The following is a 288358-nucleotide window of genomic DNA, read 5'->3' on the forward strand; positions in this document are numbered from 1 at the left end:
AGTGTGTAGACACTAAGATGACTCTACTGTTCATCACTTTGATGCCGAGGACCACATAGAATGCACACCAAATCCTGGGCCTTAACAGAGAATTTTTCCTGTCATCCACAAGGGTGACATGCTACAGAACTGGACATTCAGGGACCAAAAGAAACAAGAGAAGTTACAATGCCCATGGTCTGAGATTTTAGGTAGACTAGAACACTCACTAATACATATTCTCACTTCCTGTTGGAACAATCTCATCCTCTCCAACTTCTGCCAGAATCTGCATAGCATCACTAAAACACAGAGTCCTGGACTATGTTAACTACCTTTTTGTTTGGCTAACTGGGTGTGGCTCTAAGTTCCCATCTCTATCCCAAGGTGACATCACTCATTTAGCTAGGCTCCCTTCGCTGGAAGGAGCAGCTCCCACTTCCACTACAGGCTCAAGAAGGCTAAGGGAGAAGATTGGGTAGATGAGATTTTACACCTTATAATTTACACCCATCCCTTGGAAAACACAAATAAATTTCATACCGTTCCATAATTTAAAATGTAGAACTAGAACACCGTTGATATGGTTCATTTCCTTTTTGCTATTTTTTATCATCGCATAAATGCATAGAATGCTTTACACAATCAAAATATCCAGCAGGAAATAAAGACAAAAACTAAAAATCCCACATTCCCCCAAAGTATAACTACAACAGTATGGGTCTCACCAATTTCAACATAAGATGATTAAAGAAATCAGAAGAATATATGTTAGGACAAATATTAGACAAATATTAAGATATTATGGCCATGCACTACTGACAAACATAGGGAAGCAGTAACTGGTAGCTAATCAGGTCAGCCAGGTGACACTTTGCAGTGATTTAAAACTCAGAGTAATATTGGTAGTAGCAGGGTATACTAAAATGCCTAAATAAATATTTCTTAAAGACTTAAACCCTAAATCAAATCAAACAAGGGTAAAAACTAACCTGCTTAAAAACTATAAAGAACGAAGTGATTTCAAAATGTAAATCATGCAAATGTACCTGAAATCGAACAAAACCGTAAATCAGGGGAAGTTCTTGCAAAAAACAAAAAACAAAAAAACAAAACAAAACAAAACAAACAAAACTGACTGAATGTGAAATGTGAGCAGTTCATTGGTTATATACTCCTTGGGACACATGAGAATGAAATCAAGTAAAAGATAAACATATATGAAGAATGGTCTTGTTCATTCATCTTGATACAATTAATCATGGGAACATTCCTTTAAATGCTTTTACTCACATTTAAGGAAGAGAAAACTTACAAAGATATGAATAAAGACATAAGATTACAGTATTTGAAAGGCACAGGCCAAGGCATGGCAAATTATTTTAGTTCGATTAAAGCTCAAACCTTAATTTTGAGTTGAAAGACTGGAAACATCATACTTCAAACAATCTATTTTTTAAAATCCAGATAAATAAGGATGTATGCATTGATGTGTATCATTCACAAATGTATCTGCTGGGATCCAGCATTGTAAGAAAGCAAAATTCACCAGGACAAGTGGAAACAAAAATAAGTCGTATAAGCATGCTAAGAAGAAACCTACAAGGACAATCCACTTCAAGCCAGTGCTGTTTGCAGAGAGGACATGTCACATGATGGACCAGGGTATCAGCATGTTGACCTGCCTAGATGCTTCCAGCTGAGAATAGCTGAGGACATGGGCCCATCACATAGCCCACTCACTTCCTTTTTCTATGACTAATTAAAATGGAGCAGTTATAAACCCTCAGAAAGGCCACTTTTGAGAATCATGTCCATATTTTCTGTTTCTTCTGACGTGTTCAAAAACCCAATGAAGCCATAATTTATAAGTTGCATTTTGCATTACTTTAGCCTCTTATTCCCCTGCCCTAGGGCCAGTATTTGATGATGTTGTTGGCATATACTTTCAAAAAATCATATCCATTATTCCAGAAACAGAACAATACGTTTGATCCCCCAAATCAAAATAAATCCATCAGGAACTATCACAAATCAGTAGAATCAGGGAAAATGTCTGGAAATTGAACATTCTGCCTACTCAGAGCCAATTATTACTAAACTTATACTCAAAAAATAAAAGTCATCTCTAAAATATCACCTTTATGAGAAAAACCATCAAAATTTTTGCTAATGAAAATAAATCTCCTTTAAGAATAGATTTGGGGGAAAAGAAGAAACTAAAATGTTACAAAGACACACCAAGGTGTATTTTTTTTCCTGAAACAAAGTTCTATTGCACTCTTGATTCAGTCACTCATCTCTGATGTGGTTTCTTACTAAGTTTATATCATGGCAACCTCAATTGTGACATAGTTCTCTGTTCATTGTGGCTTCTGCTGGGACGATGTTCCCTGAAACCAAATAACCAACAAATGTGTTTCTCTCTCTGGATCACAGGGGTCACAGGATATGAAGCAAAGACTGTATCAAATTAAGAGACCATCCAAAGAACAACCTTAAAATGTAAGACTTGCCATTGGGTTCCCTCTGTCCAGATGTTTCCAGATCATGCAGAATAACCCATCCATTTGAAAATGTCTTTAATACAATTTTATATACTCCCCCTTCCCTCATAACAATCTGGCTCACCCAATTAAGTGAGGGCTTGGACTGACTACAAGGCTGTGCAGTGTAACCAAAATCTGTGACTCTATGTCTATGTTCTGAGCCAACAGACTAGACACTTTCTTGGCAGATGTTTTTAATCAAACACTACATATACCAACATGGAAAGTAAGTGCTTTTGAAAGTATGGTTCTTTCTTCCTTTTTTTTTAAGTGTTTGCTTCCCCCCATTACTTATTTGTCTACATGTGTTTCTTGACATACACAATGTGTGTCCAGTTACATATATAGGTGTGTGGATCTACCTAGTGACATTTCTTTCTCTTTAGCAAGTTCTTTCCCTGCGATTGTTAACTACAATAGGAAGTAAAGATTCAAAAAGAAAAGATGACAACTCTCAGAAGTCCATGAAGGAACATAATTCAAAGTATAAATTTTGAAAAAAAGAGTGCTGATATATAGTAACCAATTTTACTGCAACAGATATGAGGCATGTTGTGAAACATCTGATTGTACATTTTTTTGGTAAACCCAAACTCTATGAACAAAATGCATACAGTAAAGAGAATGTCGAAGAGTATTTTAAGAAATATTGCAGCTTCTGTGACATAGTGAGTAAGCTCTTTGCGATGGGACCAGCCTTCCTGTTTCTGCCTTTCTCTCACTTCCTGTCTCTCATTCCTTCAAGCTCAGAAGTAACAATAGGCTTGGCTGTGACGGCATCATCATACTAAATCCCTGATGCATGAATGGGCAAATGACAGGTTTATAATCCTTAGCCAACGAGGTCTAGGCTAACTTTTTTATACACTATTTCAAAACCTCTTGAGCAAAAGAAGCAGACTGGAAGTAAATATGGCCAAGACTGCTCTGTTTGGTTATGTTCCCCTCACTGCCAGGGCAGGAAGCTCATAACAAGAGACTGAGTGAACCAAGGAAAAAGGATTGTGGCCAAGGGAAGTAAATATTCACAGAGGACTTTCTGGCTGTATGGTCTGCTTTGAATTTCAAAGAAACATGTGATCTTTAATGGCACTTATATGGGCAATTAATACTCTTTTCATTTGAATGCGACTCTGAAGTTCTAGAATGCTCCAGTGAAAAATAGAAAGGGATCCTTCTCAAAATCCACATTTTACAGCCATAAGACCTCATCCAGTAAAACAAACTCCCCATCCAACTTTGTTTTTTATGCAAAGGGCTTAGTGAATCTGCCAAGACTACCACACCGACGATTCTTCAATACTCCCTTGTGTCTTGAGACCTGGCATGCAGAATTCTGAGATTTATGATACCGATGTGCAGGTCTTCTTGGGAGGACTGAGCAGCGACTTTGAGTGTTAAATTTGCTCTTCTAAGCCCTTTGGAATAAATGTTAAGAATACATTTTATTCTACCCAACTTTAATTCAGGAAGTTTGGAACAAGATTATGGCCAGAGCACAGACCGTGAGCCTGGACACCTCTCAGGGTCCTTATCTGCTCAGAGTTCATGCCTGGTACAAGGAAGTCACACACCATACATACACATTGACAAGAGCAATAGGCAGGAGTTACCAGTTAGAACCAATGACAACCAAGTAACATGGGTGCTCAGCCCAAGCACTGTGTCTTAAGAGTACCATTTCTAACCACCAAGTGCGCAAGATCCAATGGAAAAGTACCCCCTTCTGGAGAGTTGGTGTCCGATTCCATTAAGGCCTCAGCATTGTTTGTCTGTGAGGAAAGGTCAGTATGCTAATCCGATGGGTTACCCCTTCCGTTGATAGCAGGTGCACGGCCCTGCTGCTCCTAGCAGGTACCAGCTGTGACGAGTCACAAAGGAGAAGGGCTGTGGGCCGCCCACAGGCCTCTGTTGTTGGTAGTACCATCTCCCAAGAAGTCCATGTCCCCGAGATCTAGTGTAGGTTCCTCCCACAAATTAAAAATGATAAAAAGTCAGACCACAAGTACCCGCAGGAGGGCCCTGCCAGGGTGCCCTCAGTCTTCCATCTTTTCCAACGGCTTCTCATAGTCTGTAGGTGTACATGAGATCCATAGCGCACTCTCCTCTCCACGCATCACCTTCTCCCACTGGCTGAGGTTGTTCCTAGGACAAAAGTTGTGTTGTCCTTGGGGCTCAGCCCCTCCTCACCTGCACATATCATGTCCCCCCAGCTCAGAAACCAGCCAAGAGCAAGGCACATGCTTTTCACCAGCCAGAAAACAGACCACCAGTGCCTGAGCAGAAAGGAGTCTGCCACCAGATTGGGGATCCTGGGAAGAGGCCATGTTCTAAATTGGCCCCCAACTACTGGCTCTGAACTTGTGTCCCATAGAAATAATCGCCTGGAGTCAGACCCAATACAAACTTTAGGTACCTTGTTCTTTGCAGAAAAGCTAGGTCTGGGCTCCGTAGACTCTGGTTTCATGTCTGTCACCTCCTCCCTGGTCTTTCTTACTATTCATTTATATCTATTGAGAATTCAATTACTTGCTCTTCTCTGGCCCTGGGATGATGCTACTGTGCCACTGCCTGCTCTAGCTAACTAGGTCTTCAGCATTTCCCTCCCTGCCACCACCTTCTTTTATATAATAGCCAAATGCATACAGGAATCTTATCATAAATAACTCAACACTCACTCTTGTGAGCATGGATGATGCTTTTGTGGCCTTTTTCCATGGCAAAAGCAATTTATTTGTATGTTTGGAAATTTATGTTTTGTTTGTTTACTTGTTTGTTTTGGACCCACATGCAGTTATGCTTAGAACTTATCCTGACTCTGTGTTCAGTTGGGACTCATTGGATCATTTGGGTTTAAAGATGAATATAGTTGGCCATGTGCAGGGCAATCAACCTACACACTGTGTGATATATCTCTTTGGATCCTGTATTGTTTTCTGTTTGTTTTAATATGTAAAATTTAAAAAAAAAAAAAAAAGGTCTCTTGGGTCTGGGAAAATGCTTCCTGATCATATAGTCAAAAACAAACAGAAAAAACTAAAAAGCACTGCAAAGTGATGTGATTTTAAGTATTTCTTTCACCCTTCAGGAAAGTGATGAAAGGCTGTGGGATGTGTGTGAGGATATGTGTGTGTGCATATGTGTGTATGTAAGTGTGTGTGAGTGTATGTGAGTGTCATGAGTGTGTGTGTAATCTATAGCTGAAACTGCTACCATGCAGCTTCAGTTCCTTCTGAGAAGATAAGACTGAAAGAGCAGAGCACTCCTTTCTCAAGATCTCATTCCTAGCACCATGTCCCCTCTCTGACAGAGCCCTAACCTCCCCACTACTGCCCTGGACTCAAAAAATCAGCAGCAAGGGGCCAGTGGGGGAAATTTGTTTCAGAGACTAACAAACTTGACACCTCCTTTTGGTGTCCGGATGCCTATTGGCACCACCCAGGCTGGGTCAGATGCTCAAAGTGTTGTTTGGGAGGCATTTAATGAAAATCAATCATGTTCCTACCGGGAGAGCACTCAGCCTGCTCAAGGCCAACTGCACTATGAGCTGCAGAGAAGACACATCAGCACTGATGTGTGGAGTCCCCGAGTTCCCTCCCGACCCAGGAGGAGGCTGGACAAAGCAGTGAGCACTTCCTTACCTGCAGGCCTGGAGGAGAGGCTCAGTGGGTGGGAAGATCTGGGTGAGGGTGGTGTAACAGGGGATGGCTACGGCATTGTAGAAGCTTAGCTGCATTGGCATAAACCAGAGAGGAGACAAAAGGGCATGTTAGGAAATAGCCAGCATGCATTTCTCAAGTGAAGCTTTTTTTCAGCTATGTGCAATCACATGCTGTTATTTTGCTACATATTTGGATTCACTATTTATTTATTTGAATAAAGTGACCTTTAAACAATGCATTCAAATAGGGGCCAAAGTGATAGCACGGTAGGTTGGGCATTTTTCTTGCATGCAGCAGACTTGGATTTGATCCCATATGGTTCCCTAAGTCTACTAGGAGTGATTTCTGAACACAGTGCCAGGAGTATCCCCTGAGCACCACTGCATATGGCACAAAACAAAACAAAAACATTAAAATAAAATAAAAATAGCATCCCCCAAACAGAATTTGAGGAAGCGATCTTACAGAAACCAGGCATCCACACTTCAAATTGAGCACTGTGGCTCCTACATGGACTCTCCATATTGAGTAGATTTCATGGAGCAGATGTCATGTCTTAGGAGTGATAGAGTTCATAAGCTATTAGTTGATCACAGAAATATGCTACTTAGACTTTTCTCTCATTTTTAAATGGATATAGTATTGGGGGGGGAATTCGAGTAATTTGGGGGAAATTCGAGTAATTTAGGGAAAAATTGGGGGGAAAATTTAATAATTTGGGGGAAAATTGTGGGGGGAGTGCAGCAATGCACTTTCATTAAATCCCCTAGCTCAGGCTTTGCTCTCAGGCAATATTGTCAACTCTCTCCCTAGTGCTCTGCAGAGTCCAGAAAAATAAAGACACTGATAGAATTTTGATAAAAATTGTGCAAAATAGAAAAACAAATTCAGGAGCCAGAGCGGTGGCGCAGGCAGTAGGGCATTTGCCTTGCACACGCTAACCTATGACGGACCGTGGTTCGATCTCCCAGTGTCCCAAGTCAAGGGTGATTTCTGAGCACATAGGCAGGAGTGTCACCAGGTGTGGCCCCAAAACCAAAAAAAAAAGTGAAAATTAAAAAAAAAATTCAATGTGAAGTAACAGAACCCAAAATGAACTAAAGCAAATACTCGTAGGCATAAGTTCATAGAACTAATTGAAATTGGCCCTTTTAATAGAATGGAGAAGTAGAGAAGTAGATATAATTTAGACAGAATGTTGTGGTTACATGAAAGGGGAAATCTCATAAATCTCACAAACAACTACTCCATAGATGTGCATGAGAATGTATGACAGCCACCAGCATTTGGTCCACACATTCAGATGCATACTGGCTAACAGGACTGAAGGGAAATAAGGAGTTTCAGGCTGTTCACTTTTTGGGGGGGGGAGGGGGGCACACCCAGTGATGCCCAGGGGTTACTCCTGGCTATATGCTCAGAAATCGCTTCTGTCTTGGGGGACCATATAGGATGCTGGAGATCGAACAGAAGTCTGTCCTGGGTCAGCCACATACAAGGCAAATGCCTTATTGCTGTGCTATCGCTCTACTTCCTCCAGGGTTGTCCACTTTTGCCCATTCTCCTGAGTAACAGAAACAGATTAAGTGGGAAATTTGAGACTATGTCAAATGCAGCATCAAGCTATTTCTGGTTATTCCTTTCTAGACTAAACTCTGTAGTATAATAATTTGCCCTTGACGTACTCAGGATTACTTTAGGAGGCTGCCCATCTAAGAAAAGTGCAGCATAGAACATTTTTCACAACCCAATTGCAAATCAGAAACTGTGCAGGAGGATCTAGAAAAAATAATCAGTGCTAACTAACGTGTGGAGAGACAAAGTTCAAGGATCACTAAAAGATTAGGCAGTGCTTATTGAGTAACATGCATGTAGTGAAAATCTAGAAGGTCCATCTCCAGAAAATATATTTGCCTATTCAGTGACAAAATTTAGATTTTCTTGTTAAAATATTACAATTGAAATGTATGTGCTCCCTTTTAAAGTTGGAAGGGACCCCTCACTGCTCCCTGCAAATATATCTGCTGGAAGAAGTGAGGAAAAGCAGAGCTGGTTGAGGAATCATTATTTTTGGAGGCGGGGGGGAGGTCACACCCAGCAATGCTCAGATCTTACTCCAGAATCTGCATTCAGGAACTGCTCCCTATAGAGATCTGAGGACCATGGAGGGTGCTGGGATTGAACCTGAGTAAGCCACGTATCAGGCAAATGCTGTCCCTGCTGTGCCATTTTCCCAGCCACACCAGTCAAGTGTATTTTAACCCAGGTTTCACCATCTCGATCTGGCTCTCTAAAATGCTTTCTAAATTAGGAAAATATATAAACTACAGGGTTCTAATCTCTGTCCACTGAACACTCCATCATTCCAGAGCATGATACAATCTATACTCCAGGCATCAGGCTGGAGTGCAGCTTTGGGAACAAACCTGAGTGTTCCTACTGTGGGTCTCACACTCAGAAGAACACAATCTCTCCTTGATGGGGATTGTCTCAGGCAGTTTTCAGAGACCCTGGAACTGCTTCTGGTGAGATTCAGTCTGGATGGTTCAGTACCAAGACCCAAGGGTTCAATGCTAGGGATCATAGGAACCACATCTGGCAGTGTTTGGGGGGTCAGACTAGGAATTGACTGAGGGCCCTAGCCCAATAATTCGTTCAAGAATCTATTTTTCATCACTACACATGAGAAACCTCTGTATGCCTGGTTTTGTGCACTGTCCTTTGCAAGTATGATGACTGTGGGACAGGATTCTCTGTTCTTCGCAGTCCCTCAAGATACACAATAGTGTATCATAGTCAATTCTGGGAATGAAAAAATCATTGCCTCAGACTCAAACCAACATGGCAGATGTTAGTAACTTGTATATCTTTGATATTAGCCCCTTATCAATGGGTATTGAATGAATAGTTTCTCCCATTCTGTGGGTGGCTTTTGTAGTCTAGGCACTATTTCCTTTGAGTTGCAGAAGTTTCTCAGCTTAATATAGTCTCATCTTTTTATCACTGCTTCCACTTGTTTGGAGAGTGCTGTTTTATCCTTGTATTAATGCCAGAGACAATAGAGGAGAGGGCTGGAAGGACTGGCTCATGATGTGTAGCTCATCACAGAAAGTGGTGAGTGTAGTTGGAGAAATAACTATACTAACAACTATGGTGGCAATGTCAATGAGTGAGAGAAGTAGAATGCCTGTCTTGAATACAGACAAGGAGGAGAGATAATGAGGACACTGGTGATGGGAATGTTGCACTGATGAAGGGAGTTGTTCTTTTTATGACTGAAATCCAACTACAATCATGTTTATAGTCAAGGTGCTTAAAATAAGATAATATGGAAAAAGAAAAACAAAACATGGCAGATGTTCTTTTACTAGTAGATAGGTTATGACTTAGACTATGGACTTGACAACATAATCACATCTGGTCCTGTGGAGAATTAGGAGATGACCTAGATTATAGACTTTACAACCCAATCATACTTGGATTTGGGGATAGATGAGTTTATGACTTAGGTTATGGACTTTTCAGCATAATTCATACCTGGCCTTGTGGAACTTCATCCCGTTTGTCTCTGTCCATCATTGGAATTGGCTGCAACCCCAACTTCTTCATCTCATCACCCTGAGATAGAAAGACAATGTTGGGGGAAGTAGTAAAGCCCTTACTTACACAACAGTCACAATTAAGAAGAAAAACTTCTCTTTATAATTAATTAAATGATCCAGAGAAAGAGCCGAGAACTGCGAATGAAAGTTATCCCCTTTGCTCCACGAGAGGGATAAAAGTAGCAACACTTGCTACCTCACACCTTCCATATATTCCCTGTGGGACTGAATTGGTCATCCGGTTTACTAATAATGTATTATTTTTGTGGCAAGATGGCAAATCTTCACAAATTTGTAACTCCCAACATATCTAGCCCATGATGTTGTGAGCTCCTTTTCAGATTTTTCCAGTGCTGATCTTAAAATACCAAGATGACTGGGAGTGTTTTGTGAATAAATAAAACATTGACTATTGGAAATGCCATTCAGATCATTGGGATCAGAAAATTCATAAACACATTCAAGTCCCACATCATCAAGGACAGTCATACTCTGCATGTGAGATTCACCTTGGATTTTAGTTGGAAAAATGAACAACTAAGAAACTTATTAAATCATTCATATATTCCATTTCTCCTCAAATTCCTTTCATGTCTTGATATTGCCCCTGTACCTAGGAAAGTCAAGGACATACCTCAGCCCAGAACTCTGCATATATGTCATTGGCTGTCAGCTTTGTCACTGGCCACAGCTTCGTAACAGAACACAGGTCACAGGCTGTCATCATCAAACCAATGACTCTGTCTCTGAAAAACATAGAAACATAAGAGAAGTTAGCACAGCTTCCTCACATAGACACCCAGGCTAAGGAAGACCTCTAGGCTGGGCTGTAGTGTGGGCATTTCTTCATGTAGAGAGAGTAGAGAACAGAAACAAATCAGAGGCAGGACACTGGGCAGAACAAAAGTGTTAGTAGTCCTTGATGAGATGAGTTTCATCCTGGAAGTTCACAGGAGAAGAGTACTGCTGCCCCCAGTACTACTGAGGCCACACTGAAGGCAGGTGAAACTCAACAGAACTTTTAAAACTATGGAAAACTAGAGCAGGAAGATGCCAGAAGAAAGAATCCACCCTCATCCTTTCATGTCACACAGGAAAAATAAAAACAAACACACAATGATCTGTAATGAATTTTTCAAGAGGACCCATCAGTCATATCCTTACCCAACCTAACTGCCAACATGGGCATCTTTGCCCCTAAGATACCTTCACTGCCTATATTCTGTGCCTCACTATGCACCTGAAGATTATTCAGCAGCCTCTTGATTCAGCTCCCTCTTAATGCCAATCATGCTCTGTTGGTGCTGTCCTACACTGGTCCAGAGTCTGTCTCTACCAGCTGATCTACTGATCTGTCTCAGAAATAGTTCCCTAGAAGGTTGGCTGGCTCACTGAGATTCAAAGAACTGCTTGGTCAAAATGCACCCTTTCCTGTGATTCTCTGATTTCTTGTGCAAAACTGAAAGCTGAGACCCCACATATTATAGAATGGCACCTGAACAGGGACATGAAAACATCAAAACAATTCATGTCTGAGGGTTAGAAAGTCAACGCTTGCAACCTAGCTTACCATCTAAGCACATGAAGGAGCTTCTTCAAATGGATCTTTGATGACCTATGATGATTCTGATTAACATCTGCAGGAGATCATCATCATCATCTACCAATGGTAGAGGCTTTTGGATTGGTCCTCATATTGCCTTCTAATTAAATTTCTCTCATATGATTAAAAAAATAAAAGAAAGAGAAAAAAAAAGAAATGGCTCCTGCTTGTTTCCTGCTTGTCCAAGAGAACCTGAGTCCAAGGACCATCACCAGCAAGGTTTGTGCACTGTCTCCTGCCAGCTTGTTCCCTAAGCCAAACACCTTCTTAGAGCAGAGTGGAGAAAGGAAGAGATTGAGGAGAGTAATGTGTCCCCCACCCTCCCCAAGACCCACCGCCCCTGACTGTCCACCAAAGTTAATAAAGTTCATGCTTCAGAATCCCAGGTCCCCCTTGGTGATCATGGTCAGGCTGATGGAGAAAACAGCACACAGAGTTGCCCACAGGCCTTCCATCAGATGGATCATAACCTTGACAATAAACAACCAAACACCACACTGGGGAGTTTCTATGAAACTGAGTCAACCCTGTTGAAGTCTCAGAGCTGGTTCTACTACTCTTCAAGAAGGTTCACAGGTGCCCATGAGGTCAGCTTCCCAGCTTCCCTAAGACTGCACATTACCTGCAAAACATCAAGAAGCAGAGCTCCATGGCAGGGAAGCAGAGGTAAAGGGGACTAGAAGAGAAACAGAACGAACCATATGGGATGCCAGGGATTGATCCTAGGTCAGCTCCATGGAAGGCATGCACCCTCCCCACTGGGATATTTCTCAAGCCCCAATAAATCAGAATCTTAAACTACAACAGCAAAGACGACACGAAACAATCTTATTTCTGAAAACCCCTTTTCAAATGTGTCAGACAATGTCCCTCTTCTAACCCTAACTGATGACAATTGCTAGCAACATGTATTGTGTAACTAGTTTTAGAATTTCACATAAAAGCTTTCCATGACATAACATAATATCTATATGACTTTATATATGATGTCTTGCTCAACATAATGTCTGTATGACTCTCTGTGTTATATGAGTCAGAATAGACAGTCTTTTGTTGCTACACAATCTAAATGGCAGAATACTGTGGAGAGTCATTCATCAGCTGTTGTCTGTTAGATCTTTCTGGGGCATCTTTCTGATGAACAATGCTGCTGTGACCTTTTTATTACATCTCAATGAACACAAACTTTACTTCTCTCATTAGCCCAAGCATAATACTGGAGTAGGAAATATTGAAATTTATAAGAAGCTTCCTACATATCTGCACATTTCATAATTCCATATATTAGTATTTAAATCATTCCATAATCTCACACTTTCTAGAGAATAACCAATGCTCTAATGCTGTGGTTTCAGTTTCCTGAAGAATGCAGAAGCTGAAAAAGTTTCATGTTGTTGAGGTTTTATAAAATCTGTTGATTTGTAGATGAACACAAAAATATATGGAAAATTATGGTTGAGGGGCCATTAATATTGCTCAGTGGTAGGGCACATATCTTGCATGAATACGACTTTGAATTTGATAAAAGCAAACAAAACCTTAAACTTCTCTCTCCGTCTGGTGAAAGTTGGGAGGGAAGAGAGTAGAGGGGGAGAGAAAGTGAAGATGAAGAAACAAGGAAAAACAATAGAACAGGCTATAATGAAACTCTATTCTTAATAATGCTGAATGCCAAAGATCTAAATATGCCAGTTAAAAGAACAATCTAAGATGATAAAATAACAAGACACACTTTATGATGTCATAAGATCACTTTAATTTAAAAAAATGTTATTATTTTGAGTGACACCTCCAAACCAATTTTTTCAGGCTTCATACTCAGAGATCATACCTAGTAGAATTCAGGGACTATATGGAATGCTAGGGACAGAAGCGAGGTCAGTTACATTCAAAGCAAGTACCTGACCTGCTATTTTATGTCTACAACTCTCTATTCAATTTCTATATTTATAAATAAAATATTGTAAGTATAAGTGAGCCTAAAACTGATATTAGCCAAGAAGAAATAAATGAATTCACTATTTTGATTGAGACTTTAACAGTGGATGTGAAATAAAAAGATGTTTGAATTCAGTATCTCAGTTATTGATATGTTGTAGACTATACTTTATTCTTCTGAATACAACTTTTTCAAGTTTACATATAACAATCATCAAGATTGACCATATTCCAGGCCATAAAAAACAGCTTAAGATTAAAAAGAATATAAAGCACTTGACAGATATTTCAGATGGCAAAGCCATTATGTAAGGGGTCAACAACAGAAAAGCAGCTTGGAAACTCCCGTAAACATTTAGAGATTAAAACACTTGGACACACTTATAAATAGCACATATTCTGAAAGAAAAATCAAGAAAAAATTGAAAAACTGAAAATGAATTTAAAATGAAGGTACACTAGAACGTGAGAAACAGCAAAAGCAATAATTAGAGAAAAGCTTATAGCACTAAAATGACATCCTTTTTAGAAAAAAATCATAATTCAGAACTTAAATTTACTTAGAAAAATAATAAAAAGAATAGGAAATTAAATTCAAATTTCAAATGATTTTTTACAGAAGTAAATGAATTAAATTAAAACCAGAATAATTTTCTACTTTGCAAAGTGAGATTAGTGAGATCAACCAAACCAAAAGCTGGTTTCTAGAAAGATCAATAAAATTGATAAGCCAGTGCTAGTCAGGTAAAAGGATAATTTAAGTTACTAATATCAGAAAAAAAGGGGGTATCACGAAGGAGGGTGTTCTTTTTATTATTGAAACCCAACTACAATCATGTTTGTAATCATTGTTCTTAAATAAAAATATTATGAAAACATTTGGTTAATTTTTGTATAGTTTTTATATTTTTCTTCCCTTTCCCTTTTTTCTTAAATTGATATTTATAGACTCCAGAAGGACTCTTCCCATTTCTTGTCTGATTTTCACCCCTTTTTTTCTCTTTCTTTTCCTCCAAACAGAGCCACATAACTTGAACCATCTTGTTCTGCCTCACAAATTGAGGGGGAAATAATGGAGGGTACCAAGACCAAACAGGTGTATGAACATTGAGAAGAAATAAAAAATGATCATACTTAAACACCAAATCCAAAGCTAACAACAACAGAATCGAAACCCAATCTACAACAAACTAGACACAAAGGGACCCACTTATATTAGCAGCCTGGGGGTCAAAGGAGGGGGATATGGGATGCATGCTGGGAACAGGGGTGAAGGAAGGACAACACTGGTGGTGGGAATGCCCCTGATTCAATGTCACCATGTGCCTAAAATATTACTGTAAAAGATTTGTAATTTATCTTGGTCACAATAAAAATTATTTAATTAAAATATATTATTAAAACAAAATAAATCAAATATTTGAAAAGAAGAAAAATGTATAAGAGAATAAACAACCCTAAATTGCAAATTTTACTGATGAAAGGGGCCAATTCCTTAAGGATACACTCTCAAAATGTACAAGAAAAGTAAATATCTGAAATAGGTCTATCTCTGTTTATTAGGGAAGTTAAATTAATCATTAATAACCATTTAAAACTGAAAGCAGCAAGTTCACATTGAGTTCGAGAAAATTTCAAGGATAAATTATGTCAATTCTTTATCATCTCTTTCAAAGAACTGAAGCAGAGAAAATATTATTTTGTGATATCCCTGAAGCAAAAAATAGACATTGCCAGAGGGAGAAGGATAAACAGTAATCCCACTCATTGGTGGGATATAAGGAAAATAAAAGACAGAGTGAGAATAATATCCAGAGACAACAGGGATGAGGATAGGAGGAGCAATCCATGGTAGGAAGCTTGCCACAAAAAGCAGAGAGTGCAGTTAGAATAGAGAAGCGTCTAATATGAAAGAGACATTCATGGTACTCCTTCATTAGAAATAGTGAAAACCACAATGTCAAAAAAGAACAAAGAAAAAGGGGCTGGAGCAGTGGCACAAGCAGTAAGATATTTGTCTTGCAGGTGCTAGACTAGGACAGACCGCGGTTCAATCCCCCCGTGCCCTTTATGGTCCCCCAAGCCAGGAGTGATTTCTGAGCACATAGCCAGGAGTAACTCCTGAACATCACCAGGTGTGGCCAAAAACCAAAAGACAAAAAATGAAAAGGAAAAGAAAAAACAGAAAGGGTGTGAGAGAGAGAAAGAGCGAGAAGTAAAATGCCTACCCCTAGAGGCATGAACAATTTTATCTGTGGAAAAAAACCACTTTTTTGGTATTATGAACAAGTTTGTAATTATGGTGTTTAAATAAAAAATATATTAAAAAGTTTTTAAATTAAATATTTTAAAAATTATATCTCATGATAAAAGATGAAAAAGGTCTTACTACTGGGGCTAGAGAGATGGTGAAAAAGGTAAAGGACTTCCTTTGTATGCAGTGAGCCCCAGTTTAATTCCCCATACCATATATAGGTTCCTGAACACATCACGTGGTATCATTCTTGGGCACTTAAGAGTCAGTAAGCCACAAGCACAACCAAGTGTGGACGCCAAACACACACACACATACACACACACACACACACACACACACACACATACACACACAAACATCTTAGAATTATAATCTTAGATTATGGCATACCAAAGACTATATAAAAATTACATGCCTACAAAGAGAGTCAGACTTTGCAGGTCAGTAGGTCAACTACTATTGACAACAGCTACTACTACTATTAGCAACTATTTTATTTTTAATAAAATACTGTCAATCATACTTGAGTTTGTTCCTGTGTTTCTTTGTATTTGTAGGAGAGTTGATCTACGAACTAAGTTTCCTAAGAAGTGGAGTGAGCCTGGAGACACTGGAAGAACACTGACACAGATGGTGGGTAGGGTCTTGGAACACTATATCAGGAAACAATATTAACTGCATTGTAAATACAGGTACGAAAAAAGTGGGAGAAAAACAAGTAAAAGAAAGCTCAGAGTGATAAACATAATATGCAAAATAACATAAGGTCCTGAATGGAACTGACAACAGATTGTAGAGAATGTGAGAAATATCAGTGAAATTCAAAGATGGATCATGCCAAATTACCCACTTAAATTACTACCCCACACATGAGAGAGATAAAAAAAAAGAGAGAGAGAACTGAAAAAGCAGTATAGAGCTATAACAGCCTGTAAGCTATCATATGTAGAGTTAAAAGTGACAAATGGTACTGAAAAATTAGAAAAAAAAAAGATTAAATCTTTTCTAAATGTCACTAAAATTGACAATCCAAAGATCCATAAAACACACAGTACCTTGATCAGGATAAAAAATAAGGAAATTCTGGGGCTGGAGCAAGAACACAGCTGTAGGGCATTTGTCTTGCACAGACAGACCTGGTTCGATACCCAGCATCCCATATGGTCCCCCTAGCCAAGAGCGATTTCTGAGCGCATAGCCAGGCATAACTCCTAAGAGCTATTGGGTGGGCCCCAAAAACAAAACAAACAAACAAAAGAAAATTCACACTTAGGTACAATGTATAAAAATAAGACATTAAAAACCCTTCATAACTAACAAAAGCAAAAAGAGATGCTATGTACTGAAGAATAGTGATTGCTGATTTTCATCGTTAAAATGATGGATAATGGCCGGACAGATAGCATGGAGGTAAGGCGTTTGCCTTTCATGCAGGAGGTCATCGGTTCGAATCCCGGCGCCCCATATGGTCCCCCGTACCTGCCAGGAGCAATTTCTGAGCCTGGAGCCAGAAATAACCCCTGAGCACTGCCGGGTGTGACCCAAAAACCACAAAAAAAAAAAAATGATGGATGCTGTAAGAGACACATTTTTATTTAAGCACTATAGTTACAAACATGTTTGTAATTGGGTTGTAGCCATAAAATGCACATCCCCCTTCACCAAAACATTTTTAAAAATTCTGCCAAATCTGCAGTGCCGTGGTACTTGTGGGAGATGCAGCTTTGCAAGCCAGAGGTCACATCAGCAGTGCTCAGATGAAGGGACAGAATCCAAAGTGGGGACCCAGAGCAGTGGAGCCTACTCCATGACTGTGTTTGAGATGGCTATGGCTTTGGTAACCAAAAGCCACATTGGGAGCACTCAGGTGAAATGACAGAATTCAAGAAAAAAAGTCAGTGGAGCACAGTGTCTCCACAGTCTAATACTCTTCCTAGTCAAGGAATGCCAGCACAAGATATAAAAAGCACCACTCTCCAGCTTCGACAATGGGGAAACAACACAGGTCACCACCATGCTTAGAGAACAAGGAGAGTAGCCTTGATGACACAAAAAGTACCAAGTACCTACTTAGCCTCTCATTTAAGGATTTTAGAGAAGAAATATGGAAGATGTTCATAGAACTCAAAGAAAACAGAACGAACTGAATGTCCACAAGTAAGAGTCAAGGGATTATAAGAGTGGAAGTAAGAAACTTCAAACTGAAATTACAGGCTGAAAAACTTGGTAGGTGAAATGAAAACCTCACTGGAAAGCCTATCCAACAGAGTAACACTGGCTGATTACAGAATCAGTTAGCTGGAAAATGAGATGCATAACAATTCTATACAACAGAAGAGGCTGGAAAAGAGCCTCAAACAACAACAACAACAACAACAAATCAGACTATGGGAAAAGTCCTCAAAGAATGTGAATAGACAAAGATAGGAGTTAACAGAAGCAACATAAGAATCCTGGGCATCTCAGAGACACAGGAAGAAAATCCCATGAAGTACAATCAAGGACATCATTGTAGAGAAACCCTCAGAGGTACAGAGTACATGCAACCAAATCATACATGCCCAAAGAGTACCAGCAAAAAGACCCAAATAAAAGCACCCCGTGTGAAATATCCTAGTCACATGATGAATTCCATAGATAGAGTTAGAATATTAAAATCAACAAGATAAAAAAGGGAAATTATATTCAATGGAGCATCCCTAAAATTGACTGCAAATTTGTCACAAGAAACCCTCTAGGCCAAAAGGCAGTGATATAGTGACAAAACTCAACAAAATTAATGCACTACTCAAAAGTACGTCACCCAGACAGACTATATTCAGGCTTAAAGAAAAAATACACAGCTTCATGGAAAAACAGCAAAGTATTTTTTGTTCCCCAATTCACAATACAGACCAGGCAAAGGGCCTGTGTTGAGGTGTATATGGGGTGCAATTACTGTACCTCCTCTTTCTATACAGTCAGTGTAAAGAACACAGCCTGTGGTAAGAATTGGGAGGCAGCAAAGTATTTAAAACAACTGTTGACAAAATTGTAGAAAGACATAAATAACAACACAATAATAGTGAGAAATCTCAACACAGCCCTGTAACCCCTTGATAGGTCAACCAGGCTGAAACCTAACAAGAATATATTTGCATTGAAAAGAGCAATGGAAGAAATTATTCTAGTAGATATCTATGTCTGTCTGTCTGTCTATGTATGTATGTATGTATATATGTATGTATGTATGTATGTATGTATCTATCTATCTATCTACCTACCTACCTATCTGTAGGGTTCTCCATCCCCAAAAACTAGATACATATTCTTCTCCAATACACATGGGTCATTCTCCAAAATAGAACAAATACTAGCCCATAAAAATAACTACATAAAATAGAAACTGTATGTACTACCTACCTTCAGATCATAATGCATTTAAATTTGAATTGAATAACAAGCAGACAGGGAGAAAATATTTTAACAACTGAAAATTAAACAGCTCACTACTGAACATCCAGTGGTCAGAGATAAAATAATAGAGGAAATCAAAATATTCCTGGAAACAAAGGAGAATGAAGAAACAATTCGTCAGAATTTGTGGAACACAGCTAAAGATGTACTAAGAGGAAAATTTATATCTTTTCAATCATTCATCAGGAAGGAAGAAGGGGTCTACATAAATAATTTAATGTTACCACTTATAAAATTAGAAAGTGATCAATAAAATGAATCAAAAATAGGAGACAAGGAAATATAAACTTTAGAGCAGAAATCAATAGGGTGGAAATTCAAAATATAATCGAAAAGATCAATGAAAGCAAGAGTTGGTTCTTTGAAAAAATAAGCAAGATATATAAACAAACTCAAAATGAAAGGCAGAAAGAGAACATTAATAAACTGAATTAGAGAGGTCAGAGCAATAGTGCAGTGGTACAGCATTTGCCTTGCATGCGACTGACCCAGGACTGACTTGGGTTTGATCCCCAATACCCCATATGGTCCCCCAAGCCAGGAGCGATTTCTGAGCACATATCCAGGAGTAACCCATGAGTATCACCGGGTGTGGCCCAAACAACAACAACAACAACAAAACTAAATTAGAAATAAAAGGGGAAAATTACTAGATATTACAGAAATTCAAAGGGTAATTAGAGACTACTTTGAGAAACTATGCCACAATAAGAAACCTGGAAGAAAAGAATAAATTCTTGAACTCTTATAACTCCCCAAGGATAAATTAAGATGATCTAACATATCTGAATAGGTCCATCAATATTGAGGAAATTAAAACGGTAATCAAAGTCTTCCCAAAAACTAAAGTTCAGGACCAGATGGATTCACTAATCAATTCTTTCAACCTTCCAAGAGGACCTACTGCCTATACTTTTCAAGCATTTCCAGAATATTGAAGAAACAAAAACACTCCTAGGTTTTATAATGCTAACATTACCATGATACAAAAGCAGCATAAATGCCACCAAAAATAGAACTGAAGAACAATATCCCTGATGAACACAGATGCAATGATCCTCAACAAAATCCTATCAAATAGAACCCAATACTTCATCAAGTCATAAACCATGACCTAGTAAGATTCATTGTAGAGATCCAAAGATGGTTCCATATATGCAAGTCAATCAATGTAATACAGCACATCAACAAAAGAAAAAATAAAAACCACTCCATCAAATCAAGTAATGCAGTGAATGCATTTGATAAGGTTTAACATTCATTCATGATAAAAACTCCCAATATTATGGAAATGGAAGGAACATTTTTCAATATAGTGAAAGACCATGGTGAATATTATACTCAATGCAGCAAAACTGAAAGCATTTCCCCTAATTTCTGACACAAGGCAAGTCTTCCCCCCATCATTACTATTCAACATAGTACTAGAAGTACTTGCCATAACAATTAAGCAAGAATAAGATATCAAGGTCATCCAGATAGGAATGTAAGAAGTCAAGTTCTCACTGTTTGCAGTTGACATATACTATATTTAGAAAACCCTGAAGACTAATAAAAAGTTTCTAAAAATAGGTAAGTATAGCAAAGTGGCAGACTACAAAATTAACACACAAAAATCAATGGCCTTCTTATAGAAAAATAATAATAGATAAGAAATGGACATTAAATAAACAATCTCATTTACTTTGGCACCACAAAAATTCAAATACCTCAGAGTCAACTTAACTAAACAAGTGAAGGGTCTATACAAAAAACTATAAAAGACTGCTTCAATGAATAAAAGAGGACACCAGGAAATGGAGACATTTACACTATTTCTGGATTGGGAGAATTAACATCATTAAAATGCATTGCAGAAATTTAATGCAATTCCTCTAAGGCTACCCATGACATTCTTCAAAGAAGTATACCAAACACTCCTCAAATTCATATAAAACAATAAATACTCATAAATAGCTAAAGCAACACTTAAGGGTAAAATATGGGAAGCATCACTTTCCTAAACTTTAAATTGTACTACAAAGCAATAGTTATTAAAACATTATGATATTGGAATAAAGACAGACCTACAGATTAGTGGAATAGACTTGAGTATTCAGAGAATCATTTTCAGACAATCAATTAATCTTTGGTAAAGGGGAAATAAATACAAAACAATAAATAAATTAATTAATTAATTAATGCAAAATGCAAGGAAATGCCTCTTCAACAAGTGGTGTTTGGGACAACTGGTCAGCCACATGCAGAAATAGTGAACTCAGACCTCTAACACTGTGCACAAGGGTCAAATCACAATGAATTAAATACCTTGATATTATACATAAAACTGTAAGATATATAGAAGAAAACTTAGGCAAAATAGTCCATGAATTGAGACTCAAGGCATCTTCAAAGAGGAAACATCACTGTCCAAACAAGTGGACACAAAGATAAACAAATGAAACTACATTAAATTGAGAATCATCTGCAATTCAAAGGAAATAGCAACTAGAATAAAAAGATCACCCACAGAATTAGAGAAACTATTCACTAAATACCCATAAAATAAGGAGCTAACAACTAAGATATACAAGATACTACAGAAATTAACAACAACAATAACAACAACAAATATTTAACCCTATCCAAAAATGGTGAGAGAAAATTAAGAGGAATATCCTCAAAGAAGAAATGCAGATGACCAAGAGGCACTTAAAATATTCTCCACATCACTGATAATCAGGAGCTGAAAATCAAAACAACAATAACATATCATTTCTCACCACAGAAACTAGCACACATCACACAAAACAAGAACAACTATTGCTGGCATGGATGTGGAAGAAAGGAACTCTCATTCATGCTAGTGGGAATGCCATCTAGTCTAGCCTTTCTGGAACAATATGGAGAATCCTCAAAAAACTGGAAATTAAACTCCCACATGATTCAGCAATACCACTTCAAGGAAATATACCTTAGGACCAAAAAGTACAATATAATAATGCCCTCTACACTCCTATGTTCATTGTAGTACTATTTACAATGGACAGAATCTGAAAATAACTCAGATGCCCTACAATAAATGAGTGTCTTAAGAAACTATTGTATATCTACACAATGGAATACTAAATAGCTGTTAGGAAAAATAGAATAATAAAATTACATCGATAGACATGTAGACTATTATGCTGAGTGAAATAATTCCGAGGGGGAAAGGTATATGCAGAGGGGGAGAGATATACACAGAGTAGTCTTACTCATCTGTAGGATTTAAGAAAAATGAAAGAGTGCAGTAATAATACCCAGAGATAATAGAGATGAGGGTTGGAAGGACCAGCTCATGATTGAAGTTTACCACAAGCAGTAGTAAATGCAGTTAAAAAAATAACTACACTAACAACTAACATGACAAGGATAGAAAGAGAAATATAATGCTTGTCTTGAAGACAGGCAAGGGACAGGGGATGGAGGGAAATAGAGGACATTAGTGGCAGTAAAGTTGCACTGGTGAAGTGGTATGTGCTTTCTATGACTGAAACCCAAATATAAACATGGTTGTAGCTATGGAGCCTAAATAAGTTATTTTTAAAAAAAATTCTGAAAGTCACTGGTGAAGGCTTTAGTGTTAAAACATTGTGTGCTTGAAAACCAATCATAAGTAATTTAGTAATTTATTCCACAGACTAAATAAAACAGGAAAAAAATTTAAAATCTGAAAGAATATTTGTTAATTGAGAATTTAGCTATCCTGTCTTTGAAAAGAGAAGTCGAAATATTTTCAGGAAAAAAACTGTTAACACATTTTTAGAAATCTTAAATGAAGCTCTTTCCACTAACACTAAATAATATTAGATGGAAATATGAACCTTCCCACAATAATGTAAAGCAATGGAAATGGTACATGGGTAAAACATAAGTCTAGTTGTATTTAAAAAATTTTAATAGTCAACTAACTTAGCTACTTATATGAAACCTATAACATATGTAGAATAGCTAATATATGATATGTATTATATAATATATATCATATTATAGCATGTAATATTTAATTATATGATGATAGTATTTCACAACAAAAGTAACATGTATAGCGATACAAAATAAGGACCAAATACAAAAGCAATATCTTGAAATGGAAAGGAATAACTATAAGAACTGAGAGAATAAAGAGCAAAAGAAACAGTCAATGATTTCAACAAAAAATAAAGTGGGCCAAATAAGTTGAGCTAATGAGCAAGAAGGCAAAGCAGTGTAGGCAGAAGAGGTGGAGAGCTCGAGGAAGCAGTAGTTGCTTGTCTCAACCATTGCTGGTGACAAGACACCCTTTATACTTCAAGATATGGATAGAGGAGCTGGAGTGGTGGCGCAAGCTGTAAGGCATCTGCCTTGTTCTCCCTAGCCTAGAACAGACCTTGGTTAGATCCCCCAGCAACCCATATGGTCCCCCAAGCTAGGAGTGATTTCTAAAGTCATAGCCAGGAGTAAACCCCTGAGCGTCACCGTGTGTGGCCCAAAAACAAACAAATAAAAAAGACATGGATATAATGATGGTAAAAGAGAGGAAGAGATATGACAAGATGACTGTGAGTATAAGAAGGTGATGTGGCTCATAGACACAAAAGGCTATTAAGCATTAAGTATTACATTAATAAATGGATGTATGGACTATACAGCATTCTCACTAGCAGTGAATGAGTTTCTTTCTCTCCACATTCCCGCCAGCACTGCTTATTCTCATTCTTTGTGATGTGCCCCAATCTCTGCTGTGTAAGATGTTACCTCATAGTTGTTTTGATTTGCATCTCCCTGATGATTAGTGATGTGGAGCATTTTTTCATGTGCCTTTTGGCCATTTGTATTTCTTCTTTGTCAAAGTGTTTGTTCATTTCTTCTCCCCATTTTTGATGGGATTAGGTGTTTTATTTCTTGTAAAGTTCTGTCAGTGCCTTGTATATTTTGGAGATTAGCCCCTTATCTGATGGGTATTGGGTGACTAGTTTCTCCCACTCAGTGGATGGCTCTTGTATCCTGGGCACTATTTCCTTTGAGGTACAGAAGCTTCTCAACTTAATATATACCCATCTGGTTATCTCTGCTTCCACTTGTTTGGAGAAAGCGGTTTTCCTCCTTAAAGGTGTCATTAGTCTCAATGTCATGGAGTGTTTACATATATGTTGTTCTATATACCTTATGGTTTCAGGTCTGATATCAAGGTCTTTAATCCATTTGTATTTTACCTTCATATTTGATGTTAGCTGGGGTCTGAGTTCGCTTTTGTCTAACCAATTGTGCCAACACCACTTGCTGAAGAGGCTTTCCTTGCTCCATCTAGTCTAACCTTTATGAAAATCAATATGGAGATTCCTCCAAAAATCTTTATGGAAAGCTATATAGAGATTCCTCCAAAAACTGGAAATTGAGCTCCCATACTATCCAGCTATACCATTCCTAGGGATATAGCCTAGGAACACAAAAATACACTACAGAAATCCCTTCCTCACACCAATATTCATTGCAGCACTATTGACAATATCCAGACTCTGGAAACAACCAAGATGCCCTTCAACAGATGAAGGGGTAAAGAAACTGTGGAACATATACACAATGGAATATTATGCAGCTGTCAGGAGAGATTAAGTCATAAAATTTTCTTATACATGAATGTGCATGGAATCTATTATGCTGAGTGAAATAAGCCAGAGGGAGAGAGATAGATGCAGAATAGTCCCGTTCATCTATGGATTTTAAGAAAAATAAAGGACATTTTTTCAATAATTCTCAGAGACAAAGAGAGGAGGACTGGAAGGTCCAGATCACAACATGAAACTCACCACAAAGAGTGGTGAATGCATTTAGCAAAATAACTATACTGAGAACTATCATAACATTGTGAATGAATGAGGGAAGTATAAAGCCTGTCTAGAGTACAAGTGTGGGTGGGGTGGAGAGGAGGGAGATTTGGTATATTGGTGATGGAAATGTTGCCCTGGTGAAGGGGGGTGTTCTTTACATGACTGAAACCCAACTACAATCATATTTGTAATCAAGGTGTTTAAATAAAGGTATTAATAAAAAATAAAATAAATGAATGTATGATCAGGAGGAAAGGGAAGTATTGCAACAAGTAAAGGAAAGTTTACATTAATAAAAAATTATTATCATGAATAAAGGTAAATATTACCATAAGTAAAAGTAAGTATTTCCATGAGTAAAAGAATTTATTATATGAGTAAAAGAAAGTTTCATTTTCTCACAGTGATAAAAGCATCAAGCAAGAAGATAAAATAAACATAAATCCTTATGTATCAGATAATAAAAATTCTAAACCACAAGAAAATGTGGCAAATATGTGACATTTCATATTTTTATTGGTACTGAAATATGTATTTCACATTAAAATGAAAAATTCAATTGTAAGTGTAAAAACTATTAATACAAATAAGTTTATAAAGAAAGTTACTGGATCTATATAAATGTATGACAAAATGCTATTTAGGAGTAAAGGGTTTTACTCTACATTTTGGGATAGTAAGATAATGCAATATTCGATTTGCATGAAACAAATGAATGTAAAATAACTGCAACTAAAATTCCACAGAGGTTATTATCATTAGAAACTAATCTGGTGGCTGGAGAGATAACACAGTAGTAGGGTAGGACATTTGCCTTACATGTAGCCAATCCAGGATGGACCTGGATTCGATTCCTTGCATCCTATATGGTCCCCCTAGCCAGGATTGATTTCTGAGCACATAACCAGGAGTAACTCCTGAGCACCACTGGGTGTGGCCCAAAAATAAAAACAGAAACAAAAACAAAAAAGAAACTAACCTGGTAACAGGTTGTTCTTTGCTTTAAAGAAATCTAGATTAAGGAAATAGTTACATTATAATTTGCACTCAAGTGACACAAAAAGAGGCAAAGACATCGTGCTAAAATGTTATAAAATTCTTGATTGAGGGTTTGAATATATATGAATACATTAGACTATTCTATAAGCTTAAATATGTTTCTTAGGATACACTTTGCTAAAAATATCCATAAAATGTTTAGAATGTCTCTGAAAGAAGGAAGTGATCTTTCTAGGTAAGTGCGATAAATCCCAACCTTGTTAGAGTAATCAGAAAGCACAAACACACAAAGTTAACAAGCTCACAAAGCTAGCACAAAGCATACAAAGTTAAAGTGTTTCAAGGAGTCCTAAGGATTATTCATTGTTATAGGAAAATAGTAGATTTAATTCAGTCAGAAAAAATAGCTCATAGATTGCTATGATGTAATCCCACAAAGTGTGTATGTTCCTTCAAAAAAACTACGTGAAAACAGAACTCTGAAAATTAAATTTATAAAAATAAACACTAAAATGTAAACTTGTAAGCTTCTAAGAATTGCCAGGCCAGGTCCTTGGCACACAAGTCCTGAACACCACCACCTCAGTACTGATACTTTGACCAGCTGGCACTGACATGCTGGTCCAGTGTTTGAGCATCAATAAGAGTGGACATTGATCCCCTGAGCATCAATGGGCAACCCCCATTCTCACAAAAAACAAATGGAAAAAAGAGGCCGGAGCAATAACTCAGTGATAGGGTGTTTGCCTTGCACGTGTCTAACCCAGGACAGACCTCAGTTTGATCCCTGGCATCCCATATGGTCCCCTAAGCCAGGAGCGATTTCTGAGCACATAGCCAGGAGTAACCTCTGAGCATCACCAGTTGTGCCCCCTCAAAAAAAAAAAAAAAAAAAAGAATGAATGAAAAGGACAATAAAGAATTTGAAAAAAACAAACAAGAGCCAGAGCAACAGCAAAGCAGGTAGTAGGATGTTTGCCTTGAACATGGACAACCCAGATTCAACCCTCAGCATCCAATATGGGCCCCCAAGTCTGCCAGGAGTGATTCCTGAGTACAGAGTTATAATTCCTAGCTAAAACCCTAAACAAAGGTGTTCCACCACATTCCTTTTCCCAGTAACCTCTTCCTTTGATATGCAAAAATCTACTGGATTATTACTTTTTCTTACTTGACCTTTCCCCTTCTGGTATTGGGAGTTGGTTTAAATAAAGAGACCAATTCTTGCTTTTTGCGGGCAGTGGGGCAGCACATGGCAGAAATAGGCCATGAAGTAAAAAGCAGAATGACTCTGATCCTAACTGCCTGGTGTATTATTTCTCTGCCACTACCCGATTCATCAGACCCGTCTACCTAAGGGTTAGAAACATGGTGCCTCACCACTCATGAATATTTTTATTTTACAGGGTGATTTTTCTGTAAATTTACAGGTCAGCCTGGACCCTCAGCACAGCAATCTTCCAATCTTCCAAGCACTGCCAGCGATGGCCCCTTGGAGCAGAGGTTTTCTCCCAAAACAACATGCTAGTTCCAGGACATTTATGACCTAAATTATGTGTTCAAATGAGTCCCAGTCAAAAAGGATCTTATTTGAATCAATAAAATGTTTGCTAGTCACACCCTTTCCTATCAGGAAAAATAAATTGCCGTGGACAAATACGGCAACAAGAACCACTAATGGGCTTTTATGGCAGAGACACATGGTATGGGACCAGCAAATCCCTCACAGGTCAGAAAAAATGGGCATGTGTGAGGGTGAAGCATAGAAGGCACTCAGGGACACTCAGGGTCTGCATTGGCCACTCACACCCACACACACCTGTGAAAGGGTCTCTACCACTCTGCCATGTTTCAACTTATAAAATCTTTCCTCTGTTTCCCCAAGTTGCAGGAGTTTCAAGGCCATGAGATCAGACTCTGCCAGTGTGAAGTTACTCAGAATCAACAGCTATCTGCTCAAAGGCAGAGGCATCAGTGTACACCACACATACAGCAGAGAGAACCAATCTTCCTCACACAGCTACAAACATAAACAAACATAAAGAACTATCATGATAATGAAAGTTAGAAATGACCACTCTGGACAAGAACTGTGTACAGAAAGGAGGGAAAGTGATATGCATGATGCCTCTTCTAAAAGAAAAAAAAAAAGAAGAGAGATACAGAGAAGAAAAAATGTCCGCCACAAGAAAGGGGGAAGGGATGCAAGGACATTGGTGGAGGGAACTATACACTAGTGAATATAATGGATGTTGTATGACTGAATCTCAATCATAAACAATTTTGGAACTGTACTTCATAATTATTAAATTAAAATTTTCTTTTAAAAAAATCACACACACACACACACACACACACACAAACCCCACACATGGGAATCTAATGTTGCATATTTGGCGTACCTACCTTAACTCTAAGAACTTGGAAGGAGAGATTCTTTCTTCTTCCAAGGAGGAAGATTAGTATTGAACAGATCACAGAGGAGAGATGCAAAGTGCCTTAGCACAAGGACTAGACACAATTTCAGCCTGGCTAGTCCAGAATCATAATATATACATATGTATATATTAGAGGGAAACTAGGTCAGCTGGAATGCTGAGCCTGGTGTTCCAAAGGTTGGACTCTCTATCTCTCTCTCTGTTTCTGTCTCCCTCTCCTTCTCTCTTCACTTCTCTCTCCTCTCTCTCTCTCTCTCCATGAATGTTGCTGACCCAGGTCTGGATACTCCACCAGAGAGCCTGATCTTCTCCACAGAGGACTCAGCACACTAAATGCTTGTAGAAATCTCATACTTTTTTCCACAAAATACACTCTGTCCATCTTGTGGTTTCCATTGGGCCTGACTGTGCAGACTAACCACATTCAACATTCTATTTTGAGTGTAAGACCAATGGCTATAACCTGGACTGTGATAAATCCCAATATCAGTCTCCAGGTCAAAGAGTTCCTTTCAGAAACACCCGGAACCAGGGCAGAAGAGATAGCACAATGACAAGGTGTTTGCCTTGCATTTAGCCAACCCTGGTTTAATCCCTGATACCCATGTAGACCTCAAAACTCATCCAGGAGTGATCCCTGAGTCCAGAACCATACGTAAGCTCTGAGCACAGCCAGATGTGGCTCCAAAATGTAAAAAAAATTAATAAAGTAACAAATTCCAATTCTTATTCTGATCATCCTTGCAATACATTATCAGCAGTTTAGTTAAAAAAATCACAATTCCTTGAAAAAATATTTTCATAGCAAACATAAGATGTACATAATTTTCTCTTTGAAATGTCCTTCTTTAACTAAACTTTCATTCCAGGCAACCCTCCATAGATCCTCTGCTGATGATTCTTACCTATGTGACTGATTGTTAAGATTGAGCGATCCTGTCAGGTACATCTCCTCGAGTTGCTTCCTGTTCCCGAAGTACAGAGCAAGGTCTGTGGCGATGATGGCTTTGCGGATAATCTCAAGAACTTGCTCATACTCACTGGAACTCAGGCTTGAGAAGATGTTGTGGCCTTCCAGCTATGGGACAGAACACAGACATCACATCACAGAGGGAAAGGAAGGAAAGGACATACCCAAACTTGGCACTATCGATTCTTCTAATGACTAGGCACCAACACAGTTGGCCAAAGGATGTAATACCCTAGGAACAGATTTGGGGAAAGCAAAGTAATAGTTCAAAATGATTTATGAAGCCAGTGTTTCTCTCTCTCTCTCTCTCTCTCTCTCTCTCTCTCTCTCTCTCTCTCTCTCTCTCTCTCTCTGTTTCATCCATCCATAAAGTCAACAGTTAAGCAGTTAAAATTACAGAGCCAAGGCCAGAGAGAACACAACGGTAAGGCATTTGCCTTGCAAGCTGCCGACCTAGGACGGATGCTGGTTTGAATCCCAGCATCCCATATGGTCCCTGAGTCTGCCAGGAGCAATTTCTGAGTAGATAGCCAGAATTAACCCTGAATGTCACTGGGTGTGACCCAAAAACAAAAACAAAACAAAACAAAACAAAAACTAGAGCCATCATTCACTGCTATAAAACTAGTGATTTAAATGTAATTGACCTCATTTAAAGAATATTTCTAGTGAGTAATTGGAAGATTGGGAAAATGCAGAATTTTTTTTTTTTTTTTTTGGTTTTTGGGTCACACCTGGCAGTGCTCAGGGGTTACTCCTGGCTCCATGCTCAGAAATCGCACCTGGCAGGCTCAGGGGACCATATGGGATGCCGGGATTGAAACCAATGACCTTCTGCATGAAAGGCAAATGCCTTACCTCCATGCTATCTCTCTGGCCCCTAAATGCAGAACTTTTTAGTGACAAACTTTCCCTCTTAGACTGAAATCTTTTTTTACTGTTTAGGTGATACTAAACATAAATGGGCTTAATTAACTATACTATTATCTACTTCAATGAGTCTATGGAATAGTCACCTCAATTTTTAAAGCCTATAATTAAATTTTCGCAATCTCAAAATGAAGGTGCATTAGGCATATGAAGAAATCAAATGTAATAAAGTGCACAGTCGCTAAAATGGGAATGAATTCTGGGCCTGCTTTCAGTGTGAAATGCCCTGAAAGACGAGACACAGTAGATTACCACTCATGTCAACTATATCATGCTTTTTCTTTAAATAAATTAATTTAAAAAATCTTAAAAGAATATGAACAAAAATACATGTTCATATCATAAAAGGAAAAAAAAGACAAATATTCAAAATATTTGGATCACCTCAGCCTAGTATACCTCTTCTGCATGGGAGTTTCTTAAAAACCTTCTCACGTTCATTTTTCTGAGAACTGTTAAGTTGTTGCTTACTAACTGGGATCAAACTGGGTTCACACATTGCCTTCAGTTTGTGAAATTTTTCTCCAATCCCTTGTGAAATTTTTTAAAGTAATTTTACTACTAATCAATAATGTCCTAGGCAAAGTTGATTTTTCATTGTTTTTCTCTTGCCATAGGTAGATTTATTGGCTGATGAAACATTAAAAACTTGAAAACATTAAGTAACAAAACAAAGTACCTTATTCTGGCATCCCTTCTCATTGCATGGAGAATATGAGGCTTCTTGTGAACCATGCTTTTAACCTTCAAAGATTCCCTCTACCATTCATACTTAACAGATCTATATATACAATGAGGACTTGAGGGGAACCTGGCTATGCTTGGGCAACCATTGAGCGCCAGGACTGATCTAGGGTCAGCTACATGCAAAGCCATGTGCTCTAATCCCCACATTCTCTTGTCCCAAAATCCTGGGACTTGGAGACAAAAATTCTAGGTTTCACTCTCATTGTGTCACTTACTATATATGGCCCAAAAGACTGACTCACTGTTCCTGGAAGGCTTGACTTACTTTGTAAAAGTAAAGTAATAGCCTATCTCAATGGCCACTGTAACAAGTCAGTGTAATAATAACTGAAAAGCTCTAAAGATTCTGGTTTCCAAAAAAATTCCTAGTTAACAATGAACTGAATATATGTGGACAGGACCAACAGCTAGCCTTCACTAACTAAATTCATGGAAAGGGGAGAAACAAACAGTCGTGAATGAACTGAAGGACAAATAGATTGAGAGCCCATCTACTGGGAGGACTGGAACAAGTCAGCTTGTCTCTGAGTATTGAGCTCAATAGAGAAAGCTGTGTTGTTGTTACCACTGACGAAATTACACCTCGTTCTAGAGATGGCAGATGACTTGGAAAATGCTTTAATTGCTACTGAAATGTTACTGCTATAAAAAGTAATGAAAAATGTCAGGAGACCCAAGATGTTGGATATAGAAAATAACTTCTAACAATTTGACAGATTTTTAAAGCTCATGTGGGATCAATAGCCATGGCGAACAACCATTGCTAACAGATTCACTCTGTAACAGTTGGACTTTGAATCACTGAAAACAGGAGAGTCACAGAGGGTGAAAGAAAGAGTCCCACATAGTGGCTGTCTCAACAACATCTACATATGGGGACCCTTTCCCAAGAGCTCTGCCTTCCAAAGAAACATCTCCTTAATTTTTCTTAATTTCTCCTTAATGTTTTTTAATTAAAAAACATCTACTTAATTTCCAGGCTGAATTCCCAAACCCTCTGTCCCAGGGGACACAGTTATTTGCCTTCCTGCAAAAAAAATGAAGAAGAAGAAGAAGAAGAAGAAGAAGAAGAAGAAGAAGAAGAAGAAGAAGAAGAAGAAGAAGAAGAAGAAGAAGAAGAAGAAAAAGAAGAAGAAGAAGAAGATGAAGAAGATGAAGATTAAGAAGAAGAAGAAGATGAAGAAGATGAAGATTAAGAAGAAGAAAAAAGAGATGAAGAAGATGAAGATGAGGAAGAAGATGAAGATGAAGAAGAAAAGAAGAAGATGAAGAAGATGAAGATTAAGAAGAAGAAAAAAGAGATGAAGAAGATGAAGAAGATGAAGATGAGGAAGAAGATGAAGAAGAAGAAGAAAAGAAGAAGAAGAAGAAGATGGAGGAGGAGGAGGAGGAGGAGGAAAAAGCTAGCTTCTGGTTTCTAAATACTGCACACTGAGCTTTAGAAGTCACTAAATTCTGTCAGACTTGCCTCTTCTCCCTTCAAAAAAATCCTCATTAGTGGCCACAGAGCCTAGGGGTACAGAAGTGAAGAAAGAAATGTGTTGTCCTCAAATAAGATGGCATCTCGGGGCTCAGTCACACGAGATACCATACCCAGTACGTGACCAGTCAGACCACCGAAGCAGCAACTGTGACTTACAGACTTATACTACAGGCCCTACTCATCGAACACATTCAAGTAAACTAGCATTCCCTTGCTATTTTCTCCTCTCTTCTCACTACTTTCTTTTCTTTTCTATTCCTTTCTTTTCCTTTTTTCTTTCCTCTTCTCCCTTTCTTTCTAATGTATTTTCTCTTTTCTTCTTTCCTACCCCTTCCATATACTTTCCCCTTTCCCCCCATTGGAAATCCAACTATCCCTTCACCCCTCAATCCCATCCAGACCTCCCACTGTATTAAAACTCTTCACCCTCAGTTCTTAATCCATTGGGCATCAAGACTGACCTCCTACCTCAAAGAACCAGTACCCAGAACCCAAGCGAAGGGACACCCAGTCAAATCCACACCTCGCCCCCTGCAAGAAAAGGCAACCAACTCCCCTGCGGACTCATGCTGTGCGGCCCTCCCTACCAACTCCCCCTAACGTGGACTGTTACTTGAAACCGGACTTAGCTCTAAAAGTATCCCCAATGCAAGAACTCTTCCAAGACCTCCCTGCCGCAAACTTTTACCAATCTCAAGAAGGTCAGGGGTAGTGATGGAAAGGTGCCTGGGAACCCACACACCACAAGAAAATCCCAAAAGACAATGGGGAAACCTATACCTCCAACATAAGTATAAGACCTGTATTACACCACCTCTTTACCTGCTTTTACCCAAAAGTAAGGTAGTCTCTTGCATCACTTTGTTCCTTTAATTACTTTGTTAATTCATTTTTAATATATATATATATATATACATATACATATGTGAGCACATATATTTTTATTCCTATTTTTATCTTTTTTGGGTGTGTGACCTGTTTCTGTTTTCTTCTCTGTCCACCTCCAAATGCACTGACAATATAATGTAGCACCATTTCTCCCTGCAAAGGCACACTAAAAAAAGGGGAAATCTTACATATAAAAAAGAGCTCTTATCTACTAGGGGTAAGAACTCATACTTGTTTACAATACAGGGATATCTCCCACCTTGAAAATATGTCACGTGGACTCAACTTAGACCTCAGGTGATTAGACACCATCCATCCAGCCTTGAACCCTGGATCCCAGACATAGAATCAACACAGTTCTTCACCAACAGCTACAGGAAACAAATCCCATCTGGGACATCCTTAATATTGCTGGGCCACCAACAAGTGCCAGCTCTAATATGATATCCTGACGAGGAAAATGGGAGCAACTTGACCTAAGAGTAGGTTATCCTACCTCACCAGCTAACAATAAGACAAAATCAGAAGACTTGTCACCCTTTGGTCAGTCCAAAAGCCAAGATTGCGATTTACAGATGACTGGCTGCTAGAATCATGACCGGACTGTATATATCTTGGAACCAATAAAAAAGCCCTAGTCTAGGGTTTGAACTACGACCTGCACAACAACCATCATCCTCAGTTCCAAAGGTCTGGAAGAGACTATTGCAACGGAATGGGGCTTCTGGAAACACAATGAAAGACGCTATCCTAGGTTTCATCCTAGGATCAGTGCAAAGACCAAGACCACCAACCACAGAAGATGGATTAAAATGACACTGAGGGAACAGAACTTCTAGAACCACAAAGAAAGACTTCATCATAAGTCCCACTCCTGGACTCCTGGACTCCTGGACTGAGATCTCTAGATACAGAGGTCTGATTTTATCACCCAGGATGGAGCAGAAGTCTTCCAAACACCACAAAAGCACCACCGGGAGAGTAAATGAACCTGAGCGGAGTCTATAGTTAATCCCATGACAATATACTCCAAGGATGGAGAAACCCCATATCTCTTAGGCCAAGTGAATTCCTTTAAGAATGACCCCAATATTTACTGTGCCAGTGCAGGAGGGAAAAAAAAGACAAAAAGCACAAAACATTTTGTATTTTTTATATATTATTTTTTATCTTTATTTTTCATTATTATTTTTTATTTTTATTTACCTAACTACTTTTTGTTGATTTCTTTGTTTTGGTGTGGTTATTGAAGTTGTTGTCCCCATTTATATTTATTTTTTTTTCTTCTTTTCTTTCTTTATGTGCTCTGCCATGTTTTTTGTCTCAAAACCATGGCTTTTTTTGTGCTGCTTATCGTTATTGTTGGAGTGCTCACTGGATATTTGACACTTATTTTTGTACTGTTGGGGTGTTTCACCTTCTTTTTCTCCTTTGTCTCTCAAACCAAATGATGAGAGCCTCTAGAAGGATTATGCTCATTTTCGGCGTATTAGACTTTTACCCCAGTTTATTACTTTTCTCTTCTTCAAACAAAACCACATAACTTGAACTATCTATTCCTGCCTCCCAGTTAGAGGGGGAAATAAGGGAGGCACCAAGACCAAGACTACTAAGTAATAAGCTAGGTACAGAGGGGACCACATATTCTAGCATCCCCGGGGGTGAGGGAGGAGGATATGAGAGGTAGGACGAAAACGGTGGTGTAGGGAGGACAAATCGGTGATGGGAATCCCCCTGATTTTATGTAAATATGTACCTAAAATATTATTGTCAACAATATGTAAGCCACTATGATCAAAATAAAAATTATATTTAAAAATAGGCTGGAAGCTGAAATTTCAAATAAAACAGAAGGCTCTGTGTTTTAAGAGAATAAGGAAAAAAAGAAATGTGTTGTCCTCATGAGACATACACACAAACATGCCCCAGCACACAATGAAACATTGAGTGTGTATCCATGTGAGAGATTCAGTAAACCCTAGAAGGAGTCCCTGAAAGGATCCTGTGAATGGGGCACCTGAGCTTGACTGAAAAGTGAGAAGTTGGATGAGGAAGGAGTGTGTTGGGAAGACTGAGAAGGATGAGAAGAATCCAGTGCTGGCACAGAGTGCCTGACTACACAGCAGGGACCACTTGTGATCCCCCAAATCAGAATCTTACATTCAGCTCAGAGAGGCTGATGGTGAGAGGAAGGAGCTAAGCTCTTTGTAAAGTCAGACACATCATGTCTTCTGGAAGAGTCTGGGAAGGCTCAGAGTATGGAAAGGTCTACATGGGATGCATGAAAAAGATCCATCACTGGGAATATTTTAAAGGTAACTGAGTAAGAAAATGCAAGAGGAAAGCAAAAGATACAAGTACCCCCAAAACACTTCCTTCTGCTGCCCTAACTCTTGGGGTTTAATTGACTGGTTCAGGACCTTGTCCAACTCTGGAATCTCCTGCATTGGGTGAGAGATGCTTGGGCTGGGACACTTGGGCTCGAGTCTCATGCCATGGGCCCATCCCATAAGTCCCATGGGTACAGGACATGGTGGCCCACACAGTTCCTGCAGGCCTGGCACTTCTTCCTCGAGAGACTAACCTGCAGGATTGACACAGTCTGTGAAAAGTGGTGCTGCTCCATGGTGGATGTGGAGTAGAGGGCAGCCAGCGGGTGGTCGAATTTCTGCAGGTAGGTGTTGCTGAAGCCTCGATGATCCAGGTCATGGCACAGGCAGGCAATGAGCAGGCCTTTTCTCTGTGGGATTAGAGCATCGTGTTTCTGGAGCATATGTATTCCCCAGAACACATGTGTTCCCCAGAGCACTCATGCGACCCAGATCAAAAGTGTTCCCAGAACCTACATGCTCCCAGAGCACATGTGTTCCCCAGAACACACATGTTCCCTGAACATATGTTCAATATAAGAGCATATGTGTTCCCAGGTATATATGTTTCCTAAAGAATTTGTGTCTCCAGAAGCATATGTGTTCCCCAGAGTAAAGATGTTCATTCCCCAAAGCACACATTTCCTGGAGCACAGTTGTTCCACAGAGCACTGGATCACAGCTTTCTGGCCCCATCACTTAGCTCTGTTTGACAGTAAACATCATTTTTATAAAACAAATTTCAAAATAACCAGGTTATCTGGGGGTTATTTATCATGAAAAGTATAAATGTGTATATTTAAATATATATGCATATATATAAAATTCTAGAAATAGAGATTAACTGGGATAATATGTAGCAAAAAATTTATTGTTCACTTTTGGATATAAATTTGAATACCATTTTAAAATAAAACTCGTGATTTTTAAAGTCACAAGCAAAATTAGGCAAAGAAAGATAATGGGGTTGCTCTCTTAAATAAAACTGAATAGAGAAAGTACTGGAAGTCTGAAACATTCAGGGTTATAGGAATGGAATGGCTCCCAATTAGTAATATGGAAAGGAAGGAAATTATCTGGTATTTGTGAATAAGCTGGTCATCAGCTAGATGAAGCCCCTGTTGACTTGTTTTCAGTTGGAAACCATTTTGGTGGGATGGAGCAGCCAAAACTATCAGACACAGGATGGTTGGGGAGACAGGAAGGCAGGGCTGGGGTAGGCAAGTTTGATGTAGAGAAGACCTGGAAGGATCCCCTGGGGGCCACCCTACTGCACTGTCCTGAGTCCGAGGTGCTTCAGCATCTGTGATGCTGGTTCCCAGGAACCTGAGCAAGAGCTGGGCTGGGCAGGTTAGATCTCTTCCTTGGTCTCCCCCGGGACCCACCTCAAGGTCAGAGAAGAGATCGTGACTGCTCTGCAGAATGGTGTACATGCAGTGTGCCACTGTGACCGCATGCTTCCAGTTGTGGTAGGGGACCCGTCTGTAGTTCTTCTTCACCGACATGATGAAGCGGCACAGCTTCTCCAGGTCAAAGCTGCCGGGAGACACACCTCAGCAGAGATGCAAGGTGTAGGGCCCACATCTCAGCAGAGTCAACAAGGATGAAGGGTCCATTAATAGCATGGGCGCAGGGTCTACATCTCTGTTCGCCTCTCCAATGAGCTCAGGATGACACTCCCAGCATCTGAGCCAGCTTTCTGTCAGTTCCATCACCTGCCAGCACCTGTGACTGTCTGTCTACACCCACCACAGCTTATCTATACTGCCACTGTCTATCTGTCTACATCTGTAGTTCCCAAAGGATGGCCACAGTGTCCTACTCAAAGGCACAGAAGTTGCCGTGCCCCCTGAAGAGCACATCCTACTCCCCAGTCGCAAGATGTACACAGGAGGGTGCTTTGAGAACCTCATTCACTTCAGAGCAAACCCACAAGGCTTCCCTGTTAGGTTGGAAATAGACAGGCAGGGAACACAGCCAAATTCTGAAATCTCAGCTCAGACCACAAGCCTGTAGTGTTTAGAATAGTGTTATTGAAGCCTTGCAACGATTTCAAGGCTGTTTCAAGGCTGGCTTGAAACAAATGTGCCCCCAATGAAGCAACTGGGATCTCCCTTTGGGAGCATATAGATTAGAGTTCAAGGCCAAACATACAAGTTCCCAGGCTTAAATCACAGTCTCTGTGTGTGGGTTCAGGGTCAAAGACCCAGCACTATATAGCCCCTGAGTGCCCACAAGAGGAGGCCGCTCTACAGCACTGGGCATAGTGAATTACCCCATACTCAAAACAAGGGTTCAGAAAAAACAATGCAAATATGCCCCTGAATATGGCCTCATTAAAAACTTTCAATGACCTTAAACTATTTAAGACAGACCACTTTAGTCACCCAACTGAAAATTCTGTAAGAATTTAATCTAACTTCGGGTGCATCATCAGAATTAAGTTTATTACAGGGTAGATGGAGGTACAAAGAGAGAGTAGAGAAAATCAAATTGTAGGGAAACTCTGAGCCTCGAATAAGCCATTTAATGAATCCAAACGAAAAGAGTCAGAAAGTGTATTGACTGCATGAGAAACATACTAAAGAAAAAAATAGGAATTTATTTATAAAACAATAAAAATTTTAAGAGAGGTCAGTGTTAAAGAGGAATGATTCTCAGCAAAAAAAAGCACCCTAACTTAATAAGTAATGAATAGTGAACTGTTATCTATTATTTCTAGAATTTCTTAGATCTACCCTGACATAAAATGCAACTCAAAACTTGAAATTAGGCCCATGTACTTAATCCAAAAAAAACATTATAAAAGAGTGAGATATTATGTTGACAAGTAAATTGCCTTTCTCATGTCACACAGTCAGAAGGTACCTTCACTTTCACTCTGCTATAGTCCCCAACACCTCCATTCTGCCTCCAGTCACCATATCACCCCACTCTCTCCTATAGTCCCTTGTACCTCCATCTTTCCCCAGTTACCCCTACTTCCTCCTTCTGCCTCCTCACATGCATAGGTTCCCTACCTGGGAGCCGCCCAGCCATACTCTCAGTGGCTCTAAAGCAGTCTTGAAAAGTCATGCATTGTGGAGGACACATAGCTCCCTTTTTCTTGGTTTGGTTTTTTATGGGGGAGCACACCAGATTCTGCTCTAGCTCTGCACTTGGAGATCACCCCTGGGGCAGAGCATTATATGTGGTGTCAAAGATGGAACCCTGGTTGTCTATGTGTAAGGCAATTATCTGAACCTATGTATCATCTCTTCTGCACCGATCCCTTTAGTCCCATTCAGAAAACATAACGAGTGTGGTTCTGTTTGAAGAGGATCATAACCAAGAGAGTACGAGGCAAAAGTGAAAGGGCATGAGGTGGCAGGGCAACATAACTGAGGGCTGGAAGCAGGATCCAGGAAATCATACCAGGACTTTCCACAAGACTGGTGAATCATGTAGACGAAGATGCCAGGCCACATGTTTTCAAAGGGACCAATGTCGAAGTGAAACCTGAAATGCATAGAACCAGAGTCACTACAAGAATGCCAGGAAACAGAGCTAATCACACAGAAAAGTACTGAGAGGGTATAGTGGGGCACACAATATCACTGGGAGTTCACATGGGGCTCCTTCTCTGCCCGATGACTCCCTCGTGTCCAGGGCTCTTGTCCAGCAAGAGTCTGCACAATCCCTCCAGGAAGTTACTAAGTGTTTCAGCTGCTACTGAGTTTTCCATCCAACCTTCTGTGAAAGATGATTTTTGTGAGATTGTCAAAGCAAGAAGAAAGGCTGAGAAATAGATGATGAATAACTCATGGCTTAGATGGGTCAACTTCATCAGGAATGTTTTTTACCATTTAATATTGTATTGGTTGTACTCTAGCAGATTACCTAATTACAATTTACACATAACAGAGCTATGGACCACAGACATGAACAAATAAAGGGCTATTAGATATTGGCAAGCTAGATGCCTTTTAGTCTTGCAATGTATTTTGTTTGTCTATTTGTTTTGGCTATACCCAGTAGCTCTCAGGCATTACTCCTGGCTTTGTGCTCAGGAATCACTCTTGGTGGTGCTCAGGGGACCAGCTGGGATGAGGAAGGTTGAAGCCAGGTTGGTTGCATGCAAGTCAAACACCCTACCTGCTATGCTATTGCTCTGGCCCCAGAGCAAACTGGTTTTATTTGGGGGGAGGGGCACCCTCAGTGACACTCAGGGATTACTCCTAGCTCTGTGTCAGAAATTACTCCTGGCAGGCTCAGGAGCCCATATTGGATGCCAGAGATCAAACCTGTGTCAGCCACATGCGAGGCAAATGCCTTAACCACTGTGCTATCACTCTGGTCCATTTAAAAAAATATTATATATATATACATATATATATTCTATCTTCGATTTAAATCTAGAATATTTAATAATATAAATACTCGAAGGTATTCTCTAGTCCTCATTTACTGAGTCACAACCTGATAACCAGACTAACCAGAAGACACATTTTTCTGTGCTATCAGTCTTTGCCAAGTAAATGTGGGACTCTTCCACACCAGACAGTTCTCTGAGGCTCCTCTGAGGTGGGGGTGGGGGTAAAGGCACTGGATTCTGGTATTCAAGGAACTAGCATAGGTCCCATGGGTCAAGGACACAGTCAAGAGGCTGCTTCCTGTTCAAGTCACCACACTCTAGTCCCGGAGACCAGTGGCTCTGACCTCTGAGCTACAGTCTGTCAGTTTTTCTAAGCCCAGTCACAGGTCCATTAATGGGCTAGAGGAGTTTCTAGAACTCAGAGAAATTCTTTACTCACTCTGATCACCTCTGATAAGTGGCTTCCTCAGGAACAGTCAAAGGGGAAGAACTGCAAAGGGAGTAGGGCCTTAGGAGGGCTCAACTTTCCTTCCCTCAAGATTGCACCAGGGTCTTGCAAGCATTTCCCCAGAAGCTCTGGGCAGGAGCTTCCATTACACAAGTTTGATGGACAAAGTCTCTGGCCACAGTGTGACCTCACTCACTAGTATACACCCTCCTGGTTGGAACTAATCACATGGTTGGTTCTTCTGGCCACTAGCTCCTCCTTTCAGGGATCATTCATTATAAAGCAGTGATAAATGGAAGACACTGACCAGAAATTACAAAGGAAGTCCCTGGATACTCAGATCTCTCAGAAAATGACAAGGGTTTAAGGAACCCAGTGCCAGAGCTTGTGGATAACAGACTATATTCATCTCCCTTATTATATCACAATCTGTTCTAAATACACATGGCAAAATGTCAACTGAGGCATGTTAAACCTTTCAAGAGTTCAGCTGAGCAAAAAATGATGCAAATAAGGAAATAAGGCAGTGCCAAACTGGAAGTAGTTAGCAGGTGTGAGTGTGTGTGTGTGTGTGTGTGTGTGTGTGTGTGTGTTTATAAAAGGAAGATGTAGGCAGAGTAAAGGTAAGTGAGATCTTTACAGATTTGACATCATTGCTGATTGTAGGTAAGATGTCTCCAGAGTCCTATTTTATAACCCCGAAATGCTTGGGTTGCTTGATCATGATCTTTGGGCCTTTCTGTCAAATAACTCCCTGTTCAATTCAACATTTTTTCTGTTCTTAGCTATGAAATAAACACCAGCCCTGCACCACTCTTTTCTAGTTTTCCCTGTACCCATGCTCACATCTACACTGGACACATTTCACTGCAGGTACCTCCATCAATTAATGATCATGTTAGCTTGGCATCAGGAAGCTAAATGAGGAGGCTCAATGGATTAGTACTGAATTCTTCACTTTATCCACTTCTAATTTCTCTGGAAATGAAGCTTTCAAGAGCTGGTGTTAAATGCACTCTGAACCATAAGACATGTACATAGGACACATGAGGATAGCTTGCATTTCATGGGGGGTGGAATTAGGTTGGCTCTATGGTAGAGAGGGTTGGCCTTACTGCCTATTAGTCTACAAGCTGCTCCCAAGGGCAGAGGGCAGGGCATGGACTGTGCATGGAATGAGGCACTTGCTTCTCTTTGAACCATAGGAAAAGGCAATGCTGGGAAGCCCAGCAGGCAGCTGGTACTTACAGCTCAATCTCCTTGCAGAGCTGGTCCGGGAGGGTGAAGCGCATGAGGCCCTGCCACTCCTCAGCTGTGCAGATGCTGTGGTAGGACAGTTTCTCCATGGTGACCCGGTAGATACACTCCGAATGTCGGATTTGGTGATACATCTGCGAACCAGCACAGGCATGTTAAAAAGATGTTGGCTTGTTTCCGCATTTATTTACTTAGCTTTGGGGTTATGTCCAGTGGTGTTCTGGTGTCATTACCTCTCAATAGTCAGAGGTCATTCATTCCCAAGCTGTGCTTTGGAGGGGCCAACCTGAGTAGTGATGGAGATCAAATCCATGTCTCCAAAGTGCAAAGCATATGCTCTGCCTTTTGGGCCATCTCACAGGCCCCTAAGAGAATGTTTAGAGTAAGTGTGTCATTAAATTTTCAGTTTTAGTATAATATGAGTCAGAACTACAATCAAACCTATTACTATCCATTAACTCAGATTATATTTATATAGATACTGAAGAACCCCACTCAAAATATAGCTGTGTTTTAAAAATAGATCTCGGGATCAGAGTGATAGCACAGTGAGTAGGGCATCTGTCTTGCAAGCAGTCAACCAGGTACAATCCCCAGCACCTCAGAGTCTTCTAGGAATGGTTCCTGAGCATAGAGCCAGGATTAAATAAGCACCGCTAGGTGTGGCTCAAAAGCAAACAACAACAAATAAGACAAAAACAAACAAACAAAAGACCCACTTTTAAAGTATTAGATTCTGCAGCAAAAGTCATTTTCCCCACACAGGTCTAGATGGGGTATTTTATCTGTTGCTACTTTATTTTTGGACTCAGTCACCAGAGCTATGTGACAGAAACAACTATTGTCTACAAACATGCTGCCAAGTCACTGGACTTTTGTTAGGGCAACTTGAAAGATGAAGACAAAGATGAGATGAATCGAGAACTACACAGTGGAAATACAAAGCTGTAAGAGATGATGCAATCATGCACTTAGATCTTATGTTAAATGAAGCCAGCCAGAAGAAGCATAAATACAGGAAAAACACTTTTCTGTGGTATTTAGATTAACTGATAAGAAAATGGTTTAAGGGAGAGGGTTGCCTAGATCACTCTTGGCCCTATAATATAGGGAATAGAAGGGGAGAAAATCATGTGGAGTGGAGTGGGAAGAAGAGACAAATGAGGGTGGAGGGTCAAAGGGATTTGGGTACATGGGCGGTATTAAGGAAGGACAGCAATAAACATCCAAACCACAGGGTCAACAACACTGAAATAATGAGACCCAAACTTTAACGACCAAACTTGTAAAATTTCCTATTAGGATGCAGGCTGGGTGTGGGGAGTTATGGAAGGGACCCTGGAGACACTGATTAAGGGAGGTTGACTTTAGTGATGGGAACAGTGCTGAAACACTGTATGTCTGAAACTTGACTAGAAATAACTTTGAAAATCATGGTGCTTTAATAAAGTAAAAAACTTTTCTAGGACCTAGGATCTATATTTCATTCCTCCAACTATAAAATGTGCAATTTCATTTTGGTGGTCTTAAGTACACTGATTATATGTTTGATTGAGAAGTCATACACAAGAGTTTTGTAGTTGCACCCCAATAAAAGTTAGTAGAAGTATATGTATATTGCACATGTGTCACTAGAACAGAGGCACAGTGTCTTCTCAATTTTCCTTGTGTATTATATTATAATATTATGTTATCTAAACTAAAATTAAATTTCAAAATGCTATTAAAAGTATATTTTTAAAATATTTTATTCTCTTCCTTAAAGTGATTTTCTGTTCTTATATATTATAAATGCAACATAAGAAATGAAAACATCTAAATGTAATATATTTTTGATCAGCCATAGAGCCTTTTCTCTTATGTCTGTGAGATGACAGCATCACAAAGTGGTTTATTTTATTTCAATCCTTTTCTTTCCAGATGTTATTTTTCAGAAAAACATGACAAAAAAATATGAATGCAGATGAACAAAAGTAGTATTTATTCACTATACTTTTGGGTTTTTTTGTTTTGTTTTGGGCCACACCAGGTGACACGCAGTGATTAATCCTGGCTCTGCACTCAGAAATTGATCCTGGCTAGAGGGACCATATGGGACCCTATGGAACTCTGGGGGACCATCTTAGGTCAGCCATGACAACATCTTTGTCTCACTTATGGAACTGCGGCACCAAAATGCAAAATAATCATTTTTCCTACCTGTCCCCAAGGTGTTATAGCTGTGCTTACACTAAAAGTACATCCCTCATCAAGTTTTCCACTTTTAACAGCTAGGTAGAAGGAAAGACAAATACTATCTACACAGCAGGAAGGCTTTTTTTTTTTTTTTCTGCAAACTGAAATGTGCAAATACGATAAGAGTATTTGTTTATTCTCCAAATGCTTCACATAATGAGAAGTCAATGGGAAAAAGGAAAAACAGTGATTTCTTTTTACTAACAATAGAAATAGTCTAATTTAGGAGAAAGCGGGAATTGGAAACCCAGGAAAAAATTGGATCCAGAGCTGCAGGCACCAAAGCACTTTATCACACTGCAAATTCAAAAGAAATTGTCCTATGAGAAGGAGGCTCTGTTTCCTGACCTTCTCTTTTGGAGAAAAAATTGGTCTTTGCTTAGCTCCTTGCTCTTTTTCTAGTCAACAAATGAGACAATTTACAATTTCTAGAGAGAATAATTAAGCCAGTGGAAATATCAATCTAGTGGCTATAAATGTAACAATAAACTGGGAGCTAGTGAAAATGGCAGTGATGATCATTCATAACACAAAGGACTTCTGAATAAATTAGGAAAAATTAAAGGAACTAAGGTTGAGTATCATCTGGGAAGTAAACACTAGGATAAAACCTTCATTCACTTGTTCTCTTTTGGTCTCAAGAATGATCCTGGTTGCAGAAATTATTTCCATTCAAGACTTTTCTGCACAAGGCAGCCAAGAAGGTGCCAGGAAACATAATCTCTCCAGGGGCCAAACCCAAAAAAGCTCTCCCCACCCAATTCAGTGGGTGCTGATCCCTGTCGTGTGTTTGGGTACAAGAGAGCCATTATAAAGGACTGCTGCCTTGCTCTCTGCCCGCTTTTCTGCATGAGGCAGCCAAGAAGATGCCAACAAACAATCTCAAATTGTTAAGCTCTCCTCACATCTTCTAACCGATGAACACCATCCACCATAGCATGTAGTAAAAACCACACTACAAGTATGGCAATGGGGAAACAACATAGGACAACACCATTCATAGAGAATGGATATGACCTGAAAAGTACCAACCAATTAGTTAGCCCCTCAGCAAAAGAGTTTAGAGTAGATATATGGGGGATGCTCAGAAAACTCAAAGAAAGCATATATTGAGCTGAACAGACCCCAACGATAGAACTTAGAAATCTCCAACTGAAATAACAGGTCTGAAAAACACAGTAGATGAAATGAAAACCTCAATGAAAAACCTCTCCAATGGAGTAACAGCAGCTGATGACGGAGTCAGTGAGCCAGAGAATGAGATCCAGAACAACTCCACACAGCAGAAGAGATTGGAAAAGAACCTTAAAGCAAATGATCAATGAATAAACTACTCAAAAATGAACAGATGAAAATAGAAGTCTTTTAAAAACTCAACAGAAACAACATAGGAATCATTGGAGTCCCAGATATCCAGGAAGAGAATAATAATGTGTTGGAGGAAGAACGAGAAGAGGAAGAGGAGGAAGAGAAAGAAGTGGAAGGAGAAGAGTAATAAGAGAAAAGGGAAGAAGAAGAAATGGAGGAAGAAAGTGAAGAGCAAGAAGAGGAAGAAGAGGAAGAAAAGAGGAGAAAGAGGAAGTAGAAAAAAGATGACAAGAAAAGAGTAAGAAGAAGAAGAAGGAGAAGGAGAAGAAGAGGAGGAGGAGGAGAAAGAAGAAAAGGAGGAGAAAGAGGAAGAAGATGGAGAAGAGAAAGAAGAAAATAAAGAGGAAGAAAAGAAGAGAATAAAATATAAGATGAGAAAAGAAGTGCAGGAGAAGGAGGAGGTTAGGGATGTGGTTCATTTTGTAGAGCAGAAGACTTATAGATGTCAATGGCTAGACTTGATCCCAGATGACCTCTTCATGCTCTAATATTCTCACAACTTGTATGAATTCATGTATATCTGTATGTATAAAAACATTTGATATATTTATGCATGCTCACATCTAATAAAGAAACTGTAAAAAAGTAAATAAATATTACTTTTAAAACTTAAAAACATTATTTATATTTAAGTAAGTAAACAGAGGCTTAAGTAGCAATCTCATTTGGGTTCTAAAAAAGGTGGAAAACAGGGCTGGAGAAAGAGTATAGGGTTAATTAGGCACTTGCCTTGCACATGGCCAACTCTTATTCTATCACTAGAATCACAAATGGTCCCCCGAACACCATCAGGAGTGATTCCTGAGCAGAGTATGGAATATCTTGAACACCACCAGGTGTGTCCACCACCACCACTGCCACAATAAAAAGTTATCAAGTAACTTAAACATTCAAATGCATGTATATAAGATGTCAAGTTTTACATGTGGATTACACTGCATTTTTTCACTTTGCAATTTTTTTTAGTTTTATGCCAGGTACCATGATTTACAATATGGAGCATGGCAGGGCTTTGTGTAGAGTGACACGAGTCAGAAGGAGAGGGACAGATATAGGACATCACCCTCCTGTACAGCACAGAAAGTGTACTCAGCATACTTTATGTTTAATGGTAGTTAAGAAGTGATTTGGGAAGGAATAAAGCCTAACCAAATAGTATTTGAAGGAAAAGGTACCACTCTAGGATGCATGATTTTGGAACAGAGACAACAGAAATGTCCCCACTCAGAAATGTGCTCCGCATCTGCAACTGGCAGGCACCAGATTCAATTCCTACTCTGGGAATGAATTAACAATTGTATCACGCATGAGTGCTGTGTGCTCAAGCTCTCCCAATGTAATTAAGATTTGATTTCTACATACTTGCAGGACTCATATTCTTATATTCCATGTTACACAAAATTGGCTAAGAATTCAAATGAAAGATATTATGGGGAGGGGATTGTAGAAGTCCACAGACCATGAGGCACTTGCTTTGCAAGCAGCCAATCCTGATTTGCTCTCACACATCAATTGTACCTGAGCAATGCAAGAGTGGGTACCTGAGCACAAAGGTCAGAGTAAGAGTTGTGTGGCTACCCTCATGTGGCTCCCAAATAAAAAATAAAAAAGATGCTATGGGGGGTGATGTGTGTGTAGTAAATGAAGTTGAGAAAAAGCTTTGTTATTAAATAAACCAAACAATATTTATTTCAAATATGCCTAAATATGGGGATGCATAAAACTCAAATGTTATCCTTGCCAGTCAGTGCGTCATCTACAAAACCAAATTTAGTGACTTTCTTAGCTGTCAAAAATTCAATCTATAAAAATTATTTTATGAATTGAATCTTGAGCCCATCATTGATATCCTTATATATGAAGTTTTTTGTCTGAACATCCTTCCCATTTCAGGCAAATGGCATCAACCTTCAAAGGGTGACCTGCTCAGTTTTGGAAATGTGGGTTCCCCTTGCATCTCTGTCACCAGAGGGATGGCCCTGTACTTGAGCATATGACCCACATCTAACACTTCACCATTTACCTGCACCTTCTCATGGCTGATAAAATTCTCAGACATGCACCGAGGACCAGGGTGGCCTGTGCATGTGTGTAACATGCCCTGTGCTTTGGACATGCACAGGGCAGTTCCATTGAGTCTCTCTGGCATCTGCTGAAAGCTTGCCACAATTGATTAATTCAGGAAGCAATAAAAGTCAAACCATCTTCCTGTAGACTTCTGGGCTTTCATTTTAGAGTCACCTGCCCACAGTTCTTCACTGTAAAATGTATTCTGAACTCAAAGATCCAGAAACACCTGCTGCAAAGAACTCTTTTTCCCACACATAGTACTGTCTTCTAAGCTCTTAGCATCATAACAAATTGTTACACTTAAAATCATACGATGTATGAGAAAATTGGCTTTTAATATTAAAAAAAACTCACACAATTATCTTTTCAAATGATGATCTTGCCTCTGAATTAGTGGTGGGCTCAGAAACAGGGTGGAAATGCAGCTAAGTGGAGACTCAGCACTGAATCCCATGTAAGGAAGAAAGGGAGTTATTGAATAGAATGAGTGAGAAACTCACCACAAAGAAGAGTTGATATGGATTTAAATGGTAAACATGTCCTGGACCTATCACACAAGATGATTGACAACAAATGAGAAAAGTGACATCTTTCTTTCTCTCTCTTCTTTCTTTTTTTTCACCTTCCTCAGTAAAAACAATTTTTCTTTTATGTAGGAAAGAGATTTTTACTGAGGACAGCTTCAGTAATAATGTGCTCAAGCACACAAGAGCTTTGGATAAATGGCAGCTGTAGTTTCTTGCATTGGGGAAACTTTATAATGTTCATGAGGACAAGAAACTCACTAAGCAATGGTGAAGATCAAGTCCAAGTGGGCAGAGCCAGAAATGACCAAACTGCTTTCAAGAGCCTTTCATTTCAAAATGATGGTGCAAGCAACCTTGGGTGACCAGAGAAAAGGCCAATGGGAATTGGCCAGAAGGCACTTGTGATAACCGGCCTGCTGGTTTTTACCTCCACCAAGTACGTTGCTGGTCAAAGCAAGGCCAGGAGACCTGGACCTCAGCTCATGCCTGTTATTTTCCTTTTATTTGATTCTGACTGAGCTTAGGGGATTTGTGAGTCTGAGCAATTGGACAGAAGGACCTGAGGACACTTCTCACATCACAGGTGCATGAACTTAGCACCTATCAAAACATGGCAGATCTGAACTCAATGTTCATTGCTTCACTTTCACATTAATTCTTACCTGGAAAGTGACTTTTTGCCCACCTTCAGCAACAAAAAATGACTGATCCTGAATGATTCCAATACAACCATGAGATAACTGAAAATATTATTGCTATAAAGCCTCAGAGTGATTGCTAAATCTTTTAGGAAGTATCAAAACAGAATGAAAATACATTTTCTTTTCTTTCTTTTTTCTTTTCTTTCTTTCTTTCTTTCTTTCTTTCTTTCTTTCTTTCTTTCATTCCTTCCTTCCTTCCTTCTTTTTCCTTTCTTTTCCCTTTCCCTTACTTTTCCCTTTCCCTTACTTTTTCCTTTCCTTTCCTTTCCTTTCCTTTCCTTTCCTTTCCTTTCCTTTTTCCTTTCCTTTTTCCTTTCCTTTCCTTTTTCCTTTCCTTTTTCCCTTCCCTTCCCTTTCCTTCCCTTCCCTTCCCTTTCCTTTTCCTTTTCCTTTTTTTAGTTTTTGTTTTTTTTGGGTCACACCCAACAGTGCTCAGGGGTTACTCCTGGCTTTACATGCAGAAATCACTCTTAGCAGGCTTGAGGGACCATATGGGATGCCATATGGGATTCGAACCACCATCCTTCTGCATCTAAGGCAAATACGGTACCTCTGTGCTAAGTCTCCGGCCTCCAGGGAATATACATTTTCTTAGCTAATTATCATTAAAATCATTCTTGATGTTTGACCTAATATATACAGTCTTTGACATCTTAAATTAGGGATAGTTAATGATGATAAATTGCTGTAACCAAATTTCTTATTCTCTCTTGGGAGACAGTAATGAGAGTGATTTCTATGGCTGCCTTAAAAATACAAAGACAGGTAAGAGTAAGAATTGATGTAAATAGGGGCTGAAAGGATAGCACAGTGCACTGTAGGGCATTTGCCTTGCAAGCAGTTGACCCAGGACAAACACAGGTTTGATTCCTAGCATCCCGTATGGTCCCCCAGGAGCGATTTCTGAGTGCAGAGCCAGGAGTAAGCTATGGCTCCCTAGAAAAAAATAATGAAAGAATTGATATGAACAGGACCAGAGATAGTATAATATACATGTGTGTATATATACATACATATAATATAGAGATAGTAAAAAGAGTAAGGTGCTTATATATGTATACATATACATATATATGTTTATATAGAGATAGTAAAAAGAGTAAGGTGCTTGCCCTGCACACATAGCCAATTGGGTTCAATCTGAAGAACAATTCAGTGCTTCATACTGGTCCCTAAAAAATGATCCCTGTGCAGCCAAGTGTGGCCTCAAAACAAAAACAAACAAACAAGAAAAGAATGCTGATTTCTTATTGTCCAAACAAGTTGCCAGAAACATGAAGGCATCTTTCTTGAAGTGGCAATTGAGTTTTATCCCTGCACCACAGAGCACTGGGCAGAAGTAATCATGAGACCAGAGCCTGGGTAAACTTGAGCACCACCAGAAAATGGCCTCCACCCCTAAAATAGATGAAAAAAATTGTACAGTTTCCTACAACATAGGTCATTTCCTTCTCTGTATCTGTTTTCTAAAGGCAACTTTTTTTAAATTTGCTTTATTTAAACACTATCAATGTTTACTTATATATGAAAGCTATGGTTATTAGAGGAAAAGTTCGAAGCAAAGAAACCCCTCACAGCTGCATAAGTGTGCTTCACAAGAGCTCTGGAACTGAGTACATCCACCCCAAAAGACACCAGAGGTGGCAAAAAGGGGGTCAGTGCTGGCCCCTCACAACTGACCATTCTTACGTCTCTTCTATGTCACATCTCTCAGCTTTCAATACTTGCAGGCTTGTTTCATGAGGCTTAGCTCTACTTCTAGTGAGCACCTTCTCTCTTTTAACTGATGGGAACTACTATTGATGCTGATTTGATCTACTTTGACAAAGAGGATAATTTTAAAAAGTCCTTAACTACTAGTTTTTCTCTTCTTTGTTTGCCTTACCCCCCCCCACCCACACACAAACATGGTACCAAGACCAGACATTCATATGTTCATTTGGTGGAAATAAAAAATGATTAGACTTGAATACCAAATCCAAAGTCAATGACAACAGAATTGACACCCAATCTACAACAAGCTGTACAAGTGGGGAACTTTTCCACTAGCATTATGGGGGTAAAGGAGGGAGATCTGGGATGCATGCTGGAAACAGGGATGGAGGGAGGACAACACTGCTGGTGGGAATGCCCCATATTCATTGTCACTATGTGCCTTAAATATTACTGTGAAAGATTTGTAATTCACTTTTACCACAATAAAAACTAAAAAAATTAAATTAAATTAAATGAAAAGAAGTCCCTAACTGCAAATTTCCTGTATCACCAAAGAATTACTAGAGTTTATAGTCTATAAAATTCTCAGTTAATGTCAAATACCAGTGTCAGCTTGTTCTTTGAGCCCATGTTCAGCCTTGAATACAGAACTCGATTAGCCTCTGTCCACTTTTGTCCACTCCAGAGGAACCTGTGTTTGCTCTAGAACATGCATCTCCCTTCTTTCTTTCCTCTTACATCTTTCTAAGCAAGTGTCCTTCAACAAATGCTACCTTTCTGAAAATAAAATACTAGCATAAAAGAAAATAAAACTAGTTGGTGGAATCTATGGAGCTTTTCTTTATTCTTGGGTATACAGGCAGGACTGTGAGTTGTAGGTTCCCTTTTTCACCTAAGTCTGAATTTTTGGCCAGAGTCATGACTACCAATCACTGCCATCTTTCCCAAATCTAAAATGTTAGGTACATGGAGAGTGAAATTCTGAGAAATTTCCCTTCTTTGCTGCAGTAGAACATGATGAAACACAATCCTGGGCTTAGACATTAACCTGTACCACAACTTTGCTATCAAATCATACCTTGAAATAAGTGTAAAATAGTAACATACTTTCCCTTCCAAGGGGTTCAAAAAAAAAAAAGCATTTCCCCTCAGTCAGATTCACTGTTTCTGGTTCATGAAGGAAATATTTATTGGATGGGGTTTGGGCCATATCAGCAGTGCTCAGCACCCTGTAGCACTAGCTCTGTCTGCAGAGTGACCATAATCAGTGAATAAGGGACTATTAACTGAGGTTGGCCACATGCATGGCCTGCACCTTCTTCCCTGGCACCCTGTGAAATGGAGCTAAATGGGGAAAGGCCAACTTCCACTCAGCACCACAGACCATGTCCTCACTTGTCATGAGATGGGAGTAGAGTAGGCATGCAGTACTCACATTGGCACAGTGTAAGGCAAGAGCACAGAAGACAGCAAACATCTTGAAGTTGTTCTCGTCGGTTTTGGAGAAAGCGCTGCCACTGATCTTGTTCACCATTTGGACCACACCGATGACGCTGCCCCGGCTCACGATGGGCATGCACAGGATATTGCGGGTGGTGTACCCCGTGTACAGGTCCACTTCCCTGAGGACACAGAGGGAAGGCCATCAGAGCCATTGACCATGGCAGGCCCCATCATAAGCCTGCATCCATCCACTTACAAAGAACCAGCCCAAGCTATGAATGTTTGAGACTTTGGTGGCTGTGTGAAATGCTGGAGCATGAGGTTGAGCCCCATTACCACCTCACCCCACCCCTAAGCCAACTGGGTTTGATTTTCAGAAGAGTCTCTGGGAAAGTGGCCATTTAGTGATGAACTCTAAGGCCCTCAGTAACTAGAGGCAAAATGCAATCAGAGGGGAAACTCAAGAATATCTGGTGAAGAACAAAACATCCTCCAAACTGGGTACATATAGCCAGATAGTCCACAGAGAACCCAGACTTTGGTATACTCAGTAGGTCCCGTCTGCCTGGCTTTCCAACACTAATGGCCCATCTTTCCTTCATACACAGACACCACATGAGAACCCCCAAAGATTTCAGAGCAGCATCAAGGCCTTAAAGGCATATATTTACTGCTCAGTTCAAAGTGGATAGTTGACCAAGTCCTGATTGATAGGAAAGACTTTCTGTGCCATAGAGTCACCCTCCAGCTAAAGATCACATGAAGGTCATGAAAAGGTCATAAAGATCAGGTGAAGGTGTCCTTTGTAGGCTTGGTTCCTGCACTGAGCTTCCTGCAGGCCAAGTATGTTCCTACAGTGATTCAGCTGAACGGGATTTGGCCATTATGAGTGATGTTATTTGGGAGACCTGCTCCCCCAATCTTCAAAGATAAGCCAAGATTTTTGACCAGGTCTCCAATCTTTGTAGATGAACTGCGCCATCTTTCTCCAAGGGCTGCATTGCAAGCACATGAAATGTGCAAGCTTCATTGTCCATGAAATCAAGACACAGCTTCCTCTTGGTTGTTCCAAGGACATTTCCACCAGGGAAGCATGAGATTTGTCCTGTCCATACTGACACGGCTACTAGTGCTGAGCTTTTAAATTATAGTTATTCAAGTGAGTGGGTAGAAGAATTTTCTTGTCAATAAGATCAGATTCCCCTCACATCAATCATTTCTCCATCTGATTGAATATGACTCATGCCTCTTTTGTTGTGGAGTGTCTTCAAGACTATGTGTCCCTTTAGTTAAATAAGTTAATTACATATTTTGGATGTGACTATTTTATGGGACGGATGTTTTGTAAATGTCTCTTCAACTTCTGTTGCTTGTCTTTTCATTTTAAGAGCTAACCCATAATTTTTAACATCAAGGTTCCATGTAAGAAATAAACATATTTCGTGTTTAAACTAAAATCATTGGCTTTCCTAAAAACAATTTTTTCAGCACTCTCTTGAATTCATTGAAAACCCTTTGGATGAAGCTAGTTGTGCAACCTGTTGTGTTATAAAAATCTGGCTTTTTTTTAAATAAAACACCTAAATGGAATATTATGCAGTTGTCAGAAGAGATGAAGTCATGAAATTTTCCTATACATGGATGTAGATGGAATCTATTATGCTGAGTGAGAGAAAGACGCAGAATGGTCTCACTCATCTATGGGTTTTAAGAAAAATGAAAGACATTCTTGCAATAATAACTTTCAGACACAAAAGAGAAAAGAGCTGGAAGTTATAGCTCACCTCATGAAGCTCACCACAAACAGGGATGAGTTTAGTTAGAGAAATAACTACGTTTTGAACTATCCTAATAATGAGAATGTACGAGGGAAATAGAAAGCCTGAGGCGGGGGTTGGGTGGGGAGGAGGGAGATTTGGGAAATTGGTGATGGGAATATTGCACTGGTGATGGGTGGTGTTCTTTACATGACTGAAACCCAAACACAATCATGTATGTAATAAAGTTGTTTAAATTAAAAAAAATCACTTCCTCCACTATATTTAAAAAAATAAATAAATAAATAAAACACCTAAAGCAAATCTGTGAAAACTGCTGTAAAGACAGTAACAAAACTGATCTTGAAATTTAAATTTCTAGGCATTTATTAAATACAGGTTATTGGACTGTCATGATAGTGTAAGTTAGACTTCTTGCCTTTCACATGGCTGATGCAGATTCAATCCTTGGCACCCATATGGTTCCCCAAGCACTGGCAGGAGTGATTCCTGAGTGCAGACAGGTAATCCCCAAGCATTGTTATAAAAAAATAAATAAAATAAAATTATGTAATTTATTTCTAATTCTGCAATGACATTCAAAATAAGAACAAATTTTGGATAAATCATACTAAGAGCCAAATTAATTGTATTTGATAAAAGTTGAAGCTGTCTGAATTCCTACTTCATGTTATTAGATAAGTAGTTAGACTTTTTTTGCTAGAGATTGATATAATAAGAAAATAAAGAAAAAGAAAAGAAAAAAGGGAAGGAGGGCTGGTGTGGCAAGGTTTTATGTTGTGTGTGTGTGTGTGTGTGTGTTTTGTTTTTGAGCCACACCCAGTGATGCTCAGGGTTTACTCCTGGCTATGCACTTAGAAATTGCTCCTGGCTGGGGGGACCAAATGGAACACCAGAGATTAAACCTAGGTCCATCCTGGGTCAGCCATGTACTATTGCTTTGGCCCCAGCTAGATTTTGTGTATGTGTGTGTGTGTGGGGGGGGGGGGTATTTGGGCCACACTCAGTGACGCTCAGGGGCTACTTCTGGCTATGTGCTCAAAAATCGCTCCTGGCTTGGGGGACCATATGGGATGCTGAGGGATCGAACTCGGTCCGTCCTAGGTTAGTAGCTGCAAGGCAGATGCCTTACCGCTCTGTGCCACTACTTCACACACACACCCTGCTAGACTTTTTATGCATAAATCCTCTAATATAAAAATACCTAAATGTCAAGATATGCATTATTGTGCCCACTTTAAAGATGAAGAAACCAGAATTCAAAAGTAAATGCATACTTTTATCCCTCTGTGTCATGGTCCTTCTGGCTCTGAGAACTCAGCTTTCTGAGCATTTTTGCTCCTCCCGCTAAAGCAGGGGTCTCAAACTCGTGGCCTGCGGGCCGTTTGCGACCCTCAGTACAACATTTTGTGGCCCATGGCTGGCCTTCAAATATTGCAGTATTCGCGATTATTCGCTTACTGAATAATCGCAATAAAAATCGCATTAGTAAGAAAAAAAATTGCATTAAACATTTGCATACCCCAAGAATGCAAATGTTTAATGCGATTTTTTGCAATTTTTTCTTACTAATGCGATTTTTATTGCGAATATTCAGTAAGCGAAATCCTTTATGTGGCCCTGCCTCACCCCAACTTTCCCTCCTGCGGCCCCCAGGTAAATTGAGTTTGAGACCCCTGCACTAAAGAGTTTGGCATCTACCACTTTACACCTGTCTGAACACTAAGTTCGTCAAATGGTATTCACTGGGTGTTAACAAACCCCTAGGGAAAGTGACTCGGGGGCTAAAGTTGGGGGTGGGGATTTCAGAAGAGCTGTGATAATGAATATGTGTGTGTGTAAACGTGAACATGTGTGTGAGTGTAAGCATGTGAATGTCTATATGTTTGAGTGTGTGTATGAGTTTGTGGGTGTGTGTTTAAGTGTGTGTATGTGAGTGTATGTAAGTATGAGTGAATGTGAGTGTGTGAATTTGAGTGTAAAAGTGTGTGTATCAGTGATGAGAGACTGCATGGGTGTCCCGCTCCTGACCTGTTGAAGCGTGGGTCTGCATAAGCATCAGGAATGTTCAGGACCTCCCCAGTTCTGGCCACTTGCCCAGCGATGCCCTTCTCGATGGAGAACCTATGCACACAAAGAGAGGACCACGCTGGTTAAAACTTGGGGTTTCCCAAATGTCAGGAACCCCATCACTTCGCCATAATAAATTTTAGGGGGAAAGCATCATGCTGTTTTAAATACTCGTATTAAATTTACATGTAAGCAACCCAAATCATCTTATTACTACAAAATACTTAAAAAGGTAAGGCAGTAAACACTGAATCATAATCATTTGAGAAACTTGTTTCAAGAAATATATCACAATATATGTGGTTACACAAGATGATGCTGAAATTGATATAGTGACTGGCATATCACTGCACTAATCAATTATGATCTTTTATATTTCTAGATGCTTTATAAATTACAAGATACACTGTTAGATTACACCTTGTTTTACCCCCCCCAAAAAAAAAGATAATGCCTATTTTCTTGGTATATATTTGTTCACAATGTGGTTTCATCCAAAAAGATCATCCCTGGTTCCTTTGCATCTGTTTACACTTGATTTTACCCCCAAAACAGAGATTCTCTTACATGTAAACCTTGGTGGGATTGAGCTATCTCTTTTTACTTCCCCACCTGGGTTGGTCTCTGTACTCAATAAAAACAACAGTTCTGGCAGACAGCTAACTATTGATATGAGATAGAAGATTGCTAGACTACACGTGTTTCACCTTCAGCCTGCTTTGGATTATTTTGTGCAGCGACTCTGCTTCAGACCCATGTATCCAGGGTTGGAAATAGGGTGTGTGGATGATTTTACAATACACCAACTTAAATTTGTTTTGTTGTTTGTTTTAATTATACCCAGCGATGCTCAAGGGTTATTTCTGGTTCTGTACTCAGGAATCACTCCTGGTGGTGCTTGGGAAACCATAGGGAATGTCAGGGATGGAACCCAGGTGATGCAAAGCAAGTGCCTGTCCTACTTACTATCACTCCAATTCTCAACAAATATTTAAAAAAATATATTTACCACAATGGCAAACCAAAATCCAGTGGGTTCAGTAATTTGCCAACATTCATAAAATATTGGTGACACAATACAATACAGGAATGCAATATAAACAAGAACATTCAACCACATTATCTCCAATCTTGTAAGTTATGCCCCCAGATACTTTACAGGTATTCGATGTCACAGCATATGCAAGATGCAACTATATAAAACAAAACAATTTATAGCTTGTAGTGTTTTCATTACTGTAATTTAATTTAATTATCTGATTAGGCACCTAATTTAGTATCTTTATATCAGCATTTTATTTTTAACACACACGGCCTCGTTTATGACTTTTAAACACACACGACATTCATCATCAGTGTCTTCAGTTAACACTGCAGTTGAGAAGGTTGCACCTTCCAGGACCCACGTATTAGAAATGACTTCCAAGGGACTAGAAAATGCCCAGTGTCTTTAGGAACATTTACCTTCAGTAGGGAGTTGGCCACTTGGTGATAATGGGGAGTGGTAGGTTAGAGAAGGGGATACACTGTGACAGTGGGGAAAGGGAAAGTGTCTGCTATAGAAGCAACCTAAAGAGGCAGGAAGGAAACTGGGAAAATTAATGAAGGGCAGTGGTCATTGGTGAAGGGATGTGTTGGAACAATATACACTTGAAACTCATCATAAATATCTTCTAACTTTATAAAAAAATAATGACTTTTATGATAACACATTTTTTTGGCAGGATGAGCAATCCTTGCTGTTGAAATCAAGTTCCATTCTTTACCCCAAAGGAAGCTGACACATGAGAAAATTAACTTGTTGGCATCACAGGAAATTCCTAGGACACCTGACTGGCTCCCTCCTGGTTTTCTCTGGTCAGCTCAGAAATCAGTAACAGGATAGTCCAGGGGCAGCAAGTGAGAATAGGAAGGCTGCTACACAACCTGCCAACATGGGCAAGGCAAAGCCAGCCATGACTCTCAGCCTGTGCCCTCTGTGACCCTCACATTCATCACGAGGCCACAGCAAGACTCCCTGACACAAGACCAGTGTGAGCATGTAGGAAACAGAACACCGGGACAAAAGCAACTCTGTAAGTCAGCGTGGGGCACCTGTGAGTCAGCACCTGTATTCTTGAAAGGAGTATGTGACAGTGCTCCTGGAGGGAGCCTGTGATTGTATTCCCCCAAACCACGTAGGCTCAGAGCTGTGCTGGGATAGTGGCTTCTAATGGCCAAGCAGAGATTGACTGTGGCTTCAAGATGATGCCCCCAACATTTGGCCAGCAGGAGGGGCTGGCATGGGTGCCGTTGCAGGAGCACCACAGACACCAGGTGGGAGCACCTATACCTACCTGGGTGCACTAGCCAGTTTTTCCAACATGCTTTCCAAAATGGCGGCCTCCAAAAGACAGCACTCCCAGGGCTGCCGCTAATGCTTCCGAGGAGGCCGGTGTCGCTGGCTCTGCAATGCCATTCCCAGAAGTCCTACCTTCAGGAGGCGGGTCCTGGTGGGAATGATATCACAGATGACGAGAGCTGTCAGCGCACCTGGGCAAGCCCAGAGCAGCGGGGATGGAGCAATCACAGCACACCACTGTTTCCTCCTGGCTGTACCTGATCTCTTTGGTCTTCTTGAAGATGGGCTTCCCTTCCTTCTCCTCCCCAATGTCGAACAGGTCCGAGTATAGCTCCTTGTTCTTGTGGTCCACCTGGAAAAGTGCGCAGCGGTCTGCATTCACCAAGTTTTTTGCATATATCTGAAAGTTAACAATGAAAGTAGAGTAAGACCAGGAGAAATGCAAAGAACTCAAAAGGTTGTTGTCATCAGAAATTAAAAACAAAAACAAAAAACACTATTCCGACATTCTGTCCTCTCCTTAGGTGGGCAATTGGGCAATGGCTTTGAGTGAGACCAACATTGATGTCTGGATAAAAAATTATAAGTGCCAAACAAGGGAGTGACTGTGGTACATCAACACAATGGAATATTCACAGGTGTTAGGAAAAGATACAGTCGTAAAATTCGCTTAGCTGTGAATGGCTGTGGAGAGTATTAGGCTGAGTGAAATGTGTTAGAGGGAGATGGAAAGATATAGAATGAATGCAGTCGTTTGTGATATATAAGAAAAAAAGATAGTATAGTAATAATATCCAGAGATAATAGAGATGAGGGCCAGGAGGACCAGCCCATGGCTTGTCATAAGTAGTGGAGCAGTGCAGTTAGAGTACAGAATGGTCCACTATGACAATGATAATTTGAACTGGTCACTCTGGGCAAGAAATGGGCATTAGACAGAGATAAAGTGATATACATGGTACCCCTTCATTAACAATAATGCAACCATAGTACATAAATGAGAAGAAAGGGGGAGAAAAGGAGGAGTCAAATGGCTGCCCCAGAGGCAGGTGGGGAGTAAGGAGGACGAAACTGGGGACACTGATGGCAGGAAATGTGCACTGGTGAAGGGTGGTGCACATTATATGATAGACCCTCAATCACTTTGTAACTATGGTGTTTAAATAAAAAGGAAAAATATTATATGTGCCAGCACTGAGGAGGTAGTATGGGGGCATCACCAAAACAGAATATACCTCATACCCATGTTTATGCAAGTAGACCCATCTCTCCCCCAATACCAGCTGAAAAGCAGCTCCTGCCCAAACTCCATCCAAGTCCCTCTGCCACCAGGCCTCATGTCCAAACTCACTGAGCCTCCACTGGGGCCAGCTTCTGTCATCATCACTACAACTCACATGTCTTTGGCCTGCTAATCATTGCTCATAGCATATTGTAAAACAACCACAGTGGAATCTCTCGGAAATATCCCAAGTTCAGTTGGCATTGGAATTTCTCTGCTGCTCATCTGACACCAACTCACAACAATATTTGTGTCTGATGTGCCAGACAACTCTTTAATGCTTTTTTTGAATTCCTTGGCTTAGTTTTCATAACAGCAACACTAGGTAGGGGAAATTTCACTCTGGTTTACATCATAAAAAAAAATTAAGGTTCAGAGGAATGACTTGAACTTGTTTCCCCTCAAAGGGTCAGTAAATGGTGGGTTCAACAGGTGGAGAAAGTACAGTTAGGACAGAGGAGGGACCACTATGACAATAATAGATGGAAATAATCACTCTAGAAAAGAACTGGTGCTGAAAGGAGGGAAAGTGATATGAATGATATCCCTTCAGTAGCAATATTGCAAACCACTTCCTTTTAGTATCTAAAAGGAAAAGAGAAAGAGAAAGTGAGACAAAAATGTCTGCCATAGAAGTAAGCTGTGGGGGAGGACAGAAGGGAAACTGGACATAGCGATGACAGGAAGTATGCATTGGTAAAGAGATTATTGATGGAACATTGTATGATGGAAACTCAACCATTAATAACCTTTGTAACCTTTGTCTAGTGATTCAATTTTACTAATTCAATTATAGTGATTCAATTATAGTAATACATATTGTATGTGTATCTTCAATCTATGCACATATACACACAACAGGACATACATACAACATACATACATACAAGCAGGACATGACCCCAACCACATGCCCTTCATTAAACCATGGAAAATGTCCACCAGAACAAAGTCCTGGACAGGGAACCATGTACAAAAACTCCTCCACTTCCTGTGCCTGGTGCCTTCCAGAGGAGAGGTTTGGCCAAGAGCACTATGGAGCAGAATGACTCAAGCTCACAAAAAAAATCAGTGGAAATCCTAGAATGTAAAAGAAACACAGCCTCTTCCCAAAGTACAGCTCTCACTGAAGAATGAAAAAACTTGGAGGATTTTTTTGAAATGTTACTCAAAGGATCTCCAACATTAAAGCTAGTGGTAAATGAATCCAGATGCTACCTGCAGGCCACTCAATAAGTTTCATTCACAGCTTCTTTCTCTTTCAAGCAGCTCCTAGGTCTGATGAGTTATTAGGACAAGCATATAAGGGGGACACAAAACAGGCTTTAAAACAAAAGACAACCTACCATTATGTGTTCAAGTAGAGCATCTATTGCGACTATATTATCAAAATATGTTCTAGGAAACAAAAAAGAAAACAAAGCTTGTCATTTCCAGATTACTAATGTAATTATAACAAAAAATATGTTAAACTTTGAATGCATTCCCAGTTCTATGTATATTTAAATCAAAACACAAAAGTTTTTGCACTTGGATATCTGCTAATATTTGTCCCTTGCATTAATTAGTAACAACAAAATATATAATTATTTTTATTATTTTTTTAGGTTTTTGGATTATACCTGTTGGTGCTCAGGATAATTTCTGGTTATCTGCTCAGAGATCACTCCTGACAGTGCTCAAGGAACCAAACATGGTGCTGAGAATCGAACCCTGTGCCCTGTCTCGAATACAGGCAAGTGTCCTGTCCGATATACTGTCTCTTTAGTCCCAATAATATTATTTAATAATTTATTTTATTGAAAATCCATGATTTATAATATTACTGATGGTTTTTCATGCACATGATTCCAAACCCACACACATTACCAGTATACCCACCCCCTCTCCCCGCAGAACCCATTCAATTGTGCAGGTCAGTTCCCCAGTTTTGTTGTTTGTGGATTTTTGTTGCTATCTTGCTGTGTTTCTCTAAGTCCTTCACATGAGAGGGGTCATTCTGTACCTCTCCATTTCCTTCTGACTGACCTTATTCAGAATGATCTCTAATATATGATGTGAAAGAGATAGATGTCCCCAAAATCTTCAGTATATGGATTCTAATTCCAGAATACACATTAAAAGTATTTTATTGGCAAGCATAAATATAAATAATTTGTAGCATTCAATGCAAATTATAAAGGAGTAAACTGGTAGTCACCATATTACTTCAATTAATAACCTTGAAAAGTAAAATAAATATTTAAATATGCTAACTTGAATTAAAATACTTAAATCATAATCAGAAAAAATATTTTAGTCAAACTGTAATTTAGCTGTATTGAGAAAATAATTTGACTCACTGGTGAAAAAATACCAGTGTGTAAGTAAAGACAAGGCACTAATCACCATGCATGCAAAATGTATATTCATCATTATATATATTTATTTTACATCAGTATTTTATATATTCATCATAAATATCATTATATATAGTCATCATTATAGTTTTCATGATATATTCATTGCTAAATATATATTATCTTCATTACTTTATGCATTTATTAATATATTTTCATCATTATATTCATTATTTTATACTCATTTTATATTCATTATTATATATATTATTTTGAATGGAAATGAAATGCTTTGGAGGCTTACGATATATCTATATTAAAATATAAATCTGTCTTCCTTGTCTCCTCCATTCCCTGATCTTCCAAATGTAAATAATTAAAGGTGAAATAACATCAGAATCTCTGAACAAAAGATGCTACAAAGACTCTGTGAAAGGTGCTCCCTGAACATTCTACTGTCAAGTAACTGTTTTCAGTTAGCTAATTTAGCTAATATTCTAAAATTAGCAAAGTGTTCAGATAGACTAGGGGTAGATTGTTTTATTTAAATGATTTCACTAAAACTTAGGGCCAGGAGAGATAGCACAGCGGTGTTTGCCTTGCAAGCAGCCTATCAAGGATCAAAGGTGGTTGGTTCAAATCCCGGTGCCCATATGGTTCCCTTGCCTGCCAGGAGTTATTTCTGAGCAGACAGCCAGAAGTAACCCCTGAACACTGCCAGGTGTGGCCCCCCCCAAAAAAAAACCAAAAAAAAAATAAAGAAAAAAGAAAAGAACTCCAAAATCTTTGGGCCCAGAGAGATAGCACAGCAGCGTTTGCCATGCAAGCAGCCAATCCAGAAACAAAGGTGGTTGGTTCGAATCCTGGTGTCCCATATGGTCCTCTGTGCCTGTCAGGAGCTATTTCTGAGCAGACAGCCAGGAGTAACCTCTGAGCATCGCCGGGTGTGGCCCAAAAACAAACAAACAAAAAAAATTCACTAAAATTCAGGATTCATTTATTTGCCATGGGAACTGAGGACTTTAATGCATAGGAGATGGTAATGTTGGGGCCAGAGATAGGCCAGCAGAGAGTCCACTTGCCTTGCATGCATCTAATCATGTTTGATCCCTAGCACCCATACAGTAGTTCCCCAATCCCACCAAGAATGGTTCCTGAGCACAGAGCTGGAGAGTAAACCCTGAGCACCACGGAATGTAGTTGAAAAACAAAAGATAGTAAACAAAAACAACAAAAAGATAGTAAATAGCCTGGCTGTGGGCAAGAGATGCCAAGTGTCCTCTGAGAGGATTCCTTGGGCTTGGAGAGCCCAGTTCAGGGCCCGAGTGCATCACCCAGATGGCTGTATCACTTCCTTCTCTCGAGGATGGAGACTATGGCAACATCACTGCATGGATACAGTTCAATTCTGTCTCAAGATAGACTTCTGGCAAGGGATTGAGCAAGTTCTTTTAGGGTTCCTGGACTTCTCTTAAACTTCACTTCTTCAGTCTATTTCTCCATGGACTATGGATGTCTTCATGAGTAAATAAACAATGCCCACATGACATGTTAGATAGAGAAGGCTGAGCTGCTTAGGCTTGGCCTGGAGAAAGGGGTTCAGTATTGTAGCAAACTTGTTATCTGGACAGCCCTAAAGTTACCACATTCAGGGGCAAATTTTGGACCTCGATGATTTAAATAGATGGAACAGAGATAAAGATGACCTTCTAGCCAGTAACATCAATATGAACCTGGAAGTGACTAAAAAATATCACATCTTGGGACCAGAGAGACAGCACAATGGGGAGGGCATTTTGCTTGCATGTGTTTGGCCTAGGTTCAATCCCCAGCATCTCTGTCTTCCAAGCCTGCCAGGAGTAATTCTTGAGCACTGAGCCAAGATTAACTTTTGAGCACCATCGAGTCTGACCCCAAAATAAAACACAGAAAATTACTTGCTCCTCTCATTATGACTATCCACTTTCTAAAGTCTGAATTTAGAAGCATACATCACATTTCAAACGAGCACCATTGAAATTATGTGCCTTCCATACCTCTCTTGTGAAGAAATGTGAGTGAGACAGGAACTCTCGCACTCAATTTGCCCAGGGATCCCATGCAATGAAGCTTGATACTCTATTGTGGCCAGAAAGGTCCATTATCGTGGGAATCCAACCCAACACTTCTGTGAAAAAAAATGATCAATATCCACAACCACATCCCCAGAAATAAGCACTTACTTTGATACGTCGAGTAGGAAGTCATTCAGTTCAGTTTGTTTGGCCAGCCCTCGGCACACCTGCAGATGAAAGAATAGTTATTGATTCTAGGAGTTTCTATTTAGGCACAAATTAAAAACTTGAGATTCTTATTGACCTCTTGTGGTTTACACTGAGCAGAAAGAAGAATTATTTATGCCATAAAGGAATCCTGATATTGGTAGCAATTCAGATGCATCAAATGTGTGAATGGTCTAAGTCCTTTATCCCATTTCAGCACTGTAAACCACTACAGAGCTGAGATTTGCTTGAATAACGGAACTGTAAAGAATCTCAGAATTTGCTCTTAGTCTCAGGGACCATGGAATGAAGCCAGCAGTCTCACTCCAGGATCGCTAGTGAGACAAGGTCCTTGGACACAGCCACTTCTGCTTGAGACCAGCTTAGCCAAAAAAGTCCATGCTCTTTTGGCTCTTTTGGGCTAACTCCTCTCTCTCTCATATATATATATATATATATATATATATATATATATATATATATATATATATATATATATATATAATGTATAATGTATAAAATTTTCCATCATACAGTTTCATATCAAACCAAGTCTGCTAAAAATAGGACTTGGGAGAAAACAACACCAATGACAACAACAAAAAATAAACCTATAAAATAGAAGAATATATTCCTTTATTGATGCTCTGCTCTTCAACTGTCCAGTTCTCTCTCAGAAAAATTAAAGCAGCTCATAATGTCTCAGTTTAACTACATTTTTCAAAGGAACCATGTATGCTAAAGTTAAGTATTTTTATAAACTAGTGAGTTTAAGGGGATTCTTTTAATTTAGAAAATGATATTGTAAGAATGTCATCACAGCTAGAAAGAGATGGCTTCAGGGCCTCCCATTTAATACCATTGATTAAATGAATGACTTAGAAATTAAATGTAAAGATATCAAAGCAATTTCAAAATATTTACTAAGAGAAATATCAGCAAGTTTTCGTGAAGATTTTTTTAGTAATAGAAGACAGAGCATGAAGCTACTCAGGAAGCAGCATCTCTTGCCCCCCAGCTGTCTCCATGTGGTCCTACTTTCCTCAAACCTTGTCCCTAGCCTCAGAGACGCACCTGTACCTGATGTATTGCTACCGAAGCCCAGGCCAGATTTGCTGTTGCCACCTGAAAGGAAAAAGGGGATGAGTCTGTCAGTACTTGCGTGTCACACCCAGGCCCCTGAGGGTCATCAGGCACCAAGCTTTGGTCATTACCATGTACCGGCTGTGTAAGAAAGTTTTTGTCGACAAGGCCTATTTCTTTATAACCAAGTCTGATGTTCTCGTTTCCCTTTTGATTTTGGGTAAAAAAAGAAAATTTACTCTTTGTAAGTGAGGAATAATTCAACAATTTTAATATTTATTTTTCTCAGCTTGACCAAGATTATTATATTACTTCCAAGGTCCCCAATGGCCACTTTTAAACAATAAACTATTTCCCAAAGGTGGCTAAGCAGTTCTCAAATAATAAGCTATCTGTTTCTTTTATTATTTCCTCATTAGCAAACATCACTGGGTTTCTCTGGGGCCCCAGGATCCAAGCTAAGGAGAGAAATGTCAGGAGTAGCACAGTGTACTAAAGGTAGAGCACCTGGGAAACTAAAGCAATGGAGAAGAGAAGGTGGGAGTGTCAGATAACAGAGGACCTGGAGGAAAATTGAGGCCACAGAGAAACAAAGTGGGGAGAACAGCATGCTCTGCAGTGCTCAAGGAAGATCAGGTGTCTGATGCTCAGGGATGACTCAGGTGTCTGTGGTGCTCAGGAAGAACTCGGGTCTCTCTGGTACCCAGAAGAGCTCCCGAGTCTCCCCTATTATTCAGGATTGGGGTGAGGTACATTTGAGGTGCTGCTGAAGGAAGTGATGGTGGCAATTGTGAGCACAGGTTAACAAACAAAGACAGCAGGTACCATGTTCTTGAGAAGCTGTGCTGGGCCCAGCTCAGTCCCAGAGTGGCCCACTTTCCCAGAGGTGGGCATGGGGGTGGTACAAAGTCCTAGCCCTCCAGACTGAGGAACAAGGGCATTGGTCAGGCCCAGGACAGAGCTCTGGTCTGCACACCCCTTCATTAGGGACCCTGAGCCAGAGCAGAATCCAGGAAGTGGCCTTTTTAGGGGCACAGAAGGTGAAATTCTCTCCAGCCCAGCTGAGTCAGAAACACTGATGCTTTCCTAGCTGGTGCTGTGAATACTGCTGAATGCCTACTGAGTGCCCACTGAATGCCTACTGAGTACTCACTGAATGTCCACTGAATGCCCATGGAAAGCCCAGAGTGTTGACTGAATCCTCACTGAATGCCTGTATGCCCAAGTGAATGCTTGTTGATGAGAAAGTATGTCCAGTACGTTCCCCCTCGAGTCCGCTGAAAAACAGCAGGCATGTGGAACTCAGAAGCCTGCCCTGGAGCCCAGGAATGGCCAGGGTGGCCAGCTCACCTCCTGCTGGCTGAGGCAGAAGGCCCCCTTGCCCCAGTGCCGGTACAGCTCCAGAATCCCGATCAGGTCCCCGATGGCCGTCATGATGGGCAAGCAGAGGACTGACTGGATGTGAGTCCCTGATTCCAGTCCTGTGCCTCTCGGGAACCGCTCATCCTGAACCACAGATGGGAGGGAACACATCAGGCCTGAGACTTACTCTCTGATCCATGCTAGCTGCCCTGCCCTAGGGAAGTCCAAACAAACTGGCTCTCTTCAGATCTTCCTGGAGAAAAATGCTCAGCTACAAGCATGCATTTTACACCCAACCCTCGGTCAATGGCTTCAGTTCCAGAATGAAGCAACTATGTCCTACATCGAAAATCAAGTAGGAGGACTCATGTTTCTTTCTCCAGCACCACAACGAAGGTAGGAGGGCTCACGCTTCTTTCTCCAGCAACTTCTAAGACTCAGACCTGGCCCACCTGGGAGCTACTCATCTCTAAGCACAAGCAAATCAGTGCTCCAGAGGTCAACAACATAGATATAGAAAAGATATAGAAAATTTGGGGAATGAAAAGAGTGCTCAGAGCTAGGACAGAGGATATGCCTGACCCTTCAGTACTGTAGTGAGGGACCTTCAGCACCAAAAGGGAGTGACCCAGGAGCACTACCACATGTAATCCTCAAGTCAAAAACAGATAGGTAAGTGAGGGCCAGAGACATAGCACAGTGGAGAGGTATGTGCCTTGCCCACAATAGATCTGGGTTCAATCCCTGGCATTCCATAGGGTCCCCTGAGCACCCTCCAGGAGTGATTTCTGAGTGCAGAGCCAGGAATAACCCGAGTGCCACTGGGTATGGCCCCAAAACAAACAAAACAGGTAAATTATCAAAAGATAGACATACAGATAACTAAGAAAAAACTTTCTATTTTTGGCAAGACTAGCACAAAGTGAATGTTAATAATAATTAAAAAATAATAATTCTAATTAAGCCATACTCTAGTATTCCAGCCATCCAACAAGTTGGAGCTACTTCTCAAGAAACTGAATGAGTTCCAGGACTTGAAGAACTAAGTTTTGCAAAGTTACCCAAAGGAGTAGGAGAAAACTAAGTGAATTGCTATTTTCACTCTCTGTAAGACATGATTTACAATTTATTTCCACTGAGAATAATATTTGCCATTGTCTTATGGTAGATGGCCTTGATTATATTAAGAAAAGTTCCTTCCACTCCCATCTTGATGAGAGTTTTTATCAAGAATGGGTGTTGGACCTTATTAAATGGTTTCTCTGCATCTATTGATATGATCATGTGTGTTTTTCTTTCTCTTGATATAGTGTATTATGCTGAATGATTTAAGTATGTTAAACCATCCTTGCATTCCTGGAATGAAACCTAACCTACTTGGTCGTGGTGTATGACCTTCTTGATGAGGCGTTAGATCCTAAGTGCCAGAAATTTGTTGAGGATCTTTGCATCTGTGTTCAGGGATATTGGTCTGTAGTTTTCTTTCTTTCTTTTTGTTTTTACAGCATCTCTGTCTAGTTTTGATATCAGGGTGATGTTAGATTCATAGAAACTATCTGGGAGTGTTCCTGTTTCTTCAATTTCATGAACCAGACACAATAGAGATGAGGGCATGAAGGACCAGCTCACAATATGAAGCTCACTACAGAGTGGTGAGTGCAGTTAGAGAAATAACTATACTAACAACTATCATGACAATGTTAATAAGTGAGAGAATTAGAATGCCTGTCTCAAATACAGGCAGGGGGTGGGGGAGGAGGGAAATGGGGCATTAGTGGTGAGAATGTTGCACTGTGCATGGGGGTGTTTTTTATGACTGAAACCCAACTACAAACATGTTTGTAATCATGGTGCTTAAAGATATTAAAAATAAAAATTTTTTTTCTGGAAAAAAGACATGATTTCCATAAAAAAATAAGTACAGAAATGAGTACAAACCTCTATTTGTCTCTTAGATGTCTTTTACAATACTTGCATAGGTAATCAATTAATTTCAAATAAAAACTTACACAGCATCTACAATACTATTTACTTTTTAAACTTTAAATGCATCTGGCACGTTTTAGGGGCATACCCTTACATGTTACAATATAAAACAGTCACACCTCTTCATATTAATGATTCTCTTTCATTCTTGTGGTGCTCAACAAGTTAAATATATTGAACACTTAGATTTACCTTCTTTTTTTCTTTTTAAGAACTAATCCCCTGATTTGCTCAAGATTTTATAGATACTTAGTCATAAATTCAAGCTTAAAATAAAATCTGCTGGGGCCGGAGTAATAGAACAACAGGGAGGGTTATTTGCCTTGCATGCAGTAGACTTGGGTTCAATCCCCAGAATTCCATATCATCCCCCGAGCCTGCCAGGAGTAACTTCCAGATGAAACATTAGGAGTAACCCCTGAGAGCCTCCATGTGTAGCACCGGGCCAAAAAGCAAACAAAGAAAAAAAATGAAGCCCCAAAATTGAGGACTCAAATGGGCACTTTTATTTTATAACCCATCTGTTTGTTTCTGCACCTATCTCTTCCAGGTCAGAGGTGAGAGTAAATCACCCCACTGCTTGAGTCTGGTTGCCATATCCCCTCCAACATGGGCCTTTCTTGCTCAAGTGGAGGTAGCTTTGCGTCCTGCCAGATGAGTAAATCCAAGATGACCTCAACCATATGATCCCATTCCTTTGGTGGACCCCTGCTATCAACATAAAAACATGCATAGCTGCCCTCACTGTGCAGGAGTTGGGAGTGCTAGGCAGCAAGAGAGTTGAAGTCATCAGCTCTTAGAGAGACCCATTGGTCATAGATGCTTATGTGGCCCACAGCTACCACCCAGAGTGTTGGGGGCAGCAGGTGGTCACTTTGCCACACCTCTAAATTTAGAATCGCTGGTCATGCAGCACTAGCTAACTCATTCACATACAGGCTGAGATGTTACCCACCCAGGTATATTCATGCACACCAGAGACAGAATCTTTCATATGTATGTACCTATCATATGTATGAACCTTAAATGTTACTGTTTATAAGAACATAAATATACATTTTTTTGTATAATTCTACTGACATGCACCAAAATAAGAACTATTCTAATGGATCACTTAGTGGGCATTGAAAACCTGACTTCCTGGCTACAAAGATTAATTCTCATGCAAATGCATTTCTTAAATCTCCATCTGTCTTCAATGCTTTCACCAAATGCTTCAGTGGCCACACAAAAATGACCCATCATCTTCCTTATTCTAGTCCCTCATGTAGCAGTCATAGAGGTACAAGTCCTCTCACCCCGATAATGTCCTCCACCAGCAATGTTTTCCTGGACTTGGCTACATAAGCAGAGATGGTGGTTCCCTGGGTGATGGGCCCGACAGGAATGAGGCGTGGTTTCCCTTCTTTCACTCCTGGTGGGATGAACACGCAGAGGCTCTGGTGGGGAAAAAGAACATGTAAGAACATGCCTGACCAGCTCTCCTGTGCGCTGCCCTCCCCCACCGATGTCCAGTCCCTAGAGCCTGAGAGCCACAACACTGGGAGAGGCAGAATAAAAGAAAGAAAAGGTACATCTGAGATCTGACCTAGAAACCTGAGAGAGAGAAGAAAGAAAGAAAGAAAGAAAGAAAGAAAGAAAGAAAGAAAGAAAGAAAGAAAGAAAGAAAGAAAGAAAGAAAGAAAGAAAGAAAGAAAGAAAGAAAGAAAGAAAGAAAGAAAGACAGAAAGACAGACAGACAGACAGAAGGAAGGAAGGAAGGAAGGAAGGAAGGAAGGAAGGAAGGAAGGAAGGAAGGAAGGAAGGAAGGAAGGAAGGAAGGAAGGAAGAGAAAGAAAGAAAGAAAGAAAGAAAGAAAGAAAGAAAGAAAGAAAGAAAGAAAGAAAGAAAGAAAGAAAGAAAGAAAGAAAGAAAGAAAGAAAGAAAGAAAGAAAGAAAGAAAGAAAGAAAAAGAAAGAAAGAAGAAAGAAGAAAGAAAAAAAGAAAGAAAGAAAGAAAGAAAGAAGAAAGAAAGAAGGAAGAAAGAAAGAAAGAAAGAAAGAAAGAAAGAAAGAAAGAAAGAAAGAAAGAAAGAAAGAAGAAAGAGAGAAAGAGAGAAAGACAGAGAGAAAGAAAGAAAGAAAGAAAGAAAGAAAGAAAGAAAGAAAGAAAGAAAGAAAGAAAGAAAGAAAGAAAGAAAGAAAGAAAGAAAGAAAGAAAGAAAGAAAGAAAGAAAGAAAGAGAGGAAGGAAGGAAGGAAGGAAGAAAGAAAGAAAGAAAGAAAGAAAGAAGAAAGGAAGGAAGGAAGGGAGAGAGAGAGAAAGAAAGAAAAAGAAAGAAAGAAAGAAAGAAAGAAAGAAAGAAAGAAAGAAAGAAAGAAAGAAAGAAAGAAAGAAAGAAAGAAAGAAAGAAAGAAAGAAAGAAAGAGAGAGAGAAAGAAAGAAAGAGAGAGAGAGAGAAAGAAAGAAAGAAAGAAAGAAAGAAAGAAAGAAAGAAAGAAAGAAAGAAAGAAAGAAAGAAAGAAAGAAAGAAAGAAAGAAAGAGAGGGAAGGAAGGAAGAAAGAAAGGAGAAAAGAGAGGAAGGAAGAAAGAAAGAAAGAAAGAAAGAAAGAAAGAAAGAAAGAAAGAAAGAAAGAAAGAAAGAAAGAAAGAAAGAAAGAAAGAAAGAAAGAAAGAAAGAAGAAAGGAAGGAAGGGAGAGAGAGAGAAAGAAAGAAAGAAAGAAAGAAAGAAAGAAAGAAAGAAAGAAAGAAAGAAAGAAAGAAAGAAAGAAAGAAAGAAAGAAAGAAAGAAAGAGAGAGAGAGAGAAAGAAAGAAAGAAAGAAAGAGAGAGAGAGAGAAAGAAAGAAAGAAAGATAAAAAAGGCATTTTCTTTGCACATCGTGAACCCAGATTTAATTCCAAACACCACATGTCCTTAGCACCACTGGTTGTTGCAAAATATTTTTTTAATAATAGAAAAAGGAAAATCAAGGCAGGGCAGAAAGATTATCCTTGTAAGGGGCTTCCTGGTTCAATCTCAGCCACACATATGGTCCCCAGCACAGTGCCTGAGCACCAGAGAGTGTGTCATCCCCTAACTACTACCCCCTTACACGCACCTGCCATAAAAAATCATTTTAAAGGAAGAGAATATATCAAGTCAGACATGAGGTAGAAGAAAACTTCACCAGGCCCAGTGCCCATAGCACAGGCTTCAACCATAGGCCCAGAGCTCCCAGACCACTCATATTTGTACCTTTCCAGGCCTTTCTACCCCAATACTTCCTTCTTGGAATCACCTCATTTCTCCAACCAGCTTACTTAAAAGAGGAAATTAAGGCTCAAATACTCTTGGGGAAAACTTGCTCTCTTTATTGCACTAAAATATCTCTGTACATACCTGAGTATCTCTTTCCATGTCAAAAAACTCGGGGTGGAGGCATAAGCATATCCAGAAACAAGTTTAAAAATAAGTATTTTCTTTAAATATTTCACCTTAGTTCACCTTAGGAACATTTCACCTTAGTTCTTGTTAAAGAGCCTAGAAATTAGTACTGTTGCTATTTACAATAGCCAGACTCTGGAAATAACCAAGATATCCTTCAGCAGATGAATGACTAAAGACACTGTGATACATATACACAAATTGAATATTATGTAGCCACCAGTAGAGATGAAGTCATGAAATTTTCCTATACATGGATGTACATGGAATCTATTATGCTGAGTGAAATAAGTCAGAGGGAGATAGACACAGAATTGTCTCACTCATATAAGGGTATTAAGAAAAATTCTGTAGTGCCAATACAGTTTTATTTTTCATGCAGTCTCTATTGTTGGCATCAGGTTTCTGTATTAAAGATCCTGGAATCTCCTATAAGTAATATATTCTATTAAGTACAGTGTCTATAAATAGATATTTGTCTTTTGCTTTGTTTTATTTTTGTGGTCACACCCAGTGACACTCAGGGGTTAGTTCTGACTATGTGCCCAGAAATTAATCCTGGCTTGGGGGACCATATGGGACACCTGGGGATCAAACTTTGGTTTGCCCTAGGTTAGCTTGTGAAGGCAAACATCCTACTGGTTGCACCAATGCTCCGGCCCCTCCCCTATTATTATCAAACAGAATATGGCACAATTACTACAATTATGAAGTCAGCATCAATACATCGAAATTAAATATGATCCAGTTTATCTTAAGAAAAACACAAATAGGGCCCGGAGAGATAGCACAGCGGCGTTTGCCTTGCAAGCAGCAGATCAGGACCAAAGGTGGTTGGTTCGAATCTCGGTGTCCCATATGGTCCCCCATGCCTGCCAGGAGCTATTTCTGAGCAGACAGCCAGGAGTAACCCCTGAGCATCGCCGGGTGTGGCCCCCCCCAGAAAAAAAAAAACACAAAAAAAACCACACACACAAAAAAAAACCAACACACAAATAGCCAATAGTAACAGAGGTTACAAGTTGTTCTATGGAAATGAGGTCATCAGTAGGGTAGGTAGGATGGTAAAGGGCCCTGAGACCCAAGCCTGAATCATTATTGTTCCCTATATTGTAAACTCATGGTGCACAGATACCTATTTTCTGGCGTATAAGACGACTTTTGAAACAAAAAAGTCAACCAAAAATCGGGGGTCGTCTTATACGCCGAGTATACCCCAAAAAATGTTTCAATTTGCCACTAAACGAAAGTTGAATATTGCCACAAAACTAATTTTCCAACTCGATCCTGCACCAATCACTGCCAGGCTGCTCGGACCGCCTCTCTAACTCAGCCAATCCAACCAGGCTTTTGATGCATGCAAATTAGACAATGTTCTGGACCTGAATGACACTGTCAAAAGCCTGCTCAGATTGGCCAGAGTCAGAGAGGAAGTCTATGGCAGTAGAACCTTTGAACCTTTGCTTGTTGTGATTGGCTCACTGTGGGACATACAGTTGCAGCACAGGAACGTTCTGTCTGATACAGCGAATAGAGGTCTAAACCTATGTTTTAACTGCAAAAATTAGGGGGTCGTCTTATACGCCGGCGAAAACGGTAATAAAGGAAAGGCAAAAAAAAATCAAAGTTAGCAGCTCAGAATGCCTGAATACAAGTTGTGCCAATGTAAAGAAACAAGAAATATCTCACCTTAGTTCACCTTAAAGAGCTTAGAAATCAATGCCTGTCACTCAAGATACGTGACTCTCTCAGACTCTGTTCAGAACTGCCATGGTGGGAGGGGAGGGGAGCCATACCGATTATCATCATTGCTGTGTACTAGTCGGCAGTGACTCTTTCTCATGACTCAAAGATGAGCAGGGCACGAGTCAAGACCAGGGACAAGAGATTATTGCCAAAGAATATATGGCATGTTCATCTGAAAGACATTCTAAGTGACGGTGATTTTCTCAAACTACGATAATGTTCTTGTGAGAGGAATGCTTTTTCTGCCAAAGATAGAATAATGGAACTGGCTGTAAATTGAACTCAAAGATGACCAGAAAACCCCAAAAGAAGAACTTCCCAAGACAGCAACATAAAGTACTATCCTGGGTGAGAGTCTAACTGAAGCTCTGGATTTTTCTAAATAGTTTCTTACTTTGATAAAACCAATATTTTTTAAATACCTTTGGCTACCTGCTCCTTAAGGCTGGAACTAATAATACCTTTGAGCTTTATTTAGTTTGATAACTCTGTCATTATAAAATGACTTACATATCCCTATATTATTAGATCAGTTAATCTTACTTCCCCTGATTATGGTTTCCAGGAGACCAATGACATATATAAACAATATAGCTCCCAGGGTTAATGAAAGTTGTTCCATATATTAGGTATGCTGAGAGTAAGAAATTTGCCTTCCTAAAAATAAATAATTTAGACATCTCTGAATTAGACTAGCTGATAAAGTGTAAAATAATTACAGAAAAAAAAAAAACCTTAAGAGTAGGAACTGTAAATTTGCTTCATGATAATTGACTCTTGGTTTTTGTTCTTATTTGTGAATGCCCCTGATTCAATGTCGCTCTATACCTAAAATTTTACTGTGAATGATTTGTAATCAACTTTGGTCAAAATAAAATTTATTAGAAAAATAAAAAATATATCCAATGAGACAAGTGGAAAAAAATGAACAAATTCTCCTGGGAAGGTTGAAAGTAAGCATGAAGATAAGATATGAGCCCAGAACACCAGTTTATGATGTAGTTTCTAGAAGGGGGTGTTTGTTTTTGGACTTCGTGCAGTGCACATCACTCCCTCCAGTACATCCACTCTAGCTTCCAGACTGTTCTGTTGTGAGTTTGCATTGTGATCTGTATCTGTTTGATACTAGGGATCTTTCTAGCTGAATAGACTGATGTCAGCTATTATCAACCAATGAGCCTCCAAGTGGCGGCTGAAGTCGATCCAGATTCAGGGATGAGACCAGCTTATTAAATCACACTTACTCCATAGAAATAGTCAGCTGTGGTCTGAAGTTCCTTCCTATGGGCTGAGTAGCCCCTTCTTCACACACCAAATCCTCCAAGAATTTCTGGGTCTCTTGTGGAACCCTAAGCTCTGAAATTTATGCTGTTACATGACTGTAAATTGACAGTACATCTTGTGACCTGGCAAGGCATGCCTTGCTTGAGTTCTTTACATTAAAAAGTCAGTATATTTTATGAATCACAGTTTACACCTTTCTTTGGCAAAGAGCCCACATAAGTGCACTGACAAAGCATCATTGTAAATATATCCTCAAGAAACTAACAAAGGAAATAAGGATTTTATTATTCAAAAATGAATCATACAATTTGGCCTTCAGAATCAAACTGGGATGCTGAGTCTAATAAGATAAACATCAGAATCACGAATTTTATAGAGGGATAAGTATAGGCATTATTCGAACCACAAAAGGTTATTCTAGAACACATACATGCATATATTTCCATTTGCAATTAATGTATAATTAATTTAATTCATAAAATTTTAATTTATAAAAAATTATTTTAATTTATAAAATATAGCATTGGACTGAGTCTGAAAAATCAATGCAGGTTTGATAAACTATTGTATAAATATATAAAAGCTTCAATTAGCAGAAATATTTATTAGAAGCTAGCAATCAAAATTCTAACCAAAAGCAGGGGAGGTTTTAAGTCTCACAGTTCTGCCATGTCTGCCTTTCTGGGGTGCTAACTCTCAGCATTTTCAAGCTCAGGGCTGGCTGGACACATAACCTCTGGTCCTCATGGTCACAGGAGGGCAGGCAGTCCACTGGGTGGAGTGGATTAAATGGTTTTTCAACAAAGCTAATATCCTGATTAAAATGGCAAGTTTTCATACTTCATAGTTTGATGAGTTAAGTCAGGTAGATCTGAAACCCACAGTCATGATAAGCAGTGAGTCTCGATGAAGAAATTAAAAAGCATTCAATTAAAAGAAAGCTAAGAAATAGACTTAATGGAAAATAAATAATAGAATAGATGCCTGTGCTTTCAAAGGTGACTTTGATGAATAAGAACAGGTAATTTAGAGGCACGAAAACAGACAAATTAGCACTATTCTTCATCCCATAAATGCTCACAACTGTCATTCATTCCCTATATCACTCAAGGATCCCTGAATTCACTTCCAGTTACATTTCAGAAATACTTTTTAAGTAAAAAATATTATTTAGATTTGGGGCTGGAGTAGTAGTCCTGCAGGTAGAACTTGTACTGCATGCCAACTCAGGTTCAATCATGGATATTGAATCCATAGGAGCAATCCCTGAGCACAAAGCCAGGAGTCAACCCTGAGTACATATGAAGTGGCTCTAAAGCAAAACCCAAAATCATTTAGGTTTACCTAGCTAACAGGTTTTTTTTTTGAAACTTTTTTCTTTATTTAATCATCTTGATTACATATATGATTGTGATTAGGTTTCAGTCATGTAAAGAACACCCCCTAAACCAGTGCAACATTCCCACCACCAATGTCCCAAATCTCCCTCCATCCCACCCCATCCCCACCTGTACTGTAGACAGGCTTTCCAGTTCCCTCATTCATTCACATGATTATGGTAATTCTCTGTGTAGTTATTTCTATAACTGCACTCACCACTCTTTGTGGTGAGCTTCATGAAGTGAGCTGGAAGTTCCAGCCTTCCTCTCATTGTCTCTGAGGATTGTTGCAAAAATGACTTTTATTTTTCTTAAAACCCATAGAAGAGTGAGACTATTCTGCATCTCTCTTTCCCTCTGACTTATTTCACTCAGCATGATAGATTCCATGTACATCCATGTATAGGAAAATTTCATGACTTCATCTCTCCTGACGGCTGCATAATATTCCATTGTGTATATGTACCACAGTTTCTTTAGCCATTCGTCTGTTGAAGGGCATCTTGGTTGTTTCCAGAGCCTGGCTATTGTGAATAGTGCTGCAATAAATATAGGTGTGAGGAAGGGGTTTTTGTATTGTGTTCTTGTGTTCTTAGGGTATATCCCTAGGAGTGGAATAGCTGGGTCGAATGGGAGTTCAATTTCCAGATTTTAGAGGAATCTCCATATCGCTTTCCATAAAGGTTAAACTAGATGGCATTCCCACCAACATTAGATAAGAGTTCCTTTCTCTCCACATTCCTGCCAGCACTGATTGTTCTTATTCTTTGTGATGTGCGCCAATCTCTGTGGTGTGAGGAGGTATCTCATCGTTGTTTTCATTTGCATCTCCCTGATGATTAGTGACAAGGAACATTTTTTCATGTGCCTTTTGACCATTTGTACTTCTTTTTTTTTTCTAAAGTAAATAAGAGGGAAGATGCACTTCGGAAAAATAAAACACCAAAGATAAGAACTGAAGAACTATTTTTTGATATTGGTCGGTAGTTCTCTTTTTGTGGCACCTCTGCCTGCTTTTGGTTTCAGGGTGATGTTAGCATCATAAAACTATTGGGAAGTGTTTCTGTTTCTTCCATTTTCTGGGAGAGCCTGAAAACAATTGGTAGTAGGTCCTCTTGAAAGGTTTTAAAGAATTCATTAGTAAATCCATCTGGGCCTGATCCTTTGTTTTTTCGGAAGACTTTAACATCATTTTGTAATTTCCTCAATAGTCATGGGTTTGTTCTGATATGATATATCATCTTGATTCCATCTTGGGAGGTTATAAGAGTCCTAGAATTTATCTATTTCTTTCAGGTACTCTTGTTTTGTGGCATAGTTTTTCAAAGTCATCTCTGATTATCCTATAAATTTCTGTAGTATTAAATCTGTATAATGCTTTAAGGAGTATTGCCATTTTAATGATGTTAATCCTGCCAATCCATGAGCAGGGTATGTGTTTCCATTTCCGTGTGTCCTCTCTTATTTCTTGGAGCAGGGCTTTATAATAATCTTTGTATAGGTCCTTCACTTCTTTGGTCAAGTTGACTCCAAGATATTTGAGTTTGTGTGGCACTATTGTGAATGGGATTGCCTTCTTGACTTCCTTCTCTTCCCTATCATTATTGGTGTATAAGAAGGCCATTGATTTCTGTGTGTTAATTTTGTAGCCTGCCACCCTGCTATATGAATCTATTGTTTCTAGTAGCTTTTTGGTAGAGTCTTTAGAGTTTTTTTTTTTTTTTTTTTTTTTTTTGGTTTTTGGGCCACACCCGTTTGACGCTCAGGGGTTACTCCTGGCTATGTGCTCAGAAATCGCCCCTGGCTTGGGGGGACCATATGGGACACCGGGGGATCGAACCGCGGTCCTTCCTTGGCTAGCGCTTGCAAGGCAGACACCTTACCTCCAGCGCCACCTACCCGGCCCCCTCTTTAGAGTTTTCTAAGTAGAGTATCATGTCATCTGCAAACAATGAGAGCTTGACTTCTTCCTTTCTTATCTGAATTCCCTTGATATCTTTTTCTTGCCTGATCACTATAGCAAGCTTTTCCAGTACTATGTTGAAGAGGAGTGGTGAGAGCAGACAGCCTTGTCTTGTACCAGCATTTAGAGTAAAGGTTTTTAGTTTTTCTCCATTGAGGATAATATTTGCCATTGGCTTGTGGTAGATGGCTTCAACTAGATTGAGAAAGGTTCCTTCTACTCCCATCTTGCTGAGAGTTTTGATCAAGAATGGGTGTTGGACCTTATCAAATGCTTTCTCTGCATCTATTGATATGATCATGTGGTTTTTATTTTTCTTCTTGATGATACTGTGTATAATGTTGATAGATTTATGGATGTTAAACCATCCTTGCATTCCTGGGATGAAACCTACTTGGTCGTAGTGTATGATCTTCTTGATGATCATTGGATTCTATTTGCCAGGATTTTGTTGAAGATCTTTTCATCAGCATTCATCAGGGATATTGGTCTGTAATTTTCTTTTTTGGCAGCATATCTGTCTGGTTTTGGTATCAAGGTGATGTTGGCTTCATAAAAGCTGTTCGGGAGTGTTCCCGTTTCTTCAATTTTATGGAAGAACCTGGCTAGAATTGGTAGTAGCTCCTCTTGAAAGATTTGAAAAAAATCTTTAGGAAATCCATCTGGGCCTGGACTTTTCTTTTTGGGCAGATGTTTGAATACAGTTTCAATTTCCTCAGTAGTGATAGGGGTGTTTAGATATGCTACATCCTCCTTACTTAACTGTGGATGTTATAAGTGTCCAAGAATTTTTCCATTTCTTCTAGGTTCTCATGTTTAGTAGCATAGAGTTTCTCAAGTAGTCTCTGATTACCTTTGGATCTCTGCAATATTTGTCGTGATCTCCCCTTTTCATTTCTAATATGGGTTATCAGATTTCTCTCTCTCTTTCTTTGTGAGTTTTGCCAATGGTCTATCAATCTTTATATATTTTTTTAAAGAAACAACTTTTGCTTTCGTTGATCTTTCAAATTGATTTTTCGGATTAAGTTTTGCTTTCAGCTTTGTTATTTCCTTCTGTCTCCCTAATTTTGGTTCCTTTGTTGGACATTTTCTAATTTTTTGAGCTGCGTCATTAAGTTATTCAGGTATTCCCCTTCTTCCTTCCTGATGTGTGCTTGTAGAGCTATAAATTTTCCTCTCAGGACCGCTTTTGCTGTGTCCCATATATTCTGGCAGTTTGTGTCTTCATTATCATTTGTTTCCAGAAAAGTTTTGATTTCCTTTTTGATTTCATCTCGGACCCACTGGTTGTTCAGTAGCAGGGTGTTTAATTTCCAATTGTTAAAGTTTTCCTTCTGTGTACCTTTGTATTTCACATCTAATTTCGGAGCCTTGTGGTCAGCAAAGGTAGCCTGCAAGATTTCTATCCTCTTGATTTTATGGAGGTATGTTTTATGTGTCAGCATGTAGTCTATCCTGGAGAATGACCCATGTACATTGGAGAAGAATGTGTATCCAGGTTTTTTGGGATGGAGTGTCCTATATATATCTACTAGTCCTCTTTCTTCCATTAGTCTTTTCAGGGCTAGTATGTTTTTGTTGCATTTTAGTCTGGTTGACGTATCAAGTGTTGATAGGGCCCTGTTGAGGTCTCCCACAATTATTGTGTTATTATTGATTTCTTCTTTCAGATTTGTCAGTAATTGTATTAGAAATTTGCTGGTCTCTCATTGGGTGCATATATGTTTAATAGTCTGATTTCTTCCTGTTGCACATATCCCTTGATTAATACATAGTGTCCATATCTTTGTCCCTTACCACTTTTCTGAGTATAAAGTTGGTGTCATCTGATATTAATATGGCCACCCCAGCTTTTTTGAGGGTGTTGTTTGCTTGGATGATTTTCCTCCAGCCTTTGATTTTGAGTCTATGTTTGTTCTGACTGTTCAGGGGTGTTTCTTGTAGGCAGCAGAAGGTTGGATTCATCTTTTTGACCCATTTTGCCACTCTGTGTCTTTTAATTGGTGAATTTAGTCCACTGATATTGAAGGAGATGATTGTCATAGGATTTAATGTCATCTTTGTAGATAAGTTTGCTGTGTTTGTTGGTTTCTCTTGTCTTAGAGTAGACCTGTCAGTTTTTCCTTTAAGGCTGGTTTATCATCTGTGAAGTTTCTGAGCTGTTGTTTATCCATGAAGCTATGTATTCTTCTTTCAAATCTGAACGTGAGTTGGGCTCGGTGCAGTATTCTCGGTGAGGCATTCATTTCATTCAGTTTTGTCACAAAATTCCACCACTGTCTTCTGGCCTTGAGAGTTTCTTGTGACATGCCTGCTGTAAGTCTTAGGGATGCTCCTTTGAATGTGATTTCCCTTTTCGATCTTGCTGCTTTCAATATTTTGTCTATCTGTGGGATTTGTTATTGTAACAAGGATGAGTCTTCGGGTGTTTTTCTTTGGGTCTCTTTTAGCTGGTACTCTTCGGGCATGCAGAATTTGATTGCATGTAGTCTTTAACTCTGGGAGTATCTCTTTGATTATGTCTTTGACAGTTGATTCCTACCTGGGTCTCTGGGATTCCAATGATTCTTATGTTGTTTCTGTTGAGTTTATCAAAGACTTCTATTTTCATCTGTTCACATTCCTTGAGTACTTTTTCCATTGCCTGTTCGTTTTTCTTTAGGTTCTTTTTCAATTTCTTCTGTTGTGTTGAGTTTTTCTGCATCACATCTTCTAGTACTCTGATTCTCTCCTCAGCTGCTGATACCCTGCTGGCGAGGCCATCCATTGAGGTTTTCAGTTGAGCTACCATGTTTTTCAGATTTGTTCTTTCAGTTTGGAGTTTTCTGATTTCTGTCTTTGTGTTCTGTTCAGATTGATCTATGCTTTCTTTGAGTTCTTTAAACATCTTCCATATTGCTATTTTAAGTTCCTTATCCAAGAAGTTAATCAGGTGGTTGGAATTTATTAGGTCATCCAAGCTTTCCTCTTCATTCTCTGTGCATGGTGTTTGCCTGCGAGGTTTCCCCCTTGTCATGCTTGTAGTGTGGTTTTTCCTGCGTGTTGTGGTGGGATTCATTGGTTAGAAAGAGTGCGTGGGGCCGGGCGGTGGCGCAAGAGGTAAGGTGCCTGCCTTACCTGCGCTAGCCTTGGACAGGACCGCGGTTCGATCCCCCGGCGTCCCATATGGTCCCCCAAGCCAGGAGCGACTTCTGAGCACATAGCCAGGAGTAACCCCTGAGCGTCACAGGGTGTGGCCCAAAAACCAAAAAAAAAAAAAAAGAAAGAAAGAAAGAGTGCGTGGCCTCTAGTTGACAGTTTTTTGGGGGTGCGCTCCCTAGGCCACTGGGGAGACCTTTAGGGATTCAGAAACACGGGCAGACAGGCACAGGAGAAGTTTCCCTTGAAGTCCTCAGAGTGAACAATGGCACAGCAGGGCAGAACCTCCTCAGGCCAGAGAGCTCAGCTTATTGGACGGCGACCCCCACAGCCAGAATTTACTCACTGGGCAGCTTCAAAATGCAGTTTTTTGGGGGTGCGCTCCCTAGGCCTCTGAGGAGACCTTCAGGGATTCAGAAACACAGGCAGACAGGCTCAGGAGACGTTTCCCTTCGCTAATAGTTTTTCTTAAATGTTTTAAATTATATGTGTTTAAGTATATGTTTTAGTAGTTTGAGAGTATTTCTTAAATATATAAACACATTTGAGTATCAGAGACATGGTAATTTATATTAAAAAAAGAACTTAACATTCAACAGAATGGTTCCTTATGAATTTCTCCATGGTGTTTTTAACGTTCATTATTTTATTTTCCCACTTTAGAGTTGAGCTTATAAGCAACCCCTTTATAGAATCAACAAGGTGGAGACATTAGGCTGGCAGACACTGAAGTGATTTTCCTCCGAGGACAGTAGGTGGCGCTCGGGGGTAATTTAATTCAGAACTCTGCAGAGAGGCAAGATAAATTTCCTTGGGGGTACTGACTAGGGTTTTTTTTAAAGGGTCTGTTGAGTGAAAAACAACCATAACATACATAACGTTGCATAGATGGAGGATTAGGACTTTGGAAGCTGAAGAATCTTGTCAAAGTTAAAGTAGCGAATGAAAATTCATATAAGCCAGCGTCAGAATAAAGCAAATTTTTGAAAAATGACCCAAATTTGGGAAGTTCCTACTTTCCTGTCTTCCCTTATGGAGGGAAATGAATGGTGGAGAAAGTTATTTTAGCTCTGTTCATTGGACTTCACTGCATGCCTGAATATGGGCTCAAAACCATGTCTTGAATTCTTTTCCTGGGTTTTTAAAAAAGTATTGTTTTCATTGTCACCAGTCATCTATCCAGTAATTTTTCTATCAGGTGTTAATTTAACTAAGTGATTTCAATATTCCTTCAAATGGTTTTATGTAGGTTTTAACATTTATGTGTATATCCTCACAATTTGTTATTTTCATTCATTCACTATCTTTTAAAATCCTTGAATGTCCACAATTGTGCTCTCTCTTAATTTTTATTAAATTACAATTAATATTGCCTTTAAGGGCAGTGAACGGGAGTACAGCATGTAAGATTATTGCATTGCCCATGGCTGAGCCTCATCTAATTCCTGACACTCCATAATGTCCTCTGACTCTACCCAAAGTGATCCCTGAACACATAACCAGGAGTAACCCCTGAGCACTTCTGGATGTGGCTCTAAAAATAAAAACAAGATCCTGCCTTTTCTGTACAGTCCTTAGATTTCCATGTTTACAATGATTTTCTTTTCTTTTTGCTCTTTGCACAGATTAAGATCCATAAGATAAATGTGAAATCCCATGATGGGAGATTTGTATTTATTATAGTGTCTCTAGTATCTTGAACATAATTGTGATGTCGAGTCCCATAAAATATACTGAGTTAGTAGTTTGTTCTTTATTATTTATTAGTGCTTCATTAATGTCTATAACACTGACAAGTTCAAAGATAGAAATCGTCATTGTTCCTCAGGGGGAATTGACCTATGGGAGCTCAGGGAACCTGTACTGTGTGACCTTAAAGGCCCCTGTATTGTGTGACCTTCGGGACCCTGGATGTGTATAAACTGAATTCAGAGGTCCTTTATCTGTGTGTTACCTGACCTAATGGGCCTTGGACTATGTAAATTCAGTGATCTGTGTGCCTCAGGAAATTGGACGTATGTGAACTCTGGGAACTAGAACTTTGTGACCACAGGGACCCTGGACCTATGTAAACTCATAGACACTGGATCTGTTTGACCTTAGTTCCAGGGCCTGTGTGTTCTCAGGGACCCTGGACCTGTGACCGCATAGACGCTGGATGTGTGCAAACTCAGAGACACTGGATCTGTGTGACCTCAGTTTCCAGGATTTGTGTGACCTTAAGGATTCTGGACCTGTGCATTTCAGGAACACAGGACCTTTGTGATCTCAGAGACCTGGAATAGTGTGTACTCAGCAACCCTACTCTTGTCTTACCTCAAGTCCTGTGTCAAATCAGAACCATAACCTGTGTGACCTAAGGATCTCTGGATCTGTGTGACTTTTGGGATCCTATCTTTTCACGGTTCCATCATTTTATCATCTAGATGGGTTCAGAGGCAGTCCTAAGGGTGCTCAGTGCTTAAACCTGCTTAACCTGCCAAGGGGCCATGCTTCAAGGAACTCAGGACCCTGTGTGGGGCCTGGGAGTGAACCTGGTTCAGCAAGACAAGTGCTTTCACTATGTCCACCACTGGCTCCATCCACATGTGCTGTGTCCCCAAACTCCCCCCTTTCCTGGCTTCCCTACCTGCACCCTGTGGTATCTTAAGAGAGTTCCAGCAGCTGGATTTATCTATCTTCTGCATCTACAAGCCCTGGGTTCTACTCTCAGGGCTCACACTGCTTTACCCTTGGGTTCCCCAGCCTCTACTTGGGAGTTTCTCCCTCAGACCCTCTCCTGAGGCCACCATACCCCTACCCTCAGGCACCCCTTATCTCCATTCAAGAACTCTGTTTCTTGGATCTCAGACACTCCTCCCTACTTCCGGGATCCCCATCCCTCCTACCCTCGGACACCCGCTCTCTCTACCCACGGCCCCCTTTTCTCTGCCCTCACACCTCCTTTATGTCTGTCTCCCAGGCTCCCACCACTCTGTCCGAAGTTTCACCACTTTTCTGGGATCTCCTCCACCAAACTTAGCTCAGTCCCCTTGGTTGACAGTCACACTTTGATTCAGAAGACCGTAAGGATATTGTTCTTGATGCAAATATAATGGGGATCCCACTGAGCTGGCCAGGTAGTTCCAGGACCTGGATCCAAAGTGTGCACTATCCCGGAGGAGAAACCTGCTCAAAAAGGCTTCCATTTCACTGCCTGGAGGCTGGGCTGAGACTGATTCGGGGGTGAGAAACCAGAGTTCTAGAAACCAGAGTTCTACTGGGGTCCCCTTTGTGACGCAGATCTTAGAATTCTGGGCTGGGGTTCCCGCGTGCCTGGCACCCTGGAACTTAATAGCACCCCCTCCCTAGAGCACAAGATCCTATATGCTGGTTTCCTGAGTGCCCAGCGCTAGGGTCCTGCATCAACCAGAAGTGAGCCATGAATTCAGGTGTGTGCCCTAGTTGACCACGCCCTCTTGGTACCATGTTAGATCTGGGCTAAAGGATGTGGGGTGGTTCGTCCTAATGGAGGGAAGCCCCAGCTACACACATGCATATTTTTTCCAGCCCTAAAATATTAGAGTTATTTTTAGCATTTAAGTTTGATTTTAGTTAATGTTTTAATTGAATCACCATGACATGCACAGTTCGTGTCAGTCATGCAGTGTCCAATATTCATCCCTGCTCCTCTGCACATTTCCTGACTTCAGTATTCCCAAGTGACCCCTTCACCTCCCAGATTTCTCCTTTTACTTCTCTCTCTCTCTCTCTCTCTCTCTCTCTCTCTCTCTCTCTCTCTCTCTCTCTCTCTCTCTATTTTATGGCAATGTGATTCATGCAAATGAATAGGCACCATGCTTATCACTTTATCTCCTTCCAGCACCCAGTTCTTTTTCAGAAGGATCATTTCCAACTCTCATTGTCACAGTACTCCCTTCTCTCTCCTCATTCGACTTCAGGTGTGTGTGTGTGTGTGTGTGTGTGTGTGTGTGTGTGTGTGAGAGAGAGACAAGTTTCCTGTGTGTGTGTGTGTGTGCGTGTGTGTGTGTGTGTGTGTGTGTGTGTGTGTGTGTGTGTGTGTGTGTGTGTGTGAGACAAGTTTCCTACCATTGAGACTGGTCCTCCTGTCTGTTACCAATATATCATTTTCCCCATAATATCCTACAAATGAGTGAGACTGTTCTATGTCAAACCCTGTCTCTCCGACTCATTTTGCTCAGCAAAATACTCTCCAGATCCACCCATGTATAAGCAAGTTTCATGGTTTCATTTTTTTTTTCACAAGTGCATAGTGTTCTATTGTATAGATGGGCCACAGTCTCTTTAGCTACTCATCTGTTCCCAGGCATTTGGAAATTGCTTTTAGATAGAGGCTATTGTGTATAGTTCTAGAATGAGCCTAGGAGTACAGAAGACTTTTCTGTCATGTTTCTGGGCTCCTAGTTTATATTCCTAGACGTGGTATTGCTGGGTCATATGGAAACTCAATTTCTAGTTCTTTGAGGTATATCCCTATTGTTTTCTCCAAAGTCTGAACCAGTTAATGCTCCCCACCCCCAGCAGTGAAGGACAGGCTATTTCTCCCAACACCTGAACCAACACTGGCTGTTATTCATTTTTATTTGTGCCAGACTCTGTGATATGAAGTGATATCTCATTGTTGTTTTGATTTGTGTCTACCTGATGCTTAATGATGAGGAGTACTTTATAAAACAAAAAAGAAATAATCTTTGTAAGTCATAAGGTCATATAATGTTTATAGCTTTAGCAATATTGTAATTCAGTTTCATAAACATTTTCTAAATTGTCCATTGATTGTATCTGATATTTTCCCCTGTCTACTGAGTTACTTGGAAATTGTATCTACCCCCCAATTGCAGTTTTCTTTGTGTTTGTCCATTAGGATCATCTGAATTCCTAAATGAGAGTTCAATGACTCAAGTATTCTCTAAAAGAAAGGAAACCCCAAGTTTTTACCAATCAAAATGATATACTAAGTTAAATCTTTATGGTCCCCCAAGCCAGAAGCAACTTCTGATCACATAGCCAGGAGTAACCCCTGAGCGTTACCGGGTGTGGCCCAAAAACCAAAAAAAAAAAAAAAAAATCTTTTTAGGCATGTGACTAAGCAGATGGAGGAATGGGTGGATAATAAATGGATGGGTGGATGCATGATAAATAAATGAGTGGATAGACAGATAGATGAATAGATTACCAGAAAAATGGATGAATATAATGGACAGATAGAGGATAGATGAATGTATGATGGAAAGTTGAATGATGGAAAGATGGATAGATAAATATAGGTGTATGGGTGGATGACAGGTAGATAAATGCATATAGATTAATGGATGTTGGATGATAGAAAAATGAGTAGAGGGGTGATGGATGATAGATTTATAAATGAATAATGAGTGGATTGATAAAGAGATGACAGGTATTTTGAAAGTTAAGACATTTTATCTGTTAATAACTAAAATATCTTGCCATTTTTGTAAGTTTTGTTTTATAAATTTAAGTGAACCAAATATTTCTTAAAAACTCCTTATTCCTTTAAGTCTTTTGGAGATAAAGCTCTATCTCCTAAATTCAGCTTCTTTTCTGAGTGTGGCTTTAACTTCCATTCCTCCGAATCTCCTTGGGAGAGTTTGCTTTGCAGAAAATTCTGTCTTAAGCATTGGCTGCTGTGAAGGCTCTTCCAGGTTGAAATTATTCCCCCAATATCTCAAAAGATAATTCCATTTTTATTCCCTCAAATACTCCTGAATCACCTTCTATTATTTACGTATAATTAATAGGAAAATTGTGTATTATGGGTGTTGGGTTTTTTTTACCTGATGAAGTTGTTGTTGTTGTTGTTGTTGCTGCTGTTGTCATTTTAAATAGCTGAGTCTATTCTACTTGTCTTACTGTGACATATTTTCAGAAATCCGAATCCTATCTTATGTTAGAGCTTTATTACCATTCCCTTTGTTTGCTGTCTTCTCCTAGACTACTTATGTTGTTTGTTTTCTATGGTGCTGGGGCTGAAATGAACCAAGCATCAACACATGTCAGGCATGACTTGAGGGCTGAGCCTCCTACTTCCCATGTAATTCCTCAGTCCTTCCTTCCTCTCTGATCACACCAACAGGAGGTTTTGATATTATGAGGGTAACTTTTAATACAGTCAAATATTATTAGAGTTATTTTTCAATGCATAAGTCATATAAATCACCTCTTCTGCTCATCCATGACAAAAGCAGTTTCATAAGAATTTTATAATTCTCCATGTCTATACCAACATTAGTGAAATTGGTTAAATTGTTATCTGTTTTCTGTTTATTGCATTGGTATAAATATGTCACTAATTCATAAACATTTTTAAATGTTATTATAAAAGCCTACTAGCCATGTTGCAAAACCCAGGAAATGAAAAATATTACTGATGAATATCTAATATATGCTACCCTTTATGAACAAAGGAATAGGTATAGAAATATACATGCATTTTTGTTCATCTATGCAAGAAAATGCTTTATTTTATTTAATGTAGTTAGCTTACATTTTAGAAATATGTCAATATCTGTTGCAAGTAGCATGGCAGACAGAAAATTTGATATGCCAGAAAAAAACATTTTAAAATTATTTACTGGCTGAGTAGAATATATTTTACAAACCCATTAGAATGTATTGCTGGGATGACAAATTATAAAGAATGTTCAGAGAAGCTAGAATGATAGTGGTTAGAGCATTTGTCTTGCACATGGACCACTTGGGTTGAATAACTGCACCTGGTATGGTCCCTGGAACTCAATAGGAGTGATCTCTGAATGCAGAGCCAGGAGTAAGTCCTGAGCACACCTGGTGTGGCCTAAAAACAAAACAATCAAAAAAAAAAAAACACAGACCCAAAGGGTCCAGAGGGACAGGTCAGCAGATAGGATATGCTTTGCACATCCTTGGATTAGATCCTCTGCATCCCACATGATCCCCCAAGTCTGCCAAGAGTAACCCCTCAGAATTGCTTAGTGTAGCCCAAAAGCCAAGAAAAAAAAAAGCAAAATAAATAAATAGAAAGGAAGAACACAGGGAAATGCAAATGGAAGTAAACTAAGGCATTCTTCGAGCAAGCACATGCCAACAGACTTATTTCCCTAAAAAAAAAAAAAAAAAAAAAAAAAAACTGGGCCTGAGCATAAGGATACCTTCTGGGAAGCTGCAGGCCAAGGAGAGATTAAAGGGGAAAAGGGACAACTCTGCAGGACCCAGGAGCCCCATATGAAAGAGCAGGACCAGCAAACAGCTGAGCCTCTTCTTGAGAGAAGAATAAACATATTCAAATTCCACCAGGAGAGACAGGAAACAAAATTACCTGGAATTGACTTACAGGAAGAATTAAAATTTCCTCCAAGAAATCAGAATTTCCTTTCAAGGGAACATGAAGCTTGAATCCATACCACTTTGTGGTCTGGGAAGAGTCTTAATTAGATCACTGGACTTCAATTAGCGCTGGGCTGAGAGTGCTTTAGGCAAGTTCAAAAACAAGTGGGAGTCCTCTCTACCTCAGGAACTCCTTCAGCACCCACCTCCAGTGGATGCCTTTAGAAAGACCCCACCCAGAGAGTGACAGACAGCACACAACTTAGGCCACTCTCACCAGTACACAAGTCAAGAAGTCTTCACCTATGGGCAGACCAAGCTCATGACTGAACTCAGAAAGAACTGAAAATGACAAAAGATACGGATCACAGAGTGCAAGATATATGAGATAAGCAAAAAAATATGGCCAGAGATAGAAAAGCCTTAAGGATGAACTGAGAGACAAAGTTGAAAAGAAAAAAAAGCAGTTGCATAATAATATAAAGGCAGATCATATTTCTTCAACTGAATGTTCTAGCCAACAAAGGTGTCATTCAAGCAAAAGTGGATAGGGTGGAAGAAAAATAATTTCAGACACCTAAAGAAATGAAGAATAAAGCAAGCATCTAGTATGTCGACAAATAGAAGACATTTTAGTGAGCACAGAAATGAATTGACCTTAGTTTAGTATGTGGAGTCAGCTAGGAGATGGTGACATTAGGTGTCACCCCCTAATGAAGTTACAAAGTGTGAGAGAGGTGAAAGAATTAAAATTGATATGAACAGAATTAATTCTGCTATTAGAGGTACAAAAGCTTTTCAACATCATAGTCAAGGGAGTTCCTTTACTCTTAGTCAATTATAAGCACACTTAGTATTTATCGAATTATAAAGGAGTCTTCTAGGCATAAAGAAAAAAATCAAGCCAAGGGATTGAAACAAAATACAGTCATTCTTGAAATCAACCCCACCCTAGAATGCTGAAAGTTTTTGGACCACAATCTTTCTCTCTCTCCTGCGGAGCCTTAGGTCCAATTTTTAAGAGAAAAACCTAATTCCAGCTGAGTACAGAAAGACCAGTGACCATGGAAAATTTATATCACTTCTCATGAGTAGGTCAAGGATCTCAGAGAGGCTGTCTGATGGTATCGATGGGCATACTCTGCTAGACTAAGCTAACACACACTGAAGTAAACTGGAAGAATAAGTGTCTTATTTGTAATAATTTTCTAATGGGAATTTTTAATCTTTATAAAAAAAGTAAATCCCAGAATTGGCATAATATATAGTGGTTGTTTTAGATTAAGTTTTAAGTTTAAATTTTAGTTTTATGTTTTAAGTTTAGTTTTAGTTTTGTTTAAATCATTTAAACCTACTACCATTGTGTGAATAGAATTAAAAGTATTTGGAACTGCTAATAAATATGAATAACTTAATTTCATAAACACCTGGATCTGTAAATCAAAAGGAGAGAAAGTCAACTTAACAAAAGTGAGCAAGGAAAGATCCTTCTCCTGAAGGATTGTTCATGCTGTAATGGAAGCATGCCAGAGCAAAGAGGCTGTGGGGATGAAGAGATGAGGCCAAGGGAGGAAGTCAGCTGATACAGAAAGAATGTGAGCAACTCTTTGCCCCAGATCGCCCCTGCCCCAAATCTTGATGTTCAGCTGATCCAGAATGACTATGAGAGACTCTGCCCCAGACTTTAATATTTAGTGATCCAGGAGGGCTGAGAGTGACTCTCTACCCCATACCCTAATACTCAGTGATCCAGGATGACTGTGACTACACTCATTTCTATTTCACAATCTTCTTGAGAGTCATCCGGGTCAGTCAACACTGTCTTCTATTGTCACTCTATGTAGTGGGAAGCAGGCACCCATTTCTACTCACCAATACAATGGCATGTTGTCAAGGGCATACCTGACTCCCAGAATATCTAATATATGAACCAGTACCCGGGTAGAGGTGGCCGGGAAAATTAATGTACAAGAGAGTTTATTCTACTTCATCTACAAACACAAACACTAGGGGCCTCTGTCTCATTCTATAATACTGTTGATGCATATAACAAAACCAAATACCAAAGCAGAGTGCCCACCTGTCTCCAGCTGCCCTGCCAGGCCTGAGCCCCAGTGACACATCAACAGGATCAGACCTGTGCACACAGGCTCCCCCAGAAGTCGTCGCATGTCCAGCATCAGAGCCACACATACTGACACCTAGGCACCTACACTTCCCATCTGGTGCTCCACAGACCTGGAAAGTCATCTTGAGAACTCAGAATATTGCAAGCAAATCCCATGATGCGCCTTTATCCACTGTAGACTGTGTATAGAAAGGTACTGTGTGCAATGCTGGGTTCCCCATTTGTAGACTTGAACACAGAGAGGTTCAGAGAATGGCAGCCGGAACCAAGGGAAAACCAGAGACAGGAAGCTGCATGACTACTGCATGCTGTAGTGCTGGGGAAGTTCTTGTTGGGAACCACCTAAAAGCATTATAAACTAATTTAAAAATACTTCCTCACGATAACACCTGTTGTATGACAAACGTCATTTTATAGCATTTTAAAAAATACTTCATCTTGATAATGCCTGTTGTATGTGGCATACTTTACATTTTTATTATTATAAAATAGCTTTTTGGGGGGGCCACACCAGTGATGCTCAGGGGTTTCTCCTGGCTATGTGCTCAGAAATCACTCCTGGCTTGGGGACCATATGGGACACAAGAGGATCAAACTGCGGTCTGTCCTAGGCTAGTGCCAGCAAGGCAGAGATGCCCTACCGCTCCGCACCACCGCTTCGGCCCCTAAATAGCTTTTTTTTTTTTTTTGATGGAGGAGCTTGAAATGTTATCTACAACAGTGAAAATTAAATTGAGATACTTACATTATTGCACTCTCCAAGGAAATACAGGGCAAATCCATCTGCTTTTGTGGCTGCAAGCAGCATGTAAGAGAAAAAAAAGAAATCTCAGTGGCAGATTCAGAACATCTGAATTCTCTAAGGTAAAACCAAAGCATGAATGGATTTTCTGGGGTCACTAATGGTCATGGGATAAATGGAAAAAAACAGTCGGTGGTTCTACACAAGTACATGTTAATATCATTTCTTTATTTTTTCTTTTACCTATTGCACTTTTTAAGATGTGACCTCTTCAAAGACCTACTACCATGTCTATGTAGGGCATGATCACAGATGATCAAGCTTTCAATCTCAGAATTTCTGCAAAATTGCTTTGAAATAGGAGAATTATCTCCTTTTTTAATGTTAAAAATATAGGAAGTGATAGTCAAAATAATTGACAGGCAAAAATTATGACCAACCAAGAGAGATGTTGTGGATATTACTACCATACTATATTTTTTCTTATATACCACAAAGGAATGAGATATTTTAGGATTATCCCTCCATCACTAACTCATTTTACTCAGCATAATACTCTTCATTTATATATAAATATATTTCATGATTTCATTTTCCTAACAGCTGCATAGTATTTCATTGTGTATATATGCCATGATATTTAAAGATAATAGAGACAAGACCTAGGAAGAGCACTTCATGGTAGGAAGATTGCCATAAAAAGTGGAAAGTACAGTTAGGGCAGAGAAGGGCCCACTATGTCAATGATAGTTTGAACTGATCTTCTGAACAAGAACATGGTGCTGAAAGGGGATAAAGTGATATCATGGTACCCCTTCAATAACAACAGTGCAAACCTCAGAGTCAGAAAGGGAGAGAGAGAGAGAGAGAGAGAGTGAGAGAGAGACAGAAAGAAAGAAAGAAAGAAAGAAAGAAAGAAAGAAAGAAAGAAAGAAAGAAAGAAAAGAAAGAAAGAAAGAAAGAAAGAAAGGAAAAAGAAAGAAAGAAAAAGAAAGAAAGAAAGAAAGAGAAAGAAAGAAAAAAGAAAGAAAGAAAGAAGAAAGAAAGAAAGAAAGAAAGAAAGAAAGAAAGAAAGAAAGAAAAGAAAGAAAGAAGAAAGAAAGAAAAAGAAAGAAAGAAAGAAAAAGAAAGAAAGAAAGAAAGAAAGAAAGAAAGAAAGAAAGAAACGAAAGAAATAAAGAAAGAAAGAAAGAAAGAAAGAAGAAAGAGAGAAAGAAAGAAAGAAAGATAGAAAGAAAGAAAGAAAAGAAAAAGAAAGAAAGAAAGAAAGAAGAAAGAAAGAAAGAAAGAGAAAGAAAGAAAGAAAAGAAAGAAAGAAAGAAAGAAGAAAGAAAGAAAGAAGAAGAAAGAAAGAAAGAAAGAAAGAAAGAAAGAAAGAAAGAAAGAAAGAAAGAAAGAAAGAAAGAAAGAAAGAGAGAGAAGTAAAACGCCTGGGGGATGGAGGCTGGGAGGGAAACTGGGGACATTAGTGGTGGGAAATATGCACTGGTGAAAGGTGGTGCAAATTCTCTAACTGAAACTCAAGTCATGAACAACTTTATAAACACGGTGCTTAAGTCATTATATTTCTTTTTAAATAAAAGAGAAGTTCTAGATAGAGGCTCCGGCCTTTTTTTTTTTTTTTTTTTTACAGAACCAAAGAACATGAAACATCTTGTTCTACCTCACAATTTCTTGTCTATTCTACAAACTGAGAAAAGAAAAAAAAAAGTGGGGGTGGGGGATCAGGTGGCTATGCAGTCCTCAGGAGCATTGAAGTGGAAATAAAAATTGGTCAGCTCTAAATACCCAAACTAAGTCAATGGCAATAGAATTAAGAGACTCAAACTATAACAAGCTATATACAAAATGGACCTGTTACACTAGAAGTCCAGGGAGCCATGGATGGAGATATGGGATACATGCTGGAAACTATGCTGGAGGGAGGTCAACAATGGTGGTGGGAAGGGCCATAATTCAGTGTCACTAGGTGCCTGAAATACAACTGTGAAAATTGTAATTCACATTAGTCTCGATAAAAAAAATTAAATAAATAAATAATAAATAAAATAAAGAGAAATCATACAGTTCTCTGGCCAGGGAGCTAAGTGGTGTGTATGCAGGAACTAGGCCAACAGTCTCAGTGGTTATGGTTAGTCCTGGGTCTTCCCAGTAGACTCTACACTCTCACTCACTTTCTCCTTAGACAGTGGGAGATAGGGCCAGTGTACTGGCATCTTCTGAAATCAAGCTAAGGTTTCTTTCTCTTAAAATTACCTTCAATAAAGCTGTGATTGAAGTTACTTAAACTATATTTGCCCCCAAATAGATTCATAGTTTATTCCATGCAAATGCCACCAGTGATTTTTAAAAATGAGGAGAGACTGGGTTGGACGGACTTATGGTGATAGTTTCATGATGAACTATTTTTGTTTGCAAACTGGATGTCCCAACCGAAGCCAGTGAATGCTTGGCCTTTGTCTTAGGAAGCCAATGATCTTTATAGCTTCCCAAGAGGAAATGGTGGTGGGAATGGCCATAATTCAGTGTCACTAGGTGCATGCCTGAAATACAACTGAGTCTCTGGTAGAGAACAACCCGGTGCTCATTATTTTATTTTATCTATATTTTCTTAATTTTTGAAATTTTATTTTTATTTTTATTAATTACTTTATTTAAACCACTGTGGATATAAGGTAGTTCATAATAAAGTTAGTTTTGGGTTGTTTTTTTTTTTTTTACAGATAGAAAGTTGTTTCTCTGAGTTGATAAGGGTCAGGAGATCCAGTCATAGGAAGCTTGCCACAAAAAGTAGTTAGTACAGGTAGAGTAGAGAAGGGTCTACTATGACAATGATAGTTGGAACTGATCACTCTGGACAAGAACTCTGTGGGGAGAAAGTGGCATGCAAGGCACCACTCCATTAAAAATAGTGCAAACCAATGACAGAAAGGAATGAAAGGGAGAGATAAATAGAAACAAATTGCCTGCATTAGAGACAGGTGGAGGGAGAGGGAGAGGAAAACAGGAGACAGGAGGGGTGCACTGGTGAAGGATAGTGTACATTCTGAATGAAACCCAACAATGAACATTTTGTAATCATGATTCTTAAATTTAAAGAAAGGTTGTTTATGATTGAGTCTCAATTATATAATGTGCAATCCCCTTCACCAGTAAATGTTTCCCCAGTTTTCTTCATGCCCTACTCCTGCTTTCTTATGAAGCAGGAATCTCTCTCTCTCTCTCTCTCTCTCTCTCTCTCTCTCTCTCTCTCTCTCTCTCTTTCACACTCACACACACACACACACACATTTCCTTTCTTCCCCTCCCTTTTGGACATTAACATTTGCAGTACTGCTAATGAAGGGATCATGAGTATCACTTTACCTCCTTTCAATATCCAATTTTTGTCCATTGTGATCATTTACAACTCTTTCTGTCATAGTGGTCCCTTCTCTGCCCTAACTGAACTCTCCCACTATTTATGGAAAGTTTCATACCACGGATGAGTCCTCCTGGCCCTCATCTCTATTTTTCCTAACAGCTTTCTAGTATTCCATTATATACAACAGTTTCTTTAGCCATTCATGTGCTCTTGGGTTGTTTCCGGATTCTGGCTATTGTGAATAGTGCTGTGATGAACATAGGGATGCAGAGGGCCTTTTCTGCACGGTGATTTGAGGCTCCTGGGATATATCCCAAGAGTTGTTTTGCTGGGTCCTATGGAAGCTCTGCTCACCTATCTTAATGATGCTGCTCAGTTCGTAGAGAAGGAGCTGGTTGTCCCCGCCTGTGTCCAGTCGCTGCTCAATGTAACTGTTCAGTTCATACACAACACCCTGCATGTTTGTATCTTGGTACTTGGAACAGAAAGAAAACCAGAATTAAACGTCATACAATCAAAAACTCCCATGACATTAAACCATATCATTAACATGCATATAATTCTGCAAACTCAAATTTATATTCATACTAAATGTGTATATAGACTTTAGTTATCTATTATACTTTCATGGAGTACAACTTAAATATTACAATCAACTGCAAAGAAAATTAAAGTATACCTTTGAAATTAAAGGTCGGTAAAGTCTGTATATACATTTACATTAAAATATCCAATGTGAAAATGGCAAAATTGGTGCTGAGATTTCTTTCTTTAAATTTTTTTAATAAAATATCACCATAAGATACAGAATTTAAAAGTTGTTAATAGTTGACCTGCAATCATACATCATCCAACATCAGTGCTTATTTCCTGCCACCCCTTTCCCCACTTTATTACACACCTAATTCCACCAGCCTGCCTCTATGTTAGACTTTGTTCTAGCTCTCTTTCTCTAAATATATATTATATAATATATAATATGTTACATATATCAGTTACTGACAGGGTATCATATATATCACTTTCCCTCTTTTTACCACCCAGCTCTTGTTTGAAGTGTTCGTTTCCAACTATTATTGTCAAAATGGATCCTTCTCTGTCCTAATAGCATGCCCCCATCATTTCTATTATCTCTGGGCATCATTCTTCTCATACATTTTATAGCCTACAGATAAGTGCAATTATTTATATCTGTCCTCTTTCTCTGATTCATTTCAATCATCATGATACCTCCATGTCTATCCATGTATCAGTAAATTTCATGAGTTCATTTTATCTAATTGCTGCATAGTATTTTACTGTGTAGATGGACTATAGTGTCTTTATTCACTCATTTGTTCTCAGCAACTTGGGCTGCTTCCAGATTCTAGCTACTATGAATATTGCCCAGGAAATGAGAGGAACTCAATACTAATCTAATAAGGGAAGGGGCTTAATATTTAAGATATATAAAAGACTTATAGAGTTTAACAAGAAATAAATCCAATTCCATAAAAAAATGGGAAGAAGAGATGAATAGAGACTTCCTAAAACAAGAAATATAATGATTAAAGTCACATAAAAATGCTTCACATTATTAATCATCAGAGAGGTGCAAATCAAAACAATAATGAGATATCATCTCACATCACAGAGACTGGCAAACAGAACAAAAACAACCAGAGCTGGGGTAGATGCAGAAAGAAAGGGTCTCTCATTCACTGCTGGGGGAATGTTGAATAACCCATCCTTTTTACAGCTTCTTATATATTGTATCTGGTATATGATTAGTGAACTTTGCTAACAGAAGAGTAGCTTGTAAGGGCATGCAAGTTTCTTAGATGCTTTGCACCCAAAGAGCAATGAAGTAGGCTCTGGCCAGAGACAGCTCAAACACACGCCTTGCTCTATCAGGCATCCTCAGAGATGGGGGATTTTACTATTCTGCATGCATGCCCATATTCACAGTAGCCTGTGAATAGCTAACCCTATCCTGGTTAGCTCTGCCTAACACTATATCAGAAGGATACAGCTGCATCATGGGATCAGCAGAGTAACAGAAACATGGGCATCAAGCTCTTCCAGGGCTCAGGGCTTATTGCTGGATCCCATTTGATCCTGTTCTGAACCACCTGGCAGACAGAATTCCTGTAGAACAATTGTTCTTGAGATTATCCTTGGGGCAAAACCACAATTGAGATGGGAAAAGATAGTACAAAGAGGGGTACCATCTTCCCATGATCAGTGATTACTATTGGCCTTGACTCAAGACATCCCTAATCCCTTAGAGAGCTCTGATTAAAGGAGAGATAATACTTACCAACACCATGTTGAGCCCAAGTTATCCTAAGCCCCAATGTTTATGCTTATCTTTTATTTCATGTTTCACTTGCTGCAGCTATGTTTCTGCTATGTCCCACCACCCTGCATGTATCACAGTTCTTCTTGTCCTATATAAGCATTATTGAAATAAAGTAAAGGGTCTCTGGTCATTAGCCTGGGACCCATTCTATCCTGGTCATCAGCTGGGGTAACAACCTCAGTCCCTGAATGCACTGAGGGGAAAGAAGTTGATCCCTGCCACACAACAGGGTTAGCGCACTTAATCAACTGGGGTTCCAGGGATTGAACCTAGATCAGTGGTATGGAATGCAAACATCTTACCTACTGTCCTATCTCTCCAGCCAGTCTTTCTAATTTATTGGACACACCATGATTTTCAAGACTTTATCTAGAAGGTTTCATGCATATGGCACCCCATACTGCATCCACAGTATGTCAGCTCTCCTCCATCATGTTCCCGATGACCCCTCTTATCATCCTGCCCCTCTCTTCAACCTTGGGAAGACCAGCTCTGTGAATTAGCTATCAGGCATCATTTAATCATACAAAAGCTCAAGTCTCATTTTTTGAAAAGTATTCATATTGTTTGCAAGAGAAATAACTGTGGACATTCCCACCAAACAGGAAGAAGGACTTTATGCCCTTGCATGTCTCTTCATATCCCTTATATCTACATAAGCACCTGCTCTTCTTTGTGATGTGGCAGTCTCCCTAAAATGAGGTGACATCTTGCTCTTAGGCACTTCTGGGATAAGTGAAGAACATTTTTCACATACTGTCTGCCTTGTCTTTCCTTCCTTCCTTCCTTCCCTCCTTCCTTCCTTCCTTCCTTTCCTTCCTTCCTTCCTCTTTCCTTCCTTCCTTCCTTTCTTCCTTCCTTCCTTCCTCCTTCCTTTCTTGCTTTCTTTTTCCTTCCTTTCTCCTTCCTTTCTTCATGCTTTCTTTTTCCTTCCTTCCTTTCTCCTTCCTTCCTTTCTTGTCCTTCCTTCCTTCCCTCCTTCCTACCTTTCTTCCTTCCTTACTTATCTCCTTCCTACTTTTCTTCCTTTCCTTTCTTTTTTGTCATCTATTCCCCTTTCCAGAAGTTTTAATTTTCCTTTTTTTCTCTTTTGCATGTCTCTGTGAAGCCCATGTCTCTTCATCTTCTCTCCCAATTTTTCAATGGGGTCAGTTCTTGTTAATAAATTTTATTATAAACACTTTATCCTGGATAGCAACCATCTGTCTGATGAGTGGTGAGCAAATATTTAACCCTAAGATGTGGGGCATCTTTTTCTTCTGGTCATCATTTCTTTTTTCATTTGATGTTGTTCATTTGTTTACCGTTACTCCCACTTGCTTGCTCAACGGCATTGAATCACTGGAGATCGCATGTCCTAAATGGCCCTGCCTACATTTCACTCAACATAATTTATGCATTCGTACTGGATGCCAAGGTCTTTAATCCATTCTGAATTGTTTTCTGTGTGGATATGAGATAAAATCTGAGTACATTTTTTTTCCATGTGACATAAGTTTTCTCAGAACTATTTATTGAAGAGGTTTTCCTTGGTCCGCTTCATACTATCCTTTTAAACTTTTCTTGTTTTTAAAACACATATCAGGCACTGTGGTGTACAATACTCTGAATGATAAGGTTTCATGTTTACAACATTCCAGCAACACACCCAGCACCAGTGTCCCAACTAGTTCCCTGGTCGAAACCTTCCATTCATTATCCTTGAGGATCTGTCTCTGGGTTTCAGTTCTAGTCCATTGGTCTGAGAATCTGTCTTTAGTCCAGTCCCATACTGGGTAATTATTATACTGTCCTGATTATTATAGCCTTATAGTAACTCTGAAAACTGGAGAAAAGAAAGGTCTCCAAGTTTCTTTTTATCCTAAGAATGGTTTGGTTTCACAGTGGGTATTTTTATTATTATGCCATATAAATTTTAACAGCATTTTGTCTATTTCTCTAAAAATGTTACTGATATTTTCTAGGTATTTCACTGAAACAGTATAGTCCTCTGGGTAGAATTGTCATTTTGACACAACTAATCTTTTCTATGAATAGATGTGTTTCCATAACCCTGTGTCTTCTATTTCTTTTAACAGTGACATCATTTTCTTTGTAAAAGTTGTGTTGCTTTTGTTAAGTTGATTCCCAGCTTTTAATAATATTTGCTTGTTTGGCTTTTTTAAGGCCTATTTGTGAATAGAACTGAATCTTTTATTTTTCTCTTAAAAAAAAAAAGAACTTCAAATCAACTTTGCTGACAAAGGCTTCTAAATTAGGTCCATTTTCAAAACAACAGGCACAGTAAACTTTCACATGCTGTCCTGGCTCCAAACACTACCAGGATTTCACACTATGCTAAGAAGAAGGAAATTATCACAGGCAGCTTGCATGCTTCACAAACTGACTATCTTCCAGGGAGCTCTCTCCAGCACGCTGCTCCACTAACCACACAAGATCCCTTCACACACAAGGGTCTAATCCTATTTTTTAGGATTATTTTACTCAATAGTATTCAGGACCTTCTGGCTCTGTGCTAAGGAATCATTCATCATGAATTTTGAGGACAATATAGGGTACTGAGGATAGAACCCGAGTTAGCTGCATACAAGGCAAGCATCCCTCTCATTCTTCTGTCTATTACAAACTAAATGTACCTTAACAACTATTCTTAAGCCATCTTTCTAGTAATTTGCATGGAATAAATGAAAGAATGTGAACCAATAAATTAAACAAGAAATAGAACAATCTGTGAATCAGTCCACAAACATGTCTGGACTCTTGACATTCTCCCATACCTAAGGGCTATTCTAGATACAAGGAATGCTAAAGAAAGAACCAAATTTCAGTCTGATCCCACCGTCCTCCACGTGCAATCTCTCCTCTTTCTGCAGTTCACATCCAGGCCTCAGGCCCTCTGCTTCTTCACTCATTTCCCAGACACTCATTCACTCCCTGAACCCAGAACTCTGCTCACTGTTCATTTTACCCTGGACTGCATGGCCAAGGACACACTGCATACATTTATATCTCCTTATCACTAGAAAGGGGTAACAGAAAAGAGTTTTAAAGAAATGGAAGAATTTCCTAAGTATAAAGGACAAAAGTTATAAATGAACAAACCCTTGGGACTACAAAAAAAGAACAGTAATTAAAGTGCTTTCAGTGCACATAGCTGACTCCAGGTTGAGCTCCAGGATCACATGGTCTCCAAAATACCACCAGGAGGGATCCCTGAGAACAAAGTCAAGAGTAGTCCCTGAATTGTCCTAAAAAACCACAGGTAAATAGAAATGGATGTAACCCTTGAGCACCATAACAGAGCCCACAGGCAAGTCTCAGTTCCAGGAGTCCTTCAAACACCTCCTGCTGCTCAAGGATCAGGTGCCATGGCCTAGGCAGCAGAGACCAGGCACCTATTCTTTCTACATTTGGGGAGGGGGGGGCACAATCAAGAGCAAGGGAGGAAGGCTGGGGTTCAATCCACAGTTTTACCCTGACTCCTGATCTGTAGCAAACTCAGCCAGGTGAGTCCAGTCTCTGAACCAAGTTGTGGGCCTTTGTATGACTATCATGTTCTGATATTGTGGGCCAACAGGTGGTGTATCTTCACAGGTATGTTTGGTCTGCAGATACTTCCCAGGTCTTATTCTTCTCCAGATACCACATAGTCAAAATTTGCTAAAAATCACTAACCCTCAGAGGCTGATGCCTGCGAAGCACCACAGCAGTATATGAGTCATGAAACTAATGTTTCATTACCATCTGTAAACAATATGTTACTTGTGCTATTTCAAGTCTTAAAAACCCCAAAGAAAATATCCTGCTCTGATTTATTCATTTCCCCCTCACAGTCATCAGAGCCACCAGCTCTATCTTTGTTTCCCCAAAAGTTCGGCAGCCCTTAGGTGAGTCTCAGACTCACTTAAAACAAGCAAAGTCAGGAGTAGACAAGTCAACTATATACTCAGCCTCTTAATTGTCCATGCAGAAGAGCATTTCTAGGGGGTTTTTCCTAGCCAGGTCTGAGAAGAACTCTTCCTGTCCCTCTCAGTATGAGGGAGCCCTTCCTTTAAGTTGGTTTCAACAAGGCATATTTTCGGATACTCAGTAAAGGAGAGCTGCTAAAACTGATGTGCTCATGCTTCCCTAGATAAATCAATCCTAGTAGGAAGCTCTTTCCAGGCCCCTGGACTTCGGACTCGGAGCAGCAATTCTCCATCTTTTTAGGATGGGACATGGGAACCCCATACCTAAGGAGATATTCTAAGGGGCTTACAACTTATCAAAAGGTCTCTTTCCCCAAAACAAGGACTTATTATTTCCCATTTATATGACAAAGTAGTTGAAATATATCTTTTAAATGCCTATCAACACTAACTTTTACTAATCTAAGAATTTTTGTTTCTTTTAAATGATAAACTCTAATATTTAATATAAAATAGGTTAATATAACCTTTTTTCTTGATTACCAATAATAAAGGCATAAAATTATATTAATTATTCTATATACATATAATATTGATTTAATTATTAGCAGTATAATTGCATAGTGGAACATGCAAACAATGATATACTGAAAACCTATATATAAATTTTAATTAACATAATTATTATTTAGACTATTATTCTTGGGGGGGTTGGGTCATACCCAGTAGTGCTCAGGGGTTACTCCTGGCTCTATGCCCAGAAATTGCTCCTGGCAGGCTCAGGGGAGCAGATGGGATGCCGGGATTCAAACCATTGTTTTCTGCATGCAAGGCAAAAGCCTTGCCTCCATGCTATCTCTCCAGTCCTATTTAGACTATTATTCTTATGACCATTTTGTCAATATGGAATTGGTAAGATAATGTTCTATAGGTATCAATAACAGGCTCCCTGCAATAACTGTGGCCTTGGTGTGGGGAACTACAGTCAATGCAGACCCATAACCTCAAGAAGTAAGCTTCATAACTTAGGAACACAGATTTACCAGTGGTAAGAGCAATGAAAGCTTCAGACCATGAGAAATCATACTCCATTTGTCCTTTTCATAATCAAGGAAGCAATGGCTGCATCCCTCTTATAGGACCTACAACAACATTATTTTTGAAATCATCTAGGTGTAGTGTACATTTATTAGTGACATGCCCTCTCTACCTGAGAAATTCCCATTTTTGCTTGGAGTAAAGATTAAGTCATCCTTGTCACATGAAGGCCTCCATTGCCTTCTTGATACTGTAGGCTCTTAACACAGTGTGTGTGTTTGTGTTTGTGTGTGTGTGTGTGTGTGTGTATATATATATATATATATAATTCTACATATAGCTCTCTATATATGACATATCTATAGTCCTGGTTCACTTTAGAATTTATAATCACATATGAAGTCTCCATATGTATGTGACTAGGTACATTCATTCTCTGCTAAACTACCTGATGCTATTTTGATGACTCAACCAGCCTGAGCAGAATTCAGAGGGTTGTGGATTTTCCTGTGAACACCAGCTACTCTTGAGCACCATGTTGAAAGGAAATGCAGGAGAAATAAATAGGGTGAATGTCATGTGCATGCCTCTAAGAGGCTCTCCTGAAAACAACAGGGAAAAGACACAACTCCCCTCATCTGAATAAATTCTCTAATCCACAGCTTTTACTAATGGAAAATTAGAGGAATAAAATTGTTAGTAATAAAAGTGACTTGGTAAAGATTTTTATTGGGAGAACCTTACAAAATCTCCTACTGGTATTAATACTTTGGATTCTATGGGAAATCATCCCTCTAAAAAAAAACAAGGTCAGAGAAATTCCCTGGGAAAAACAAATTTGGACAGATTTACAATAGCTGCAAACAAATAGCAGGCAGGAAATTTACTGCCAGGGCATCATAAGAGATTATGATGTCAATATCAGAGTTATACCTTAAAAGTGCTTGCTGACTGTTTATCACCCTATGGCAAAATCCATCTCAATATTCCAGCCTTTGTTCATAAATATGTATTAACTCATAAAAAATGGTCCACCTGGCAGGAATGAATAAGCCAACAACCCCTTGCTCAGTGCTGTTCAGACACCCCTGTTGCTTGGACAGTCACTGTGTCTATCTCATTCAAATGTGAGCAATTCTACCAGATGGGGCTGAGTAGACAGACACAATAGCTACTATCCATGGAATTCTTTATATGAGAATCCAAGAAAAGGATAACTTGAGAAACTCTGAGACATTCACAATCCAAGATGAGTTAGAATCCTAAGATAGTGTGGCAGTCCACTTCTCAAACCTTAGAGTCAACTTAGACACTAACCCTTCATTGACAAACAGACAATATCTGTTTCTTACTAGAACAACCATTAAAACTATGAATTACGGACTTGATTTTTTTGGAAAAATGTAATGGGCTTGACACTAATAGTGTGAATCATGTTGATTTAAAGTGTTAATGATGAGCTCTATGTCACTGATCTACACCACTGGTCAGGCCACCATCTTTCTCAAGAAATTTAAGAATATCCTGGATTCCCCTTGTGAGTTTTCAAAAGTGTCCAAAAGCATGGAGATTCCAGTTTGAAAGCTAGGAGGAAAGCCACTCTCTCACCCACAGGAAAACAATATTTGAAGAAATGTGAGGGTAAAAAATGATAAAGAAATATGTATCATTGGTTCAGAAGGACAGCTGAGAGCTGGTCTAGACAATAAAAAAATATCCCTGGGATTGGGGCCTGAGAGATAGCATGGAGGTAAGGCATTTACCTTGCATACAGATTGATCATGGTTGGAATCCCATGGTCCCCTGAGCCTGCCAGGAGCAATTTCTGAGCGTAGAGCCAGGAGTAACCCCTGAGAGCTGCCAGATGTGACCCGAAAAACAAGCAAAAAATATCCCTGGAATATGGAATTGCTAAAGTGAATTTATTAATTAAACATAGACTATTGGAGATGGAGTGGTGGCGCAGCAGTAGGGCATTTGCCTTGCATGGGGCTAACCTAGGATGGACCTCGACTCAATACCCCAGTATCCCATAAGGTCCCCCAAGCCAGTAGCAATTTCTGAGAGCATAGCCAGGAGTAACCACTGAGTATCACCAGGTGTGGCCCAAAAACAAAATAAATAAATATAGACTACTGGCTAGAAAGAAGTATTTAGGACCAATTCTGAATGAATCTTAAGTATGTACAAGACTAAGTCTGATCACTCCATTCAGATGCAAAAGCTCATGATCTGCATAAGGTACAATGGCATATCTTGAAAAAATATCACAACCCAGTAGAAGACACCTGAAGAAACCTGAAACATATTTCACTGGATAAATACTAAGAGTACATCAAAAACAGTTCTCAGGATGCCGGGGATGGGACTTAGTGACAGAGCAAAGGCTTGTGTTTGAGTCACAGGACAACACACTCTAATCAGCACCACAGGTTTTGACCCTGGAAGTATATCAGGCAATACCAAAAACACTATGTCAGGGGTTGTCCCCACACAATAATTAACAACATAAACTTTTCTCATTACTATTTATATTCCCCCTACTGACTTTATTTTGGCATCATTTGAAACATACAGAAATCCACAACGAAATTGTATTGACAATTTTACTTGCACTCTATATAATTTGCTATATTATTCACTGATTTTGATAGATGATCTAATTTTATTTTCTACCTTGACATAAAAGTTATATCATATTTTAAAAACTCTAATGTTTTAGAAGTTGGTTTGCATTAACCCATAAACATTTTTGCCAAGTTAAATTTAGTCACCATGCTCTGAATAATGAAGGGGGGTGCACTTTTTATGACTGAAATCCAACTATAAATATGTTTCTAACTGTGATGCTTAAAGATATTTTAAAAATTAAAAAAACTAGTTCTTTTTCGTTGTGAATTTTATTTAAAGTCTAAGAGATGTAGCTCCATGAATGGCTGCTACCACTGCTTTGAAGTGTGTGTGATCAACATGTAACTCTATTTCCATTTATATATACACCTATAAAGATTTAAAACTAGGAGTTTATGCTTTACCTTCAATGCCAACCCAACAGTATGTATACACTAATATTCTCCATGTCCACATTTTTTATTCCCTCAGTCAACAATGAGCTTCCCACAAAACTCCACTTGAAGTGCTGGACATTGCTAACAGTCGGCATAGCTAGCAGGCATGCTGTGAGACTTCCTCGGGGAGAAAAATGACTGCCCATCAGTCTGTATTTTAAAATTGGAACCATTAATTGTTTTGTTATACTAATTCTTCCCTCTATTCTTAAAAACGTTTTTGGAGATACTATCAATTTGATTAAAAAAATGGGAATTTTCATCCTTTTGGGGAGACTTGCATTGGGTAGATTTTAACCCCATTTGCACAAGGCTTTTACAAGACCACTTAATAAATTAAGTGATAAAATACAAGTTTAAGTATAAATATTATCCATTTTATACAACATAAGTTCGTTGGTTTCTTTTTGGGGGGGGTCACAACTATTGGTGCTCAGCTACTACTCCTGGCCCTGAACTCAGATATCACTCCTGACAGGCTCAGGCGATCATATGGGATCCTGCAGATTAAACCCAGATCGACCATGTGCAAGGAAAACACCCTATCCACTGTGCTATCTCTTTGGCCCACCATAAATTCTTTAAAAGTCATCACTCAAGACAGATGCAATTCCAACAATAAAGTAAACAGACTAACATGTGAAAATGTGCTTATTCATTTGAAATAAAAATATTTTAGCAGTGTTACTAATACATGACATGCCACTTAAGCACAAGAACACAGAGAGTCAATAACTTATTTGTCTTACAATAAAACTTACATTAAAACAGTAATTTGATAAACCAACTTATTGTTCTATATAAAAATTCTGTAAAATATTCATGATCCAATAACCTAAGACCACAGCAATTTTATTTGGAAATATTGTCCAAAATAATATAGTTATAGATATAGCAAAAGATATTCAGTGAATAAAAACTTAGAATCTAAAATGAAACAATAGAACAAGGAAGTACAAAGTTATCACAAAGGAAGTTAATGGCATCTTTTTTGTTTTGTTTTGTTTTGGGTTTTTGGGTCACACTTGGTAGCGCTCAGGGGTTACTCCTGGCTCTATGCTCAAAAATCGCTCCTGGCAGGCTCAGGGGACCATATGGGATGCCGGGATTTGAACCACCGACCTTCTGCATGCAAGGCAAAACCTTACTTACCTCCATGCTCTCTTTTCAGCCCCTAATGGTATCTTTTTATTCATTAATGATATTGGGTAGATTGGAAGTATCAAATGTTTAAGGCACAATGGAAAGGGAGGAAAGTAAAAGGCATGATAGAATCTGAACAGCAACTTTACCATATAAATATGTGTGCAGGAAGAGACATTGGGAAGAAAACCTGCCAGAAGTATTACTGACTAAATTAATTTTACCATACTTTCAGATACAACAATCTGATCACTCACAAATGAAGAGTATAGAAGTTTTCCAAGAGCTTACTAGCAACTCTAGACAAAGTGTGTGCGAAGTTGCCAGAGCAATAGCATAGTTGGTGGGAAAGACCTTTGCACACGATTAACCCAGGTTTAATTCCCGGCATTCCATATGGTACCCTGAGCCCACCTTGAGTGAGTACTGAGTGCAGAGCCAGGAGTAACCCTGAAGTACCAAAGAGTGTGGCCCAAAAAACAACAACAAAAGATGAAAAAAGATCAATAAATAAATTTCATGGGAAGAGCATAAAAAACACAGTCATTGGAACAGCCTTGGCATGAAAAAAAAATTGTGTGTGATTCTCAACAGCAAGAACAGAAAATGATAGGTCCTGATGAGATATTAAAATGCAGACAAATAGCAACAACCACAGCCACAACAACCATTTGGGACCACAGCAGCCTCCTCCTCACAGCAGAGTCAGCCTTAAATTTTGAATGATGGGCTCAATGTCTAGGATAATGACAAAGAACCACTGAGCACTCAAGCCTATAAAACAGAGCTTTCATGACAAAGCTCACGTGTATGAGCTCCACTAGCAACACTCACTGTAGACAGGTGGAGATTACAGAGTAGGCAGAGCAGAGACTGTTGCAGTCACATTACAGGAACAAGACACCCCTGCATCCTCATCCCTCATCATTGGCTCAGCAACTTAATGACGTGCTACAGGCACCGCCCCCATAATTTCCAAGTTATTTGTTGTCATAACTGATGAGACCCATGACATGCTCTTTCCCTCACAGATGCATTCCAGAAACTCTGAGCTCCACAATGCACTGAGAGCTCCTTCAACAGAGTCACGGTACATGTGACACAGAAGGTGCTGCTCAAGCTTCATTTCCAGTGACATTCTGTAGGTGGTTGTGCTGATCCCATTGTCTTTTATAGAGCTTGCATCAAGAAAAACGCCTCTGAATTACAGACACGCACAAAGCATCTCTCCTGGATCTTGCTTAATAGCATAAAACAGAAACCCACTAAGACATTACAATTCAGGGCCCAAACTCTATCCCAAACGTTGATCCAAAAGAAGAAAGGATAAATGCTATATGAATAAAAACAAAGGGTCTTTTTTTTTACTTGAAGAGCATCTCCATATCATTCAAATACCAAAGTTTGTCAAATCAAAGTATGAAGAACGCTAAAACTGAAATAAACGTTTCTCCTTCTCTGTAAAAGTATACAAAAATTGAGCATGACACTCACACTTTGAATTTGGAGTCCACATATTTATAAAGTATAAACAAACAATTTGATTCCACATTGAGGCCAAACGGGGCTCTGACTTTACTCTTAGTACTCAGCAGTGTCTATAAGTCTTACAACCTCCATTTCTGACTTTTAGAAAGGGCTATCACTTCAGCTTCCAAAGGCAAGGGTCTAGAAAAAAATGGTGAAATAGACCAATAGACCTATGTTTTGAGATGATAATATAGAAAACTGAAATAAAAGAGGAAAGAAGAAGGGGATGTCAGTGGAAAATTAGAAAGTGAGAGAGGGAAAATAGAATAGAGATAGATGAAGAGGGAAAACAGAAAACCAACAAAAAGACAAAATGTCAAAAAGACCACAATCAGAATATGTGTGTGTTTTCAGGCTACTCTATGTTGGGCTTCTAGGTTATCTTGGAAATTTAAAGCTCTGCATAAATTTTCCACACGGGAACCCTGATCCCAGCTTACCCACCCCCCACCTATCCATCTGACCCAATACCTACTACATATACTTCCTATAACATAGCTGATATAAATATAATGGAAGCTGATATAAATATAATGGTATATGGACTCCAAGTTCAAGAATATGAAGTCGATAACTCATATTTTTTAAATAAATGCAGTAGCAGATGTTTTATAAATCTGACAAAGCATATCAATTTAATAAATAAAACCTTTATCTCAAATCTGGTGCTCACTGCCCTTTGGCTATGCTTCACTTTTCTAAACTATCAGGGCAAAGATAAAAACAAAGAGGAAATTAGGTAATTATAGAGGCTGTCATCTCACATATCTTATACGTTTTAGGACCAACTTTCTGGGCAGAATACCAGTGAGACACTCTGAAAAGAGTCACCCAGAATTGATTGACATCCCTTTGCCAAAAAAGAAGCACTGTTGTACAAATAAAATGTGTTCTTTGAAAAATAATGATACAGCATCTCCAATTTTTGATAGCAGGCACTAGATGTGAATTTCCCCAATGAGAGTAGAGTACAGGATCATGTGCTTAGACTGAACACATGAAACTAAAGCTCAAGAAGCTAAGTAAATCACTCAACCAACACACGCAGTCACCAGCTGGCTAGGCTGGAGAGAAAGTTGATGAGTAAACCTGGATTCTAGTAGAGTCATTTGCATTGTCAACTTAGAGAAAGTTCACAAAAGAACTTTTCTTCTGGGGTATCATCTACCCCTATTCCCTCTATCCCTTCAACCTGAACTAGCATTTTTAGCCCTCTGTCCATCAGTCTCCAACCCTTTCACATTCTCAACCCTCTCTTATTCTCATTCTCAGAAACAAGAGAAACCCACCTACACAGAAACCAAATGTCTTCAAAGGAGAAATAAACCTGAAAAGAAGTTATCAAATGACTTCTCTGTATATTAAGCATCATCAAAATAAAAAAGCAGAAAATCTATCAAAACGCACACAGTGTGGATATAGTTTAATATAGCTAAAATAAGACCATTTTCATGTTGAGGGAAGAAGAATATAAGCAAATTAATAAATTCTAGAAAAGTATTTGCTTTTTAACCACAAACATGTTTAAGAGTAATAATAAGAAAACAGCAATGACATCACAAATCAGACTTGAAGTAAAGAGCTAGATAACTATAAAATACAGAAGTAATTTTAATTAAGGAGTTGATGTGAATGGAATCAGAAAAGGAGGTAGAAACCAAGAACTCTGAAAGGCTCCTTAGAAGACAATAAGGACATAAGAAGATAGATCAAAGCCAAGACTATCTATCTGTCACACAAAACAAATGTGACAGAATCGATCCATGCACCAAAGCAACACACAGAAAAAATAATATCCTGAACACAAAGGCTTTTAAAATGAGAAAATTCATACAGCCCAGCTAAATTAGCAAATGTTAAAGGATTTACACATAGCCCAGTAAAGATAATGAATTCCAAGAGTTAATGAGTTTTATAAATATGCAGAAATGAGAAAAGGCGACATGGCTAAGAAAATAATCAGAAGATAATGTGGCATATGGGCAGCTTTTTGCAGGGTGCAGGCAGTTGCCATAAATTCGAAACACGTCTGAATACTATCACATTCATCTTGATATTGGGGTTCCTGCTCTTATCAGTAGTCTCTTGAACGTAGAGCTAGGATCATACTAACAACACCACAATAGCAATGTAATCTGAATCAAAGAATAAAAATCAATCAGACAGACAGTCAACAACTGATAAGCTGGTTTGACATCATTTGCTGCTGGAGTTGAATTTCTATTCATTATATTTTAGTATATGACATTTAATAGATGACATTTGTGTGTAAGAAACTGAGGGGCAAAAGGCAGGTGTGATACTCAAATTCAGCACCCCAGTGGCAAGGTTCTTTCCTCTGTGCAGAAGCCCTAGCTCTGGTGATCTTGTGCCAGAAATACAGGCACCCTCAGGGATCCCCTCCATCTCCTCCTCATAACTAGACAAGCACCATATGGGTCCTCTCTATCATCTCAGAAATACACAGCAATCTCAGGGGTCCCCTCCATCTTCTCAGAAATATACAAGTTCCTTAGGGTCCCCTCTATTACCTCATCAGAAATACAAAGTGTCCTTGGAGTTCCCTTCCATGATGCCCTCAGAAATACACCCTCAGAGGTCCCTCCATCAGAAATGTACCCCAGGTGTCCCCTCCATCCATTCACATGAACCAAGTCTGTTTTTATGCTTAAATGCACACACATACACACACACACACACACACACACACACACACACACACACACACACACACCATGCCTGGAAGCATTTCTCACTGCTACTTCAGTGCCTTAAAGTCCTTTCAGTCAGAGTTCATGACTTCCTGCACTGCTCAGTGCAACCCTGACTTAGCTAAGCTCACAGAAGCAGGATTTAGTCACTCTGATGACCGACTCTAGTGTCTGATTCTCATCTCTTGGTCTGTAGTGAGGTAGTGGTGCTGGAACATACTTCATGACACTTTGTCAGGATCGATACTGGAAATGCCCAAGCCTGAAATAAGATGCTCTTACCCAGACATCTAATTTTGTACAGACAGGTGGATTTCCTATGTGCAGCATCATCTTTTTTTTTTTTCAGATGAGCATCTGAAAAGGGGACATAGGATCAAGAAAAAAATGAACCAAGTCTGTGACTTCCAAGAGAAAAATAGGCTACGCTGGATGCCAGAGAACACTGACACTGTTCAGAGGGCCAGGAAGCAAGGACGCAAAATGAATTCATAGACATAGGGCCTGCGGTACAACATTAAGAACTGAACCTGTTAACCAAGGAGTTATGAATCTTTCCTCTGCCCCACGGGCATTCTCTTTCCCATCTCCTAGTTAATTTTTCCATTTTCCCCATCACTGAGCAGACCTCCACCCTGGCAGACTCAAACTTGTCTAAGCAATATCGCTGAGTTCTCTAGTGAAATCCTGTCAAAATACGAGAGGCTTCTCCACACCCACAGAGCTATCACTTCCTCCCTCAGCCTAGCCTGAACATACTTGATTCTAAGTGGACTCCAGAAAGATTTCTGAAAACCCCAAATTCGCATTTCAAAGCCAAATGATAGGGTTTCCCAGCCTCACCCCAAACCACACCTCCTGTGTCTTCCCTCTTAACAGGAAATGGAGCTTTGTTCTACCTCATGTTCACTGAGCCCTTCTGTTTCTGAATCATATGCATGACTGAGCCTTGGCTCTTCCTCTCTCACTCCCTACTCTTGCACAGTTACAACAGCCTTAGCTAGCACAATCAGGACTCAGCATGTAACTAGTTTTCCCCTTATACACTCGCTATTCAGCAGCTCTAACCATGGCTGAACACTATGCATTCACTATAACATTAAGTATGTCAAAAGTGATAACATCATCTTCACACTTTACTGAAACAAGAGGAAGGTTTGTACTTGGAATATACACAGAGAAGATCGAAGGTCCAACAAGATGCCAGCCAGCTACTGGTTTTCTACAGAGAATCCCTCCCCCCAAAAAGTCTGCAGGACCCCAGACATGACTACTCTGGTCTGGCCTCACTCCTGGGTCTCTCCTCACACCTACTCCACTCTAGCAGTGCCTCAGGAATTTCTTCACTTCCTTCAAGGTCTACCCCCAACTCACTATCATTCTGTCCCTTACTCAACTTTTGTAATATCGATCATATTGCTACTTGCATATATATACTAACACATTGCCTCTTGCCTAGTGAAAAGAACCAGAAGCAGAAAGAAAAACTGAAAGAGACAAAAAGAGAAAAAGTTGTAGTAGCAAAAAGGAAAAGTGAAAAGAAGAAAGAGGCAAAAATATAAAGGAGAGCAAAAAAAGAAAGTAAGAAATAAGTGAAAGTAAGAAATAAGAAGGAGGACGAGGCGGATGTGGGTAGTTTGATAACTTCCAATTGTTTGATAGCCATCATATAAGAATGTGTGTCCACTCCACATCCTGACTTCAATGTAGGTTATGCAGATTCCAGGATCTTTAATACAGAAACATGATACCAACAACAGAGACTGTGTGAAAAATAAAAGTGTGTTGGCACTACAGACAATGTCTTGGATTGGACAATCTAGCTTACCTGGAGTTGGTCTTATGCCAGGAAACTTCAGGGGTAGGGTCTCTATGTATTTAGGCCAAGGTTATTCCTTTCCATGCCCCTCATATTTTGGTGGGCCTATGCAAACAACAATTGCCACTCTAACACCATTTTTACTTTGACTCTAATCCTTAAAAAAAATAACCACTTAAAATTTGAGGTTAACTTAAGCTAATATGCATGTACATGGAAATGTAAAAAAATACTATGACTATAATGTTTAAGGAGTTATGTAAGTTTTATGGCTTTAGATTGCCTTGTGTGCTGTTAAGAAATACTATAATGTGTTACAATCTGGGGACTTGAGGGACAAAGTAATTGTACATGGATTCTGTTTTATTTATCTTAATGTTCTTTGGCTGAAAGTTCAAAGTTAAGATATCAGCAAGGGGACTTCTTCTGAGAATTAAGTTATGGGTGATTGTCCTTCCACTGTAACTTTACCTTGTCCTCTTTTTTTGTATCTTTGTTCTCATAATTAAAATTAAAAAATAAAAAAAAAAGAATGTGTGTCCAACAGAAACGGAGAACTATTTGTATAATTATTCTTCCCCAGAGAAAAATCAGGTTTTTATTGGAAAGAGCAAAGTCAATTGATGTCACAAGAAAAAAAATCAGTTTGGGTATCAAAGGAGTGTTTTCACCAAACAGGTAAAAGGAATCACAAACCAGAAACCAAGAAGAGTCCTAACTGGATTGGTGCTCTTGGCAGAAATCATGTAGGAATGTGTGTGTGTGTATGTGTGTGTGTGTGTGTGTGTGTGTGTGTGTGTGTGTGTGTGTGTGTGTAGGTGGGTGGGTGGAGAGAGACAGAGACAGACAGAGAAAGAGAAAGAGAAAGAGAAAGAGGGAGCACCTTGCTTGATCTTTGGGCTTCCCTTTCTCACAGCTCTCAATACTAATAGATTCCTACTCAGGAATGTCCAGGTTACTGTGAGGCCAAGCCTCATCCCCTCCTAACTAAATCTACTCTAGGATAAAGCCAACCAAAATTATTGAGAAATAAATCGCAGTTTTCTCTCTCACTGTCCTTTCTTTCTGCATGTGTACACTGTCTTGGAGATTCGAGAACAGTCCTGCCAAAATAAACATAGCAGCATCCTGGACCACCTGAGTTCCCTTGTAAGAATCCTTTCTGTCCCAAAACATTACATTTTATCCTTCTCTGCTATTGCCGATCAGCAAGAGTTCCAGGCTGTTCCTTACACCCTGGAAGCAGTCATTGATGGGGGGTGTCTTGCTGAGAACTCTGTTGGTGGTGTAGGCTACCACTCCAGAACACTCGAGATTTAGGGGAAACACAATGGCACCTTTTACCCAAAAGACTCCTTTCCTCCGAGTTTTGAAATGAATGAACACATGTGTGCATGAGCCATAAATTGAACTTCCATCCATCTATGGCTGGGAATAAAGTGGTCTCCCCCTATATGGCATCAGATACAATTCAGACTGATTCCTTTTTCATATTTATTTCACCATGAATACCTTTCTGTCTCTGCAGGATGCCATTACTATACTTTTCAAGGCAATTCCTTGTCATTTCATACACAGTATTGAACACAGTATGCTACTTAGTACTGATTTCCTCCAAGTTTTCATATTATCCAAATCTCTGAACATTGACACAGTTTATTCCCCTAGGACACACAAGCAATTTCATCTTCTATTCTAGAAGGCGGGAAGAATGGCAAGCCTCTGGCACATGGGTCACCCACCTTTGTTCTCACAAGGCAGGACTTGACTAAGGGAACATAGTCAAGACGACCCCAAAGTGTTGGACCCTAAAAATTGGTTTCTATGTCATGGTTCAAGCAGCCATCACCATGTGGGGCACCACATCAGTGAGGTACAACTTGGGAGTTTGCAAGAGCAGCCAGAAACCCCATCTGAACAGAAAAGCAAACCCTCTTTCCATTTCTAAATGCCAGGACCTAATGGAAACTCCATTAGCAAATGCAAACCAAGCCAATAGCGTCTGTGGGTCGTGTTCAGTCTGGAGCGTGCCAACCTGCCAAGCCCAGGCATGCATCTCAGATCAGTGAGTCGCCTCTGGAGGACCCTTTGTGTCATCCATGTCCTGACCCATGATCAGGTTACCACACCGAGAAAATTGACCCCAGGTTTAGTTTTCTACAAAGTGGAGCATAAATGATATTCCCAGCACTTACCCTGCTGACTTCCTTAGGGACCGATTCATCTAGGGAATGAAGGAAGGAGAAAAACACAATTAGAAACCTGAGCAGTCAGTTTTGAAACAATCCTGAAATGCAGAACCACATTATCACCCTCCATCCACCACTGTGCACTCTTGTAACATCTTCTCTGAAACAGCTTTTGAACATTTGGCCTTAAAAGCCTGTCCATATTAGAAGACTCAGTTCAGAGTTCGAGGCACATGAATTCTGGAGGAGAAAGAAATAAAGCATAGAACAATTTTCTCATCTTTTGCCTGGTCCCTATGTTGAGACTGTCATGGGAATGTTAGTTCCACAATCAGCTGCAACTATTTGCTCTTCAACCATGCTGGTCCTTCTCCTGCTTCTCTGGCAGTGGCCACACAGCCACGCACAACCTTGGATGCAAAGACTATAAAGGAATTCCCTGTGCCAGTCAGCAGACTTGCCAAAGTTCTTAGGTAAAGAGAATTCCATCGTGTCTTGTTCTCTGTTCTTTGAGTCTACTAGGCAGAGACTCAATAAATATTTGTATGAATATTTTAAGAGAAGCGAGAGAAATGTACTTAGGGCTCCAGGGAAACCAGACTTAGGTGATTGGGAAGGAAATCTTGTTTCAGATTCTAGTTGGATGAACAGAGGAGAACCAATGTATGAGAATTTACTTTTATCTAAGTAAACCTCTTAAAACCTTTGGTCAAGTGTCCTGTTCCCAACTAATCACTCTTAATTTAATGCAGCTTTGAACTTCTAAACCCCTTCCAAAATAAAACTACCAAAATATCTTATGTCTGTTTGGAAGGAGTAGCTTTGTGTATATGTAATACTTAAAAATCAGTGTAGTGATGAAAGGGAGAGGAAAGGCATGGGTTTCTGTAGCTTGTGTCCCCTGCACACAGAGAGACTTAGAGTATCCCTTTATAAAAAAGAATATCCTCTGTGTCTGTCTTACAGCAGTGAAGCCTGGGGTTTCCCTTCTCTCACCAGTCTGAATCAGCCTACTCAGGATTGGGATAAGAGTGAGTGACCAACTGGGAGGAGGGCCAGCTCTCGAAAAGCACCAGGACTCCAGAGAATTGGGATTCTCCAAGGTCACAGCCATGTAGACTGAACATAAACTCATTGATTACTTATTAGTAATAAGCTGATAAATAAACCTCAGGGAGAAATACCAAAAGAGCCAGGCAGATATGTTGTGCTCTTAAAAATATGACCCAAGTCCCAGAATTGACAACAGAATTTAATTGTCCACCATTTTTGGCCCATTGGCTCTTTTTTATACCCACCATAATACTCCTGCTTCTTCAGCATGGCTGGGATTAGTTCAGAAATAAATACTGATAGATCATTCTGGATCTAGTCTACCATAACACAGTGGCAGCCTATGACAATTAATCACTGAACATTCCTTATCCCTTTGTCTTCAGGCTGAAATCAGGCACCATATTTAAAATAGTCTGTTTAGGGGCTGGAGCAATAGCATGGCTTGCCTTGCATGCGGCCAAACAGGATTCAATCCTTGGCATCCCATATGGCCCCAAAGCCAACCAGGAGTGATATCTAAGTTCAGAGCCAGGAGTAACCCCTAAGCACCACCGTATATGACCCAAAAACAAAACAAAAAATTGCCTTTGAGGTATTATTTACAGGAAAATTTGCCTTCTATTCACAATCAACTAGAATATGTTGACAAAGCACAGAAAACATAGGTGTGCAGACCTTGGCCATCATCAGATATTTTGGGCCTCTAGCCCCAGATGTAGTTGGCTCTTCAGAGTGTACAGTGTACAGTGGCTATTCAGAGTGAGTCCTCAGAGAACAGTGTGAAATGAAGGGCATTTCTTTGATCGACTAAAGGGCACCTGATAGGGAACAAGGAAAGAGCAGTTGATCCATCATTCTTGGCAACATGTCACTAGGTCTCTATTCAATGAGCCGCATGAACCAAGACTTCACCCCACTCCTGGGTGTTTTCACTCAAGGTACCTCCTCTCCCAGCACAGCTTCAATGTTGGCTGGGGACTCACATATCCCCCATACTTCCCTTTCTCTCCATTGTCAACCATCTCAGAACTGCCCCTTCACAGTTTCAGAGAGCCTTGCAACCTGACTCACATTACTACTTTCCTTCAGAGCTTCCTTGAGTCCATTCTCCAGGGCTCATACCTGCACAGACAAGTAAAGGACCAGAGAGAAGAAAAAATGAGGTAAACTCATGAGAAAAGGTCAGGTTGCCCATAAAGCAGACATCAGGTATCTAAAGGCTGTTTGGAGCAAGAGTTCAAGAAGGGACTAGCTATATTTGAGAGAGTTCAAAGGAAAGCAGGTGAGAGACCCAGCCACATCCGTCACAAATCAATATCTAGTTCATAGCAATCTTACAGGTTCAGCAGAAATTTCAACCATGTCCAGAGGTCAGTCTGACAGCCACGGCTGCTCCCCACTACTCCTCAATACTTCTTGTTTCCTTTTAGCCCAATAACCCAAAGGAAGAAAGTAGAATTAGGAAGAAGACATTCAGGACTACAGAGCTTGCATAACCACTTTGGGAAATGGTATGTTCTGAAATTCTAGACTGTTATTAATCTAGACTAAGTATGCAAATATCAAGCATTCAAGATATAGCACATTAATGCAAAAGTATATAAAGATCTGAAAGTAGTTTCTGGGAGGACATTAATTGAAATTAATTAAAAAGAGAATAAAGAAAAGAAAATAAATTTTCTTAAAATCAGCAAGCAATGCAATTCATGAACTGAATGAGTTCAGATAAGAAAAATGAAAGTGCATATGATTTCTCATATCCATGTGAATTTTCTTGTTCTTCTGAAAAGGAGACAATATGCTTCCATTGTCCCTCAGAATCCTTTAAGTAAAATTAATTGAAAAAGGAAATGAAATGTTTTATGCTTAGAAAAGACAACCCACATTGAAAATTCAGCTGCTGCTGAAATCTGAAAAATAGACAGAACAGGTTCTTGAGTCTTCCCACGTAGAAACAAAAAATGTACATCCCCAAAAGAAATATATTATTGGGATATTCAGTGGTTCATTTGAGAAGATGACCAGTAAACAGAGATAAGCCCATCTGTTTACATGAAAATGCACTGGACAGGACGATGAAGTTACATTTCCATGAACACTATACACATGAGCAAAACATGGCTAGAGTATTAGGCATCTAAGTTCTTAGAGTAAATTTGATGTCATTTAGATGATATGAATGACTGAATATCACCCTCTCCAATAAGAATCTGAGGCCGGGGCCGGAGAGATAGCATGGAGGTAAGGCGTTCGCCTTTCATGCAGGAGGTCATCGGTTCGAATCCCGGTGCCCCACATGGTCCCCTGTGCCTGCCAGGAGCAATTTCTGAGCCTGGAGCCAGGAATAACCCCTGAGTACTGCCGGATGTGACCCAAAAAACAAAAAAAAACAAAAACAAAAAAAAGAATCTGAGGCCATGAAGCTCGGGTCCCTAAACAAACTCGCTACCATCTGAGAGTTCAGCCAACCTTCCACAGGCTTCAGTTCACAACTCTCTGTGCTTATATGGGTCTGGAGGATAGAAACCAAGCTGCAGAATCTTCAGGGTTTGTATTTCTCTCTCCTCTCTCTTATTCTCTCACTCACTAGCTCACTCTCACTTTCTCCTCTTTTATTTTCCTTGCTGATCTTTCCCAATACAATCTTCTGAATTAATCCACCATAACAATAAATTAGAAAGAGCTCTAAAGGTTGAATTGGTGCCAGGCTCCCATGCTCACAGGGCCTAGCCTTGGGTCCTTAATTAACCCCATTGCCCTGCACCCAATAATGTGTATTTCTATGGGGAAACAGAATAGCAGCTTGATTGAGTGGGAGGAAAGTTGGGAAATGAGATGCTCAGTTTAGGGGGCACAAAAGCAGACCAGCCTGGTTGAAGGTCACCAGCTCCAGTCTCCCCTGGCCATCCTGAAACTTACTAGCAGCAATGTCAGGGCCAACGTATGAGAGGACTCTGAGGACCAAGAGCCCCACATGCTCTCTAGAACCTGCTAGAACCACCCATTCCTCGAAGGCCCTCATAGCCACTACTAAATTTATCTCTGTTTAAACTAGATCAAACCGACTCCTGTTTTCCAGAATCCAACCTAGCTGGCTCTGGTTATCAGTGAAAATTCTTAGTGAAAAGCTTGTCTCATCAAAAAGCAAACAATGGACTAAGACACTGTTTAATCTCTCAGAAATGGATGGAGACACATTCTGGAATAAGACAGTCATAGTCTACAGAATCAGGGATTTTTCTGGAGTTTCTTTAAGGCCCATCCTGGGCAAACGAGGCACAAATAATAAAATATTTACTTGGGAGAACTGGTGTTTTTTGTTGTATGTATTATCTTACAAACTCAAAAGCCTCTTGAATAAAATGACTAAGGAGCTTTGAAAATATATGATCACAAACTGTTCTTTTGAAGATGAATCACTAAGTGTATAATACAAGCTCACATTTTTAGATATATAACAAGAGACACCCAAATGCACAATAAAACAAATTATATATATATATATATATATATATTTGTGATAACATTCTTTTGTTTTTAAAAGATGAGCAAAGAACCAAAAGGATTTTTTTAAGATTCATTTTGAAGAGCTCAAGTAAGTATACTGTTAGGCTACTGTAAGCTTTTTCTTAGTTCAGTATAAAAATGAGCTAAATTCACAGCAAATACTTCCTTTCTTTGAGTCTCCTCCCATAGACTAACATTGAGTAAATTCTAAGGTATCGATTGTCCTTTTTTATAGTCGCAAGTAGTTTAAAAAATTGTAATTAAACATTAATTTCTAAGATTCCTGAAGAATTTTTATACAGATCTTTAAGATATCAGGTATATATCTGCTTTATTTTTATGAAGTCTCTTTTTCCCTTTTTCATTTATGCCACAATTAAAACTAAAACTGTTTCCTAATTATTTTGTGAATAATCTACAATGTAAGATATATTCAAGTAAAAAAAGTCTGTAGAGTTAAATCTATATAATAATGTTATCTAGATACTAGGGTGGGGCATACTTGACTAGATAATATTTTAAGTTCTACTTTTAGATTTTCACAGATTCTAGCTGAGCATTATTGAATTAATCATCTACCCCTATGATGTTAAAATTTTACCATTTTATTTCTTTAATTTTTATTTCCTGAGGTAACATGGTAAACAACATAGTTCATTGTCATTATTTGGGTAAATTTGTGAAGTAATTCCATCTCCGGCAAGAAAACATAACACTGTGCCATTATGTCCATTATGTCCCTTCTAGTTCTTCCCATCATTCCCGTTCCTACTTCTACTTTCAGAATCCAAGAGCTCTTTCTGACTTCACAATGATCATTGTCTTATTATTTTTCCTATAGTCTCTCCTGGCTCTGTGTTCAAGGTCCCTGTCTCAGGGAACCACTCATTTGTGGTGCCAGGAATAGAACCATATCTGGTCTCACACAAGACTAGTTTCTTGCCACTGTCCTAACTCTCTGGTCCTGATCTGATGCTTTGTATGTCACATACAAGGAAGACCCTCCAGTGTTCGGCCTCTCTGTCTCTTACATCACCTAATGAGAAACCCTGTAGTTCCCTCCAAAAATGCAATAAAGGGCGAGATTTTATCTTTCCTTTGAGCTGAAAATTATACTACTGTGTATATACACCATGAGTTTTCTTCACTTACCAATGACTGAGCATTTGGTCTGTTTCCATATCTTTCCATATCTTTGTTCTTTCCAGACCTACCATAAAAGGCATTCCAGTGAATATATCTTTCCTAATTACAGGGTTTGTGTTTTTGTAATAGAGATCAAGAGATGTAGGCCAGAGAGAGGAATAGCTGCATCAATATACCTCCTGAGGTATAAAATGTCCTTGCTCAAGACAAAGCTGTCATTCTGAAGAAATAGCTGTGAGAGTCCCCATTGGGTCTCTAAATCTAAATCCAGGGATATCTGTGTAGAAATGGCCCTGGCTGACTCTCTATGCTCTCCTGTCCTGGTTGTCTCCCCTCATTTCTCGATGTAGACACAACAAGCATTTCCCTAAGAGTTATGAAAGAATATTCATTAGACTCCTCTTATATACACATATCTTCTGTCAAAGTGGTCCCACCTTACTAAGGCAGTAAACTGAGCACTTATCCTGGGAGTATCTTACAATATGAACCTCTTCCCACACCTCTCACCATTCCAGTTTTTCTCTTCTGCAGACTAGCATGTTACCAAAGACAAAATAAATCTTTTTCTCTAACAGGCAAAATTTTATCTTCACTGCCTATAATTCCATAGAATAAGTAGAAAAATTACAGATAACTATTTGACAAGTAGAAAATCAGTAAAAATGTAAGAAAATGACTAGGTCTTTATCACTAGTTACTTACTCACATGGTCTATTAGTATGAACCAGGTAAATAAAATTATTCATGATAATCTTAATATAATTTAATGCCTTCACCATATGCTCAGCTAAGACTATCTTCCATCAATGGCATTATAGGTTCAGTTAGTATTTTCCTACCACTACCATAATATCAAAGCCCCAAAATTACATAAAACAATCATTGGCATAAACAAATTTCAAGTCACTAAAAATGCACTAAATTTAAACACTCTCAGGATCCAGAAAAATAGCACAGTGGTAGGGTGTTTGCCTTGCATGTAGCCAATCCAGGATAGACCTTGGTTTGATTCCTGGCATTTCATATGGTCCCTGCCAGGAGAAACTTCTGAGCACAGAGTCAGGAATTACCCCTGTGCACGGTTGGGTGTGGCCCCCAAAACAAAAAAAAAATAAAATAAATTTAAACACTCTGGGGCCAGGGTGTTAGTGCAGTGGGTAGGGCCTTGCACGCGACCAACCTAAGTTCAATCCCTGGTATCTCATATGGTCCTTAGAGTCTGCCATGTGTAATTCCTGAGCACATTGCCAGGAGTAACCCCTGATGGCTGAGAGCTGCTGGGTGTGGCCCAAAAACAAACAAAATAAATTAAACATTCTTCTGCCAAAGTCAAATACTTCATGCACTTGTGACATTCACTTCTAGTTTGTTAGAAAATATTTTCATAACACATTGACAAAATAGCAAATATAAAAAACAAATCATATCAAAGTTAAAATATATAAACACACTACTCGCACTCGTGTTCCAGCAACTCTAATATAAAAATAAGGTTTGAAACTGAAACAGCACCTTCTATTGCAAAACAATAATCATCACAGTCATGGAAGAAAATATATTGTTCACAAATGATAGAAGGGTTGACAAATAGTAAGAAAAAATGAAAAAGATTTCTGAAAGGCAGTGTGAGTTGAATACTGAGAGAATAAGATATAAAGTCCTGAGGTTTATAGATAAGTATCTCAAGGAAACCTAAGGTGGTGTGTTAGGTCTGGGGTTTATAAGAAAAGGATTTGAGAGCCCTCCTGATGGGTCTTCTATATTTCCCTGCCAGCCTCTTCCCAAGAGTAGAAGCATACTTGAACCCCTGAAACCTGCTCTCCTCAATCTTTAAAACCTTAAGCAAGTAAGGAGAAAGTCTATAGATCAGTGGGATCTATACCATCCTTTCAACAAAAGAAAAGCACCTCACATTTCAAAACGTATGTGAAATGTTAATATGGACATTTCCTTTTCCTTTGAGTGATAAGGGCTGTGGAAAACTAGGGTCATTGGTGGTGGGAAATATGTGCTAGTAAAGGGTATTGGGCATTGTATGACTGAAATTCAATCATGAACAACTTTGAAACTGTGAGAAAAATGTATTATGAACTACTTTGTAAGCCACAGTGTTTAAATAAAGTATTTTTTAAATAAACCTTCTCCACTCACAAAATGCAAAGTGGAGGCATTGCCAGAAACATCGTTGGGTCATTATATTTTCTATGTCTCTTGCTTTCTCTGTCTCTCTCTGTCTATCTCTCTCTCTCAAATCTCAAATATAGAGTCTTGATTGTTTTCCCTCACCAGAAGCCATCATCTAAGAAGATGTTGGCTGTCATGGACTCTAATCCAGAAAGCAAGACCAACATTCCTTGGGATCCCAGGGTAGGACCCCCATCCCCGCTGCCTCCCAATGTGTCCCACTTTCCCTACCCCAAATTCCTGTGTGTGCTCCATTGAAATTTTCCCCCAAAGGGTCAGGCCATGCTATAGCACAACAGGGAGGACATTTGTCTTGTGTACAGCTGACCTGAGTTTGATCCTCAGCATCCCATATGGTCCCACAAACATCTCCACGTATAATTCCTGAACACAGAGCCAGGGGCAACCCCTGAGCATCACTGGGTGTGGCCTTCAACAATTAAAAATGAGAAGAAAATACAGGATCAAAAAGAAAATCTGCCCCAAATTTTCGACATATTTGGTAGAGCCTTGGTAGCTCAGTAGTGACTTTCACAGGGCTCCTAGCTAGGGTGGGGAGATGTGGAAAAATGGGTGCTCCCCACCCTGTGCTGCATTCAATGTCCAGTTCCTCTTTGCCTAGTTCCAATGAACCGCAGCCCTTCCCATGGGCCAGCTGCCCAGCGATGAGCTATTGCTCTGCAGGACGGTTGGGATCTGGATATTCAAAGATGAGGTCACAGATGAAATCCAAGCTCTCTTTAATATGCCCAGCACAGTGGAGGCTAAGCCCCAGCTGAGCACATTTCAGCTCCAACCCTCCATCTCTTAACTATGTCTTCACCATCTGAATAGACCATAACTCTTATCTCTGTATCGGTTGACTCCACCATCTGATTAAATGGCACTTTTTTTTCTTTTGGGGTTACATCCTGTGATGCTCAGGGGTTACTCCTGGCTATGTGCTCAGAAATCGCTCCTGGCTCGGGGGACCATATGCGACGTTGGAGATCGAACCAAGTTCATCCTGGACTGGCCATGTGCAAGGCAAATGCCCTACAGTTGTGCTATCACTATGGCCCCATAATGGCACCTCTTAACTGTCAGTTGATTTCACCATCTGAATAGACCACACCTCATAAATCAGTATCAGCTAACTTCACCATCTGAATAGACGGCACCTCTTAACTCTGTGTCAGTGATTTTACAATGTGATTACACAGCTTCTTTACCTTGTGCCAGCTGCCAGCCATGTCAGCTGTCTCTCAGCTCAGGACTACTTTGAGGAACATTGCTCTGAACATTTGCTTGCCTCGTTTGTGGGGTACATCGTCTTATCTTGTGTCAGTTATAAGGAGTGGATCTGATAAGAGAGAAGCGAGGTGACTGACCCTCTTCATCCCTTGGTCACCACCTGCCCAGTGGCCTGAGACTGCTTCCAGAATGCTCTTTGACAGCCTAGGTGGAGGCTGTTGATCATTTCAATTTTAGAAATATGAGAATCTGGACTGAGGAAGGCATTTGCTTTGCATGAGGCTGACCCATGTTTAATCTCCAACATACGATATGGTCCTCCAAATACTGCCAAGAGTAATTCCTGAGTTCAGAGCCAGGAGTACGTACTGAGCACCACAGGGTGTGTCCCCAAAACAAAACAATTTTATAAATATGTCTTTAGGTGCCATGTGAAATAACAAATAATCATAATCTTATACATATTCACCAATTTTCTATTTTCTTTAAAATTTTAGAACTAAAAATTTAACTCTTACACTGGCCTATATATGATACATAGTGAACTAATTTACTTTATACTGTGAAAGAAAGGGTTTTTTTGCAGGATATTTTTGGGGGGCCCATGTGGGTATCCAAGTGACACATAAGTACTATTATTTCTTTAACTAAAAACAACGGACCATGTAGGAACTTAACACTTGAAAATGTAACATTGACTTATCCACTCATCTTTATGGTAGTAACATGGGATCTGGAACATTGTATGAGATCATTTGGGGGAGTACTGCCATATTTACAATACTATACCTTTCAATCCATGAGCATAAAAAGTTTCATTCATTTTTCCCAGCATAATTATAGATATCAACACACAAAATTTTTACTAACTTTATTGTTATGCTATTATGAAGAAAATATTTATACTTCTTCCATTCATTTCTATTTCTAGTACACAGAAACAGAATTGATTTATATAGATTAATCCTATTGTATATTAGTTCTTGTTTCCTCGGATTTTTTAAACTTTTTTTTTTTTGGTTTTTGGGCTACACCCGGCGGTGCTCAGGGGTTACTCCTGGCTGTCTGCTCAGAAATAGCTCCTGGCAGGCACGGGGGACCATATGGGACACCAGGATCCGAACCAACCACCCTTGGTTCTGGATCGGCTGCTTGCAAGGCAAACACCGCTGTGCTATCTCTCCGGGCCCAATTTTTTAAACTTTTATTTAGGGTTCTTGTAGAGTTTCTTTAAGTATTTAGAATTTATCTGCATAAGATATCAGTGTAAACAATCATAGTTTTCATTCTTCCATTCAAATCTTGACACTTTTTGTCCCTTAGTGTTTATATTAATAAGTTTGCATCTCCTTATTTTTCAAAAATGGTTACCATAAATTAATGATAAATTGTTTTTATTCCTTAATACCTTAAATAACTGATTCACCAATACCATATTAATATGGTATAAACATCAATTGTTCCTGGTTGCCTCATTTTATCTATTATTTTCATTTTAATCACATTCAAAAGGGGGGTGTGAACCTACAGTTTCCTATGATGTCATAGTTTAGCTTTAGTATCAAAGGTGATAGAGAACATACACAATATATTGGAAAGTTTTTTCTCTGACTTTCTGAAAGTCTTTGAAAAATTAGCATTCAATTTTATATACTTACAGAAACCACTAATTCAGTCATATTGGAGCACATATTCATTATGGAAAGAACTTGAATTCTTATAGATTTGTCCACATTGTCTATTTGTTGTTGGACTTGTTTTTGTGATTTGATATTTCCAGAAATCTTTTTTTTTTCAAATAGTCTAATATTTGCTGTTTATGGAAGCTACCATCAGCACAGGCACACGTCCAGACTTTCCACTACACAGAGCACTTGGATGGAGCTGAGTCATCAACACTAGTGAAAAAAAGATGGATCCTCAATCTCCACTCACACCTTAGGAACAGTCTTGACCGAAATCCCACCTGTACAATTGGACTTCCAGCTGGTCCTCCCTCTCTTTCTAGTGCTTAAATACCACTAGATGGTGGAAGCTCATCTTAACAATTTAATGAGCCCTTCAACCATAGAACTTCTAGTGAGAATCTATCAATTAGGCAGAAGTTTCTGGGTAATGGAGGGAATATAAAGAGTAAGAACACTCAAGTCTTTATTGAGATCAAGTCTACTAGGGAATGTCACACTGGTAAAAGGAGGGTGTTCTTTACATGACTGAAACACAACTATAATTACGATTGTAATCAAAGTGTTTAAATAAAGATATTAATAAAAAAAAGTCCTAAATACCTCCCAAATTGTATGCCTTAAATTAATAATCCAGAGCACTAAAATGATTTTGTTCCCCATTACTGTTCACTTAATTCTTGTTTACTATGGAAGAAGCCTATACTTAGTTGTTGATCCTTGCATTCAAAGACTTCAGTCTTACTATTAGTGGCACTTCTCAATGAGCAGTTCTAAAACCAGAGAGAGCCTACTGATAGAAATCATTTCTCTATTAAGATGTAGTTAGTAAGAAAATCCACGAAACTACGCCTGCCCAGTGGAGCCCGATTGTGAAAAATTGTGAGTGCTGCCTGTGTGTGTCTGTTTACTATCCTGTTGCGAGAACCTCTTGGGATTGGGCCGAAAAGAGGCTCCAGCAGAGCACTTTGGCTCCGCTTTGCTACGCGGCCGTGCACTCTTTCTAAGAAAAGAACACCATCGCAACAAGAAGAAAAAATCACACTAAGAACTGTGCTGGATCACTGAAGCCCGGTATTTCTCTCCGGACTGTCTTCTGTGCTGTGTGCTCGGGCCTAAGGTTTGATCCTGTGTGAGGCTTCATCCACAGAGTACTCCCCTCCCTTAAAGGCAAGTCGACCCATCCAGAAAAGGTGGAGCCAGAGGAGTGTGCTGCCTGCATCATATAGCCAATGAATATCACCACAACACGTAGAAAAATCCACAATACAAGTGTGAAAATGGGGAAACAACGCAGGCCAGCATCAGACATAGAGCATGAAGATGACAATTCTGATGACCAGATAATGACCAACCAACTAATCAACCTCTCAGATAAGGACTTTAGACTAGCAATATGGAAGATGCTCATTGAACTCAAAAAAACCATAGATCGAGTTGAACAGAACACTAATAAGAACCAAGAAAATATGAAGACAGAAATCACAAAACTCCAAACTAAAATAACATGTCAACTAACAGGACTGAAAAAATCAGTAAACGAAGTGAATGACAAAATGGATAAGCTCTGGGACAGGGTATCAGAAGCTGAGAATAGACTTGGTGCTGTGGAAGATGAGATAAATAACAATTCTATACAGCAGGAGAGATTGGAAAAAAACTTAAAGCAAATGGACAATAGAAAAATTACTCAAAGAATGGGAACAGATGAAAATAGAAGTCTATGATAAGATCAACAGAAACAACTTAAGAATCATTGGAGTCCCAGAGACACAGGAAGAAAATTTCCAGGAAGAATCAACAGTCAAGAACATCATTAAAGAGAAACTTCCAGAGCTAAAGAATATATGTGATCAAATCCTGCATGCTCAAAGAGTACCAACCAAAAGAGACCCCAGAAAAACTACCCCAAGACACATCCTAGACACAATGTGGAATCCCACAAATAGAGACATAATTCTGAAAACAGCAAGATCAAAAGGGGAAATTACATGCAAGCGAGCATCCTTGAGATCTACAGTAGACCTGTCACCAGAAACATTCAAGGCCAGAAAGCAGTGGTGGGATATTGTGACAAGACTGAATGAAATGAATGCTTCACCTACAATACTGTACCCAGCAAAACTCACTTTCAGGTTTGACAGAAGAATACATGGTTTCACAGACAAAACACAGCTAAGAAACTTTACAGACTCAAAACCAGTCTTAAGAGAAAAACTGAAAGACCTAATTTAAGACAAGACTAACCAAAAGACACTCCAAATTTCGATATAAAGATGGCATTAAATCCCAGGACAATTCTTTCTCTCAATGTCAATGGACAAAATGCACAAGTTAAGAGACACAGAGTGGCTAAATGGATCAAAAAACTCAATCCAACCTTCTGCTGCCTACAAGAAATGCATCTGAATAGTCAGAACAAACATAGACTCAAAATAAAAAGCTGGAGAAAATTATCCAAGCAAACAACACCCATAAAAAAGCTGGAGTGGTCATACTAATATCAGATAATGCAAACTTTATATTCAGGAAAGTAGTAAGGGACAAAGATGGATATTTTATATTAATCAAGGGGTATGTAGAGCAGGAAGAAATAATTCTCCTAAACATATATGCACCAAATGAGGGGCCAGCAAAATATTTAATACAACTGTTGACAAATCTAAAAAATAATATCAATAACAACACAATAATTGTGGGGGACCTCAACAAGGCTTTGTCAACACTGGATAATTCAACCAGACTGAAACCCAACAAGAATATACTAGATCTGAGGAGAGAAATGAAAGAAAGAGGCCTAGTGGATATATATAGGACACTCCATCCCCAGAAACCTGGATACACATTCTTCTCCAATGTACATGGGACATTCTCCAGGATAGACTACATGCTGGCACATAAAACATACCTCCATAATATCAAGCGGATAGAAATTTTGCAGACTACCTTCGCTGACCACAAGGCTCTGAAATTATTTGTGAATTCCAAAGGGACACAGAAGAAAAAATTTAACACCTGGAAGTTAAACAGCCTCATACTCAATAACCAGTGGGTCCGAGATGAAATCAAGGAGGAAATCAAAAGGTTCCTGGAAACAAATGACAATAAAGACACAAACTGTCAGAACTTAGAGGACACAGCAAAAGCGATACTGGGAGGGAAATTTATAGCTTTGCAAGCACACATCAGGAAAGAAGAAGGAGCTTACCTGAGTAGCTTAATGACACAGCTAATAGAACTAGAAAGTGCTCAACAAAAGGACCCAAAAATAGGGAGACAGAAGAAAATAAAAAAGCTGAGAGCAGATATCAACGAAGTGGAAACCCAAGAAACAATCCGAAAGATCAACGAAAGCAGAAGTTGGTTCTTTGAAAAAATAAACAAGAGTGATAGACCACTGGCAAAACTAACAAAGAAAGAGGGAGAAACTTGACAACTCATATTAGGAATGAAAAAGGAGAGATCACTACTGATATGGCAGAGATTCAAAGGGTAATCAGAAACTACTTTGAGAAACTTTATGCCACTAAAAATGAAAACCTGGAAGAAATGGATAAATTCTTGGACTCATAATCTTCCACAGTTGAAGGAAGAGGATGTAGCATATCTAAACACCCCCATCACCATTGATGAAATTAAAACGGTAATCAAATGTCTGCCCAAAAGCAAAAGCACAGGCCCAGATGGATTCACTAATGAATTCTTTCAAACTTTCCAAGAGAAACTACTACCAATCCTGGCAAGACTCTTTCATGAAATTGAACAAGAGAAACACTTCCAAATAGCTTTTATGAAGCCAACATCACCTTGATACCTAAACCAGACAGAGAGATGGTACGAAAAAAGAAAATTACAGACCAATATTGCTGATGAATGCAGATGCAAAGATCCTCAACAAAATCCTGGCAAATAGGATTCAATGCCTCATTAAGAAGATCATCCACTACGATCAAGTAGGTTTCATCCCAGGAATGCAAGGATGGTTTAACATCCATAAATCTATCAACATAATACACAACATCAACAACAAGAAAAATAAAAACCACATGATCATATCAATAGATGCAGAGAAAGCATTTGATAAGGTTCAACATCCACTCTTGATCAAAACTCTCAGCAAGATGGGAATGGAAGGAACCTTTTTCAATATAGTTAAGGCCATCTACCACAAGCCAGTGGCAAATATTATCCTCAATGGAGATAAACTGAAACCTTCCCTCTAAATTCTGGCACGAAATAAGGCTGTCCTCTCTCACCACTCCTATTCAACATAGCACTGGAAGTACTCACTATAGTGATTAGGCAAGAAAAAGATATCAAGGGAATCCAGATAGAAAAGGAAGAAGTTAAGCTCTCACTGTTTGCAGATGACATGAAACTCTACTTAGAAAACTCTAAAGACTCTACCAAAAAGCTTCTAGAAACAATAGACTCATATAGCAAGGTGGCAGGCTACAAAATTAACACACAAAATTCAATGGCCTTTCTATACACCAATAGTAATAAGGATGAAATGGACATTAAGAAAACAACCCCATTCACAATAGTGCCACACAAACTCAAATATCTTGGAATCAACTTGACTAAAAATGTGAAGGACCTATACAAAGAAAACTATAAACTCTGCTCCAAGAAATGAGAGGACACGCGGAAATGGAAACATATACCTGCTCATGGATTGGCAGGATTAACATAATCAAAATCGCAATACTCCCCAAGGCATTATACAGATTTAATGTGATCCCTCTAAAGATACCTATGACATTCTTCAAAGAAGTGGATCAGGCACTTTTCAAATTCATCTGGAACAATAAACACCCTCGAATAGCTAAAGCAATCATTGGGAAAAAGAATATGGGAGGAATTACTTTCCCCAACTTTAAACTGTACTACAAAGCAATAGTTATCAAAACAGCATGGTATTGGAATAATGACAGGCCCTCAGATCAGTGGAATAGGCTTGCATACTCAGAAAATGTTCCCCAGACATACAATCACCTAATTTTTGATAAAGGAGCAGGAAATCCTAAATGGAGCAAAGAAAGCCTCTTCAACAAGTAGTGTTGGCACAACTGGATAGCGACTTGCAAAAAATTGAACTTAGACCCCCAGCTAACATCATGTATGAAGGTAAAATCCAAATAGATTAAAGACCTCGATATCAGACCCAAAACCATAAGATATATAGAACAACACATAGGCAAAACACTCCAGGACATTGAGACTACAGGCATCTTCAAGGAGGAAACTGCACTCTCCAAGCAAGTGAAAGCAGAGATTAACAGATGGGAATATATTAATCTGAGAAGCTTCTGCACCTCAAAGGAAATAGTGTCCAGGATACAAGAGCCACCCACTGAGTGGGAGAAACTATTCACCCAATACCCATCAGATAAGGGGCTAATCTCCAAAATATACAAGGCACTGACAGAACTTTACAAGAACAAAACATCTAATCCCATCAAAAAATGGGGAGAAGAAATGAACAGACATTTTGACAAAGAAGAAATACAAATGGCCAAAAGACACATGAAAAAATGCTCCACATCACTAATCATCAGGGAGATGCAAATCAAAACAACGATGAGATACCACCTCACACCCCAGAGAATGGCACACATCGCAAAGAATGAGAATAAACAGTGTTGGCGGGGATGTGGAGAGAAAGGAACCCTTATCCACTGCTGGTGGGAATGCCGTCTAGTTCAACGTTTATGGAAAGCAATATGGAGATTCCTCCAAAAACTGGAAATCGAGCTTCCATACGATCCAGCTATACCACTCCTAGAAATATACCCTAGGAACACAAAAATACAATACAAAAATCCCTTCCTTACACCTATATTCATTGCAGCACTATTTACCATAGCAAGACTCTGGAAACAACCAAGATGCCCTTTAACAAAAGAATGGCTAAAGAAACTGTGGTACATATACACAATGGAATATTATGCAGCTGTCAGGAGAGATGAAGTCATGAAATTTTCCTATACATGGACGTACATGGAATCTATTATGCTGAGTGAAATAAGTCAGAGAGAGAGAGAGAAAATTGCAGAATGGTCTCACTCATCTATGGGTTTTAAGAAAAATGAAAGACATTCTTGCAATAATAATTTTCAGACAGAAAAGAGAAAAGAGCTGGAAGTTCCAGCTCACCTCAGGAAGCTCACCACAAAGAGTGATGAGTTTAGTTAGAGAAATAACTACATTTTGAACTGTCCTAATAATGAGAATGTATGAGGGAAATGGAGAGCCTATTTAGGCGAGGGTCTAGTGGGGAGGAGGGAGACTTGGGATATTGGTGATGGGAATGTCGCACTGGTGAAGGGGGGTGTTCTTTACATGACTGAAACCCAAACACAATCATGTATGTAATCAAGGTGTTTAAATAAAAATATATATATAAAAAAGAGGACTTCCTTCTGAAGGGGTTTCAATCATGCCATTGGAACCCAAAAAGAATCTGAGGGGAGGCTGGAGAGGAGGCCCTGTTTGAGCTTGGTAGAGAGTATTAGGACTGGAGCTTTCTTTTTCCTTCCTGACATAGGCCTTGCTGTCCCTAGGGAATAAAGATTTAGAAATGGCAATGGGACCTGAAAGAATGTTTAGAAGACCCAAAAAAAAATCCCTGTTTGAAGTTTATGGAAGGTATTAAGGCATGAGGTTCCCTCTTCCCCCTGACACCAACCTGACTGGCCTCAAAGGGCAGATCAACAGTGATGGCATTGGAACTCAGAAGGCCACTGATGGGAGGCTGGAGAGGAGGTCCCATTTGATCTTGGTAGAGGGGAAATCTTGGTAGAGGGGAACAGTTTCTTTCTAAAATAGCCTGAAAGCTATTTTACCTATAAAATACCTGAAAGCTATGTGACCTATAATGTTCCAGATTTCAAAATCTCTTTTTGATTCTGATCATATTCTGAATTTTAAACTGAAATATCCTACTTGATTCTGCCTTTAAATGTATAATACACAACTCAAAAGTAATAAATCTAGACCTGAACTTATGCTAGTTCTTCCTTTTTTCAAAACTTACCCCATTTCCAACATCAAGATTAAGAGATGTTTTCAAGTCAAAATACATTGGGTGAATATTCAACATATCTATTGCTGCAAAGTAACTAAATCCCATTAAATTATAAATTACATGCATTCCTAAAGTCAAGCATGAAAAGGAAAAATCTTCAATATCAGGATAAACTATGCTTATATTTTAAATATCACCTTGATTTCATTTTTGAAAAAACTTTCCTGTTCAAAAAGCCTGGTGTTCCTTCATTAAAGCTAACTCAACCTCCATTAAATGAAATCAATGACAATGTTCCAGGGTTAGATCTTACTTTGTAATGCCACCTTACTGCATCAGTCAAGAGGATATTACCAAATTAATTCAGCACCTGACTTTGATTGTAATCAAATGGGTAAAACACAGAAAAGCATGTATTCTCTCTACATAAATTAACTTTCATTAGCAAATATATGTTTCTAAAATTAGATTGCATTAGAACATCTACCATAATTAGAATGTGAAAATTTCACATGCATAGTTTTGTTTGCTTTGAAAAGAAAATAAGGAAAGGTTTAATCTATCTTTAAATGACAATAAGTTACAAAAGATTACTTTTCTACATTTCACCTGACACTTTGGTGTCACCAAAAACTTTCCTCATGTATCAATCTCCTGACATACAATGTGGTTATAACTGGTTCTCTTTAATATGAACTAAACATGAGTTAAAAATATGAAAAAAATATCCCACTTACAATGTGAATACATAAACTTGTAACCAACATGAGCTATACCTAGCTACATACAACCTGAGATAGTTTGACCAATACTATTAAAAATTCACTGTGATGCGTAATTAGGAAAATCCTTATACTTTTGGGTCTAGAACCCTACTCAAAGTATGTGCTATTACTTAGAAGTAATAATATAAAAACATAATTACAACAATAAAAACTAAAATTCATAGATTATCAAGAAATCAGTTTAGAATTAACAACCAGGGACTAAAGAAATAATACAATAGGTAAGGTGTTTGCTTTGCAAGCAAACTACCCAACATCTCAATTCTGAAACATTTATGATTCCTGAGTACTGCCAGGAGGGATTCCTCAGTATAGAACCAAAAGTAATCCCTGAGCACCACTGGGTGTGGCCCCCAAACAAACCAACTATTTCTTTCCAATTAACCACACTTATCTAAAGCATAACGCACAAGAAATGAAACAAGAAAAGTCAAGATGTGGTTAAAAACAATAAAATCTCCTACCTTCACTTATATAGAACTGTTTTCATTAGAAAGTTGGCCAATGTGTGTGTGCATGTATGTGTGTGTGTGTGTGTGTGTGCGTGTGTGTGTAGAACAATGGTAGAGAACATGCCTGCTAGAGAAAATGGGAGACCAGAGGAGAAATTAATAACATTGTTGGAGGGAGTGGGCACAGTGAAAGGGTTAGTGTTAGGCCTGAAACTTAATAATGAATAACTCTGTAACAGTAATTTGTGGTGATTAAAATTCTATTAAATATAAAAAAGGAAGTAGTGCAGATAAGCAGTGGAAATATCTCATTATATTTTGTGACTACATATAACCCAGACCCATGCCCTGTTTCTAATCTAACCCTGCTACTCAAAGCAGAAGACAAGACTCTTGGATAGATTCAGATTGATGGCTTACTTTTGAATAATTTTCCTTCAATATCTGCATGCATAAAAATAGAGGTACACTTTACATTTTAATTGATGTAGATCAAATAATAATCAACTTAAAACACGCTAAAGCATACTTGGTAGCAGTATTAACTGTATTTCTCATGGCAATCAAATAGCAGTTAGCATACTAATACTACTTCAAATGTAAATAATGCCAAGACAAATTATAAGTTACTTTCATATTTCCAAGAGAAATTTTCATTAATGGATGGACAAAAGAGATTGGCTGAGAATTTTGGGGGTCCAAATAGTCCATGCTTCTCCACAATGGCGTTTGAAACTAAAACTATTTGGGAAAAATCATAGCAATTGAAAAAATAATAATAATAAATGACCCTTTCCACTGGATATCACATATAATATTCATCTCTTAAAATTTCACCAATAAAAATCCACAGTGGAATAAAATTGCGGCTACCTTTTGGCAATGTGTTCCCAAATACTAAAATAATGACTGAGTTTTTGGAGGGAAATTAATATAAAGACTCTAACAATTACAATTTTTTATTTTTTTATTTTTTTTAATTGCAAATTTTAATTTATATGTAGAACTATCTCTTTAACTATAATGCTAAATGACACAACTGTTGTGCTAAGAATCACAACTTTTTTCAATAATGGTCTTACCATAAATCAGAATAAATTTCATGTTAGATATTATGAACAATTGAACAGCGTTCAGCAATGGTTAGGATCAAATAATACATTGGACAATGATCTAAATCTCAAGTAGTATGCTGCATGACAGAGTCACTGGGTTCCTCAACATGGGAAGATTTTCTAGAAAAATGTTACAGGGCCTATGATTCCTGAAATTTTAAAAGACAAAGCTACAGTGATAGAGAATAAGGTTTTCTTGCAGAAGAGAGAGAAAAGATGACATGAGACACGAGGGCATTTTTTTGAGGTGATGTACATGTTCTGAGGATGGTCAAGCTTATATGTGTTACATATGTTAAAATGCAGAGAAATGCACAACGGGAAAATGAAAATCAAATGTTTCTTGTTTAAATTTAATGTAGCATTTTATTTTAACTAGTATGTAATGTTTTAATTTTTTTTTGTTTGTTTTTCGGGCCGCACCCATTTGATGCTCAGGGGTTACTCCTGGCTAAGCACTCAGAAATTACCCCAGGCTTGGGGGGACCATATGGGACGCCGGGGGATCGAACCACGGTCCTTCCTTGGCTAGAGCTTGCAAGGCAGACACCTTACCTCTAGCGCCACCTCGCCGGCCCCAGTATGTATGAGGTACGCATTACGAAGTTGTTCATGATTAAGTTTCAATCATATAATGTCCAACAGCATTCACTAGTGCACAATCCATGCCACCAATGGCCCCAGTTACACTCCTGCCCTACATCCAGATTACTTCTTGGAAGACATTTTTCATCTCTCTCTTTTTCTTTCTATCATCTATCTATCTATCTATCTATCTATCTATCTACCTATCTAATTTATCTAATTTCTTCCTTTATTTCCTTTTAGCATTGTGGTTTGCACTATTTGTTACTGAAGAAGTACTATGACTATCACTTTATCTCCTTTCAGCACCCAGTTCTTGTCCAGAGTGATCATTTCCAACTATCATTGTCACAGTGGTTCCTTCTCTGTCCTAACTGCATCCCCTCATTCTCTGTGAAAATGTTGGACTGGTTTCCCTGGTACTTGCTCCTTTGGCCTCTGGATATTAATACCATACTATTGAAAATCAAATGTTTCTAAAATAAAGGCATTACCATATATCACCCATTGTTTTATTGGTTATATCCATATACTTGGATTAACCAGGTACTTGGATTAGCCTTGTAAAATAACTTTATTCCTGTTTGAGATATGAGGAAGCAAACTCAGACAAGTAGAGGTGAAGGAATTAAATGAGGATATTTCAATGAAATATGAAGTAGTAGACCTGTCTAAATCCCATGTTACTAAAATACATTTAAAAACCATAGGGTTATTCAACTCAGTAAATACTGAGAACAGAGTACAGGACACAAATCACATTTACAAAAAAAGGTACATGAGATGAAAGACAAATTTTACCCACTGGAATTCACTAGATTTTAAAAATGAGAAGAGAGATGAGTATAATTTGGTGCTAAATTTCTAATTATAAATGACCAAATTCAATAGAGCCTAAGAAATAATAATGAGTAGATCATGGCAGGGAAGAGGTATAGGTTGGACACACGATGATGATGTCCATTTTCTTCCCATAGAAAATATGGACTTTTCTTCTCTGAAAGTCACACTTGGGGATTTCTTTTCTTTGTGGCAAACACTGATGTGACAGGAAGAAGACAACACATTTGTTATGATGTAACTTCAAGGGACCAGAGGCATAATAGAGGGTGCATGGCACCTGCCCTAAACACAGCTGGCATGTGTTCCATGCCCAGCACCCCAGATGGTTCCCAGAGCCTTTCAGGACTTATTCCTGAGCACAGAGCCAAGAGCAAGGGGTGAGCACAGCTTTAGGATTCACTAGTGAGCACAAGTACGTGTGGCCCAAAAATAAACAAAAAGAACGCATAGTTTCTGTTACAACCTAACTCTTGTACACAACCACTCAGTTTCCTTATTTGGGAAACAGGGTCAGTAATAAGAAAATCATTTTCTTGAATGTGTGGGGTTTGGATTACCCAAATATACAAAATGCACATAGAATACAGCGATCAATATTGAGCACTCCAGTAGAGATTGCTCTTATTATTTAAAAAAATAATCTTTTTATTAATTCAGTAAAACTTTTGCTAGTTTTGTTTGGTTTTGTTTTATTTTGGAGGGGCGATTTGCAAATGGCTAAGTTAGATCATATTTTCCCATAAGAAAATATCTGAATTCTGCTCTTTCCTGTGAAATTCTCTTTACTTTCAAGCTTAAAAAGAGAAAACAAAAATATGTTCCTTCTTCATACGATAAGTATTTAGGGCTTCAAAGGTTGAGCTCTGCACTAAGGTATCTGCAAGTGGGTCACAGCCAAAGAGGGCACAGCAATGAACCTCTGAACAAAGTGGGGGAGAGAAAGCACGGGCAGATAGGACACTCCAGTACCCCAGCAAGATCCTGAGTCTGTGCATCTTCTACCCTCAACAGGAACACTCAAGCACATCCTCAGGTGTAGCCCCTTCCTCGATGCAACCTTTATCCTCCTCCATCTCTCTTCTCTCCAGGCTTAGGCTGCATCCAGGTGGCAGGTTACCCACACAACAGCCCTGCCTCGTGGCTGCCCCCCAGGCAAGCAGAGACCTTCTGGCACCTAGGTCCATTCATCACACTGGCTCCCTAAGAGCATGGGATACCTGGCTCACGGGGCAGCAGAAGCAGAGGTAGTGGAAATTTCCAGCTCTTGGTTCTCATTGGACACAGTAGGCAGTGCTGGCATTGCAGCTGTAGTGCAATGATGAGAGACAGGAAAGCAAAACACACCCCTAAAGTTCTCATCACTAGAGTAAAAAGGGTACCCACAGATTTTTTATCTTATTTAAATAATTTAAATAGCAATGAACTAGCTGGAAACCCCCTTTATTCAGTAAGCTCCATTGTAACTCAATTTATGGCCAGTGCTAGTGAAGAGCAATCACAGCCTACATCTTCGGTCAGCCTGAGCAAAATGAATTAATGCATTCAACTCACAGAGTAACCCTGGAACAAAAACTGAGATGTATGCTTTGGGACCCTCTTCAGCCAACAGCATCACAATGATCTAAATGACAATGTGATGTCTGAGACTGGGGGATGGTGGAGACAATCTTAGGGAATAGGTGAAAAGAAAAATGTTCACTGCTCCTTAGAACAGGAAAGTTTTCAACAAAGCATTGGTTTGAGAATTAGAAAAACTGAAAGGGGAAAACACTGTACACAAGGAAACTGCAGGTGCTTCTTTTGTTGGTTGTCTTTGTGTGTTTTTTTCATTTCAAAAGCAACTTATCCAAGGAAAATGATAACAACTGTAGAAAATCTAAAGAGCCCAAACAACCACAACAATGTCTATTGTGCTTCTTTCTACAGTGATTCAGGGTGATGACTATCTTGCAAAAAAGAGGGTAATATGTTCCTCTGCAAATGATCGTTATTGATGCTGTTAGTCGATGAAGAAAAAGCCAAGCCTGAATGTGAGCAGAAAAATAAGTTTTACAACCTCTTACATTTTTTTAAAATACAAATATTTCCATGATGTTGGAACTACATAACGTGACTCTGATGCACAGTACTATCAACTTGCCAGTACTTAAAAAGTGAACCAGAAACATAAAAAGCTTTAAAAAGAATGTTGTTGAAATTTATATGGAACAATAAAAATCCCCTGACTTGCCCAAGTAATTCTAGGAAAAAGAGAAACTGGGAGGCTTTTCTTTCAATGTTAGACTCTGAAGTTATAATAATCAGGACAATGTGGGACTGGAATAAAGACAAACTCTCTGACCAAAGAATTTATTTGAGAACTATAGATGACTCCCCAGGCCTATGGACAGCTGATCTTTGACAAAGGAACTAAAAAATATGAAGTAGAGCAAGGAAAGACTTCAAAAAATGGCATCTGAGACACTGGTCAACCACTTGTAAAAGAAAATTGAACTCAGTTTCCTACCTCAAACAATGCATGAAAATCAGTTTAAAATGAATTATAGACATCAATTATCAGGACTGAATTCATAAATTTTGTTGAGGGAAACATAGGTAGAACTCTTTGCATGACACTAAGTTTAGAATCCATAATTCAATGTCATTGACCAAGCCAAGTGAAAGCAAAGAGAAATAAATGGGACTACATCAAATTAAGAAGAAGAAAGATGACCAGAATAAAGAGACCTTAGAGACAGTAAGAAATTGTTTCCCAGACTGGCGTGATATTACAGTAGGTAACGTCCTTGCCTTGCATGCTGCTGCTCTGGGTTTAATCCTTGGCCTCTCATCTGACTCCCCCCACACCACCAGGAGAGATTCCTGAGCACTGACAGGTGTGACGCAAAAACTAAAGACAAACAAACAAATAAAAACTATTTCCCACCAATGCCAAATGCATCTGATAAAGGATGAATATTCAAGGTATATAAATCAGTCGTGAAACCACCATGACAACAAAACCAAAATATAAGGAGAAAAGATGGTCTGACACTACTTCCTCAAAAAAGGCATCTGATAAACGTTCTTTGTCACTTATCATCAGGGTAACCCTTTCCATATTTCATGGGCACGTGTAAGGGAAAACAAAGAGTCTCAGCCCTAATATCATCTTAGTTCTTCAGTGATGTAAAAGTAGAGTCACTGTTATGACTTCTAATATAAAAAATGTTATTTTTGATAATATTTAAAGGCACAGGAAGAAATGCTATCTGGTACCTTCTGATCTTACAATAAAGTTTTTTTAATTTTTTTTATTTTTAACTATGAGAACAAAGATGCAAAGAAAGAGGACAAGGTAAAGTTACAGTGGAAGGACATAACATAATTCTCAGAAGAAGTCCCCTTGCTGATATCTTAACTTTGAACTTTCAGCCAAAGAACATTAAGATAAATAAAACAGAGTCCATGTACAATTACTTTGTCCCTCAAGTCCCCAGATTGTAAGACATTATAATATTTCTTAACAGCACACAAGGCAATCTAAAGCCATAAAACTTATGTAACTCCTTAAACATTACAGGCATAGTATTTTTAACATTTCCATGTACATGCATATTAGCTTAAGTTAACCTCAAATTTTAAGTGGTTATTTTTTTTAAGGATTAGAGTCAAAGGAGCACAGTAAAAATGGTGTTAGAGTGGCAATTGTTGTTTGCATAGGCCCACCAAAATATGAGGGGCATGGAAAGAAATAACTTTGGCCTAAATACAAAGAGACCCTACCCCTGAAGTTTCCTGGCATAAGACCAACTTACAATAAAGTTTAAAGTATGTGGAACTTTACATATACAATAACTGCTTTAAAAACCAATCTAGTTCACAGTAAAAAACATTAAATGTATTTGAATTCATTTCATAGTCATTGATATTTGTGGTGCTCTAACTTATTTATTTATTTATTTATTTATTTATTTATTTATTTATTTATTGTGGCATTTGGGTCTCACCCAGTGGCACTGAGGGGTTACTCCTAGCTTTGAGCTCAGAAATTGCTCCTTGCAGGCACTGGGGACCATACTGGATGCCAGGATTCGAACCACCATCTATCCTGATTCAGCTGTGTTCAACGCAAAGGCTGTACTGCTTTGTTATCTCTCCAGCCCAGTAAACTCTTTCTTTAAAGTCATCAAAATCCCCTTCCATCTGATTATATTCTTCTGGCCTTCAGGGACAAATCTCTCCATAACTACTCTCAACTTTCAGCAGCCAGTACTCAACACGTCAAGTAGTTTAAAACTACCTTTTTAATGACTTAAACATTAGTAGGACTACTAGTGGAGTTATATTTGATAACTCTTTGAAAATCAATTAGCATCAGCTTTATCCTTCTAGTTACCAGATGGTGAATAATTCAGAGTAATTCAAGTCAAGAAACTCAATACATTTTCAGACAACCATTTAAAAATAAAAGTTAAAATGCTAGGAAACTTCTACTTGAAAATTTAATCTCAATATTTAGTGGCCAGAGTAACCATACAGCAAGTAAAGCACTTGCTTTGCCTCTGCCGAACCTAGGTGCAAACCTTGGTATCCCATAGCCCCCAAGCCCTACTAAGAGGGATCCCTTAGCACAGAGTCAGGTGTAAGCCCTGAGCACCACTAGATATGGCACAAATATAAAACATAAATAAATGAGCCAAAATATTTTTTTAAATTAAGGAAATTCTCATAATAAAGTTCTAAATATTTTTTTTAATTTTTAGTTGGTTTTCTGTTATTTTTTTTCAGCAGTTATTATTGCACTGTTAACAAATAATGAACTGTATGTACATTAGTGACAACCATGGGATCAGCCAGACGACAGTCCCCAAAAGTATCCTTATAGGGACATTCTTCAGAGAGGAGACACAACACACACAATGCAGACACCACAGAACAGAAAACAATAAATTAGAAGCATCTTTCCTGCCTTTAAAAAGAAAGGAATGGGAACAAGGCCTGCCTTGACCACTTCTCAGCATCTCTCTTGGCTGGGTGTGCCCGCTTCTTCTGGCAATGACTGGCCAACACTGAGGACCTGAGCAGGCATTGTTCTCTCTGGGAAGAGGTGACTTCACCAGTGCAACCTTCCCACCACCAATGCCCCCCTTTTTCTTCCTCCCCAACCCCTGCCTATAATCGAGATAAGCATTCTATTTTTCTCATTCACTCACTCACTCACTCACTCACTCACTCACTCACTCACTCACTCACTCACTCACTCACTCACTACCATTGTCCTGATAGTTGTTATTGTAGTAGTTATTTCTCTAATCGCATTCACCACTCTTTGAGGTAAGCTTCACATTGTGAGCCAGTCCTTCCAACCCTCATCTCTATTGTCTCTGGGCATTATTACAATAATGTCTTTTATTTTTCTTAAAACCCATAGATGAGTGAGACTATTCTGTGTCTACCTCTCTCCCTCTGACTTATTTCACTTAGCATAATAGTTTCCATGTCTTTCTATGTATAGAAAAATTTCATGACTTCATTTTTCCTGACAGCTGCATAGTGTGTATATATATATATATATATATATATATATATATATATATATATATATATATATATATATATATATATATATATATATATATTCCATTTTGTATATGTACCATTTTCTTTAGCCACTCATCTGTTATTGGGCAACTGGGTTGTTTCCAGATTCTGGCTATTGTAAATAGAGCTGCAATGAATTTAGGTGTGCATAAGTCATTTTTGTATTGTATTTTTCTGTTTGTAGAGTGTATCCTTAGGAGAGGTTATCTGGATATGTGGTAACTCAAATTCCAGTTTTTCAGGAATGTCCATATTTTTTTCCATAAAAGCTGGACTAGACAGCATTCCCAACACCACTAAAATAAATCATTTTACCATAATTTTTCTTATCTGGGATATCAGTAATGTCCTATTTACAAAAATCGTCTGACACTGCATGCTCAGCTGATAAATGCATGCCCATTAATTTAATGCTAATTTACTACATAATCTATATTCAAACAGAAAACATCTGGCATATACACATCAGGGCAAATGCCACTAGATCTTCATTGTGGGTACAGGCACAGTTTGTTAAGGGGGCTTCACTTAAATCCCACCAATTCTAGGTATGAAGTAGCTATGTTTTTACTTTTATGGGAATTAAATCAAATTTACAGAATCGTGGGAAGTGGAAACATTTGAATAAATACATTTTATTAGTAAAAAGGAAGAACGCATATATTTGTTAAAAAATAAAGCAGCTGCCAGCACCATAAATTTCATTAATAGCTGATAGTTATTGATGTACTGATCTGATATATATATATATATATATATATATATATATATATATATATATATATATTGTGTGTTTCTGAGCAGTTTAAACACAGGAAGACAAAATAATATAACCTAGTGTCAAGAAAAGATGGCAATTTTACTTATAATTTCTAATTAATTTGGGTTCACTTATTCTCTTAAATATCAAATTATTTTCTCTTGGATATTGAGTATCAAAGTTACATATGAGGAATTTAAAAAAGGAGTTTAACATTATTATAAATTTTATTGTAAGATCAGAAGATACCAGATGTTGACTTCCACTGTTCTCCTTGCAGCAAGTGCTTTTACAAATTACCAAAAATATTGATTTTTACATTGGAAGCCTTAAACTGTGACTTTACTTTCACATCACTGAGGTACTGAGATAGTATAGTATTAGGGGTATGACTTCTTGTTCTAATTAATGAGACTTTACCCTAAACTGTTATGGCATATCAGACTTCACTTTTAACCATTATGGCTTCCATTTTTACATATCAAAAACCCACATGGGCCGGAAGAGCCTCTACATAGGCTCTTCTCCCCAATCTATTCTCCACCCATGGGGTGGTCCTATCTTCCTAATAAATACTTTAGTCCCTGGTTGGCTTTTGCCTCTTGTTCTACATTGTGGGAAGGTCCCTTGACCTGTGTTTCATCTCTCTCCAGCCTAGTTTGTATTATTTCCTGCAGTGGCACTGCTCCAGACCCACTTCCCCTTTCCCCTTAGGATTGTGGCATGTGGAATTATATATAATTCTGCCTTAGAACATGCCAATGAAATATAGAAAAAGGTCACTAGATTATCAGCATACTCAACACTTACTTGTTTTAGATTTATACTTAGATAAACGTACATCTGTTAATCTAATAATCTGAGTCCTGATAATTAACAGTAGTAGGACCTATTGATTTTAGTTTGTACAAAAGTATCATAAAATGTGGATCTCTGGCTTCACTGGCACACTACCACACACACAAAATCCCTCCCCATGCCTTGCTCTGATCTTAAAGAACTTCCATGATTTTTTTTATTTAAAGAAAACACATCACAAAGTTGACACATTGATCATAGTATATTTGTTTCAGGAATAACAAAGGCAAAGTTATTAAAAGAGTAGAAAGAAAAACTAAAAAGATGAAAGAGAAAGGAAAGAAGAAAAAGTTCAGTACCAAGTATATTTTTGAAAATTATTGAATCACCGATGAATTCATTAAAGCCCTAGCTGAAGGTTTAGTAAGATCCTCTAATTTTTTTAAGGATAAGAGTGAAAGAAATACAGTACAAAATGGTGTTAGAGTGGCAATCGTTTTTGTTTGTATAGGCCTAGCAAAATATGGGGGAAATGGAAAGGAAAAGCTTTGGCCTAAATACAAGGAGATCTTACCCCTGAACTTTTCTGGCATAAGACCAGCTCTGGGCTCCAGGCATACCAACCCCTGATTTTTTTTACATCTTTTGGAATTTAGCAGAATGACCACATGGTTTGTAATAATGAACCACAGAAAAAAAATAATCACAAAAATACAATGTTTGGTAAAAGAGGTAAGAACCTTGATATCTGTTTTCTCTACTATGTTTTCTTTACTATATCATTTTTAAAGTGCATGGCTCAAATGCATAGAATAGATTAGGTTGTGAAATAAATAAATGTTGTATGTCCTATTTCCAAAGAACATGTGAAAAGCAACTGTTTAGAATTTCTGATCAGAGGTCAACTCTAAAAAGGTCATTTACTTCACAGCTACAAATGAAACATTCTGTGTTAAGAAAGAAAAGGGGATAGAAGCAATAAGATTAAATAGGAATGGTAAATGTCTAAATGTCTTCTCTGAAGGCCAGTGGTGGTTTCCTATCCACCTCCTAGACCTTCTTGGATTCACAATTATTCATTCTGACCTCACTCTGTCCGTAGTATGCTTTGGGCTAGGAGACTCAAGTCTAGACTCAATCTGACAGTATACCCCCACACATACTTTGAGCCCTTAAAATATTTGTTGCTTTGCAGTGTGTATTTGCATTATTGTTGGTCCACACACACATTCATACATTGGCCAGGTACCTTTTCTTCTTGCACAAATCCTGTGTCTAACACCTGTTGCAGTAACTATTGTGCATAATGTTTAGAGTTTAGAGTTTGCCAGAGAGGATGGAACTCATGGAAGGTTTTCAAGGATGGAACTCTTGATAGAGAAAGACACTCTTTCGTGGGTTATATCCTCTCTGGTGGACTCTGAACTCAAGAAACTATGCACAATAGCTGCTGGAACAGGACTTGAACACAGGGTCGGCAGATATAAGGAGAGAAGTTACCTGGCCAATGTGTGAATATGTGTGTGTGTGTGTGTGTGTGTGTGTGTGTGTGTGTGTGTCTTAGTGAGTGTGTATAAAATTTCTTCCTTCAAGAAGTATGGGGAAGATAAAAGAAGCTTATAAATGACTAACAACAATGCAAATGCTCACAGCAGAGAAATAAGTATCTTAAGAAGTCAATCAAGGGGCCGGGCGGTGGCGCTAAAAGGTAAGGTGCCTGCCTTACCTGCGCTAGCCTAGGACGGACCGCGGTTCGATCCCCCGGCGTCCCATATGGTCCCCCAAGCCAGGAGCGACTTCTGAGCGCATAGCCAGGAGTAACCCCTGAGCGTCACCGGGTGTGGCCCAAAAACCAAAAAAAAAAGAAGTCAATCAAGGTATGTGTATGGCTCAGCAATAAGGTGTTTGCCTTGCACGTGGATGACCAGGGATGGACCCCGGATCAAACCTGGCATCCCATATGGTCCCCCAAGTCTGCTAGGAGCTTTTTTTGAGTGCAGAGCCAAGAGTAACCTGAGCGATGCCAGTTGTGACCTTCCACCCCCCAAAAAGGTATGTGTGTGTGGCTATGTGTGTTAGGCAGAAGATTCAAGCTCCCTTGCCATCATGTGAACGAACATCAACATCTACCAATAAACACAACTCCACCTAATCTTCATTGTTATCAATGAACAGATAGAATATCCTGTAAATCAAAACTTCCTCACATTGAATTACTGTGTTATAAATGCTACCAAATTTCAAATAAATTATGGTCCATGTACTCTCTATTTTATTTTTTTTCTTAGATTTCTGGGTCACACTCAGGATTTCCGCCTGGCTCTGTACTTAGGAATTACTCCTGTAAGTGTTCAAGAACTATATGAGATGCCAGGGATTGAATCCAGTTTAGCAGCATGCAAGGAAAGCCTCCTTCTCTCTGTACTATTGCTCCAACCTGCATTCTGTATTTTTTTTTTTGTGGTTTTTGGGTCACACCTGGCAGTGCTCAGGGGTTACTCCTGGCTTCATGCTCAGAAATTGCTCCTGGCAGGCACGGGGGACCATATGGGAACGCCGGGATTTGAACCGATGACCTTCTGCATGAAAGGCAAACGCCCTACCTCCATGCTATCTCTCCGGCCCCTGCATTCTGTATTTTAAGCATTTTTCTATATATACATAGAGTAAATGCTTGATAATGCCAAATGAAGACAAGCTTTTCTGACAGTATAAAAACATTCTCAGAAACTACAGGAAGTGGGGCCAGAGAGAGAGTACAAGGTTATGGAATCTTTGGCGGGTACATATTTGTTTGAATCTAGAACTGCCTGGGATCCCTTCAGCACCGCTACTACAACCCCAAAACAAAAACATCAGTAGAGTGAGAGTGGGTCTGTCACCAACTAATACAATTTTGTAATTTAAATACTCTTTTATTCAATTTTAAGATAGTTTGTGTCTTTATTGTCATTTGTTTCCAGGAACCTTTTGATTTCCTCCTTGATTTCATCTCGGACCCACTGGTTATTCAGTATGAGGCTGTTTAACTTCCAGGTGTTAAAGTTTTTCTTCTGTGTTCCTTTGGAATTCAAATAATTTCAGAGCCTTGTGGTCAGCGAAGGTAGTCTGCAAAATGTCTATTCGCTTGATATTATGGAGGTATGTTTTATGTGCCAGCATGTAGTCTATCCTGGAGAATGTCCCATGTACATTGGAGAAGAATGTGTATCCAGGTTACTGGGGATGGAGTGTACATATATCAAATTGTGATGTGTATATGCCAGATGTTTTCTGTTTGAATACAGGTTATTTAGTAAATTAGCATCAAATTAATAGGCATGTATGTATATCAAATTGCAATTAATGCTGCAACTAACACCCCCAGGTCATTCCAGAGACCTATACCAGGGAGCAGTATTCCACACTTTGGGAAATAACTGGTGTAGATCATTCCATTTGAAGTGGGTGTACCAATGACTTAATATGGGTTTACCAATTTAAGATGGGTTTACCATTTACGTGGGTTTACCAATGATTTAAGGGAGGAAGGAAAGGACAGAGGGATGGAAGGAAGGAAGGAAGGAAGGAAGGAAGGAAGGAAGGAAGGAAGGAAGGAAGGAAGGAAGGAAGGAAGGAAGGAAGGAAGGAAGGAAGGAAGGAAGGAAGGAAGGAAGGAAGGAAGGAAGGAAGGAAGGAAGGAGGAATCGAGGGAGGGAGGAAGGAAGGGAGGAAGGAAGGAAGGATGGAAGGAAGGAAGAAAGGAAGGAAGAAGGAAGGAAGGAAGGAAGGAAGGAAGGAAGGAAGGAAGGAAGGAAGGAAGGAAGGAAGGAAGGAAGGAAGGAAGGAAGGAAGGAGGGAAGACTTGGGGAGACCAAAGCATGCAAGGAAAATAATAGAAAATAATGAGGTAATTAGGAGGAAAGAAATGTTTAAACTGATCATGGCCTTCATTTAAATAAAGTTATTTCATTTTCCATTTCCAGACACTATTCTATGCTTCCTTCACACCAATTACCAAGTGTAACAATAAATGCTATTTCATTCACTGGCCAATGCTGAGCAGACTTTCTGAATGGTCAGTAGTGATGGACAGTCTTATGAGAAGCTGCCTTGGAAGAAAATGCAGGAGGCAAAGCTCTCCTGGGTATGCTCACAACTTCCCTCATCCCAGAGGAGATGCCACAATGTAGGTTCTTCCCCAGGCCCTCCTAAAAGATATTCAGCACCCAGCCAGCATTTTCTCTATCCTGTTTCTATTCATAGTTTCACTAACATCCCAGTCCTGTGGTAAAGACCAGGAAAATCATCCCTTGATAAGGACGTGCTGTTTGCTCTTGTAGGCTGAGAGCTATTTGGATAACAGACACACTGCTGTTCTTAACCAGGAGTTTTCTTTTGATTCTGTGTATTGGACAATTTAATGGATTATTAGACTAATAAATAAAACAGATTTGGAAGCTCTTGAATGCCCATTCAAATGTTTGCAAAATGTTCAAAATGAATGAACACTAATATATAAAACACTTTCATTTCTAAGACCCATGCTCAATTTCACAATAACCTGTATCCTTGAATTCCAGAATGAGTATCATTATACAGTAAACTAAAATTAGCATCTTTATACAATGCACTGTAAGCACAACTCAATTATTTATTTAATATGTTTCCAAGAACACCCAGATAGAATGAAAATGTTAATAGATTCTTGCATTTTTCCTTTACACATACCTCAAAATCAGTCCATGCTCAATGTGAGATCTTACCTTCTAGCTTGTTGTTTTTCCTCTTCAGCCATTTTTCTACAGTCTCGACACTGACACTCTCAGAGACAAATTCATCTAAGACTTGGGGGTTCAGAGAAAGATATGCCTTCACTTTTTCATCTGTTAAACCTGCAAAAGAGCATCAGAAAAAAGAAGTGTTGGCTTAGTGGCATCATCATATAGAGAGATATCTGAGAGAGAGAGATAAAAGGGCTGTTAAGATTGATTTATGCTAAATCAATCCAGATATGACTGAATTAATAGAATAGATATACAAACAAGTACTATATATAGAATATCAATCATCTTTCATTACATAGCAATAAATCCATGCAGGCACCACATCAAGGAACCTTGAGAACAGGTCAGTAAGGAATACTGGCCAAGAACAATGGACTCGTCTATAAGAAATCCTTAGAATACATGAACAGAATAGACAGCAGAGGTTGAGGTTGCCAGGAATTCGCAAAGGAAAGATGAGTAGAGTGCCTGGCAAGGGTCAGAACGATCTTTGGAGGTGGAGGCTCAGGGAACTGTTCCACACAATGGCGAGTGTAATAAGGGTCAAGGAAGTGTACACTGGACATAGTTGGCATGGCAAAGTTGGTGTGATATGTAATTTTTCACCATGAGTCATCATGTCAGTGACTTAAAACCACAGACCATATACCATGTTCCATAGCTATTTCCTAATGGTCCAGTTCTATCCCATGGCAGATGTGGTCCCAGGCTCATGTAGCTAAGATGGCCAAGTACTTGTCATTTTTGGCAAAAAACTTATTGTAGATTTAATAGTCACAGCAAGAGGAACTAGCAAAAGTAGGGAATAGGAGAATATAATGTTTGTATGTTGTACATCTATGAAAGTTTTGCAGAATCACCACAGTTTTCCACAGACAGGTTACTGCAGTTATCTACAAGATTGCCAGACTTCTACAGGTTGCTGCAATAAGTTCCAAGTCTACCAACTGCTTGGCTGCAAGGGCCCAAAGCTGCCAAAGCTGCAGGGCTGCACACTACAGAGGCCCAAGGCTCCCAGTGCCCAGTGCTTCAAGACTCAAAGGGGCCTGTGGGGGTCCTGCTGCCAGGTGAAGCCAAGCACTCACCAAGGATGTCAACTTGTAGTGAACGGGACTGGGGGGAAGTGTATAAGAAACCAAGTATCCTTTCTCTTCCTCCTTAAGTCTGAGGCCTATTTAATTAAATTTAATTAAATACATCAATATTTAATTATTTAACAATATTTACTATTCTTTTTTTTATATTTTATTTAAACACCTTGATTACATACATGATTGTGTTTAGGTTTCAGTCATGTAAAGAACACCACCCATCACCAGTGCAACATTCACATCACCAATGTCCCAAATCTCCCTCACTCCGAGCCAGCACGATGGTGCTAGAGGTAAGGTGCCTGCCTTGCCTGCGCTAGCCTAGGACGTACCGCGGTTCGATCCCCCGGCGTCCCATAAGGTCCCCCTAGCCAGGAGCGACTTCTGAGCGCATAGCCAGGAGTAACCCCTGAACATCACCGGGTGTAGCCCAAAAAATCAAAAAAAAAAAAGAAGAAAGAAAGAAAGAAAGAAAGAAAGAAAGAAAGAAAGAAAGAAAGAAAGAAAGAAAGAAAGAAAGAAAGAAAGAAAGAAAGAAAGAAAGAAAGAAAGAAAGAAAGAAAGAAAGAAAGAAAGAAAGAAAGAAAGAAAGAAAGAAAGAAAGAAAGAAAGAAAGAAAGAAAGAAAGAAAGAAAGAAAGAAAGAAAGAAAACCTACAGTGTAAATCCCCCTTAATAATAGGGTAAGGTGCCTATTTTGTACATAGCTGACCCCTTTTCCATCTCACCCCAATCTATCCCTGAGCACAGAGCAAGGGGTAATTGCCATTTTTCTTTTTCTGTTTCTGACACACCCCCTAGGAATCAGAGCACAAATAAAGTCATCCATAACAGATCAAGACTTCTTTGTTATCCCAACTCACCCCTACTGTATTACAACAGCCATTTGCAAAATTACATATTACATAAAAGCCTTATATCCAGCATACCCAAAAATAGTCTACGTAACTGTAGCAAGAAAACAAACCAATAAAAATAAATAAGTGGGGGCCTGAGTGGTGGTGCAAGCAGTAAGGCATCTGCCTTGCCCGCAATAGCCTAGGGCAGACTGCGGTTCAATCCCCCTGTGTCCCATTTGGTCCCCCAAGCCAAGAGTGATTTATGAGTGCATAGCCAGGAGTAACTGAGAGTCAACAGGTGTGCTCCAAAACTAAAAATAAATAAATAAATAAATAAATAAATAAATAAATAAATAAATAAATAAATAAATAAATAAGTGGAAGATCTGAACACTACACAAAAGAATGCAGACTTGGGGCCAGAGAGATAGCATGTAGGTAAGGTGTTTGACTTGCATGCAGAAGGCCAGTGGTTTGAATCCCGACATCCCATATGGTCCCCTGAGCCTGCCAGGAGTGATTTCTGAGTGTAAAGCCAGGAGTAACCCCTGAGCACTACCGGGTGTGACTCAAAAACAAAACAAAACAAAACAAAAAAATGTAGACTTGGCAATAAATGTTAGAAAATATGGTCATTTGTTATTTATGAAATGAAGTTTTATAAAGATCATTTCAATATCATATTCAATATTGAATGAAAATAAGTTTCTGCAGCATACCTATTAGAATATTCATAACCCCTAAATATGATAGAAACAGGTGTTGAAAAGAATTAAAACTCATTCATTTCTGGTAAGAATCCTAAACAGCAGTAGCTCTGGGAGACTTGTCATTTAAAAAAAAAAACTAAACATAGTCTTATGACGTGAGTAAGCAGTCACACTACTAAGCATTTACAAAACTTAACTGAAGACTTAGAGGCCAGAGTGATAGCATAGCGGTAGGGCATTTTCCTTGCATACTGATGATCCAGGATGGACCTTGATTCGATCCTCAGTGTCCCATATGGTCCCCCAAGCCAGGAGCAATTTCTGTGTGCATAGCCAGTAGTAACCCCTGAGCATCACTGGGTGTGGCCGAAAAAGAAAAAAAAATCTAATCTGAAGATTTATGTTCACACAGAAATCTACAGTTGACCTCTTCAAATGACTTTGTTCAGAATCACTCAAAGTTTACTAGAAGTACCCGGATGTCCTGAAAAATATGTGCAAGCAAATATAGATAAGCAATGTCAGAGCCATGAAATTATTATCTTGTAATAAAAAGGAGCTTAAAAGACAATGAAAGGCATGGATTATGTGTCAAAAAAAAAAAAAAACCTAAAAAGGTTGATTTCCAATTCTCTACTCCTAAACACATATAAATCCCTCAAAGCTACATTTCTTAAAGATGGAGTTAAGTCATAAATCGTGTCTAAGTAAATGTCTAAATTAAATAAAGTAACTGGTTTTAAGTATGTAAGAGAAAATGAGAGATAAACAGACCATTCTGTTTGTAAACTTTATTTAAGGCTCAAAATAACAGTGTTATAGTCCAAATATCTCTATGTATAACTTTATCCCCAAATTACTATCTGTACGGTATCCCTTCCTCCAACACCCTTACTTAAACTTCCTTTGGAGATGTTAATCCCAAGTGGATGGTCAGGCCCTCCCACACCTGGAATGGGCTAATGATTTTGAATTAAAGAATAAGAGAGGCTACTTGGGGTAAGGGAAAGAGCAGCAAGAGCAGACAGCAAGAAGGAAAAGAAAGCTTAGTGAAATGCCATGTGAGGAAAAGCATATGGCGGACAGGGCCTTGGAATAAAAGCAAGCTGACTCTGATGAAACCTTGACTGCTTGTGAATTACTTCTCTGCCACTACTATTCTTTATCTCACCTGTCCGCATGAGGGGTTCTTTTTTTTATTTAGTTCTTGGGCCACACCTGTTTTCTAACCCCTCACCAAACATGTGGACTTTATGCTTTATATTTTATATTTAATCAATATCTATTCACAATTTACATAGGTAATGTTTCCTTTAAAACCACAGAGAGAGGAATTTCACCTTCTTAATTCTAAGTGCTGCCCAGCCCTGCCTGCCCAGAGAAGGTTGGACTCCCTACCCAGAGAACCTCCATCAGGACAAAGGCCAGGAAAGGAGGGTCAAAGACCTTAACCATTCCTCCTGGCAATCATTCTAGCAATAGGACTCTCACTCAGGTAGAAAGTCCTCCTTCCACCGGGAGGAGGATATATAGGGTTGGGAAAAATCCTATAAAAGCCAACTTTGAACCAAAGATGTACAACCTTTTATTGCCTGTCATTTCATGTCATTCATATCTCCCCTTTTGAGAAATGGACTTTGATACTGTCATCATAGTACCCCTACCAAATGTCTTAATCATGTGAAGAAAATTTGCCTTTGTTCACAGGCTACTATCATAAGTTTATACCACTGTACTTCAATATAATTTCAAATGCCAGATTTTGCGATTAGGGGTGGGAGGCAGCTCAGCAGGCAGACAGGGACACATGCTTTGCATTAAGGAAGTCCAGATTTATCTCTGAACTACATGGTTCTGAGCAACAACAACATGTGCTCTGAGCTGGGCATAACCCCTGCAATTCCTTTTGTGTGGCCTACAAACCATAAATTCCAAATTCCATGAAAATGATGTTTCTTTTAGTATTTAAAATATTGTCATTTTACCATCAAATTCATCCCCACTATTTTCTAATTTGATCTGTTGCTATTCCCATTTTCATTACTTTACTGAACACCTTTAAGTCAGTACAGGAAGTGTCTAAAATAAAATACTAAAATCACCCACACTAATAGAAAATGGGTGTATGTGCACAATGAAATCATTGTTCTAGTGTGCTGTATGATACTTACTTTTCTCTCATCTATGCAACACAGTGCTAGCATAAAAAATTTAAAGTTAGTTATGTAATAATATTAAATATACTTTTGGGTGGTTTTCTGGGGGCCACACCCATTTGATGCTCAGGGGTTACTCCTGGCTATGCATTCAGAAATCACTTTGGGCTTGGGGGGACCATATGGGACACCTGGGGATTGAACCGCAATCTGTCCTAGGTTAGCACTTGCAAGACAGATGCCTTACCTCTAGCACCACCGCTCTGGACCTAAATATACTTTTATAAATGTGAAAATTTACAAAAAGGCACCTCAGAAATACAAGAGATCGTAATAGGACATTACAAAAAAAAAAAACAACTATGTACTAAGATGTTGAACCTAGAAGAAATGGATGGATTTTTAATATAATAAACTTTTATGACTGAATCAGGATTTAAAAACTTCAACAGTGCAATAGCAAGTAAGGAAATTGAAGCTCTAATTTAAAATCTTTGAAAGAACAAAACTTCAGATGCAGACTGATTTATTAAAAAGTTCTAAGAAATTTTGTAACAAAAACTTATTGTCTACCCTTCAAACTCTTTTTTTCTTTTTTAGGGGAGAGCGCCAACGCAGTCCCCCATTACTACAAATTATGCAGTCGAGTTTCCTACATTTGGGGAAATCGCAGGGGTCGGCACATCCGGAGTGCAATGGATGAGCTTCACACACTGGGAAAACCACCTTTATGATCATGGTATCTTCCCTGCCAGGTAAGTATCAAACTCTTCTAAGATTTCAAATAAATATATATATCCTCCTTAGAGATCCTATGAATCCAACACTACCCTCATACCAAAAGTCAACAGAGATATTACTTAAAAATAAATTCATAGAACAATATTGATGCAATGATCCTTAACAAAATCTTAGTTAACCAAATCCAATAATATATTAAAATGTTTGTGATTGAGTGAAAATATATTCAATTGATTAAGACACAATATTAACAAAGGAAATAACCATATCCATTGATGCAGGAGGATATTTTTTTTGTTTGTTTGTTTTTGGGTCACACCCGGCAGTGCTCAGGGATTTTTCCTGACTCCATACTCAGAAATTGCTCCTGGCATGCACGGGGGACCATATGGGACACCGGGATTCGAACCGATGACCTTCTGCATGAAAGGTAAATGCCTTACCTCCATGCTATCTCTCTGGCCCCGATGCAGGAGGATATTTTAACAAGAATAAACATCTACTTATAAAACCCTTCAACAAAATAAAGATAGAGAAAATATAACTCAAAAATTACTTTCTTGAGTTATTAGAACAAATAAACCCACAGTCAACATTATATTCAATAGCGAAAAGATGAAATCTTGCCTGGAAGATTAAGCACAAGAGATTATGGTGATCATACACCTCCATCATCACTATTCAATACAGACTTAGAACTTCTTGCTACAGCAAGAAAAATATATTAAAGGAATACAAATTGGAAAGCAAGAGGGTAACACTATTTGTAGATGACAAGGTAATTTAAAGAAAAGACCCTAAAGATTCCACTTGAAAAAGCTCTGTGAAACAATAAGTAGTAAAACAGCAGGCAAAAAAAAAAAAATCAACATTCAACATATATGAAAGTTTGTTGCATTTCAACACATAAATAATCTAGAAGAGAAAGAAATAAGATACTACTCAATCTAAAATAAGTGCCCCAAGACATTAAAATCCAAGGGATCATAATAGAAGAGGACATCAGAAAATAGAAAATTATTTCATATTTCTGAATTAAATGGTTAACACTATCACACGTAAATTCCCACCAAAGCATTAGATTCAATGCAATTTGCAAAATTTCAATAACATGCCTAAAGGGCATAGGACAAATTTTCCTACAATTTGATTGGAATTATAAAACTCCCTAAATGGCTCAAAGAATATTCGAAAAAAATAGAAGTTGGGAGGTATTGTACTTCTTAGTTTTAAATGATACCATTATTATAATAACCAAAATTTTGTAGCATAGAAATAAAGATTCTCAGACCAATGGAATAGACTTGAGGGCCATAGATAAACTCTCAGATTTACAGACAGTAAAACATTTCTGACGATAGAAATGTGTGCATGATGTGGGACAGGAAAAGCATCTTCAACAATTGGGCTGGAGAAAATGGAGAGCTACACAAACTAGTATCCAGATCCATACCATAAACAGAAGTCATCTAATGTGAACTAAATACCTTAAGATTAGATTTGAATCCATAAAACAACACAAAAAGCATACTGGCCTAATTCTCTAGCATATGGATCTCAGGGACATTTCCAAAGATCTGCTTCAAATGGCAAAGATAATAACATTAAGCAAATGGTACTATGTACAATTGAACAGGGTCTTACATAGCAGAAGAGCAAAGACAGTTACAAAATGAGAGAAAATGGTTGTACACAATACATCAAGGGATGAATAGCCAAAATATACGAAGCACAAAGTGTCTCACACAAATAAAAAAAATGCCATAAAAAATTAGGGGGAGAAGATATAAAGACACTTTTACAAAAAGGACATACAGATGGCAAATGGGCACATGACGAAGTGCTTGTGATTCTCTACTAGGAAAATGCAAATCAAAATATCTCACATCTGTGAGGAAGGCATCAGAAGGTTTCAGAAAGACAGGAAACTACTAAGGGATGTGGTAGAAAGGGAATCTTCATCAAAGGTTGGTGGAATGTTCTCTGGGTCAAACTCCATGGAAAAAAGTTTTGAATTGGAAATGACGTGAGTCCATTGGTCAAGGTAAATCTAGGACACTTTGATGGCAAAAAAGGTGAGATACTTGAAAATCATAGGTATCAATATTATAATAAACATGTGACCCACAATTGAATCATTTTTCTTTAATGAGTTTGACAACAGGGTGGGGCAGTGGAAGGGCCTTGAAACACTGAGTAATGCTGGCACTGGTGGTGGGTGAGGAGTTGGGTTACTATACAATTAAAAATCTTTATTAAAAATATTGCAAATTATGGTGCTGAAGTTTTTTTTAATTGTGAGAAAAAGATGCACAGAAAGAGGACAAGGTAAAGTTACAGTGGAAGGACAATCACTCATAAACAGAATTATCAGAAGAAGTTCCCCTGCTGATATCTTTTTTTTTTTTTTTTTTGGTTTTTGGGCCACACCAGGTGACGCTCAGGGGTTACTCCTGGCTATGTGCTCAGAAGTTGCTCCTGACTTGGGGGACCATATGGGATCCCAGGGGATTGAACCACGGTTGGTCCAAGGCTAGCGCAGGCAAGGCAGGCACCATACCTCTAGTGCCACCGCCCGGCCCCACCCCTGCTGATATCTTAACTTTGAACTTTCAGCCAAAGAACTTTAAGATAAATAAAACAGACTCATGTATAATTACTTTATCCCTCAAGTCCCCAGATCGTAATACATTATAATATTTCTTAGCAGCACACAAAGCAAGCTAAAGCCATAAAACTTATGTAACTCCTTAAACATTGAAGGCATAGTACTTTTTTACATTTCCATGCACATGCATATTATTTTAAGTTAACCTCAAAAGTTTAAGTGGGTTTTTTTTAATAAGGATTAGAGTCAAAGGAGCACAGTAAAAATGGTGTTAGAGTGGCAATTATTGTTTGCATAGGCCCACCAAAATATGAGGGACATGGAAAGGAAAAACCTTGGCCTAAATATAAGACCTTACCCCTGAAGTTTCCTGGCATAAGACCAACTCTAGGCTCCAGGCAAGCTAGTTTGTCCAATCCAAGACATTGTCTGTAGTGCCAACACACTTTTATTTTTCACACAGTTTCTGTTGTTGGTATCATGTTTCTGTATTAAAGATCCTGGAATCTGCATATTCTACATTGAAGTCAGGATGTGGAGCATCCTCTAGTTTCACCTAGGCAATGCAGAGAGCCCTGTCCTGTAAGCAGGTTATTGTTGTTAAGTCTTCTCAGTGTTAAGGGAAGTCTCTTTTGAGCAGGTCGAAGTCAGAGCATTAGTAGGGTCTTCCGTGGTAGAGGATTGCTTCCAGTTGATGTTATAAACAAACTTGGATGTTTCATGGATGGCTTCCCTGGTTCAGGCATGAATGGAGAATGCCCATTCTTCTGAGGCCTGTGCCAGGTCATTATGTCAATGTTCAGGGTGTAAGGTCCCGTTGCACTACAAGATTTATGTGTTCCAATCTCTACTAGGTAAGATCTTATTTGTATGTATAGTATTTTCCCATTTTAATGTGCCTATGCAAACAAGGAACAATGCCACGTGGCGTTATCAGTGCATATGGGGCCATAAGAACAAGTCCAACAATCCCCATGACATGGTACAATCATAAGCATTAATCTGGAGGACTCTTTTACCAAAATTCCTTATTGAACAGCTCACAAAGAGAAGAAAAGGTAAAACATGGTTAAAATCTTCACTATAAAAGAGAATATTTAGTAAGACATATAGCTGTCAGAGAAAAAACACATAAAATATTCAAAAGACATATGTGTCCATTTTATGTCTTTTGAAATAGTTGGGTTTATTAGAGCCAATGCTCGGCTTTGGTCTGTGATTGGGATTGTGCAGTACTGAAGTTAAAAAGAGTAATGTGGATTACAGTTGGTTGAGGGGGAGAGTTAAGGAGTAAAAATGAGCTTTCTAGGGTGTGCAAAAGGGCAGAAAGCAAAATGGACATTCTGCATACGCAGAACATAACTTAAGGATAGGGAATACTCTTAATATGTATTGTGCGCACGCCCGCGCGGTTGACCCCGTGCGGTTTTGAACATGTACACGGGTAAGAAATTGAAAAATGACAACCTTAGTGCAACCGAGCAAATCTCAGCACACCCAAGTTAGGACCCACCATTTCGGTAGACAGCCGGAGGCCAGGGTCTGCCCGCCCTCCACCCGGTGCCCTTCCCACCCTAGTGCTGGGGGAATGGCGGGGAAAGTTTGGTATCCCATCCAGGAGGGACCACCCGACACCCACCTTGTCTGGCCACCTGGGCTAGCACCCAGAGAGGGCCTGGAGGCCGGGGGCAAAAGAGGGGATGGCTGGAGGCCTATCAAGGCTCCCAGCACACCCATGTTAGGGAGAAGGTCTTTGACATGGGGTGTCTCCCAAACCCCATGCTGGCTAGCGCTGAAGTTTTTTAAATCATTATTCTTTTCTTTATTTCATTATTTCAGTGTCATGAAGTAAAGCTAATGGATAGGAACTAGTTTAGAGTAAATAATAAGAAAAGGGCAGAAGCAAGAGCACAGTGGGTAGGGCATTTGCCTTCTAAATGGGCTGATCAAGTTCGATCCTGGGCATCCTATATGGTCCAAGAACACTGTCAAGAGTAGTTTCTGAGTGCAGAATCAGAAAATCACCCTTGAGCCCCATCAGGCACACTTCTCCCCAACTAAAAAATAAAAGATTAAGAGAAGGGGAGTCATAAGATTGAATAATTAGGGAGCCTAATTGGGGAGAGCAGGATAAATTTTACTGATTTCACAAGACTACTGGAAATGAGGGATCAGAATCTAAACAAAAGCAAAACTAAAAGTCAAGAGTTGGTCAAGTAAAGATTTGCTCTAATTCTGAACTTGAAGACATGTAATAAAGACGCAACAAGACAGATGTTTGAATTTGTAGTAGTCTGCAGTAGCTTAATTAACATCACCCTGAAAAAAAAAAAAGAATCATTTCATTTTTGTAGGTAATAAGTCCTATTAAAAAGAGTGTATCCTATCTGTGAAGCGAATTTCAGACATCACCTCAACAAGTCATCCAGATCGGTGAGAAGCCTGTGAAGAACTATCATCATCACAAATTCAATGATCACATATAATGAGAAATATTGCAATATTACAAAATTTTACAAATTTTTTTAAATTTTTATTTTGATTATAGTGGCTTACATATCTTTCACAGTAGTATTTTAGGTACATATTAACATTGAATCAGGGGAATACCCACCACCAAATTTGTCGTCCCCCCTTCTCCATTCCCTTTCTGCAACCCATATACCCCACCATCACCCCCCAGGCTGCTAGAGTAGGTGGTCCCCTCTTTGTCTAGCTTACTATCAGTGATCATACATCTGTTTGATCCTGGTGCCCTCCCTTGTTTCTCCCTCTATTTGAGAGGCTAAACTAGATAAATCGAGTTATGTGGTTTTGTTTGAGGGAAAGAAAAGCAATAGAATGGGGTAAAGAATAAGAAAAAACATTAAAAACATTAAAATATGCTGAAAATGAGCAGAGTCCTTCTAGTGGCTATCAGCCTTAGTTTGAGAGAGGACATGAAAAAGGTAATTGAAATACCATAACAATACAAAAATAAATTTTAAATTAAATATCCAGTGAGCCCTATAGCAATAAAGAGAAGCACCACACAATAGTCTCGGTTCTGAAATCAAATCATGCTGGAGTGCAAAAAGAAAGAGAAAGATAAGATAAAATAATATAAAATAAAAAGGAGACATCAACTTCAATATCTACACCAAAATAAGGACTTCAAAAAACAATCAATCAATCAATAAATATATATGTTGAAAATGATTATTTTGTGTTTTTTTTTCCTCCACCCCCCCCCCCTGCATAGGCACAGTAACTATTGGGGATATTATAGAGGGAATTCCCTTGGCCTAGGAGATACAGGGTTTCTCCCTCCCTGAAGTGGACTGTCATGGGATTAACTATAGACTCCTTGCATGATCATTTACTCTCCCCTCAGTGCTTTTGTGGTGTATGGAAGACTTCTGCTTCGTCATGGATGGTAAAATCAGACCTCTGTATCTAGAGATCTTGGTGATGTGCATCTCGAAGAATGGAGTCTTTCTTTGTGGTTCTAGCAGTTCTGCTTCTTTAGTGTCATTTTAATACCACCAAATACCTAAATGTTCCACTTTATAATTCTCATTTTCTTTTTTTTACAAGTTGCTCACATGACCTGAGTTCAGATAAGGTCCCACATATTGTAGGTGGAACAGTTTAGGATTTCAAATAGGGTTTCTTTGACTCTATAGGCTCCTGTATTTCCCACTGGTTGAGTACTGAGGGCCAGAATATCTGTTCTGTTGTCCCCACAGTTAGGATTTTCTACTTCATCCCTCAACACATTCAACTGCAATTCCTGAAAACGGAAATCAGATCTTGAGATGTGAACAGATTGAGGTTCATTTTGGGGGTGGGGAGGCAATTTTTATAGAGCGTTTATTTGTCAGAAAGTTCATGCCATCTGGCTGTCTGATGGCTACAGCATCAGGGATCCTTGACTCATTGGGGCTAGAAAATGGCTTCCTGTTCTCTCCTGAATCTTCACTGAGGAGCTAAACTAACTCAGGACAGATTTGAATGATCCCATCTTATCTATGACTACATTAATTCAGAGAGATCAAATGGACTATGTAGTATGTTTGCTCCCCTTTATTGACCAATTAATTTCAAATTAATGAGTTGGCAATGATCACTTTTCTGGGGGTGGCAGCAAAAAAAAATTATTAGCATTATTGTGAAATCCCAGAATGGCACAAATCTCCATTTCTCTCATTGGAATTATGGTCTTTACAGCCACTCATACTGTCAGTCTGGGTGTACGGGAGGGATCTCTTCCCAGATTCCCGACTCTGTCCTTATAGCCTCCTGTCAGCTAAGAGAGAAACAGGGGCACTGCACAGACCCAAAGTGAAGCAAATCTCCACAGTGAAATCTTCATTTCTTTTCAGATTTCAATTCCAGGAAGGATGAAATTAGATTAGATAAGTGTTCACATTTTATAGCACAATACATGCAATAATATGTGAGTGCTAAAAGAAGATAATTTGTTTTCAATCTTTACAGCATCTCATAACCAGTGAGTCTATTTATCTCTATATAACCTATACATATGTGTGTATATATACATACATATTCACTTCAAATTTGGAATATATCTTTGTGAAAAATTATTCTTGAAGCCACAGAGATATAACAGAGGAGAGGGTGCTTGCCTTGCATGCCATCTACCCGGGGTCAATCCCTGGCATCTCATATGTTGCCCCTGAGCCTTCCGAGAGTAATTCCTGAATGTAGAGCCAGGATTAAGCCCTGAGCATTGCCAGGCATGGCCCAAAAGCAAAAACAAAAATTATTCTTCCAGTAAAAGTTCTCTGTCTGTTGCAGCACTTACTATTTCCTAACTCATAACATTGTTCTCTTTGTAAGAAATTATCCCAGGAAAGCACTTCCAACCAGAGACATGTGGAACACTGCTTGTGATATGAATAAGAAGTACTAAAGTGTTTACTGTTAGAATTGGAAAGCACAAAATTTTTTCAAGTAGTCATTTTGCCAATCTTCATTTGTGGAGAAAACCACTGTGGGGTGTGTGTGTGTGTGTGTGTGTGTGTGTGTGTGTGTGTGTGTGTGTGTGTGTGTGTGTCTGTGTGTGTCTGTGTGTGCCTGTGTGTCTTTGTGTGTCTGTGTGTGTGTTCTGTTTAAAATCCAGTCAACAACTCCCAAGTAGAGCCCAGGCCCATTATCCTGACTCAGGTAATTCTAATCTCTCTCATAGCACCTTCAGGCTGAACCCAAACCCTTGAATCTGGCCCTTGAACACAACCATCTTGAGCCAGATTCCTCCCTACCAAGCCAAATGAATTTACTCTGGCTCAGCATCAATTCTTCACTCTAGCCCCACATCAATTCCTTATTCTGGGCCTATCTTGGATAAGGGGGAGGAACGCTTCATTATTTCTCTGTAGTGGATCTCAGTTAGATTAGAAAAAATCTTTTATTAAAAAGACTTCCAGGTAAGCATGGCTCATACTCTTTCCCCTAATTAATCAGAGTAATTACCTCAGTTCTACCATTTCCTGTGCGTTTATCCCAAGTATGAAATATTAATTGTTTTCAGTTCCTTGTAAATGCACTCCAATTGTCACATATATCTTAATGAAAATGTCAACCTGCATGCTCCAACAATTAAATTTTCAGGGTGTGAGTTGTGAGGAGGCGGAAATGCATGTTGAGAGAGGAGCCAGAACAAGTGACTCACGTGTTGTCTTGAAGGACAGAGGATCCTCGGTGGACTTTATTATTGCTCACTGTAAGGCCTGCTATCTATGAAAAGCCAAAGTGATCCCCTTGATTTATTCATTCTTGGGGAGGGATTATTATTGTTTCTGTTTCATTATTTCCATGTGTAAATTCAGGGGTGAAATCAGAATTAATGTTTACTGAGCCAGACTGCCATCAGCTTTGAGTAGAAATTTGGGGGAAAGCATCTACATCAGACAGCCTCTGAGAACAGGCTCACCACGGAGGGGAATTAGGGACTTATCTAGAGCCTTGACTACTCTGAAATGTCTTCTCTTCCTTTTCCAAGAACCAAAAATATTGGTATCCATATAGGTTTACTTTTAAAAGTCTCAACAGTTTTAAAAGACAGTTTCACAATATATAGGAGAAGTAATTTGTCTCAATGTACAGTAGATAAATTAATCAGCATAGTGCCTTAGAAACAAAACCTCTCAAGTGAAGATAAATCAGAATAGTGTGCTATACTCTGCAGTGTGGAGATATTACAACGTTCAGTGGCAATGTCACTGCCAAGTTGTGTATATGTGTGTTTACATGATCTGCTTCTGACAGTCCTTCCAGGGTGCATATGATGCTGTTGTGTACAACTTTTCTTCTTTCAAAAGCAAATGAAGACTCGCAGGATAATAAGTTTAAATTAGTTACATTTGCTTTCAGAATCTACAATTTTAACTTTATATACCATTTCCCATCTGGATACACCTTTCCCCATTTAGACTCCAATCACTCCATCTCCTTCCCTAATAAAAGACTAAAGAGCCAATAGCATTTGATAACAATGCCCTGATGGCATTGGTAGACAAGGCACTTGCTATAAAAGCAATTTGCATTGGCTCACAGATACTAAACTTTCCAGTGGCCTTGTTTTCTGACTGAAGATCCAAGTCATTGTGGACACAGCCCCCTCAAGTGGGGTTAATACAAAAGCTGTACAAGGCATTGGTAGATCTTTTAAAACAAAAACCAACTCTGTCAAAAAAAAATGGAAAGAAGAGATGAACAGAAACTTCTTCAAAGAAGAAATACAAATGGCCAAAAGGCACATGAAAAAGTACACTGCATCACTAATCATGAGGGAAATGCAATTCAAAATGAGATATCTCACATCACAAAGACTGGCACATATCAAAAAGAACAAGAACATCCAATGCTGGTATGGATGTGGGTATATGTGGCTCATTCACTGCTGATGGGAACGCAGACTAGTTTGGTCTTTCTGGAAAACGATATAGATGTTCCCCAAATATGTAGAAATAGAACTTCCATTTGACCCAGAAAATCCACTTCTTGGAATAAACCCCAACGACCGAAAAACAGAATGAAGAAATGACATTTGCACCCCTATGTTCCTTGAAACACTATCCATAATAGCCAAAACCTAAAAACAGCCTAAGTGTTCAATAAATGAATAAAAACTATGGTACATCTACACAATTAAATACTACTTGGCCATAAGAAAAGATAAAGTCACACAATTTGGTCCTACATGAAGAGACCTGGAGAGTCTAAAGCTGAGTGAAATTAGTCAGAGGGAGAGGGACTGAAACAGAATGATCATATAATGATCATATGTGGGATATAAAGAAATATAATAGTGGAATAACAAATGCCCAAAGACAGTGAAAACAAAGAACATGAGAATAGAGAACATGCTTTTAAATTATCTCTTAAAATGGGGATACAGAGAAAGTAATCCATATCTCTATGGAAGAAGAAACTGGAAGATTGTTCTTTGGGGAAATTAAAAGAAAATATAACTTATAAGAAAGTCCTCAGTCTTCCCTCAGAATCTTTTATAAAAATCTAAGAAGCTAAGGCTCTTGTCTTATACCCCAGATCTGTTCCCAGCACATGTGATCACCTATGCACTGCCAGGAGTGACCTATCCACCCTGAAGCACCCTTAAGAATGGTACAAGACCCTCTCCCCAATTTTTGAATTAAAATAAAAACTTTAAAAAAGCAACATACAAAGAAAGGAATTCATGTCATTTTTTAAAGAGCCTCTTTATCCTGTATATTCAAATGTTAACTTCTCTGTTGCTCAACAAATCTTTATCCAAATAACACAATTTTGAATCTATCTGCAAACACAGACATACTATCCCTCTATTCAGTGGGATGCATATGTATGTTGATATCTTCTTTGTTTGCAAGAAGAGAGGAGAGCAAGCAGTCCATGATACTGTAATGTCTGAAACTCCAGTAAAAATTGAGAGCAAAAGTTGATAGGCCTCTTCAGAGACATCAAGGACAAAACATCTATGACTTAAAATGCTCAAAGAGCTTTTAATACTTAGAAATAACAGGGTCTGAATTCTTCTAAAGCAGTATGCTGGCAATTGATAATAAAATTAAATTAACATTACCAATATGAGTGCATAAATGATAAATCAAATTAATATAAATCCTAGATTCGAACCCAGAAAATTGTTCTCTCAACCAAAAACGATTTTAAAAAATATTAAAAATTTGTATTTGTTTTGTGACCTGGCAATGCTCATGTTATATTCCTGACTGCTTAGGCATCATGCCTAGAGGGGCTTGGAGGCATACATATGGTGTGCCTGGGATGGAATTTGGATTGGTTGCATGCAAGGCCAGCATCCTACCTGCTATGCTGTTTTTCCAAACCAAATTAAACTTTGTTTTGCAAACTCTGTATGAAGTGATTTTCATTGCTTCATGGGTGAAATAGCAATAGAAACATAAGTGACTTAAATATCTGAATGCAATTTAATAATAATAATAATAATAATAATAATAATAATAATAATAATAATATAAGATGCTGCCTAAAATTAACCCTATTTTCAACAAGGGTAACTGCTTTGTAAATAAAATAAAATCACACTGGTCTGATGTCTCTCTCACAGAGGCAGTAAGATCAAAGACATTCCCAAAGCTGCCCTCAGTGACAGAACTCAAGAACTATTACAGCTCAACCCTCACTTATTTCCTGGAGGCCCTACAGCTGTTAGTGAATATTGAAAAATGTTTGTAATGAACATTTAAAAGTTAGTGAATGGGCCCGGAGAGATAGCATGGAGGTAAGGCATTTTGCCTTTCATGCAGAAGGTCAATGATTCAAATCCTGACATCCCATATGGTCCCCCAAGCCTGCCGGGAGTAACCCCTGAGCGCCGCTGGGTGTGACCCAAAAACCAAAAAATAAGTAAATAAATAAATAAATAAATAAAATTAGTGAATATTTAGAAATGACTATGTGAACAATATTTTGAAATATAAAAGTCAAGTATACAGAGTGTACATGCAGGGGGGTAGGGGGAGGAAGCAAACTGCCTGCAAAAAAATAACAAATTTGACCTCATCATAGGAACAGTCCCCATTCTCTATTTCACATTGAGGAAGACACTAATATTACCTGTTCATTAAAATAAATATTTGTGAGAGGGACACACAAGCCACGTTCAAACGTGGTTACTTCTGGCTCTGTGCTCAGAAATTACTTCTGTCAAGCTTGGGGAACCAGGTAGGATGCCCAACTGAACCCAGATCCCCTAAGATACTTTTGAAACTACAAATTATATAAAAAATAACTACTAGCAAGAACAACTCATTTCTCCTTTTTTATCCTTTTGGATTTGGGGAATAATGCTTAGGGGTGTCTCGTGGCTCTACACTTACCACGCAAATGCCCTCCCTGCTGGATTAGCTCTCCAGTCCCTAGAACCTCATTCTCATACAATGTCCCTGATCTGGCAAAGAGCAAAGTCAGTGGTTCTTAGGTACAGGCAAGTTTGGTCACCAGAAAGCTCTTGGGTAAGGTTTAGGATATTCTGGGCTGTCGCAATGGTTGAGGGGAATGGTGAGTGATGGTCTCAAGGGCAAATGTCTGAAATAAGGCTCACATGACTCTTAAGCAAAAGCTACCCCAAGTTCAGTTTTGGGTGGGAGTGGTTTTACAGCTGGGCCACAAACCATGAGTTTGTTCTCATTCCAACACTTTTTTTTTTTTACAAGGAAAGAAATATTTATTGATGACTATTTCTCCTAAAAACACAGTTGAAAGTTGGGGGAGGTATGTTCCCTCCCATTTTTGTCCTCTATTCTCAGTAATAGTATCCCCCCCCCATTCTAGGACTTCTGTGATTCAAAATAAAGTTCATGATTTTGGTTCTATTTCTGTGAATAGAGCTGTAGGATGCCATGTATATTGTTTCAGACAAAGCTGCCATTAAAAACAGTGTATTTTCATCTTCTATTTCTTTGAACAATATCTTAGCTTTCCATGTACTAGTCTTTTGCCTAGATTACATGTAATCCAGGATATTTCTTTTTCAATATAATCATAAATGTAATGAGTTTCTTAATTTCTCTTTCTTGCTCATTATTTGCATATATAAATGCAATGGATTCCTATATATTAATTTGGTAGCCAGCTACATTACTATTACATTTACTATTTCCAGTAGCTTTTTATTTGAATATTTGGGATTTCCCATGTATAATGCCATATATTTTCTATGTAAGTCTCACATCTTTTGCCACTTAAATTCTTTCATTTCTCCTTTTTGCGGGTCTAATTAATCTTGCCAAGACTATCAATAGAATATTGAATAATAAAAATGATGAAAGTGAACAGCTTTGTCTTATTCTTGCTCTCAGAGGGGAAGCTTTCAGTTTTTGCCTTTGAGTCTGATTGCTGTAAGTTTCCTTTACCATAGAGAGAGTCATTCTTGCTATATTCATTTTGTCAGGGTGTTTATCATAAAAGGATGTTGAGTCTTGTCGAAAGCTTTTAGTGTCAACTGAGACAATCATATGATTTTTATCTTTTTTCTTTTAATGTGTCAAGATTATGGATTCACATAATCCCGAAACATCCCCACATCACAGGAATAGAGCACACTTCATCTTGGTGTATGATCCTCTTAGTACATTGTCAAATTCCATTTGCTATGATTCTATTGAGGAGTTTTTCAATTCTGTATAACTGAAATGAGGTTTTACACTTTTATTTGTGTGTGCATGTTATTTCCTTGTCTGGTTTCAAATTCAGGGTAATTTAATGAAATGTATTTGGAAGTCTGTCCTCCTTGATCATTTTACCGAGGGAGTCCAAGAAGAATGATTTTGAATCTTTCTTTAAAAAATTATCAGAAATATCTAAAAATGCCAAGCAGTCCACAAATGTGTAATTTTCCCTTCTTTCATATTTTGGACAATTCTGCACCCTTTGATCTGAAAAAAAAAAGCTTGAAATAATTTTGACATTCATAAATTTATTGAGACTTGTTTTGTTTCCCAATAAATTGCCTAACCTTGATGACATTCCAAGAACACTTGAAAGGAATTTGCATTCTGGTGCCAAAAGGTGAAATGCTCCAAAAATATTAAATTCACCCTATAATTCTTGCTTTGAATTTATCCTTGTATTTTAGGCCTTTGTTTCCTTGAGAATTTTCTGCCTGCTGATTTCTCCACTGCTATAGTGGAAGTGTTCAATCCCTACTATTATTGTGTGAGGTTTTGTTTGCTTGATTTTTGGTTCTGGGTCATACCTGGTTGTGCTCAGGGATTACTCCTGGCTCTGTGCTCATAAATTACTCCTAGTAGGTTCAGGGAACCATAAGGAATGCCAGGGATAGAACCGGGGTTGGCTACATGTAAGGAAAGCTCCTTATTTGCAGTATTATTATTGTTTCATTCCCTATACTATTGCTGTATAACTGTCGACCCTACCCTTATAGATAGGTAGATAGGTAGAGATGATAGATAGGTAGATAGATGATAGATAGATAGATAGATAGATTAGATAGATTAGATAAAGAGATAGATAGATAGATAGATAGATAGATAGATAGATAGATAGATAGATAGATAGATAGATAGATAGATAGATAGATAGATAGATAGATAGATAGATAGATAGATAGATAGATAGATTAGATAGGTAAGTAGGTAGATTTGCTTTATATGTTTTGAGCTTCTCTTTTGGGTCTCTATATAATACCCTTATCATTATATAATGAGCCCTTTTGTCTAGTATACTTGCTGGCTGACAGTTTACTGGTTTTTCATAAGTATAGCTGTCTCCACCTTTCTAAGTTTCTCATTGGCTTGTAGCAAATTTCCAACTCTTTCTGTTTATGTGGTCTAGATCATTTAAGTCAACCTCTCAATGGGAGCGCACAGCGGGGCTTTTTTATTTAACCCAACTGGCCACTCTCTGCCTTTAATTAATTGAATTCAGCCCATTTACATTAAGGATTATTACTAATATATGAAGGCTATCGCTGGCATTATGAGTTTAGTGTTCCAGTTCTGTTGAGCTATTTATTTTCTTATTCAATTTTTGTGGACTTTCTTTTTTCTAGGAGAAATCCTGACATTTTTGAAGAGGAGATGTAGTGTTGGCAAATATTTTTAGCTTCTGCTGCTTTGTAAAAGTTTCTATTTCATGTCTAAAAAGGTACCTTGCAGTATATAATATTCTTGGATGGCAGCTTTTCTCTTTCATTGTTTTTGAATAATTATTCCATTCTCTCCTTAACTATAGAGTTTCTGCTGGAAGTACTGAAATCCTGATGATTCCATAAAATGTTACCTTTATTTTCTTATATTTTAAATCAATTCTTTTTTTGCCAAGAATTCTAGATTGCTTTACTACTATAGGTGTTAGTGTGTCTTTCTTTGCTTTAAAATAATCAAACATTCTCTTGACTTCACAGATGTAGATATTCAGTATTTTCCTTAGGTCAGGGAAGTTTTCTGCCATTCATAATTTGAGTGTGTCCATTTTATTGTCTCATCCTCTATTTTTTGAACTTGTTTTTATGATAACTATAATTATCTCCTCTGAAGTTGATAGCCATTATTCTTATGTTGCTTTTAAGTCAACTTTATCATTTTTAATATGTTTATGTAAAATTGTCACATGAAATACTTAAATATACTTTGATCAAGTGTTTCTCAAAGTTTAAAATAAAAAATAACAGTTTTGGAGCCAGAGAGATAACACAGAGGTAAGTGTTTGCCTTGCAAGCAGCCAATCCAGGATAAATGGTAGTTTGAATCCCAGCATCCCATATGGTCCCCTGTGCCTACCAGGAGAGATTACTGAGCACAGAGCCAGGAGTAATCCTTGAGTGCTACCAGGTGTGACCCAAAAACCAAAAACTAACAAAAAAAAAAAAAACAGTTTTTGTAAAAACCATTGTTTACAAACCCATTAGTATAGGGTTTTGTGCATAAAACATCCCAACATTGGGACCGGAGAGATAGCACGGAGGTGCTGCCTTTTATGCAGAAGGACGGTGGTTCAAATCCCGGCATCCCATATGGTCCTCCATGCCTGCCAGATGCAATTTCTTAGCATAGAGCCAGGAGGAACCCCTGAGCGCTGCTGTGCGTGACCCAAAACAAACAAACAAAAAAAATCCCAACACCATACACCCCCCCCCCCAGTGTCTACTACTCTCTCCACTGTCTCTGAGTTCATACTGCCTCGCCAATGGCCAGACAGGTCCTCGGTTTCTATTGCTTTGGGGCATTAGTTACTTCCTCACCCTGTATCTTAACATCCCACATGTGAGAGACCATTCTGTCTAGCCCTCTCCTTCTCACTTCACTCAGGATACTTTCCTGAAAGAACTGCACTACAGTATCCTTCCCACGTGTAGAAATTTTAGAAAAACCCACACTATGGGGGAAAAAAAGACAGGAAAAGAAAAATTTAAGAACATGAGAAGGAGACAGATTTTTTAGGCTAGTTAAACTCATGAAGGTGTCCTGAAAGAAACCCTCTCAAAGAAATTCTATATGATGTTCTAGCAATTTAAAAAAAATCAGTTATTGTAGTTGAATTCCATTGCTATAAAATCCTACCCTTAGTACAATATGATCTTTGGGAAAAGGGTGGGAACAGGTGTGTGAGTTGAGATTAGTTCCATTGAGGCTGACTGGGCTTGTTTATGCACTCCAGCACTAAGCTCTTTCTCTTTCTCTCTTTTTCCTTTTCTTCTTCTTCCTCTTTCTCTATTTCTCTCTCTTCTCTGTCTTTCTGGCTCTCCATCACTTTTAAGTTCTCAAAACCTGGTGTTTCTCTACATATAAGAAGGACTTCAAGGGGCCAAAGCAGTGACACAGTGGTAGGGTGTTTATCTTGCATGAGATTGACCTAGGACAGATCATGGTTTGATCCCTCTGGCATCCCATATAGTCCCCCAAGCCAGAAGCAATTTAGTAATTCCTAAGTGTCACAGGGTGTGGCCCAAAATCCAAACAAACAAACAAAAAAAAAACCCAGACACATGTAGAAACCATACTAACATAATAACTTCAGTACGTATTATAGAACAATGCAGCAGAGTGGCGGGGACATAAATGAGTGCCTGTCTTGCATGCCTGAGACCTGAGTTTGATCCCTACCACTGCAAAGGAGGAAAACATAAAAGAAGAGTTTTGAGACCCTCGGTATGCCACAACAAAATAGGAGGAAGCTTATTCGTGAAATCCATGTACACATGTCAAGCACAGTGGCCAAGTGGTAAAGTGTCAGTTTCATCAAATCTGTGTGTATTGAATGATGAGATCCAGATTCACTTCCTATGGCAATGTAGATATAAAGAAATAATATGTAGGACCAGAGTGATGGCAGAGTGGGGAAGTTACTTACCTAGCATGTGGCTGACCTGGTTTTAATTTCCGGCATGCCATATGGCCACCCACGCCCACCAGAAGTGATTCTTGAGTGTAAAGTCACGAGTAACCCCTGAGCACTGTTACCCTCCCCCCCCAACTTCCTGCCTATCTCACCTGGAAAGGGAGACCCTCTCATAGTTAGAAGGGGTCTGTGGTTAGTAATTTAAGGAGTTTCTTGGGGGGTAGTAAAATACAGAGGCTCTTGGAGATCAGAAGGAACAGGAAGAAGATGCAGCAGGGAGAGAGAGTGAGAGAGATGAGAGACAGCATGGATGCAGAGGCAGTTTAGAAGTAACACATGGTGTCTTATAATAAAGCTACATGTCTCCTGAAATCTGACTGCTGTGGATTATTTCTTCACCATCTCCCTGAAACCTACAGATCTGCTAGGCTGAAAGGGGCTACAGGGCCCCACCCATCTGTCCATGAACATCAAACACTTGATAATTAATATTTAATACAACAAGCACCACTGGGTGTGACCCAACAAAACAAAAACATATATAAGCAAGTGTGAGGTATATATATGTATATACATATATATGTATGTATATATATATACCATATATATTTATCAACAATGTGTTTCTAATGTCTATTGTCTAATGCCTAATGTTATATTAGGAAGTACAGGTTTAGAGTCATCTAGTTCAGCATGGACAAGAATAAGTAAGGTCAGATTATGGTTTGCATCTTCAGAATACAAACATCTGCTGTGACCACTGGCCAGTTTCTTTCTCACTGTTAAAACCTCCCTCACAGCCTGGAGCACACTCCCCAAGGAGACAGTGAACATTCACTGTGGACATCAGACAAAAAGAAAGTGTCTGGACACCAGAGAGAAACTGAGAAAGTCCGATATGTACCCTGTCCACCCCAAGTCCAATCAGAAGGTGCTGCTCGGTCAAGGAGAAGCCACCTATACCACAGAGGAAGCACAAGTTATTGGGTCCCTAAGTAACAAAAGTGACAAGGCTACTGAGCCAAGTTTCCGGAACAGAGAGCAGGAGAGGCAGAAATGGTGCAGCCAAGTGCGCACTGGCCAGCAGGGCTCTGAGCACTACGTCAACTCCCTGCACACTAGACTTGTCGCTGCAGACATGGGCTGGCCCATTATAGCACACAGGCAGCCAGAACTGCTTTATCTACTGCCAGTTTCTGGCCAGGAAAATGAGGCAAAACATGGTGAAATCCCAGAGTCAGGAGGTGGGTTTGTCTCACACCAGAGTTTGATTTTTAATCACAAGGCCACACTTTATGTGTCCATGCAAGATGTGAGTCGCAGAGCCAGGACACTGTGGTTTCTATGGAAAAATTCTCAGGGACTCTCAGTCCATTATCGGAATGAAAGGTTCAGTGCCCACAGAATTGGCATAGAAGAGGGTGAAATATTGAGTCAGGGCTTATACCAAAGTACCAGAAATATATTCACGGGTAAATCCCAATGATCCAGCTGATGGTTAAATTATATCCTTTCTTTTCACTCGCTGCATTCAACAAACATGTCCACGAAGTTCTGTGGAGGCTTAAAGAGCATGAGACTATTTCTTTAGTAGATTGTTCATTCATAGTTAGGGGCTCATACACACTGTCAAACGGCTAACCCTGTCTCTACCCCTGCCCCTGGCTCTTATTCCCTCATCCCCTCTGCTCCAAAGTAGACCTAGCTCAATCCTGCCTAAGTGTCTGAAATGTGGGTGGTGTGCCTGCTCATCACCCGTGGTCCCCAAATACACCCAGCTTTCAACTCTATGTAAGAGAAGAACCTCTCAATGCCACCCTAAAAGTATTCCTTAAGCAAATAGGAAGCACTCTCCTAGTGCACCCAAAGGCACTGACATGCCCAGGGCCACTCTAGCCCCCAAGCAGTGGTGGCACCACCCACCCCAGGGAACAAGATCCAGATTGAATTAGGCACCTCCTTCTCCACCTTTTCTCAGCTTGAATGTGCCCCCTCCCAGTCCTCTGCACTGAGCCATAGAGACCAATAGAGACCACCAGTCCATGGCCCTTCTCAAAAGCCTACCTAAGATCTCACCAATGTGGCCACATTCTGAACAGGCCCAACTTGCATCTCTAGCCCCCCACAAGGATATTTGAACAAATGAACTTTCCCATTTGCTGCCAAAGCACTTGATAGCAGATTTTTATTTTGTGTCCTCTTAACTCAGAACCAAAAGCGGAAGTGAGGCTGAAGAAACCGAGCCAATCTTTAAAGGGCAAATTGGCTTTGTTTCACGGTCCAGAAAGAAATGGGTTTGTCATTCTCAAGATGAGCTGGTGACATGAAATTAATGTACTGGGAACCTGGTTACATAGCACAGTGCGGAGGGCATTTGTCTTTCACAAAGCTGACCTAGGCTCCATATCCCACATCCCTATGCCTGGCCAAGAGTGATTCCTGAGCAGAGTCTGGAGTTAGCCCTCAGCTCCACCAGCTGGGGGCCCAAGGCCCAAAAATCAAATAAAAATGGTTTGTTGGGACAAGGTTCCTTAAGCCAAAAGATAAATAGGAGGAATTCCCAGAGCACTGACATATCTTTAGGTGTTTTATCTCAGAGAGAGAAATTAGTCAAGTGATCAAGAAGTAGTGCAGGGCATTGAAGGCATCATTCTCTCTGGTACCACATGGGCTTCTAGAGCACTGGCATGTCTAGTAGCCTTGGTGCTAGTAGACTAGATGCCACAGGACCTGAGAAGCATCCAGTAACCAACTGCTATTATGTCAAAAGGATATGACTGAAGGGGAGAGGAGGGAAAAGGAAGAGAAAGAGAGGAAAGGGGAGTAAAAAAGAACAAAAGGAGGGGAGGAAAGAGGAGAGAAGGAAGATGAAAGGGAGGGAAGGGAAATAGTGGGGAGGAGATAGGAGTAAAGGAGAACTGAAGGGAAGGGGAAGGGTAGGAGAAAGGAAAGGAAGAACTAGTGAAGCCCCAAGTGCAGCGAGAAGGAAGGTTTGACCTTTCCTCTGCCACCTAAAATTCAGGATAATTTGATCAGCAACTCTCCTACATGGAGAACATGGAGGCAGCGGAGAGACATCTGCTTACAGAAACTCAGGAGCCCATTCTCTGCAGCTCTTTCTCCTCCTTTCCCTAGTGAACCATGCTCAGCACTTTCAAGTCCAATGCGTTCCTCTGTGTACCTTTGACCACTCCACCTGACATGAATGATGCTATTCACAAATGCCAAGGTCATTAATTATAGAAAACACAAAAAGGAATCTTTAGTTCTCTGTGAATATACCAAAGATAACAGAGTTCATAGATGAGGTATATATATATATATATATGCTACTATTGGTACCTCCAGAAATATATTTCAGTTTGAGAAGGGGAGAAATAAAAGATTATTCTCTAAGATATACTTTTCTTACCCCTGCAAAGTTCACTCATTGCAGCAGCAGTCAATATTCCTGCATTTACATACAAGCTGTGACCATAGTGGTGATGATCTGTCACTATAAACAGACAACCAGCCCCTCACACCCTCTTTCTCACACACATGGACCAAAGCTCTCTCTCTCTCTCTTTCTCTTTCTCTTTCTCTTTCTCTTTCTCTCTCTGCTGTGTGTGTCTCTTTCTGTCTCTCTCCCCTGTCTCTGTCTGTCTGTGTCTCTGTCTCTCTGTTTTTCTCTCTCTCTCTCCTGGAAATCCAGAGAATTCCACAGTAGGGGACAGTCTTCACAGTTTTGTCAAAGAAACCAAACAAAAGCTAAAGGCATGTAAGCCACGAAGTACTTGTCTGATATTATCTCCCACCAATCACCAACCCTGAGTCCCACTACTTAGAATAATCCTTCTGCCCAGTCTCCAGTGGACTTTCAAACACCAATTCCGGGGAGGGCTAAGCCTGGCCCTTAAAGGGAAGCTATGCAGGAGGCTCCCGTGGGTTTCTCACCACACAGAAACCTAACAGAGAGTGGAGGAGGCAGCCCTGCTTAAAGCACATGGCCAGGGAGAGGGTAGCCAAGTAGAAACATCCCCCTCCGACTCTCCACACTAACAAACAAATGTTTTGACTCGATGCATCATCCTCATAAAAGAGATTACTCAGAAGCAAATTTCTCTGAAAACATACCTCAAACCAAGCCAGACTTAAGCTGGCAACAGCCCCAGAACTGGCTTCCTAGGAAGGTCCCACACCCACGAGCTGTGCCTACTGCAGTGGGTCTCCTTCTCAGCAAGCAGCAAACCACGGGAGCCATGGCCCAACACAATGATCTGTCCACCCACTTCCATGGCTCCTCTGGAAGCCGGACATCAAAGCAAACCCTGCTGGTCCGAAGAGCAAGGTCATGTCCAGGTCGCGCTCCCTTCCAAGCACTCCCAGCTACTAAAGGGGAGCTTTCCTGAACCCAATAGACATAATTCTCAGCTAGACACTTTATTCCCCAGTGGCAGTGCAGAACTCCATGGAAAAGAAAAATCAACACTTCTTTCCCAAATCACCCAAATAAAGGAACTTGGTGCAAGGAAAATTAGAAGTGGACATGCAACATGGTCCTAAATATGTCAAAAGTGATGACATTATCTTCACACTTTATTGAAACAAGAGGAGGGTTTGTACTCTCTCTCTCTCTCTCTCTCTCTCTCTCTATATATATATATATATATATATATATATATTAAACTAAAGTGAAAGTAATCTATTAAGAAAAATATACATATATATAGAGAAAATAGAAACTGTCAAACTCTGACATTAATGATATTTCAGGGAAATCATTAAAATATGAAATAAGGGGGCTGAAGTGGTGGCGCAAGACATAAGATGTCTGTCTGCCTTGCGCATGCTAGCCTGGGACGAACCACGATTTGATACCCTGGCATCTTATCTGGTCCCCAAGCCAGGAGCAATTTCTGAGTGCATAGCCAGGAGTAACCCCTGAGTATCACCGGGTGTGGCTGAACAAAACAATATATATATTCATATATATATACATACATGAAATAAGAACAATTAAGATTACAATCATTTTATTAAATCAAACTTATTTTCATATTTTAAAAATCAAATATATATATAAATAAACTCTGAGGACTGGAGTGATAGCACAGCAGGTAGGGTGTTTATTTGCCTTGCATGCGGCTGACCTATGTTCATTGCCAGCATCCCATAAGGAACCCTGTGTTCACCAGGAGTAATCATTTCTGAGCACAGAGCCAGGAGTAACCCCTGAGCACTGCCAAGTGTGCCTTCCCAAAAAAAAGCAAACAAAAATTAGAACTCTGCTGGTTTATCAGCATGATTTCTCAGCATCATAGATAAAACTTATTTAGAAGAATCGCTGAAGGTCCAGAGAGGTTGTACAGCAGGGAGGACACTGGCCTTATACATAATCAACCTGGGTTCAATCCCCAATCCCCAGAATCCAATATGGTACCTTGAGCACCACCAGGAGTTATTTATGAGCACAAAGTCTTAGCATAAATCCAGGAGTAAGTTCTGAGCACCAGCAGGTTTGGCCCCAAAACCAAAAGAGAGAGAGAGAGAGAGAGAGAGAGAGAGAGAGAGAGAGAGAGAGAGAGAGAGAGAGAGAGAGAGAGAGAGAGAGAGAGAGAGAAGGAAAGCATCAAGGTTAAAAGAAACTTTGCAAATCCCTGAAGCCCTCACTGGGAACAGAGATGCCAGAATGGATCTCACTGAGTAGGTAGTTTTGCCAGTAGAAAAAGCCTAGATGTGCCTCATCTCACAGCAACACCATTCCTCTTAGAAAAGTCCCAAAGCTGTTTCCCACCAGTCTATTTCCTCCTGCCCTTTAACAGACTTTGAGGGTCTCTCAGAGGGCATGCAGAAATCCGCTGCCACTCCCTCTTTCACATGCAAGGAACATGCTAGTGCATTGACCCAGATGTCTTCATTCACCGACTTGGGAAGAAATGGTTCTGGGCTCAGGGATCTCATAAGCTCAGGGCCCTGGTTGTCTATCCTCGGTGCACCCCACAGTACACAGACCCTCCCGGAAGTAGTTCTGCCATTAGCATCCTCCCCTCCACCCCACCATTTACACGACAGCAGATGTGGCAATGGCCAGCGCCCAACACCATGTCCTTTAAGCTTAAAAAAAATTTAAAGCGCCATGTACTATTCACGTGGTAACTCCTGATACTCACTCTACATGGGGCATAATCACCAACACCATGAAAGATGGTTCCTGTTGCTTCCTTTGCAGTGGGGCAAATGCTCTTGCACAGTAGTGTTCAGGCACCATGGCCAAGTACTGCCAGGGGAACCACAGCCGAGTATTCAAGCATAGTGCTGCACAGGGCACACGGCCAAGTACTCATGCAAGTGCTATCCCAGCACTGCAGGGCTGGCTGTGGTTTTAGTCCTGACTTAGGCCCTTAAGGTACAGGCCTGAGATATCTTCTTCCTCAGCCCTCCTTCATCCTGATGCAGAGAGAGAGAGAGCCCAGGTCCTATAGGAACATGTGTGCCAGGCAAATAACATGTTTCAACACTGTCAACTTACTTAAAAACTCACTTAGAAGTTGGTTGCTAACTTTACTATTTGAAATGACTACACCACAGAGTTTAAAGCAAAGAACAAAATCTCAATGTGGCCATGTATTCTTGGAGTGACTCCTTAGCCAGGAGGGACCTCTTCCTGCAGCCACTTCAAAATGGGCTAGACCATACTGGAGAATGGAAACATAGAGGTCAGAAGAGTGGCTGATTGGGGGGCTTATTCTGCATTGCTTGACTGCTTAAGGAGGCAAGTTTCCAGGGACATGCTTAGTGATTTTATTTATGAAAAAAGGGGGCTAGCCAACTAGGTCTTGGAACCTCTGAATGAATAGTATATTATCTCCTGTGATAGTTGTGAAACCTTGAGGTAGGTTTTTGGACGAAGGAAGCTCCCAGGTATTATTTAAAACAAAATTATTTAACATTTTCTATTTGCAACTTCTCGCCAGTAAAAGAAAATTCTTTATTTTTTCTTTTGCAGTGCTTGGTATTAAACTCAGGTGTCAAACATCCAAGCCAGTGGCTCTAACAATGAGCTTATTCTAAGCCCTCGCCAGAAAAATTAGTACACAACTCCGGGCTGTGCACAGAACATGTACATAAAATAGGTAAATGATCAGACATTTACTGATAAGAAATCACAAAAATTATTTTTAAAACAATTTAAAGATTTCTTGTGATCCCCAACGTTAGTCACATGAGCAAACCTGGAATCATATTTCCTACTTTAAAATGCTGGTATTAAAGGATCCACCCTCTTATCGCACAGACAGGGCCCAGCATACAATCGGCCTCCCCAATCACAGAGAGATCTGCCCATCTATCTGTCTGCAGGACTACATGAGCAAAATCCTTTCGAAGAGTCAGGTCTTTAGGCCCATCTCAGCAGTTTTTTCAGAGTAAACTAGAACTCTTTACAGCAATGCCAGTGGTCTCTGGAAAAAGTTACCAAAATGTGGGGTGGCTGCAGGGGGCATAAAATGTCAGAAGTTGCTGGAAGGCTCTGGCTCCCCTGCTCTGTGAAAAATTGGAGATCTATTCCTAGTCCAGAGCTGCCCACATCTCTACCTGTCTCAGCATCACCCACATCTCCCCACAGGATGCACCTTCTTTTAAAAAAAATCTTTATTTAAACACTGTAATTACAAACATGATAGGATTCCTGTCTCCTCAGATGATCATCGCTACATTCAAGGTCCATCTGAGGAACCCAGGAGAACTCATCTCTGCTGAGCAATATGTTCTCCACATCTGGACAAACTCGTTTTCCAAACAAAGCAGCTTTCACAGGACAAATGCTAGTTCGAGACCATGCAACCTTTTGCACTTACCCTCAGCCCAGAGTCACTCTGAGTTAGTAAACTCTGATCTCCAGATCAGAGTTCCTGGGATTTGTTCAGGGGAGGGCAAAACCAAAGCTGAGATGTTTACGGGAAATACAAGAATTCACGATCAAGCCGACTCAGCCCCCAAATGTGACTCAAACATTCAGTAACTGTAAGACTTAGAATCAGTCATCTACCTGGGTTACAGTTTTATCTTGTATTTGCTAAAATTTGTAACTAACACTTTTTCTGATGAAGTTTGTGATCATCAAATTTTGCACCTAGCATTAAGCAGAATCCTCACCTCTTTATCCCTCGGTTCAGAATTACACTTCAGTCAAAATTGAACTATGTTGAGAAAGTCTGGCACACATTTGTTATCTATAGTTTAAGCAAATTCAGGATGGAAAACATACCAATTTACTAAGAAGATGAGGTGTGTGCTCAAAAGCCAGAAATCAAAACCTTAAATGCAAATCAAAACTGTAGAAACCTTCCAAAGATTTTTTAACCCTTTTCAAATTTTTCTTTGCATAGATTAAAAAATAAAAAAGAGTATCCAAAGAATACTTTATGTGGGACCAGAGGGATAGTACGGGGGGGGGGGGGGAGGTGTCACTTGCTTTGCACGTGGCCAACTTGGGTCCACTTCTTGGCATCCCAGAGCACCTCCAGGAGTAATTCCTAAGCACAGAGCCAGGAATAACCCAAGCACTGCCAGGCATGAGACCTCTTTCCAAATTTTTTTAAATAAGCAAAAGAGAAGAATAATGCATATGAAAGGGGGGAGGCAAATTATAGTATCAAACTTATCAAAATCTGTTTCCACTCATGCTACTAAGATCGGTGACCGTTGCTGAATTCACAAAGCTCCACAGAGCTGCCGAAGACCTCACCACTTCTGGGTAATCTTTATACACAGGTGTTGCTCCTCTTTGGAAAAAGTACTCACAGAAAGTAGGGCAAAGAGAAGCAGCATGAACAGCCTGTTCTTCAGGGCAGAAATAACATGAGGAATTAGTAACCACTTGCCAGCAGAAAAGACTGTCAGGCAATGGTAGATATGAGATGCTGCAGTCTTATGTCCATCTTGCAAATACATACACACTCCTACCTGAAAACCTGACACTTGCTTCTAAAACTGGATCCAAAAGTGATTCAAACAATGCATAAATATCAACCATGTCAAAAATCATGACAAAGGATTAATCTCATTGTTATGATAGTTCGCAATGTAATTATTTCTCTAATTAACAATGAGAATGTATGAGGAAAATAGAAAGCCTGTCTAGAGTACAGGCGGGGGTAGGGTGGGGAGGAATGATATTTGGGACATTGGTGATGGGAATGTTGCACTGGTGATGGGGAGTGTCCTCTTATATGACTGAAACCCAACCACAATCATGTTTGTAACCAAGGTGTTTAAATAAAATATTATTTAAAAAATAAAAAAATTTGATCTGGTATTAATCTAAAGGTATGCATATCATTGCCTAAAGTCTTCCTAGTATATAAATTTGGTTGCATCCTAATATAGGAGAAGTAATAATGAAAAATAGAACTGTTCCTGAGCCAGAGAGATAGCACAGCAGTAGGGATTTTGCCTTGCACACAACTGACCTGGAACAAACCATGGTTGGATCCCACACCATCCCACATGGTCCCCTGAGCCAGGACCGATTTCTAAGTGCATAGCCAGCAATAACCCGAGTGTCACCGGGTGTGGCCCAAAATCCCCCCCAAAAAAAGACTTCTCCCTAGTATGTACTGAAATGCAAACAGTAATTAATTTTAGTATATTCTTAAAAATCGCATATCTTAAATTACAATTCTCATTTTTTACCGTGTCAAGACCAAAAAAAAACTGCATATTTTAAGATGCTTTTGAAGTTAAAATTAATCTTTCACATATTGTTTAATTTCAAAATAGGGATAATTGACTTTTCTTTTACACAGATAATAAAGTGTCCCCTCAAGGTCTGTCAACAGAGCTCCAGCATTCAGAACTTTAGAGCATCAACATTCCAAACATTGACTTCATTCTCTCTCCATCTGAAGGCAGAGCCTACATCTTCTTCTTGTTCTCAGCCCCAGAGCCTGAATTCCTGTCCATTCTGCATCTTTAATATCCATCAGAGCACCTGAGTCATGGAGCACTGGACCAGGGCCCTGACAGGAAAGAGGAATACTTACACTGTGCATTCAACAACCAATCAACACACAACCCAGTTTGGTATGTGTCACAATAAATGCAAAACTAACAGAAGTCTACCATCTGAATAAAAAGCATTAGACAAAATGACTATCTCTGTGAGGCATATCTGAACCTTCTTTTGCTTATTAAGCATTCGACTTAGCATCCCACTACATGGTAAGAACACAGCACAAAAATTAAAAACAACATGGCGCCATCTTGTCTGCAAACAGTTCTTTATAATACCATATAAGAGTGCATCAATGGGCAAGGTGGCACCATTGACTTCAGCTGGAATGTGCATAGATGCTGCCTCTGAGTTTCCACAAAACTGATTATGTGCCATGAAGGGCCATGAAAGATCCTGAGCCTATATGCCAGGTAATGCATGAATTTTAGTGAGTCAGTGAATTTGCAACTGCAGAATCCACAGATGACAAGATTTTTGCAGAGTAGGCCCCTTGATGAGTATTTTGGAATTGAATAAATACACGGAAAACATTTTCAGAATGAGAGTCCTGCTACAAATAATTCAAGTAATTTTATTTGTTTGCTCACATCTCCAACATGCCCAGATTCCATAGACTTGGCCAGGATAGAAAGCTCTAGATCTCAGAAATTAAAGTAACCAGGAGCCTACAGAAACTAAGTCTTCTAACCCTAGCCAATAGATTACTTTCTTGGTTCATTCTACTGGTCCTTTGTTGATGATGATGAAAATAACCGAAAAAGCACATGCAAGGAATTCTGTTGGGAGAACTAAGGATCAAGTTCTACAATCCACAGGATAAGAAATGATACACCAGGCAGTATGAAGTATCAAGACTTCAGTATGACAAACATTCCTGTGCTTATGAGTCTGAAACACTGTGATGAATAATATTATCTCCAAGGATAGTAAGGACAAAACGCTAACGAATATACGTTCTTTTTAAAGTAGATTCTTTTTGCTTGCTTGTTTTGTTTTTGGATTTTGGGCCACACTTGGTGGTGCTCAAGGGTTACTCCTGGCTCTACACTCAGAAGTTGCTCCTGGTAGGCTCGGAGAACCAAATGGGATGCCAGGGATCAAACCCAGGTCGGTCTCAGGTTGGCTGCAGACTCAGGTAGGACTAGCTAGCTCTCTAAAGCATTTTTTGTTTGAAATATATTTGGAAAATATAACTATCAAGCAACAAATAATAGGGATATAAAATGGGAGTGAAGGAAGGTCAGATAGGAGCTGCAGAGAAACAAAGGCAAAATGTCGCTGTGAAGGCAGGCAATAATTTTGCACATCAATATCAGAAACTTGAAGCAAAATCAATAAAAATATTACTTTTAAAGTAATAAAAACAAATAGATTTTAAAATATTGTGAATTCCTCTGCAAGCATCACACTTTACGTTTCAGGCAAACTGTCTTGACTTTGACAAAGAGTTGATTCCTAAAAGTTCAGAACTCGAGCCATCTGCTGTGTGTATCTTCTCAGGCTCCATAGCTGTACTTCAATGGAGAGTTTTGTACAAATACAATGTTTTCCACCATTTGTTACAAAAACAGCTTTGCCCTCTCAGACCATGTACACAGATACCCTCTTGCTACTCTGCCACAACCTCTTTGTCCGGACACTACAGGGAGTCCTTGGGGTCCCCAGGGAAGTGGGTGCAGGTTTTGGTGAAGAAAGGAGACACACAATTATGATCCAGCATAACAACTGAGAGTGTCTCCAAAACCTCCACCTACTTTCCTGGGGACCCTGAGAACTCCCAGAAGAGTTTGGAAAAAGAGGCCATGACAGTACCCTGAGTCAAACACCATGCCTAAGCCCAACCCCATAACAGCTGCTAATTTTTTCTTAACAATTAACCAAATTTTCCCTGATGATTGAGAAATGCCATGAGTAGGAACGGGCTGGAGCAATACTCCAGCATATGACCAACCCAGGTTAGATTCCCAGCATCTTAAACACTGCCTGGAGTAATTCCTGAGTGCAGAACCACTATTAACCCCTGAGCACCACCAGGCGTGCCCCCTCCAAAGAAGAAAGAAATGTCATGACTAGAATAAAGGCATCAAAGCCCAACACAACTAGTGTAAGCTTGCTGCTCAGAGTGGTAAGGCAAAAAATTGTGCTCATTCATGTTGATGCCAACAAAGGATTCACACACAAACATCCCATGCCTATTGTCTTAAGCTTTCACAACTGACACCTCAGAGCTCTAAAACATGAAATGCCATTAGTTAATAACAGAATCCAGAATCGCTCTTCAAGCTACACTACTGAATCAGAGGGCAAGTTACTAGATACTCTTTCTGTGTGTCAGTTTCCTCATCTAGAAAATGAAACAATCATAGCACCAATACACCATGAAATAATTTTAAATTTAGATTTAGAATTTAGATATTCAAAATGGAACCCAGCACATGTTAGTAGTTGCAAACACATCCTTTCATTTATCCAATAGTCAACCAGAAAACAACACTATGTTGTCAACGTGACCTCCACAGCAGAATAGCCTAGTTTCCAAATAAAGCTTGAGGAATTTGGTAAGAGTCCCAAACACCTATTTTCAGCCTCCTTCCATGACAGAAATAGAAGCCATGGAACTTCCCCTCCTCTCTCTTTTTCAACATATTTCCCCATTCTTCCTGGTTCTAACTGGCTGTATGTGCGTATTGCTGCAATGGGCCATTTCCATCGCTAATGAGCACCCATTTTGGAGTGTTCGTTTACATGATGAGGCACCCTCTGAATTCTGCTCATCTCTCTGACTGACCTCACATTAGCCATGCACTGAGCTGCGTGGCTTGGCTGTTCACTCAGAGAGAGGCATCAAGCATCAAGCAGGGAGGCACCACACTCACTGAGCAGCAATCTTTCTCCTCCAGAACTTCAGGATGACCCACACATCAGGGATCACAGTTTTCCAGATGACAAATATCCCAAGCTTCAGCACTTGGGCTCTGGAGCATGTTCTGCTTGGGTTTCTCTTCACCCCACATGGAGTATGTCTAGCATATGCAGCACTACATTCATGCAGTCAGGAACAGTTCAGTCTTGCAAATGCAGTATTTCCCCTTATTTCAGCACCAATACTAATAATTATGTTCAGACAGGAAGTCTGTCAGAGATTAAATGATGTTGGATTGGTCCCAGGCCATCTTCAGTTATTTTTGCCTCCTCCTGAGTTATTTCTTTTTTGTGGGGGAATTTGGAATTTGGGGGGAGAATATCCAGTGCTGTTCAGGAATTACTCCTGGAAGTGCTTAGAGTGCTTTGGGGTGCTGGGGATTGAACCCAGATCAGCCATGTGCAAGGCAAATGACCTCCCTCCTGTGCTATTGCTCTGGCCCACTCCTCCTGGGTGTTTTAAGTGGAGAAGAAAATCACAGACTTTGGTGACAGTGTCAAAATACATAAAACTTTTTCATATGAGACCTACTGATCTACTTCCTTTATCAAATTTTCCACTCATATTTTCACCAAAAAAAAAAATTGAAGTGTGTCCTTGCTAACAAATCATAGAATAACATGCATGACGCATTAAACATGTTTATATATTGCTACTAAACTTTTATTTCTGGCAGACATTTCAGAAATAATACTAAATGGTTTCAACAGATAGGAATCTGGCCTGGAGTCAAGAAAAGCAATAATATTTTTTTCAAATACTTCAATAGAGCTGCTTTTTCAGACAAAGAGTTTTTTTTCCCCGCTCTGGCACAAAATGTGGGCAAGACTCCAAGGCACTAGTTATCAGGCGTTTGACATCAGGGGAGGACTGTGTGCGTCAGCCGGCCCAGCGGGGACCCCTAGCTAATGGCAAGGAACCATGTGCTCCTTATCTTATCAGTTTCATGTCTGGCACAGCATCCAGTGCTGTGCAGACCTGAAAGGAAGGAAGGTGTGTAGCTGGGAGGGTATAGGTACAAGCTGGGAGCTAAGTGGGGCTCAGCCACTTATTAACAAAGCCAACAGTTCTGTTGAGCATAATGCATTAACTATAATGAAGACTCAAATCCACTTTAATGGAGAGGAAACTGTTTGAAAAAGGCCCTGAGCTCAGATGTCTATGGTTTCTATGAAGCAAAGGTCTGTCACAATCAGAGCCCAGTGATTTCCTTCCACCCAGAGAGGTCAAAGGAAAAGCCACATTTTGTATCAGTGTAATACGCTACTTCATGGCTAGAATGATAGTATAGCACAGAGCCAGAGGAAGGCCTAAGAACCACTCACTATGCCCCCACCCAAAAAAAATATACTCCATTTTCACAGGCTACATTGTTATCCTAGCTAGGCAGCTAATGAAGCGATGACTTAGGAAGTAACCTCTAACCCAATGCTGTTTTCCTTCAAGAATAAATATAACAGGGCCAGAAAGATAGCATGGAGGTAGGGTGTTTACCTTGCATGTGGAAGGGCGGTGGTTCAAATCCCGGCATTCCATATGGTCCCCCAAGCCTGCCAGGATGGATTTCTGAGTGTAGAGCCAGGAGTAACCCCTGAGCGCTGCCCCCCCCCCCAAAAAAAAGGAATAGATATAACAACTCCCTTATACCCAGTTACTCATCTATCAGAGCCAGAGGGCATGTATGTCAGGAATAAATAGAAATTTGTCCTATTCCTACTGCAACAAAATTTTATTTTAAGCACATACTCAACTATGAGCTGAAATTTGCTTTCTGATTCTATACAAAAACCTCAACCCTTCAATCCAAACATATCACATGATGGGGCTTTGGGAAGTACTTGGGCCATAGGACTGAGGTTCTCCTGGTAAGATCTATATCCCTATTAAGAGAGAAATCAGGTCTCTCCACATATGCAGACCAACAATGGGTCGCCTAATGCAGGAAAAGGGTCTTGAACCAGGATCCACTGGACCAGGCCTCGATGTGTGTCTTCCCAGTCTCTAGAAGTCTGAAAAAATAAGGGTGCGTAAGCCCCACACCCTTTGTTCTGGCCACTCAGGCAGATGAAAGCATCTTTTTCTTCCCTTATGCCTCATTCTTTCATTCCAGTTGAGTATGATCTTGCCCCTAATTATATAATTTGTTCCCTGCTCACCTGTTTTCTCTACCATTTGAATGATCTTTGCCTCCTTATTACGTTTTAAAAAACCTTTGCCAACTATTGGAACAATACCTTAGCTACTATCACAGAATCCCTTGCTTACCCCCCAGTGATGGAAATCAAATATCCAATTCCCTGCGCCAATTTTCCCTAGAGACTCTTTATCCTGATTCCAAGGCAGCTGAACCAAGACTGTCCAATTCTCCTTAAACACCAGATATACTTGGTCTTCCTGACATGACTTGAACTCCGCAATTTTTCCACTTTAACATTTTTCTGAATCTTGGGGCTGGAAAGAGAGCACAGTGGTGGGGCATTTGCCTTGCATGTAGCCAACCCAGGAGGGACCGGGTTCGATTCCCAGCATCCCATATGGTCCCCCAACCTGTCGGGGGAGTTTTTTGAGTGCAGAGCCAGGAGTAACCACAGAGTACTGCTGGGTCCAAGAACCAATCAATCAATTATGTAAAAGTTTAAAAATATTCTGAATTTTCACCTATTTCCCATATTTTCCTTTACTTAAGCTAATGACCTCTTAGTTCCTGATCCCTTCTTCTGCTTTGCTCTCTCAAATGCTTCCCCTCCTAAATTTCATGTCTTCAAATTATTTTTTCCTCTTGAAACAGATTTCCAATGCTAAGACTCTCACCCTAAACAACAACACAAATTTCCTAATTAAACCCAGTAAAGTCCCCGCACAATCTACTTTCTCTTTCTATCCCCATCAGAGAATAACAGTTCAGCTCTTAATGTCTTGATTTCTGACTCATGCCTTAAGCATCACAGTATGAAATCAGCCCTCAGCAATTCACCGACGTGAGCTTTAGAAAGATAGGGAAAATTTTCCTGAAATCAAATATCATTTCAGCCTTCCTTTTCAGTCTCAGCAATATCAAATATGGCTGGTAAATCCCTGCCTCTCCTACATAACATTGCAAAGGTTACTTTGCCAATAATCTATTTGTCTAATTAAAATGTATTATTAAACAGTCTTGTTACAGTATGAAAAGTAAAATAGAATAGTCAACCTCAAATTTAGAAATTTCCCCCCCAAAAAAGTGATAGAACGAATCCACCCAATATAAAGAATAATAAGATTTTAAACACAACAAAACCTAGTGAGGGATGCTGTGAGGTCCTGATCAAGTCTCACTAGCTAAAATTTTTCATGTGTCAATTAAACAGATTTTACTCAATTGATAGCTCCCATAAACTCTCCCATGAAAAGCTACAATGCACGAGTTTGCTCCCTGACTGAAAGGTCCTGCTACGTTTCTTTTAGTAACTCACAGACTCTACTAACCTGTTAAATGCTTGGATTTCCTCCTCCCTTCTATCCTCACTCTAGATTGTTTTCTTTCAAAGTCTTCTCTACCCCATGTCTTCAACTGTAGCATCTTTTAAGATGACTTTTTTTTTTGATGGGGGGCACATCCGGTGGTGCTTAGGGTTTACTCCTAACTCTGTGTTCAGAAATCACTCCTGACATATTTAGGGTTCCATATGGGACGCTAGTGATTGAACCCAGATCAGCCACATGCAATGTAAATGCCCTATCCGCTGTGCTATTGCTCAAGTGAAGTTGACTTCTATATCTATAACTTTAGCTTCTAAACAGAAAGAAAATCAAGTAACTATCAGATCATTGATTCCCTTCTCTTTCTCTCTATTCCTCCCTTCTTTTTTAATTTTCCTCCTCCCAGTCATCCGAGCTCAATATCTCACACCATCCTCCAATCCACTATCCTTCAATCCTCAAGTCAGTAAGTAAACAAATAAGAATAATTACTTGGTATTGTCAATGGCCCAGTATGTCTGCCTCCATCTAGACCTTCCTCTTCCCATCATCTTTGTTCAGGACAGAATACTTTACCATTCATTTTTCTTTCTTTAAGGAAAATCACCATCTTTAACTCAGATTAAATCCTGATTAGATTAATTTATCAATTATTCGATAATCTAGTGGCTGGATGGTCATAACACCCTTTCTCTGAAAGGATAGCAATTACAAAAAAAAAGACATTCTCCTTCCAATGTGATACCAGATTTACATGTAGGGTACTATGCCAAGATAGACCTGACTCTGAACAAGGTCAGAATGGGGAGAGGAAGAAGGACATTCCTAGGAATATGAGTAAAGTGCTACATTAATCATCTCCATGCTTGTTAATGACATAATGTTTTTCTTGCTTAAAAAAAGCTGAAGTTGGGTGCATGTGACTTGCAGCCCACCCTCAATTCTCTGATCTCATTTCACATCTCTGAATTTATCCCTCCCCATGACATCCCTATGTTCATTCCTCCCCTTCTCATGGAGAAGGAACAAATATCTGCACCCAATGGCCTATGATACAAAGTGAGGCCCTGAGGCTGGACAGACCAACCTTCCCTGAGTTACTAACATTCCACCATACTTCACACACACCTAACTTAGGACACCATGAGAAGGTGCTCTTCACACATCTCCCTGCAGCTTTCAGACCCAGGACTCCACAGACCAAGGTGCCAGTGGCACCTGACACAGAGCTTGACACCTCAATGCACTTGACCTCAGTCTACCATCCTTCTTAGGTGCCCTATACTAAGCCCAAACCCAGGGTGTTCTGAAAGCACCAGAGTGTTGAAAGCCATGAGACCCTGCTGCCACATCTCTACAATATCCACATCAAAGTCCACAGAGGGCCACCATGGACGAAGTACCACAGGATTGAGGCAGAAGTTCTAGAGGCACTTGCAGTCATTGCAGGCTGGCAGGAATTCCCGCTTCCGATGGGGTACTTCCAGGAGCACACAAGGGCTTCTGGGTGTGGTCTTTCCTCTGAGGGGACCTAGATAGAGCTCCTGAGCCCCCACAGTCCACCCTCAAAGGGTTTGCCACCTCCCAACCCAAACACCAATACCTACCCAGAAGGCTTAGGTCTGGAGCTGATAAAGAGGCATTTCTGGGTTCCAATCAGTCAGACCACACTAAGAGAAGCCCTGAGCAGCAGGGGGCCCTGGCCAGGGCTACTTACAACAAGCTTCTTCCTGGGACTGGGCCCCTCTCCTCCCAGCCCCACCTCACAGTGCTGCCCCTCTGAAGGGTCTGTCATCCCTGCCCAACCAGCCCAGACCATAAGATGGGGGAATATGCTTTGTGAACTTCAAAAGCTACCTGACATGATCTGATTTGCTTTTTCTTCTTTTTAGGTATATGATATTTCAACACTAGATTCTTAGAGCCTTTTAGTTTCTAATCACCTTTTAAAGGCATCTCATTTATTTCTAGAGAAAAAAAGAAGGGGCAAAGAAATGGGAAGAGAGGAGAGGTGGGAAACAAAAAGGTGCTGAGAACTTAGGAGAGGGAAAAGGAAAAGGGAAGAGTGATGGGAGGGGAGGGGAATAGAGGAGAGGAGCTGAGGAAACTCTGAAAGGGAGTGGGGAGAAGAGGGAGGAGACAGAAGGGAGGGGAGGGGAAGAACCAACATTCTGAAGAGCCTCCTAGACTCAGTTTACCACCAACCTGTCTGCTCTCCCCTCTTCCCAACTCTCTGAATCCCAGCTTTTTCAAGGAAAGCCCTGTCAGTAGAGCTGTCTCTACCAACTCTCCTCCAGCAGCCACCACACTGTCTCCTACCTTTGTTCTTACATGATAATTTAATCACTCCGCAATTGACTACTATTCACGGTTGCCTGGAAATCAACCCAGAAGCCAACCAAGAGTGCCCTGGGATGTGCAGGGTAATAATGTTGCCAGTCTAAAAATCCTCATCAGAATGCCAGAAACAAGATAAACAGCCTTCTTACAGGTGTGTGCGTGATGACAGAGCAAAGCAAGCAGCAGGCAAAAACAACAGGGCTGGAAAAGACTCACTGACCCCCACAATTGAATTTGTCATTCAGCAGGTACCAGACAGGACCCATGTTGACCCTTGCAGGGATCTTGGAAGGGTCAGTGCTTTAGGAGATTAGACTTATCAATGGCTCTTAAAGCACACACAAGGCAGATTAAGGAGGATATTGCTTGGCAAACTAGGGCTTTGGACTTGATTTGTAGGTGGCAGGAGACATACTTAAGACCTTTGAACTTATCAGATCTGCAGGAGACAGAAATGCCTGTTAGAAAGCACCTCCAGTCAGCAATGCAGCTGGAAAAAGGAAAATAGTGCACAGGGCCTCACTAAAATAGCAGAACAAGAGGCATAGGTCACTGGTTAGACACTTGAGTGGGAGAAGGTCAAGAAGAATCCAGAGTTCCTAGCTCAACCATCTAGGTCTCAACTTTCAAAATCTAGCAGAAATCAGAGCCCACTTTCCTTTCCAACAGTCTATGCTCCTTCAAGCCTTCATCTTTTATCTGAGAACATTAGCCTCTAATGAGCAATGGCATCCAACCATACTCTGGTCTTAGCAATGCAGATGCAGACTGCTGCCTTCCACATCAAGTCCTCTTGCATCTCCTAAACTCACATACATCACAAGTTGCCCAAATCCTCAAGAGATTCACAAGGCCCTACATTATTTGTCCCACATGTCGGTCCCAAGTTTCTGAAAGGATGGAACTGGGTCATAAGTCTTATGAGAGGATTAGAGATCTAGAAAACAGAGGCTAGGGGTCCTCATAGAAGAGATGTCCATGTACAAATCAGGACCAGGGTTCTCTGCAAGAACATGAACAGCCAAAACCTCCAGAATTATGACCCACAAAAGTCCCTCAGTGCCTACTATGTGCTAAAGCAGCCCAAACTGCCTGAAGCAGATAAGAATATGCACATTGCTTAAAGCCTAAAGGATTAGAATTTCTTTCTAGAAGAAAAACTCTCATAATGTGCTCCAGAGGCATTTAGGAACCATGAATTTTGCTTTAATTAGTCCACCCAGAATAATCTACTTAAGCTAGGATTTAACTAATTCTATTTGGTCCAAAGGATTGAATTAGTCCTAAGGTGATTTCTTATCTAAAACACATAAAAGGTATCAGTCAGTTGTTCTCAAATAGGTAGGGACTAAAAGTCTGATGTCATAGATTGTGTTCTGGAAATTTTATTAACTTGCCACACAGCCTTGGAAAATCACTAGAGATAATTTTGGGGATATTATTATTATTCTCTCTGTCTAACAAGACATTGATTTGTTCATTCAGTAACTGTTTCTGAGCACCAAAAAGTAGGCAATAATCCTTGCCTCTTCTCCAAGCTACGAAATAAAGAAGGAATAAAAATTGCCTGGTCCGCCTACTTCCCAGGTCTGCTATAAAAGTTGACTAACTGGGGAATTCTTCCAAAAGGCAAAGTCCCATCCAAAGTAAGGTGGTAGTATTTTAAGCCAGATTCTTTTTCAAAAGCACAGATTTTTTTTTTGATGGTTATTTGAATTGTCATCACTGGGCTTAGAATATGTTGAAGAAAACAATGCAATAAGGAGTACAATAGAAGTATTCTAGTTAATTTCAAGTGGGTTTGAAAAAATAGGGGTGAAAGCTCCTATCTTGCATGCAGCCAACTCCACTTCTATCCAGGCATCAAATATGCTGCCTAGAGCAGTTTCGAGAGTGGTCCCTGAAAACAGAACTAATCCCTGAGTTCTAAAAACTATGGACCCAAAGCAAATAATTAGTTCATGTAAAAAGTTTTAAAAATCATAAGTAAAAAAATTAAGCCTGTATGGTGAGAGCTAATTAAGTATGAAAAGCCTATTTCAAATAGATTTAACTTTAGAATTCACGATTCCATTAATTTCTTAATTTAAAGGGCCAGAAACTTAACTGTCTCTAGGTTCACAGAATCTAAGTTTAAGGGAAACTCAGCGCAGTAAGATTAGGGCCCTGAAGAACAGCATTTCCAGGGTGGTAGGATATTGTTTTTTCCAACACATCAGAATAAAGTGATGTTGTTTGAGGAGGTGATTAAAGGACCTATGCAGTTTTGTAATGCTATTTAGCTTAAGATATTTATGATTATATGTGGAGAATACCAAGACCAGACAGTCATATGAACAATAAGTAGAAATAAAAAAATGATCAGACTTAAACATCCAATGCAAAGCCAACGACAACAGAATTGACACCCAATCTACAACATGCTAGACACAGAGGGGATCACTTATACTAGCAACCCGGAGGAGTAAAGGAGGGGGATATGGAATGCACGTTAGGAACAGGAGTGGAGGGAGGACATCATTGGTGGTGGGAATGCCCCTGATTCAATGTCACTATGTACCTAAAAAATTACTGTAAAAAATTTGTAATTCACTTTGGTCAAAATAAAAATTAAGAAGATATTTATGAATATTTGGTTTTTAGGAAAAATCTAATAAGTTTTAATAAAATTAATTTATGACTAAAAACGTAACATTAAAGAATAAAACTTAAACAAGTTGTTGAGAACAGGGAATTTTTAAATTTTGACTCAATAGAAAACAAAATTCACCATTAACCAAACAATTAGGTGAACTGATGAGTCACTGGAATGCACCATTTTTTTTTCTCTTGAGGGATTTATTTATTTACTTTGCTTTGCTTTGGGGCCACACCCAGTGGTACTCAGGGCTTATTCCTAAGTCTGCACTCAGGAATCACTCCCAGTGATGGTCAAGGGCACCATATAGGGATGTTAGGGGTCAAATCAGGCTGAATTGAAAAATGGCCAGCACCCAGCCCTGGGTTAGCTCTCTGGCCTCTTCAAGGAGATTATTAGGAAAGTACTCAAGAGGAATCCAGGGGAATGTTCATTCACTTCTCAAACTTCGTGTATTTTGCTGTCCTTTCCAAACTGGCATTCAAACATGAACACAAAATTGAAAACATACATTTAGAAGTATCATCTCTAAAAGTCCCCTCATCCAAAAGCCCACACAGCACCAAGTAGACTTTCCGATACACGTTGGCTCTCACATGGTAAACACTGAACTTCTGTAAATACAAAACAAACTGTGGCCACGGTTAAGATGCTTGCCCTACCCAGCCATCCCCCCATTTCCTCCCCAGCACCTCACAGGGTCCCCTGAGCATGACCAAGAGTGAGCCCTGAGTACTGCCAAATAGAGCCCCAAAGACAACCAAAAATTAAAAAATCACACATGAAAATACCCATCATCAAGTGTTCCATAGCAACTTGATGTAAGCAAAACTTTTCTGTGCCAACTTAAAAAGTATCTCAGGGATAGAGCAATAGCACAGCAGGTAGGGCATGTGCCTTGCATGCAGATAATCCCAGGTTGGATCCCCGGCGTCCCGTAAGGTCTCCTATGCCTTCCAGGAGCCACGAGTAGCCCGATAGCTGCTGAGTGTGGCTCACTCCCCCAAAAGTATCCCATGACAAATGGGCTATTATTTCCCCCATTTTATAGGAAAAATAAATAAAGAGGTAAGGGTATAAGAGAAAGAGGTTACTGAGCTTGCTAAGCTTCCATGACAGAGAAATATGAAGCAGATTGCTAACCGGAATAGCAGCAGATTCCTCCTTTCTGATGCCCAGCCTGAGAGATAGTACAGTGGGTAGGTGATTGTCTGGCATGCAGCCAACCCAGGTTTGATCCCCAGCTTCCCATATGGACCCCCAAGTACCACCAGGAATAATTCCTGAGTGCAGAACAAAGATTAAGCTCTGATCATCACTAGTCAAACTGGCAAATAGATCCTGACAGACAACAACAAATACACACTGCTGCCTCAATCCATACTGCTTCACAACAGGTACAGGGCAGATGGCCAGATGTGCTAGAAGGAAAATAAAACAACTTCTCAAAAGAAAACCAGGTCACTAAGACCTGAAAGCTGTTCCTTTTATGGACAAGTTTGAAATTTGGACAGGAAGAGCAGAGCGTGGGCCAGCCAGGGCCTACATGCTATCTGGACTCATCATTCCTTCTGATCAAGAAACATGTCCCCAGAAAGTAGTAAGGAAAGGAAAGAAAGGACACAAATTTCTAGAACATTCTTATGAGTTAAAATCAATTAGAAAAAAGGGAAAAATAGAAAAGAGAGGGAAAAAAGGCGATTAGAACAAGTCAAAAGCAAGCTCCCACCCCAAAATTCTGTGCTCTGATGTCTATGAGAGTTAATGATAGTAAAATGAGATGATAGTTAGAAACCCTCAGCAACACTACAAGAAAAGCCAAATTGGGTGTGGGAAGAGAATAGGGGTTCCTATACTTTCTGATCTCTGGTGGGTAAGACATTATTTGTTTCCAACTTGGAGTACTTATTCCTAACTTATATGAGATTTTTTCTCATTTAATTCCTTGTTTTGTTTTGCTGATACCAGCAACACTGAGAATGAATTAAATGAAGAACTAGTCTGTCAAAAATGAGAGGAGTCCTAGCAGTTAGCAAATTCCAGGAGTCCTCATTTTGACTAGGGAAGAATGGTGAATTGGAAGGGAAAAGACAGTCTAGCTAGGGTGGGAGGGGAATTTCCTCTTTCCACTGAGCTAAAGCTGGCTGAGTTATGAAGAGTCATCATGCAAACTCCTTCACAACTTACCAGTTTTACCAAAGCACTAAGGAATAAAAAAATTAAAAATGCCCAGTATGTCTCAAGTACCAGTTAACAAGATTTAATCAATCTTCAAATATATGAACTGACTGAAATGAAACTTTTTATTTGGGCTTCTTCCAAAAACTTTTCTGGCCTCAGCTTGTTAGACAAGTTGAATACAACCTCGGGGACACTTGTTTAAAATCTGTTATCATGTATTTCAAGCATTTTGGAGACTGCACCAAACACAACTACCAAGCTTTTCTCTTCATTTACTCCTGATTCTTAACAGTCAAGTAGAAATGGTGCAAAAGTACTGTAAAACAAAATTCAAAGCCACATTTCCAAAGGCTTCCAGGACACAGGAGCAACTACTTTTGAGCTTTTCAAATTCAGGTTATGAGATTCAGAAGGTATGTGAGGTTAAGCACCTAAAAAGGTCTCTGAACTCCAAAAACTATGAGAAAACAGAACTGAGAAGAAGTCATAATACAGGGGTGTGTGTGGAGCTCAGAGATCCAAGAGCAAACAAAGTTACACAGCTGCAGGCTAATGCCACCTTGAAATTTGGGTCCTCTTATCTCCCCTATAAAATTTGGTGACCCCACTCAATTTGATACTAATCTTTATATTGTTATTGGATTTTTCTAAAGGCTATTTTCTACTCTTATGTGGGAAATTCACAGCCAATAGTGCTCATGTGTTACGCCTGGCTCTGTAAACTTGGGGAGCATACTTGTCTGTGCTCAGGAATCTTATGCTTTGTCAGGGATATAGCTGAGAGTCAGCTGTGTACAAGGCAAGCACCTTACCCTATCATATCTCTCTGGTCCCTTTGGGCTCTAAAAATATGTCACTGTGTTGATTGCATTCTTTGTTTTTTTTTTGTTTTGTTTTGTTTTTTACCAGCTATGATAAAGGCCTCTTCTAATTGATCAATATTTAGTTTAGGGTAGAAAGCAAAAAAGCATGGCCTTTTCTGGGTACAAAATATCCCACAATAGATACACATATACAGATCATATTTTAGAGAACAAAGTTATGCTAAACTATGTCTTGCTCTGGGGAATAAACAATCTTTTTTGAAATAGAATGCTCACTGGATATTTTATTTTACAGTTCTTTATGTACTGTTGTGGTGTTTCACCTTCTTTTTCCCCTTCCTCTCTCAAACCAAGAATGAAAGCCTCTAGAAGGACTCCGCCCATTTCCGGAGTATCTGATTCTTTTTTTTTTTTCTCCAGGTTATTACTTTTCTCTTCTTCAAACGAAACCTCATAACTTGAACTATCTAGTCCTGCCTCCCAATTGTGGGGGGGGGGGAATAAGGGAGGTACCAAGACCAAATAGGTGTAAGACCACTAAGTAGTAAGCTAGGCACAAAGGGGACCACTTATTCTAGCAGCTCCGGGGGTAAGGGAAGAGGATATGGGAAGAAGGAAGGGAACAGAGGTGGAGGGATGACAATTCGATGATGGGAATTCCCCTGATTTTATGTTAATATGTACCTAAAATATTATTGTCAATGATATGTAAGCCACTATAATTAAAATAAAAATTATATTTAAAAAAAGAATGGAAACCATATTCTCAGTTGGCAAAATTAAAAGGACAGCAAATCTAGGCCCTTATCTCATTTTCAAAGTAATCTATGATGAGTTCTGGAGACTGAGAGGTCTTAGAAAGAGAAACCTGCTGTGCAGGATCACACAACTCTGAGCTGAACCTTAGCTTCCAGCTCAAATCTCAATCATAGCACACAACTTTTTTATGGCCAATTTGCCCCATTATGACAGAACTTTTGTACATGAAGTAAGGTACATCAATGTCTACTATAATCTTAAAATGTGCTAAATACTCAGCAAGTATTCAAAACCAACATTTAAAAAATGCAACCATTTGTCTTTGTTATTCAAAAGATTCTAAGCAATAAATGCGGCTAAATTATGCTGGTCCTTTCAAGTCAGCCATAGCCACAAAACTAATATATGTAGCACAAATTAATCAACTGCTCACTGGTATACTTGGCTCCAGATTGCTTAACCCCAAAATATAAACATTTAACAATTGAATCATCTGCAGACATACATAGTGTGTGTCATGCAAATAAAGAGGTCTATCAATATAGATTTTAATTCTGATAAAATACAGAACAGAAGAAAAGCAGATACTAAAAGAAAAAGCATTCCAGATCAATGGGGGCTCTCTGTTTGGCAGTGTTCCTTTTAGTACCCAACAAATAATTGTTCGTAGAAGAGACAGAATGACACTTCCCAATTTTCAATTATTCTCTTGAGGACTCTATCACCTCACACTAAAACATATTGGTTACAAAGGAATCAAATGATTTATTCCCTTAATAATGCATTGTAGTTGTTTAAGCAAAGACTCAAACCTTAAGAAACCAACACTACCATCCCTTTGTTAAGTTTTAAAAATTTATAGTTTTAAGGTGGGGTGGGGAGGAGGGAGATTTGGGACATTGGTGGTGGGAATATTGCACTGGTGAAGGGGGGTGTTTTTTACATGACTGAAACCCAACCACAATCATGTTTGTAATCAAGGTGTTTAAATAAAGATATTAAAATATAATAAAATAATTTTTCTATTCTTTAACTGCTTTGAGTGTTCATGGGTGTTCACTTAATTATGGTCACTTACAATGATGACTTTTATTCTTCAGACAGGTGAAAAATGCCAAGCACTGGAATAAAAGAATAATATAGTGGGGAAGGATCTGGATGACTTGGTCTTAATCTTCAGCATCCTGTTTGGTATCAGGAGTGATCTCTAGAGAGTCTTGAATAAGCCTGCCAGGTGTGCCTTGCCCAGAAAAAAAAAGTTTTTTAAGAAAGTCTAACAACTGAAAGTTTGTTGCTGGATGAATGGACAGAGAACAAGATGCATGAATGAAGAGGGAAAAGGAGCAAAAGGGGGAAATGGGGTGACTGAGAAAGAAAAAAGCAAATAGGTGAGAGAAACGGTGAAATCAAAGCCTATGTCATTGGCTGGGATTCCTTCTCTTACAGGCAATGTGGGAAGAAGCTAAGTTCAATAACAGAGAAAGTGAAAGAATAACCACTCAAGTACATAAAAAAAAAAGTCTCCCTTATATTTAGAATTCTGTTGGCTTTTCATTTGAAATACCAGGGGCCAGAAAACTAGGTCAACAGGCTGGAGCACATACTCTGCATGCAAGAGTCTTGAAGTTCATACCTGACCTCACATGGTACTCTCACACCGCCCTGCATGCCCTCAGTCAGGAGTATGCTTGAGGATCCCTGAATTTGGCTCAAAAACCAAAACGCACCGACAGTTTTCGAAGCTTACTCCTGGCTCTGTGCTCCAAGTGACGATTCTAAGTAGAGCTCAGAGAACTCTATCGGGTACTGGGGATCAAACTTAGGTCATCCACATTCAAGGCAAGCTCCTTACCTGCTGTATTATTTCTCTGACACCCAAAAAGTTTTCATAAATAACACAAAAATTCATTTTCAGAAACTCTTGGATCTTGGGCTTGTTTAGTGATTCATAGAAAAGTAATCATAATAAAACAGCAAACCTAATGAGCAAGCATGAAGGAAACACTATATCTAGAGTTTTACATGCATTCATCCCTGGGACTTTTCTCATTTCTATAAGTAAGAGTGACTTTTCTTCCCATTTGACAGATAAGGGAACCGAGGCAGAAAGATAAGGGAACTGAAGCTAAAACACGCCCGGTGCCTCCTGGGGAACCTGCTCAGCACAAGTACTTAAACACTGATAGAATCAACCCAAGCATGGTATATAAAGGCTTTATGTGCTTTTCATTTTCACCCCAGTGCTTTGAGTGCCTGGTATGCATGTGTCAATTACAGAGCTGCAGTCTGCTTTCTCTTCCTCTTATATCTTCATTTTTACAGTGACCAGGTAGAAAAAAATTAGAAATTGAAGAGTGTGATAATCAAAATAAATAAACATGACTGAGTGCTTTGCCCAAGTTTGGGTGCATTCCGAAGATTTGTGGCCCAGGCCACATCCAGAAGTGCTAGAATCAGGAAACATGGAGTATACTGGATGGAACAAAGAACCTTGAACATACACAGTTCTGGTCCATGCAGCGCTGTCTTTCCACTGTCTTTCAGCCCTTGATTCTCTCTTATTGCTACATGTCAGCCATCTGGATTCCAGGAGTAGTAAAACAAGAAAAGAGGCATTTTTATTGGGAAGAGAGGGAACAGCATAGGGTAAAGTGAAAAAAGTTGATGTGAAAATACAGTGCTTGAGTCACTGCGAATTAGGGAGATTGAACGAAAGGAGGAACCACTTCATATCCTTCCTTTCTAAACATTTTTACTGACCAAGGAACTTTTCTTTAACAGTTCCCCCAAAAGCTAGACAATAAATATATCAAGTAGATGCCCTAACAAGAGGATCACCTTGGCCTGTTATTGGCTAAGGCAGAAACAGGAAGGAAGGAAGGAAGGAAGGAAGGAAGGAAGGAAGGAAGGAAGGAAGGAAGGAAGGAAGGAAGGAAGGAAGGAAGGAAGGAAGGAAGGAAGGAAGGAAGGAAGGAAGGAAGGAAGGAAGGAAGGAAGGAAGGAAGGAAGGAAGGAAGGAAGGAAGAAAATTCAATTCTGGCCCTTGAAATAAAATGGTTGTGATGGTAGTTGGCATCAATTCAGAAACTCTTTGTTGTTTTGGCTCACGTTGCTCTGAACCACATTACAATACTAAATCTACATATCAATCCACTGTCTCTCATTCTACACGCTGGTTTTCTCATGACTAGAGTTACAGCTGCATGCACGAGACAGCCAGAGATTTGAACCCACATAAACATTACTCATGGTCCTTCCTTCTTTGCAATGTCAAGTTCACCTCACACTTGGGACACAAACAAGGAAGGGTGTAAACAGGTCTTCAAAATGAAGTTGCTGTTGAGTATATATTGACCTGTATCAGCTAAAAATAGAGTGTATCTAATAAAGCTTTCCATGGATTTTATGTTGACTGACCACTAAACTGATCAATTATTTTTTTTATTTAAAGAACTACATCATATGCCATATCCAGAAGATATAATCAATTTTTCAAATACAAAGTGCCATACTATACTAACATTTAGAAAACTTTTTTTTTCCTGCTCTTGTTTTTTTTTATCTTTATTTAAACACCGTGATTACAAACATGATTATAGTTGTATGATTACAGTCATGTAAAGAACACTCCCCTTCACCAGTGCAACATTCCCACCACCAATTTCCCAGATCTCCCTCCTCCCCACCCCCCTACACCTGTACTCAAGACAGGCTTTCTACTTCCCTCATTCATTCACATTGTTATGATAGTTTTCAGTGTAGTCAACTCTCCAACTGCACTCATCACTCTATGTGATGAGCTTCATGTCCTGAGCTGCACCTACCAGCCCTCATCTCTCTTGTCTCTGAGATACTGTTAAAAATGTCTTTCATTTTTCTTAAAGCCCATAGATGAGTGAAACCATTCTGCGTCTTTCTCTCTCCCTCTGACTTACTTCACTCAGCATAATAGATTCCATGTACATCCATGTATAGGAAAATTTCATGACTTCATCTCTCCTGATGGCTGCATAGTATTCCATTGTGTATATGTACCACAGTTTCTTCAGCCACTCATCTGTTGAAGGGCATCTTGGTTGTTTCCAGAGTCTGGCTATTGTAAATAGCGACATTTAGAAAACTTCCTCAAGGCATAATCAGTCTTAACTCAAGTCCTTATATAGATTTTAAGTTTTTTAATGTCATTTTGAACATTTGGAAATCAAAACGATCTAAATACATGCCTGTTGCTAGCTGAGTAAATAAGGATTATATGATGCATAAATAACATGAAACAATGCTCATTTGTAGAGAAAAGATGAAAGAAGGAAGGAAGGGAGGGAGGAGGGAGGAAGGGAGGAGTGTGGGAGGCAGGGAAGGAGGAGGGAGGGAGGAGGGTGGGAGGGAGGGAAGGAGGAGGGAGGGAGGAGGGTGGGAGGGAGGGAAGAGAAAGAGAAAGAAAAGAAAGAAAGAAGGAAGGAAGGGAGGGAGGGAGGGAGGGAGGAAGGGAGGAAGGAAGGAAGGAAGGAAGGAAGGAAGGAAGGAAGGAAGGAAGGAAGGAAGGAAGGAAGGAAGGAAGGAAGGAAGGAAGGAAGGAAGGAAAGGAAGGAAGGAAGAAGAAGGAAGAAAGAAAGAAAGAAAGAAAGAAAGAAAGAAAGAAAGAAAGAAAGAAAGAAAGAAAGAAAGAAAGAAAGAAAGAAAGAAAGAAAGAAAGAAAGAAAGAAAGAAAGAAAGAAAGAAAGAAAGAAAGAAAGAAAGAAAGAAAGAAAGAAAGAAAGAAAGAAAGAGAAAAAGGGGAGAAAAGAAGAAAGGAAAGGAGGGAGGGAGAGGGGAGGGAAGGAGGGAGGGAGGGAGAAATCCTATCATTTAGAACAACAGGATGGGCCAAGCGGATTCCAGGCTAAGTAAGTAAATGAAGTCAGACTGAGAAAGACAAACAACTTCATTCTTATGTGGGAGATAAAAAGCAAAACAGATGAACAAAGAAAAACAAACCCCAAAACTTTGAAGAACTGAAAAACAAACCCAGCTCCCAGGAAACAAGAGGAAGACTAAATGAAGCTGAGTGTACAGTGAGGAGGCTTCTGGGACATATTTGTCTTTCTGGTCCTATAGACAGATATTTAGAGAGAGAGAGAGAAGCTCACCAAAGATTCTATTTAGAAAGTTCTAAATCAGTGTTACTTCGATTAAAAAAAAAAAAAACACCTTTAGTATAGTTACTATGACTTAGTAGTGTCCTATTAGAAACAAAAACAAAAAGCATGAGACACTACTAAACTGAAGAAAAATCTTTTTTTCACTAACTCATATATTAATGTGCATGAGCCAAATCTATAATTAAGGCATTCATCATGCTCAATTCCTTGTTAGAAAACATTTGTGTAAAGAGATTAATTCTAAACAAATTTAAACTGGTAACTCCTGAACTTGAAGCCTGTAAAGATACCAGCATAGTGTGTGATGTTGCCACTCGGAGTGAGTCAAAGGTGCAGAGTCTCAAGTTAAAATGCCCAAGAATTCAAAACTCACCTCAGAATTTTGCTCTTCAAAGTTAATAAAAGAAATTCTACTGAGCCAGCTAAATCACCAATGTGATGGTACAGTCCTTGTATCATAGACAAGATTTGTATGATATCATATCAGCTAATCCTGGTGTTCTGTGGTGATTGTCATAATACTCTTTAAAAGTACCTTTACAGGTGATGAAAAATCCAAGAGCATAGGATGTGAACTAAAAATGACATGATAAACTCCTGATTTACATTTTTTAGTTCCAGGGCCGGAGAGATAGCATGGAAGTAAGGCGATTGCCTTCCATGCAGAAGGACAGTGGTTCGAATCCTGGCATCCCATATGGTCGGTCCCCCACGCCTGCCGGGAGTGATTTCTAAGCATAGAACCAGGAGTAACGCCTGAGCGCTGCCGGGTTTGACCCAAAAATAAAATAAAAACAAAAACAAAAAAATACATTTATTAGTTCCTAACTTGAGCTACTAAACTTTCCTAGAGGAATTCCCCAAGTTGCACGCATGAGCAAACTCAAAGCTGGTGTGAGCTACTCCACACTGCATGTGTTCACATTGCACAGGATAAAAGCTTCCCACTGCCAGACCAAACACAACAAAAAGGAGAGTTGGGAGAGAGGGAGAAAAGACAAGAGAGAGATCTTCTTTTAAAAATGATTTAATGTGGGGCCGGAGAGATAGCATGGAGGTAAGGCGTTTGCCTCTCATGCAGAAGGTCATCGGTTTGAATCCCGGCGTCCCATATGGTCCCCCGTGCTTGCTAGGAGCAACTTCTGAGCATGGAGCCAAAAGTAACCCCTGAGCAACTGCCGGGTGAGACCCAAAAACCAAAAAAAAAAAAAAAAAAAATGATTTAATGTTTCAATGCAGAAGGAATGCTAAGAGCTTTCTAAAACTCAGCACGCTGTAAGACTAAAGTAGGGGTTCCTGCACAGCTTATTAGGGAGCACTGAAACCTCAGAATATCTGCTCAGAGGCAGAGTAGAAAGCAACCCAGCAATGAGCAGTCAGTAGCTGGAAAAAACAGCCCTGAGTCAGTGGAGCTGTTAGAGGGATTTTCTGGGGTGAGCCAGGGCTGGATGATGTGGAAGGACCAGAGCATGCTAGCAATGGGCATTATGCAGTGACATCACAAGTATTTTAAAAAAAATAATAACAGTGGTGGAGAGTCTTGGACACAATAGTGGTGGATGTCATAAAATGGCATTGCAAGTATTTTAAAAAGATAGTGGAGGGGCCAGAGAGATAGTACAATGGTAAGACGTTTGCCTTGCATGCAGCTAATTCAGGACGGATGTTGGTTCAAATCTCAGCATTCCATATAGTCCACCCCCCTGCCTGCCAGGAGCGATTTCTGAGTGCAAAGCCAGGAGTAACCCCTGAACTCCATCGAGTGTGATCCAAAATTCAAATAAATAAAATAAAATAATATAAAAAGACAGTGGGTGGGGGCCTAGCAATAACACAGCTAATACAGTGGGAAAGCCATCTGCTTTGTATGTAGCCAATCTCGGTTCGATCCTCGGCATCCCATAATGGTCCAACAAGCCTGCCAGGAGTGACTTTTTAAGCAGAGACAGGAGTAACCACTGAGTGCTACCAGGTGTGACCCCAAAATATAAATAAATAAATGAATAAATAAATAAATAAGACAGTGGTGGGAGTCTTCAGCACACTGGAATTAGGCATCATAAGGCAGCACCATGGTATTAATAAAATAAATAAAAATAAATAAAATAAAAATAAAATAGGGGCCGGAAAGATAGCATGGACATAAGGCATTTGCCTTGCATGCAGAAGGTTGGTGGTTCAAATTCCGGCATCCCATAAGGTCTCCCGAACCTGTCAGGAGCGATTTCTGGGCGTAGAGCCAGGAGTAACCCCTAAGCGCTGCCAAGTGTGACCCAAAAATAAATAAATAAATAAATAAATAAATAAATAAATAAATAAATAAATAAATAAATAAATAAATAAATAAATATAAAATAAAAAACCGTGGTGGTGGGTTTGGGGCAAAGGTATAGTAACATTTATACCAAACCCATAAATGTTGACCTAGCACAATCTAAACTATGATCTTTTTTTCAGTTTTTAGGAATTATCCCCAAGGCACTTACATAAACAAAGCAAGGGAACAAGAAAGGGCCAAAGGCTACACCAGGGAGAAGTGATCCCCACAACCGAGTTTAGGGGCGAGAGGTTGATTGAAAGGAAGGGGCAGTGAGAAGGGGAAGGGCCCACTGGGGCAGCATGTAGTGTTAGAATTATGTGATTGAGAAAACATCTTTAAATCATGCTATTGCGGGCCAGGCGGTGGCGCTAGAGGTAAGGTGCCTGCCTTGCCTGCGCTAGCCTAGGATGGACCGCGGTTCGATCCCCCGGCTTCCCATACGGTCCTCCAAGCCAGGAGCGACTTCTGAGCGCATAGCCAGGAGTAACCCCTGAGCGTCACCGGGTGTGGCCCAAAAACCAAAAAAAAAAAAAAAAAAAAAAAAAAATCATGCTATTGACAATCACAGAACTGCAATTAGATTTTTTTTTTTTTTTGGTATTTGGGCCACACCTGGCAGTGCTCAGGGGTTACTCCTGTCTCTGTGCTCAGAAATCTCTCCTGGCAGGCACAAGGAACCATATGGGATGCCAGGATTCCAGCCATCGTCTGTCCTAGGTCGACTGCTTGCAAGGCAAATGCCCTATTGCTGTGCTATCTTTCCATCCCAATTAGAATATTTTTAATTACAAGTAAAAGATTGTGGAAAATTAAAAAAAAAAAAAAAAGAAATATCATTGTGGATATTTGAAGCTATTTTCTTTGACTACAGGGTATACACTCAGGTCAGTTTTCCCTGTTGGATCAGCCATGATGATCTCTCAGTTATTCAAAAGAACCACATGCAGAAAAACAAAATCACCAGGCCTTGGACCTTTGCACCAGATTCTGGAGAACTGCAGCAAGATTTTTGCAGTCTACAAAAGAAGCTCATTATGCTAATCACAAAACAGGGTCTGGGCATTTGTGTATGATAGTAAAAGTGCCTCAAATACGCTCAAATGGAGAAGCCATACTAAAAAAGCATAGAACAGAGGGAAAGCTCTTAAAATAAGACTTGGAAAATCTTGCTACAGACAAATCAAATGCAATATAGAGACACCTTCTTCATGTCATATTTCAGTTCATTCATTCCAGAGAGCTTAATCGCTATGAACAAAACTTGAGCGTCATCCAACTGAATCAGAAACAGAAAAATGTGGGGTCAGTGCTATAGTACAGTGAGTAGGGCATTGGTTTCTCATATGGCCAAATTCAGGTTTGATTGCCATCAGCTCCACCAGGACTGATCTCTGAGCAAAGAGCCAGGAATAAGCCCTAACTAGGCATTGCCAGATGCACCATAAAAGTGTTGGACACAGAGGGACTGTGAATGGAGTCGGATTTACTAATCATTTAGTCTGTGTCTTTCTCACTATTGAAATTCCATTGATTAAAAACTGAAATGCAGCCTGTGTGGCTGGAGAAAGGGAAGGAAAGGGAAGGGAAGGGAAGGGAAGGGAAGGGAAGGGAAGGGAAGGGAAGGGAAGGGAAGGGAAGGGAAGAGGAGGGGAAAGGAGGGGAGGGGAGGAAGGGGAAGGGAGGGGAGAAAAGGGAAGGGAAGGGAAGGGAAGGGGAGGGGAGGGGAGGAGAGAAAGAAAAAAAGAAAGAAAGAAAGAAAGAAAGAAAGGAAGGAAGGAAGGAAGGAAGGAAGGAAGGAAGGAAGGAAGGAAGGAAGGAAGGAAGGAAGGAAGGAAGGAAGGAAGGAAGGAAGGAAGGAAGGAAGGAAGGAAGGAAGGAAGGAAGGAAGGAAAGAAAGAAAGAAAGAAAGAAAGAAAGAAAGAAAGAAAGAAAGAAAGAAAGAAAGAAAGAAAGAAAGAAAGAAAGAAAGAAAGAAAGAAAGAAAGAAAGAAAGAAAGAAAGAAAGAAAGAAAGAAAGAAAGAAAGAAAGAAAGAAAGAAAGAAAAGAAAGAGGAAAAGAAAAGAAGAGGGGAGGGAAGGGAAGGAAGGAAAGGAAAGGAAAAGGAAGGGAAAGAAAGGTAAAAGGAAAGGAAAGAAGGGAAGGGAAGAGAAGAAAAGGACAGTGAGGTTTGCTGTGAGACTCACATCTGAGACTTCCCTGTGCCTGCTCAACCTGAAGGTCACACAACCTGCTAGTCAGGGAGACCAGAGGCAGCAAAACAGGCACACCCACAGCACCTCAGTGTGAAGACTCCAGCCGGCCTCTCCAGCTTTGTTGGGGACACAGTCTCAGACTTTCAACTCACTTACTCACCAAAAAAAAAAAAAAAGACCAAGATACATAACAGCAGTTACTTGGTGGCATCTGTGAAAAGCAGCATTCACTGGAAAAGCCAGAAAGTGGATTTTCCTACTCCGCCCCCCCCCCCAGTCTCAGCCTGACAGACAATACCACTTCTCTGACAACTATCTCCTGTCAGACTCGCCTGCAAACGCCCCTGCAGCTCACCATCAACTCTTTTAAAACAGCAGAAATCAAAGGAGAAAGTGTTTCTTAGCAACAACTACACTCAAACTTTCCCATCTTAAAATGCTGGTTCAGAAATTGTTCTCTTCATTTCTCACCAAGGCTCAAGTTGTCAAATCCATGGGCTTGAAAGTCAAGGTTAAAGTTCAGCTCTGGGAAACAGCAATACTGATAAACCCGGCCGCCTTGCAATGGATGGACACAGGGAATAATGAAAAGGATGCATTAGAAATTATTAATAAATTGATTCCTACCTGACTCTTATGATGACTTTTCAATAATTATTTCGGGGGGGGGGGCGTATCTTATACTTTCAACCCTTATCTAGGTAGATTCACACAAGTCAATGCTCAAAGGAAAAATTAGCCCAATTACCCCTCTCCTTTCCCAAGTAACTTTGGAAAACTTGCAAGCATTCTCAGAGAGGAGACTCACTTTGCTTTTGGCTAAGTGGCCAAGAGGACACACTAAGTCTAGCTCAGTGTCGCTGCTCCCTCTTCTCCGGACACACATGCTCTGCTGTCCTGTTCCCTCCTTGTAGACACCACTCCAATCCTTCCTACAGAGAAATCCAGCCAGGCTGCAAAAGATTTGGATCTGATCATGCTCACGTTCCTATTCTTCTCTTCAACCTTAGAAGAACAGAGCTGCCAGGTGGTGGGACAGTCCCATAATGCTGTCTAAGGAAGCCACGAAGGAAACTGAGACCAGAACGGCCATCCCCTGATGTAGTGTTAAATAATTAAAGATGGTGGTGGAAGGTGAAGGATGGAGGCCTTTGTTCTTAGGCCCTGGCCACGTGGCTTCATCCCCCATTAACCGGCAGGTCTGGGGTTCAGGAAAGCGACGGGTATTGAACTCACTCACAGGCAGGCATTAGGAAGCATCAACTTTATTCATGCCCTATTCACCACATGTGTGTGGCCTATCTCATAACCTTTCAAGCATTTAGCCATTCTTAGCTACCCTGCATCTTAATTCCTTTCAGCCATCTTTCCTTTCACCTCCATGCTAGCCAACGACCAAAAGGGCAAAAACCCAAAAAGGCCCCGAATCCCCTGGGTCAAAGGGTTATCTACCTTTTCCAAGACCCCTCCCAGGAATGGGCGGGGTCTTGCAGGTAAGGTCAAGTTACCTAGGGAGAAAGGGTGGGGGATGAGGCTTCACCCTGACAGCCCAGTTGGAAGCTCAGGATAAAGGCCTTGCAGAGAGTAAAGCATGCAAAGGACATGGCACCAACAGTAAGCGCTTATATGCAGACAAAGAAAGGTGCCTTCCTGGCAGCCCAGGGCAGGATGTGTGAGAGGGCAGACTCAGTGCCCTCAGCTCATTCCAGACTCCTGTGTCTCTCCTCCTCCAAGGCTCCTCTCTCCACTGCATCTCAGGCCACATCTGCATCTCTCCACTGCAGCACAGCTGGTAGTGAACTCCTGAGGCAGCACTTACAAAACCCTGTTACAAAATTTAAAAATAAATAAATTTCCTTCATGCCCAAAGATGAAACATATTTGAGAAGGAAGTTGCTGAGATGCCAACCACCAGGCAGATGATCCCTTCAAAATTTAGTTGTTCTTGTCAAGAACTTGTGTCCTGCAAGTCAGCTCAACCGAAACCATTCAAGTAGGTCCCATAGTAAAAGTGCTGAAAAGAAGTTTGGTTTTGATTCCAGAGAGATACACAGAAGGAAAAGGATTGAGAACTACACCGGGTGTAAGCAATGACCATTCGTCACTGTTGGGCTAGTGACGCCAAAGAGATACCAAAATGTCTACAGCACTGTAGTTGGCAATATGGTTGCTATAGGAGCTTCACGCCTACCATTTTATCTTCTTTCATCACCCAGTTTTGTCCAGACTGACATTTCCAACTCTGCCCTAACTGCACCCCCACACATACACACTATTTGTGGGAAGTTTCCTATCATTGACCTGTCCTCCTGGCCCTCATCTCTATTGTCTTTGGGGATTATCGCCAGACTATCTCACCCCAACCCTATCTTCCTGCATGACCTTACCTGATGGTAAGACCTGCCCATTTCTGGGAGGGATCTTTGGAAGGTAAGAAAAGGATTGCCTGAAGGGTGTAAAGGGGTATTGAGAGATTCAGTGAGAGAGAAGCAGGAGTGCTGGCAGGATGGAGAGTTATGAGAGACAAGTTTAAGTGCAGGGCTGACTGTGGAGCCAGAGTAAAAGGTTGAAGCATAGGAGAAAGTTGCAGGAGAAAGTTGCAGGCGCGTGGCCTGGGCCGGCAGAGAAAGGCCCCTCCATCCATCTCACCATTTTCCACCTCCATCCAGGACTCAATAATTAATATGGTTTTCAACAACTCTCTTTTTTTATGTCCCACAAATGAGTGTGGTAGTTCTATGTATATCTAAGAAAAAAGGGAGAGAAGAGGTTAAATGTTTGTCCAGAGGCAGGCAATGGGGAGGATGAGAAGAAAACCGGGGACATTGGTGGTGGGAAATGTGTACTGGTGAAAGGCACTGTACATAGTGTTACTGAAGCTCAATCAGGAATAACTGAAACTGTATCTCACAAGGATTCAATTAAAGAATTTATTTTATTTTAAAATATAAATTTAAAAAAATTTACAGCAAGTTTTATCTCACAAGTGCTTCTAAGGTTCATTGGGCCAGCTGGGATTTGCTGTGCAATCCACAATTGGTCACCCAGAACTCTGTGGGCCTTGGTGCAACTCTTTCTCCACTGTCCCCTGACCTCCATGGCCACTTTCATTTTTTTTTTCCAGTTTGAACTCAAGAACAGTTGATTTATTTGGAGCATTATAATACAGTATAGCATTTGCAGCTCTGACCTACAAACCTTGCAGCAGGCAGGGGAGGGTGTGATTCACTAAGAGAGAACTCAGAGAGATGAGTCGGTGTTTCCAGCTGTACTGTCACCCATAGACTCCTCTAGAGATGTGGTCAGGCTTGGTTTTCCCTGGGGTAGTTTCATGCCGCCTTTGCAGCTGGGAAATCTGGACTTTCTAGTTACGTTGCCCAAGTCACATTTCCTGTTTCTCTTCACAGCTGCACAAAGCACTTGACCTCTACTCTGTAGACAGGGACAGGGCACCTGGCACTATCTGAATTGGCACTGCCTTACCCAGAGCTCGGAACTGGCCTCCTCCTCCCAGGAGTCTGTGTGAAGCTGCCTCTGCCCAGGCAACAGAAACATAGACAGACAAAGCCCCCACTCCCCACTCCCTTGGCCGCAAAAACGTTTCCTCTTGGCAACCTTTATAATGGCAGAGAGCTCTGGGGGACCCTGTGCAGTTACTTCATGCTAGCACTCTTGTTTGATGCAGATAAATGCCCTCAAGGACAGACACACACACAGGCTTTCTCTGGGCCAGATGAGGAGTTGAATTCATGGACAACTTTTAGGGTCACTTTCTTCTGAGTCCAACCATGTAAGACAGTTTCTCCTCACAAATAAAAGTAGGAGGTAAAAGCTGATTTTCAAACCACAAAGCACACACAATTGTAGGCCATCAGCAGCTTCACAAAATGCAAAACTTTTCATACATGAGCTGGAGCAGTGGTGCAAGCGGTAGGGCATTTGCCTTGCACTGACTTGCACTGACCTAAGACAGACCAAGGTTTGATCCTCCAGCGTCCCATGTGGTTCCCCAAGCCAGGAGTAATTTCTGAGCGCATAGCCAGGAGTAACCCCTGAGCGTCACTGGGTGTGGCCCAAAAAGCAAAAAGCAAACAAACAACAACAACAAAACTTTTCATACCAAGATCTGATGGCAGAGACCTTGAGAGAGCATGTGCCTGACCTGGGTTTGAGTCTGAGAACCACAGGATCCCTCTTACCACCTCTAATCCCCTACCCTGAGCATCTCAAGACTTAAATTACATCACAAACCCAGGTCTCATCACAGTTCCAAATCACATCACATCACATCCCCAGGGCACATCACAGACCAAGTTTACTCACATTAAACCCTGGACCCAGCTGACCAAAAAATACCTATGGGCCCCAGGTCTCCTGAACACTGCTTGAGCATCAGTAAAAACTCACAAAACCTCCCAAATAAACCCCAAAAGACAAACACATTGCTTGGGTCATTTTTACGTGTGCACATTCATTTGTACGTGAGTGAATAAACTGGCATCTCTCATGGCCTCTATGTCATAATTTGATGTTCCATGAGATGGTGCACTCTACACACAACGTTCCATGTTAAGGCATGTTTGATGGGGGTGGGGGACTATGAGCTTCTGAACCAGCAAGACACAGCACACCCTGTCCCCATGCATTCAGCCCAGACATACTGTCCCCAAGGAAGCAACCTCGACTTGGAGTGGGTCAGCACTGGGGACAGCAGGAAGTGAAGCAGAGCTGGGCAAGAACCTGTCATAAAAATATAAAATTATTTACTTCCCTCACATGCAACATAAAAAGGGGTGCAAGCAGGGCATAGAAAGGGGTGCCTGGGTCACCCCATGCAAGTTTTCTGGGGACAGAGAAGTTCCCAAGATGGAGACTTCCCTCCAAAACCAGGAAATCCCAGAACAAGGGGATAGACATGCCCAGAGCAATGAATGATTCAGCAGAGAGAAAAGTCAGGGAGTCACAAGTTCTTAAGGCATGTCCATATGCAGGGCAAGACATCAGGCTGGCTATAAAAGAGTCCCACAGATGACAGGGCAGCTGGGTGCAGGCACAGAAAGAAGGAAGGAGGTGACATGGTGTTTGGCTTCTCTCTGGGTTCAATTTGCCCACAAAACTACTCACTGCAAATGCTCAACCAGTGTCACACCAGCTTCTCAGAGAAAGAGCGTGGACCAAAGCAGAGCTAACAGATAGACAGCAGGGAGGATGAGGATACAGTTCTCAGAGCTGAAGTCACTGCCTTCTCCCTCTGTGCCCTCTACTCCCTCATCATTCCTTTCCAGGGATCCCAGCAGCTCATGACAAGTCAGACCCCCACTAGGCACTCTCCCATCCTAGATAGATGCCCAGTTCTGGGACCCAACAGCTGAGCCTAGGGGGAAACACATGTGCAGCCCCTAAACTAGCAGCCACAGCAACACCTGTTGCTTCTCTTCCATGCAGCAAGAAGCACCCCAGGGCATCTCCCAGTAGGATAACGCAGGCACTGGACCAGGGGGCTGTTCCCCCAGATAGAACCCCTAGAGAGTGTGAGAACCTCGCAGTGGTGCTCACAGCGCCATTTGTGTGCATCCACAATGTCCGTTTCACAAACAGCCCTGACTCTGGGACACAAATATTTGATATTACCTATGAGCTGTATCCAACCTGATTAGAATTACATTTGAGAGATTTTCACAGTTCCTTTTTTTTTTTTTTTTTTTTTTTTTTGATATTTGGGACACACCCGGCTAGTGCTCAGGGGTTACTCCTGGCACTGTACTCAAAAGTCACTCCTGAAAGGCACATATTGGATGCCGGGACTCAAACCACTGTCTGTCTGAATCAGCTGCATGCAAGGCAAATGCCCTACTGCTGTGCTATCTCTCCAACCCTTCACAGTTCCTTTTAATCCAATCAGCAGCCACATATTCCAGGGTTACAGATACTCAGGGCCTCAGAACTACTCCTGCCATTATTCATCCACCATGTAGGTGTGCAGGCTCAGGGCTTAGTCTCCACGGGGAGCCAAGGGAAACAAACACTCCAACAGTGCTGGGGGACCTGGGGTCTGATGGTATGCAGTGTCTTTGAGCACAGCACATCCCACACTCCAGCCCTTGGAACTGTCTCCCGGTCCTCACCCATCATGTGTACATCCATGGAAGGTTTCTGATATTCAGAGAACTTACAAAATGAATCCAATGACCTGCGAAGGGCTTTCTTCCCAAGATGAGGTGAAAGAAGTGAGTATCCCAAAGTATGACACATGGATGATGACGTCAGTTTGACCATGTGGAAGTCACAGAGCCCTGCACCCTGCCAGGATCTCTCCGGGTTATCCATGAGGAGAAGGGAGGGGAAGGTGGGCAGGGCCCCAGGCAGTCACCTCGAATGCAGCCCCCCTCAATTATGATCTCTCTGGCCTTTCTCCTTGCCATGGTTCACTTTGTCCACATGGCCCTGTTAGACTCAGGCCTGGTTTATGGTGGTTACCACGAATGCTGGGAGGCAGCAACACCCCTTGACACGTGTATTCGGACACTCCCCAAAGTTCTAAGTTCCCACCTGTTGTCTGCCTGAGCACCTCTTACATGAACTCCCCACCCCACAAAGGGCAGGTTTGTTAGTCCTACAATCCAGTGAGCCAAATCCTTAAAATTTTACTCCCTCTCCTTGTATCTCTCAACTCTTTAAACTATAAGAAAACCTTGGAGGGGCCGGAGAGATACCATGGAGGTAAGGCGTTTGCCTTTCATACAGAAGGTCATTGGTTCAAATCCTGGCATCCCATATGGTCCCCCGTGCTTGCCAGGAATGACTTCTGAGTGTGGAGCCAGGAGTAATCCCTGAGCGCTGCCGGGTGTGACCCAAAAACCAAAAACCAAAAAAAAAAAAAAAAATAAAAAAAAAAAAACCTTGGAGAAGCTTGGGGGATAAGGGAGCAGTGGTGAAATCAAGCCCAGGGCTCCATAATGTAAGGGAAGGTCTCTACCACTGAACACCCCAAAATTTCATTCTCATTCATTCAGATACCAAGAAACTCTCATAGCTAAGACCCTTTAAACAATGACACAGGAGCCTCCTTGGAGATAGAAAGCAAAGAGAAGGGAGGGAGGGAGGAAAGAGAAGAGGCTGAAAGTTTGAGGCATGCTCAAAAGGCTGAAAAGCAATGAGCGAGTCATCTCTATGCTGCCCAGGCTGAGTCTGCTTTATGTTTGCTCATCAGAGGCCCTATGTGGAGCTAAAATACCATCTTGCCCAAGAGACAGCTATGCTGGCCCACTCCAGGCCTACTCTGAACCTCAAACCCAGTCATCAAGGCTTATTCTGCGTGCTCCCTCCCCACAGCACTGCACAGCTCTCCCCACTCAAGATATGGCCCCACCACTAGTGGGGAACAGAGCACATAAGCCCATAGTATGGGAAGATGAAGTGACTGAGCACTGAGAACACATGGGAGCACTCTGAGGAGTTGAAGTCGGGTGCTGAGAAGTTCATAATTCACCGTCCATCATCCATAATTCTCTATTCACTGTTAGGTTACACCTTATTTTACCCAAAACAAAGATCATCCTTGGTGTCTTTGCATTGGTCTGTTTACAACTTAGTTTCAAAGATTGTCTTATATGTAAACCCTGGTCAAGCAGGCTCAGGATAGCCAGAGCTATCTGCCCTTACTATGTACTTACTGCCCCACCTGAAGGTGGTCTCTGTACTCAATCAAAACAGTTCTGGCAGGCAGCTTGGGGGAGATATGGTAGAAGACTGCCAGACTAGATGTGTTTCACCCTCAGCCTGGTTTGGATTATTTCATATGTGACACTGAGTCAGACACATTCAGCTAGGGATGAAGATCTGGCATGTATGATGATTTTACAATTCACGGTCCACTATGCACCATCCACCATCTATCCATCATCCAACATCCATCAACCACCACCCACCATCCATCCATCCATCCACCATCAATCCACCATCTATCCACCAGCACCCACCATCCATCCAAATCAACCATCAACCCACCATCTATTCACCATCCACATTTGACTATCCACCATCCACTATCCATCTATCCAACCACATTCCACTATCCACCACTCACATTCCACCACCCACCATTGAGTGCTCATCAGGAGCAGGGGTCGCCAGACTGAAAAGCAGGACTTAGAAAACTGTGGGCTGGTTAAGGAATAATGTTAACAGCATGGAACTAAGGTTACAGAGAAAACAGTTCCCCTAACCTGGCGCATTTAAGCATTCCAAGACTGTCTTGCCAAGTCAGAAAACAGTTTCTAAGTGTGAGAAGGCAAAGCTTTCCGCTTTCTGAACCAGAGAATAAATGAGCTTCACAGACTGCTCAAGTAAAGCATGGAGAAATATTAAGCACTACTTTCAATTAGCCTCATTCAAGTGGTGTGTGTGTTTCTTTCTTCTAAATTAAAGCATGCTAAAGACTTTTAATCAGCTGAGGAAGAGACAAGTTCTTTCAATTAAAAACTAGTGAGAACAAACTAAAATCAAGAGTCTATCACTTATCCTGGATCATTTTCACTCTGGCTTCAAGTGACTCCCATGATCAATATCAGGGGGAATTTTCCCTCTACCATTAAGGCAGTGGTTCTCAAATAGTGAGGCTCCATAAAGGGAGCACGTTTGACCTCGGCAAACACTGTCATAACAAGCTAAACCCCATGTTTATGTCTCTGTATGTCTCTGGAGCTGAGAGTTGCTGTGTCCTGCTTCAAACCCCACTTTGAAAAGCTATGCATTGCAAAACGTGCTCACTGTAGCCATTAATCCAGACATCACATCTGATTAAAAAATCAGCTCAGAATATTTTATATATTTTTGTTTGGCAGGTTAAAGTTTTCTTTAATGAAGATATTATTTACAACTGCACGGGGGGTTGTAAAAATGTTTTCTTCTTCCTAGGGGTGCATGTCAGAAAAGAATTGAGAAGCACTGCGTTAGGGAGATGATGATGAAACATCAGTTGCACTTGGGTGAGTTCCTGGAAAGCTACATCTCTTTCAGTGGAAAATCAGGGATTCCTGGAGCAGAAGCTCTAAAAACACAGCAGGACTCAAAGGTCACATGGAGGTGGACAGCAGAGGTCAGCAAGGCTATGCATCTTTGATACAGGGACTTAGGGAACCTGGGAAGTATCAAAGTGGCATGAGGAGGCTCAACAAGTGCGTCTCTCCATGCCTGACATCATAGTAGGTGATTGATTGTCAAAGTGAATGAGATACAGAAATCTGGATTCCATGGGTTTTTTTAACTTGGATCACCTGACACCTGTTTTCAATGTAATTCATGTGCAGTTGGCCCATTTAGAGTGTACAATAGCTTGGGGCCAGAGCGATAGCTCAGTGGTAGGGCGTTTGCCTTGCACATGTCTGACCCAGGATGGCAATGGTTCGATCTGATGACATCCCATATGGTCCCCCAGCTAGGAGTGATTTCTGAGTGCATAGCCATCAGTAACCCCTGAGCATCACTGGGTATGGCCCCAAAACCAAAATAAATAAATAAAATAAAGTGTACAATAGCTTGTGGCTCTATACCATTATTTTCTCAGCAAAAGAACACAGTAAAAGTACACTAAGTATACAATAACCACAGTCAGCTTCTTGTACAATCATCTCCTCTACCTATAGTCAGACTGTTACACAACCATCTCTGCTCCCTCAATCTGCAGCCAGACTCTTGTGGAACCATCCTCAATACCTAAACCTATAGTTCTCTCTCTCTCTTTCTCTCTCTCTCTCTCTCCAACAATAACTCTATAAGCAAAGACTTGCCCCTGCCTTCTCTTCTCTTCCAGCCTCCTCTCCTGAAGCATCTTCAATAAATTTGCCTAGACCCACAACAAGATCTGCAAGTCCATCCATGAGGTGGCACATGTTTGGACTCCCTCTTGACCCAGTGTCACTGGATGGACCACAAACACCCTTTTCTGTGGACATCTGGAATGTTCTTTTAGAGCTCTTGTGAGCTCTTATGCTGGCACTACAAACATCAGTGCCTGGGAACCAGGCAGCCCCGAGATTCCCTCATGTCATCCTCAGAGACACATTACCCGGCAGCCATCCTCTTTGGGTACCCAATTACATGGATAGCATTAGGCCTAGGAACACATCTACTTGTGAGACCCTCTGCTTGCTCATGGATAGGGAAGTGAGAAGGTCATGTGAAAGAGATGGGACAAAGGCTACAGTTTTCATTCACCACACCATACGACCCTGTTTAGCTTTCCTGCAAGCTAGCCCAATCCAATGAACTTTATTTCAATAAAAATTAATGTGTCAGGGCCAAAGTGATAGAACAGCAGGAAGAGTATTATGTGGCTGATCCAGGTTTGATCCTTGGCATCCCATATGGTCCCCAGACCACCACCAAGAGTGATTCCTGAGTGAAGAGCCAGGAGTAATCCCTGGATGCCAGTATGTGTGGGGCCCCCAGTAAAACAAAAAAGAAAGAAAGAGAGGAAAGAAAAAAGAAAGAAAGAAAGAAAGAAAGAAAGAAAGAAAGAAAGAAAGAAAGAAAGAAAGAAAGAAAGAAAGAAAGAAAGAAGGAAGGAAGGAAGGAAGGAAGGAAGGAAGGAAGGAAGGAAGGAAGGAAGGAAGGAAGGAAGGAAGGAAGGAAGGAAGGAAGAAGAAAGAAAAAAGAAAAAAAAGAAAGAAAGAAAGAAGAAAGAAAGAAAGAAAGAAAGAAAGAAAGAAAGAAAGAAAGAAAGAAAGAAAGAAAGAAAGAAAGAAAGAAGGAAGGAAGGAAGGAAGGAAGGAAGGAAGGAAGGAAGGAAGGAAGGAAGGAAGGAAGAAGAAAGAAAAAAGAAAGAAAGAAAGAAAGAAGAAAGAGAAAGAAAGAAAGAAAGAAAGAAAGAAAGAAAGAAAGAAAGAAAGAAAGAAAGAAAGAAAGGAAGGAAGGAAGGAAGGAAGGAAGGAAGGAAGGAAGGAAGGAAGGAAGGAAGGAAGGAAGGAAGGAAGGAAGGAAGGAAGGAAGGAAGGAAGGAAGAAAGAAAGAAAGAAAGAAAGAAAGAAAGAAAGAAAGAAAGAAAGAAAGAAAGAAAGAAAGAAAGAAAGAAAGAAAGAAAGAGAGAGAGAGAGAAAGAGAAAGAAAGAGAAAGGAAGGAAGGAAGGAAGGAAGGAAGGAAGGAAGGAAGGAAGGAAGGAAGGAAGGGAGGGAGGAAGGAAGGAAGGAAGGGAGGGAGGGAGGGAGGGAGGGAGGGAGGAAGAAGAAAGAAGAAAGAAAGAAGAAAGGTAGGAAGGAAAGAAAGAAAGAAAGAAAGAAAGAAAGAAAGAAAGAAAGAAAGAAAGAAAGAAAGAAAGAAAGAAAGAAAGAAAGAAAGAAAGAAAGAAAGAAAGAAAGAAAGAAAGAAAGAAAAGAAGAAAGAAAGAAAGAAAGAGAAAAGGAAGAAAGAAAGAAGAAAGAGAAAGAAAGAAGAAAGAAAGAAAGAAAGAAAGAAAGAAAGAAAGAAAGAAAGAAAGAAAGAAAGAAAGAAAGAAAGAAAGAAAGAAAGAAAGAAAGAAAGAAAGAAAGAAAGAAAGAAAGAAAGAAAGAAAGAAAGAATCTAAAGGAAATGGAATACTGTATTGCCCCCATGTCCATGAGAGCCACTATTTTCTTTCGATAAGATGAAGCAAAGTTTCAATTCCACTCATCTGCACAGCATTTAGCTCGAGGTGGTGCATCAATAGGAACTACCTGGGAGGGAAAGTATGAGGGTCAATCCCAGCTGTGGCAGCACCTCCCATTTCTCCCAGCACAGTGGGCCATGGGGAAGGCCACAGGACAACATCGCAGGCCACTGTTACCTCCATAGAACACTGACCCTGCAGGGCACCGACTCCAGCAGAAAGTCACACTAGAAACAGGCATCTTGCTGTCACAGAAGATGTTTTAAGCAGCTCCTGTTCCCCATCCTGATTCAAACTTAGGCCCGACTCCTCCTCCCAACAACCAGCATCCTCAATAGGAAGGTGCCCAGTGCCAAGTATGTCCCCCAGCATTCTGTACCCCCTGATGGAAGCAGCCACGGGACTGCAGAGCTGATGCAGCAAAGAGCGGGACATGGTAGAAGGCCTCCTCAACGCCCTTTTTTTCCCCCCACAAAACAATTATATAGGTGAGCCACTTGTATTTGGAATTATTCTAACATAGAGAATTCCTAACCCATTTACTTCTACTTTCCTCTTTTCAGCACAGTGTATATCAGGGACTCAAAACCAAGTGTAAATTAACTCAGAATGCAAAAGAGTTTTTGTTCCCAAGCCAGGAGCGATGTCTGAGTATATAGGCAGGAGTTAACCCCTGAGCATCATCGGGTATGGCCCAAAAAGAAAAAAAAAAGTTCCTTTGCTGAATGCAAGGGACTTTAGAAGAAGGGAAGGAGGAGAAAGAAAACGAAGGGAAGCCTGGCCTGATCATTTTGTTTTGCTTTGGTTTTTTGGGGGGGTGCACCCAGGTTACTCTTGGGTTACTACTCATGCTCAGGGCTTACTCCTGTCTCTACTCAGGAATCTCAGGGAATCCAACCTGGGTCTGCTGCAGGCAAGACAAATCCTCTCTTTGCTATGCAATCCCCTGGCCCATAGCTTAGTCTTTTTTGTTTGTTTGTTTTTTGCTTCTTTTTGGGTCACACCTGGTCACGACCAGGGGTTACTCCTGGTTATATGCTCAGAAATCACTCCTGGCTTGGAGTACTGTATGGGACTCTGGGGGGATCAAACGGTGGTCTGTCCTAGATTAGCATTTGCAAGGCAAATGCCCTACCACTTGCACCACCTCTCCAGTCGCAGCTTAGTCATTTTGATGTCCAGGAAATCTTTATATCAGGCCTCTGCCAGGAGGAAATTCAGCTCAGTTCTGATGTCTATGCACAGGCTCCTCCCTGTATCGAGCATCATCTTTGCTGGGTTTGGATTCAGCACACTCCCACAGCAGGCTCTGTCTCATCAAGTCCACTGAGGAACACAGAGAAAGGTTCCACTCCACCAGCTAGTCTGATGGCAGCCAGAACCGTCGAAAGCAAAAAGGTGAAGCCACACCCACACCCCCACTGTCCCTGAGGTACATCTTGACTCCTACCTGTGATTGAAAATAGAACCTTCCAGAAAAAAAAGACACATTTGCTCCAGCACCTGCCAGGCTGAGCTGGAGCCGACTCCTGAATACATACCTCCAGCATTGCATAACCACAGAATTCTCAGGTTCTGCACCCTCAAGATTCTCTGACAATGCCCTGACTATTCACCCCCCTAGACTGAACTTCACTGAAAGTGCCTGGCACTTTCAAGGCATTATTTCCCCCATGAACAAACGTGGGAGAAATGGGAAGGGGACCACAAAATCCAGAAATCCCCACTATTTCACAGATCAGAGAAAACATCCCTAAATAAGGCAGCAGAGCCACAAAGAAGGATTCTACCACTTGGCACTGAGCCCTGCAAGTTCAGTTCTGATGGTGGCGTTCACCAGCCTCCCACACGGAGTCTTCCTCACATTGACACGGTCATCATTCCGGTCCCCACTGCCTCCACTCAGCCTCATCCACCCCACTGGGTAGTACCTGAAGTTGTGATCTGCCAGGGTTTCTGAATGTGCCACAGCCAGAAATAAAGTCCAAACTGGAATTCTTGGGGCTAAACTGTAAGCACAGTAGGAAGGGCATTTGCATTGTATGCAGCATCACACAGGGTTCCTCAAGCCTAGTAATTCTTGGGCACAGAGCCAGCAGTAAACCCTGAACACCACTGGGTGTGGCCCCAAAATCAAAAGAAAATTTTTTTTTTGTTTTTGGGCCACACCCGGTGATGCTCAGGGATTACTCCTGGCTATGCACTCAGAAATCGCTCTTGGCTTAGGGGACCACATGGGACACTGGGGGATCAAACCACGGTCTGTTTTAGTCTGGTGCATGCAAGGCAGATGCCTTATGGCTTGTGCCACCGCTCCGGCCCCAAAAGAAAAAGTTTTAGCTCTTTCTACCAGACCCAGTCCACGTTGCCTTTCAGCAGAAAGGGCTTGTGAGGAGTCACAGAAAACACTTCAAAGGGAGCTGCAGGTGTGTGGGCAATATACCTGCCAACAACACACTTAAACGCTATTTGCCAAGATAAGAAAGCACCAAAAAGCATAAGCAAGGTGTCAAGTGAATGAAACTTCAAGAAATGCAGAGCAGGCAATTTCCAGAGTGGAAATGTTCTATGACTGCCCAGAAACTTTAAAATTCTGAGAATATTGGCTTGTATCTACCAGTCTTTCTCTCTCTCTCTCTCTCTCTCTCTCTCTCTCTCTCTCTCTCTCTCTCTCTCTCTCTCTCTCTCTCTCTCTCTCCTCATTTTACACTCATTTAAATGCCCACTGTTGAGGGCTGTTTGCCCAGTGGACAGTATGATCTTAAACAAAATAGCTTCCTGCCTATTACTTTATCAATTCATTGGATCACCCATTTGAAACAAGGTAAATCCCAAACTGGGCTAGAAAATACTGCATTCCTGGAGTTCCGAGAAAGTGCAAATCTCAGGGGCACAGGATAACTTTGCAGCCCAGAAGTTGCTGCCACTGCTCTCAGTATCACTCCTCACTCCTTCCACAGAAAGGTGTTGATTCGGGAAGCAATGGTGCATCGAGCTTCCCCCCACATGCAGTAGCCTTTGAGCTCTGCTGAGCCCCAAAAGGCAGCTAGGGAGGCTGGAGACAGCACCACGGGCCAGGTGCTGTCATTCGGGGCTGTGTGATGCTGCCTATGCCTCTGTCTACATTGGGAAACCAGATGGGGCTGGCAGGCAGGACTGTCTGCATAAGTGCAGATACTCGAGCCCTGCCTAAGGAGATAGCTGACTCCCTGGAAATGTGGGCACGTTCACACACAATGATAGCTCCCTCCTCCGCCTCCTCTTCCTCCTCCAGCCACTCTGCCAAGAACCGCTCCCTGTGGAGTCAGCAGTGGCGTCACCAGCGGCCCAGTACCGTCATTCGAGCCACCTTGCACATTCAGGCTCCACAAGGCGCACAGAGCGGGGACCAGAAGGGGGAGCATGAGCTGAAGGAAGTGGGGGTAAAGGCGGACCAGGCACTACTGCCCAGCACCCAGGACACACAAAAGCCAAAGGAAAGTCCTGACCCATGGGAAAAGGCATCTCTGCAGACCGTTAAGAGCTGCCTGGCCAATGTCACATGCCCCTGCAGGAGGGACGCCGGAGCTCATCCACACACAGGACTCAGGTCTACCAACGTGCCTTTTAACAAGCAGTGTCCATTTCTGGAAGATTCCTGGGACAATGACTTCAAAGTCTCTGCCTTCATTCCCACTGGCCACATCTTGGAGCAGGTGTCTGGAGCCTAACGATATTGCTGAATGAGGAGAGCAAGGTTCCCCCCATATGTCTGACTTCCTCCATTCTGAGGGCCGAGTCCTGCAGGCTGGGATCTGAGCTGTCAGGAGTGACCAGGCAGAGAAGGGACACAGAGCAGTCTCAGAGAGTAGGACAGTGTCCACTCACCCCCCCCTTCCTGGCTCAGCCTCCTTCTCATCCCCTCTCCTCTATCCCTCCCTCAGGATAAACAAACATCAACTACACCCAGCCTGTCCCCTGGACCTCCAGAAAGTGTTCACAGGACATGGGTATGATCTCAGTGAGGCACACAGCTCCTCAGACACTCTCCTTCCCACACTCTGGGGGCCTCCACATGGCCTCCAGCTGGACCTCTGACTACAGGGATAGTAAAGTGTATAAGAATGGGGTCCATGCCTTCCCCTGCAGCCCTGGTGCCCACCCAGGGAACAGTGAGAAAAGGGCAGTGGACAGTGGATCAGCAATGATTGTACAGCACCTTATCCTTTTACCACCGTGTGTGTGTGTGTGTGTGTGTGTGTGTGTGTGTGCGCGTGCGTGCACGCGTGCAAATCAACCTGTCCAGCAGACGCCACAGAGCAGAGTCCTCTCTGCAAAGCCAAGTGTCACATCCACACACTCTGGCCCCTGACATCTGCTCGGAGACAAGACAAGGTGTCCCTGGAAAAGTGTACCCCACTTTAGCTGGGGACCTCCCCTGCCGCATCTTTCTGAGCAGAACCACACACAGGACTCTGTGCTATGACCCCGACATGTCACAGCTCAGTGGAGACCCCTGTAGGAAAAAGAGTGAGGGGAGATCTTCCTGTTTCTGCAAATGGAGAAGGTACCAGGGCAGACAGGCAGGCAGGCACAGGGCAGGCTGTGTGCTAACCTGTGTTCAGGTTTATACCAGCAGCAAGGGCCCAGAAGCTGTGTTCTTGGAGAGATCTGGTGCCCCTGGTCCCTCCTGAAAGTGGGAGCTGGTATCCATTTGTGGAATATGAAAAGACAGTCTGAAAATAATCCCCATAGACAATAGAGACAAGGACCAGGAACTGGTCTATGGTAGGATGCTTGTCACAAAGAGTGGGGAGAGCAGTTAGGACAGAGAAGGAACAATTAGAACAATGAGAATGGACAAGAACTGGGTGCTGAAAGAAGATAAAGCAATATACGTGATACTCCTTCAGTAATTATACTGCAAATCACCATGTCTAAAAAGAAAAAAAAAAGAAAGGAGAGAAAATATCTTCCATAGAGGGAGGGCAGAGGGGAGATGCTAGAGGGGAGAGGGAAGGATGGAAACTGGGGACACTGATAGTGGGAAATGTGCCTTGGTGAAGTATGTTGGACATTGTATGACTGAAATGCAATCAGGAACAATTTTATAACTGTGTATCTCAGTGATTGAATTAAAAAAATTTTTATATATGCATATATATATATATGTAAAAGAAAGTGGATACACCAATATGATGAGAAAGTTCACAGAGCAAAAGGCAAACCCCTCACTTCAAAGAACAAAAACAAGGGGGTCAGAATGCTGGAAGGGGGCAATAGGCGTAGGTGGCATCTCACAGAGCTGATGTTTAAGGGCCTATCCCTAGAACCTTGTGAGTTCTGAACCTATGACAAAATGGCGGCTGCAATCTTAGAAAATATTCCTGTCTTGCAAGGGACTACAGAGCCAGAAGATTTCTTCCAGCCCCGAGACACTGAACCTGGGGCCCCATAGGAGTGACGAGGTCATGCACTGACCCAGGAAGAGGGTCTGCCCTTACCCTCCCTCTGCCTATGCCAGGGACCCACTGGGCCATTCACAGACTGTTCCACACCATGACTGTCCAACACACATTGTAACACATGACCCAGTTACATATGACAGGTCAATACCTATGTCCAGACCCTGCACATGACCAGCACCACACACAGCAGGGGCCTCACTAAGGGCCCCTGATTTATCTCTAGAAGTTCACCAGAATCAGCAACTAAGATTTAAAGAAATAAAGGGAAAATGCATGACGGCTGCCATGTCTGCCCATCCGCCAGTGCCAGAGACTCGTCTGACTCATAATAGAGGCAAACCAAGCTCTGAAAACTCACTGATAGACTGGCCTCTAGGCTAATGGCCCCGGGTATGGCCTCTCTGGAGGGGCAGGGCATATCCTCTACCCAGCTAAAGCCCCAAAAGCTGCACACCCACCCCACAAATGCCACTACACTCATGGACCAGTTTCACCACTTTTCCACTCATCTCAGCAGAAACTACCAACTGATAAAATTGTCTGTTTGGGGACTGAGATCTCTGGGGACTCTGGGATTTCCTATCCCCTGAAATACCTCTGTACATCCTTCCAGAAGTGCCAGTATCCTTGCCTACAATCCACTATCATCTACAATCCAATCCACTACAATCCAATCTACAATCCACTGCGGCTTCCCCATGAGCTCATGGGCCCAGCTCCATAGATCCTTGAAGCTCTGAACCAAGGAGTCAGAAGGGTCTATGCGAGTCCTCCATCATTTCAATATTGACATCCCGGCAGGAACCAAATTAGGCATGAAATTATCATAGAAGCCACCTAAGCTCAACAAACTAAACCAATAACAGAATAAATGAAGGTTCAGCTAGCAACAAACAGCTCAGTAAACCTTCAGATAATAGCATCACAACTCCATGGTGTGCTGTGGCAATTTTCACACATTTTCTTTGAATGAAGTTTTTTTTTATAATTCTATTGCCATTTAGTTGTAACACACAATATTATGTAAGTCATTCCTACCTGCCAAGGCTCACACTTGGGGGTAGGTGGAAAACTAGGGGACAAGAGTTGGAGGGAAGGCTACTCTGGGGGTGGTATTGATGTTGAACATAAAATGCCAGGAACAACTGTATTATGAATACAGTTAAAGAAATTTATTTTGAGAGAGAGAGAGATGAATGAGGTGGCCCTGCTTGTAGGTTGGGCATGCAACTCTAGTAGTGACCTTGTCAGCTCTGCTAGTGACCTGCCCCCCAAACTCCCAGTCACAGCATCACATGAAGTGTTATATGTGAGCACCATAGGGCAGCCCCTGAACATGACACAAGACACAGAAAATGGTCCTCCAAGAGCAAGTTGTCATGCCCCTCCTGCTGCCCCATCCTAGCCGTCCCGAGCTCTTGCCCCCCAAGCACCCGAATATCTCTTAGGTTCTGCTTACTGGCCGGATGTGACTCACTCAAGGACATGGAAACCCACATGGAGGAATCTCAGGTGGAAACCCCAAAATTCTCTGACCTAGGAAGGTGCCAAAGTACTCTCTCTGGAGTAGAATAATGGAATATGAATACTACCCACCTCACCACATACCACACCATAACACACCACAAACACACACGCATGCACACACACAAACATGCACACAAAGTAGACTGAGGTCTAAAGGCAGCTGTAGGCCAAGCAGGGAAAATCCACATCTGACCATGAACTTGACCCTGGAGACAAAGAGGGCTCTTCCTACCCAACGGGATCACTCTGAGGACCCCAAGGAGCAGACTAGTCTCACCTAAAAACCAGAGGCACTGCCCAGATGACAGGTCACCATCTCACAGCCCACAGAACCTGGGTGGCAATGACACAGCCCAACTGTCACAGGAAATGTCTGCCTAACATGGTGATTTACAGTACTAGTTTCCCTACTTCTTTTTTTTTTTTTTGGAGGGGTGGGTTGGGTCACATCCGGCAGAGCTCAGAGGTTACTCCTGGCTCTATGCTCAGAAATTGCTCCTGGCAGGCTCAGGGGACCATATTGGATGCCGGGATTTGAACCACCGTCCTTCTGAAAATGCCTTACCTCCATGCTATCTCTCCGGCCCCAGTTTCCCTACTTATTTTAAAGGTATTAAACACCTTTTTCATTCTCCCTTGAAGCCCTCATATGCGTTATCAATAGTAGAACTTAGTAATTAGACCAATGAGTTCTATTAACCTTTCGATTCAGGGCAAAAAAGGATTCTTTCTTCCAGTTGAACAGTCACTGTTCCAGTATACCCTCATGCTCTGCACATATTATCAACAAGCATGATCCTTGGAAGCTGGGGAGCTGGTTGGAGAAATCTGTCCATGTGTACACACAGAACAGATAACCCACATCACCAACATCACAGGATGAGAGGAACCAAGATATGTTTCTATTTTCCATGTTGTTTCCCCTCTTTGCTGAGGATCCCAGGAGACATGCTTATGGCCTGTGCAAAACCCTGGGCTCAAGCCCTATCCTTTCATGGTCCCCATGCACTGAGGATGATCCTGGCAGCCTCTGAGAGACCCTGGTAGAGCCCACACAGTCCTGACCACTGGGCCTTGCTGAGCACTCCCCAGAAGATCTGATAAAACCCCTTTTATCCTCCCCAAAGACATTTCATATTGGCCCTGGAAGGATTCCAGGAGAGAAACCCAAAGCCTGGTCATGCTTCCAAGAAGCATGTTGGACGTGGGAAATCCCATGATCATTTATTTGGGTCTAAATCAAGCTCAGGAATAGCTCTGGAGCTGCAGAGATGTGGGGTGTCAGACAGTAGCAGTCCAGGCTGACATATGTGGGTGCCCTGGCCTCAGCCCACTTCTCTCTGCCTGGCACAGCTACATCTCACCTGTAGTACTGTTTCCTGTGGGATCCCACAAGAGACTCAAGGCCAGGAGAGCCCCTCATCCACTGCAAGAAAAGTAGAGGTGCAGAGAGAGCCCTGAACCCAACAGGACCCTAAAAGGGTGATAGGGTCGGAGCGGTGGTATGGAACAGTGGTAAGATGTCTGCCTTGCTGGCGCTAGCCTAAAACAGACCATGGTTCAATTCCCCTCTGTCCCATATGGTCCCCCAAGCCAAGAGTGATTTCTGAGTGCATAGCCAGGAGTAGCTCCTGAGTGTCACTGGGTGTGGCCCAACAAACCAAAAGAAAAAAGTGTGAAGCCAGCAGATGCTTCTCTGTCTCACTGGGAGGACTGTTCTGTAGGTTATATTTCTGGAGTGCAGAATCCTTAGACGAGTCCATGTAGGGGGTAATGGGTACTCTACATGCTGAGACCATGCATCTAGGGGCTCACATCACCCTATAATTCTCACATCACTGCTGAAATCACCATTCAAAAATCTTCTGTTCCTGCTCAGCTCTTGAGGATGTTGGCACCAAGCTCAAAAGTCCAGGGGGCGTAGAGATAGATGGAGGTAGTATATTTGCCTTGTAGGTAAAAGTATGGTGGTTTGAATCCCAGCATCCCATATGATCCCCGAGCCTGCCAGGAATAATTTTTGAGCATAGAGCCAGGAATCACCTCTAAGTGCTGCCGGGTGATACACAAAAACAAAACAAACAAACAAACAAACAAAACTAGAGTCCATAAAACAGGGGTCAGGCGTGAAGGAAGAGAATGAGTATTGTGGGGTTATGAAAGAAGGGAACACTGTGCTCAGGGTCAGGGGGTAACTCAGAAAACAGCAGGGAGCTCTCTCTCAAGAAGCTAAACACAGGACCAGCCTGGGCCCCTCCGGTGGAGATTCTAGGGCTCCAGGCCCCAGTGAGGAAATGCTGATTCATAGGACTGCCCCCATCTGCTACAGCATTTGACTGCAGTGGAGAAGATGCAGGAAGCGGGTGTGGAAGGAAGATACTTGTGCTAGGCAGCACAGTAGAGAGGGCTTGAGAGGACAGGGTGATGGAGAACAGCGAGCCACCCTCTGAGACAAGAGTGGTGCCAAGGTAGAAGACAGGCCATTGAGGAAAACAATTCTGAAAAATAAACTGGTGGTACCCACCGGAGAACCACATCTGTAGGAGACACCTGAGGCTGCGGTGGAAGAAAAGTTGGAGATTCCACTGCTCCAGATGCAAAGATGAGCAGGGAAGCACCTGGCTAGGTTCCCAGCACCTCTTAGGGTCAGCAGAGCCTTGCCAGGAGTGATTAGTCCTATAAGTTTTGTGTAGAAGCCCTGAGCACTGATGAGGGTGATCCCATAAAGTACAAAACTAGAGAGAAACTGAGGAAAAACCAGAGTCTGGTTATTCTGCCAAGTCAGAAGTCCAGTGGGTACCAAAGAGCGGGAATGTTCTCGGTGGCCGGTGCTGGGCTCTGGGTCTTGGGGCACCCTTCAGCCCTCATGCACACCCCATCATCTGTTCCTTCCTCTCCTCATATCCATCGCTTTCTTCCAGAGCTTCTGCCACCACCACAACCACATCCTAAGACCACAAAGGAAGCGATTCCAGCCTGGTGACTGATGGTGGAGACTGATTGCCTTCTCCCTTCAGTGGGGGAGATTCGAGGGTTGGCTCATGTGTGCTGAGTGTCCAGTACAGGGGATAAAAGTGGGGCGAGAAAAGTAGCCCAAGTCGCAATCCACAGCCCCCATGTCCCCATGGGGATTCCTGCTGCAGGGGTGCTCCCCAGCCCCCTACTGAACTGAGAGTGCTCCTGAGCCCTCTGACTTGCAGTGAGTACCTCAAGTCAACTGACCTGCAACATGAGTGTTTCTGAATATCCAGCTACCTGAAAGGTAGGTGCTCCCAAGTCCTGCTGAGCTAAGGTAAATGTTCCTGAGTCCTGCTGCCCAGACATGAGTCTTTCTGTGGCTCTGCCTGTTGAGACTGCAGGAAGCAGTCGTTCCTTGGGCTGCCTTTGTGTGGACCAACCACCCCACCCCTGTGCCCGCCATTGTTCTGCTTGCCTCCGGGAAGAGCAGAGGGATGGTCTGAGCTCAGGACTTCTCCAATCCCTGGTAGGCTTGGCCCCAACCTTATCCTAACCCCAACCCCAATGAGAAAAGCAGAAGAAACTCAACACTTTTCAACCACACCCCCATCCCATGGTGCTCAAGAGTCCAGGGTCGTTCAGCCAACCAATCAAGGATTGATGCCAGAACCAAGCCTGTGACACTGCTCCGGCTCTACCAGGTAGAAACCCAGCTGGGCCAGGTAGTACTCAGGGACTATGTAGTATCATCAAACCAGGGCAAGGGCATGTCCTAACCACTGTCCTCCCCATCCCCAGTTAGCTGGGGGATTAATGCACAGATATATCAACCCACTGTGCTCTGCAGTCTGAAGGACTGTTGTTCCGGCTTCATTGGTGTTTTACTGTTTGGTTTTTTCCTATTGTTACCACTCTATTTGTTACCATTTTCCCCTTTCTTCTTCTAAATTCATATTTATAACACCTATATGAATCCTTCTATATTTTTTTCTCTTTTTTCTTCCTCTTTTCATTTCGTATATTTCCAACATTACTGAAATCGTCTTGCTCAGCCTCACAATTTGAAGGGGAAAAATGGACAGTACCAGGACTAGACAGTCATATGAACATTTAGTGGAAATAAAAAATGATCAGACTTGAGCACCAAACCCAAAGTCAACGACAACAGAATCGATACCCAATCTACAACAAGCTGTACAAGAGGGGACCAGTTATGCTAGTATCCTGGGGGGTAAAAGAGGGAGAAGTGGGATGCATGGTGGGAAAAGGGATGGAGGGAAGACAACTCTGGTGGTGGGAATTCCCTTTATTCATTATCACGATAACCTTAAATATTACTGTGAAAGAATTGTAACTCACTCTGGCCACAATAAAAATTAAAAACAAAAAACCCATGATCTTCTAATAAACTGCAGAGCTTTATATTAAACCCACTGAGTCATGTGAGTTCTGGTGGGGTAAAGGTGATCTCTCATCTCTCAGGTCCTCAGAATGTTTGCTTAGGTTTTGGTTTTGAATGGGATGTGATATGTAGTGGGGGAGGGGGTGCACCCTGGGCTTCTCTGCTCCTGGGCACATCCTCACCTTCAAGTTAAAGCAAATTAAATTACAAAAGATGCTCCCCACTGCAATAGCGCAGTGGGAATGGTATTTGCCTTGCATGTGGGGACTCATTTTCCATCCTCATCATCCCATATGGTCCCCGAGTCCTGCCTGGAGTGATTCCTGAGTATAGAGTGGGAGTAACCCCTGAGCACCACCGGGTATGGCACAAGTAACAAAACTAAAATATAATACACAGCATTTCTGAAGCACACACAGACCTGCCCACAGCCTGTTCTGCCCCGCTGAGCTGCACCCCCCACCCTGAACAGACACAGGGTCCCTAAGGCCTACTACTACACCCACTGAGAAGAGGGGAGCTGTTGGCTAGGAGAAATGATGAGCGCTGGTGTCCATGGGAAACAGCCCCCCTGAGCGGAGGAGCCCTCACAAGTCACTTCCCGTCCCCTGCTTCTTTCCCCCAAACTCTTTCCTTTCATGTCCTGCCAAGAGAGGAGCATTCTGCCCACTCCAGCCCTTCCTGCTCTCTGGGCTTCCAGAAGCCGCGTCCGGTCACTGCAAACAAACCACGAAGGATAAGGGGGGCAGCTCCCAGGCCCACCTCCCACGCCCACTTCAGGAGACCCTGGACCTCGCCTGGGCCCCAGAAACTCAGCAGAGCACAGCACAGCACAGTACACACACACACACACACACACACACACACACACACACACACATACACACGGCTCAGAGCCTAGGTAGCCCTGGGTACACTGGGCAAGCACCTGTACGTCTCCTAGACAAAGGGGCCTGTACCACTCCACTAAGACACAGGGACAAAAGGTCTAGACCAGGAGTCTCAAACTCAATTTACCTGGGGGCCGCAGGAGGCAAAGTCAGGGTGATGCTTGAGTGCAAAGTCAGTAGTAAGCCTTGAACATTGGGGAGTGTGACCCAAACAACTAAAACAAAACAAAACAAAAAAGATTCCTCTAGGGCAGGGCCACAAAATGTTGTACAAAGAGCAGCAAACAGCCCATGGGCAGAGAGTTTGAGACCCCTGGTCTAGACTGTAAGAAACAAACCAGGACAGACACATGGGAGGGAGGACAGTGGCCATCCATGGCTATGTCTGCTCACCCACATGTATACCTATGCACATATGGACAAACACACATATACATGACCCACTTGTGTGTAGACCCCACATGCATGTGAACATGCATGCCCGAGTCTCCTGTACACAACCCACCCCTACATGTATATGCGATCCACCTAGACACACATAAATATGTATACAGATGCATAGAGATACATATTTACCTATGTGCACAAGTCCACCCATACATGCACACAAACCCACATACATGCACACAGACCCACACATGTAAGCACATGCAGCTAACAAGGTCTCTGTTGGATCAAGGGACCTGAATCTATTTGAACATCTGCAGCCCAGAGCCTCCAAATTCAACACAGCCCGAATCTGGCAGCAGGGCCCGGGATGTGCCTGGAATATTATAACACAAGAGCAAAGAGAAAGATAAGAATTGGGGTAGGGGACAGGAGCTGCCATGATCCTGGAATTTAAACAAAGAGCAGGGGACACAGAAGCCAGATACATGAAGGAGTGTGTGTGGCCATGGGTGAGTGTGTGGCCACAGAGAATGTGGGGCCATGGAGGAGTGTAGAGTGACAGAAGAGTGTGAGGTGATAGAGGAGTGGGGGGCCATGGTGAGTCATTGAGAGATAAGGAGCCTCTGTGGGGGTGGGGAGTGAGATGCCCCTTTCTGGGGGCATCTCCAAAAAATAAAGAGCTGCCATAGCCAGAACCTGGGCAGACAAGCAGAGCCCTGGGCATCAGGCAAGGCACGTCAGAGAAGGCCAAGCCTCCCAACAAGATGCCAGCCTGCAACATGGCTGGTTTCTGTGGCCAGCCAGACAGAGACTGTGGCCAGGAGATGGTGTCCACGAAAGGGAGCATGGGCAGGCAGCAGAACAGGAGCTGGCATGTGGGTTAGGAAAGGGTTTCCACAAAACCCAGTAAGGAGGAAGGAAGTTGCAGCTAAAATAAAACCCCTGAGTGGACGTGGCGGAAATAATATTAAGTGATAAGACAAAGCAAAATGTCAACATCAGAAGTGGGGCAGGAAAATGAGCAGGACCAGTCTAGAGGCAAGCCCAGAGGAAAAGGACCACTCAGGTCGGCAGAGAAAGAGACTGGGGGGACCCAGCCAGAGACTACTCGGGCACAGGTGACATGACTTTGCAGGACATCTCTCTGGAGGCCCTGGGCCCAATGAGTAAAGCACATACCCTTTGGCCTGTCCCTGCTCCCCTGAGCCACCAGGGGCCTGAAAATTCAAGTACATGGTTTGGCCATGAGTTTCCCAGTGCCCAAGCGGAGGTCACTTCGAGGTGCCCCTTGAGGCTGCTCCTCCATCCACAAAGAAAATACCCTAACGCTGCACCCACATCTTCACAGGCCACCGCTCAGGGTCTTACCAACACACCATGGTTCCTCCCAGACGGAGCCGGGCTTCCAGCCAGCATCCCAAACAATAGTTCACATCCTCAGGGTAAGCACAGAGCCTGCTGTGGCCCGGTCTAGGAAACACAAGTGTTTTTTCTTCGTGTGTGAACCCGGCTATGATGGCTGTCCGTCTGTGGAGACGGGTGAGGGCCATTGGGGTGGGCACCATTATTGCTGCTGCTTCTTTTCTTTTTTCTTTTTTTAATATTCATGGTTTGACATTTTGGGATCTTGTGTGGGTGGAGTAAGTGGGAAGCTAGAGGAAGACAGAAAGCAAGTGAACAAACTTTGGGGCTGAAAAACAAAGCGATGATCTCAGCGCGGAGACAATATAAAAGGGCCTAGGAGAGCTTCGCTTCATAGTAGGCAGGGCAGGCCAAGGGAACTGGCCTTCAGGAAGGTTCTGAGGATCTCCAGCTCCAGCCACTAGCCAAGGAAAGACCCTAGTGGCCTCCCATCCTTCTGTCTCACAAAGTCGCATCACCAAACCATGGCCAGCACTTTTCTGCATTCTGCCCTTCCTTCTGAGCCGAACTCTGCTGCCCTAACAAGTGTGTGCAACTTTGGTTCTGCCAGACCCACCAACCACGCACTCACAGACTCCCATGGCTCCCTCAAGTCCCCAGTTTGAGGTCCCCATTGAGATGGTTCTAAATTTGCTTTAAATGATGATGATCCTACATGATCCCAGCATGAGGATTGTTCCTGGGCCCCGGTGCAGGATTCCCCAGGGCAGTGCCAGTCAAGGCTCATGCTGCCTTCCTCAGGGGTCCCCGTTGTACCCAGTCTGTCCCAGACCGTGTTGGAGAGAAGTCAATCTGTCTTTGATTTCTTTGTCAAGAAAAGACAGACAAGTAAATGCACATGGCCTCTGAGGAGCTGCATGATGAGAAGCCAGAGCACCCACTACCTGGCTATGGAAAATACCCTCGAAAGCTCTTATGCAATTTTTCTCCCACCCTTTCCCAGGGGTGCTGAGAAGCTGCCTGAAAAGGTTATTTCTGGCTTTGAAAGCCTGTCTGTCTGTCCATATGTCTGTTCATCCTTTTATCTGCCTACAGGTTGGCCTCAATCTCCACACACATATGAAGCTTCTTCACCAACAGACAGTGGCCCTGTGGATACCCCCAGCCCCTTGCTCTGGTCTTCCTGCCCCAGTGCATACAACTGTCCATCCACCCACTGTCCACAGCTAACCCCAGGGGCAACCAGAGGTGCAGAAGGAATTGGGGTCTGCTATGTGTGCTCCATATTGGCCCACAATCTGCTGCAGGAGAGCATCATGCCATCCTTGCACCTGCTTTCAGATTGAGGTGGTTGTGTCATCTCAGGTGATGCATCAATCACAGGGTGTTTGTGCTCCACAGATGTCTTGTCCCAAATGAAAACCAAAATGAGCAGGCAGAGGGAAGTAATCCCAAAGCAGTGAGCAAAGCAGCCATGGCTGGTCCTACTGGACTGGACTGGGGAGTCAGTCTTGGAAGGTGCCACAGTGTTTCTCTCTCTCTCTCTCTCTCTCTCTCTCTCTCTCTCTCTCTCTCTCTCTCTCTCTCTCTCTCTCTCTCTCTCTCTCTCTCTCTCTCTCTCCCTCTCTCTTTCCTTTCCTCCTTCTGTTCCCTTATCTTCCTCTCTCCATCCCTTTCTCTTCTCTATTTCCCTCACTCTGCCTTTTCTCCTTTTCTCTCTCCTCTCTCCCCCTTTCTGTCATTCTCCCTCTTTCCCTTTCTCATTCCTTTTCATGTTATTTCTCCCTCTCCACTCTCATATCCTCTCCCTCTTCCCTCTCTCATTCTTCTCTCTCCATCTAATTCTTCCTTTCTTATCTCTCCTTCTCTCTTCATCTCTCTCCATTTTTCTCTCCCTTTCTCTTCTCCCTCTCTTCCTCCTCTCCTCCCCTATCTCTCTCTTGCTAAGCCACTCACAGGACCCTACACCCCCCCCCCACTATTCAGCCCCTTGCCAGCACCCTCTTCCCCTCAGGCCCCAGGCTTGGTGAGTTCTTTTCCATTGTGGGGCATTGGTGATGAGAATGTCACACTGATGAAGGGGGGTGTTCTTTATATGACTGAAACCCAACTACATTCATGTTTGTAATAAAATTGTATAAATAAAGACATTATTTAGAAAAATAAAGGTCAGAGGCCAGGGAAGGAGTTCAGCAATCAGGGGCCAGGTGTGACTCCATCTCGGATATTACTTGTATCTTTACCTGCAAGACCCCGCCCATTCCTGGGAGGGGTCTTGGAAAGGTTAGATAAGGCCTTTGATCCATGGGATTAAGGACTTTGCCAGGATGGAGGTTGGAGGTGACATGGATGAAAGAAGTAAGATGCAGGGCTAGCTAAGAATGGCAAATGCTTAAATAGGTTTATGATATAGGCAACACAGATGTTGGCCAGGGCAATAAAGATGTTATCTCTCTGGTAGCCTGCCTGTGAATGAGTTCAATACCTGCAGCTCAGCGACCACCTGAAGATAATGACTCAACCGTTAATGGCCAGGGCCTAAGGACAAAGGCCTCCATCTCCACCATCCAAGCCCATCCTAAGGACTGTAAGTCTACAGCCAGGGAGGGAGTTCAGTGGTCAGGGACCAGACACGTGGTCCCACAGCACCTCCAGTCCCAAACCTTCCAGCCTCTCTAGCTGCAGTTCACCAAGTATGGCCCCAGAGAGGCCTGAGCACCACTTGGATCATCCGTTCCAAAGATATCAAACTTGCTTTTTTGCCTAGTGAGCACCAACTGGAGATATTCACGAGGAATTGGGTACAGGGCAGATCTCAGGGAAGTGAGCTTCAGGTGTGCCCCTCCTGGGACACAGCCCCCACTCCCAGGTCAGAAGAGACCAAACTGACTGTGCAACAGGCAAAGTTGTCAAAGGATGGCAGGATTCCTGGAACGGTCCCACCATGCTGAACTGCCTCTGAGCTCACCTCCATTCCAGGTCAGAAGCCCCCAAATCCACTGAAGGGCTGAGGAAGACTGAATGCAGCAGCAAACCCAGTGTCCCTGAAGGAAGATCTGGCCCAGCTCCCTCTGCATCCAACCCATTTGACATCCCAGATCTCTCACTTTTGCCCTTTTGCAGGTCCAGGTCAACTTCTTGGGTTGGATTTCCTTCACAGCATAGGGCCCTAGTTCAAATGCAGGAAGTGGGAGCCATGCTCGGGCCACACCCCACTGACCCTCTGCCTATAACCCCACTCCTCTCACAGTCCTCCCACTGTTCGCCCACTCACTGCTGGAAGCATCCTGCAGGCACTGCTCTTCAGCCCTCCCCACCCTCATCTGGACCATTTCCCGCCCTCCATTTCCCACCCTGAAGTCCACCTTGGAATACCCCCAGGATACTTTGGGTTACTCTGGGACCCTCTGGGACATCCCAGGATATATTGAGATTTGCTAGAATATTCTGTGTCAATCTGGGACACCTCAGATCACCCCAGTTCAGCTGTTCCCAGCCTCAACTCCCTCAACCCCCCCACTAGGCTAGCCCCTACATTAGCCTACACTAGTGACCTCCCTCTCACCTCCTGTCAAGTCACCATTTGTCACCTCCACCTCCCAGAACACATTGTCTCAGTCATCTCAGTTAACTTTTCCCCCAACTTCTTCTCCCCACTAAGATCCCATGCAGGAACTTATCTGCCCCTGATCCCTGCACTCATTAGCCAAACTGAAGCCAAACGGAGACACAAACCGCTAGTCCAGGCTAGCGAGGCTCCCCGCCAAAATGAATGCGGCTCTTTGCCTCTTACCATTCTTTTGTATACTGTGGCTCTTTGCCAAGTTTGGATTTTGTTCTGCTGCTTCTGAGGAGAGATCTCCGAGCACGTAGTCCTGCCCCCAGGCTGCATCATCCGGTCTCCCATCCCTTGGAAACAACTGCACGAGCCAGTGAGTGGGGCACATGTTGGGTCACATCTTGCCGTTAGTTCTTAGTGTGGAGGACACCCTCACCATCACTCAATATGGCAAAAAGCAATATGTGTTTAATAGATTATTGTTAAAATTGCATGCTTTTGTGCGAGTGTTTGTTTTGGCGGGTCACTGCGTGGCGTGGCTCTCTGACTCTCACAGTTTAAAATCTTGGCTCTTTGTGTCAAGCTTGTTCACCACCCCTGCAGTAGTCCCTCATGAAAACCCTCTGAATATTTCTCATAGAGTGAAGGGTGAAGTCCTTCATGTCGTACTCTGCTCCTCTAGACACAACCAACAGGCCTTCCCAGACCCCAACCCAGAGGGGCCTCCGTCAACTTTCAACATGGCACACTGTCTCAACAACGGGGTTTGCTTTCTGCGTATGTGTCAGTGTAAGCAAATGCGCCAGTGCGAATGTATATCCCAGTGTGCGCAAGTGTGAATTGTGTTGATGTACACGAGAGTGTACAAGTGTGAACGCGTGCATGTCAGTGTGCAAAAGAATGTGCGTCGTGTGTATGTATGAATGTGTGTGCAAGAGTGAATATGCATGTTATTGAATATAAGTGTGACTACGTGTCAGTATGCAAAAGACTGAACATGCGTGTCCATGTGTGCAAGTGTGAATGTGTGTCAGTGCGAACAAGAGCAAATGAGCATTTCAGTGTATACAAGGGTGAACGTGCCCATCAGTGTGTGCGAGAGAGAACGCGTCAGTTTGTGTAGTGCAGATGTGAGTCTGTTCAAGTGTGAAGATGTTGCGTCATTGTATCTGAGAATGCAAGTGTGAAGTGGCCATGCCAGTGTGAATTGAGTTCAAAGGCACGTGTGTGAGTGTATATGGTGGATACAAATGTGCATGTACATAAATGGAAGTGTGCATATGCTTGTATGTGTGTGATCCTACCACAACCCTGCTCCTGCCATCCAAGCAGGTTCCCAGGGTGCTCACAAAATGCCCACAACATAGGTACCATCCCCACCTGCCTCAACCCCTCTCTGGATAGGCTCATCCACCCAGCCGACACGGCAGACATGGGCAGCCCGTGAGCCTCTTTCCAGGGGCCCAGTCCCACAACTCCCAGGGCAACACAGACTCCGCACTCCCCAGCATACCCTCATGCTAGTCTGCCCTAGAGGAGCTAAGCTGCTTCTCTGCAGAGCCTCCCTGAGGTGCCCAAGTGACCATGAGTCCGTGCAATAACCTTTCTGCCAGCCTGGTCCTCTTGTGCTCACACATACACACATACATATATACAATGTGGACCAGCGAGAGTTCAGATGGGTGACTCTGTCAAAGCACACGCTTCCACTCCAAGCCCTGGAGGTAGGCAGCTGCTGTGCAACAAGCCCAGCTAAGCTTTCTGCACACCTTACCTCACCTGCCACCCACAAGCATAGACCCAGGGGCAGGCCCAGGGATAGACCTGCACAGTTCTCAGCCTCCAGCACTGGCCTTCTGCTCCAGGAGCCAGCGAGAACAAAGGAAACTGAGGCTGAGAAGAGGATCCAAAGATCAGCAGAGCAGGAGCTAACGCTGAAACGTGTTTCTTGTTTCTTGTGACTCTCAAGCTCTTTAATCAATTTGGAATTTCCCTCAGACAGATTTAGAAGGATCCACGGGAAGAGCTGGATTTACATTTTAAAGGAAAATTAAAGTGTTTCTAATTAGCACCCAAAGTTTTCCTTTTAAGGGAGAAATATCATTTCCTAAGAAGTTTTTCCCTCCTCAAAGAAGTGTCTAAACAAACAAGAATTAACCGTGGTTAGTTGGGAGCCTTCTCCAGGCCCTGTAAAGCCATAAAACTGCTTTATTTTCTGATCACTAAGCCAAATAACAGATTAGTTTAACGATCTAGTGCCCTGCTTTTATTTTCTTAACAGAGGTTAAGTTTTAAGGTTGAGGATTTGTTTGGGAAAGTTTGGGGACCATACCTAGCAGTGCTCTGAGCTCATTCCTAGCTATGCTCAGGGCTTACCTGCAAAGGTAACTCCCTAAAAAACTCCAGGCCTAGATTCGGGTTTTTGTTTTTAATTATACCCAACAGTGCTAAGGCTTACTTATGGCTCTGTGCTCATCCATGTTCAGGACACCATGGGTTGTGCCAAGGAGTGAATCCAGCTCAGCAAGTCAAGCACTCTACCCCCTATGTTATCTATGATAGATTAAGCTTGATGTGCAAAATTTATGTGCTTCATTGTGTGCATGTGAGTGTGTGTGTGTGTGTGTGTGTGTGTGTGTGTGTGTGTGTGTAAAGGGCTCCATCTTCTCTAGTTTCTACCTTTTTTTCTAAATTCTTAGAGTTTCTCCACACTGGTCAATGTTTCTAAAATTAAGAGATTTCATGAAACTGAAATTGAGGAACAAAATCCTGGCTACCAGTTTACAGAGTTTGGTGCTTTGGCCCTGTAACCTCCCTAAGCACGTCAGGTGTTATAGGTGGTCAGTGTCCAGGTGTCTGGCCTGGTGCTGACAGGGAGGGTCTTGCGTGGCAAGCTAGTCCTCTTAGCAAGTGGCTACCACATCCTCTCAGACCACTTATAGATACAGCCGTTTTCAGAACGGGAACACTTGTACTTAACAGAAATTTGCTAGTTACATGCCAACCAACAAGCTGCCAAAGGACTGGCATCCATTGGTGGTCATCTGGTTACTGCCCCCTCCCCACCTACAGCCCCACAAGGCTCCACCAAGGTTGACCTTCAGAGTCTCTGTGCTCCATATATGAACTTAACAGTTATCCCATCCATCTCCTCTTGTTCAACAAACCACACAGAAGCAGCCATGGGAGGTGAGAGAGACGATGCACAGGTTTCAGATATACTGCCATGAAACACGTTTCCCTTAAATGAGGTAAGGAACAGACCAGGACTTCCCCACAAAAACACTGCCTTCGCCATCATCGATCAAGGGGTGCTCCCATCCTCTTTTCTGTTTGGGTCTTTCTCCACCCCTCCCTGTGCACCAGCATCCACATCTCCTATGACCAGAACTTCTGAAACTTTCTCCTCTACCCCCAAGAAGTACAACACATCCGAATTTTGCTAGAAACACCTGGGAGCCAGTTTGCAACTGCTGAAAAATCCGATATTTGGTTGCTGTCTGTTTAGAAACCATTTACTATTGTTGCCAATTTTCTGGGGGCACCCCCTAACATTCTATAGATGAAGGGTCATAGCCCTGGACTTAAGAAGCAATTCTGGCTTTCTTTAGGTAGAATTCAAGATTGTTTTTAAAATTAAGGTTAATTATTTTTTAAATTGAATATCATCTAGAGTGTAACAACATAATTAAGTATAATATAACAATTTTCAGTTCTTCCCTAGTCAATGTTATTGTAAGATGAACTTAAGCAGTTTACATATTTAGAGTCAGAGTCGAATAATGCCAAATGTTGCCCTTATACCACAGTACATTAAAATTTGAATAGATGTTGAAAGATTGAAGAAGAAGAAGACAATGAAGAAGATGAAGAAAAAGATGAAGACAAAGAAGATGAAGAAGATAAGGACAAAGAAGAAGATGAAGAAGATGAAGAAGATGAAGATGAAGAAGAGAAGACAAAGAAGAAGATGAAGAAGACAAAGAAGATGAAGAAGAAGAAGAAGAAGAAGAAGAAGAAGAAGAAGAAGAAGAAGAAGAAGAAGAAGAAGAAGAAGAAGAAGAAGAAGAAGAAGAAGAAGAAGAAGAAGAAAAGTCCAACAGAGTCAGGAAGCAGGACTTGAACACAAATTACACTGGAGAGAGTATTTGGGAGAAGGAGGGAAGAAAGGGATTTTTTTTTCAATTTTCAACACATTTTATTTTCAAAAGGCTTTTTTAAAACTGACTTTTTTATTTTTTTCATATTTTATTAAAACACCTTGATTACAAACATGATTGTGGTTGGGTTTCAGTCATGTAAAGAACACCACCAGTGCAACATTCCCATCACCAGTGTCCCAAATCTCCCTCCTGCCCACCCCACCTCTGCCTGTACTCTAGACAGGCTTTCTATTTCCCTCATACATTCTTGTTGTTAGGATAGTTCACAATGTAGTTATTTGTCTAACTAAACTTATCATTCTTTGTGGTGAGCTTCATGAGGTAAGCTGTAATTTCCAGCCCTCCTCTCTTTTGTGTCTGAAAATTATTATTGCAAGAATGTCTTTCATTTTTTTTAAAACCCATAGATGAGTGAGACCATTCTGCGTCTAAGAAAGGGAATTTTTGGCTCTACATATTTCTAAGTTAGTGGGCTCACTTCAACTTCAAGCCTGCCCTGCACAACTGTGGTCTACCTTGCTTTGCCCTTTCCACCATAGGACCACAGAACCCCCCTCCCTCAGGAGCACTCAGGTGAGCTGGACTTGTCTCTGCAGACTGGATGTTTTTCATGCCAGCTTGGCACACTTTTCCTATGTGCACATGCACACAATACATATTTCTAGGTATTGTGGGCTTCTCGAATTCACAGGGCAGGTTTGGAACAATAGATAGGTAGATCATTTGCTTTGTAGACAGCCCACCCAGAATTGATCTCTGAATTGATCCCATAGGGTCCCAGGGCACTGCCAGGAGTGACCACTGAGCACAGATCCAGAAGTAAGACCCCCAAGCACCACCAGGTATGGACCAAAACCAAAACAAAGAGAACAACCAAAACAAAAACTCACAGAGGAGGATTTGCTTTCTTCCCACAGAGAAGAGAGCTCTGTCAAATGACTTAACTTTTTGTTTGTTTGATTGTTGATATTTTATGTGGGGGCCAGCTACACTCAGAAATAACTCCTGGCTCTGCGCTCAGGGATCAAGACCCACAGTAATAGGGAACCATGTGTGATACACATGGATTGAACCCAGTTTGGTTGCCTGAAAGATAAGTTATAGCATCTTTCTGGACCTGTGGATCAGTAGCTTCTTCAGGGAATGCTGAGGCATCGGGTCAAAAGAGCTGCTCACAAGAAAACAAGCAAATAAAGCTGATGCAGATCCAGAGTGGCTGATGCCTTTGAGCACCACAGAGCTCATTGTGATCATTGTGGGCATCCAGGAGTCCCCCACCACAGGCCAGGGAAGCCTCTGACCCAGGCCTGGTTGGGCTAGCTCACAGCAGTAGCTCTTACTTGGATGAAACTGAGCACCATGAGAATCCACACAAACTGAGAGGGTGGGGAGCAGCACAGACAGTGAGAGAGAAGGTTCCTCCACCTGGCCACAGGACCCACTTTTCTCGAAGGTAAAAGAAATACAACCATTTGTGTCCACAGTAATTGGGTTCTGCAGCCAATGCCTGCCACCTTGCTTGTATGATGCAGAGAAGAACAAAGTGAGAAGGGGAGAACGGAAGAACGTTTTCACCACTGAAATGGAATATCGGGTGCCTTGGGGGCATTCTTAAGAATCCAGAACCTTCTATTTCTCCCAAAAAGACTCGGGTACGCTAACAACAAACATTGACTGGTTTGGGGGAATATCATTAAGTGTTGCCTGCTGGGCAGTGGCAGAAGAAAACATGATGAGCAGCGGAAACAACACTTGGACCCCACTAGGCTCTGCCCTCCGTTGGCCAGGGGCTTCCAGCCTGTCTTCCTCTGGACCTGCTAGGCTTGGGAAGGGAGCAAGCAGGTGGCAGGCAAAGTTCTTGCTACACGGGTAACACCAGAGACAGGACAGTGGGCAAGAGTAGAGGATGAATTAGAGAACCTTGGTACAGTGGCTAAGGCACTGGCCAACTGCGAGGTCTAGCTCCAGGCTCACAAATGGTCCCAAGCCCCATCACAAGTAAGCCCTGAGCACTGCTGGGTGTGGCCCAGCCATTACCCAGAAAGAAAAAAAATAAATAACTGTGTGGTTTATACTAACCACCAAAGCCACCCCCAGATCCCAGATCCCCACATTTCTATCCACCTCCACGCTTCTCAGTGGACAGGGACAGTCCCAGCTCTGTCTTGTCCACATGCTCCATCTACCGCCACTTGTGGTTTCCAAATACACATCTGCAGAGTCCGGAAGCCACAACAGCTCCCCTAAACCTACTTGGGGGGCCACATCCATCCATCCCAGCACAGAACACCACACTTCAGGGCGCCAAGGACCACTCTCCTCCCAGTTGACACACAATATCCTCTCTTACCCCCCAAGACATCCTAGTAGAGACCAGCTGGGCAGCCTTGGGAGACTGCCACTAACTTCCTAAGTTGATTTTTAAAGGAAGCCCATCCACACCCACAGAAGAAAGGGGTGCACTTTCCCGGGCTGGCCAGAGCGAAAGAGCGCTGCGGCTTTCCATCTAACACCTGAACCTCTGGGCGATTAGAGCAATTCCCTGAGTGGACGCGTCCAGCTGTGGGAAGGGCAGCCCGCTTCCCAGAACCATACTCAGCTCACTAGGCTGAGGGCATGTCCCAGGACCACTAGCAGGGCAGGTGGAGGAGATGATGGGGACCTTGAGGGCAGCGACCTGAAGGGGAGCTTCCCCGCAGGACTAGCAGGGGGGTACGGCGGCCAGTCCAGTGCCCAACAGGTCGAGCGCAACGCACCAGCCAAGCCAGTGGCACCGGCGTGCAACCTCACGGCCGGGTAGCGGGTCTGGAATAGACAGCTCGCTCGCTCGCACCCGGGATCAAGGAGGTGATTGATGGTGAGGCTGGAGGACAAAGATGTCCTGGTGGTCAGAGAGAGCCGGGACTCTACTCGGCGGGGCTGGGAGGCCGGCCAGCAGGAAGCCCGGTTTGGGGGGAGCAAGGCAGCGCGGCGGAAACGCGGTTCCCGGCGCAAAGCAGACAAAGGCCGGGGCGCGCACGCGGTGGATGTGGCTAGGTAGGGGCGCCCGGGGGCTCCCCAAGCTCAGGCCGCCGCGGGCCGCACCCCAACCGGTCGCTCCCCACTCGCCTCTCTCCGTAACACGCCTTCTGCCACCGGGGACCCGAGAGGACGCGGAGAGGGCAGAGGGGCGCACCCAGCTCGCCCCATTGTCCTTCCCCGGACAACCCTCTCCAGGGTCTGGAGAAAGTGGACGCCCCAAAGAGGTGCGCACACCCAGGGGAAGGAACCCCCCAACTCGGCCAGCCTGGCTCTTGGGGGGCTCGGGGACCCCGGAGAGTCAGAACCATCTGCAGAGCCACCCCGGCGCGCCCGCACGCTGCGCATCCATCCTCTCCAGCCGGGGAAGGAGGTTTTGGGGTGTCCCCACCGCGGCGAAGCGCACTCACTGGGGCTCAGGAAGCACTCGGTTAGCCTTCGGAAGCAGCTCGCGTGGTTCGAGGGTCCATCTTCCATGTCGGGGCTGCAGAGGGCGAAGCCTGCGGCGCCTCCTCCTCGGCCGGGGCTGGCACCGAGGCTGGCACCGGGGCTGGAGCCGGAGCAGGAGCAAGAGCAGGAGCAGCGGCCCGGCCGGGCGCGGGTCCCACGCAGGGAGAAAGCACCCAGGGCCAAGCGGGGCGGCGGCGGCGGCGGCAGCAGCAGCGGCCGGGGCCCTTGGGCACGCGCGGGGAGCAGCCAGCCCTGGAGCGCGGGCGAGAGCAAGAGCCGCCGCCGCCGCCCGCAGCTGCCGGCGCGCTCAGTGTCTCCGGGGAGGCCGCTCCCGGGCGCTGCCGCCGCGCGTCCCCCGCCGCCCGCCCTCCCCGGGAGCCGCGCGGGGACCTGCCAGGCGGGCGCCGCGGTGGTTGGGGGCGGCGGCCAGAAGTAAGCGGGTCCCGGAGAGGAGGAGGTGGAGGAGGAGGAGGAAAAGCAGGAGGAGGAGCGCCCGGGGGCTGCCAGCACCAGTGCCAAGGGGGCGCGGGACACCGCCCAGCCGCCGCCCCACGCAGACGGAGCAGCGCCGGGGACGGGGGCAGGGCGCAGGGGCGCGGCACGCTCGGGGGTCCCCGAGGCCTGGAGGTTGGAGGCGCGTGGCTCTTCCAAGCTAGCCATGCCCGGCCCCCACATCCCACACCCCTAACCTCTCCACTCTCCACCCCGGGACCAGTGCGCGTTCCGCCCACACACGACCTGCTTCCTTCCCCGCCCGACAGACAGACTGACCGACCGTCCGCGCCCCCCTTGCCCCCTCTGGGTCTTCACATCACATCACGCGCGATCGGGCCCCGAGGGGGTCTGCGGATCAGCCGCTGGCTGGGTCCGTGCGCGCGCTCCGGCGGCCCAGGCCGAGCGCCGCAGTGCCGCGCGGCCCGTGGAGGTGGAGGCGGTGGTGGCGGCTGCGGGAGACGCCCACGGACGGTGCGGGAGCTCCCCACGCCGCCGCCCGCGCCCAGGACGCACGCCCCGCGCCCGCTACCCTGGACCCCCTGCGCCAGGTCGACCTGAAGGCAGCCTCTCTCTCTCTCTCTCTCTTTCTTGGCCCTGCGTGGCTCTAGACCCCCAACATAGCTTTGGGGCTCCTGTGGCCAGCGCGTCCACCTGTCCTTGGCAGTGCCAAACACCCACTGATGGGGTTGGGCCCGCAGCTTCCCTCCCAATGGGTTCTGAGCTCCAAGAGGGTCGCGCAGACTCGGACATTTGCACCCAGTGTCAGTGGACCAAGGGCAATATTCTCCCATAAACGGAGAAGCAGAGAGTTTGGATTCCAAGTCCATGCAGCCCTTCCGACACCCACTTGAAAACGAACTTCGTGTGCGCAAGGCCGGGTTGCCCCAATGAGGGTACGGGATGGAACAAACAACGACGCAAACATATAAAAATAAATAAGAATTTTTTTAAAAAGCGAAGAGATATTTTGCCCCAGTGCCCCCAGAAACAACATGTTTGTCAACCAGTGTCTCTTTCGGATATGCTCCCCCAAGCCACCTCCTTAGACCCCCTCCCCGAAATTGTAGACTCGTGAAACAGGCCCCACAAATACGCGCTCTGAAAGTTGCCTCCGAAGTTCTTGGAAGTGGAGCGCCAGGGCGCAAAGATGCGCAGGTGGCTTGGCTGCCTGGCGCAGCCCGTGCGCGCACGGTAGGGCCCCCCAAAGATAACGGGGTCCCTACGAGAGGGGTCACACCCACTGTCCACCTCCTAAGAGCAAAACCCGCGAAGGCAAAGCTCAGAAACGTTCTCTAACGGGCTGGAAGTGATCTGAACGCAAAGTAACCGCTTGTCGGTGTTGAGGACTCCAGGTACCGCGGCTATGGCCTCGCTCCGCAAAGTTTCCTCTCTACTCCAGTTGGTTTGTTTTTTGGGTTTTTGAGTAAGTAGTAAGTTCCTTCAGAATCTTTCCTAGTGTGTGCACATTCCCCCCTCTCCCATCCAAACTTCCTACAGTGCGAGGCAACCGGGATATTTGCAGAAAACGGAGCAGGTGGGGACCACTTTCCCTCTCCACCAAGTGGGCACAGGCGGACAGACGTGGCTCAGAACTCGCGTGGGGTCTCACACCTTGCTGATCCCTCGTTCTCCAAATCTGCAGGAGAAATGGTTCCGGAGACCCCCGACTTCCCTGAACCAGAGGATCTATCTACCTTGGGTCATGCATTGTTTTTCCTCCCGCGATTTAAAAGACCGAGAACCAATGCGAGACCGCCCGCCTTGCGCGCTGCAGCTCCTGGAGTGCTGGAACTAGCAGCAGATCGCGGTCGACCAAGAATCCTGCCGCGTGGCCACGCGAAGGGGATTTAGCACCGCTGTCCACAGGGGACGGGTGGGGAACAGGCTGAGCGGATGCATGCAGGGTCGGGGAGAAGGTGTCGGAGTTTCCACGGGTTTTTCTTTTCCACGAAGGAACTTCCTCCTGGTTTAAGTTTTTCCTTTCTTGAGTTTTGGGAGCTATCACAGTTGCATTTCCAGTGGCAGAGAACTTGGTGTTTGATTCGAATATGAACTTCCCTGCAGGCAAGGAAAAGGGGTGAGATGTGGGATGCCTGAAAGGGAACGTTTAAATATTTTTTTCCTCTGGGTCTGAAATGATGTCTGAAGGCAACCTTGAGAATCTCTAGGAACCCCTCTCCGACTTTCCCTCTTCTCCCCATTCTCCGTTCTTCCTCTCTTCACTCCCTGACCGGAAGGAATACGTTTCCTGAATAAATTAAAAACGAAATAGTATGACAAGGGAAATAAAGGGGAGTCCACTGAGCAGACCTACAGCTTAGCCTGCTCCCCAGAGAGATGACGCAGTACTCAACCCACCTAGGGTTCTTGCTGTCTTCTGGGACTTTGTCCTTTTTTTTCTTTTGTCTTAATTCGTTCCAGAGAAACTTTTGCTTAAACACTGAAAGGCAAAAAGCCTCCATCACTCACCCCTGGGGGCAGATAGAGTAACACCTGGGTAAGGTGTTGCCTCATTCCTTTCTCTTCCGGGCGAGTGTCTAGTGGTGCATCAGGAAAGGAAGAAGATGCCACTAAGAGTCTGTCGCTCCGGACTGCGTGGGAATCTGTGAATCCACAATCCAGCCAGCCAGCCAGCAGCTCCAAGCCTGCTTCCTGGCATTTCCTAGAGCTTCCAGGAGCCCATGCTGGCTGCTGGTCCTGGCTCTCAGTACAGAAGCACTCAGATTACACCACCTGTTCAACTGGGGAACTGTCAGCCAGCAGCCCCTGGTGCTAACTTCAGTCAGTGACCTTCCATCCTTCCTCATTCTCACAATGGACAAGCATCATACCCCTATCTGCAGAGAACAGACATTGAGAAGCTGGCGAGAAAGGCTAGCCTACCACTAGCCAGTGGCAGAGCCATTCTTCAAGGATGTTAGAGGTTGTGGCATTGAGGATGCAGAATATGGTACGATATGCACAGAATACCCACAAAAGGAGGTTAGCTCAATGGAGACATGCAGATTTTATATGTCAGCCTTCCTCATTAAGCCAATTCTCCAGAGCTTTGCTAACCAGGTCCATAGAAAGTAACTCAGGCCAACTCAGCATCCAATAAAATTACGCACCGAGGAGGGGACAAAGCACATGTGAAGTAGGGTGTCAGACAAGCCAGGGCTCCCACTTTTCCCAGTGCCTTGGTTGCTGTCTCCAAGTTTGTCTTACTTCAAAGAACCCTCCAAGTGTGTGTATCCCCCAAGCTATCCGACCTTCCCTGCATTTCTGGAACGGAATTATTAGCTCTGTGCATACAGGGATGTTATATGATCCTTCCTAAATGGAATGTGCAAATTCGCACAGGCAACTGTTTCCACTTGGAAGCTTTTTCAACTGAACCATGGCTGCCCTACTGCTCCTTGTTCAGGAAGTGGCTTCCAGTAGAGACCTCCAGATAGGCTCCTTCCTCTCCTGAATGCTCCCTAAGTCCATCCATCCTCCCGCACTCTCCATCCATTCCTCTCTGATGTGAGGGGAATCGCCTGACAGTGCTGCAATCCAGTCTAAGAAAAAAAGCCACTTTGACTTTAGTAAAAAAAAAAAAATGCTATTAGAGAACAATATCAGAAACGGAGCAATATTAAATACAGACAATATATCTACATCAATTTCAACTAAAGATGTGCATGAATTCAAAGTAGTTAAAAAACACTAAAATTTTTCAATTGCTTTATACTGGAAAAGCAATCAATAAAAGCAACATGAGCTTTATTTTTTTTTCACTAAAAATATCAGAATAGCATTCAAAATTCAATTGAAATATTTTATAATGGCCATATTTTTTTAAAAAATATGAATAATTAAATTAAATATTAAAAATCCATATATTCTGGCAGTATATTTCTTGATAAGTAACAAGATCCAAGTAGCAATTTTTTTCATTTTCAATTTTCATTAAACAAAAGCTAAACTTTTCTCTTTTTTTTTATTTAAAGCTAAACTTTTCATTCCCTCCTGAAAATAAACCTTGTTCATGGCTGTGAGTTTCTACCATGGGAGTGCTGGTGAGGGCACATGACCAGTATCAAGTTCTCCTGATGACCAGTGTTGCATCTTTCTCTTATCAAACTGTCCTCTAGAAATACAGAACTTAATTTGAAGCTCTTGAAATTGAAAAATGAATTAAATCACCCCAAAAAATAATGTAATGTGTTTGTTGATGTCTCCAGATTCTTAGTCATATGTATATGTCTCATTGGAAGATTTAAAAAAAAACTCAAAAAAAAAAAAACTGTGAGAGAAAATGGAATACTATGTAGCCATAAAAAAACCATAAGTTCACCATAAGTTCCATCCTTGACATGTGCAGAGACAAAGATCTCTAGATACAGAGACCTGATTTTACCACCCAGGATGGAGCAGAAGTCTCCCATACACCACAAAAGCATCAATGGGAGAGTAAATGAACTAAAAAGGAGTCTATAGTTAATTGCATGACAATATACTTCAAGTGTGGAGAAACCCTATACCTCTTAGACCAAGGGAATTCTTTTTAAAATGACTCCAATGTTTACTGTGCCTATGCAGGAGGGAAAGAGAGAGAGAGAGAGAGAGAGAGAGAGAGAGAGAGAGAAACAAAATAATCCTTTTCTATTTTTTATCTATCTAGCTTTTGTCGATTTCTTTGATTTGGTGTGGATATTGAACTGGTTGTCTCCATTTTTATTTATTTATTTTTTATTCTTTTTTCTTCTTCCATTTTGTGCTCTGTCATGTTTTGTATCTCAAGTCCACGGCAAGTATGTGGTGCCTATCTTTATTGCTGTAGCGCTCACTGGATATTTTATTTGGTACTTCTTTTTATACTGATGTGGTGTTCCACCTTCTTTTTCCCCTTGTCTCTCAAACCGAGGATGAGAGCCTCTAGAAGGACTCTGGCTATGTTCGGTATATTTGATTTTTACCTCCATTTTATTACTTTTCTCTTCTTCAAACAAAACCACATAACCTTAACAATCTAGTCCCGCCTCCCAATTAGAGGGGAATATAATGGAGGTACCATGACTAAACAGTTGAAAGATCACTAAGTAGTAAGCTAGGCATGGAGGGACAACTCATTCCAGCAGCCCCGGGGCTGAGGGTGGAGGCTATGGGAGGCAGAATGGGAATAGAGGTGGAGGGAGGACAATTCGGTGGTGGGAATTCCCCTGATTCAATGTTAATAGGTACCTAAAATATTGCTGTGAATGATATGCAAGCCACTATGACTAAAATAAAATTACATTAAAAACCTCAAATAAAAAAACTGTGATAGAAAATAGAATACTATGTAGCCCTATATATATATATATATATATAAAAGATAAAGCCCTATAATAGTTCACTGTATCTTCAACAATCTGGGGGGCAGCCTACTAAGTTAAATAAGTCAAAAAGAGAAGGACAGAGATCGGGCAGCCCCACTGATATGTAAATTAGCAAAGACAAAATAAGGGAGGAAACAGTATTGAACAAAGAGAAACGCTTAGTGCTAGATTACAGAACTGACATTACCTTGTGAGTGTATGTGTGGGGGAGTAGGTGAGGGGTCATACATTGGACAGAGAGCTTGGTGGAAGGTCTTGGCCAATTAGAAAGTGCCCAGAACCAAAAGTATAGTCTTGACACTATTGCCAACATGTGGCCTAAAACTACAATTAAGTGATTTCTCAAAGGAAAGCAAAGAACACTAAGATGAAAGTTCTCATTCGAGCTCTAGCCTAGATGTCTAGTACAATTTTGCCTTATGAATAAAAAGTTCTCAAAATGTAAAAAATAAATTTAAGAAGCAATGGGGGAGAACTGTATCCAAAAGGAAAAAATTAAAAGAGGTCTAAAAAAAAAAAAAAGGAAATGAACTTGGAGTCTCGACGTAATAAATGTTTAAGTTAAAATGAGAGGGGAAAACTAGGGGATGAGAAGATAGTCTGAGGGAGGGGAAAGGACTCCAGCCACCACCCTCTGAGCCATATATCTTGTCAGCACAGCTCCCAGAAAAGCCCTCACTGCACCCCATCATTCTCTAAGATGCGGTACCCTACTTTGAAAGTCTTTCCGCTGGGCCAGTGAGGTGGCGGTAGAGGTGAGGTGTCTACCTTGCAAGCACTAGCCAAGGAAGGACCGAGGTTCGATCCCCGGTGTCCCATATGGTCCCACCAAGCCAGGGGCAATTTCTGAGCGCTTAGCAGGAGTAACCCCTGAGCATCAAATGGGTGTGGCCCGCACTTGCAAGGCATACACCTTACCTCTGGCGCCACCTTCCCAGTCCCAGAATTAGTCTTCTTAGGAAAGAAAAATCAATCCAAACTTACACAAAAACTAAAAAAAAAAAAAAAAAAAAAAGTGGAGGGAAGGCAGCGTGGTGGCGCTAGAGATAAGGTGTCTGCATTGCTAGCGCTAGCCTAGGACGGACCGGACCGCGGTTCCTCCAGTGTCCCATATGGTCCCCCAAGCCAGGAGCGACTTCTGAGCGCATAGCTAGGAGTAACCTCTGAGTGTCACTGCGTGTGGCCCAAAAACCAAAAACGAGAGAGAGAGAGAGAGAGAGAGAGAGAGAGAGAGAGAGAGAGAGAGAGAGAGAGAGAGAGAGAGAGAGAGTCTTTCCTGGGGGGTTTTCTTTTGTTTTTTATTTGGTTGTTGTTGTTTTTTTTTTGTTTTTTGTTTTTGTTTTTAGTCTCAGCTAGCAGTGATCCAAGATCATTTCTGGCCCTGTACTTCTAAAAGGATTATGGGGTGCTGAGATTACACCATGGTTGGCCATGTACAAGGTCAGTATTTCAATCTCTGGTCTATCTCTCCAGCCTAGAACCTTCTTTCTTGCAAATATAATCCCAGTGGCCACATTTTCACAATGAGCATTATGTATCCTAAAGGGTGTGTGTGTGTGTGTGTGTGTGTGTGTGTGTGTGTGTGTGTGTGTGTGTATGTGTGTGTGCGCGCAGGGGGGAGGAATCTCATGGGCCACTCATGATTTTTTGAGAAAAAAAAACAAAAACAGAGAGGCCAGAGCAATCGATAGATAGTAGGGATAGTGTTTAGTTGCACATGGTTGACCCAGGTTAGATCCCTGGTATCCCATAGGGTCCCTGAGCCTGCCAGGAGGCTCTGAACACAGAGACAGAAGTAACTCCTGAGCTCCACCGGATGTGACCCCAAAACAAAAGAAACAATAAATAAAAATAAAGACAAGGGAGGAATCACAGGACAGAGGGAAGGGTGTTTGCCTTGCATGATCCAACCAGGGTTTGAGCCCCAGCATCTTATTTAGTCCCAGAACTGGCCAGTATGATTCCTAAGTACAGAGTCAGGAAGAAGCTCTGAATATTCCCCAAGGTGTGATTCAAAAGCCAAACACTAAAACAAACAAAAGAAGAGGGGACTATCCCCCCACCAGCAACTATTTTGTTTTCTTCATGGAACTATGAAGCAAGGCAGGGGAGTATGGGGCTACCAGTTAAGTCAGAAGGATGATCTCTTCTCCTTCTACCACTCTAGCCTCAGAGAGATTGCCACCACTGGAATCTTCTGGAAATTTCATCCTAACAAATTAGGACTGCAGGCATATAACCTTGCACTAGATCTACTGGTGTTTAAAATCACCCTAGAGAGGCCAGGGCGATGGTAAAGCAGGAAGGGTGCTGGCCTTGCACACAGTTGACACGGGTTCAATCCCTAGCCCCCTAGCTAGTCTCCTGAGCCCACCAAGAGTGATCCCTGATCAAAAAGTGGGGAATATGCCTAATCACTGCTGACTGTGTCCCTTTCTAGCCTCCCCAAATAATCTTAATGATCCAGGACTGCTCAGATATCCCCTTCAATAGTCTACATGTCAAACCATGTTGGAAAATAACGTCCCAAGAAGCCAACATTGATTTCCTGGGGCCAAAGAGATAACATGGAGGTAGAGCATTTGCCTTGCATGCAAAAGGACAGTGGTCCAAATCCCAGCATCCCATGTGGTCCTGCCAGGAGCGACTTCTGAGCATAGTGCTAGGAGTTACCCCTGAGCACAGATGGATGTGACCCCAAAAACAAACAAACAAAAGGCAAAAATTAATTTCCAAACTTGAACTTCCCCAATAGTATCCTTCCATCCTACAGCTGATCCATCACTTAGCTGGACCTAAACTCCTGCTCAGGATGCAACCATGACTAGTCAGAGGGTGGGGTGGGCCCAAGTGATGTCACTGAGCTGCCTTCTAGACCACTGAAGCCACTTTTCCAAGGAGCCTGTGACCTGAGTCAAGGATGTGAACTCGAATTGCAGAAAAAAGTGAGTTGTGCAGGACACCCTGGCCCCACTGTGGGAGGTGCCAGGCGACAAATATCTGTGTGCTCTGTGCTTCTCTCCCACCAGGGGCAGGGCAGGTGCTTGTTCAAAACCCTTCTTGAACAGGTATTGTCCCTTCACTGTCAGAATTGGCAGTGACCCTACATGACCTGTGCCTGGGCCTGAATCACACCCAGCATTGAATGGGGTGAGAAACAGGGAATGTGGGTGGCTTTAGGAAAGCCAGTCAGGTGCCCTGGGCCTTGTCCTTGAGGCCTAAAGGTGCTCAGCACCGTGGGGAAAGTCATAAAATGTTGCCTGCTCTGCCTGGTTTACATGAATTTTCAGCAAAGGCCTGGTTTTGTTCTGGCTTTGTTCGGGGACCACACCCAGGAATGCTCAGGGGTTAGTCCTGGCTTTCCACTCAGGGATCACTCCTGGAAGGTTCCAGAGACCTTATAGGATTCTGGGAATCTAACTCCAGTCAGTTGTGTGCAAGGCAAACACCCTCCCAGCTGTGCTTTCGCCTGGACCTGTTTTTCTCTTTTTTCTTTTAGATCAAAATGGCCTGTGTGAAATCACAGCTCAAGACAATCTCATTGGAATCGGAGACAGTCATTGGGAACTGTCCCCTTCCCTCCCCATATGCCACCAGGCAGAGCAACACTCTGTCCTTCCACAGGCACCTCACCCCAAGATGCAGCAGCATTTCCCACCCACATGGACCTTCTTCTTTCCCATCCTTCTCTCTCTCTCTCTCTCTCTCTCTCTCTCTCTCTCTCTCTCTCCCTCTCTCATTTAGTACATTAGCTCTTAGCAAAAAGAAAAATAAAAGATCCCTATGAGTGACAAATTAGCAAGCACATTCTCCTGCACTCATGGCGGTGAAAATTCTATCCTAGCAACAACCACCAAGTCTGCTGTGAGCAGGAGATGCTCTGGGCTGTCTCGTTCCTCTACAAAGATGTGCAGGACAGAGAGCCAGAAGCTTCCGGCCTGCCAGTGTCTCAGGATATTCAGAGAGCACAGGCAAGGGGAGGCTTGCTGGAAACTATCACTGCAGGGGTACACTTGAACATCTTGAATTTATCTGCTGGAGTGGGGGTGAGTTTCCGCAGGACACAGAGATGGGCCTCGTGTGGAGCTGGGGTCTGTCACATCATGGAGATTGTTTTTATTTCTGGTTTGCTTCATGACGTTCTGCCCTGGGCTATGCACCTGGTCAGCCAGCACTGGAGGCGGCAGAAGAGACTTAGAAAAGGCTCGAAGCCCTAGAGAATGTGCGAGGACACTCACAGATCTGGCTGAATGACCTCTAGGTAGTCTTTCAGCATGGGCAGGCTGGTAGAGGCACCCCAACGCATATATAAAAAAAATCCAAGGAAGGACCAGAGCAATAGCACAGTGGGAATAGCATTTGCCTTGCACACAGCAGACCCGGATATGTTCCTCAGCCTCCCATGTGTTCCCTGGAGCCTGCCAGGAATGATTTCTGAGTGCAGAGCCAGGCATAATCTCTGAGTACCAGCAGGTGTGGCCTTCAAACAAAAATAAAGATAAAGCACAAGGAACCTTCTCCATTTTCTCCCTCCTTCCCACTCTCAGGGGCACATGGAAAACTCTCTGTGCCAGAGAGAAAGTGTGCTCCATCCCTCTGGAGCAGAAATACTTAGATTTTGTCTGACAGAGTTGAGCAGTTGAACCAGAGAAGGGGACAGAATTCTCTGTGAAATTCTTTCCCTGCACCTGAGCGGGATTCAGTGGACCAGGCTGTAATCATTCATCACACGGCATGGCCCAGCGTGTGGACTGATGGAGCAAGGTGGCCGCCATAGTTTCTATTCTGTCCCTGGATACCTGTCACGGATTTGCAGAGCAGCAAAAATGAAAAAAGGGGTAAGTCTTCATGACTAGCCCTGCATACCCTCATCTGCAATTAATTTAATGACAGAACAAATATTTTTTTTAAAAAAAAGGAAAAGAAGGTTGCGTTATTTCTACCACAGTGTCCCACATCCAGGCTGAAAGCTTTCTGCAAAAAAACACTCATTACCTCCCTCCTAAATACAGCTATTTCCTGCCATGTGTTTTAGGAGGGGGAACTTGAAGCAAAGGCTTTTATGTGCTAATATCTTTACATTACTATGGAAACTACAATCTGAGGCCTCAAACGCACTTTGGAAACCTCCTAGGAAAGCTCCAAGAGCCTTGAAGACTCATGACCGAAACTTGGCTCTTGGGTCTTTGGAGTCTGGAGCTGAGGGCCAGGGAGTGTCTCCCCACATGGCTACTAGACCTGGTGTCCAGACGGTAGCAGAGAATCTTCTACACTGGAGAAGAAAAGAATGGAGGCCACATGGTCCTCCAGCACATCGGCACCGTGTATGGGAAGAGACAGTTCGTTTGATTTATCAGAGGTTCCAAGTCATGCTCAAAAGGACTCGGGAAGGATTCGGGTGATTCTCCATGCCCAGCCACAGGCCCCAACATCAGAGTCTACTGGACCACACCTATCACCAAGACCATCCAGGGGGACAATGTGCATAAAGCAAGTGAGGCACCCATGGGAAAGGAGTGTGAGGGTCCTTCCCAAGCACGCTGCAGAGCATCAGGAGTCGGGGTTGGGTTGGGCATTTCCCTCTGTGGGACCCTCAATCCTGCCACACTGCTCTTCCTCCTCTGCCCAAGACACCTGCTCATCATTACCCAGAACAAGGCAATAGTGGGGATGGTCCAGAGTAGATTTGGGCCCCAGGCTTGTCTCAGCTGCACCCTGACTCCATCCTCATCTTTAGGCTAACATGCAGCTCCAATGAAAGCTGCTATGGCTCTGCCCAATCCTTGTATGCCCTCAGGAAGATCAGGCCTCTGATCTTGTATGTCCTTGTATATCCTCAGGAAGATCAGGTTACAGATCAGGCCCCTGCACTCCCTCCTCTTGACTTTGGTAGCTCTGGGGATACCCTGAATGATCCCCAAACATGAACTGAGAATAGAGAGGCACCTGGAGGTGGGGGTCTGGCCAACAGCACATTAGAGAGGGAGGAGGGACAGAAGGGTGGGATGGACAACTCTGGTCTGGCCACCACGACAGCCCAAAACCTGCCTTCAAGTCTGAGAGGCACAACAGATCAGGTCATGGGCGAGCAGGGTAAAGGGGAACATCAAAGCTGAGCTGTAGGTCTTTCTCTGGAACACAGGACATTGGAACATGGAGACACAGGAACATTAGAATATGGGAATGTAAGAACATGGGAAGATAGGAATGTGAGGACATGGGAATATGGGAACATAAAAATATAGGAGCACAAGAATACAAAACTACAAGAAGACAAGAATTTGGGACATAGGAACATGAGAACATGGGAACATGAGAACATAAGCACATGTGAGCATAGGAACACAGGAATAAAGAAGATAGGAACACATAAACATGCAAACATGGGAACATGAAAATACAGGAATATGAGAATGTAAAAACACAGAACCACAAGAACACAAGAATTTGGGAACATAGGAACATGAGGATTTAAAGACATGAGAAAACAAGAAATACTGGAACATGGAAACAGGAAAACAGGAACACAGAAACATGAAAACATAAGAACAAGGAAACATAAAAACACAAAAACATGGGAACATGGCAAGGGGAGAACATGAGAATATGGGGACTTGGAAACACAGGAAAACAAGAACATGGGAACACAGAAACACTTGCGCATCAGAATACGTCTCCTGTCCCCAGCCCCAAATGCGCCCTCTCTGCACTTGAGTAGCAGCCACAGGACAGGCCAGACAAGCTGTACCCACTTTAGAGCCTGAAGGTTGTAGAGCTCTTGGTTCCCTCCACTCTGGGGACCCAGCCTCCACAACGGGTCCAGAAATCAGGGGCGCATGCAGGCTTGAACCTAACAATCAAGGGTTCCTCAAGGGTTCAGGCAGATATGGGGCTGTCCTGAGAACTCTGCCTAACTAGAACACAGATTCAGTTGTTCCCAGACCACCATGGGATCTTCTCACAGGAGCCTAGGCCCTCATGGCCCCAAAGAAGTGCTAGGGTGAAGAATGTAGAGGAAAAGCCCAGGTTCCTGCACCCATGAAGTCCTCCATGCTGGCTCAGGAGGGTGCCCCCCTCAGGCCTTTCTTTGCCTGGTAGCCGCCAGCACAAGCCCATAACCATGCAGCTGCACTTGGCTGGTTAATGGGTTCAGGCCTCTCCACGCACCCTCCCTACCCCCATCCCCCAGCTGCACATTAGATCACCCACCCTGTCTTGGAGAGGCGCCTCTTCCATTAACTGCCATTAGGTGCTTTTCTGGGTGTTTGGGAAAAGGCGAATGCTTCTACTGGTATCAGAGAGTGACAGGAGGAACAGGGAGTGGGGGAACAAAGGCTCTGTGGAACAGCTTCTCGTTCTCTCAATTCAGAGTTTGCAGGAGGAGCTGAAGGAGACACTCCAAACCCCAGCCCCAGCAAAGCTCTGGGTCAGGCCACCTCCCCTTCTTTCCACTCAAGTCCCCATCCCGCTTGCCTCTACCAGCTGGGTCCTCCACCTCCTGGAAGCATTCATGGTCCCCAGATCCCATGGTGAGTTCTGAAGAGGGCCCCCCAGAACTGAAGAGTTGTAAGGTTGCTCTGCTGAGAACCATTTCACAACTATGGTTCAGACCCTAAGAGGTTTTGGAAAATAACAAGGAGCCATTAGAACTTGGATTCCATGGGGGTAAACTGGAAAATGGAGATAGTCACAAATTCACCCCAAACCCCAAGATGGACTCCATAAGTCATATGACCACTGTCATGCTGGATTGGGCTGCCAAGAATGGGGGCACATGTTATGGACACCATAAGACTCAGCTCAACAGTGATGTTGCTGCAGGGAGGGCACTCACTGGTCTTACAACCAACCCAGGTTCGATCCCTATATAAGTACCATATAGGATCCTCTGAGCCTCATGAAAGGATCTCCTAAGTGTAGAATCCATGAATCTGCCCTGACCACAACTCCTGGGTAGGCACTGAGGCACTAGGACCCCAGGACTGGCCTGGCCAAGCGTCAGAGCTAGGACCAGGGCTGGGCTATATTACTAAGCAGCTCCCACTTAACTACAGCCTGGGACCCTCAAATCCAGGCATCAGGTGTGGGTATTCCCCAGGCCCTGAGGGTACTGCACTGACACTCCGGCAGCAGAAAGAGCCATAATGTGGGAGCAGTTGGACCTCCTGATTGAGGACATAATGAAAATCAAGGAGAATGACAAGAAGGCACTTTCTATGGCCATGGCTCTCAGAGCCACTGAGCTGCAAAGGCTAGTCCTAGAGCAGCTACGAGGTGGCTGGTGTGGGGCAGAGCCTGGGAAAGAGCTGGCAGGAAGGGCCAGGGAGGGTCTGTGAGAGCAGGGAGCCCAGAGGCACCATCTGAATTGCTAATTGCACCCTGAAACAATGTGTTCTAATAAATCAGCCATGGGCAGCCAAGCAGTGCTCAGCCGGCCTGCTGGTCTGGGAAGGTTTCCGGGGCCTCTGGTGACGCGAGAAAAACCAGAGGAGGCCAGAACAGAGAGAGCTGTATAGCACTGAGTCTGGACAGTCACGGAACAGATGTCAGAAGAGCCTTCCCCAGCACAGGGGTGCAGAGCTGACCCCAGCATCTAGCCAGGACGAGGCAGGATCTTCCTCCAGGACAGACTGGTGGCCGAGTGTTGTAATACTTATTAAATATAAAGTCCTTGGTGGTGCATGGAGTCGACCGGGCACCTGATGCTTCTTTAGGCAAGCGGGTCTGAGGGTTGGAGATAATGGCAAGGAAATTATCCACAGGTAGTCAGATTTCAGGGAACATGAAGCTTTATTTAGGCCCTAACTGCCATGTGCATATCTCACATGGCTTCTAAGCTAAGCCTCCTCTTTATTGCTCCTGCTTCTATCCTGTCTCTCATCTCTCCATGCTGTATTTTCCTTTGGCTTCTGTTGCTGAATTTCTCTCTTCTACCCATCACCGAGGCAATCCCTTAAGTTACCAACCAGACCCCCCCACCAGCTGGGGGCTGGTCTGACCATCAGGTAAGATTAGCATTTTGCTTTGGGAGGGGTAACAGTTTTGCAAGTCAGCCCCTGAAGAGGTTGACTGATGGAGGGATGGAGGTTGAGGCCTTTCTCCTCCAGCTCGGACCCTCTTCAGTCGGTGGTTCTGAGGAGAATGCGGAGGGAAGAAAGCCAACAACAGGCAGTCAGGCTTCCGAAGAAAACAGCTCTTTATTCTGTGAAGAGGCCGAAGCCAAAAGGCCTAAGAATAGGCCTCAGAAAAAAAGCCCCCCACCCAAAAAAAAAAAGAAAAAAAAAAGAAAAAACTACTCTAGCCTGCACCAGTCATAGGGACAGGGAGGAGGCACAGTGGGGGGTGAGGGTACTGGGGCAGCATGTCCCTGTACGCAGCTGACCTGACCTGTTCTAGCTTCTGCCATAGTCGACCCAGAATGAGCTGCTGAAGCAGCTTGCTCCTTGTGCCCCGGCATGGCCATTTCCTTCTCTCCATGCCCACACGGGCACTTCATGGCTTCTTTTTCTCCCTGGGTGCTCCTCTGGCACCTCTGACTTGGTGGGAGACGTATTCCTGCCGCATGACGAATGGAGAAGCAGAATCAGAGCGGGAAGGGCTGTTCCCAGCCTACAATCACTCCCGAGTAGGTGCTACTTCATTCAGATGTTTTGACTCAAAGTTGTGGCTGAGAAATGCCCCTCGCTGGTGTCAGGGGCAGCAAGAAAGCGGATCCTATGCAGGGCCACTGCTGTATGATCCAATGAGAGGGCAGGGAGAGTGGCTGCAGCTGGCATCCATCAACTATATCTGTCCAAACCCAGGGCCCTCTCTGCAGGTTTGCCTGCCTGCATTGTAGTTTAGACTAAGCACAGCTGGAGAAAGGGTCTCTGCAGCCAGAGACCAGGAAGCACATTGATTGGTGGCAGGAACACAGAATGCAGGACAGGAATGCATGACCTGGGGCAAGAACTCATAACTTGTTCACAGCAGGCTTCGTGTGCAAGAGAAAACAAAGTCTAATAGTTTCTGTGGCATTTCAGGACAGTAAGAACATTCCCTCCCTCTTCTATAAGGGGGAGTGCTGTGCGAGAGCACTGAAAGGAGAGCATTCATTCTCATTCCTGAGTTTCAACAAAACCCTCCCTGCTTCTGAGAGGGCCACAGATAAGGACTCTGGGAGGAAATTGGCTCACCTTTCTTTCCCAGCATCACCCAGCACAGTGTAGATCCAAGATCCACACAGCAGCAGCCGCGGGGGTCATCAAGTCCAGGGGCACGTTCTAAGTGACACGTGTTAACTTAAAAATGCATTATAGGCAGGGGCCAGAATGATAGCACAGTAGGGAGAGTTCAATTCCCAGAATTCCAGGGTCCTGAGCACCACCAGAAGCAACCTCAGAATACCTCTGGGTATGGCACCTCTGGGTATGGTGGGAATGCCGTCTAGTTCAACCTTTATGGAAAGCGATATGGAGATTCCTCCAAAAACTGGAAATCGAGCTCCCATATGATCCAGCTATACCACTCCTAGGAATATACCCTAGAAACACAAAAATACAATACAAAACCCCCTTTCTTACACCTATATTCATTGCAGCACTATTTACCATAGCAAGACTCTGGAAACAACCAAGATGCCCTTCAACAGACGAATGGCTAAAGGAACTGTGGTACATATACACAATGGAATATTATGCAGCTGTCAGGAGAGATGAAGTCATGAAATTTTCCTATACATGGATGTACACGAAATCTATTATGCTGAGTGAAATAAGTCAGAGAGAGAGAGAGAAAAACGCAGAATGGTCTCACTCATCTATGGGTTTTAAGAAAAATGAAAGACATTCTTGCAATAATAATTTTCAGACACAAAAGAGAAAAGAACTGGAAGTTCCAGCTCACCTCAAGAAGCTCACCACAAAGAGTGATATTTTAGTTAGAGAAATAACTACATTTTGAACTGTCCTAATAATGAGAATGTATGAAGGAAATGGAGAGCCTGTTTAGAGTACAGGCGGGGGTCGGGTGGGAAGGAGGGAGACTTGGGACATTGGTGATAGGAATGTTGCACTGGTGATGGGTGGTGTTCTTTACATGACTGAAACCCAAACACAATCATGTATGTAATCAAGGTGTTTAAATAAAATTTTTAAAAAAAGGAAAGGAAAAGAAAAGAAAAGAAACCCAAACAGAAGATCTAATAGGATAAATTATTATTATTATTATTATTATTAACTCTATTTGTAAATTTAGAAAAAAGAATCAATCATCCAATAATCAATATTTGTATTGTAGGGATTCTCAAATGGGGTTGAGGGACCGAGAATCAACTCGGGTCTACTTATGCACCCCAACCACTCTACATCTCTCAGCTCAGAGATTGACTAGCTTTAGAGACCTGAACTTCACTGAGAATCCCCATACAAAGCTTGCTTCCATTTTTATTCAGTTTTTATTCGTTTTAGGAAATATCTGAAATAATGAGTTAAATGAGGGTTTTATTTCTTTTGGAAAGTTTTGGATTTTTTTTTTGTTTGGGGGCCACACCTAGCAGCACTTGTGGTTTATTTCTGGCTCTGCACTCAGGAATTACTACATGAGGGCTTGGGGGACCATTTGGGATGCAAGGGATTGAATGTGGATCTGCAGCATGTAAGGCAAATTTCCTTCCTACTGTGTTATGCCTCCGGCCTTAAGTAAAATCTTTTTAAACGCTGTGTATTTTTAAGGCACCAATAACAGGCAAGTCTAGGGTACTCTACTTGCACTGTGGTTTACTGTTCTTTGGTGTTTTGGGGGAGGAGAGTGGGTTAGGCCACACCCAGTGGTGCTCATGGATTACTCCTGACTATGTGCTCAGAAATCACTCCTGGCGTGGGGGATCATATGAGACACTGTGGATTGAACCGAAGTCCATCCTGGGTCAGCCACATGTAAGGCAAATGCCCTACTGCTGTGCTAGCGCTCCAGCCCCATCCCATAGTTTAATAGCCTGAGGAGTCTGGGGTGACTGATCCCTAGAACCCAGCAAGTTGGAATGATGCTCACAGATCTTAAATGACAGCCAGCATTCTCCTTTCGCCTCGTAGCACCAGACAAATTCATCTCAGCTTTGTGCAAATGATTTGCTATGGCCTGTTAACTTCAGGCAAGGAGGGAGAGACATTGACATATTATTGGGCTTTGAATGAGAAAATATTTAACCTTAAATTAGGCCTGCTTGTCTCAGAATGTTCACTAAAGTTTACAATTCTTTCCCCGTTGACCGATAGGAAATTGGTGTGTTTCTTCTTCTAAATTCTCCTCTGCATTTCATCCATCTAGTCGGAAATAAATATTTTACTTCTATCGGAGACATGGTGAAGCACCCCAGGAAATAACACAAGGTTCTGTGCCTCGATGTCAGATAACTAAGACACTAGACAGGAAGCCGGATCCAGAACTAAAGCTGCCTTTCTACCTAATAGACCACTAGCCGAACGCAAGGAGATCCAATCTCTGTTCATTGAAGACAGAGACAAATTCAACCATCTGAGAAACGGGAAACCTTCTTGCTTTGCATTTTTTTAATGTTACCCCCAAGACTTCCTTCTAATCGACCACAATGAGGCCACCATGTAGTGTCTCAGCTCAGCTCAGCTCAGCCACTATCAGCAGCAATGGGCATGTGACACACACCCCACAGCATGGAGTCAAGGTTGCTTAGCCACTGGATGAGCACAGGGGGATGCAGAAGTAGCATTGCCAAGTTAAGCAGTGGACCAGCAAGCACTACTGTGACAGCATCCATCTCTAAGTGGCCCCTAGAGGAGCTAGAGGTCAGGGAGACACCCACTGGGGCCAGGATCACTCTGAGAGTGACTCCTAGGGACAGTCTCTTCACCTGGAAACTCAGTGCTTGAGGCCAGGGCAAATGGCATGAGGACAGGTAAGCAGCCCAAGATCAGATTGTGGGCAAGAAACATACACATTTATCCCCCTCCCCAGTGTCCACACTGAACTCTGGGCAGCCAGGCTGACTGGCATTGACGTCAATGGGCTTTGAGCCCAGGGAAGGACCTAGCTGTGGGCTGAGCTGGGGGCAGGACTGATTTGAATCTCTGGCCTGGGGACAGCCACATCCCTGAGCCTCTGCACCAGTGGCCCCCTCACCAGCATTCAGAGTCCCTGTTTTTTCACAGAAGCATTTTGTCAACTGATGGTGCTAGTAGTGAGAGCAAGAGGGGACACCAAGGATGGTGCTAGGGTGGCCATTCTGAAGAGCAGAACAGAGACAGAACCCAGGCCCCCTGTGTTGGGCTGCATGGCCAGAGCTGGCAGAGAGGCAGGCTGAGGAGCCCCAATCCTGAGCACTGGGCCTCTGTCCCCGAATTTATTGCTCATTACAGTAATGTGCCTCATTATCTAATCTGTGCCTGAGTAAATGAGCAAGGGGGCGCTCAGAGTCTTAGTGCGGGCGCTGGACCTGAGCCAGTTCCAGGAGAGGGTATGCACCCCAGAACACTGCTCCTAGACAGTCTATGCCCCCCATGTGTCATTGAAACAGAGCAGTGGGCACCTGGGAAACATGTGCTTTATTAAAAACTTGCAACTACTTCTTGTAGAATAACAGATTAATTATGAAGTGCTGGGTAGAGGTAGATGATGGTGAGATGGACGGAGAGGCATTTCTCCTCCAGCTCTCGCCAAGTGCATGCAACCCTCTTCAGCCGGCAGGTCTTATGATGGCAGTGAGGAAATCATCCACAGGCAGTCGGGTTTCAGGGCACACCAGCTTTATTCAAGGCCCTAGCCAACAGGTGTGGCTTCTATCATAACCTTTCAAGCAAGCTCCATTATTAGCCCTGCATTCAACTTCTTTCTGCCATGTCTCCTCTTGCTCCTTCCATCTCTCTTGCTGAATCCCCCTCAATCCTTCAATAAATCCCTGAATCCATCCCCTTCCTGCCCCTGAGGCAAACATTTTGTTACCTTCCAAAGACCCCTCCCAGGAATGAGCAGGTCTTAACACAGGAAGAATAGGGGATTGAGGTAACATTTCTGAGCTGACAGAATTGTCCATTGTTCCCTACTTCTGAGGTGGACCTCAAAGACGGAGTCCAGCCCTGGTGTTCAAGTTGGCATGGGGTCTACTTCTCCCCAGAGAAGGTAGGTATTGGTCTCATAAGATGCTCACCTGCGCCCCATCCAGGTTTGCGGGGACATGATTATTTCTTCTGATTTCAGAAGCACAAAAAGGCTTTGTGAGTGAAATGACACCAAGGCACCAATAGATGTGGCAAACTGGGGTCCTGTGGACCACTTGGTCCAACTGACCCACCCTCTAGCAGCTCAGAAGAAAGGTCACAGGAATACACAAAGACTATAGAAATAATGGTGGGGAAGGAGTGCAGTGAGATAAAAGAAAGGACCACTAGGACAATGAAAGTTGGAAATGACCATTCTGAACAAAAACTGGGTGCTGAAAGGGGATAAAGTTACATGCATGGCACCCCTTCAGCAGTAGTGTTGCAAACCACGATGTCTAAATGGAAAAGAGAGGGAGAGGTCTACCAAAGAGGCAGGCTGAGGGTGGGAGACAGGAGAGAAACTGAAATAATTGGTGTTGGGAAATATGCCCTAATGAGGGGATTGGGTGCTAGAACATTATATGACTAAAACTCAACCACCCACAACTTTGTAACTCTGTATCTCAGAATGGTTTAATTTAAAAAATCCTAAGAATAAAAGAAAAGGAATTTGTACAATAGACCAAATTCCTCCATGATCCAGTTGCACCCCACCTCTTTGCTCTGTGCCTCTTGGTCTGACACCAGAAACAATAAAATATAACTGACCATCTAGGGATCCCCAGAGCACTTCCCCAAACACTCTCTTTCCCATGTGCTGCTCAGCAAGCAGCTGAGCTCTGGCTTGCCTCCATCTCTGCAGTGCCAGGTGGGGCCTAGGCAGGCAGGAGAGCTGTGGGGCTCTGCTCTGAGCATTTCAGGGTATACACACAGGTACTCGAGGTGCACCTGAGGATGGGGGGAGCTAGCTGCATCTTTGTCATCCCCCACAAAATGTTGTCCCCAACAGGCAAAGTGTGTAGACAGCTAAGAACAACTCCACTGGCAGGCTCAGCCTGGAGCACTGTAAGAGAAGTTGGTGGTACTCCTGGGTGGCACCAGTGCCAGATGTAAATGCACAAAAAGCAGCAGTTGGAGCAGCCCTCGTGCTCCTGCCAAATAGGGTATGAGCAGGGCCACACAGAGGACTGGGAGGGGCACACAGAAGCCTGCCTGAGGTACCCAAGGCTGCCCACAGCTGCCCACCTGAGGGGTTCCTGCAGCCCTGTGACAGTTGGGAGAGGTAGCAGCAGGTCAAATGAAAACTCCCTTAGCTCTGCCTTCTCCTATCACAGCCCTTCCCAGCAAGGCTTCGGATATGGGCTACACAGTCCTCTGTGTCCCCAGAAGAACCTGTTTGGGGCATTTCTGTCCTCTCTGGCATGTCTGCAAAGAAGCCAAAGTGCTCATTCAGAGGAGGCATGTGTGAGATCTGGCCAACAGCAAAGACTGACAAACCAACCGATTGACCGACCGACTGACTGACAAACTGACCGACCAAGTGACTGACCAACCAATCAACTGACAACTAACCAACTGGAGGGTGAGGTTTGGAGAACAAGTTTGCAAGAACAGGAAAGGGCCACTCTGGTTGATCTGTAGAAGAGTGAGCTATGCAAATAACCATGCGCAGAAAGCTGCAAAGCCACACAGGTGAGCAAATACCAGCTCTGAGCCTCAGTAATCCAGTGGGACTCATGATTGGGATAGGACAATGAGCTTGGAGGGCTCTGGTCAGGGTGGAACAGTGGACTTGGGGGTGGCACACAAAAATAGGCTTTCCTCCCTGCAGGACAGTTCATGGTTGATTTTTAGATTATCGGTTTTCCTTTGTTTTCTGGGTCCTCCTGGTTCTTCTGCTGCCCTTTGCACTGTCCCCCCCTACAGTTCCTACCATCCTCATGAAGGACAGACTCTGTGTTCTTAAGCCCCCTGAAGAGAAACATATATCCCTCCATGGGTGGGTGTACCCCGCAGCACAGAGCTGGCTTCACCTGGGTCCCTCACCTTTCAGGATGTGTAAGCTTGTGACCACTAGCTTATTCCAGGGGTCCACTCAGATATCTAGGTGAGACTTGGAAATTTGTGTGGAACTTTCTAATTCATGTCTCTAAAAGTACAGGTGAAGTGTTTAACAGCAATGTGTCCCCCACAGCACCTGAGAGCAGCTACTTTTGGGGGCTGAGAGACAAATGCCATTTACAGCAGGGATGGATCCAAGTGCAGTGTTATTGTGCTATATAGCAAGTCAGCCAACTTTAATCAACCTTTATCTAGAAAGTTATTCATGTGCAGGTTTTGCTAGTGAGATGACATTATGTATTGGGCTCTAAGATCTATGCATTAGGCTTTAGATAATAGTTTTAATAAAATAGAGAGAGAGTTCATTTTTATTATAGTTTGGAGGCCACACCATTGGGCCGCCACTGGTATTAGTTTAGGTATTAGTCTTGACTCTACACTCAGGGATCACTTCTGGCAATGCTTGGGGAACTATATGTGGTAATAGCGATTGAATCCAGCAAGTAAAAAGCCAGCAAACCCACTGATTGGCTCCTGTGGTTAAATTTTTTTTAAAAAAGATGATGCAACTTTAAAAATATTATAGTGGCTTGCACTGAGTAGATAAGGAAATCACTGGCTAATGAAGTCTTCCTTTAAATAAATACTGGGAATGGTATTTGCATTCACCATGTAAGTGACCCATTCTCTTCCCCACAATAATTTGTTTACAATAAGAATGTGTTTACAAAAGAAAAGTTTTTGGTCCATACCAGTGATGCTGTGCATGCTATGTGGATATTACTCTCCCTCTCCACATGCTCAAATACCCTCAGCCCTCCAGCTCCAAAGCCACAGCTTCTCTGCAAAACAATGACCTAGAGCAATGTACACACATTACAACTCAAACCAAGCCAACCCCAATTCACCCAATTCACTCAACCCAAATCAATCCAGCCCAGACCAAGTTACCCCATTCACCAAACCCAACTCACCCAATCCCAAACAACCCAAAACAACCCAACTCAATTCACCTAATTCATTCGACCCAAATCAACCCATACCAACCCAACACAAACCAACACAACACAGTTCCAAGAATTGAAACCTAAACTAATCCAAACGAACTCAACTCACCCAATTTAAACCAAGTAACTCAACATAAACCAATGAAAACCAATACAACCCAAACTAACACAACTCATCCAACCCAACACAAACACAAAACTTAACCCAACTTATCTCACCTAACACAACCCAAACCTTTGGCTTTCTCTTTGCATATCCCTCTTTTCTATCAGTCACACCCAAAGAAGATACCTGGACAACCTTGTGGTCACCTCGGCAAGACAGATCCTTTCTCTTTCCCCCACAGAATCTCTCCATTCCTGTTCTCCTGCAGTATATTTCAATAAGAATAAGTGATGTTTTAATTTCATAAATCAGGGGTCTGGAGAGATAATGCCTTAACAGGGCTTAAGGTACATAACTTACATACAGTTGACCCTGATTCATTCTCTGGCTCCACTGAGATTATGGAGTACTGGGGCCCAGGTAAAGTCTAAGCAGGATCCACATTCTCAGACCCTTCTATTGAACTGTTGTTCTGCTGGTCCAGAATCACCTGGAAGAATGTTCTAGGACCCTGAGAATCTCTAGGGAATCCCAGTCCTCTTCGAAGCTGCAATTGGATCATATCATTGTTGGGATTCCCAAGTTCTGGTTCTTTCCTGCTCCTCACCTCACCTTGCTCTGCATCTATGACCGGGCCATCTGGGTTCCTGGCCTGGATCAGACATGAGTGTCCAGCCTGAATGTTCTGTTCAAAGCTCACTCGCTCAGCCTTGCCTGGACAGTCAGTCATCAAAATTTGCATTTGCAAACTCACTGCCCTCTCAGACCCCAGCAAGACTGTTGATATATAGGCAGTTGGACCTGGACATGACAACTGGATACACCCTTTGGCCAGTGAATCTCTCTCTCTCTCTCTCTCTCTCTCTCTCTCTCTCTCTCTCTCTCTCTCTCTCTCTCTCTCTCTCTCTCTCTCTCTCTCTCTCTCTTTCCAATCCACCCCCTCCAAGCAGTGGCAGGCTTCAGGAGAGAATTAAAAGATGCTTAGTTTCTATTTCTCTCTCCTGTTTTTTCTCTCCCTCCACGGATGCCCAGGTATTGACTATAAATTGATGTCTATGGGTGGGGATCTGGCCCCACCTGGTAGCTGGATCCCACAGGCCCCTACGAGTCTTGCTTTGCAGCACCTGGCCTCTGCAGCCTTGGGCCCCTGCAGCCCTGCAGCTTACTGCAGCATGGAAGACTTTCAAATAACTGCAGTAATCTGCAGATAACAGCAGTATTCTGCACAAGACCACATCACACTGAGCAGGCCCAGGCATTGCTCACTCCTTCTCAGCAACCAGCTGGACTTCCCCAAAACTCTTGTGTCTGTCCCTGCTCCTCAGTCAGGGTTGGAACCATGAAAACACGGGTTCTAACTGGAACAATATTTATAGGAAGCACATAAATGTCACCACCCATATGATGCCCTCCGCTGGCCAGGTTGAAATCCTTTTGGTTCTCATGAACATGTAGAAAGAAACAGTGGAGATAGTCTATTCATTCTTTCTAGAAACATTCTCCCACAGACAAATGGGTCACTCTGAAACTGGGTACCGCATTCTCGCACCTTAAAGACAATGAAATACTTTTTGATTGTTTTTGTACTTTAGAAACTGTTTCTAAAGTTTTAATTTAACCAAAAGGTTCAAATGCACTGAAAAAAATCAATTTCCTTTGAAGATATTTCATTTTGCTTTAAAAGGTACCAGATAAAAAACGATGATGTTTGCTTTCAAACACCCTAACTTGGGATATGAATCCATTAGAGACACATGATGTAGCTGACAGGGGCTGAGGTCCCTCATCCAGGGGACTGACCCTCAGTAAAGAAGCAACAGCAAAGTTGTTCGGATGCCCCAAGGGGATTGTGCGTAGCTACTCATGAATGAGCCCCCCACAACCTCTCAACATGCCTCACTCTGCCCCTCATCACAGTCAATCTCTGGCCTTTAGTCCACGTGGCGGCCCCTGATCTGATAAAATGTGAGTCCCAGAGCCAAGCAAGTGTTCAGTGGGGGAACGGGCGGACCTGAGCCCAGGTACCTGTGGCATTGCTGGTGTCCAGGCTGCCTTCTGCGGAGTCATAGCTCATCTGTTCCCGGGCGTCTGTCTTGCTCCTCAGTGTCAGCAAAGCAGCCCCTCTACTCCCCCCTTTAAGCGTGAAGGGGAGGCAGCAGCCAGCTGCGGGGGAAGAAGAAGGAGAAGGAGGCACCATTAGTGGGGGTAGGAGGTGGGAGTAGCAGGCAGAGCTTACAGGACTCGGCACAGCACGCTGGGGAAAGCCTTGGCACCTCGAACCACAGTGACCTGTGAGGTGGGGTGCTGGACATTCTGAAGCTGATTCTCCTCTGACTATGGGGCACTCACCAGCCCCCGCCCCCATATTTGAACTTAGCTCCAAAACAGTGGTGCAGAGCTGAATAAAGTATTTCACTAGCTGCATCATCTTGCTTGTCTGGCCTGGATGTGACTGGATCCTTGGTGGGGACAGGGTGCTAGGAGGTAAAGTCCACTCAAGATTGGTACCCCCAGAATTGAGGGGACATGCCTCTGATTGGGGGGTGAACAGGGAGGCTTGGGAGGTGCAGGGGTGAGGAGACATCCCTGCCCACTGCACTGTTCCTCTTCACCAAACCCTCTGCCTATCTGCCTACTGGCCATGCCAGCCTTGCCTGTCTCCCCAGGATTGTGTCACGCCCCTCAGCCCTAAAGACCCCACTCTGTGGTCCCTTGACTATGTATGATGTTCATGATCTTCAGCACAGACATCAAGTGGTCAGCTTCTGGGTCAAAGATGCATTCCTGGGGATTAGGGGTCAGAGCAATGGTGAGGGGGCAGGCACTGAATTTTCATCACTGTCACTGCATTTAGTGACACCGCCCTCCACCCCATCATTAGTTGAGGTATCAGGTGACCTCTGGAACATGACAGGTCTGAACAATAACTGTCCTTCCAGCTGCCTGTGTATCACTAGGATTGGCCCCTGGTGCAGCTCAAACCTCACACTCCTGAAAGATGCAAGGGGCAGATATTCAGGCACCATGCTAGGGGCCCACAGACCCCAGCTCCTCAGAGCTGCTCCTACTAGGACAACCATCAGGTGTAGCCAGCAAAGGTTCTGAGGAAAATGGGGACCAGGTTGGGGACCATCTGGGATCAGGCAACTTTTCCAGATGTGGGAAGCAAAGGGGAACAGCTGGAGTGGGGATGCAGAGCCACAGAACTACAGGGAGAGCTCTTGCCTTGCACATACTGACCTGGTTTAATCTCTGGCATCCCACAGGGTTCCCTGAAACCAATAGGAGAGATTTCTGACACCCACAGGGTCCCTTAAAGCCACCAGGAGCCACCAGCCACCCAGGTCATTGTTGGGTGTGGCCCAAATAAATAAATAAATAAAATGAATAAACAAAAAGCTGCTGTGTTGTTACCACCTAAGTAATATGAAACTTCCCTAGTGGATGGTTCTGGAGCAGCAGCCAGAGTGCAGGATGGACAGATGGATGGATCAACAGACAGGAGTAGGCGAGGATCAGAGCACAGTTCTCAGGCAGCTTACAGGCTGATCTGAAGCTCTCTGGGGAGGGAGAAGGGAGAGGAAGGAAAGTGCTGGGATCGCCCTACTCCTGTCTTTGAGAACCTGAGGATGGAAAAGGCCAAAGTGGTTGTGGCTACTTAGCTCAGCTCTCAGCTTCCCCCACTGAGAGGAGCTCTTCTAGTAAACAGGGTGTTGGCCATTCTTCACAGAAAATTAAGCTGAGGGCTCAGCTCCTTCTGCCCCTGAAAGGCTTTCTGGCCAGGACAAGGTGGGCTGCAGCTCCACTTCTCTGCCTCGGACCCAGCCACTACCCTGAAGTTTCCCAGATGGAGACTTGTGCAAGCAAAGCTGCAACCGACCACAGACAAGTCAGAAACCCAACAAGAGAGAGTCCCTGGACAAATACAGGGGACTGTCCATCTGGACCATGTGCATATCTTGAGCTTGCCCTGATGATCTGCAGCTCTGAGGAGTGAGTATGACGGGAAAAGGCAGCTTGGAGAACACACGGCTTTACCAGTTATGCCAGAGGTGCCCGCTGAGGGCAAGGTCCCCGCTGAGTAGAGACCAAGTCCTCTGGATCTGGGTGGAAAGGAGAGCTTGGCAGTGCCTACTGGACATAGAAGATGCAGAGGGTAAAGGGCACTGCTGGAGCAAAGGGACAACTGGGCTGAGCCCCAGAGATATGCAAGGCTGAGGCAGAGTGAGGCATATCCTTGCACCAAACACACACATACATTCATACATACATACATACACTCACATCATATATACACACTCTCACCACACACAAAATCACACCTAGTACATACAACTCAGACCATCCAGACTTACCAAACATATACACACAAACACACAGCACATGCAAACTCGTACCACACTCACACCATGCATACTTACATATCATACAATACATTTACAAATGCCACACATACATACCACACACTAACACACACAATCACACATACCACACTCACACCACATATTTACACAGCATACCCTGAGCACGGAGTCAGGGACAGTGCAGGAAACACAAAGGGTCCACATGGACCATCTTCCTCTGCCTACCACCCTGACCCCTTGCAAACATGGCAGGAGAAGACAGATGGGTACATGGGTATATGGTCTCAGGGAACCCCACTTAGGCATAGGGATCATGAGGTGGGGGACCCAGAAGTAGAAACACAAGGAGGTGTCAGACAGCAGCTTCAGGGGTCCCTATTGTCTCCCAGGAGCTTACAGGGTAAACCCCAACATCCCAACATCCACCAGCAGAGAAGCAAGCTGCAGTATGGCCTCTAGGAGGGCAGCGAGGGCACCGCCCAGCCCTTTGGACTCAGCTCTATGACAGATGGAGGGAAGGTTCCCAAAGCCAAGCATGGGGAGAAACAGCTAATAACAATCTCTAGGGAAAAGCCGAATGAGAGCAAAGAAAATCATGCACCTTGCTGGGCTCAGGCTCAGGAATTTTTCCAAGAACCCCAAAGTGCAAACCCCACCACTTTACAGTGGTCTCCACCCAGGGCAGGTTAGGACTGGGGGACTTGATAGCCATGAGCACTTACTCTTTGGTCCCATTACAAAGACTCAGAGATGATTGTGAAAGGAACAGAGACATTAACCAGAAATTGTGAGATATCAGTGCCCCACAGGGACACTAGGGAATCTGGGGATGTAGAGATTAGAGGCCAGGAGTGGTCATTCTCTCTGGAGCAGAAGAAAGAGACAACAATGCTGTATTTCTGCTGGAAGCATCTTAGGTTGTTCAAATCTTTTTAAACAGAGAAATAACACAGAGGTTAAAATGCTTGTCTGGCTTGTGGCTGGCCTGGATTCCCTCCCTACCACCGCATAGCATCCCCTGCGCATTGCCAGGAGTGATCCCTAAACATAGCCAGGAGTAATCCCTGAGCACAGCTGGGTATGGTCCAATCCCTCCACTGCCCCCAACAAAATAAAAAATAAAATTCACAGGAAATTTAAAATGGTCATATATATTTGGAGGCGATTTGCTGACACTTCTATGCTTCCTGAGTTACCAGGCGTTCATGGTCCAAGGATGTCTTCTCTGGGGCCAGGCCTGGATAGCTCCCACATAGCACCCAGAAAATGGGGTCCTTACAGTGGGGAAAAAATAACCTGAAATCTAAGAGAAAATTGCCTCCCACAAGAGATCTTGGCTAATTTAAAAATTCCAGCTTAAATGCCAGTAACAATGCCACTATCATGACCTGAGAATTCACGTTGGAAAGAATACATGACATCTGTCTGGCATGACCAACACACCTCAGTGGGGAGAGCCTGGCATCTCAAGGGCATTGTAACTCAATGAACCAGCAATGGGACAGTCAAAAGGCAGAGTGTTGTCACTGATGGATAAAGGTGGCTTGAGGAAGACAGCCCAGGTACCATGTGATGTGACCAGATGGATCTGTGGTATGGGGACAGGTCCCAAACTGTATTCATACAGAAGCACCAACATGGGAAATATCTATCTAGTTCACTGAAAGCACATGTTCTGACCACGCACTGGGACAAGAAATTCAGAGCATCTTCGGGGCCTGAAACACATATGGTTGTTTTGGTGTGACAGTAAAAAAAAATTAAGTGAAGGAAGAATTTGACTGAATAGAAAGAACTTTGTGGAGCCAGAGTGATAGTACAGCAGGGATAACTTGCCCATTTGCCTTGCACACAGTCAACCCGGGTTCAATCCCTGACATCCCATATAGTCCTTTGAGCCTGCCAGAAGTAATTTCTGAGTGTAGAGCTATGAGTAACCCTTGAGCACAGCTGGGTGTGAAAAAGAAGAGGAAAAAAAAGATAAGATAAGAAAAGAAAAGAAAAGAAAAGAAAAGAAAAGAAAAGAAAAGAAAAGAAAAGAAAAGAAAAGAAAAAGAAGAAAAGAGGGGCCGGAGAGATAGCATGGAGATGAGGTGTTTGCCTTGCATGCAGAACAACAGTGGTTCGAATCCCCTCATCCCATATGGTCCCTAGAGCCTGCCGGGAGCTATTTCTGAGCATAGAGCCAAGCATAACCCCTAACCACAACCGGATGTGACCCCCAAAAAAAAAAGAAGAGGAGAGAAGAGAAAAAGAAAGAAAGAAAGAAAGAAAGAAAGAAAGAAGAAGAAGAAAGAAGAAAGAAATAAAGAAAGAAGAAAGAGAAAGAAAGAAAGAAAGAAAGAAGAAAGAAAGAAAGAAAAAAGAAAGAAGAAAGAAACGAAGAAAGAAAGAAGAAAGAAATAAAAATAAAGAAAGAAAGAAAGAAAGAAAGAAAGAAAGAGAAAGAAAGGAAGGAAGGAAGAGAGAGGAAGGAAGGAAGGAAGGAAGGAAGGAAGGAAGGAAGGAAGGAAGGAAGGAAGGAAGGAAGGAAGGAAGGAAGGAAGGATTAATTTCCTAATCGAACCCAAGTCACTCCAAATTGAAGTGTGTTGCTGTCTTGGACTGCTGGTTAGATCTGGGCAGGGATGGAGTTGGGGGTGCTGGCATTGGGTTTTCTTGAGTGGCTGAGGCCAATTCCCTGGCTGAAGTGTTTATGGTTTAATGCATTTCATCACTTCCCCTAAACAGTGTGTTTTGAAAGCACCCTGTGGAGTACTGGATTTGGGGGGTTTGGTCGGGCATAATTTACCCCCAATACAATCCATCATTTCTTCTCTTGGAGACACAGTCTTGTTTTTCATTTGCTTCAAGGTAAAGTATAGTCCAGGGTGGGACTGAGAACCCAGGGGAATTAGTAAAAAGGGATGAGGGCCTTGAACTGTACCGCTTTTGAGCCCCTTTGCTGTCTGCACGCTAAGTGCCACTTAGGGGCACTGACATCATAAGTACTTCCAGACTTGAGCCATGGTCCACATGAATCCAAAGGCAATAGGATCCAGATGCTTCTTCTAGTAAACAGTTTCTTTGTAGGGAAAGGAAACAAAAAAAAAAAAAAAAAAAAAGAGGATCTTGATCGATGCTTCTGAAAGAGGTACTTGCACCCACCGTGGCCACAGTCTCAACCTCACAAAGGCACCCCTACATCCCTGTCCCCAGATTCTCATTTGTCCTTTAACCGTGACATCTAAAATGACATAGTACATGAGCTATAAATACAAACACCAGTGAGGTGTCAAAGTGGGTAAGGCACTTTCCTCATGCAAGGCCAACATGGGTTCAATCCCCTGCACCTCATATGCACCCGCCCCCCCCCCCCGAGTCCAACCAGTAGTATTCCCTGAGCACAGATGGATGACCCAACATCCAAAACAAAAAAGAATAAAACATTTTCTGACCTACAAACTAAAGCAAGCTAAGACCACATTCCTCAACCTCACCCTAAGAACGCTTCTTGATATCACACTCTAAACCTAGATGGCTTCTCTGGGTGTTAGATCTCAAATGAGCCATATGAATCAAAGATAAATCTCCCTCTAATGTTTCAAGTTTAGACAACAAGTTGACAGTTATGCAGATGATTTTGTTGAGTGTGACCTTGATGTGATTGGTATTTCATGGAAACCTATTTCTGGGGCAGAGCCAATACGATAATAGAAGAGAAATGTAAGAGTTTTTCTTTGCTACGTCCAAAGTCTTCGAGGAAACTAACTCTGATTCTTTGGTTTCCAATATGATGCAAGTTGGGAGGGCCTAGCTGGCATCATGCTAGAGTACCATGGGAAATAAAGTACTATGAGACACTTTTGAGATCTGGGGTACAGGAAAGTTCCCAACCTGGCTTTACCCGATATGGAAACTAGGGTTCACATTGCACAATGTGGCAAGAAAAATGGGCCCTGTGGGGTCAGCTGAGGGTCCTTTATAACCTTGCAACCCAAAACCAATGAACACTATCAATACTGAACCCAGAAGTTTAAAGCAATTAGGAATTTAGCCTAAAGAGCACAGAGCATGGCTCAGAACAACACAGAGAAACTAAGCATGTTTTCTGCAGTATATGCAGGGAGGGTGGTGGTGATGGTGAGACAGTTTCAATGTGTGGGGAAGAGGGTGATAGTGATACTGTATTGCACCGTGTGCCGGAGATGGTGATGGTGAAACTATACTGACAGAGCTTGGGGTACAGGTCTGTGTGGCTCTGGGAGGTCAGCCCTCCTCACATTGCCCTGCACTGCCACCCTATCTGAGATTCTTTGTAGCTCCTCACCCCACACCAGCTCTTCTCTTTCCTCTGCTATGTCTCCCCTCTTTACCTGCTGGTTCTCTGTGTTTGTGTTGTCACACCTGTTGTGCACATTCTTGCCTTGTTGGAGACAATCCCACAATCTCAAGAGCAGTTTTTTTTTTTTTTTTTTGGTTTTTGAGCCATACCCGTTTGACGCTCAGGGGTTACTCCTGGCTATGTGCTCAGAAATCGCCCCTGGCTTGGGGGGACCATATGGGACGCCGGGGGATCAAACCTCGGTCCTTCCTTGGCTAGCGCTTGCAAGGCAGACACCTTACCTCCAGCGCCACCTACCCGGCCCCTCAAGAGCAGTTCTGAGTGCATCACAATATCTCCAAAGATAGCTAGAGTTTGAAACTCAGGAAATCACCATGGGGAGGGCAGTTCTCTGACCCTGGGCCCCCCATTCTGTCTGAAGCCTGCAGAAGGAGCCAAGTGCTCTTGGAGAAGGCTCCAGAATCTCAATGGCCTTTTTTCCTGCTCCATCCAAACACGAAAACTCTTTCTTATTAACTACTTCATGTTTGCTGCTTAAACATCTTGGGGCCGGCAAGGTGGCGCTAGAGGTAAGGTGTCTGCCTTACAAGTGCTAGCCAAGGAAGGACCAAGGTTTGATCCCTCGGCCTCCCATATGGTCCCCCCAAGCCAGGGGCAATTTCTGAGTGCTTAGCCAGGAGTAACCCCTGAGCATCAAACGGGTGTGGCCCCAAAAAACAAAAACAAACAAACAAAAAAAAATCTTAAAGCCAAATTTTGAATGTTGCAAACCAGGGAAAAAACAAACAAACTGGTGATAAAATAAAGATCTGACTATTTTTTTTGGAGATCAGACTATTAATTCAAGTAATATTAATTAATATTAATTCAGACTATTAATTCAAGTATTAAAACCCACTGAGGTTCTCCAAAGAAAAGAACTTTAGTAAAGCGAGATGTATAAGCTGCAGGAGAAGCAACACTGTTGAAGTGTGAGGTGAATCTAACCCACAGCACACAGCAGATTCCAACTTCCAGGACACGGCAGAGTCTAACCCATAAGACACAGAGAACCTAACCCCCAGTTAAGGGCAGAACTTAAGCCGCAGTCCATGACAGCGTGAAACTTAGAGTAAACAATCACATGCAGCACATGGCCCATAAACACATGACCCTGAATAGCACATAGTCATTGGATTTACATGACCACATATAGTACATGACAGTGTTTAGCCCTCATCCCATGTACAAACACTTGTGCTAAAATGAGCCCAATTAAACACAATTATTAGCACAGTCATATGTGTGCACACACAGACAACACATGTGATGTCCAACCCATGCACACTTAAGAATATTCACCAACGGCTGCACACTGTAACCCTGCTCTTATGCATACAGGAAGGCCAGGCTAGGGACATGCCCCAAGACTGACCCCAGGCCCTTCACCCAACAGTTGAACCAGCACATCTGGAATCAGCATATCTCCTCCATGCTCCCCACCCACCTTCCTGCACCTGAGAAATGTCCAGAGAACCTCAGCTTCCTCTCAGCTGCCTGCTAGGCCACACAGCCCCTTCACCAAGCACTCTAGCTAGTAAAAGGCTCTGCTCTGCACTAGTCCCCAGTCCAACAAGGTCCCTGAGTCCCCCCATGTGGGAAAGTGCCAGCACTGGTGAGGCTGAGGTCCTCTGGGACCAGGCTGCCATGATGTGCCGTCAGACAAAGCTGGACACTGCATGGAGCCCCTGATCATGCTGCAGGTGGTGGGACCAAATGACATGCACCTCCCCAGAACTCAGTCCAGCCCCTGCAGCCATGGGACCCCAAGTCTTCTGTTGGGGTCCCACATATAGGGTGGTGCCCCCTTCTATAGAGCTGGGTTTGCTAGTGAAAAAGTCACCCTTTCCCTCCTCCTGGGAAAACTCAGCCCAGAGGATGGTGAGCAAAACCCTGTATAGGCTGCACCCATACAAAGGGATCACCTGTTGGTGAATATATACCTCACTGAACTCCCTTCAGGCCCCCTGATCTAGCATCTACACTAACCAGGAGGGAGCTGCTGGAAAAGGAGAAGTGAAGAGACAGGAAGAAAAATCATTCGTCTTCTGGCTCGACTGCCTGATTCACTGGAGGGGAAACCCTGATGCACTTTTTTATTTAAGGAAAAGAACCAAGATGACCCAAATTTCCCAGGAAAGATGAGACCCTTGGTTTTGTCTAACTGTTTTTCCAACTTCTACCATAAAAATATCAACATTTCAGAATTCTCATAAAAATCAGCATGAAAGAGATCAAATAGAAAGCACCGAGAGACTTGGTTTATCTCCCTTCTCAGAAGAGACTGGTTTCCATGTTTAGCCCACAGAAATGGGCTCATGCTGGCAGAAACAGGCCCTGGAACCACACTTGCAAGGATGTGCAAGGATGTGACATTGTGAAAGGAGGCAGGATCTACTAAGCACCTTTTCCTGAGGTACCAGCATCCAATGGCCAGGGCCAGGCAAAGCCTTGGTGGCCAACTGGACCTTCTGCCCCACCCACATTCACCTGATCCCCTATGAATCTCCAGGGAAGATTATTCTGCCAATGTGAAAGTCACCATCCTTGCCACCCTGAACTAGCCCCTCCACTGGCCACAACAGAGCACTGGCCCTGCGTCCCTTGGAAATTTGCCAGAAATGATGCATATTTGAGAAATGCAGTGTCAGAAGACAAAGACCTACAACTTCGATCCCAACCTTCAAAAAATAAAGAAAAGATAACTCACACACAAATCTACCCCTGAACCCCCAATATGGTATCAGGATAGGTCTGAGGGTCTAGGAAGAGAGGGACCCAGAGGGGTGAGGTGAAAAGAGAAACACACTTAGGGAGAGAATACATCTAAGCCATGAGAAGCCCTCATTTCTCCGGGCCCAGAAAGGCAGAGCAGCTCCACATCCACATGATCACTGAAAAAGTAGTGTTGTTCAGGAGAAAGCAAAGGGGGGTACAGGAAGGCTGCATTGGGTTCTCCCTCATCTCTAGGTATCCTGGTTTTATGATTCTCAGCCTGTGTTTTCATCACTCAGCCCTGAGTTGGGGGAAATTTGAGTTTTCTTGTTAACACGTAAAGAACAAATTCTATTACTTTTTCCAGAAAGCCACAGAAGCAGTATATTCCATGAGAAATGCCCAGATACATAAAGGAAAATCATATATAGCAGCTTCTAGAGCCACTGGGCTCATTCTCCTCAGGAGCAATAGCAATGGACACACCGTCTTCAAGCTGATGGTGTTTCCTTAGAGCTGAGCTACCTGCATTTCTCCTTCCTAGTAGTCCCCCCCCCTTTTTCCTACCAACTCACACACAGCAGAGTTTCCTATTTGGTAACAAATTTAAATGCTTCCAGGACTTCCAAGTGTCTGAAAAGACTCTCCTCTAAAGTAATGACTCTCCTGGGCCTTGCTGCAGCATTGCTGACGTGGCGAGGTCAGTGTGTCTGAAAGACTATGTTTCTATTAATAGGAAGATCCGTCACAAGGAAGTGTGGGTCCCATAATTTGGTCCAAAGGGGACCTCAAAAGGTTTCTTCTGTGTTTTTTAATTATTTTATTTAAGCACCATGGTTATAAGGTTGTTCATAATACAGGTTTTTTTCACAGTTACAAAGTCGTTCATGACTAAATTTCAGTCACACAATGTCCAACAGCGTTCACAAGTCTCATTTCCTACAACCAATATCTCCAGTTTCCCTCCTCTAGGGCAGTCATTTTTCTTCTCTCTCTCTCTCTCTCTCTCTCTCTCTCTCTCTCTCTCTCTCTCTCACTTTTTCTCTCTCTCTTTTTAGAAACTGTGGTTTGCAATGTTGTTACTGAGGGTTATCATACATATCACTTTACACCTTTCAGTACCCAGTTCTTGTTCAGACTGATCATTTATAACTCTCATTGTCATAGTGGAATCTCTAAATTTTACAGATTTTTTTTACTGTCCCAAACTCAGCTGGGTCCTGATTATTCCACTGGTCTTTTTAAATGACCCCAGCCACCAGCTGTGCCCCTATCTAACTCTTTGTCTGAAAGTTTTGCCCTGTGTCCTGTACCCGAGAGAATGGCCTTAGACTGGGAAAGGAACACATCTAGCATGTGTGAGCCTCTTCAGGGTGGGGCCCCTCTCCTGCCCTTGGTGCTCTCCTAGAGAAGCATCCTGGTCCCCTTCTGGGAGCCTATGCAAAGGCCAAGGTGCTGTGAGGATATGCTGCTGTCGAGAGAGATGCAGGGAGCTGCCGGGGTGAAGCGACCCAGGAGAGGAACAGAGCGTCAGCGCCTTATTCTTCTCCTGAGAGTGGGCGGAATGAGGAGAGGAGTCACGTCAAAGCTGTGAGGAAACTTAAAGTCAAGACGTGAAAAGGCTGCGATGATTAAAGCCCCCAGTTGTTTGACAGGAGAAAATTAGACTGTTCTCCTTTCTCTAAAGATATAATGCCACTTTCTCATGACTTACAGCACCCCACAATCTTACCTTCCCGCACCAAGACTTTACCAAAGTCAAGAAAGTTCCATCTCCAATCCGGGACTATACAGAGGTAGCATGGGCCCAAGGAGGGAAAAGCTGGGCAAAGTGTACAGGAGCCAGGACAGGTCCCCTGTCGGTGAGGAATGTTGCTCCTGTGGCCAGGGACACACATAGAGACAAAGAACTGAGAAATTGCATTGAATTGGGACTCTTTGAGGGATATATGTGCACTGGAAAAGGCTGTGAAAGAACCCTGTGCTGTCATGCAAGGTCATGGCAACACTCCCTTGGGATCCCTTGGGGAAGTGGTCAGTTCACAGGATAAGCAGGAGGCATAGGCTTCAGCTGTGCTTGAACAGGCAAGGAAGGGGGTTTAGCATCCAGACCCTGGACATCAGACCTCATACAGAGTCCAGCTGCCTTTTGCAACACAGTGAGGGGAGGGATCCTTACATGGCAGCAAAATCATAGAAACAGCTTCCAGCCCCTAACTGTCAGTTAAATGTGCTTAGGAGAGGGTCAAGTGTCTTTAGGAATTATCACCATACTATAATGTTTATTTATATCCAAAATTAACAACAATGACTCTGGACAATAACTGAGGGGCAAAAGGAGAGAAAGTGATAGGCAATGATGCTCCTTTAGCAACAATATTGCAAACCAAATGTCTAAAAGGAAAAAAGAGAGAGGGGAGAAAAAGAAGAAAAGGAAAAGAAGGAAGATAAATAGGGGAGGAGAGAAAGAAAGAAGAAAGAAAGAGAAGAAAGAAAGAAAGAAAAGAAAATAGAAAGAAAGAAAGAAAGAAAGAAAGACAGAAAGAAGAAGAAAGAAAGAAAAGAAAGAAAGAAGAAAGAAAGAAAGAAGAAAGAAGGAAGGAAGGAAGGAAGGAAGGAAGGAAGGAAGGAAGGAAGGAAGAAGGAAGGAAGGAAGGAAGGAAGGAAGGAAGGAAGGAAGGAAGGAAGGAAGGAAGGAAGGAAGGAAGGAAGGAAGGAAGGAAGGAAGGAAGGAAGGAAGGAAAAGAAAGAAAGGAACTGTCTGCCATAAAGCAGGCAGAGGATAGAAGGCAGGGAGGAAGGCAGGAGGAAAAGTGGGAATATTGGTGGCAGAAATATGCAATAGTGAAGGGTGTTGTACACTGTACAGCTGAGACTCAATCATGGACAGCTTTGTAAGTATGGGTCTCACAGTGATTCAATTAAAGAATTTATTTTATTTTATAAAGCAGAGGTCAAAGAAGAAGGGGGTCAAAGAGATTGCACATGAGATAAGGCAGGTATGTACTTTGCCCACTGCCCATCCCAATCTGATCCTTGGTTACCCTCTACAGTCCTCTGAAGTCCCCCAGGAGTGATCCCTGAGCACAGAGCAAGAGCAGCTGAGTACCCCTGGGTGTGTTTGCTTCCCCCTCAAAAGAAGAAAGAGAAAAAAAAGGAAGGGAAGGGACGGGAAGGGAAGGGACAGGAAGAGAAGAGAAGAGAAGAGAAGAGAAGAGAAGAGAAGAGAAGAGAAGAGAAGAGAAGAGAAGAGAAGAGAAGAGAAGAGAAGAGAAGAGAAGAGAGAGAAGAGAAGAGAAGAGAAGAGAAGAGAAGAGAAGAGAAGAGAAGAGAAGAGAAGAGAAGAGAAGAGAAGAGAAGAGAAGAGAAGAGAAGAGAAGAGAAGAGAAGAGAAGAGAAGAGAAGAGAAGAGAAGAGAAGAGAAGGAGCCAGAGAGATAGCACAGCAGTAGGGAGTTCGCCTTGCATGCAACTGACCCGGGACAGACCCAAGTTCAATTTCCAGCATCCCATATGGTTCCCCAGCCTGCCAAATGCGAGTTTTGAGTACAGAGATGAGAAATCCCTGAGTGCCATCAGATGTGGTGCAAAAACAAACAAAACAAAAAAGCAAGAAACCAGCAAAATCCTTAAGAGACAAGAAAGCAAGTGTCTGGACCTCAATGCCATGGCCAGCAGTTTCTAACTCTAGCACAGGCAGTAAGCAGAATGAAGATTCAGACTGCAGAAGGACAAGGAAAACTCAGCCCAGACACTGGGACTCCCAGGACTGCAGAGAGACAGGGAAAACTCAGGCCCAGACATAGGAAACCCCTGGACTGCAGAGGGACAGGAAAGACATCAGAGCCCTCAGGTCCTGACAGTTCTGCTGTGTTCTCCCAGGGCACAGGAAGATAGATGGAGACTCGCCTTCCTGGGTCTAGAGCAAGACAATGGCGCCACTCTTTTTAAGGGTATTTTTAAGTTAATAAATGAGACATTCAATATCAGAAAGGCCACAATGATGACGCAAGTGCTGACTGTTCGATAGGGCACTGGAGACACAAAAATCCACGTGAGTGATTTAAAAAAGGATATAAAATTGCCCTATATACAGTAACAACACTAACTGCTGAGAGCCCAAGGAAATAGAAGGACAGATTGTTAGAATAAATTTAAGTTCGCTGGATAAATTATTAGCCTCCTCTCTCTAGCTAATAAAAGCTGTGAAGAAAATATAGGTTAAATAAATATACTATTTTGGTAGCAACTCCAAGCCTGGAGCAACTTGGACCAAACCTATGAAAAGAGTGTAATGATCTTGAAGGAGAAAATGATAAATATATCCTTGAGAAGCACGTTTAAAGACCTAAACACAGAGAGTTGTTTTAGATTTGTGATGTGGAGGTAGCCCTTCTTCCCAAGTAAAGCTGGACATTCTACAGGATGCCAAGCTGCCTCTTAGGAGGGGATTCCACAAAACGACTCTGAGCTGATCGTGGTAGAAATGGGTCCTAGTAAAGAGCACATTTTGGAAGTGTTAGATGTGTACTTGCCTTATTGGGCAGAAAGACACATAATCAACAGGTCAAAAGTCAACAAGATAATTGTTCAGAAATGACCAATGGTGGGTAGGGTGAGAGAAGCTAGAAATACCAAAGGAAATAAAAACATGAGATTTGCACAAAGAGTTTTAAAACACCTTGAGGGCCAGAGCTAAAGAGAGTGGGGGTCCCCTGCAGAATCTCAACAACATTTCTATGTCCCCTTCCTCCTTGCACAATCCTTTCTTTTGTTACATGAACACAAGATCAGTGTCCTTTACAGCACAGACACCCTCAACTACAGTCAACCATGAGTAACAACCAGTGAGCTTCACTCACTCATCTTTGACTCACAATCAACTCTTGGGGAAAACCCCAGTAAGTTTTACTTAGAAGCTCTTCCAAAAAAAGAATGTTATGCACTTTATAATAAATATTAGGGGCCAGAGTGATAGCACAGCGGTAGAGCATTTGCCTTGCATGCATCTGACCTAGGACGGACTTCAGTTAGATCCCCAGCATCCCATATGGTCCCCCAAGCCAGGAGCAATTTCTGAATGCTTAGCCAGGAATAACCCCTGAGCATCACCAGGTGTGGCCCCAAAAACAAATAAACAAAAAAAAATTAAACAAGAACCTAAAGGCACACCTTAAATATCTGGAAAACCAACAATAAAGGAACCCAAACACAAGCAGAAGAAAAGAAATAATAGAATAAATACTAAATGCAAAAAAGTACTCCCCCACCCCCTGGATTAATTCTTGTTTCAAATGTTTCCCAATCTTCCTGAGGCAATTATGCTATATGTTAATGACATCCAATTAGGGAAAATTCATTAAAAATTAAAGTTAAGAATTGCAATAAAAGTATAACCCAGAGAGGTCAGACAAAATAGCACAATATGGAGAGCATTTTCCTTGCATAAATTACCCAAATTTGACGAGTTTGAACCCCAGCATCTCATAGAGTCCCCTGAGCGTGCCAGGCATAATTTCTGAGTTCAGAACCAGGAGCTCTCCCTGAGCCTCACCAGGTGTGGCTCCAAAACTGATAAATAAAAAAAATAAAATAAAAATAAAATCACAATAGAAGTCCAACCCAGAGACACCAGCCAATACTTTTTTCATAGTCTCTAATATCCTGTGCTTGGAAGTAAATCACCCTTACTGGATTTTATGAGTTAACTTTCATGTTTTATGAAGAACTGTCTTTCAAGTACTTTCTGACCAGAAGCAGCAATCTTTCCACTGAGGTTGGAGAAAAGTGCCCAGCGGCTGTCTGTTCCTACCATGCAGCTGCATTAATCTTTTCACAGGTCCTGCAGGCTACTTTGTGGTCGGCAGATGTCTACAACCACCCTCTGACCTTCTCACAGAGTAGAGGATCCACTGGCAGCATCTCACAGGTACGCACATCCACACAGACAGAAGGAGAGTGAGAAGAGAGCCAGATAAGCTGTAGGGGGGGCCTGGGTGCTCAGAGAACCCAAATCTCAATTGGCAAAGTAGCTCTGAGCATGAATGAGCCCACAAAAGTAAGGGAATGAGAGCCGACTTGCAGGAGCTGAAGGGGTTGAAGAGCAGGAAGCAGGCATTGGTGGGGACAATGTCCCCACAAGTAATCAGAGTGCATGTGCTGTGTGGCTGCCATCACGCAGCTACTGGACACTGTCAGTCTCAGCTCCTTTGTCAGATTGGCTCTGCCCAACCCTAGGTTGAGAGTGATTTTTCCTCTGGTCACTCATTTTTCTTTCTCTCACCAGGACACTGGGCCATGAGAGCCCAGATCAAATACACTGAATCCTTGATGCCTGGCATACTTGATGCTTAGTGAGTCACTGAGCTGCAGTGTTTTTGAAACACTCATAAGAAATTTCTTTCTGAAAAGCAAATTAACAAAACTCTTTTTTTGGAGTTAAAGTGATAGCACCAGGGTCAGGGCACTTCCCTTGTATGTAGCCAACCTGGGTACCATAGAATGACCCAGCAATTCCTATATGATTCAATTCACTCATCCCATATTAGTCCCTAAACCCAGCCAGGAGTAATCCCTGAGAACAAGCAGGTGTGATCCAAAAACCAAAAACCTTTTTTTCCTTTTTTCTTTAAAGGAAAAAGAGCAACTAACTGTCCTTTTAAGAAGAATGGAGAACTAGTGTACGGCGTATCTTTTTAGAATGTCTAGTATTCATTATAAGGAAACCATGTTTTGAGCAAATACTTACAAATATTAACTATTTTCTCTTGGATATAAGCATTGCTTTATTAGTAGATTTTATTTATTCTGTTTTTGAATTATACCTGGCATTTCTCAGGGCTGACTTTATGCTCAGGGATCACTCCTGGTGGGGTTCAGGGGACCTGGTTCAGCTGTGTCCAAGACAAGAACCCTGCCCACTGTCCTCTCTCTGGCCTCAATTACTATGATGTTTTTAAATGAAAATAAAAGTAAATATTTGAAGCCAATCCTTTAACTCTTCAAAAACAAAAAAATTAGGAGAGGACATCTCCAAACTAATTTGACAAGGTCACATTGCCCTGATACCAAAACCAGAAAAAAATGCCACAAGAAAAGTACAGAACAAAGCCCTGATGAATATAAAATTTCTTGGCAAAATTTTGCCTAACTAAGTTCAACAAGATGTGAATAAAATATAAAGCGCCAAAGACAAGTGGTACTTATTCTGGGGATATAAGGATGGCTCAATGTCTGCAGATTAATTAGTGTGATACACACATCAATAAAATAAAGGATAAAAAACATTTTAATGAGGCAAAAAAATCCAGCTAGATTCCATACCCACTTAGAGTAAAAATACAACTCCCAATAAAAGTACCACAGAGCAAATTCAGCTAAAATAATACATAGGACATCAAACATCACACTCAATTGTGAGTAGAAGCAAGATAAAGATGGTCAGTAACACCCTACTGGCACCATACTGAAAATGTCAAGTGTCAACTGGACAATTAGGCAAGAAAGAGAAACAAAACCAGGAGGAAAAAATAAAAATATCCTCATCAGATGCTCATATAAATACTGTTCATTGCAAGTGACCATTTAAATAATCCACCCAAGATTTAGGAAATCTGTGTATCTTTGCCTGATAGAAAATCAATATACAATAAACAAATCAGTGCCTTTTATACAATAATAATTAGGTTTCAGAAAGGAAAGGTTTAAAATGTCTATTTACAAGGGTATAAAAAAGAATAAAACATGGAGGTGAAAAAGAATAAGCAAGGAGGTGATAAACTCCATCAAAACCCAAGACATTGATGAAAGAAACTGCAGAAAAAATAAACAAGCTGGAAATATTTTGTTCCAGTAGTTTGAAGGAATGTATAATGTTGAAGTATGACAGATTTTATGCATTCTTTATCAAAACTCAGAACCCATCTAAAAATGTGTGCAGAACCACCAAGGATTGGGAATAATCAAAACAATCTCGAGGAAAAGCAAAGCTAAATAATCTCCCTTCTTTGTGATAAATAAAATAATTGCTCTTGGAAATGTAGTAAAGGGGGATGCCGATCACCCTTAACCCCAAGCCTAGAGAGGAGGAGAACAGAGAAGGAATTAAATCAAGACAGGAAGGAAAAGGATGAGATAAGGAACTGCTGGGGCATCAGGATTCTGGGTGTGGGTTTTATTGGGGTCATGGGGGAGCGGTGTAGCTGCACATCTAGAACACAGAGTCAACAACATTGAAAACAGGAGATCTAAGCTGAAATCACCCAACTTTAATGTGCCTGCCAAGGTGAAAATTGTATAGTATCGGGGCTGGCGAGGTGGCGCTAGAGGTAAGGTGTCTGCCTTGCAAGCGCTAGCCAAGGAAGGACTGCAGTTTGATCCCCCAGCGTCCTATATGGTTCCCTCAAGCCAGGGGCAATTTCTGAGCGCTTAGCCAGGAATAACCCCTGAGCATCAAATGGGTGTGGCCTGAAAAACCAAACAAACAAACAAACAAACAAAAAGAAAATTTATGGTCTCACTCATCTCTGGGTTTTAAGAAAAATAAGAGACATTTTTGTAATAATTCTCAGAAACAATAGAGATGAGGGCTTGAAGGTCCAGCTCACGATATGAAGCTCATGGCAAAGAGTGGTGAGTGCAGTTAGAGAAATAACTACACTGACAACTAACATAACAATATGAATGAATGAGGGAAGTAGAAAGCCTGTCTCAAATACAGGCAGGGGAGGGGAGTAGGGAGGTGGGAGATTTGAGACATTGTCGCACTGGTGAAGGGGGGGTGTTCTTTATATGACTTAAACCCAACTACTATCATGTTTGTAACCAAATTGTATAAATAAAAACATTAATAAAGAAGAAAGCTTTATATAAGAAACAAAGAGAATGATCTCTTTAGAGGTAAGGTGAAGCTTTATGGAAGAAACTAAAATTATATCAAAAAAGAGAAGAGTGGCAGGTGTAACTAACAGATGACAGTTGTCCAAATGATAGCTAGGAAACTAGATCTAGAGAAAGGGCAGAAAGTGTTAGATTTGCATCCAGAGAATATGTGAGTTCCCTCCATAAATAATTGACAGCTTCAATGTGATGCCCAAAGATACTTGCATTTGTACAGATCCTGGAATTTGAATTGAATAAAAAATAAAAACTTTGAAAAAAAAGAAAATTGTGGAAGGTAGGGGAGGTTGGTTGGAAGGGGGTTGGGGGATGACAAGTAAGGAAGCACTGATGATGGGAATTGACTATGGTGCTGGGATTGGTATTAATATATGATATGCCTAAAATTCACTATCAATAACTTTGTAAACAATGATTCTTTAATTAAATTTAAAAAATTTAGAAACCAATTACACAGAAGGCTCGACTAACAACCATTAGCTTAATAAACTTTCAGATGACTTAATGCCTCACATGAGCTATAATAAATCTCATAAGTTTTCTTTTACTGGAGTTTTCTGATTTTTTTTTTTGGATGATTCCATTCCCACCTAGTTGTAACAAACAATGTAAATTATTTTGTGCTTGGGAAGGCTTCCGGTGAGTAGATAAGTGGAGACAATGGTGGAGGGAATGTTACACTGGGACTGTTGTCAACCACAGGGGAACAACTAAAGAGAAAAACTCACCTCAGAATCAGATTAAAATAGGGATTGGCCAGGTTCTGGGATGTGGGAACAGGAAATGGAAGGGGAAAGAACTTTTGACTCTGATGTGAAAAAGTCAGGCGTGCTCCTGTGAAACCAGATCACAGAATCAAAGGCCCTGGTTTCTATAACTACGATCTGCTGGGGCATGAGGACTATGTCTTCTCACCAGAAACTGAGTGTTAATATGATGGGAAGAGAAACATCTTTTCTCAGACCATGTCTATGCATTAAAGCATCATGAGGGGCCAGAGAGATACCACAGTGGTAGGACGTTTACCTTGCATGCAGTCAATTCAGGACAGACGGTGGTTCGGTTCCAAGCATCCTATATGGTCCCCTGGGTCTACCAGGAGCTACTTCTGAGAACAAAGCCAGGAGTAACCCCTGAGCACCGCCTGGTGTGACCACCCCTTCAAAAAAAAGCATCATGAGATTCATGCTACTCTCTTACCAGTTTATATGGCAGCTATGCCTCTATGCAGCTGAGAAAAAAGGAAAATAAAATTCCCTTTCTGGGAGAGTAAATGAACAATGCAAGGAATCTATAGTTAATCCCATGACAGTATACTTCAAGGGTGGAGAAACCTTGTATCTCTTAGGCCAAGGGAATTCCCTCTTTAATGTCCCCAATATTTACTGTGCCTATGCAGGAAAAAAAAAGGCACAAAATAATCTCTTTTTTTTTTAATTTATCTATTTATTTCTTTTGACTTCTTTGTTTTGGTTTAGATATGAAGTTGATGTCTCCAATTTTATTTTATCTTATTTTATCTTTTCCTTTCTTTTTGTGCTCTGTTATGTTTTCATTTCAGGGCCGAGACTATTATGCGGTGCTTGCTGTTAGTGCTGTAGTGCTCACTGGATATTTTATTTGATATTTCTTTTTGTATTGTTGTGGTGTTTCAATTCCTTTTTTTCCTTTCCTCTCTCAAACTTCGGTTGAGAGCCTCTAGAAGGACTCCACCCATTTTTGGCTTATTTGATTTTTACCCCATTTTATTGCTTTTCTTTTCTTCAAACAAAGCCACATAACTTGAACTACCTAGTTCTGCCTCTCAAATAGAGGGGGAAATAAGGGAGGGTACCAGGACCAAACAGATGTATGAACACTAAATAGTTAGCTAGACACAGAGGGGACCACTTATGCTAGCCACCTGGGGGGTGAGGGTGGGGGATATGGGATGCAAGATGGGAATGGGAGTAGTGGGGGGAACAAATTTGGTGATGGGAATTCCCCTGATTCAATGTTAATATGTACCTAAAATATTACTGTGAAAGATATGTAAGACAATATAGTCAAAATAAAAATTATGTTTAAAAAAATAAACCCCCTCTCTGACCAAATAAAGAAACAAACAAGATGTGTGTTTGGGGTGGGGGGGGAGACTTATAAGAAACACATATATGGTTTTGTGGGTCATGTCAACCCCAAGTGGTGGGGGACAGGCAGAACTGGGTCTGGGACACATTTCTCCTCCATGGTCCTCACTAGGCTAACAACAACAGAACCATCTGCCTTCCCCACTTCCTCCAGCCCCTCTAGCCTGTCAGCAACAGAAACACAGCCACCTAAGCAGAAAACCCTAAAATAAGCTCCACGCTCACTCTTTTCTTGAAGGCAGCCTGTGGTCCTTGCTCGAAGGAAAACCTTGGTAAGAGACACACATCGACCCAGACGGACATGCTGCAGGCAGAGGAGACATCACATACCAAATTCTTCTGAGTGTTGCTAAAGTTCTCCCTAACCTGCTACCAAATAGTCCTGTCAGTGAAATCACTTAGCAGCGATTATTGCTGCATGCTAATAGGGTCCCAAATCTCACCCTATTGTAAAATAATAATTACCAGCTATCGACTTGAAAGTGCTTAATTAAATGCACTTAAGAGACTTGGAAAGCAAACAATGGCCCCAGGGAAATAAGTTCTGAACTGATCACAGGCCTGTTCTCTGTGATTTAGCTTCTTTCTCCCCAAAGCCACCTTCTCTGCACACGTCCAATGTGCCCCTATTATTATCAGGATTTTCCTGAACACACAGCACTCAAAACAGGGTGTTT

At 41.7% G+C, this 288358-nt stretch overlaps 1 protein-coding gene, 1 long non-coding RNA gene and 2 other non-coding genes across 4 annotated transcripts; all 4 read right to left on the reverse strand.

Annotated features, from left to right (window-relative positions):
* Positions 1-2300: 2300 nt before the first annotated feature.
* On the reverse strand, positions 2301-2673 carry LOC125996603 (uncharacterized). The gene is made up of 2 exons (XR_007491299.1): positions 2640-2673; positions 2301-2601 (listed from the first exon to the last, which is right to left on the reverse strand). It is a non-coding gene; the product is annotated as an uncharacterized LOC125996603 (long non-coding RNA).
* A 1281-nt stretch (positions 2674-3954) lies between these two features.
* Positions 3955-242302, reverse strand: LOC125996554 (cAMP and cAMP-inhibited cGMP 3',5'-cyclic phosphodiesterase 10A). The gene is made up of 22 exons (XM_049765489.1): positions 242109-242302; positions 148076-148204; positions 114572-114600; positions 95173-95293; positions 91458-91507; positions 69621-69761; positions 66325-66480; positions 64966-65016; positions 63853-63911; positions 60638-60689; positions 58267-58409; positions 55630-55722; positions 51813-51999; positions 41752-41894; positions 39116-39199; positions 37087-37237; positions 35917-36072; positions 29220-29392; positions 10427-10538; positions 9728-9808; positions 6170-6258; positions 3955-4673 (listed from the first exon to the last, which is right to left on the reverse strand). The coding sequence occupies exons 1-22, from the start codon at positions 242173-242175 to the stop codon at positions 4565-4567; spliced, it is 2376 nt and encodes a 791-aa protein (XP_049621446.1). The 5' UTR covers positions 242176-242302; the 3' UTR covers positions 3955-4564.
* On the reverse strand, positions 18459-18591 carry LOC125996895 (small nucleolar RNA SNORA51). The gene has a single exon (XR_007491556.1). It is a non-coding gene; the product is annotated as a small nucleolar RNA SNORA51 (small nucleolar RNA).
* LOC125996765 (U1 spliceosomal RNA) lies at positions 153489-153654 on the reverse strand. The gene has a single exon (XR_007491445.1). It is a non-coding gene; the product is annotated as a U1 spliceosomal RNA (small nuclear RNA).
* Positions 242303-288358: the final 46056 nt, after the last annotated feature.

Source organism: Suncus etruscus, chromosome 18, assembly GCF_024139225.1.
Source record: "Suncus etruscus isolate mSunEtr1 chromosome 18, mSunEtr1.pri.cur, whole genome shotgun sequence".
Classification (NCBI taxonomy): domain Eukaryota; kingdom Metazoa; phylum Chordata; class Mammalia; order Eulipotyphla; family Soricidae; genus Suncus; species Suncus etruscus.

Bases quoted from the DNA above. Each gene is read 5' to 3' on its own strand.
- LOC125996554 (XM_049765489.1), bottom strand. From the start codon at position 242,175: ATGGAAGATGGACCCTCGAACCACGCGAGCTGCTTCCGAAGGCTAACC. The intron at 148,205-242,108 runs GTGAGTGCGCTT...GCTCTTTTGCAG, and splicing joins CGAGTGCTTCCTGAGCCCCA to GTTTAACAGATGAAAAAGTG. The intron at 41,895-51,812 runs GTGAGTACTGCA...GCTGGTTCGCAG, and splicing joins TTGCCTTACACTGTGCCAAT to ATGTATCACCAAATCCGACA.